Source organism: Phyllostomus hastatus, unplaced genomic scaffold (assembly GCF_019186645.2).
Source record: "Phyllostomus hastatus isolate PE091 unplaced genomic scaffold, TTU_PhHast_1.1 phas_scaffold_78, whole genome shotgun sequence".
Lineage (NCBI taxonomy): Eukaryota > Metazoa > Chordata > Mammalia > Chiroptera > Phyllostomidae > Phyllostomus > Phyllostomus hastatus.
The window spans coordinates 98327963-98616320 of NW_025334041.1; the positions used below are offsets into that span (position 1 = coordinate 98327963).

Sequence of the window (288358 nt, forward strand, 5' to 3'; positions counted from 1 at the left end):
AACTGTCCGAAAGGCTGTCTGCATCCCTCATGGTTAAAAGAGAAGGATTTTGTTCTTTTTCCTCCACACATCAAAGAAGGCACTCGGGGAGGAAATAAACCATAATTAGGCATGAGTGAGCAGACAGACCCCTTCCTCTGTCTTTCCCATCCCCGCCCCCAGACCCTGGCAAACGTCCTGGGAGTGAGCGAGGCGCCGGCCACCGCAGCAGCTGCGGCGAGAGCGCGTCCGTGCCCGCGCCCGCTGCCGGGATTTGGGCGGCGGCGGGACCGGGCCCGGGGGGGCGCGCGCGCTCGGGAGCGCGCTCATGCAGCGGTTTTCTTCTCCCACTCCCACAATCCAGAGGCTGCGGCGCGGGAGGGGCGGGGAGTCGGCGGAAGGATACGAGCGCGGAGGCAGCAGCGCGCTCCTTTTGACTGCAGGATCGCGGCATCTGCTGGGCGGCGAGGAGCGGGGTGTGATGCGGCACTGCGGTTTTGAAGCCGTTACTCCGGCTCCTCCACAGAGGGCAGAAGACTAGGCTGGAGCGCGGCGGTGATTTTTGTGCCAGGGCTCCCGGAGGCTCACCGAAAAGGCTGGCGGGGCTCAGAAAACTGGAGGCTTAGGGACATATTCAAGCCCCCACCCCCTGGGAGGGGAAGGGGGCTGGAGGCGAGGCTTGAGGGCGGCCGAGGCATGGTGTCTGGTCGGAGGGAAGGGGCGAGCCCTGCCTGTAGTTGGTGAGGGGCAGGGGAGGCTCCGCGTTTCGAAGCAGCTCCATGCCCACTGGGGGGTGGAAGGTGTTGAGCGGCACACGGAGGTCCAGCCTGGTGGCCGTCCGGAACCCTTAATGTGAAATCGAACGTGGTATTTCATTTAGCCCACGTTGGGATTAATTCATTATAGGCAGCCTCGCTAGTCTGGCTCCTCCAGGAGCTGGGCAACCTTGACGGGCTTTTTGTCTTGCTGCTCCAGCCCCTTTTCCCTTCCTCCTCCTCCAGATGCCTTTTCTCTGCCCCTCCTTGCCCAGTACAGACATTTCCAGCGCAGGCTGCGGCTCGTGGCTGCTGTCGAAGCCACTTCTTGGGATTTGGGCTCGTTTCCCTCTGGGGTATTTTTTGAGGAGGGAGAGTTCTATTCTCCCCTCCACGATGGGATTTTCTTCCCGTGCCAAAATAGACTTTCATTGATTTCTACTTCAACGTTTAGTGAACAATTCCCTAGGCGTATTTTTTGTGGTAGTTCCTTTTTTGAAATACATGAGCTGTAAAATGGAGAACGAAATTTTTACTCCCCTTCTGGAGCAGTTCATGACCAGCCCTTTGGTCACTTGGGTGAGTGTTATTTGTTATATATTTTGCTGCATTATTTGTGACTGCAGAGATGGAGGTGGGCATTCGTGTTTGATCATCATTCTGTTCCAGGTTAAAACGTTTGGACCTCTGGCTGCAGGAAATGGGACCAACCTGGATGAATATGTGGCTTTGGTGGATGGGGTGTTCTTGAACCAGGTCATGCTCCAAATGTAAGTGTTCTTTTTTCTTTTCTAGGCAACTTGTGTGTGTGTGTGTGTGTGTGTGTGTGTGTGTGTGTTTAAATGCATACTGTGAACTTAGAGATTTTATGTTTTAAGCTCCTAATTTGGTTCTTTGCCAGAAAAATTCAGGTGGTTTAACAATTGGACCTTGAAAGGAATGGTAAGCTTACATGCCCAGCTTATTTATCACAACCCAGTGATTAAAATTATGAAACTTTAATTTTTCATTCCGTAAACAATGTATTGCCCCTTACTGTCTTCAGTGCTGAAATTCAAACCACATTGTGTCCTCTCATAATTAGATGAGAGAGCGAGAGCGAGAGGGGGAGAGAGAGAATAAATACGAGGATGAGAATAAGAATAGTTTCCTATGGGGGGGGTCTTTACTGTGAAGTTATGCACATTTGATGCAGAAATGTTTCTTATTAACCTTTGTGTCTAAAAATAAATGGCTCATAATTTGAAACTGGTGAAGTAATAACAGATTTCAGAAGAGAGAATTTCAAACAATAGTTTCTACCGGTGAGGAACTGTTGCTATATCAAGTAATTTAAATGCTACTAAGTGAATAGATGCTTTATTGTGTGAATTATTAGATTAATATTTGGGGGTTCGTTTAAAGTATTAGAGCTAGTTTTGAAATGCAGGTAACTGAAATCTTGATGACAACTAGGTAAAGATTTAGTAGGCAAATCTTCATGGTATTGGGTTTAGTGTATTGAGTAGAAAAGTTTTTGAGATGGGAATTGAATATTGAAATCATATTGGTAGCTGGATCAGTGAATAAAAACTCCATTTTTATCATTGTAGGTATTGTATTAGTAGCATACATGTATTCTAAATACACAAGTGTAGGTTGTCAAACTGAATTTTACAGCTGTGCTCAAAATAATGTATATTTAGCCTTATTTCTCTTGAACAGAATCTGGTTACAAAGAATAGTTTGGAACTTTTAATTTCAAAACTGTCATCTTTTATATGTGTAGGAATTTCATGCATTATTAATGTTACTAGAGAATTAGTCTACTGTTGACAGACTAATAGCCTAACATAAAATATCGATTTTGTATTTTATTAGATTTTTTAAAGAATTTTCTGTTTAAAAGAGGGTAGATGTCAAATCCATAAATAATTGTTCCAGTGGTAACTTTGCAATCTGTTTGCTCAAAGAGTTTGTGTAGTATTTTTAATGTATGTGTTGATCCTACAGGGAAATATTATACTACTGTATGTTTTCCAAAAGTATTTTATTTGTATAGTCACCCAAAGAAATATGTATGTTATCTAAATGCGTGTGTATATATATATTTTCTTAAGAAAGGTAAAAAGAATGTAGACATTAATTATTTCCAGGGACAGTAAATATATTTTTGGCAGCCCTCCCATGGAACTATTTTTTATCTTTGAAATACCCCACTATTTCTTAAGCAAAATGGTAGACTAATTAAATTGACTTCTATTTTTGGAAACACACATGACAGGAAGGGTAGCCATTACAGTAGATACTCAGAACTTGTTTCCCTGTTTTTTTTCTTGCTTGTTTTAGACAAGCAAGAATTTTGGATTTGTATACTGACCTCTAAAAAAATAGGTGTGTTTACAAAAATAGGAAAATACATTACTTTGGTTTTCCACTTTAATGTTTTTTATCTGAATGATTCTTTTTCCAAAAAAATATTTAGTTTTTTTTTTTTTGAGTCCTGAACAGTTAGACAAGGTGCTAAAAACACATTAGCTTGTTTCCACTTTGAGTACAGTTTATGTGTAAAAACATATATGTGTACTTTGAATGTTATGGTGTTCCAAAATAGGGGTTGCCAGGTTGTTTTTTGGGGAGAACCTCAAATTTGCTTCTGTTTTCAGTTCCACTTCTCTGTTTCTTTAAGGTTTTTTCAGTGTCCTAAATTCTGTTCTGAATGACCTTTATTAAGTAAAGAAAAAGAAAATTAAGAAAAAAAGAAGTATGCTTTAGCTTTCTAAAAATAATTTGCTAAAATAAAATCAACACAAATTTGTTACCCAATAGGGTAATAACATATACATTGTTTTAAAGCTATATTTTACTGATTTTGAAATCTTTAAGACTTTTGTTAAGCACCCTACATAATATAAATTGTTTGACTCAATGTACTCTATTAAATTGTCAGTTGAAATAGTACCCAGTAAGTGAACCTAAAAGTTAGCCTTTGTCTAAGTAATATCTAGATTACATTTGGTTATAGAATTCGTAAAAATCTTTTGTAAATGAAATTTTATTTTTCTTTGTGTTTCTTGTGCCTCCAGTTCATTGAGTTTCTTAGATCTGTGGGTTTGTAGTTTTTATCAAAATTTGGCCATTATTTACACACACACACAAGTTATCTACTTTTTGCCCCCCTTTCTCCTTTTTGGAAATCCAGTTACACTTAGTACTTCTGTATCAGGAGCTTAATGTTATGTTCACTGATGTTCTGTTCAGGTTTTTTGGTTTTCTCTGTTTCATTTAGATAATCTTGCTATGTCTCCAAGTTCATTAATCTTTTTTTTTCTGTAATGTGTAATCTTCTGTTAATCTTATCCAGCATTTTTTTTTTAAATTTCAGACATGGTTTTATCTCTAGAAATGCAGTCCTTTTTTATATCTTCCACTTGTATAGCTCTCATGCTGTCTTTTCTCTAGCTTCTTGAACATTGTAGAATTCAGTTATAACTGGCTGAGTGTCTAAGTCTATAATTAAATCTGCAGCATTTCTGGGTTGGTGTCGATTGATGTTTTATCTCATGGATTGTGTTTACTTGCTTTTGCATGCCTGGTAATTTTTGACTGGATGCCAGGCATTTGGAATTTTTTACCTTGTTGGGTGCTAGATATTTTTGTATTCCATTAAAAATTCTTGAGCTTTGTTTTGGAATTCAGTTAACTTGGGAACAGTTTGATCTTTTCAGATTTTGCTTTTAAGTTGTGTTAGGCAGTACCGCTGTTGCACTGTAGAGGCAAAACCCTTCTTAATACTCTAGCTGGTGGTAATAGGAGCTATTCCTGGACTTCTGTGAATTCTAGGTGGTGTTCTCTCCAGTCCTTTTCATTGGTTCTTTCACTGCCTTGGGTAGTTTCTCACACATATGTACTGATAAGTACTCAGTTGAACACTTGAAGAATATCTTTGTAGATCTCTGGATCTATCTGTGTAGCTCTCTCCTTTTTTAGTACTACCTTGTATATGATAATCACCTTCCTATCTCCAGGCTAAGTTATGTCTCCTCAACTCAGGAAGACCATTGTGATCTGCCAGGGTTCCCCATCCTTGTTCCGTGGCCTAGAAATTCCTTCAAGGCAGTAAACTAGGGCAGTTGTAAATCCCATCTCATGTGTTTCCCATTTTTTCAGAAATCTACTGTTCTTTGTTGCCTGATGTCCATTGTCTTCAAAAAATCCTTCCAATATTTTGTCTTTTTATTTTTCCCAGTTGTTTCAGGCAGGAGGGTAAATTTGGTTTCTGTTATTCCTGCTTGGCCAGAAGTGGATATCTGTTTATATACTTGTACATTAAATACATTATTGCTCTGCCAGTCTTATATTCCTGCTTTCAGATATGGCATAGAATTTTGTTATAGGAGCCTTATGGTAGAATTTTATTTTCACCTAAAGTGTTAATTAAGCGTAAGTATTGATTAGTGATTAGATTTGCCATTTTGGACCTGGAATCTGAAGGTAAAGAGTTGATTTCTTCATGCCAGTTTACTGACTCTGCTTTATAATTTCAGAGTCTGTTCACTGACTTGGGCTTCACTGTATTCAGAGATGAATCCTGGATTTCATTGAGTAGCTCCTTGAATCAAAGAATCTCTGTAAGAGCTTGTGACATGGTGTCAGTCCTCTTTAACTAATGGGAAGAGGAAGCTATTTAGAGATCTGGAATGATGGCCCAGCTCTTTTGCATGCTGCAGGGCATTTTCCTACTTCAGCTAAATGAAATAGTTTTTCCCCAGAGCTAGCTATATATATGACTTTGTGACAGTGAAGTAGAAATAATTATTTTTCTGTTTGAGATGTCATTCAGTTCTGTAACCAATTTTGAATATTACTTGCTGTGAATTTTTAAGGAATTTATGACAGTAGTTAATTTCATCATTTTAAAGTTTAAGAAGTGTGCTATTTATATTACCTAAGCAATTGAAAATATGGATATGTTAGGGTTTTAAGTACTGAGAAAATTACTAATAGTGTCAGAACAATACTTGGAATTACTCTGATTCAATCCCATTAGATAGCTGTAGAGATCTATACTTGAAATACTTAGTAAATGTAATATACTTATTATGACTTTTCTTTTAGAATCTTGAGCTTGAAGGGACTTCAAAAGTCATCTACTGTGAAAATCATCTTCTTTCTTTCTTTTTTTTTTTTTAAGAGAGGGAAGGGAGGGAGGGAGAATGCGAGGGAGAGAAACATCAATGTGTGAGAGAAACATTGATCAGTTGTCTCCCATACACATTCCTACTAGGGATCAAACTGCAACCTGGGCATGTTCCCTGACTGGGAATCAAACCAGCCACCTTTCATCTTAAGGAGTGATGCCCAACAAGCTGAGCCACACTGGTCAGGGCTGTGAAATACATTTTTAATTAAACCCCTGACACGTGGTCATCCAACTTCTGTTTAAGTATTCCCTGGAAATCTGTTTTATAAAGTATATTTAAAGTAACCACTTATCTAATAGAGGAAGTTGACTGAAAAATGTTCCTTAAGTTATCAATGGTTAAGTTTAAAAAGTAGATTGTACTAGTTTTATGACTATAATAATCTCAAAATGACTTATAAAATACATAAGTTGTTGCTTTAGCTGGGTGGCTCCGTTGGTTGTAGCATCATCTCATATAGCAAAACACTGCAGGTTCTATTCCCTGTCAGTGCACATGCCTAGGTTGCAGGTTCTATCCTGGTCAGAGTGTGTATGGGAGGCAGCTGATTGATGTTTCCCTATCTGCCTATCTCTATCTCTCCCTTCCCCTCCCTCCATCCTTTTTATCCCTCCCTCCCTCCCTTGCTCCCTTACCCGCTCTCTCTAAAATCAATAAACATATCCTTGGATGAGGATTTAAAAAGTGTACATATATACACATGTATAAGTTATCTTACCAAGTATGACACTGACTCTGAATTTATATATATATTTTTGTTCATTTACAGTTGCCCCAGTTTTTCCCCTGTTGCTCTCACCTGCCCAGTATTGCCTCCCACCCCCACTCCCACAGTCAATCCCCACCCTGTTGTCTGTGTCCAACTCTAAATTTTGATATGGTCACTCTCAGGTTTTCTCATTGGACCTTATAGATTTTGTTTGTTGCTTCTTAAAAACACTCACAAGGTAGCCAGAGGTGCTATCTTATTACAAAGTTTTGTGATTTACCTCCCAGGTATTTCTCAGCTGTGCCCCTGACTCTTAGATTAATGCAGTAGCCCCTAAATGGTCTTCTTACTTTTGGGCTTGCTTCCTTTAACTTGTCTTCTCATCTGTGATCATACGATATTTTCTAAAACACTTCTATCTTTAAAATGATTCAATATTGACTCCAATGTTCATAGCAGCACAATTTACAATAGCCAAGTGCTAGAAGCAACCTAGGTGCCCATCAGTAAATGAGTGGATCAAAAAACTATGGTACATTTACACAATGGAATTCTATGCAGCAGAAAGAAAGAAAGAGCTCCTATCCTTTGCAACAGCATGGATGGAGCTGGAAAGCATTATGCTAAGCGAAATAAGCCAGGCAGTGAAAGACAAATACTATGTGATCTCACCTTTACCAGGAACCTAAACAACAAAACAAACAAATAAGCAAAATATAGCCAAAGACACTGAATTAGAGAACAGGCTGACAGTGACCAGAGGGAAGAGGGGAGGGAATTTCAGGGGAGAATGGGAAGGGTTTACAGGAACAAATATAAAGGACACATGGACAAAAACTAGGGGAGGTGGAAATGGGAGGGAGATGGGGAGGGATGGGTGGGTGGGCTGGGATGGGAGTAAAGAACAGAAAACTGTACTTGAACAATGATTAAAATAAAATTTTTAAGAATGATTCAATATCTTATGCCTTGAGAGTAAACACATTGCTTAAGCATTCAGACTCCTTTGAGACCTGGCTGGTGCCTACTTCTCTAGTTTTATCTTTGCATCGTACTACCTTAATTCATAACCTAAGATTTAGCACACTTATAGTAGCCAAAGATAGGCTGTATTCTCATAGGTCTCTGTGCCTTTCTATATATTCTTCCCTTCTCCAGAACACTCTTCCACCTCCTCACTATTGCTTTCTTAACTGACTGCTGCTTACTATTTACCATCACTGCTTCTCTGCCATACCCTGGCTCCTCTTAGAATTAGTACTCCAACTTGTGCTTCCATTGGACCCTATACAGTGGTACCTCGGTACTCGTCATTAATTCATTCTGGAAATCGTGATGAGTGCTAAAACCTATAAGTATTGAACTGTTCGTGAGCTATCATGAGAGTGACCCATTGACCTCTGTTTCATCACTAGAGAGGAGGGTGGAGTGGCAAGCAAGTACTGAGTGCTGAAACATTTTTTCTTGTCAGAATGCCACGAGTACAGGGTTTGACGAGTTCTGAAGTTGAGGAGTACCAGGGTGTGACTGTATATACTTTGGTGACAGTATTTATTTCATTATATTGCAGTTCTTGGTATGCTTGATTCTATTGACTACTTGTGAATTTTTGGAAGCTAGGGTATTATATCTTTCATCGTTCTATTCCTAGCACCAGTGCTTGAGATACAGTCAATTCTTGATATACTCTTGTATGAATGAACAATAGAGAGGGTATGTGATAAAGTGGAATGAATTTGGGCGTGAGACAGACAGACTTGGGTTCAGTTCTCACTGTGCTACTTATTAGTGTATGATCTTTTTTTTTTTTAAAGATTTTATTTATTTAGTTTTAGAGAGGGAAGGGAGGGAGAAAGAGAGAGAGAGAAAAATCAACGTGTGGTTGCTGGGGGCTGTGGCCTGCAACCCAGGCATGTGTCCTGACTGGGAATCGAACCTGCGACGCTTTGGTTCTCAGCCCACGCTCAATTCACTGAGCTACGCCAGCCAGGGCCATTAGTGTATGATCTTGAACAATTTACTTAATATCTCTAAATCTCAGTTCCTACATCAATAAAATGGGAGAAAATATTTCCTTCCTGAAGTAGACATAATCTGTATTAAGGGGAGCATAGTATCTTATTTTCTGTTTTGTTGACCATGGTATCCCTAGGGCTGGTTGCTGTCATTATACCTACCTATTGCCTACCTAGTGCTGTACCATACCTACCTATTTATATTTCCTCAAACAAGTCATGATCATTCACAACTTAGTTTTTTATAATCTCTGGTGGTATCACCTCTATAAAGCTGTATGATCTTTAGCAAGTTACTTTAGCAATTTCCTCCTTTATAAACAGGATAAAAAGAGAATCATAGGGCTACTATGAGAATTTAGTAGGATAATTTGTGCACAGTGTTTAGTATGTAACAAGTGTTCAATAAATGTTAGCTGTTGATATCTTTATTGCTTTATTCTATTATTATAATAATAATGGTTTCCTTAGACTGCCCTTTCCTTCTCTCTCTCTTTTTTTTGCCTAGCAAATTCTTACTCATCCTTTCACACTCCGTGAAGTCCCTCGACAGAGTTTATTGCTGTCTCCCCTATGATCCCATATCTACCTTTACTAAATTGTTAAAGTGATATGACTAGTAGACAGCATTTAGAGGCTACAGATTTTGTGTTATGTCATCACCAACACCTAGCATAGAACTTGGCACGTATTACCATCACCTAGCGTAAATTTGGTATGTTGTAAGTTTTCAGGAAATGTCAAAGGAATGAGTGAAGACATTTTGTCTTTTTACACATTTTCAAAAATTTGAGGATCCTCTCTAGTATTGTAGGATTTAGTTTGTTTTACTTTTTAGTTTATCTTCTATTTCTCCTTTTCTTCTCTCTCTGTCCTCTTATTTGTTTTAATTACCTTTATTGGATATTTTCTTTACCTATTTTATGTCTTGCTTGAGGTGAGGTGGTAAGAACAAGTCATAGTCCATGATTTTCTCTGGTAGTAGAATACACAGGGCCTTCAGTTTGATTTCCATTAACTTTCCTGATGATGTCCAACAAATTGAGATTTTTGCCCACAGTCTTATATTAGACCAGTGTCTTCAAGAGCAACCCCATAGTGATGTCTGATTCTTAGTATAACACATATCTAGTTAAGATATAGAAAATGACGAGAACCTAGGGAAGAAGTTAACTAGTTGTTACATATGGGAGTAATTCTAAATTTTTAACTAAAATTTCTCTTTGTAATATGTATTAATTATGGGAAACTAGTCCTCACAGGATAGGTGGAGAAGAAAACCAATTTTTAACTATACTCTTTCAGAAGAACACCAGTTGATCTTCTTTTAAGGTTTATAAAACAGATTTGTACCAGTTTTAAGCAGAAAGTTTCAGTGTTTTAAAATAAATATTTGAAGATTTAATTGGTATTGAAAAGTTTTCTAATATTTCAAATTAGTCATTGGTAAACTAGCTACTTTTAAAGACTCGGTGTGATATAGAGGAAAAAAAGATGGACTTGAGAGTTGTAAGCTAAAATCCTGCATCAGTCATTTAATGTATTATTTAGTCAGTTATTGAAATAAGAAAATACTCTTAATATTTTCTTTATTCCTATATTATTTTAGTTCTGTTTTGCTAGTTAATTTTAAAGTGTTTTTTTATTGATTGATTTTACAGAGAGTCAGAGAAACATGGATTTGTTGTTTCACTTGTTTATGCATTCATTGGTTGCTTCTTGTATGTGCCCTGACCTGGGATCGAACCTTCAACATTGGTGTTGGATGACACTTTAACCAACTGAGCTACACAGCCAAAGCTTGCTAGTTAAATAATTAATAAAACTAGGTTGAAAGATAAACTTTATTCTGAGTGAGAGGAGGCCTGCCTCTAACATTGGTGAGAGCCAGGGCAAGCATGTGTTTACCACAAAAGGCTAAATATTTAAAGGTTCTGAACCACGTTAACATGTTAAATATGTCCTGGTTTTTTATTTTGATAAATATACTCTTATAATCATTTGACTCAGGAAAGAGTCAAATTTAGAGTTTGTGGAATTTAGAATTCATAAGCTCACAGTTTTAAATCCTCCTGTCACCTCTGGCTCTGTCTGGCAGGCACCACAAAGAGGTGTCATGTGCATACTGTGGACATGCTACATGCATGACTGCAGTCTAAACTCTGGCACTCCCTCCTCCAAATAGCTGCTTCTTGGCCAAGGGTGTGCATATCTGTAGCATAGTCTGTCCTCAGGACAGACCTGGGAAAGAGGCCTGTGCATGCCCTTAAATTGGGTTAGGGGTATTTGGGCAAGAAATTTCAGAGTTCCTGATAATTGGAATGTCATTCTGAAGGGGCATATATAGGTACATCCTCTTGTTTCCCTAGACTCCTTGCCTAGTAGTGAGGAGCATGGTCTGAGGAGAGCCAGAGTAAGACTCAGGGCAGAGACCTTTTTTGCCAGGATCTAAATACAATATTCAGTTAGAGACATGAAGTGATGGTTTATTGAAATATCCATTCATTCAGTGAATTGTTTCTGAGGACTCAGTATCTGCTAAGTACTGGGGGTATGATGCTGAATAAGGTTTGGTGAACATGTAAACAAATTGTGGTGTGATATACCCGTATGTGCTACATAGCAGACTTATATTCTTGATCCATGTTGTCATAAAGAGAAGTGATCATTTACATGGAGAAAGGCTTCTTGGCAGGGGGAACCTTTGAACTGGGACAAGAAAGTTGAGTGGGAGTCATAAATAATGAAACTAGGACGAAGGACATTTTAAGCTAAGAAAATATCATGAAGATATTAATAAAAATGGTGGAATCAGGGAACTGTAGCATATTTTGTATGGCCAAAGCAGGGATTGTATGCTTCTTGCATATGAGAAATGAATTTGAAGAGGTATGAATGGAAGATACCATATCCTTAGATACCATGTTATTAAAAAAAAGAAGATTGAGCCTAGGATAATTATCAGGTTTTTTACTTGGGTGAAGAGTAGATGGGTATTGCCTTTTGTAACTAAGGCATTACAGGAGAATGGAAAGTTGAGGGGGGCGGGAAGTGTGGAAAATAAGTTCTGAGTTTATTTTGGATTGTTTGGTGAACAGTGACAAATATCTTGTGGGCAAGTGGATACATAGGTCTGGAGCTCAGGGAAAAGGTCTGGAATAGAGATTTGGAAATTAGATTTTAAGTTTGTAATAGAAACTAAGGACATGGGTGTTGGGAAAAAATGTAGATGAGGGCCAATGACAGTTCCTAAGAAACAGCAACATTGGAGGTTTAAAGAAAGTGGAAAAATTATACAAAGCTGCTAAGAAGAAATCACAAAAGGAGTCAGTTAAAGATGAATACAAGTATTGTCATGCAGGGTTGATGACTTGAGACTTGGAAACCACACATTTGTGGTGGAGCCAGTTGGCATGGTTGAATAACTTACTAATGCTTAGATGCTCAGAAACTGACAAAAAATATCTGTAGAGTTTATTCAAAATTGGGGCTTGGTATATAGCTGTGAGGTAGGATACTCTCAGGTGAATAGTAGAATACAGTGTGAGCATTAATGTGAGGTGGAAAGATGTCATGAGGAGCAGGCTGATTAGATTGGAGGTTGCAATAAGGATGAAGGAAAAGAGGCTTAGAAGTTGTAAAGGAATAAGAGATGGTGGAATAGGTTGAAGTCAGAGAGAACTTTCAGATTTTGAGTTTTTGGAGGTGGCGATTCTGAGTTGGTGATTTAGGGCCTATGTGAAATAATGTTAATGGGTGTATAAAATGGAATAGGGTGAAAATAACTAAAGTGGAGAAGGAATGCACTTCCTTACTCTTTATACAGCCGTGATCTCTTGATTACCACTAGAGATAGAAATTAGTATTTTGAATTAAAATAGAAAGCTGGAAAATAATAGCTAATTTTTAATGGTTATAATGAAAGAATTGTAATAGGACTGTTAACAACTTTATTTTAGCATAATCTTTATATTAAAAATCAAACTCTGGGAATATCTCAGCAGTATTTTTTTTCAAGTTTTATTTATTGATTGATTTTAGAGCAAGAGAAATGTGAATTTGTTGTCCACTTACTTACACATTCATAGGTTGATTCTTGTGTGTCTTGACTGGGTGGGGATTGAAGCTCAATCTTGGTGTATGAGGACAACACTCCAACCAACTGACCTACCTGACCAGGGCCTCAGTAGTTTTTTAGGAAGTTTTTTAAATGGTATCTTCTTAATGTGACTACTTTCCTAGTCATGGCCACAAAAACCTTGAATTTCATGTTATTATTGACAACAGCCTGACTGGACTTTTTGGCCTAGGTGGTAAAGGCCCAATGAAAATGGTTTAGTTTTAGCTGTTGAGTTCTAGTCCAAAGATGTGGAGAATTAAAAGTTGTGGAGAAAGACCTGTAAAAGCAATATTCCAACCTGTTTTTACAAAAACTGGTTTAAAAAAGTAAATTACAGTAAAATCTCAGTTACTTTGAACATTCAAGGAAAATAAAGTGTTGAGTTTTCTCATAATTTAAGGCTAACTTAATTTTTTCCAACTCATCAAAATCTTCGTGAATGAAGTATATTTCCACTTTGTAAATGGAGTATACATATGTTTTAGAATCTTGTATCTCATTATTTTAAACTTAAGTATATGTATTGTGGATAACTGACCATGATGAATCTATAGTAAATGGTGAATGGTCCCAAGCATATGCTTGAAAACACATCTCTGGTTATTAGCTTGTTTTTTACCTTTCTTTCTTTAATTTGTATGAATTTTATGTTTCTTTTGAATGAGGAAAGATGAGAAAAAGGGAGGGAGGGAGAGAATATGTGTGAGAGAGAGCGAGAGAGTGTATGTTTGTACGTAGATTAGGGACCCCTATTGTTTGAAGTTAGATTCTGCCTTCTGTAGGTGTGGATAGTCAAGGTAACCTAAGGGAGGAAGTTAGATTTGTTTTAAACCTCAAAGAATGATTGGACTTGGGTAGCCATAGATGAAGAGAGGAGGGTGTTTTAAGCTAGGGAAGCAGCTTGAAGAAAAAGACTATTGTATTTATGATTTGGGAGATGATAATGACACTAACCTTAGTAGAGGATCTAAGTTGGGAAATAGTACATAGAATATAAAGTTGCATAGGCAGAGTAGACCAGATTATGGAAAACTTGAAAATTAACTAGTATAATTTAGGCTGCATATAACAGGCATTGGAGAGCCATTTAAAATTCCTTGTTAGGGAATTAAAAGTGTAAGTGTAGGAAAATCATTTTGGCATTAGTCTGTAGAACAGATAGTATGGAATTCATTTGTTCATTTAATATTTATTGAGCATCTGCTATGTACACTATCCAAAGTACTAAGAATACATCAGTAAATCAATAAAAACACATTGTATTTGTGATTGGAACAAAGGTGGGGACTAGGCAGGAACAAGGAAGGAAGATAGGTGGGTAGTGATGGATGGTAATCTGTGTTTATAGTGATGAGGTTTTAGACCAGCTTGGGCTGTTTGGAGAAGGAGCAAATTCAATTACTACTGCAAAAAGAATTGGATATATCTATATCCTAGATATAGTGTGTGGAAGGAAAGAGGGTGTCAAGGGTAAAGTTGAGCAGACAGAGTATACTTAAAATTACGCATTTATAGGAAAAGATGTTGAGTTTGGATATTTAATTTTGCATGAAAAAATAGGAAATTTAGTTTCTTTTTATTTTTCCTAACTTGCAACTAAAAACTTTTAAATGTATATAATATAGCAGTGTGTTTTAACAATGATGCCTAATTTTGTGTGAGAAATTTTTCATTAGCTATGTATTTGTGGTCCTGTTTAAATTCTCATTACTGTTGCCCCAGCTGGTATGGCTCAGTGGATTGAGCGCCAGCCTGCAAACCATAAGGCTGCCAGATCAATTCCCAGTCAAGGCACATGCCTGCGTTGCAGGCCAGGTCCCCAATGAAGTGAGGTATGCATGGGAGGCAACCACACATTGATATTTCTCTCCCTTTCTGTAAAAAAATTTTTTCTCGTTACTGTTAATGTATATTTCATTATTAGATTTATTTAGTAAAATGGTTTTGAGAATGTGTTATTACAATTCTTTTGGGCTATTGGGATACTTTAAAGTCGGCATTTATAGAATATAACTTATTTAGGAGATTTAATGGTTCCTTGATTGAAAACTAAGTTGCGTTATAACTGATCAATTCTTAGAATTTAGCCATCTTTGTATTACACAATCATACCTCGTGCTCGTCGGCTTCAGAACTCGTCAATCATATACTTGTTGCTTTTTGATGAGAAAAAAATGTTTCAGCACTCAGTACCTGCTCAGGGCACATAGCACTTGCTAGAACTTGTATGAGTCATGATGCCACCCCACAAGAGAAAATGCTTAATTGTTCAGTACTTGTGGGTTTCGGCACTCGTCTAGAGTTCTGGAACAAATTAATGAGGACTGAGGTACCACTGTACTTCTGTGATTAAGATTCAAAGTTTCATCTGTGATAACAGAAAGAGCTGAAAGCGGTATTTCAGAGTTTGGTCAGTGTTGTTCTTAATAAATTTTTCTGTTTTCTGAAAATATTCATATAGTTACTTGAGTTATTTACTCCAGAAGAAGCTCCCAGTTTTCTATGCACATTTCTCTAGACATTTGTTTTTGTTTTTTGTTAAATTCTACAACAGAGATATGAAATCCAGTATTTATTGAATATTGTACTTTTTTTCTGAACATTATCCATCAACCATTATCCATCAACTATTTATAGCTGCTTTCGAAATATTCTAAGTCATAGGTCAGTTATTTCTCTGTTCTTTAAAAACTAGTTGTCTACCTTATTAAATTGGGGGTTCCCCAAACTGTATACTTCTCTTGGGCCATTTGTAGACCATGCTGCAAATTTCTTTAACTTGTTTATTATTAATAATCCTTACCTCCCTATTTGTGTGCCTTTACTCTAACTTGGTTTTCAGTTCATCACACCTTTTTAAATACTATGCTTGTTTATATCCATTCCTGTTTTTCCTCTTTATTTACTTCTTTTTGTTGTATGCATTTCTTCCTTCATTTTCATCCGTTGTAGTGCTTTATAAATAGGTATCTGTTATTTTGCCTTTAATTGGGGGGATTAAAATGAAGTTAGCTTGTCATCCTTTTGGAGCACTTTTTGATACACTGACAAGGGCAAATTAAACCAGTATTGTGGTAATCTTATTTTCCTCTTAATTGAATTCATATTCTTAGAGTTATTCTGTATGAGGACTATTTTTTTTAATATTAGAGAAACTGATGATGAAAAAGGATTTTATTATCAATTTAAAAACATTTGAAATAAGTGTCTATGATTGTATATATTATTAATTAGATTATACTTTGAAAAATATTTTTTAAAGTTTTTAATTTTAAAGGGCTTCATTGCTTCTCAAAATTGACAATAATACTTGTCACTGATAATTAATCAAGTGAACTATTTAAATTGCCCTAGGAGGGTTTATGGACTTCAGATTAAGAATCCTTTCTCTATTGAATTGATAATATGGGGGTGTAAACCATAAGTCTGTCACAAATCATGGGAAATACCTAATTATACATCTGCTCATTTTGAGATTTCTTGAGTCTTTAGGACTGAGTGGGTTGCCCTAGAATACTGATAAAAACAAATCTCTGTGACCCTATTGTAAGGATTAAGGACAAGAGGTAATAAGAGTTCCATAACAGATTAGTGATACCTATTGGTGCTAAACAATCTTTGTTTCAGTTACTGGCCATGTGGATGAATGAAGGATGAACCTTCATCCATATGAATGAAGGTTCTTTTACTTAAAAAATTTTTTTTTAATATTTTATTTATTTATTTTTAGAGAGGGAAGGGAGGGAGAGAGAGAGAGAGAGAGAAACATCAATGTGCGGTTGCTGGGGGTCATGGCCTGCAACCCAGGCATGTACCCTGACTGGGAATCGAACCTGCAACACTTTGGTTAGCAGCCCGCACTCAATCCACTGAGCTACGCCAGCCAGTGCTAGGTTCTTTTACTTTATAAAGGCACCAGTTAGCATAATATTGAGTACTCAGGTCTCCATACCACGAATAGGAATTGATTTTCCAAATACAGTGGCTCTCAAAGTGAGATCAACGGATTGCTGGGGGTCTACTTGTCTGTTAGGTCAAAATTATTTTCATAATAATATTAAGATATTTGCCTTTTTGGCCTGTGTTGCAAAAGCATTGATGGTGCAAAGCAAATATGGGTAAAACTACCAACGCATTAGCATCAGTTAAGGAGTGGTACCAAATTGTACCAGCAGTTATTGTATTCTTCACACAATGTATTATACTTACAGTTAAAAAGAAATCCATTTGCACTCAAAAATGTCCTTGATGAAGCAGAAATTATTTTATTGAGTCTTGATCACTCATTACATATCTTTAACATTCTGTAGAACAAAATGAGAAGTATGCATTAAACATTTGTGTTGCATAATGGAGTGTGGTGATTATCTCAAGGAAAAATACTGATGATTTTCTTTGAGCTACAAGCTGAACAAGTCTCTATTTTGTGGAACACTATGTTTACTTGAAAGAACTACTGAAAAACCATAGTTATTCAGACTTAAATATTGGGACGTTTTCTCAAAAATGAGTAAAGTGAGCCTGTTACTTCAAGAAAAATAACTGATCATGTGTGTTATCAGTAATAAAATTTGAATTATAGAAAATGTGAGCTTAGAAGGCTTCTCAATATTTAAACTTTTCTGATGAGATTGGAGGTGATATTAATCAAACTGATTTTTATATTGAATGATAAAATGCCAAATTTGGAAGATCTCTACCAATAACTCAGTAACCAATATTATCAAAATGACCAATGTATAATAAGAAACCATGGGTATTTAAAAGATTCATTCAGTGTACCAGATAGACCAATGGAAGAAAAGGTCATTGATATGATTTCAAGTTCTACTTTACTGAATTTTGGTAGCATCAAGGAAGAATGTCAATAATTTTCTGAAAGGCTATTAAAATATTCTTCCCAAGTTTATCTTTGTCAGTTTTCTTTATGTACTTAGAACAAAATAGTGTATTTACTAAGCATTGAATACAGAAGCAGAGTTAAGAATCCAGATGTGTTTTATTAAACCAAACTCTAAGAGATTTACTCCATTGTAAAATAATGTCACTTGCCTCTAACATTTTTTGTTTTTAGAAAAGATAGTTATTTATAATAAAAATGTTCTTTATGTTAACATACAATGTGTTTTATTTTTAGTGGATGAGTAAATTATTTTTCAGTTCTTAATTTTTAAAAAATACTTAAAAAATTTATTTTTAGAGGAGGGGAGGGGAGGGAAGAAGAGAGGTAGAGAAACATCAGTATGATTGGATACATTGATCTGTTGCCTCTCATTTGCCCACAGCTGGGGACATGGCCTATAACCCAGGCATGTGCCCTGACAGGGAATTGAACTGGCGACCTTTCAGATTGCAGACTGATACTCAAACCACTGAGCCATACCAGTCAGGGTTCTTAACTTTAATTTTTAATATAGGAAATGTATATAGATATAACTTATATAAACTAAAGCTCTCTGGAGCCTCAGTAAATTTTTTTTTTGAGCCTCAGTAAATTTTAAGAGTGAAAACGAGTCCTTGGACCAAAAAGTGAGAAAACTGCTAGCCTGATTTTTGAGAGATCATGTTGGCTCATTCTAAAAAATAAAGGGTAGATTTTCAGTAATTTTTTCCAATTCAGATAAAATCAAGGTTCATTGTATGTATACTATTGGACTTTTATTGTTTTTGTGTCCATTTGAAACTTTTAAATCAAAATATTTGTTTTGTTTGTTAAATCAGTGAAATCACTGTGTACTGTTAGCTCAGTCTTGGGCTAACTAGAATATGTCATAGATATTTCTTCAACCCTTGAAGAAGTAACTTAATGTATCTTAAATTATGATAAAGTACTTGAAGGGGACTGTGTGGATAATCTCTCTGTGGTAATTAATTGTGTATCACATACCTTTCCAAAAATGACTTTACAGTCATTGTAAATATTGAATTAGTTAACATATGTGAAAGTATTCTGTAGGTATATAAAATATTATATTAATATTAGGTTTTATCATTGGCCATCATACACAGTGATACAATTTGTGAGAAAGAAGAGAAATAAAGGTAAAGGGATCCTCTTTTTAAAAAACAACTATCTTCTCTTGTCATTCTCAAAGCTAAGATATAGATACCTCACTACTTACATAACCCTACATTATAATGATATTTACCCAGTTAATTATTTTTGATAAAACAATCATTCTGGTATATGCACATTTAAAGTTAAATATGTAAATAACTTAGTTATTTCAAGTGTTTCACAGTGACGTGCAAATGTTATATAACTGTGTTGCCATATAACATATCTCTAAAATTTTTAAAGCCCTGCATACAACTAGTTTTAAATTAGAGTGGCGTGATAAAAAACATGAGCACATGTAGTTGTTAAGCACCAATACAAAACAGATGGTTCAAGAGGATACATAACAGGTTTACAGTCTGATTAGAAGAGCATAAAGCCATTAAAACTATCACATTTCTGTTTCTCATAGATATTAGTCAATGAATAAGTAAAGACATAATCCTTGGATATACAAAGACCAAATCTTAGAATTTTAGTTTTGTGGTACTGTACACTTTTATCTGTTATCCTAATTTAAAAATTACTATATACTGTGGTAGACAATACTATTGCCTGTTTATTGAAATCAATGCATCTTGTCATAAGCAGGTCATTTATAAATGTGAAATTGCTTGAGGCTCTCATTACTGCCATGTTCCATTTAACTTCTGGCTGGACAAATTTGAACAATATCGCCTAGGCTATTTGCCTGTAAAGCATTTTTCAGTTTTTATCTTATAAAAAGAAGTGGTTGATTTGAGATTATGTTGGGTTTGAAAGACCTGTGTGTGATTAAAAAGGTACTTGCTTATATATCACATATGTATCATTCAGTTGCTTATCCTTTATTTTAGAGAAAGTCATTTCTAAAAATAAATCCTGTGGTTTTTTTTAAGGTATGTTTTCAAAGGGAGTAATCAAAACTTACTACTTAGTGACTCTATCTTTGTTTAGCATTTTAAGTATTAAACGTGAAGGAAAGAATATTTAGAATATGTAACAGACTACAATTTCTTTTTAGGGAATTTTAGAATCATGCTGTACTACATACTGTTTGTTTAAATTACTGTATGTACTGTGACTTTTATTGTATGAAGAAATAAACCTTAAATTACACAAAGGAATGGAGTCCTTACCTTTTTACAGAAGAAAATTTTTATATTGCATTATTTTCTTCTTTTTACGTTAGTCACATGTCTCGTGACTGAATCTCTAGCAATGAATTCTGCTTACGTGTGCTTATGGGTGCTTCAGCTAAGTAATAGATAAAAAAATTTTTTGCCCTAGAAGTAAATAATATGACCAGGCTTCATAAAACAGAATTGTTTTTCTTTAAAAATTATTTTACATGGTTAAAAGATTATTTAATACCAAAACTTTCATAGTGAAGAATAGCAATCCTCCCCTGACCTTCTTCAAAGTAATTTCTTCTTTCATTTAGCCTTTTATAGTATGATAATAATGTGCTTACCCTAGTATTTCTTGATTTATTCCTTGTAGCCATTATCTGTTGACATCCTGATAATGGTAGATGAAATTTTAGCTTTTTAAATTCCTTACCTCTCTTTTTTCTTACCTTGTTTTTCTAATGTACTTATTATAACTTTAATTAAATCAGTAATCAGTATTTATATTAGTATAGCTAATACAGGGTGGGTCAAAAGTAGGTTTACAGTTATTTGTATGGAAATTATTATAATAATAAATGATAATACAAGAATTAACTGTTTTACATACATAGAGCTGTAACTATTTTTGCCCCACCTGTGTGTTTCCTGCAGAGCCAGGTAGTGTATCATTATTACATTTTTCTTTTTAAAGAGTACTGTTTTTCCTGAAGTTTCTAATTTTCTTGATTTGCATAATTTTCAGTAAATCTAACCTTAAGTTTGCAACTGTTTTTCATAGGAGAGGAGATGAGGACTTTTCAGTTAGTTTCACCTGAGGTTAATTTCTCTCACATAAAGAAGATCACATTCTTGGGGTGAAAGGGCTTGTTTTCCATGATCCTAGCATATGTCAGTTTGACCCTAATTCACATTAGGCATGCATCAAATGGGAAACCTAACCTTTGTAATTGAAAGTTTATTGCTCTCTAGATCCATGCCTAGAGTGTTTAGCAGTTATGCTGGTATCCAAGTCCAAAAAGTTTATAGACAGACTATGATGTGATATTCAGTGATTCTAAAAGAAGAAGGAACTTTCCAGTTCTGTTTGCATATAAAATAACTTATGGTTGTACAGTGTAGATTAGAAACTGAAACTTATGCCCTGAGTACCTAGGTATTAGCCTATTCTACCAAAGAACTCCATACTTCTATTCAGTTTCCTTGTGAGTCTACTAGATCATAGAAATCCCCTTAAATTCCATGTAATTGTAGCAAAGATTTGTAAACACAAAAACACCATAGTTTTATGAAAAGATGCAGAAAACTTTCATTCTCTTATCTTTGAAATCCGTGTTGAATGTGAGATTAATTTTAGATATTGGAGTACTTTTCCGTAAATTTTCAACATACTTTCTCTAGCTTATGTAAATTGTATTTTTCACTTTTCCCCAATTTCTAAAATAATTTCATTTGATGTCCTTAATATATACAAACTAAAGAATTTGCTCTTTTTATATTCAGAATTATCTTAATTTGTTACAAGCCATCTTAAAGGCTAAAAAAATGAAATATAAATCTTGAAAATAAAATTTAAAAAATTTGTTTAAGATTTTGAGCAAACCAAAATTCGAAATTCTTAAATTTTGCTCATTCTTAGAAGAGCTTTAGGCAAAGGAGGAGACTACAAAGCTTTTGAGCAACTGAATACATTTCAAAATATATGAGGAATATTGGACATAAAATTTAAAGAGAAATTTTAAAACTTTGTTTTTATTTCACTTAGCATAATGCTGTCCATTTCTATCCATGTTGTTGCAAAGGCTAGGAGCTCCTTCTTTCTGCTGCCTAGAATTCCATTGTGTAAATGTACCATAGTTTTTTTGATCCATTCATTTACTGGTGGGCACTTAAGTTGCTTCCAGCACTTGGCTATTGTAAATTGTGCTGCTATGAACATTAGGGTGCCTAAGTTCTTTTGGATTGGTGTTTCAGGGTTTTTAGGATGTAATCCCAGCAGTGGAATTGCCAGGTCAAAAAGCAGTTCCAGTTTTAGTTTTCTGAGGAAATTCCACACTGTTTTTCATAGTGAAATAAGCCAGGTGGTGAAAGACAAATACCATATGATCTCACCTTTAACTGGAACCTAATCAACAAAACAAACAAGCAAGCAAAATATAACCAAAGACATTGAAATTAAGAACAAACTGACAGTAACCAGAGGGGAGGGAAGGAGAGATGCGGTGGTGGTGGTGGTGGTGGTGGTGATGGTGGTGGTGGTAGTGGTAAAGGGTTTACAACAACTGTAAAGGACACATGGATAAAAACAAGGAGGGGTGGAAACAGGGGAGGGAGGTGGGGTTGGCTGAGGTGATGGGGAGGGGTTGGGGAAAAGGCAGAAAACTGTACTTGAACAATAATAAAATTCAAAAGTATTTAATAAAAATAAAAATAAAAAATAAAATAGAAAATAAATAAAACTGTTTTTAAAAAATCACTTGAAAGAGAACACAGACTTGGTAACAACTCTGTCAGGGACAAAGATAGTATTTACTTTATAAAAGTTTTGAAAGTAGGAATGAAATCACACATTTATTAGAATATTAGACATCTATCCCAAAGTATAATCCATATTACATAGTACCACGTAATAATGGGTTTGCACTCTAAATTTGTGTAGTTTTTAAAGTTTCTATACATTTTCATTTATAATATTAAAATTGTTCTTAAATATTTGTCAGAATTAAACACTTAGGTTTATAATAAAATATTGCTGTAATGTATTGAGTGGGGAAAAAGGAATCTTTTTTAGTTTAATTACTGTGAAAACATTTAGCAATATGCTCAAACAATAAAAACAATTAGTTGTTTTACACATGGGTTTCATAGATAACTGTAAATTGCTTAAACCTTTTTCTGTCAGTCTTTGTCATGAGTATCCTATATGAGAAAAGGCTGAAAAGAGAGTAAAGGGAAAAAAACAACTAAGATCTTAGGCAAATGACTACTTTGGACATTGATTTTCTGACTTACAGTGAAACTAGATACTCTCTGAAGTATTTTTTAGGTCTAAATATTACCACTGTATGTATGACTAGGAGACATTCAGGGGTGAGAAGTACAAAAGGGAATTCAACTATAGAGTTAAGAAAATAGAAATAAAAAGATGGAAGAAGGCTAGAAGGGAAAGGTATTTACAGAATATCTATGATTGCAAATGAAATTTCCATGACTGGGTAATATACCTAACATGTTGTTACTAGGGTTGCTTCTATTCTCTTCTGTCCATTACAAGTATATTTTTCTCCATAATGGTAGCTTGACTTAAACTTAGCTTTTATATATTAAGTAATATGGCTATATTAGGTACTCTGAGTGTGTGTTTAACTTAAACTGATGAAGAGTGTACCCAAGTTCATTTTATGAAGCAAGATTTTCCTTCTGCTCTCTGGGTGTTTAATCATTACTTCCTGACCATGTGGCTGTTTCTGCCATGACACATGATCTGACTTCTGTGATATAGTCTCCTTGTTTTTGTAAGTAACTAGTTCTGGTTGATGCTTTTATAAAACTCAGAGACCCACTTTTCAGTTATATTCTCATTTGCTTTGGGCTGTTCATTTTTTTCCTGGCACTAAGTGTAAATCAGTCCACTGGTCAGAAATAGCCTGCCTTATTACTATTCTCCCTGTTCTGTAGATCTCAAATTGTAGTTTAGGACTCTGTTATTCAATTGATCTTTAAAACACAAACTTTAGTAAAGACTATCTGTTCCAGACTTTCAAGTGAGTTGTCATCTCATTATTCTCATTAGAAAGCAAAAATTTTTAAAACACTGTGCTGTTTAATCTCAGATTGTTTATTCTTATTTTTATTTATTCAAACAATATTTATTTAGGACATATGCTAATTTTTATGTGAATATGTTATGGCCCCTGTCAGAACCTTACAGTCCACTGAGAAGTGAGAGCATAAATGCAATTAAATAGTGGAAGACCTGTGATAGAATTATGTATCCCTGCCCCCAAAAAGGGAATAATGTTATACTGTGTGGTGGAGCTGATGGACTGAATAGTCTGGGATTCTGAGGATGATTCAGTATTAGAAATTGTAACAGTGTAATTCACTACATTGACACACTAAAGGAGAAGAATCAGATGGGAACAAATATAGGAAAATTGGAGAAAATTCAACACCTGTTCAGATATTAAATAGTAACAGGAGGGAAATTAACCGGAAGGAGGGTCTCCATCAGAAAATTATGGTAGATATTATGTATTAATGGTAAAATATTAAAAGCAACCCCAATAAATTTGAGAACAAGGTAAGGATAGTTCTTATCTCCGTTATTATTTGTTAATGCAGTATGTAAAGAAATAGAAATGAGATATAAGATTGAAAAGGAGGAGATAAACTGTCATTTGCTGATAATATGAATTTTTTAAACCAGGAAACCCAAGAAAATGAACTGAGAAAACTAAATTTCAAAAAGCAGTTAATCAGAAGTGCAGTATAAAAAAAAGCTATAGATTTCCTATTATATACTAGCAATAATAGGTAGTGTAATGGAAAGAAATCCACTTCACAAACAAAAACCCAAGTAAGAGAAAAAAATATTTTAAATATTTTATTTATTTATTCTTAGGGGATGAAGGGAGAAAGAGACAGGAACATCACTGTGTGAGAGGAACATTGATTAGTGTCCTCTTGCATACACCCAGCTGGGGACAGTCTGAAACCCTAACATGTGCCCTGACCTGGAATTGAACTGGTGACCTCTTTCTCTGCAGGATGATGCCCAACCAAATGAGCCACGTGGGTCAGCATGAGAAAAAATTTTAATTTAAATGTGTAAGGCTTTTGTGGAAATTAAAAAATTTATTCATGCAAATGTCAGGATTTTTTTAATCCTCACCTGAAGATATGTTTATTGATTTGAGAGAGAGACAGAAGGACACAGAGAGACAGGGACAGTGATGAAAGAGACAAACATCTATTGGTTGCCTCCTATCCAAACCTGAACTGGGGATCCAATTTGCAACATAGGTATGTGCCCTGTCCAGGAATGGAACCTGCAGCTTTTTGGTGCATGGTATGATGCTTCAACCAAGCCACCTGGCCAGGGTGCAAATGTCAGTTTCTTGTCAAATTAATATTATTAACAAAATTCTTATAAATCTCCATGAGGTTTACCATAGGACCTTATAAATATCCTAAAGTTCATAGAAAAGAGCAGTATGTATTACTAACCAGCAGTATGTATTAGGATGATTTAAAAAAAAATAAAAGAAGGGCTTCTCCTAATGGAAACATAATAGTAATAAAGCTATAATAATATAAAAAAGTTTTGGTGATATAGGAATAGACAAATGGATAAACAGAATACATTCCAAAAATAAAAAATCACACTTTATATGGGAATCCAGTGTATCATAGAAATCAGTGGGAAATAATAAGCTCTTTAGTAATTGGTGTTGGAATAATTGATTATCAACATGGAAAAACTACAAATTATATTCAAGAAGACCTCTAAGAGCACCAATAAACTGTTAAAATAAGAAAATTTAGCAAGGCTTTTAAAGATAAGAGCAATACACAAATATTGATAGCATTTATGTATCAGTAATAACTTATTAGTATCTATATTTTTAAAGTACTACATTCACTCAGACAGTGAAAACTAGAAGGTATTTAAGAATATATCTACTAAAAGGCCTTCCTTGAGAAAATTGTAAACTGGTTTCTTTCTTTTTGCATTTCATTCTTATTTAAGGGCTGAATTTTGGATATGACCCCAAAAGCAGAAAAAGCTAAAGCAAAAATAGACAAGTGGCATTTATACAAACTTCCATACAACAAAGGAAATAACAAAATGAAAAGGCAGCCTACAGTAGTTATCAAAGTTATTATGTTATAGTAATTGATTGTGATCTGTTGAATATTATAGGGAATTGTGAGCTTATTGATATAAATGAATAAATTGAAGATTGGTGATGATCAGATTACTGATAAAATTTCAAAGTGTGAGCCCTGGCCGGGTGGTTCATTTGCTTTCAGCGTTGCCCCTTAGACCGAAAGGTTGCCAGTTCTATCCCTAATCAGGGGACATACCTAGGTTGAGGGTTTGATCCCCAGTCAGGGCATGTACAGGAGGCAACCGATCGATGTTTCTCTCTCACATCAATATTTCTCCCTCTTTCTCTCTCTCAAATCATTAAACATCCTCAGGTGAAAATTTAAAAAATCTTGAAAGTGTGTTCTACCAAAATACTTAATTACAAAAGGAAAATAGTTAACTGTGATGGAGAAAACTGTCAGCTATCAGTTTAATTAAGTGATGAAAGTGGGTGTCATCAGTAATGGGACAAATCAAAACTATGTACCACTTCTTAGGATGCATTGAGAAGAACACAGCATCTTTTTTGTGGTTTTCCTGTCAAAGATACATAACGTGAACTTAATTATGAGTCAGACACAGTTTAATCAGCCAAATCCAATTAAAGGACATTCTATGATATACCTGACCCTGCAACATTTTTAAATGTGTAAGTCATGAATTCAAGGAAAGATTCAAACTTTTTTTTCAGGCTGAAAAAAACTAAAGATTGCAATTTAGACTACTGAATGTGAAGTGTGATTTTGAACTAGGTTCTTTTTGATAAAGGACATTCATTTATTTTTTGTAACAATAAACTTGATTGGATCCTAAATATTAGATGTAATATATACATTCGTACTGGCAAGGGAATAGTTGAAGTAAACCAGTAGTTCTCAGCATACGGTTTGAGTCTCCTTTCAGAGAGTCCAGAGGTCTTCTTTTTTCTACGTACCTGGGTGAGGCTGCATATGTGTGAACCATAACAACACAAACAACAGGTTGAAGGCAGAAGCAAAGATGAGCATCAACCTGTTTTTAAAAATTAAACCAGACATTAAAGATTTGTAAAAATAGGGAAACAGTATCACTCTCCTCACTGTTTTTTCATTGTAAAATTTTATTTTTTTAAATATTTAAAATGTACCTAGTGATGATTTGATATACATTGTGAAAGAATTCCCACCCTCTAGTTAATTAACACATCTGTTACTTCACATTTTTATCTTTAGTATGCATGTGAACATTTAAGTTCCAATCTTAGCAAATCTGACTTATATAATACAGTGTTATCAGCTATTATATTTCACATTAGATCTTTAGATCTTATTCATACTGTAACCAAAAGTCTGTATCCATTCAAAATTATTTTAAAAATTGATTTTAAAGCAAGGAAGAGGGAGAGAGAGACGTAGGTTTTGTTGTTCCACTTACTTATGCGTTTAGGGATTGAACCCACAACCTTGGTTTATTGGGATGACACTGTAACCAACCTGGGCCAAGATGAAAGTTTGTACCCTTTACTAACCTCTTCCTATTCTCCTCACCCCTCAGCCCCTGGCAACTACTTTTCTTTTTTTATGCTTTTTTTTTCTTTTTTTTTCGACTTTTTTTTTTTAGATTCCACATATAAGTGAGAAGAGATTTTTTTCTGGCTTTGGCTTAATTCATTTAGGGTAATGCTTGTCAAGGTCCATCCATGTTGTTGCAAATGGTAGCTTTCCTTTCTCATGGCTGAATAATGTGTGTGTGTGTGTGTGTGTGTGTGTGTGTGTGTGTGTGTATGTATCAGCTCTTTATTCATTTATCTGTAGATGTACACTTAAGTTGTTTCCCTATCTTGGCTGTTGTAAATAATACTGTGCTGAATATGGGAGTGCAGATGTTTTTCTGAGATCCTGTTTTCTTTTCCTTTGTCTTATATACACAGAAGTGGGATTGCTGGGTTATATAGTAGTTCTATTTTTAATTTTTTGAGGAACCTCCATAGTGATTGCACCAATTTACATTCTGACTAACAGTGCACAAAGGTGCCCTCTTCACATCTTCACCAATGCTTATTTCTTGTCTTTTGATGATAGCCATTCTAATGGGTATGAGGTGATGTCTCATTGTAGTTTTGATTTGCATTTCCCTGATTATTAATGATGTTTAGCACCTCTTCATGTTAGCCATTTGTATGCCTTTGGGAAAATGTCTATTCAGTTTCTTTGTCCATTTTAAAATCGGGTTGTTGTTTTCTGGTATTGAGTTGTATGAGTTCTTTATAATACTTTAGATGCTAGCCTCTTAGAAGATAAATGATTTGCAGTACTTGTTTTCTTTCCATAAGTTGCATTTTCATATTGTTGATGGTTTTCTTTGTTGTGAGAAACTTTTAAGTTTGAGGTAGGCACACTTGTTTATTTTTGCCTTTGTTGCCTTTGCTTTTGGTGTTGCTGAACTTCTCATTCTTAACCATAGCCTGTTTTTCTTCTCTAGTTTCTGCTACATCAGAATCACCAAACCCTTTGCTTCCATTAAATCTACAGAGTATCCACGTATTAACCTGTGCTACAACTATGTTCTTTAATTTCCCTGGGATATTTCCTGTGATATACACTCTTCATTATCCAGTGAAAAGATACAACATTTATTGGTTATTAGCCCATAGTTTACATTCTTGATTTAAACAGATTTATTTGGGTTATGGAAATACACATATTCAAGGAAATAAGAGGTTCTTTATTCCAGGAAGTTGGGGAGACAAAATGATAATGAAGGGCAACATCTGACTTATGTTTAAATTTATTGTGCTATTGTCTTAGAATGTCAGACTCATTTTTATCAGTTAGAAGCACTGAATACTTCTCAAAGTAATCATCTGTCCTTTTAGATCATCTCTCTTAATTCAGATAAATGTATAGTTTGTTTAAAGAAAAATGTATTATATAATTATTTTTAGTTGTCTGTAGGTTAATAGGTATATTTCAGCATAATTTCAAAGTATTTTTTTATTTCTTTCAGTAATCCTAAATCGGAGAGTCAGAGAGTAAATAAAAAAGTCAACAATGATGCCTCACTTAGAATTCATAATCTATCCATTTTGGTGAGACAGATAAAATTTTATTATCAGGTAAGTAGGTTTTTTTCCATCTTGTATTTTAATAACTGCTCGTATATTCACATTTTTGTGTTATTTAGTATCAATCACTTAACATATACTGAATGCTTATTATAGCCAGGTACTGGTCTGTTTGCTGGAGATGGAACAGTAATAATAACATAGTCTATTTTTATACAATATTAAGATTCAAGCAGGCACTTCATTATTATCTAATTTTACACATAATTATTGTATTTCATGATTTTTTAAACTAATTTTCAGTTTCCTGGGAATTCACATAGTCCAATACTTTGTTAGCCTGCTTGAAGTATACTTTGAAGAATAATGCTTTGCTTTTTTCTTTTTTGAAGAGCTATGCTTGTGCTTTTTTCTTTTTTTTACTTAAACGATGTATATGTCATAATTTAAATATGAGGATATTAATATACCTCTAAGAATTGCTATAGCTGCATCACACAAATATTGGTGTATTGTGTTTTTTAAATGTATATATCTTAATTTATAATTTTTGTTATGATTTCTTATTTCAGTCATGAGTTACTAGAGATATGCTTTTAGATTTCCAAACATACAGTATTTTTCAAGCAATCTGTTGATTTTTGCTCAAAGAATGTGGTTTGTATGATAATTATTTTTTGACATTTGTTAAAAATTACTTGGCTTGGCCTAGTATGTTGTCAGTTTTATTAAAGTTCCATGTGTGATTGAAAGAGATGTGCATTCTTTAATTGTTTGGGTGTAGAGTCAGAGTAAGCTTGTTTGTTAATTGTAATGTTGAAACCTTTTGCAGCCTGATTAATTTTGTCTCTTGCTCTATCAGTTTTTGAGAAAGATGACTTGAAATCTCTCATGATGATGGATTTGTCAAGTTTTCCTTTGTATACTTTAAAGCTATGTTATTGGGTACAAATGAGTTTAAAATTAATTATTAGAAGAATTAAAGTATTTATCAATAACTATTTCTACATATTTTTCTCTTTCCTGGTTTAAAAGTTTTATACTTCACACCTATTTTTTTTTTTAAGAAAGCCACTCTCGAAATTATCCCTTTCATATTTATCATAGCAAAGGCCAAAATTAATCAGTATCTGTACTCTTTTATGAATAGTACTGTGTGATCTTACAATTATATAATTCCAGTCATTCCCCCTTTGACTTTTAAGCTGTTACTATCTTTTTTAAAAAACAAAGTTTAAAATAAATTTAGTTTTTTTATACCTCATAAATTAGATATTGAAATTACAGTTCAATAAATAAAATCACTATTCTTTCAGGTCACTCTACATGTTTTCCTTTTATCTCCCCGCCGCCATTGTTTTCTTTTCTTTCTCAGACCAGCTTTTGGGATCATTTTCTTAATGAAATATATAGGTTTTAAATGTTTGTTTAGAGAGGGCTTGTTGATAAAGTTTCTCAATGTTTTTTGTCTAAAAAATGCCTTTATTTCACCCTTGTTCTTGAAAGATAGATTTATTGGGTTGACAATTAATTTTCCCTGAGTGTTTTGCAGATTTTATTCTTCCATCTCTGTGTTTTTTATTGTTCTGGAGAAGTCAGCTATAAGTCTAATTTTTGTTTTTAGATTAAGTTGTCATTTTTCTCCACTGGCTGCTAATTTTTTCTCTTCTAATATTGGCTTTTTCCTGTTCTCTTATCTGATATACTTCCAATATTTCTATTACATGTACAGTAGGCTTTCTTATTCTGTCCTCTGAGAATTTTTTCAGAGCTGTCTTTTCAGTTTGCTAATTTGCCTGGCATAGTTGTCAAATCTCTGTTTAACCCACTGATTGATTTTTGACCCTCAGTAATTATATCTTTCATTTCTAGAAGTTCTGTTTGACTTTGTTACATTTGTTTTTCATTTTATTTATCATTCTTTTAATCCCTTTATTTACTTTTTTAGAAATTAAAAAAATTTCTACTTTAGATTTTACATCTGATAATTCCCAAATCTGAAAACAGATCTGTGGGGATCTGAATCTGCCCTGTGTTTTCATTTTTGTTTTTTTAAAAATTATATTGGTGTTTAGACAGGGGAAGGGAGGGAGAAAGGGAGAGAAACATTATGTGTGGTTGCCTGTTACAAGCTCCCCACTGGGGATGTAGCCCACAACCCAGATACGTGCCCTAGATTGGGAATCGAACCAGTGACCTTTTGGTTTTCAGGCCGGCACTCAGTTCACTGAGCTACAGCAGCTAGGGCTGCCCGTATTTTCTATTTGCCATTTTTCATGGTGTTTGGTGGTGGCAATGATGTGTATGTGTGTGTTTTGTGAGTTCATTTTGGGAGGGAATTTATCTGTGGAAATACTTTTGTGTCTGAGCCAAGTATGCGTTGCTTCAGAGGTTTGCTTTCTTTTGTGCTCCAGTCCACAACCACTTTTTAATTTATTTTAAGGAGCTTTATATTATTTTAGAAGCAATACTTATTTATGATAAAAAGTAGAAAAGTAGAAAAAAAGGTAAAATATTTACACTTCCAGTGCCTAATAGAGATTACCACTGTCAGTGACTAAATATATATACCTCTGGATCTCTTTGGCTGCATGTGTGTGTTTGTAAATGGTGTATTTGTGTGTTTATGTATATATTCTTAACTGAGACTACATTATTATAATTCCTTAGGGAAACAACCCTCCTCAAAATCTAACAAAGGCTAAGAAATATAGCTTTTTCCTTACCTTCCTTTATAAGGTTTTTTTTTTCTCTTTTGTCTTTTTCTTTTTCTCTTTTTTTGGTGGGGAAAAAGAGAGGGAGCGAAACATTGATCAGTTGCCTCTCACATGAGCCTCTATGGGAACCGAACCCATGACCCAGGCCTGTGCCCACACTGGCAATTGAACTCATGACATTTCAGTTTGCGGAACAAAGCCCAAACAACTGAGCCACACTGGCCAGAGCTGTTTTATCTTTTAACTGCTTTAACTGAGAAACCTTTTTAGAGTTTAGTCATGTATTTTTAAAGACTTAAAAAATCCTTCAATATTTTTGGATCTTCTCTTTTCTAGTATCTAGTACTCCTTCTTGTCAGAAATAGGTCTGTGCTAGATTTTTTACATTTTTGAGCCCAATGTTAATAGTGCCAAGATGACGTTACTATTAATGATTTTCTTTTTCTTTTTGAGTTAGAGAGAGAAACATCGATTTGTTGGTCTCCTTGTTATGACTTTATTGGTTTATTCTTGTATGTGTCTTGACTCAGGACTGAACCCATACATAACCTTGGCATATCGGGACAATGCTCTAACTAACTGAGCTGGTTCACTTTCAGGTCAGAACTGATTTGCTTTTTGAGTGTCACTGTTTATATCTGTAAATATTTCATTAATATTTTCTGGATGAAGTGATTGAATATTGTAACATTTTGTCAATATTGTTTTAGATATTTAAAATATGAAATATTACTGAGGATTGAAATTCCCCTTCTACCACTCTCCTATGCCCTTCCTTTAGAACCAATTTACCATACCATCTCTACCCTACCCATATTTCATATTCTTGGATAAAATGTTTCTAAGGCACTTGCGAAGTATCTTTAGAAATAGGTCAACCATATTATTTACACGATTAATTGACTAACTAAAATTATGTTTTATTCTCATGTATATAACCAAGATAGACATGACCTACTTTAATATGACAGATTTTAAGTTAATAAAGTCCAAAACAATGCAGTTCTTGTCACCTGTTAAATTATCTATCTTTTGAAAAAATCAAAATTTTCCCCAAAAGTCTTTCTAAAGCTATTAAAAATATACAGGGTGGGGCAAAAGTAGGTTTACAGTTATTTATATGGAAAATAATACAATAATAAATAATAATACAAAAATAAACTCTGTTTCATGTACTCACCACTATAAACCTACTTTTGCCCCATGCTGTATTTTTATACTGTATTTTGCCATGTATAAGGTACACTTTTGTGCCCAAAAGTTTTGAGGGAAAAATAAGGATGTGCATTATACATTGGTATAATGATTACATATCATGGGTATAATACTGGGTATAATAATCCCATGTATAATGTGCACAAAAAACATGGGTGTGCATTATACATGATAAAATATGGTGTCCTATTTACTCCTATGAAAAAGTATTTGAGTACATTTTGAGTATTCTGATTCACAAAAGGAAAGTGAATTTGGGTAAGTTAAAATTTAGAAGTATACATCTTTAGTTTTTGTTTTGTTTTGTGTGTTTTTCTTATGGGTTGGTAATCATCAAGGTCATCTTGCAAAAATGATTTCTAGGGAGAAAGGAAAACTGACTCAATATCGTGAGATGATTGTTAGTGTATATTCTCAGTAATGATAGGTAAATTTAAGTGTCAGTATTCTTTTGTTTTCATTTTAATGACTTAGAACATCTAAAAGCTCAGTAAAAATTATAATGTCATTTAGATTTCTTCTGAGTTCCACTTGCTTTTATTGAATGCCAAGGCATTGGTGAATGGAACAGACCATGTCCCTATTCTCATGAAATTTACGGTTCTAGTAGAGGGATAATAGAAAAGTAAATGAATAAAATAATTTTGATTGTGATAAATAAGGGCAAATGGAGTATTAATGAGAGAGATCTTTAGAGAAGTAACTGGTAACATAAGGTTATCACAAAGTTTATGAAACATACATTTTGTTATGTTGAAGTGGGAATTCAGATCTTTTCAGATAATCATTAGATCCACAGCAAGCATCTCTTCTTGTCTTGCAAAAAATATTTTTAAAATTTTCAAGTCAGAAAATAAGTAAATTATAGCTATAAAATTACCTAGGCTTTTTGATACCTTTGTTGAAAAGTTACTTTTATTTCTGTGAATGGAGGAGAAAGAGTAAATTTGATTATCAGAGACACAGTTTAAAAGTAACACCCTTAGTCCAGTTTTGGGAACTGTCAGCAGCTAGTGTTTGGTATAACTGCTCAGTCTGAATATGTTAAAATAAATTTTTGAGGCCCAATAAAGAACATTTTACAATTAGGAAATTTCAATTTATTAGGAAGCTTTTGCACTAATATTAAAAACAAAAACCAGATCTAATACCATTAATGCAGTTGCCAGAGAAAGCAGGTACTTTTTAAGGTTTTTCTTTAACATCTGTTATAATAAGCAACTTGTGGAGTTTAATAAAATTCAGTAGCTGAGGAATGAGCTGAGTTAACATTATATTCTGTCATGTTTTTGACACTTTGGTTAGATGTTCTTTCCTTTCAATGCCATTCATTTAATTTTTTGTAGCCTACTAAAATATGGTAAAATAGTTTTAATTCTTTTCACTAGTAGCACAGGTAAAAGGACAAACACAAATAGTATGAAAAATGTGATTGTTTGAATTTTTAAAATAGATGATAAGAATCTCAAAGGAGCACCTTGCTCAGTGTGTGATTCAGAAAAGGGACATGAGCCCAGACCTTTGCCAAGTGTAGTTTAACTTCTTACAGTAAAGGAAGTATTATGGATAACTTAGAAGATGAAGGAGAAGCGTACTGTCAATTATATTAAATAGTAACTTAATAATGTCTATATTTGGCACAAACTCAAAATAGTCTTTCTTACAATGCTTTAGCAACCTGAACTTTAATTCATTGAAACTTGCATATCAGTAAAAAAGTTTTTTAGATGCTCCACTAAAAGATACAGTTGATATACCATTTTTTTAGAAAGGTTATACAAAGCCAACTAAAACTAATAGGAATAAAATTATTTATAGAATCTTTCAAAGCACCTCTACTGTTATTTCCCTATTAACATAATCTCTGTCATTTCTGTCTTGCTTTGTCTTTTTCTTTTTATTAAGTATTGCAATTCTCCAAATATTTCTAGAGTATCTTCATACCAGGATGAAATTTCTACCTATTCAGAGAAATTTCATTTTAATGATCCTGAAACCTCTCACGTTCTTTACATTTGAATATTTGTATGCCTCTAAAAAATTGCTGCCTTTCCTTAATCTCCACTTCCACCAATACTCCTTTTCATTCCCTGCTTTATTTTTATCATAAGCATTTATGGCCCAAAACATTTACATATGTTCTGTCTACCCTACTGAAATGCAAATTCCATGAGAGCAAGGGTTGTTGTTCCTTGCTGTGTTTCCAGGGTCTACAACAATGTCTGGCAAATAATGAACACACAATAAATATTTGTTGAATGAATGCCTGTCCTGATTTTTCTCAAAACTTTATTTTCTTTCAGTTGTATTAGTAAAATTATTTCATTCTCCATGCATTTTCATAGGTTTCTTATCACTTCAGTAACATTAAAGTATCTTTACTAGTTCATATACATATCATCCTTAACCTGTCAATTAATTTGTTTCTCCTGTTTAACAAAGTCATATTTATCTTTGGCTCATTTATGTATTGTTTTCCCATGTTTTTAGCATGTTAATGATGAACACCCTTAGAACGAGGTGAAGTCTGGAAAGTCTGAGGATGATGCAATAAAGCTTTAACAATAATAATCAGGGGTTTTTTTAGCCTCTAGTCTCTTTTATGTCTTGTATATTTTTAAATGTTACTTGTAAGATTGGAATAGAGAAACAGAAATGTTTATAAAAATGTACCTAGAATCTAACTGCTCCTCAGAGCCATTAGAAATAGAGGTTTGGAGAAAATTTGGGTCTTTAAAATTTGTATAATTTTTAGCTGCCTTACCTAATATTAGTACTTTGAGACATAACTTAAAATTAACCCTTGGAAATAAAATGTAAATTTTTCCTCATTACCTCCAGTATTGAAGAAGCTTCATCATTTTTTAAAAAACTTTTTACTTCTGTTTAACTTTCTACCCTTCCCAATAAATGTCACATACATGATAAATCATGGAGACAAAATTTAAGCTTAGGCATCCTGACTCTACCAGAGTATACTATACTAGGCATTCAGATTCCACTATACTAGAGAATATTTTGAGATATGTGGAGGTAAGTTTAAATTTAGCAGTTTGCATCATTCAAATATAATTGAACTTCATAGTATATAGGTCAAACTGTATTACATGTGGTCATCGATGATGCCATGTGGTGAAAGGAGGTATGAGATTGGTTTCATCTTTGTGGAAAGACTGAGTTAGCATCAAAGTATGGGGTAACAGTGTAGGCAGGAATTGGGGAGCCAGTTGAGGAAGAGTTGGGAGGAAAAGGAGGTAGCAGACCATATTGAAGATTTCTGTCCACTTGGATAGTTTCCTTATACTAGTGTACCAACATAGAATGTTATCTGGTAAATCAATAAAATAAATTGCCTTGGGAATGTAAATTGATATTTTCCCTTTGATTCATTACTTTTTACTCATGTTACCCCATAATAAGTGATAGAAATGAGAATTATCTTTAATATTAAAGTTGAGATAAAGCTTTTTTTTCTTATAATTCAGGATACATTAAAATTCAAAGCCTGTCCTTATAAGTTGAATTTGAGTGTTCTTCTGACTTAGATTATCTTTACTAAATGGGAGCTAGGTGAAACAGTGATTGCTTTTATATATATATATCTTTCTTATTTATGATTTCTTTTAATATGTACAGTGATAGTTCTGATAACTTTGCTTCAAGGCAAGGAAACTGAATTAGAAATTTATTTCTTTAAGTCCATTTATCTGTTTTATAGCTATAGCATATTTTATATTGAGATAACTTGCTTTTAACTTGAAAATTCATTTATTAAATATCCAAACAGTGTCAGCCATTGGAGTAACTGATTTTAGCATTTTTGACACATTCTTAATATTCTTATTTATACATCTTAACACAGTTCACATACTGAGTATGTACTTTTCTTTAAATGTATGCGTATTTCTGGTTATAATTATTTAAATGGCTGGTAAATATAATGCAGAAGAAAAATTTAAAACTTTTTAATACATATCTATAAAGAATTATGCATAAAACATTAATTCTAATTAGCTGCTCATGTCATGCCACACACTGGCTATGGGAAAATGCTTTTATAGATGTAGAATTAATACATCTTTAAAAAGCAGTATAAGTTAAAGCTCTGGTTGGTGTGGCTCAGTGGATTGAGCACCGGCCTGCAAACCGAAGGGTCACTGGTTCAGTTCCTAGTCAGGACACATGCCTGGGTTGCAGGCCAGATCCCCAGTAGGGGGGTGCATAAAAGGCAACTTCACATTGATGTTTCTCTCCGTCTCTCCCTCCTTTCCCCTCTGTCTGAAAATAAATAAATAAAAATCTTTTAAAAAACCAATGTAAGTTAACTCTTTATAGTTATCTTCTTCCCCATCATACTATTTTAAGTTAAGAATGATTCAGAAAAAATTTATTCCTCAATAACTAGTTATGTCTGAATAGGTAGTGAAAGCCAAATTGTAAAGACACTCAGTTACTCTTACTATAACATTCAGTAATATAACATGATACCCATCAATCCCATAGTCTAATTCATCCCAGATCTTTTGTAGCATGTCATTGTTAGTGGTTGAAATGACAGACACAATGAGTTGCTTTATTTCCTCAAAGAGGAGGTAGTGTAAATATAAACCAAAAGTACATACTCCATGTATTACCTAAAATGAGTAATTTGAAAGCATCCCTTTCTTTCTGAATCATCCTGTACATTCAGAATATATATACTTTAAAAATGTTTTTTGTTTTTCAATTACAGTTTACTTTCAATATTATTTTATATTGGTTTCAGGTGTACATCACAGTGGTTAGACACTCATATACTTTACAAAGTGATCCGTCCTGGTACAAGACATGGTTATTGCAATATTATTGCTTATATTCCCTATGCTGTAGTTATGTATATATGCCTATCACTAAAATTTTGATGCAAGTCAAAGGAGGTAAAACATCTGTCGTACATAGAGGAGAAAAATAATGATTCACTGGAAAAGCTCATTTGTATGAAATGGCCATAAGACAGGATTTTGAATAAAGTAACTAGATTTCTTAATTTTAATATCAGCTGATATTTTTAGTTCCCTCAGGAAAGTAAAACAAAACAAAACAAAACAAATGACTACATATACTTAATCATTTATTGAGAAATGTTTTTTGATTATTTAACACCTAAAACTCAATTTCCAAATAAATATTAGACCAGTTCAACTTGACACTTTTATGGGCATTTGATGTGTCTTAATATTGTGAAGTCTATCATATATTATAATTTAATTCATTAATTTAAAGTTACAAAAAATTTAAACCTGTAAATACCTATTTGATTTATTTTTAAAAGCTTTTAATTGTAGTATAACATATACCTGCAGAGAAGTACACAAATTGTAAGTTATAACTTGTTGAGTAATAATTACCTAGTCAGCATTACCCATATAACAACCTTTGGGTATCTTTTTACAGGAGACTTTGCAGCAATTGATCATGATGTCATTGCCAAATGTCTTAATCATTGGCAAAAACCCCTTTTCTGGTAAGTATTAACATTAGCATAATGTGCTAATAAAGTCTTTTTCTTGTGTAATACTAGAATGGTTACCCAGATCTTGCTTATTTACATAAATGGACTAGGTTTTTCATTATAGGGAAAGTTGGAGTTGATAGTCCATTTCATAGAGAGAAAATAAACTCAGAATAGGTTATAGATGAGATCAGAAATACATTTTATATTAAGTCTGGTTTTTTTTTTGCCTCTCCCAAATTGATACTTTCTCTGGAGCTTTACTTTTTTTAATTTTTAGGTTATTTAATTTTTGGAGAGAGGAAGGGAGGGGAAAAGAGAGGGAGAAAACCATTGGTTTTGTTTCTCGCACGCCCCCAACTGGGGACCTGGCCCACAACCCAGCCATGTTCTCTGACCAAGAATCCAATGGGTGGGCGACCTTTCCATTTGTGGGAGGATGCCCAACCTACTGAGCCACACCAGTCAGGGCTCTGTGATGTAGTTTTAGTGTCTCCTTGTAAACAAGGGTAGAAGATAATGCAGCTATAGGCTTCAAGGAACATAACCTTAGAAAATAAGTCATTTTGATATAATTTGTAGGTTTCTGTCTACCATTGCCAAAGCTTTGAATCTAAGGTTTTACTGATTGATATATTGTAATTTATCAATATAAATTACTTCTGAATGGAAAGTTGAGAAGCAGTTCTTAGATCATTTAAATTATATTTTCAAAAGTTTCTGCACTTTAGTAGATTTTAAATGTGCCACATTTAAAGTTTTAATTTTTGAATAGTAGGGGAAATTAACAACTACCTGTTTTAACAGTGGACTTTTTCTAACAGGCTATATGTAACCCAGATAAACTGTATCTTCTCCAGATCCCACTCCCACCCTCAGTCAAAACAACAACAAAAAATAAACCAAAATAAAAACTGAAATAAAGTAGCTTTTTTTATTAAAGAAATTACCAATTAGATGGGGTGACTCAGGAGTTTAGACAGCCTTTATAGATATATTCTGGAATATTTTATTATACAAATAAAAAATGAAAAAATAGTTTATATGTAGAATGCAATTATTTTTATTTCCACATGCATTTAGTAATTACCTACCAAGAATATAAAGAAAATGCTTTATGTTCTGAAGGAACTGGTGTTCTGTTGAGAGATATAGATTACTGGGAAATCAGGTAAGAATTGGTATGAAATAGAGATGTAAACATGTTAAGGCATGTAAAATACAAAGCTACTACTTATTCTTAAAGTTGGCAGATTAGTGAAGGTTGGGCACCATTGGTGGTTAGGTCAGAAAAGACTACAACAGAGGTGTTGCAGCTGTGCCTCAGATTGTAATTAGTAAGTAGAGGGGGAAGGGAAAGGGAAGGAAGGCAAAATGAGTAACAGAAGTTAAGGCAGTTAGTATGTATTTATATTTGGGGAAAGGTGATTAGTGTGACTAAGAAAGTAGGTTCATGACGAGAAGGAGGAAATATTGAAAAAGAAGATTTGGATTTTATCGTAGGCCAGACTGGCCTGTTGGTAAAACTCTGGTCCAGAGAATTGGCTTTCTTTTTGCTCAATGTTTTAGGCAAATCTGAATTGGACAGCAAATGTGCTCTTCAGTTTTGTTACAGACCATTACTTTTATCCAGTTAATCATATGCATTTATTTTACTAGTTTTACTGTAACTCACAAGGTTTTGATCTTCATGAATCTACTACACAGTGGAAAGCCATTTAAATTTTACTGTTAGATAAAACACGTAAGATGTGTTTTAAAAAGAAAACAATAACGGGCCTAAAAGAAGCTAGATCTATTAGGAACCATTTTGGCTGACTTTGTGGCATGTCGCTATATCAGTAGTTCTTAATTTAGTACACTGGTATACTATAATCATTTATGGAAAAGTAGTGGATTTATAATTAGCACACTTTATTGCACAGAGCTTTGAAGCCTATTTTATCTATACTGTAGCCCTTCATAATTGAGAGTGTTGCCCATTTCTTCTGCTAATACTACATTGTGTACACACAGAGCTGTTATTTTGAATTTTCAACTGTATTTATATTCTTAATCCTTTAGTCAATTTATCATGAATATTACCCCTAGAAGTGTATCTGTCAACATAAGAGAGTTAAAGTAAAATGTTGTACTTAGTTATTATTTTTATTTCAGAACAAGGCACAGAAGAAGTTAAAAAGTTGCTTTTACTTTTACTGGGTTGTGCAGTTCAGGTAAGTTAAAAGTTTTTTTATATTTTATATTGATAATTTCTTTGTTTTTTCAGGCTCTAGTTTCTGAAAGACTTAAGGACGGGCCATTCAAAGTTTATATTAGAAATTTTAAATAACTATAGAACCTCCTAAGGAGATTTTAAAAGAAAAAGACTTACTCTTTTATTTTATTTTGCACTTTAGTTATATTATCAGCTACTCATATCATTTAAAATCTTTAATTTTTTTTTATTCTGAAGCTTCTAATGGCCTCAAGTTTTTTAAGTTTCCTTAGAGATACCTGTAAAAACCTCTCTCAAAACATCCTTATGATTAGTGTGTGTGTGTGTGTGTGTGTGTGTGTGTGTGTGTGTGTGTTACTGAAGGAAAGTAGGAATAACAATATAAAGGAGGCAGAAATTACAAAAAATGTTCCAGGAGTCTGGGTTATTGTTATATTGCCCATTTAATCAATGACTAATAATAATAGCAGCTATGATTTATTGATATGATACCTTATATAAGTTTTTTCATATTTATTTTTAGATAAGGAATTTGGTGTTTAGGCAAGATGATATGTAAGTTACCCAAATTAAAACACTTGTGAGAATCAAAAAGGGTACTATTAACAATTACAGTGGAACTTCATTTATAAACTGGGATCATCCCAGACAAACAAAGGTGGTGGCTCTACGTTTAGGTCATATTGTTAGTAGGCCAAAGAGTTGAGATTCAGCTTTGGTCTGGCATTTCCTTTCATCAGCCATTGTTTGGATGAGTCTTCACAATGTTACTTTAAACTGTCTTAATTCTTTGTTGAATGAAGTATTTGTAAGCCAATAATGTGGCCACTAGTAATGTTTTACACATAGATGCCAGAAATTATATATCCGAAGGAGTGTTGGCTTTTAGAGCTAACTGCTTGGGAGCTATATATACAATACATGTTATTAAAGTTTCATGCTGTGGCCCAGAGCAGTATTGCTTAGTTGATTGGGCATCATTCCACAAAGCGAAAGTTCGCCAATTGGGTTTTTGGTCAAGACACATGCCAGTGTGGCAGGCTGGTCCCTGGTCCAGGTGCATGTGAGAGGCAGCTGATTGATGTTTCTCTTTCAAATGGATGTTTGTCTCCCTTTCTTTTTCCCTCCCTCCCCTTCTCTCTAAAACAATAAATAAATAAAATCTTTTTAAAAATTAAAGTTTCATGCTGTTATGTACAGGTGTTTATTTCATAATTGATTACATATTAAATAAAGTGTTTGTAGTCATTGCTGTTCTAATTTGGTCATCAGACTCTGAGTTAGAAACACCCCTGAATTATTTATATGCAGTCTTTGTGTACTGTATTTGCTCTAAAAAATACCCTCTATTGGTGAATGTCATGTCAATTTAGATAACACAGTGACATCACACATTTGGTTGTTACTTCTGTTTACTACTTGGTTGTTATTGCTGGTTACTAAAACTGACAGTGGGAATGGAGCAGAATCAAGGACTTTTTAAATGAACAATGTAGGGAAAGCCTGAAATATTAAAGAAACCATCATTATTACCATGTGTAAAAGCAACAAAAAAAGATTGTAAAATCTAAGTTACTTACCCCATCTTACTATTTTCTATAATTCATATGATAGAGTCCCAGATGCTGGAGAATGAAAGAGATGGCATGGAAATAATGTTCCTTTTTCTAATAAGCTAAATAAAGCATTTGATAGGTTAACCAGCTCAGTGCATGTTTCGTAAAGAAATTTACCAAGGATTTTTTACATTTGAATGACTGTTGATGTTCATGTCTTTTACTTTATTACTGAAATAAAGCAGAACTATGTAATAGGCCTGTTTTTTAAAAAACTGCTTAAGGAAGCCATGCTGGAAATTACCAATTATCATAATGTTAGATGTATACATTTCTTCTTATTGATGAGCAGAACTACATCTGCATAAAGCAAAATAATATATACATAGACCTACATTTGTAAGGTAGTTTACATTATTATTAGCATGCAATTAAAACAGGAAAATTTTATAGCAAAGTTAAGTAATCTTAATTTTTTCTATTAACATGTCAGCTGGTTATGATCCCCTGTAGTTTAGATTCACATAATCTTGGAAAGGTTTATAAGGTAAATATTATTTCAAATGGTCATTAGAAAAGGGAGGAAGAATATTTGGGTGGATTAAGTAAAACAGAAGGCACAGAATGGGAAAATTGTGTAAAAGAATAAGTATATTAAAATGGATTGGTATGACATTGTAAAGTAAGCTGGAACATCGAGGTTATTTTTCTTTTTAAAAAATTTGTATTACTTTTAATTAATTTTTTTAAAATTGCAGTTTACATTCAATATTATTTTTTATTAGTTTCAGCTGTGCAGCATAGTAGTTAGACAATTATATTTTACAAAATGTTCCCCCTGATATTTCCTATACACACCTGGCACCATATATACTTATTGCAATATTATTGACTATATTCCCTATGCTTTACTTTACATCACCATAACTGTTTTCTAACTACCAATCGGTAGTTCTCAATCCCTTAATCTTTTTTACCCAGTCCCCCAACCCCTCACCCCTCTGACAGCCATCAGTCTGTTGTCTGAATCTATGAGTCTGTTTCTGTTTTGTTTGTTCGTTTATATTGTTTTTTAGATTCCACATATAAGTAAAAATGTGTGATAATTTGTCTTTCCCTGACTGACTTAATTTCACTTAGCATAATACCCTCTAGGTCCAAGATTTCATTCTTTTTTATGGCCAAGTAAGTAATATTTCATTGTACCTATATATACCACAACTTTTTTATCCACTTGTCTATTGATGGGCACTTGGGCTGCTTTCATAGTTTCGTTATAGTAAGTAATGCTGCAATGAACATATCAGTGGTAGAAAACAAAGCAAAGACTCAAGGACATCATCATCCTAAAGCTTAACTTTAGTCAACATCATTCAGAGTTTTTATAGAAATAAGGAGTTGGCAAGGTTGTCAGACCTTGGTCTTTTACATAAAATGAATTTATCATAAAAATTTTAACCTGGTCTTTGTATGTACTTTATATTTTTGTAGTCACAGAAGAATTTTTTTAATGTTAAAGCTCTCGGGACTTGCATCTGTTGTAATGCCAGAGTGGCAGGTCTATCAAGGCAGGAGGAAGGATCCAATTTTTTTTTTTTAAGATTTTATTTTATTTATTTTTAGAGAGGGAAGGGAGGGAGAAAGAGAGAGAGAGAGAGAGAGAAACATCAATGATGTGCAGTTGCTGGGGGCCATGGCCTGCAACCCAGGCATGTGCCCTGACTGGGAATCGAACCTGCGATGCTTTGGTTCGCAGCTCGCGCTCCATCCACTGAGCTACGCCAGACAGGGTGGGATCCAATTTTTTTAAAGATGTACTTTTAAAATGTTAACAATCTAAGTTGTGGTACATACTTATGATGGAATATTACTCATAAAAAAGAATGAAAGCTTACTATTTGCTACAGCATAGATGGATCTAGAGGTATTATGCTAAGTGAAATAAGTCAGTTGGAAAAAGACAAATGCCATATGATTTCCTTATATGTGGAATCTAAAGAATAAAATAAATGAACAAACCAAATTGAAACATACAAAAATTGAACAAATAACATAGACACAGACAACAGATTGATGGTTGCCAGAGGGGAGGAAGGTTGAGAGACTGGGTGAAAAAGATGAAGGGATTAAGAAAGTACAAATTGGTAGTTATAAAATAGTCACAGAGATGTAAAGTACAGCTTGAGAATATAGTTAGTAATACTGTAATACTATGTATGGTGCCATGTGGGTACTGGAAATATTAGTGAGAACACTTTGTAAAGCATATGACTGTCTAACCACTATGCTGTATACCTGAAATTAATTCAAAATAATGTTAAGTATAAACTAACTGAAAAAAGAATGTATTTTTATTATTAACTTATGTTATACATCCTTTACAGCAGTGAAATTAAATGTAAATGTTTAAATTAAAAAATGTTAATGTCCTGATTTTTAAAAATGCACACTATGTACCAGGTGCTCTAGTAAAGTCCAGGAACAAGGATTTAAAGAAAATACAGACCTTAAGGAGTATAAATTTTAGAGGTGAACAGAGCCAGACTAACAGTTTGAGGTGATAATTATCATAATAAAACATGCATTTGGTGCACAGAAGAAATATTTTCTTAAGTCTGCTTGTAATATCAGATAATTTCTCTCTGAGGAGGTGATAGATGAAATGAGAGCAAAGATACTGAGATAACAGCTTGTCAGGGAACATCAAGTATGGCTGGAAGGTAACATGCATGGGGCAGATGGCAAGAGATTAATTTGGAGAATTGCCAGGAATTGGGTCACAAAGGACTGTATTCATATTAAGACTGAGTTTAGATTTTGTCCTGTAGGTATTTGGGAGCCACTAATACTAACCATGTCAAATGTGTAACATTGAAAATTTCCCATCAGTCTACAGTTGTGACTGTATGAGGAATTTAGAAATCTTTGTTATGTGATATGGAAGAGCCAAAAAAATGTATTGAGGACAAGAAACTATTGACGAAACCAATCAGGTAACAAGTATTGTTTGAACACTTTCTGGATGTAATCTGTATTACAGAAAACTTGCTTAGCTAGTAGTTGAACAGGTTAAAATTATAATGTTTAGTATAATATGTGACATAAGTGTTTTTTCACCTCAGGGTCAGTTTTATCTGTTATATATGTGAGATTTGTAGGTAGAAGTAGCAAATTAAATTTTGCCAGTATGATACTAGACTCTAAGAACTCAGCAGGCCATACCTTTTAAAAGATGTTATATTCATAAAAAGAAATAGAAAAGAAAACAAGCATTAGGAAGTGAACATTTTTTTCTTCTGAAGAAGAAAAATTGTGAAATTCTTCAAGGGGAAATAGCATTCAAAAACAGTAAAATTAGCCACTCTCCCATGATCTTACCTCACAGAATAAATTATAATTCAAATTTTTATCCTTTATTATGCATCAATATAAACCATAGGAACAGCTTTGAATATTAAAGAAATTATTCAAGGGCAGGGCTTGGATATTTTTATTACTTATTTATTTATTTTTAAGAAGGCAGGGGAGAGAGAGAAACATCAATTTTGTTGTTCCACTTATTTATGCATTCATCGGTTGATTCTTTTATGTGCCTTAACCAGGGATTCAAACAGCACCCTTGGTGTGTTGAGATGATACTGTAACCAACTGAACTACCTGAGCACATCTATATTCATTATTGACTAACTAAATCAGTGTGGTTTCTCCAGAATCTTTTTTTAAGGCATAACATGTCTCTTAAATCACTTCTGAATTTCACAGATATATGGCTCTGCATCCCAACCCTTGAGATAGTTGAGAGATTCCCAAGCAAAATCATCCTACTCAGAAGGAAAATTTTTGCTGTGTATGTTGTTTGGAAGTTATGAAGATCATGTAAAATTCACCTTCATTCACCAGAATTTAGGTTTTATATCAGTGCTGGCTATTTAGTATCCAAGAATATTAGTTATTTTGGACTTTGGTTGGGTTGAATACTGCTGAAAGTAACTGAGTTCCAGGTATAATTGGAATTAAAATTTTGACTTTCATGTATACCCCCACAAGCAATTCTAACATTAGTCTTTGATTCAGAAAACTAGTTTTGAACTTGGTCAGTTTGAGAGCTATAATCTATTATTTTCTTGGAGAAATAAACAATACATAACTTCTAGCTCATGCATTTATTTTATTTTATCTTATTTTGGGTGGGGGAGGGAGAAAGAAAGGGAGAGAAATATTGATTTGCAAGGTAAACATTGGTGGTTGCCTTTTGCAAGTGCCCGCAACTGACTAGTGATGGAACTGGAGACTGCAACCCAGGCCTGTGCCCAGACCAGGCATTGAATTGGTGACCTTTTGTTTTACGGGATTACACCCAACAAACTGAACCATGCCAGCCAGGGCCGAGTGCTTTGTTTTTTTAATGAGTAATGAAAATAACAAATGTACTTAAAGATGGAAATTTTTTTGCTGATACTGTTTTTTAAGTTTTATTCTTTTAGTTGTAAAAAACTATACATAACAAAATTTACCATTTAAGTCGTTTGTAAGCATACAGTTCACTAGCATTAAGTACATTAATATTGTTTTGCACATCACCAGTGTCTATCCCCAGAACTTTTCTCATCTTCTAAAACTAACACTATATTTTTTAAACAATAACTTCTTTTGCTTCCAGCTTTTGGCAGCCATCATTCCACTTCCTGTGTCTATAAATTTTATTACTTTAGGACCTCACATAATGGAATCATTTAGTATTTTTCCTTTATAAAGGACTTATTTCACACAGAATAATGTTTTTAATGTTCATCTATGTTGTAGCATGTTAGAAGTTTCTTACTTTTAAGAATGAGTAATATTTCATTGTATGTATATAATATTTTGTTTATCTACTTATCCATTGATGAACACTGGGCTGCTTCTACTTTTTGGCTATTGTTAAAAGTGCTACTATGAATATGGATGTAGAAATAGCTGTTTGAGTTTCTCCTTTCAGTTCTTTTGGTATATATTTAGAAGTGGAACTGCTGGATCAAATAGTATTTCTTTTGGGTAGGCCAAAAAGTTTGTTTTCTGTAAGATGGCTCTAGTGGTGCCTAGTTGTCTTCATCTTCATTTGAAACAATTTTTTTATTGTATTGTGACAGCTGTAATATCAGCATGCATTTAAAAACTTTTTTAAAAGTTAAAACTAAAACATCAAAATTGGTGGATTTTTGTGTAGCCATTTTAATACTGAAGATGGAAGAAAATATGCAATGTTTATAAAGCCATATTTTGCTGTATTATTTCAAGAAAGGTAAAAACACAACTGAAATGCATAAAAAGACTTGTGCAGTGTGTGGAGAAGGTGCTGTGACTGATCAAACATGTTAAAAGTGGTTTGCAAAGTTTTGCACTGGAGATTTCTTGCTGGACAATGCTCTGCAAATCAAATAGACCAGTTGAAGTTGATAGAGATCAAATCAAGACATAAGTTGAGAACAGTCAGCTTTATACCATGTGGAACATAGCTGACATACTCAAAATTTCCAAATCAGAGTTTTAGAATATAAAAAATGTCTTTTATTTTACAGAAAAAACTAAGTGGACTTTTTGGCCAACCCAGTATTTAATTTTTTATTATTATTATTATTTTAGAAAATATCATATTTTTAAAGTTTTCTACATAGTGTCTATACCATTTTACATTCCAAACAACAGTACACAAGGGTTCCAATATCACCACATTCTCCAACATTTATTTTTTTTTTTATTCTGGTAGTAGCCATTTCTTAATTTTCCTATTTTTATTTCTTTTATGTGGCTCATTTAGATCTTACTTTGGTAGAATTATGATCTGTTCAGTCATTAGTGTTTTTATTCTTAATGAAAATACTATAATGTATTGATTGCTTTATTATTTTATTATTTATTGCTTGTTCAGGGTCCCCTTTTCTCTATTTCAGTACAATTTCTCCATATAAGTTTGTCTTCTTTCTTTAAGAAGAGGAAGCACTGAGAATACCAAGAGAAAATATGAAGAATTTGAGGAATAGTGATTAAGAGTGTAAACTCTGTGGTGGCAGATATACAACTTTAGGTTAATGCAATACTCTTCCCCCTAACTTCCCACCCAAGTAGCTTTTTTAAAATTCTTTTCTTGCATCCCAGCTTCCATATCATATTCTTGGATATCATGGTAATCTGCTGGAATTGGTTATTATAATAAGAGTTAGAAGGAACTCTGGTGCCCATAACACTTCCAGAACTTTATATAAAAATAAAAGAGAGCTTAATTGTTTAAGTGAAAAGACAATTTGTTGATATTATTTAGTCTTCACAAGAGTCTTTGTTAGCTGGAAGTAAAACTATTTGTGTCTGTTTCTTAACACCAGACTTGCTAATGCTCTAGAGCTGGGCTATCAATACAGTATCCCCTGGCCATGTGTGTCTATTAAAATTTAAAATTAATTTATAGTTGAATAAAATTAAAATTGAATTTCCACACTTCAGTACTTAGTAGCCATTTGGACTAGCTATAGTTCAATACTTAGCTGTATATAACTAGTGTTTACTGTGTTAGACAACACTGATATAAAACATTTGATCTGATTATTGACCTTCAAAGTTTGAATCTTCTTTCATTCTCTTTTTCCATCTTGATAGTCTTTCTCTTTTCTATTCTTTAGAGTCCTATGACATTCATTTTATGTTCTTTAAGAAAGCCTAACCTGTTTATAAAACATTTTCAGAATTCTTTCTTTTTCTTTTTTAAATTTTTTCCATTGCCATTTACTCTCCTTATACCACCCTCCCCCCAGCAATCACCACAACAGATTTGTACCCATCACTTTTTCTGCCACCGCTTTCCCCATTCCCCATCCCCCACCCTCAATCCTTCTCCCCTTTGGCTTTGTCCATGGGTCCTTTATACATGTTCCTTGATGAAACTTTCCCTTCTCCTTTCTTAAACTTTTAGAGTTTGAAAAAGATGACATTTAGTAGAAATTGTGGATAATTTAAGGGTAAAGGAAGAATTCTCCTTGATTTGTGCTGAGACTGTGTTAAAGGCTGGGCAGATGAAGGAACGGAGGCTCTAGGGCTTAGAAAAGGAGGTTCTGTTTAAAGTGAAGGCAGGCAGATAATGGCACTTGTCCCTTCACTGAGTAATAGTCATTATAATTCACCATTTTATATGCTCATTAACTCAGAAGCTATACATAACTTAACATTTTGGAAGCATTAACTTTAAAAATTGGGGCTACTATACCTAAAAAGTTATTTTATATATTCTCCAAATTTACAAAACCTTTGTTAATTTTACTAGGTTTGTCAAACATTAGTTATGGACAAAAATTCTTGTTTTTAAATAAATTTTTGTTTCAGCTCCTAAATTTTTACTTCCTTTCCTAGTTATAGCTAGGAATTATACATTCCTGGTAATTTAATTTTAAGTATTATTATATCATCCTAATAATTTTGTTTTTACACAATATAGAACTTTCTGTATTGATGGGAATGTGTTTAATTAAGTTAAATTGTATGGCAATAGAAACATGATGCTATGGTTTAATGTAATAAATATGTAGAGTATAAATCAGAACCTTGCTAAATTTCTTAATGATCAAAGGGCCAATTTTTCTCTTTGTGAGTGTATTATCTTCACTAGTGTTCAGAAATTGGCCCAGAAGATGCCACTGAGCTAGACCAGGCAGTGCTGGTTATTTTGTATGCACTTCTCATTTGGTGGCTGCAAGAATACAGTTATGCTAGCAGTTGGATTGCAGTGTAAGAGATGTAGAGGGGAGGAGGCAGAGATTAAGGTGCTTGTTAAACTGTTACTCAATACTGTCTGGAAAGAAAAAGATTGAGTTTGCATTTTAATATTTTTAATTCATATAAAGTCTTTAAAAAGTTACACAAACACTGCCTTTCTTCCACATGACACATGTGTAATATATATATATCCTTAAATTTTGCCCCTGGTAACTTTGTTATAAGAAAATCAAATATTTATTGTATTACCTTATAAATGTTGAACTGGTACACAAAAGTAGGTTTCTTTTATTAGATTGATAGGATGAAGATGTGAGAATGAATTGTAAGTTTGAAGTAAAAATTGCTTAAATTTTTTTTTCCTAAGAAGAAAGGCTGTGTTGTTTTATGGTAGCCAAAGACTGACTGAGCATTTTGGCTGTATTCCGAATTCTGCCACTGACTCACTGTGTTTTTTGGCAAGTAACTTATCCTCCCTGAAACAAGTTCTTGATTCTTTACTTCTGTGTTTGTAAAGTTAGCCTAATAATATTGTACTGACCTCAGATGGGTGGTGTAATGGTTTCCTGCTTTAGAACTTAGAAGCATAAAAATAGTATGGATTTTTAATGCCTTGCTTTTTGAATAAATATTTTTAAATTGTTATCTTTTTATTAGGTAAGTATACTAGAAAGGCCATTTAAATGCACAACAAAACAAAACCCTCATTGTACTGTTCAAAACATAGCCCAGCTTTTAACTCTGATGAGTTCTTAGTTGTTTACAACATATCAAGTACTATCCCCTATAAAGCATAAATGAGCATTTTGTTTATTTCTTTTAGTGTCAGAAAAGAGAAGAATTTATTGAAAGAATTCAAGGTTTAGATTTTGATACAAAAGCTGCAGTTGCTGCACATATTCAAGAGGTAATACCTGTATACAATTTTTATGAAGCTTGTGGTGTTTATTTATATATCTCTCAAATACATAGGATAAGCAAGAACAAATCAAGGTCAAATATAGATGAACCCTGCTTTTATACAAATTGTCTTCTTTTAGAGATAGTTTCTTAAATGATTCATTTTATATGTGGCATAGTGCTAACCACAAATGTACTGTTGTTGCCTTTATGCAGAGGGACATAGGCAAAAAGTGTTATATAAGGGATGAAGTATAGTGTATGTCTTTGTTGGACAGCACAGAATGAATAACATAGTAAATGGAAGCAGCAGAAAGTGGGTCATTGCATGTAATTCAAAACTAAAGGGAGGTAAGATGATAACTGTAGTATTTTGTCACTCATTGATTTGCCTTTGAATGAATGAATACAGAATAATTTTTATTGACTATATTACTTGAATTATAAACACATTAGTGATTTGTAACATCCATATAAAAACTTAAATCTAGTAGATATTGTACAGTGTCATATAATTGAAGTTACATAATTTATTGTTAAGACTGCTTTTAAAAGCTGCTGTCTCTGCATCTATCTAGACTTGCTCTTTTAATCTTGTGTACTTTAGAAGACTTTTTAGAACTGAGCATGTTAAATTTTACCTGTTGGTTAGAAAGAGAACTAAGGTAGAGAATTTTGAATAGTACAAATTGATAGTGTTTAAAATATTATGTATTTAAATGACTTTTTTTCCATATATCATCTTTTCTCTTAGTTAACATTCATACAGCCCAGCTTCCTTGCCAGTAATATTATTGTCAACAGTATGCATATTAGTAGTCTATAAGATACCATTTTATTGATAGTTTCCCTTTATATATGTTTATTTATACTAGCTTTATGGTTTGTATTTTATTTTGAATAAATCCTAAATGTTGTTAGTTACTAAATTTGCCACCATTCTTGAAAATGTTATTTTTGTTATTTATTGTGAAAGTTAAAGCAAAATAACAGAATTACAATGAGAAATGGAAGGCAAGAACTAAGTATGTCATTTATATAACTTTCATTCTTTAAAAAAATCTTAATATTGGGAGGCCTTTTCTTCTAAGGTTCTGTGATGATATCATCTTCAGAATCTATAACTAATTAGATTTATAAGTACCAAAGTACAATAACATATATCCTACACAATTAAAAAACTTTTACTTTTGAATTCAAGTATGGTACATTTAGTATTATTTAATGAAAATTTAAATTGATTTTGTTAAAGCAGTTGTCAGACATACCAATATTACCTTTCTTTAGGAATGCCTTGAGTTAAATATCTTATTTTTTTAGTTGACGAAAAATAAATATAATTTTTTTCAAGACTATATTTAAAAAAATTTAATGGTAGCCTTTTCATCATTAATTTTAAGTGTTTTTTAGACATCATATTTGCTTTTTATATTTTGTTATATGGAACATAGGATTTGTGCTAGTATCGTGCTAAAGTGAAATAGATTAAGTATTAGCCATTTTTTAAATGATTTATTTTGGTTGTTTTTCTAAAGGTAACCCATAATCAGGAAAATGTGTTTGATCTTCAGTGGATGGAAGTGACTGATATGTCTCAGGAGGAAATAGAACCACTCTTGAAAAATATGGCGTTGCATCTAAAAAGACTTATAGATGAGAGAGATGAACATTCAGAGGTTTGTAAGTTTCTTTCAATACTTACCAAAGTGTGCTTTCCAAAAAAGAAAAGTAGCATCCATAAATACTTCAGAATTGATACTTTGTTTATTAAGGTGCTAAATTTTTTTTTTGTGCAACTTAAGAACCAGACAGGACATATAAGAGCCCCAGATTAGACTAATTTAAATAGTAAACTAGTAAACAGATTGCAGTTAAGTTTTTTTCTCCTGTCCTTTTAAGTTACTATTCTGATTTTGTTCCTGTGTTTTTTAAGTCATTCCCATAGCTTGGCAACAGTACAAAAGTATGATACTGAAAATATTGATGTAAGTGGAAAAATCATTGACTTAAAGCATAAGAATTTGCTTAAGTATAATTTTTTAGTTTTATTGCCATATGAGGTTGGGAAAATAAGTGTTAATAAAAGGAGAATAACAGGTGTTCTGAATAAAATGTCCAACAAAAGTGCTCAAATTTTTGTAGTTAGTATTAATAATGAGGTGTGACTTAAAAAGGGGGAATTATTATAAACTCTTTTAAGAGAGTACTTTGCTTTTCAAAAACAGTACAATCACTCCAGATTTTTTCCCTGCACTCTCTGAAAGCAGCTTGTAATTTTTAGAGGAGTCTAGACATCAGTGCATGTGGTAATGAGTAATATTTTCTTAATAGCAGACCAAAGTACTCTGCCATTCAAGAGAATGTATAGCTTTGATAATTTCTTCCATTTACATGGAGATAGTTTTGAGCTGATTTATAGAGAATTTGATTATTCTTGGGACAAATAGAGGACTACATAGAAGAGATTACTAAGGATGTATTTTTCTGAACAAAACATTCATGTCTCTAGTGTATATTCAATTCAGATGAGAATTTTCAGTTTTTTGTCAGTCATTAAAAGAGAGGAAAATATAAGAAATAAAGAAATATTTTAGAGCAGCAATTAAATTTTTTAGAAGCTAACAGTGAGATCAAAGAAAAGTGAATTGAAAAAATTCCTAGTATAGGCCAAGATGGAGGCATAGGTGGACGCACTCTACCTCCACGCACAACCAAGATTGGAACAACAACAATTTATAGGCAGAATAACATCCAGAACTGACAGAAAATTGATCTGAATGGAAGTCAGACAGCCATGAAGTTGAAATAGACCCGTTCATCCAGACCGGTAGAAGGGGAGGAGACAAGCAGCCAAGCGCCGGTCGGGGCGCGGAGAGCAGAGAGAGTTGGGTGCATAAGGTATCCGGGGTGCTCAAGATCACAGTGGGTGGACCCTGAGGCGCACAGAGAGACACCCAGCCTCACAGGAGAGGCCATTGGAAGGTCCCCCAGCGTGCACAGGCCCACCCACATGGGAATTGGCACCAGAGGGGCCCAGTTTACTTGGGGGAAGCAGCAGAAGGGACTGAGGTCCCACAGAGAACAGAGCAACCACCATTGTTCCCTCTTGACCCCACCCCCACATACAACATCATAATCCAGCAACTGGGGTGCCCCACCCTGGTGAACACCTAAGGCTCCACCCCTCACCATAACAGGTGTGACCAGACCAAAAAAAAAAAAAGAGCTGGCTCAAACAGAAGAACAAAGCCCCAGAACTCATCCTTTTAAGCAACCAAGAGATAGCCACCCTATCAGATGCACAGTTCAAAACACTGGTGATCAGGAAGCTCACAGAATTGGTTGATTTTGGTCAAAAATTAGATGAACAAATGCAGGCTACAATAAGAGAAATGAAGGAAAATGCACAGGGAACCAATAGTGATGGGAAGGAAACTGGGACTCAAAACAATAGAGTGGACCAGAAAGAAAGGACCACACAGGAAAGACTGGAGAAATAAGAGTTCAAAAAAAACGAGGAGAGACTTAGGAACCTCCAGGACATCTTTAAAAGTTTCAACATCCAAATTATAGGGGTATCAGAAGGAGAAGAGGAAAGCAACAGATTGAAAACGTATTTGAACAAATAATAAAGGAGAACTTCCCCATTCTGGCAAAGGAAATAGATTTCCAGGAAGTCCAGGAAGCTCAGAGACTCCCAAAGAAGTGGGACCCAAGAAGGGACACACCAAGGCACACCATAATTACATTAGCCAAGGTAAAAATGAAGGAGAGAATCCTACAAGCAGCAAGAGATAAAGGGACAGTCACCTACAAAGGAGTTCCCATCAGACTGTCAGCTGATTTCTCAAAAGAGACCTTGCAGGCAAGAAGAGGCTAGAAAGAAGTATTCCAAGTCATGAAAGGCAAGGACCTCCATCCAAGATGGCTCTATCCAGCAAAGCTTTCATTTAGAATAGAAGGGCAGATAAAGTGCTTCTCAGATAAGGTCAACTTAAAGGAGTTCCTCATCACCACTCCCTTATTATATGAAATGTTAAAGGGACTTATCTAAGAAAAAGAAGATAAAAACATGTATGGTAAAATGACAGCAAACTCACAGTTATTAACAATCACACCTAAAACGAAAACAAAATCAAACTAAGCAAACAACTAGAACAGAAACAGAACCACAGAAATGGAGATTACATGGAGGATTAGCAACAGGGGAGTGGGAGGAGGAGAGAGGGGGAAAAGTTACAGAGAATAAGTAGCATAGATGGTAGGGAGAAAATAGACAGGGGGAGGGCAAGAATAGGAAATAGTATGGGAAATGTATGGGAAATGTAGAAGCTAAAGAACTTATAAGTATGACACATGGACATGAACTAAAGGTGGGGAGTGTGGGTGGGAGAAGGTGTGCAGGGTGGAGGGGAGTGAAGGGGGAAAATGGGAAAACTATAATAGCATGACCAATAAAATATATTTAAAAAAAAAAAGAAGAAAAAGAAAAACTTCCTAGTGTATATCAAGCTTATCCTGAATTTTATTTTATTTTCAATCTGATTTTTGAACCATATGCCTTATCTTTTTTCTATTAGTGTCTTTTCACTGTTTTATTTATTTCTAGAACATTCCTTTTGTGTTTCAGGATATTAAAGGTATTTTGATAAGGTGACCTCCAACTTCTGAGGAATTACTTATAAAAACCGATACTTTGGTTTCATATAACTGATAAATTAATCTCATATGAACTGATTATTATGGGGTGAAGGAGTACATTATTTTGGAGAAATGTAACCAGAATACTTGTCAGTACATTCTCTGTGTTAAAATTAAAAGGAAAAAAAAGCATTATATAGAGTAATTATTTGAAATACCTTTTTGAAACCTGCCTGATTAAGCATTTTAGTTGAATTTGTTTTTCTAACAAGGAAAAAAAAATGGCCTTATTCTCCTTTCTGTGGTATTCAAGAAACAAGTTGCTAGCTGGTTTAATCCCAGGTCTCTTGGAGAAAAATTTTAATTTGGGTTGCCAGTGGACTAATTAGAAAAAATAACTTGAAAAAATATTAAACAAATATAAGTATAGTAAGAAAATATAAAAATCTGTATTATATAATTGGATTGTGACAAAATCTTATTTAGATTTTCCCTGTAGCATTTTTTCTGGGGTTTTTTTTTAAGATTTTATTTATGTATTTTTAGAAAGGGGGGAAGGGAAGGAGAAAGAGAGGAAGAGAAACATAGATGTGTGAGAAAAACACTGATCAGTTCCCTCTCACATACCTGGGAACCTGGCCTGCAACCCTGGCATGTGCCCTGACCAGGAATTGAACTGACGACCTTTTGCTCTGCAGGATGATGCCCAACCCACCGAGCCACACTGGTCAGGGCATATTTTCTCTGTTTTAACTTTTGTCATAGTTGTTTCACTTCAATCTAGGAAGTATAATCTGGTCACCCTGTCTTTAATTACTCTTCACCTTTTTATTTTTAATGCTCTGGAACAATGATCTCTTCAGTCCTCTTCTTTTACTAAAAAACAAATAGGACATTCTGATGAATTTAAGACCTCTTTATTGTTACTTTATTTTATGCCAAGCTCTGTGTTACAAGTTTATTATGCACTCATTGTTAAGTCTGTACAATAACCCCATTTTATAGTGGAAGATACTCAGGATCAGAGAAATCCAATGATTGTGTTCCTAACCATTATAATACCTTTGCCTAAATCTGTGATTGTGGCAAGTACATATCTGATTCTTTTCCTTAATAATGAGTTCTAGAGGTAGAATTATTAAATCACCTGAATTTTTTTCTTAGCATTGATGTATTTTTTTTTATGTTTTCAATATATATTATAAATACCTGTTTTTTGTGCTGGAGTCTTGGGAACAACAAACTGACAAACTTTCAAAAAAGAACCAAAAGTTGTTACATTTTAATAGGGAAGCAATTTTAATAGAATAATTAACTATAATAAAATGTTGAGAGTGATAAATAAGTAACCAAAAAGACATATGTTAAATATTGTAACAGGTTGTCCAACCTTTTGGCATCTCTGGGCCACACTGGAGTAAGAAGAGTTGTCTTGGGCCACACATTAAATACATTGTAATGTGTACTCACAAAAAAACTTCATAATGTTTTCAGTAAATTTACGATTTTGTGTTGGGCTGCATTCATAGCCATTCTGAGCTTCATGCAGCCTGTGAGCCGCAGGTTGGATGTCCCTGCTAGTATAGAAGGAATTTAAATTTAAAGAAGGAAGATATTACTTGCAACTGCAATGGAATGTCTGGGATTGAAAGGATCAGAGGGGCTTATTTAATTAAAGTTGTGTTTTAATGACATTTCCTGTTAGATTCTTGGGAAAATGTCCAGAGGCCTTCAGTCAAGAAACTACCACCATCAGGGAAAAGTCAAACTGTTTACATAGTCTTTAATAGAAAACACCTCTGGATGCCCTTAATTCTTAGTAACAGGTTTCTTTCTTTCCTTTTTTTCTTTTTTAAAAATAGTTTTCAGCCTATAGTTCTTTTCTGCAATGTTCATTGGCATCTGGAATCTCTCAATATCTCCGTTTCACCACCTAGTTGTACTGAAGACACATACTACATACTACATATATTAAATACTGTAAATAACTACACATGTAGTATGTGTCTTCTTTTGTTGATTTCTCCATTTTGTCAGTCAGTTATAATATTTTTGAGCAGCTCTTTTTGTGTTCAGTGCTATGCTGAATAACATTAGAGATACAATGGAGGTATAGGAAAGATTGTATTTGGTTTACTGAAGAAAAAACTATATTGCAAATGAAAGATAAAATATAAAGTAATTAAATGTAATTTATTTGTGCATGAAACAAATATTTATTAAACAGTATGTACAGGTACTGTTGTTAGAGTCAGGAGATGTTGGAAGGCAGAATTACAGATAATCGAGACAGAAAAAAGATTAACCAGTAAAAGCTGACCACATGAAGATTCAGCCTGGGCTACAGTGGAGATCAGTGACACTGCACAGTGACAGGGAAGTTGGGCTAGACGTACTAGGTGAGTGGATAAGATGAAGTAGTGTCTGTGAACATATAAACTACCTTTCCAAATGTAGCATTGAAAAAGAAATAGAAGGGTAGCAAGAGGGAAGTGTGATTTTTTTTTTTTGGCCTATGTAGAAGAAACGTATGTGTATCATTAAAGAACAAGGAGAAAAAAAGCCAAATAAAAATGTTACAGAAATAAGGAACATGTGTTGGGTGCAAGAGATACATAAAAATGGAGGGGTTAATCTCACATGGCTTTGTTTTTTTGACAAGTTGGAGAAGAGGTCATTTTTTGGAAGTGATGATAGCTGTTTGCAGTTGGAGCCTTAAGTAAAGAAAAGGGAATATATTTATAATAGCCCTTATGGGGAAATTTGTCAGGAAATCAGCAAGATTTTTTTAATGCAATCAATTATTTTTTATTTATTTATTTTTTATTGTTCAAATACAGTTGTTTCCATTTTCCCACCACCACTTTCCCCTGTCCCACCCTCCCCAATCTCCTACCCTCAATCCTTCCCTCCTTTGGCTTTGTCCATAGCTCTTTATACACATTCCTTGATGACCCTTCTTCTTTCCCCCAATGGGCATTGGAAAGAGCTTAACTGAAATGGATCTGTAGTCAGGTTCTGTATTTTTTGTTTGTTTTTCTCTTGAGTTTCTTATTACCTTGGAGCAGGAATGGAAAACACTGATGGTAGGTAAAGAAAATAACATAGTGTTAGAGTCAAATTTGAATTTGAATTCCTTTTATATCTATCATTAGATGTGTGACTTTGGTTATTTACTAAAATAGACACATAATACTTTCATTGCAGATTATAATATTGGATGAGATCTTGTTGGAAAATCCCCTAGCTAGAAGTTCTATAAATATTAGTCACCCCTTTGTTCCCCCAAAGAGTGAGCCGTAGCAAAAAAAATAGCATGGTAGTGTTAAATTAGAAAGTAAGGGTGGCATTTAAGAGCCTAATTGTAGTTCTAGGCTATTAGGAACTCTAGAGTAGCGGGGAAAAATCTGTTGACTGGACAAAAAGGGGTAGTTGAATGATTAAAGGTTCAGGCATAGGTATGGTGGCATAGGAGTAATGTTAGTTAAGGAGGCATGGTACAAAAGAATGATTCCTTCACTGGAGAAGCTTTTATGTATCAACTGGGCAGTGTATGTGGAGAGGTAGAGATAAAAGGAATTGGGAAGTCACATTCTGTGGTTTATCAGTAGATACACTAGAATCTGTGAAAGCAATAGTTGGGTAGACCTTCATTCAGGTGCTGAGATATATTCCGAGGATAAGGAAATGAATTCCAATGGGTGATTTAAAAAAAATAAAAGAATAAGAAAAGTAATGTTTTAGTGAGGGTGGTGCCCTCACTAAAGACTTGGTAATGAGAAACAAAGTGAGGATGGTGATTTCGTGGTCCCAAGGTAGTAATCCTACCCATTCTGTCTGGGATGGAAGTACCATTGAAATTGCTATAGAAGACAATTTCTGTTTACCTAAGAAGTTTGAAAATAAGGCTAACAATTGATAGAATAAGAGAATTTTCCGATAAAAATAAAATCAGGAGTGGAGGAATATGATTAAGTGAGATGCATGTAGGTTAAAAGGTCCTTAAAGTTCAGATTTAGGATAGATAGGAAGGGATTTGTGTCTCATAGAGGGCCTCTAGAGAAAGTGATAAAAGAAGTGTTGAGATGGGAAGCAAATTGGAACTGCTATTGTAAGGGGGTGTAGGATATTAGGCCTATAGACTGGCCTGGAGTCTTAGCTTTGCCACTACCTAATTGTATGATCATGGACAAATCAACCATGTGTCTCAGTCACCCTGCCTAAAGAATTAAGAGACTGAACTAAACCTCTGAGGTTCTGTTAGGTCCCTTTGCAGTCCCAGTTTACAGTTCTAGAGCATTGTCCAATTCTGCAGTGATGACAAGATAATATTTCTGCTCTGTCCAATATAGTAACCACTAGCTGCATATGGCTGTTATGCACTTGAAATGTGGCTAATGTGACTAAGGAACTGTACTTTTAACTTTTAAAATTTGCACCTAAATAGCCACTTGTGCTGCTGGCTACTATATTGGAAAGCACAGTTGAAGATACATACCATTCTTGGGTTGATTTCTTTCCTATGTCAACAAGTCTTTTATGCCTTTCCAACATTTGCCATCTGGTCTAGATGTCTTACTACAATTGATTTCTTCTGTTAAACTAAGAATAGAAAAAACTATTGTCTTCTGCTCTTATCTCGTAAATAGCTTATCCACAACCTGTTGAATGAAACTAAAAAAAATGACAGCTAGCCCTGACTGGTGTGGCTCAGTGGATAGAATGCCACAGTGTCACTAGTGATCCTTTTGTTGTTCCCAGTTGTTGGTGCACAAGAGGCAACCACACGTTGATGCTTCTCTCCCTGTCTTCCTCCCTCCCTTCTCCTCTCTCTAGAAATGTATAAATAAAATCTTTAAAATTTTTTTATTTTATTTTTTAAAATATTTTATTTATTTATTTTTAGAGAGGGGAAGGGAGAAAGAGAGGGATAGGAACATTAATGTGTGGTTGCCCCTCGCTTACCCCCTACTGGGGAACTGGCCCACAACACAGGCATGTGCCCTGACTGGGAATCGAACTGGCTACCCTTTGCTTTGCAGTCCAGTGTTCAATCCACTGAGCCACACTGGCCAGGGCAAATAAAATCTTTTTTTAAAAATGACAGCTGAATATGACAAAGTTAAGGTTTTTTGACCAATGAATTGTTTTTGGTATTACAGTATAGTACTTAGACCTAGTGTTGATGTATTTAGTTCTTTGATATGTAAAATACTGAAAGTGATTCTGTGTTTATTTCCATACTTCCTCAGACTATCATAGAACTCTCTGAAGAACGGGATGGTCTTCATTTTCTTCCCCATGCCTCTTCATCTGCCCAGTCACCTTGTGGTTCTCCAGGCATGAAGCGAACAGAAAGTCGACAACATCTGTCAGTGGAACTGGCAGATGCTAAGGCCAAAATAAGAAGGCTTAGGCAGGAATTGTAAGTTGCTGATTTTCAAGGTTCTTTGAACTTATGTGGTCACAAAGATGATATAAACAATATTTTTAGGCTTATGGCATATAGATGGTAGTTCTCAGTTGCCAGCCTATGTCAAAGCTTTTATCAAAAGGATAAAAATAAGGAGACCAGCATTCGGTTTTCCTCATGCTGATTAAATCTCACCAATTTAAAGAATGACCTTTATTCTAGATTTATGTCCTAGCTATTTGTTTAGTGTTGAAATGTCCTTTCTTCTATAAAACAATGTTCTTCCTTGGCAAATCGGGATCTCCTTAATTTTTTTTATTTTTATATTATTGAAACAGAATATTGCCAACCACTGATACAGATCAATAAGTTTATTCTTTTGAAATTAATGTTGTAAAATACTGAATTGTTGACATACAGATTTACAAAAATTAATTTTGTGTGTGTGTCTTCCTCATTGACTAATTGAAATACCTGAGTTATGTAGCATTGGTAAATATTTATATTGGTTAGTGTCATGAAATTTATTTAACTTTCAAAGAACATTACAGAAAAGTCTATAAATGTTGCATAGGCATTCCTTGGTAAATCACATGTAAAGATATGACCAGTCTCTGCTGGAGATATTTTATTTTGCTCTTTAAAAAGAACAAAGGATTTTTTAAATTTTTGGACTTTTTCTTTTTTTTGGTTTTCCTGGAATTTGGGCTTTAGAGTATAGATATTAAATTTAATGCCACAATATAGCAATTAAGTTTTCTCACTGATTAAAGCAGTTAGTTTAAAAAAGTGGTTGAATATATGAGATAGAAAAAAATATACAGTCTATAGGGAAAATTTGAAAAAAAAATAACAGCTTTCATTGTGGATATCTGCATTATTATGTGTCTGTTGAAGTGAACACGCCCAGGATATTCTATAAGCAGCTGCACCAGGAAAATTAGGGAAGCGATTGCTATTATTAGTTTGACTGGCAGTTAATGGATAGCCTAAACAGTGAACACTAGTTTGTTCCATATAATTTAGCACAATCTTCTCCAGTCTTTAGATAAAGCATGCAATTAGAACTGCATTACTGGCTGTGAATTTATTTAACATTTTACACTATATTAGAATATGATTTTTAAATAAAATTTACTTGGCCATGGAGTGTACTAAAATTCCAAACAACTTGAGATTGATAAGATTTGGTCTCTTATATACTGATTGGAAAATGTAAATTAATATTTTTAATTAGTAAATAAATATGTTAGATATAGCGAGTATTCCCCAGTTATTAGCATTTCATCAGATACCATCTAATATCTTTTTTGTGACTAATTTATATTTATTGCTGCGCTACATGTCTAGCTAGCACAGTAACACACTATATGTGAGAATGATCTTTAAAAATCATTTGAGACCTTTATGGAAAAATTACAAAACTTAAAATTATTTTAAAAAACTAAATTTTATTTATTTTAAAGTATATTTTACTGTTTATGCCATTACAGTTGTCCCAATTTTTTTCTCCCCTTTATCCCCCTCCTCCCTGCACTGTCCCCCTCCCCCTCCACCATTCCCCTCCCACCCACAGTTCATGTCCATGATTTGTACATACAAGTTCTTTGGCTTCTCCATTTCCTATACTATTCTTAACCTCCCCCTCTCTATTTTGTGTCTACCTATTATGCTTCTTATTCCCTGTACCTTTTCCCCACATTCTCCCCCTCCCCACTGATAATCCTCCATGTGATCTCCATTTCTCTGATTCTGTTCCTGTTCTAGTTGTTTGCTTAGTTTTTGTTTTTGTTTTTTAGGTTCAGTTGCTGATAGTTGTGCATTTGTTGTCTCTTTACTATTCGTAGTTTTTGATCTTCTGTTTCTTAGATCAGTCCTTTTAATATTTCATATAATAAGAGCTTGGTGATGGTGAACTCCTTTAACTTGACCTTATCTGAGAAGCACTTTATCTGCCCTTCTATTCTAAATGAAAGCTTTACTAGATAGAACAATCTTGGATGCAGGTCCTTGCTTTTCATGACTTTGAATGCTTCTTTCCAGCCCCTTCTTGCCTACAAGGTGACTTTTCAGAAATCAGCTGATAATCCTAGGGGAACTTCTTTGTAGGTAACTCTCTCCTTTCCTCTTCCTGCTTTTAATATTCTCTCCTTATCTTTAATCTTGGGTAGCTTAATTATGGTGTCTTGGTGTGCTCCTCCTTGGTCCATCTTCTTTGGGACTCTCTGAGCTTCTTGGACTTCCTGAAAGTCTATTTCCTTTGCCGAATTGGGGAAGTTTTCCTTCATTATTTGTTCAAATAAGTTCAGTTTCTTGTTCTTCCTCTTCACCCGGCATCCTTGTGATTTGGATGTTGGAGCACTTAAAGTTGTCCCAGAAGTTCCTAATGCTCTCCTCATTTTTTTGAATTCTTGTTTCTTCATTTTGTTCTGGTTGCTTATTTCTTCCTTTTGTTCCAAATCGTTGATTTGAGTCCCAGTTTCCTTTCCTTCACTGTTCCCTGTATATTTTTCTGTATTTCACTTTGCGTAGACTTCATTTCTTCCTTCATTTTGCAACCAAGCTCAATCAATTCTGAGCATCCTGCTTACCAGTGTTTTGATCTGTGCATCAGACAGGTTGTTTATCTCCTCGTCTCTCAGTTCTTTTTCTGGAGTTTTGAACTGTTTTTTCATTTGGGCATATTTCTTTGTCTTGGCGTACCTGTTATGTGGCAAAGAGTACAGCCTTGGGTATTTACCATGGTGGGGAAACCCTCTTTGCTCTGTTGTGCTGTCCGTAGGGGAGGGGTCAGAGAGGGGACATTGCAACTTGCTGTGCTGTTGTCCCACTTTCCATCACTTCCCTCACTTCCCACAAGTGGATTGTGCCCTTTAGGTGCTTATTTGCAGGTGGGTGGGTTCCTGTACCTTTTAGGACCCTGTGGGTCTCTCCAATAAACTCTCCCGGGAGGCTGGGAGTTTTTCCCACCCCTGCAATCCCCACTGGTTTTTACAGCCAGAGGTTTTGAGGCCTTATTTCCCCATGCTGGATCCCTGGGTTATTCAGTCTGTCTCGCTCCGCAGTTTTTCCTCCTGGTTTATCAGCACGTAAACGTGGGACTACCAGGTCCACAAGCTGCCAACTTGCTGTGTGTCCTCTCCACCCTGGCTGCCTGTCTCTGCCCCTCCTGTTGTCTGGATGAATGCTTCTTTAACTCCTTGGTTGTTGGACTTCCATGCAAGTGTTTTTCTGGCAGTTCTGGTTATTGTTTGTTTTTAAATTGTTGTTATCCTTCTTTTGGTTATGCAAGGAAGTGAAGTGTTTCTGTGTATGCCTCCACCTTGCCTCCTCTAATATCTTTGTTGTCCTTATAAGGGGACTAAATGGTAATGGGAAAAATTGCAATAAAGCTTAAATTTTTAAAAATAATAATATCCTTGTTGTCCTTGAAAATGTGTTCCAGATTTCTTCTATTAACATTTGTTTTAAGTCTTTTTGGTGGGACAGGTGGACAGAGCTTTAATAAAGTGAAGAAGTATGGAAATCATGATTGATACAAATAGTTCAGGTTGCCTTAGACCTAATGGAAATAAATAAAAAAAAATAACTTTATTGAGATATAATTCACATATCAGAAAATTTATCCTTTAGAGTGTATAGTTCAATGATTTTTAGTATATTCATTGAGTTGCACTTACTCTCACACAATAATTTCAAGACATTTTTTATCACCCCCAAAAGCTACTTCATACCTATTACCAGCCAGTCCCTATAAATACCTTTTGCCTTTGACTCCAGACAATCACTAATACATTTTCTATTTCCATGGATTTGCCTATTCTGAACATTCCATATAAATGGAATCATACTTTAAGCAGCCACTTGTGACTGGCTTCATTCACATAGCACAGTTTTGTCAAGGTTTATCCATGCTGTATGTATCAGTACTTCATTTTTATGACTAGTGTATGTGGATATATACCACACTTTGGTTACTTAAAAGTTGATGGGTATTTAACCCTGCTGTGGTTGAGCTTCCAAATGGAGCGTGAGAGGTCGTGCAGATGACGTGTGTCATCAAACTCTCTCTGTTGCAGAATTCTGGATAAACTGCATGGCTTAGGCACTTGGCCAGAACTGAGGTGATGCAACATCTATTGAAGATTATTAATCTGAGTGCACACAGCGTTGCCATGTCAACATTGGACTAAAACTTACGATTATTTTGCATGGATGATGATTGTCATCCACGTGACCACTTTAGGGTCAAATTGTTTACATGTTTGGCTATTATGAATAATGCTCCTATGTACATTTTTGTGTGAATCTATGTTTTCACTTCTCTAGGTTGTTTACTGAGGAGTAGAAATGCTGGGTCACATGATGGTTCTATGTTTAACCTTTTGAGGAACTGTTAAACTATTTGGCTGCACCATTTTGCATTCCACCAGCAATGTGTGAGGGCTCCAAGGTGGAAACAACCCAATTGCCTATGAGCAGATGAATGGATAAACAAAATGTGCTATAGGCATGTGGTGGAATACTATTCACCCACCAAAACAAATGAAATTTTAGACTTCCGGCCAAGATGGAGGCGAAGGTAGACACACTGTGCCTCCTCACATAACCAAAAGAACAACAACAATTTAAAACAAAAAACAATCAGAACTGACAGAAAATCGAACTATATGAACTCCGACAACCAAGGAGTTAAAGAAGAAACTTTCATCCAGACCAGTAGGAGGGGCAGAGACGGGCAGCCAGGCGGAGAGGACTCGCAGCAAAGCGGTGGTGGAGGACCAGGTCGGGCAAGACAGCAGCTGGCGGACCTGGTGAGGTGATGGCTGATGGAGCGGGCAGTCGCACATTCAACTGCCCGCTCCACCCGGGCAGGGAGGAACAACTAAGCAGCAAGACAGACCTCCCAACCCGGAGTCCCAGTGTGGGAAAGTAAAGCCTCAAACCACTGATTAAAAATACCAGTGGGGGTTGACGCAGCAGCGGGAGAAACTCCCAGCCTCACAGAAGAGTTCGTTGGAGATTCCCACAGGGTCCTAGAATGTACATAAGCCCACCCCACCTGGGAATCAGCACCAGAAGGGCCCAATTTGCTTGTGGATAGCAGGGGGAGTGACTGAAATCTGACAGGGAGCGGAGCAAGTGCCATTGTTCACTCTCGGACCCCTTCCTCACAGATAGCAGCACAAAGCAGCAATGTCGGTTGCCCTGCCCTGGTGAACACCTAAGGCTCCACCCCTTATACATAGTAGGCACGTGGAGACAAAAAAAATGGCCCAAATAAAAGAACAGATCAAAGCTCCAGAAAAAATACAACCAAGTGACGAAGAGATAGCCAACCTATCAGATGCATAGTCAAAACACTGGTGATCAGGATGCTCACAGAATTGATTGAACTTGGTCACAAATTAGATGAAAAAATGAAGGCAATGCTAAGTGAAATAAAGGAAAATGTACAGGGAACCAATAGTGATGGGAAGGAAACCGGGATTTGAATCAACAGTGTGTACCAGAAGGAAGAAAGAAACATCCAACCAGAAAAGAATGAAGAAACAAGAATTCAGAAAAATGAGGAGAGGCTTAGAAACCTCCAGGACATCTTTAAACGTTCCAACATCTGAATTATAGGTGTACCAGAAGGAGAGGAGGAAGAGGAACACTGAAAACTTATTTGAACAAATAATGGAGAACTTCCCCAATCTAGCAAAGGAAATAGACTTCCAGGAAGTCCAAGAAGCTCAGAGAGTCTCAAAGAGGTTAGACCCAAGGATGAACATACCAAGGCACATCATAATTACATTACCCAAGGTTAAAGATAAGGAGAAAATCTTAGAAGCAGCAAAAGAAAAGGAGAGAGTTACCTATAAAGGAGTTCCCATTAGACTATCAGCTGATTTCTTAACTGACCTTACAGGCAAGAAGGGGTTGGAAAGAAGTATTCCAAGTAATGAAAGGCAAGGACCTCCATCCATGATTGCTCTATCCAGCAAAGCTTTCATTTAGAATAGAAGGGCAGATAAAGTGCTTCTCAGATAAGGTCAACTTAAAGGAGTTCATCATCACCAAGCCCTTATTATATGAAATGTTAAAGGGATTTATCTAAGAAAAAGACAAAAAATATGAAAAAAGACAGAAAAAAATTTGTTTGTCAGTAAAATGACAGGAAACTCACAGTTATTACAACCATACCTAAAACAAACAAAAGCAAAGTAAGCAAACTAGAACAGGAACAGAACCACAGAAATGGAGATCACATGGAGGGATAGCAACCAGGGGAGTGGGAGGAGGAGAGAGGGGGAAAAGGTACAGAGAATAATTAGCATAAATGGAGATAGAAAATAGACAGAGGGAGGTTTGGAATCATATAGGAAATGTAGAAGCCAAAGAACTTACATGTATGACCCATGGACATGAACTAAAGGGGGGGAATGTGGGTGGGTGAGTGATGCGGACCGTGGCTCGTGGGGTCCATGTCATTATGGATGAAATAGGAGACAAATTCATATGGACTACGGAGTCCTGTGGAGGAAAAGGAACAGCATGGCTTTTCTCTCAAGGGGAACAAAAGCCTTGGCCCTCACTCCAATGAGCTTTTATTGTGTTACTGGACACATTAGAAAAGATCCTCATTACCTATGCACAGTCTGGCTTTAGGTGGTTACCCTATACAGAAAACAAAGGAGAGGATGCTGGTAATTACATCACAGAAGAGGGATATTTGCAAATGAAAAGGCAAAAGTATTTGGATCTGTTACACTCCTCCTTGGAAGGTTTAGCATGGTTTTTCGGACATTGCTTTGCATTAAATATCCTCAATTCAGGTTGAGGGAGTTTTAGCAAAAAGCAGGAGTCATAGCGGCCTAGGTACATTGCAGGCTTGATTTCCCATGGGAAAACCTATCTGTGGGCATGGGTCCTGTGCATCTCCCAGTGGGAGCTGGGCCCACGCCACACAGAGAGGCCTCCCACAGGTGGGGGTGTGCAAGATGGAGGGGAACAAAGGGGGGAAAATGTGACAACTGTAATAGCAGAATCAATAAAATATATTAAAAAAGGAAAAGAAAATTTCAAAATGAAAAAAAGGAATGAAATTTTGATACCTGCTACAACATAGATGAGCCCTGAAAACAGTTTGCTAAGTGAGAAACCAAATACAAAGGACAATATTATATGATTATACTCAAATGAAGCATCTTTAATAGGCAAATTCAGAAAAACAAAGATTAGAGGGTAGAGGCTGTGGGGTATGGGAAAATTGGAAAGTTATTGCTTAAATGGGCACGAAGTTTCTATTTGGGTTGTGAAAGAGTTTGGGAATAGTGGCGATAGTTTAACATTTTAAATGTAGTTAATGTACTGAATTATGCACTTAAAATGGTTAAAATTTATGTTTTATATTATATGTATATATATAACCACAATAAAAAATAGAATTTGTTTATAATTTAGACCATATGAAAGCATTTTTCAGTAGTTAAATTGATTTGTATATAAGCACTTCTATCCTCTTTTGTTGCCTTATAAGTTGATAATGACTGTTCTGGATGGGAGTTTAATAATAGTGTTATATCAAGTGCCTTTAAACCTATAATAAATACACTTTTAGAAATCTGTCCTTAAATATACAGAGTTTTATGTATAATGAGTTAATTTACCAAAACATTATGTATTACTATAAAAAATGGAATTCACTTAAGCTAATTATGGTCTTTCTGTCAAAGGAAATATTCTATTAAAAATTACAGTTTTGAAAAAAATGTATGGGTGTGAGAGATGTCTAGAGCATGTTGTTTTTTACAATGAACATTTTATCTTTTATTACTAAATAATAGAAGATTGAAAGGTAGAGGTAGTCAGCGGAGACTTAGCATTAAGGAAGTTGACTCTGATGGGGAGGTAGAAAATGGGTTAGAAGAAAGCAGTATAAAGAAAAAAATAAGGAGAAATTTGAGGATGTTTATAGGCTTCAGGAAAGAAAGCAATTGAATTGTAAAGATTTTAGGTATCTCTGTGGCCGTGCATTTGGGCCATTTAAAATGCTGAAAATAGTTTGGAGATCTTTATTATAAGTCTCAAACCTAGATGGCATTGCCTTGCATAAAACTCATCCAGCTTATTTGTCTTTGATATACAGAGAGGAAGAGAGGAGAATGGAAAAGGGAGATGCCAAGAAAGATGGGGAGAAATTGCTTTATGAACTATGTTAATCATTGAGGTTTGCCTTTGGAAAACTTAAGAGGGAATTTGATAATATCTAATCATATAAATTCCTAAAATCCATTTATCTCTTTCCCCTGGATTCGAGGCATGGCTAATACTGTGTTCAACTAGATATTTAATAATGATAATACATTTGTATTAATGCAGATATGGTCATAGTTTTTAAAGCAGTAAACTTATTTAATAAATGTTTTTTGCATTTAAGGGAGGAAAAGACTGAACAGTTGCTGGACTGTAAACAAGAACTCGAGCAAATGGAAACAGAACTAAAAAGGCTGCAGCAAGAGGTTTGTTCCTGGAAATTTTATTAAATAGGACCACTAAGTAATAGGAAATTGGTTTTTCCCCTTAGGATATGTAACATTTACGTTAATGCTTTTTGAAGTTACTGAGGCTTCAAGTAATATGATTACTCCTTCAGTGTTTCTCTCTTCAAAAATATCAGAGCCAAATCTAGAAATCACTGTCTTCGGACTTTTTTCTTTGTGTCAGTGCTGTTTAAATTTTGCTAAAATTCAAAGGAGGCTTGTAGGACTAGGGTAGTTCTAAGTTTCTCTTTTTTATGTATTTGGCTTCTTTGGGCTTGGAAGTGTCATAGGTGGGCACAAGTAACCAGGTTCTTAGTGATCGGGACAAAGAATTGAACTGAACACCCCGAGTTCATAGGAGAGAACATGGGAGCAGGCCAACTCCAAGCAGAGGTTGATCTCATGGGCTGGAGGGACTCTATTCTTATAAAGCAGATCCTTCCTGGCTAGTTTTGGGGAGCTTTACTGAGCATGTACAAATAGTTGCATTACTTTAAAGCTACTGCACATGTGCTCTCCCATGATCCTCCCCGATTGGCCACCAGGGAAGAGGGTCCCACAATGCTACCGAATTGACCCCCATTTCTCCTCGGGTCCCCCTCTACTAGGTTCACTTTTCCCTTCTCCAGAGAATTATAGCTCTCCATGTTACAGATTGGTGAAAAGGAAAGGAATTATTTATTCAAGTTATACAGACTTAAGAGTAACAGCTTAATGTCTTTGTTAGAATCCCAAAGTCCCTTAAAACACCCACAAACACACACAGTCCTTCCTTCCCCCCTTTGCCCAGTCTGGGATACCATATCTCAGGGAAAGAAATAGAAATCCATGGCTCAAGCAGCTCCCAGTTCTTCCCAGTAATCCATGCTTAGCTGGTAGGCCTTCCTCGGTTCTCAGCACCATTCGCTGTGTTGCCAGGATCTCCAGCTAAAGCCTCATGGTGGTTCTCTGCTGAAGCTGCATGATGATTCTTTGCTAAAGCTACATGGTGGTTCTCTGCTAAAGCTGCGTGGTGATTCTTCTCATGGCTGCAGGGCGTGGGGGGTCCCCCTGTGCCAAAAGTGTGTAGTCCTCCTTTCATGGCTGCAGCCACATGCTTCTTTTCGATGGCTTTCGAGTCTGGGTTTAAATATCCTTCCAGCTTTACTGGGCTTTATTATGAGTCTGCGCAGGGGTGGCCCCATGTCGTGGAGCCAAATCATCTCCAAGCTCTCACCCAAGTGCTGTAACTAGGGGGAATTGCCTCCCAGTTACATCTTGGGGGGAAGTTCCTTCCATCCCCCTGGCTCAGAGCATGGCCACAGCTATTTAACATATTTATGCAACCAGTTAAAGGTTATAGATGTGTTAAATGACCATGCCAGAGGTTAGCTGCAAAGGTTAGTTGCTGTGCAAAACAGCTGTGAATGGCCCCGCTCCATGTGTCCCTTCCCCCAACCCACACCTGTGGTGGAGGATGAGGACATCCTATATATCTTTCTAATATTTCCTGGACACCTTGAGTTCTGGACCCCATTACAAATCCTTATTTTAGGGACCCCCTGGCTGCACCCTCCTACAGAAGCTACATGGCTCTACTGTAAAATTAGGGCTGTTTTATGTACATTTCCCTAGGTCTCCACTCTCCAATGGTGCTTTATGTTAACTTGTATATGACACAATGCTTTTTAATTTTCAATTTTATCCTATTAAATAAGATAAAAACTTTAACTTTTAAAAATCATCATTTTTTACTAGTTTTGTGTGTGTGTTTTTCATCTTTAACCAAGATATGTTTAAGAATTTACTTTTTAAAGTCACTCCATAGTGGTTTGTTTTAATTGGGCGATAGTGAATGGTATGAATTGGGGTAAGCCTGGACAATTTTCTTCCCCTTACTTCCCTTAACCTGCCATTTAACTTCAGGGAATACTGCACGTGTGGTGTGATAAATGCAGGCCTTTCTAGTTGTATGAAACTGTACATCATAATCTTTATTTCTAGATAAGCAGTGGCTGTTCTTCTACTTCTTGGTAGCAGTGCTTTTAGTATCTGTGTTTTCTCTAAAATGGTGGTTCTTAATCTGGTCTCAAGACTCTCTTTTACTTTTAAAAATTAAGGATTCAATAAACTGGTACTTACTATATTAGGAATTACAACTAAGAATTTTAAAAATATTAATTCACTTCAAAATAATACTCAACCCATTTCATATTAACATATATTCATATTTTAACTAAATAACCATTATTTTACAAAACAAAACAAATATTAGAATGGTACTCTTTTACATTTTACATATCTCTTTTTTAAAACAATTATGTTTTAATGATTATGCCATTATAGTTGTCCTGATTTTTTCCCCTCCATCTAGCAACCTCCACTCCCTCAGGTAATCCCCACACCATTGTTCATGTCCATGGGTTATTTATATAAGTTCTTTGGCCACTGCATTTCCTGTACTGAACTTTACATCCTAGTGGCTATTCTGTAACTACTTATTTGTACTTCTTAATGCCCTCACTTCTTCACCCATTCTCTGAGCACCTCCTTCCCATCTGGCAACCATCAAAGCACATTCCATACCCATAATCCCATCTCTGTTCTTCTTGTTTGCTTCGTTTGTTTTTTAGATTCAGTTGTTGATAGATATGTATTTCTGCCATTTTATCGCTCATAGTTTTGATCTTCTTTTCTTAGATAAGTCCCTTTAACATTTCATTTAATAATGGTTTGGTGAAGATGAACTCCTTTACTGTTTTCTTGTCTGGGAAGTCTTTTATCTTCCCTTTGATTCTAAATGATAGTTTTGCTAGGTAGAGCAATCTTGGCTGTAGGTCTCTGCTTCTCATGACTTTGAGAATGACTGGCAATATTTCTTGCCAGTCCCTTCTAGCCTGCAAAGTTTCCTTTGGGAAATCAGCTGACAGTCTTAAGGAAACTCCTTTGCAGGGTCATTATCTGCTTTTCTCTTGCTGTGTTTAAGATTCTCTCTTTATCTTTAACCTTTGGCATTTTAATTATGATATGTCTTAAAGTGGGCCTCTTTGCATCCATCTTCTTTAAAACTATGTGTGCTTCCTGGACTTGCATGTCTTTTTCTTTTACCAAATTAGGAAGGTTTTCTTTCACTGTTTTTTCAAATAGATTTTCCATTTCTGGCTCTTTCTGCCCTCCTCCTGGCACCCCTATGATATGAGTGTTGGAGTGTTTGAAGTTGTCCCAGAGGCTACTTATACTATCCTCTTCTTTTTTTCTCCTGGATCCTTTTTTCTTCTTGTTGTTCTGATTGGTTGTCTTTTGCTTCCTTATGTTCCAAATCAGTAATTTTATTCTTGGCTTCATCCACTCTACTGTTGTTTCCCTGTAAATTGTTTTTTATTTCAATTAGTGTATCCTTTGTTTCTGACTGGATCTTTTTTATGCTGTTGAAGGTCCTCACTAAGTTACTTGAGCATCTTTATAACCAGTGTTTTGAACTCTACATTTGGTAAATTACTTATTTCCATTTTGTTTGGCTCTTTTTCTAGAGTTTTGACCTGTTCTTTCATTTGGGCCATGTTTGTTTGCCTGCTCATTTTGGCACCCTCCTTGTGTTTGTTTCTGTGTATTAGGTAGAGATGCTATGACTATAGGTAGCATGGCCTAATATAGTAGATGTCGTGTAGGATCCAATGGCACAGCCTCTCCTTTCTCCCAAGCTGGGTACTCAAGGTGTGCCCTTTGTGTGGTTTCTTTAATTCCATAGTTGTTGGGCTTCGATTCAGCATGATTTCTGTCAGTTCTGAGTGATTGTTCTATATTTTAGTTGTAATTTTGATGTGGTTGTGCAAAGAGGAGAGCCATGTCTACCTGCACTACCATCTTGACTGGGAGTCCTCAAATCTCTAATACCTGGCTTAATTAAAGTCTACTACATTCTTGTAACTATTTCTGTGTTCATTCTGTTAAGATACCACATGCCATGTAGCCCTTGGGAAATTCTCCTGTGCCCTCCTCATGAGAGAGAATGAGAGTGGAAAAGGAAAATACTGCCTTAGAATTGTTATGAAAATAGGTTTGGCCACATAAACTCCCTGAAAGGGTGTCAAGAAAGCACAGGTGTCCCTGGATCACACTTTGATAATTACTGTTCTAAAGGATTAAGGATTACAAGAAGGCTTTAAAAGGTTGAATTTTAATGTTTGCCCCAAATAGCATTAAGATATGCAATAATTATATGCACTGATCATTTTACTTGGAAGTCTTTTAAAAATCAGGATTTTAATATGTTACAGCATATCTGAATAGAACCATCATTTCTCTAAAGTAACTAATGATCAATTTTGTCTATTTTATGTTTTTACTGTCCTGTACTTTAAAGTTAACTTTTTTTACCCTTAAATTAATGGCAAATGATTATTTTAGGTAGAGGTTAACTTATTTTAAAACATTCTGAATAGTTTTTATATTCCTGACACACATTATATAAAAATTTGTATATAAACATAGGTTTGTATACTGTTTATAAACACATATGTTTAAAATACTTTTTATTCTTTGTTTAGAAAAAGGCTTTATATCTCTCCATTTTAAAAAACAAAGTTAATCAAGGTATAATTTACATACCACAAAATTCACACTTTTAAAGTATACAAGTTACTGATTTTTCTAGTAGATTCATCAGGTTGTGCAACCAAGAATTATCGATTTGAGAATAGAGAATAATATTAAAAATATTAATATTTCTTTATTTTTAGAACATGAATTTGCTTTCAGATGCTCGTTCTGCGAGAATGTACCGAGATGAATTAGATGCACTTCGAGAGAAGGCAATCAGAGTTGATAAGCTTGAAAGTGAAGTCTGTAGATATAAAGAAAGGCTACATGACATTGAATTTTATAAGGCAAGAGTTGAGGTATGTTGCATAGTAAAAACCATTCACAATATTTCTTTAGAAATGTTATGATTTTTAAAATGCAGTGAAAATGTACATAATAAATGAATGGAGCTCTTGAAATGTTTAGCAAGCTGTAAATACCTTTAGATGTTTATTTTATGATAGATCAGCATATTGCCTAGAAATTTTAAAAGGGATATTTGGATATTATTAATTTTGTTTAACCCTTTGGAGCTATTCTTTCATTAACCCTTTATTTAGCATTATAGGTAGAGCCAACATTTGAAGTCCTTCCCTCATAGTCAAAATAAAGTATTTATTTTGCTACTAATTTCAAACTTGATCCTAGAAGTAAAAGCAAACATATTGCTGATTCATTCTCAACTCAGAATGCTAAATTGGGATCAATGAAGGTGCTTGTGTGGGCACAGCTGTTTGTGTGCGTGCACTCACCTTTTTCTCTCTGTCTCTCTCTCAACAGATCATATAAACATCTTATATAAGCAAATGAGATGGAACAGTTTTCACTACTTAATGATTACCATACAGTGTTGTATGAAGTTGAGTTTGACAGCAAAATTTTGATAATCCTTGCATATGCATCTTTTTTTTCCTTTCCTAGTTAATTTCTTCATTGTCTGCAAACAGGAGAGCTTTTGGTCATAATTATGGCAATAAGAAGGAAGGAGTATGCAAAAATTAAGAAGTGAGAACATTATAAGAGAAAATAAAACATTTGAGCCTGAAAGTTATCAAAAATAGACCAAATATACTACAAATATAAGATGCATGTTAATTCTTTGCCAATTTTTAAACGAGTGTATGCATGATACTGTTAAGGAGTCCTTATAAGATGCCATTGTTTTAATATACTTTCTCTTGACATTAGTTCATAAACAGGCATATAACTTAGCAAGACAAATTTGTCTTCTAAATGGATATAGGGATTTTAAACATGTTCTCAAGATGATTATTATTTATGTGAGTATTAGTTCAAGTCTTGGAATTTTACTCAAAAATCCCAAACCCTTTACATTCAAGTTATAGTTTAAGTGGAAAGAAACTTAAAATCTATTTCAGCAAATAAATTAAGCCCTGTTTCTGTGGAGATTTGTGTCTTAACTATCTGCAAGTCTATTCTATACTTAGTTGTTTTTTTTTTTCATTGTGATTAAATGTACCCTGGCAATTCATGTGAAATTGTAGTAGTATCACACATTCTAATAGAAGTATTGAATATTTTGTTTGCATAATAGCTTAAATTTGGAAGGAGGGGAGTAAAGCCAAGAAAACACCAATTGTATTTTTATGACTTAGTAGCTTTACTCTTGCATAGAATTATTGATAAAGACAATAATGTCAATCAAGAATTTGTATGTTTCAGAACTTTAAAAAATTAATAGATAATACCTTGTTTGTGATTGAAAAGCCGATTTGAAATATTTATAGGAATTAAAAGAAGACAATCAAGTTTTATTGGAAACAAAAACCATGTTGGAAGACCAATTAGAAGGAACTCGAGCTCGTTCTGATAAATTACATGAATTAGAAAAAGAGAATTTACAACTGAAGGCTAAACTGCATGATATGGAAATGGTAAGTACTGTAAAGAAGATAAGTTACATCTAATTTCCGTATAATGGCAAAGCATGGTTGGTGTCCTAGATACTTTAACAAAGAAGAGATTAGGTAAAGTGAGTGCTTCCAATTTTTTATGAACACACGAGTAGTAAAAATTTTTACTTTTGTTATGGGGGGGTGTTATTACTTTTTGTCTTCTATTTTTTAAAAAACTCTAGAAGTATTATGTAAACATGCCTTTAAAATACTGAAATAAAACTATTTAGCATTGGATCAGAATCTTTTGCTACATTGCTAAACCTGTATATTGACTATGAAGAACAGTTTTCAGTGTCTTCAACCTCACTTTAAAAGAAGATCAGACACCTGGTCATTATGATGACCAGTAGTAATTATAATACCTGGTTATTTCCTTAAAACTGGGAAAATGTTAAGCAACTCAAAATTTGTCCTCATATTACTCAGTTTCTGATAAATAAAAGTTATAAGTAATAAAATATTAGCTTTAAATTGTACTATTTCTTAGCTTTCCTTTCTCTCTCTACTTCCTGCCAACAAAAAAAGGAACGAGATATGGATAGAAAAAAGATTGAAGAATTAATGGAAGAAAATATGACTTTGGAAATGGCACAAAAGCAAAGTATGGATGAATCATTACATCTTGGCTGGGAATTGGAACAAATATCCAGAACTACTGAGCTTTCCGAAGGTATTCCCAGTTTTGTTTTATTTAAATGAATTGATGAATCAATAAAATGTATTTATGCTTACATTTCTGGATATTTTATTGCAGTTATTTTCCCCAGGTGGAGATGTCTCAGAAGGCCAGCTCTCCTATAGATATGATTTCACAGAGTAATATGTTATTTCCACATTCCTGGGTCTGTTTATAAAAATAATCAGATAAGCAAAGCATGTCTTACAACCAAACTTTTTGAGTGCAATAACAGATTTGATCAGTTGTTTAGGCATTATTTTATGTTAGTATCACAAGAAACTGGAATGCCAATTTATTAATTTACTTTGAGAAATGGCCATCTACTAAATATAACAGAAAAGTCATATTAGCTGGACAGCATGTTTTTTGACTGTAGTCAACCTAAATAGGAAGTCAAAACATAGAAGAGTTTTAGGTGAATATGTAGCTAGAACATATTAACAAGTTAAGGATCTTCATGGCTACTTTCATCAGTATATATAATCTCCATTTTAGGATTATACCTACCCACCATCCAGTCCCCATTGTACCCTGGAGATAATGAATATTTTCCCCCACCACCCCAAATAGGCTCTTTTTTCCTAAGCTCCACTATTGACTTGTGTTCTGTCTGAAGCTAGGCATATACATGCAATACAGTTGTTTGGCTTACAGTTCTGCTTATGCTAATACTGATACACTTTATTGAAAATACGCTGAGGTCACATTTCAGTTAGACAGGTTCTGTAATTCCTAGTTACCTAATATCAGATTATTCCATATGCCTTCCTTCCTTCAGCAGATAGTTATTAAGCACCTACTATGTGTAGAATATTATACAAGGCCCTGAGGATATAGAGGTGAGGTAGATGTAAGGTTCAAAAGTAGTTTATAGTCTGTTGTGGTTTTTTTGTTTGTTTTTGTTTTTTGTTTTTTCAGAATAATTACTTCTACAGATGACTCTTATTATCATTAGGCTTTTTCTAGTTTTACACTTGAGAACTTAATTCCAATTTCTAGGACTCCATGTAAATTCCTTACATAGTAAATTATATTCAGTGAATTCTGAGATCTGTTACTTAAAATACTTGTGGAACTCTTTTTTATTATGTTCCTTGTGAATTTAGTTACAAAGAAAGCAGCTTAGACTTAAATGTTTTCTGCTTATAAAGTAGATCAAATTGCACCATTAAACAGTTTCATCATCTGTTAAGTGAGGACAATAATAGTAAGTACCTTGTAGGGTTGTTGTGAGGATTGAATTTCTTAATACTGAAGATCCTCAGAAAAATTCCTGGTATATTGTAAGCATTTGAATGTTAAGAATTCTTTTTTTTTTATATATATATATATATAATTGATTATGCTCTTATAGTTGTCCCATTATCCCAGTTGTCCCATTTTTTTCTCCCCTTTAACCCTTCCACCCTGCACTCCCCCTCCCACCAGCATTCCCCCTTCCCACCTTTGTTCATGTCCATGGGTTGTATATATAAGTTCTTTGGCTTCTCCATTTTCTATACTATTCTTAACTTCCCCCTGTCTATTTTGTGCCTGCCAATTATGCTTCTTACTCCTTGTATCTTTTCCCTCATTCCCTCCTCCCACTGATAACCCTCCATGTGATCTCCATTTCTGTGATTCTGTTCCTGTTTTAGTTGTTTGCTTAGTTTTTGTTTTTGTTTTAGGTTCAGTTATTGATACTTGTGAGTTATTGTCATTTTACTTTTCATATTTTTTATCTTCTTTTTCTCAGATAAGTCCTTTTAACATTTTGTATAATAAGGGCTTGGGAATGATGAACTCCTTTAACTTGACCTTATCTGAGAAGCACTTTATCTGCCCTTCCATTCTAAATGAAAGTTTTGCTGGATAGAGCAATCTTGAATGTAGGTCCTTACCTTTCATGACTTTGAATACTCCTTTCCAACCCCTTCTTGCCTGCAAGGTTTCTTTTGAGAAATCAGCTGATAGCTTTATGGGAACTCCTTTGTAGGTAACTGTCTCCTTTTGCTGCTTTTAAGATTCTTTCCTTGTCTTTCATCTTTGGTAATGTCGTTATGGTGTGCCTTGGTCTGTGCTTCCTTGGGTCCAACTTGTTTGGGACTCTGAGCTTCCTGGACTTCCTGGAAGTGCATTTCCTTTGCCAGGTTGGGGAACTTCTCCTTCATTATGTTTTCAAATATGTTTTTGATTTCTTGTTCTTTCTCTTCCTCTTTGTCCAGCACCTCTATGATTCGGACATTGAAGCACTTAAAGTTGTCCCAGAGGTTCTTAAGCCTCTCCTCATTTTTTTGAATTCTTGTTTCTTCATTTTGTTCCAGTTGAATGTTTATTTCTTCCTTCTGCTCCAAATCATTGTTTTGAGTCCTGGTTTCCTTCCCTTCACTATTGGTTCCATATATTTTTTTCTTCATTTCATTTTTCATCGCCTTTACTTTTGCATTTTGCGACTATAATCAACCATTTCTGTGAGTGTTCTTATTACCAGAGTTTTGAACTGTGCATCTGATAGGTTGGCTATCTCTTGAACACTTAGCTTTATTTTTGGAGCTTTGTTCCATTCTTTCATCTATGCCATATTTTATTGTTTCATCCTGTGTATTTATGTTGTAAGGGACAGAGCATTAGGTATTTGCCAGGGCCTTATTTCCCCATGCTGGACCCCTGGGTTGCACAGTCTGTCTCATTCCCCGGTTGTTGCTCCTGGTTTTTTGGCACGCAAATGTGGGACCTCTGTGTCCTCTCCACCCTGGCTGCCTGTCTCTGCCCCTCCTACTGTCTGGATGAATGTTTCTTCTTTAACTACTTGGTTGTTGGACTTCCACGCAAATGTTTTTCTGGCCATTTGGTTGTTGTTTGTTTTTAAATTTATTGTTGCCCTTCTTTTGGTTGTGCCAGGAGGCAAAGTGTATCTACCTATGCCTCTGTCTTGGCCAGAAGTAAATGTTAAGAAGTATTATGATCATTATATCATATTGTTTTGCAGTTTGTCTTAGCTGAGGTCATATACCTGAATATTCATTTTAATGTCATTTTTTTTAATATTCAAGGAACTTTCTAGAAAATTTGTGAAGTGGAAAAATTTAAAGGACGAAATCAAATGCACTAATGATTTCTTAAATCTTTTTCACATGTCAAAAACCTTGCTTCTAGACCTTTTCCACACACAGTTATTTCATATTAATGTAAACACATAATTCAGTTCCTTTTTGCACCTAAGATTATAATAATAAGCATTCTTTCATGTTAAAAATGTGTTATAATTATCCTTTTTAATTCTTTATAGCCTGCCTTGAAGCTTCTGTGAAGCATGCTCATAGTATTGAAAATATTATTGAGGTATATCATGTATTTTAGTGTCTAATCTCATTAATTTGTAATTCATGACTGCAAATCATGAACTACAGTTTTACTAAAGAAGACTTGGACAACTGATGGAATTTTGAAAGTCAGTGACTATCTAGTATATTAGTTTTTAATGAAAGATAACAGTATGCCGACTAGGACAAAAGCTGGAAATAAGAACTGAGGCTTTCTTTACATAAAATTCTGGTGAATATTTTATTGTACCTAATTTTGTAAACAGTCTGTGCTTATGAGGCTGTATGGAGTTTTGTGTGTGTGTATTTCTTTGGTTTTTTAAGGTAGAGAATTTCAAACATACACAAAAGCAGACAGACCTAACCATGGCTGGGTTGTTCAGTTAGTTGGAGTATCCTCTGTACACCAAAAGGTTGCAGGTTCCAATCTTGGTCAGGATACATATTTAGATTGTAGATTGGGTTACATACAAGAGAGAACCAATTGATGTGTCTGTCTTTCTAGCTCCCCACTCTCCCTTTCCATTTCACTTTCCCTCTCCCTCTTTTTCCCCTTTCTCCCTTCCTCTCTAAAATTCAATAAAAACATATTTTCAGGTGAAGATTTAAAAAAATTTTTTAAGTAGGCAGACCTAGAAATGCCCTGCCATAGTTCTATTCATTTCCTGTCCTAAAATCTAGAATTTTAAAATAAATTCTAGGCATTATAGTTCATTTGTAAATCCTAATATTTTTGCATTATCAAAATATTCAATGAGTCTATTATAAGGTTATTAAAAATAATTATTTTCAGCTTTCTGGAGAGCATCATTCATAGAAATAGAGACTGAGTTTTCTTATTTTAAAACATGTGATGTTGCCATTTACTTGACAAAATGTTACTCTTTATCCAGTAGATGTTACTCTTTAGCCAGAATTTAGCGCGGATCCTTTAAAGAAAGATTCTTTCAAGGTGCCCAGTGTATATTGTCTTGTCAATATACACTTGTCCCAGGATCAGATTAGAATTTTTTCCCTCAAGCTATCTTCCTTTAATTTTTAAAAGTGTGGCATAGGGTACGCTTTATATTTGTTATTTCAGCCACATGTGACTATGAGATCCACAGGACCATAACTATATTTTATATAAGTAACCTAAGACTTTTTGACGTTAAAGAGGCTTTGTATTGTCAAGTAGTTGATTTCTCGTGGAACTCCAGTCTCTTCAGTCTGAATTTTGTGACTTTTTCCCCACCACAGGAATGCTTATGGATTCATTAAAAATTCAAGATTTACCTATCTCTTATCTGTCTGTATTTTCCATTGTGTCTGTCTTATATGACTTTATAAAATTTTTTATATGTTTAAGGATCAGGTGATGTACTGCATGTGCACTCAGTATTATAAAGTAAAGAGTAGTAAACATAGTTTTACTGATGACATATTTTTCAATATTATAGCACCACAAAAGTCATTGGGCCACGAGGTGAGTGAGTTGACATCAAGTAGGTTATTAAAGTTGGAGATGGAAAACCAGAGTCTGACAAAAACCATAGAAGAGCTTCGGGGTACTATGGATTCTGCAGAAGGTAACACTTCCAAAATACTGAAAATTGAAAAAGAAAATCAAAGACTAAGTAAAAAGGTAAATAACAATTAATATTTAATGTTTAAAATGTTCATAAAAGTATAAATAAATAGTACTATACTAAAACATTTATTTTCCAGTTTTTAATGTGCCCTCAGTTATTTTAACTTATGGAAATTTTAACATACAGAAATGTAAAGTAAAAGAATGCCTATACTCATTATTCAGCTTCGACAATTATTAACTTAAATCCATCTGTCACTCTCTCTACAACCACCAGATGATTTTGAAGTAATTTCTAGATATGGTATCATTTCACCAACAAATATCTCAGTATATATCTCTAAAAATTAAGAAATTTTTTAAAAATCAAGAACAATGACATCATACTTTAAAAATCAATAATTTTTGTCAGCATTTTAATTTCTTCAATTCTATTATGTTTTTATTTACACTTTGTTCTAATCTGAATCCAAATGAGATCTTAACAGTCAATTTAGTCAATTGTGAGCTTAAGTCTTTTTTAGTCTATAGGTTTACTCTTTTTTCTTAGCAATTTTTTTGTTGAGGAAACCAGGTTCTTTGTCTGAGTTTCTGCACAACATAGATTTTTCTGACTGCATTCTTCTTGTTGCTTACATTAGCTGTTTACTGTAGATTTAACCATAGTTTTTATTGGGTCGGCCAAAAAGTTGGTGTAGTTTTTTCTAGTAGTGCTTAGTTGTCTTTTACTTCATTTGAAACAATTTTTTATAATATATTGTGACAGCTATCATATCGGCATGCATTTAAAAACTTATCAAAATTGTTGAATTTTTGTGCAGTTATTTTAATATTAAAGATGGAAGAAAATACACATTTACAGCATAGTATGCTATTATTTCAAATTCCAACTGAAACACATAACATTTGTGCAGTTTATGGAGAAGGTGCTGTGACTGATCAAACGTGTCAAAAGTGGTTTGTGAGGTTTCTTGCTACCATTGACATTTTGGCCAAATAGTTCTTTGCGGTGGGGCTGTCTCACGCCTTGGAAGATGTTGAGCAGCTCCCCTGGCCTATCTACTACTCACATGGGAGATAGCCGACACTCAAAATATCCAAATCATTAAAGTTATTGGTGAAAATGAAAAATGTTTCTTTTACATTATAAAAAAAACTAAGCAGACTTTTTGGCCAACCCAATAGTAAGCACATTCATATGGAGTATGTATATATTGCAATCAAGAGGCACATGTTTGGTTGTGCCTCTTTTTGTGATGTTAGATGTCATGGAAAATCATGTTCTTGGATCCTTTAATTTAATCAGAGATTGTAAAATCCTGATTTTCTAATTATATCATCCCCTCTTAATGTGGTAGCTACAGTTATTTTTATAAAGAAAAACTTAAAGTTTTAAAAGTTTAAACAAAACTGGTTTAAAGAAAACACCATTGGTTAGTCTAGGAACAGTTCTTATGGGAAAAGCATGATGAATGTTTGGTCTTATTCCATTATTTACCAGTTTCCTAATAAAAAACTTGTTTTCTGATATCCCCCTGAGATAATTGAGTGAGTTTGTTGTTCGTTTTAGTGTCATTATGAACTCATGGATTTAAGAATATTTAAAGTGTCAATCCTACCACATTTTTCTAGTGTCCCAATGAAGCTGCCTCTGAATCCTTAGGACACAATCTTAGCACTCTGTGGGAGCTTCCTTGTTTTCTGTGATGAAAAATGTTCTCAGCTCCTAGCCATGTGTTTTTCCTTTGGTAGATTCTGGGTTTCTAGACTTCATTATAAAAATCTCCCTAACCTTTAGACCAGTGATTTTTGAACTATAGTATACATCAGAGTCACCTATAGGACTTGTTAAAACACAGATCACTGAGCCTGATGCCTGGAGTTTCTGGTTTCTTTGGTAGGTTTGGAGTGAGGGCTAAGAATTCTCATTCCTAAGATGTTCCTTGGTAATGCTCATTCTGCTGTTTTGGAACCATGCTTTGAGCACTGCCTTAACTAATGCGAATAGACTCCTTGATATTGCAAGAGTTTTACTCTTTAGAACATTTATTAAGTCTATTAGCCAAATAATTTTGAAGAATTTGACAGTATAGTGTTAAAGTAAGAGTCGTCAATTTAGAACTTGGAACAGTTTTATTTTGTTTGTCATTATAATTGAATCTGTAAATTATAATTTAATTTTGAAGTTTATTTTTGAAGTCTAAGTTAGTAAACTCTTAGTGATTCTAACAATTGCTGATAAATTCATTAGCTAAAAGATGTCTTTTATAATATTTCACTTGAATTCCACTAATGTAAAACAACAAATGAATTTAATTAAATGTTACCCATATATTTTAATTTATAATTGGAGATCCAGATTAATTAATTATTAATAACTAAAAGCTTCCCAAACATGTAAATTAATGTTGAGTTGAGTTACTGGATAAGATTTGTGACTTGATGCTTTTGAGATGTTATTGGAAGATTATTTTCTATGTGTGGTTATCTTCCATTGATGTTAAAATATAAAGTTCTTTACTACTGATATAAAGATTTAAGTAATATTTAAACTTGAAGTGGAATATTTTATATAGCTAAATTTCATCTTTATTTTTTTAATTATGTGGTTTGAATATGTTCTGTAATAATGGGGAAATCAAATGATATAGCGTATTTTGAACTTAAATTTACTTTTTCATATTTACACTTACTAACTACATACTTTACTATATCTTTAAGATATAATGAAATAAGTGAAAATAAATTTAAATCCAGAATATAAATTTTTTTTTAAGATTTTATTTTATTTATTTTTAGAGAGGGAAGGGAGGGAGAAAGAGAGAGAGAGACATCAATGTGGGGTCGTTGGGGGTCATGGCCTGCAACCCAAGCATGTGCCCTGACTGGGAATCGAACCTGCGACGCTTTGGTTCACAGCCCACGTTCAATCCACTGAGCTATGCCAGCCAGGGCTCTGTTGGAGTTTTGTTCAGACTGTTTTTCTCCAGTGTTACTTTCCTTTTTAAAATTTTAAACCAAGTCCCTTTTTGTCTCCTCATTAAATTTACACCACCATCTTTTCATCTTTTCATCTTTTCTTTCCTGCTTTTTATATTCTCTTCTTCCTTCTTGTACACCACAATTCCTTGACTATAAAATTTTACTTTACAAATTCACTCAAGTCAAGAGAGCCTTTCAATAAGATTGGTACAATCTTCATATAACACATAATTATCATATATTCACTTGAATTTGTCTTCCTGTTTACAAGTAGAAATTTGCCTTCAAAGATGTAGAGGATAAGAAAAATAGTAGATGTAGATAATAGTAGAATAGTAGGATAAGAAAGATGTAGAGGATAAGAAAAATGTTTGCATATATCATATAACTGATGAAATTATCATGGAATATTACTTGAATTTCTCCACCAAATTCTTAAATTTCACTATTTAGGTATTAAAAGTGTATTTTATCTTTAATTCAGTGATTATCTTTTGTTCTGACATGTTTACAACTGCTTTAAAATACTTAATGATATATTGTTTTGTGATTTAATTTTCTCCAGGTTGAAATTCTTGAAAAGGAGATTATTCAAGAAAAGCAAAGTCTTCAGAATTGTCAAAATTTAAGCAAGGATCTAATGAAGGAGAAGGCTCAGCTTGAAAAAACCATTGAAACACTTAGAGAAAATTCAGAGAGACAGGTTCATAAATTTCTTATTAAGCATTGTGTTTTAAAATTTATTAACAAAAGTTAGTTTATGCAAATGAAATATTCATATAATATTAAAAGGATATATTTTAGAATTTTTTTAGATTTTAAAGTGAGATTTTACCTCCCTTTCTATGCTGTTTATTTTAGGAAAGTTAAAGGGTAAGATTAGAATTTTTAAATTTCCAGTATGATTAATAATTATTTCATATAAAATTTTGCAGTACATGTGCTTTGAAGTGCCTGTGGAAAATGGCTGTGGAGTGGAGTTGGAGAGAAATGGGAGTGGAGTTGGAGAGTAATGCAGCTGTACTCTGACCCCACTAAAAGAGGGAGAAGTGGTGGCAGCAACCATCTTGGATCCATTCAAATTTATTTTCAAGTAGTTATTGGTCATTCTCATTTTATTCTTGAGGAAACAACTGGATAGGTTGACTTGATATTTTTTAATTTCTATTTATTTTTTAGATGTAAAGGGATTTGTTTTATATTATCTAGGTCTAGACCTCAGGCCACCTATAAAAAGAGAGATTTCTGTAAAGTTACAGAAGAAAAATTCTAGAGCTGAGCATGAATCTGTATTTTTACCAGGTTCTTAGGGGATTGTTTAACATGCTAAATTTTAGAACTATTATATTAGGCCATGCCATGAATCGGATGGATTAGTTTTCAAAGTACCACAGGGGCTTGTTATTTTGATGTTTCCAAATTAGAATTCTTTTGGGGAATCAATATGCACACATACACACGAATAGATATACACATGTACAATATAGCAAATATTTACTGAAACCTTCTATGTATAGGCATTGCAAAATTTATTTGTGAAAATAAAAGCTTATATCCTCAAGGACATATGTGTGTACATATGTTTCACCTGTATTCGTGTTTGAATTTCAAATGTGCAATTAAATAATATGAAGATTACTTTTAATGATATTAAATGCATTTCTCTTACCCATTCCTTTATACTATGAACTCCCTAAAGACATGAACTTAAAGACCTGGTTGGCAGTGCATGTATACAGTGGTCTCTCAGTAAATGTTTATCAGAATTAAAAATCAGACATACTAGCACCCTTTTATGTTCTGATTTCCCTACTAGCTTTTGGAAGGGAATAACTATATAATTTAACATATTTAATTCTTAATTCATTTTTTATTCTCTCCTGTCCTTTTTAAAATTAGATTAAAATATTGGAGCAGGAAAATGAACATCTGAATCAAACTGTGTCTTCCTTAAGGCAGCGCTCCCAGATAAGTGCTGAAGCAAGGGTGAAAGACATTGAAAAAGAAAATAAAATTCTCCATGAATCTATCAAAGAAACAAGTAGCAAGCTAAGCAAGATTGAATTTGAAAAAAGACAAATTAGAAAAGAATTGGAACATTATAAAGAAAAAGGAGATCGAGCAGAAGAACTTGAAAATGAATTGCATCATCTTGAAAAAGAAAATGAATTGTTGCAGAAAAAAATAACCAATTTAAAAATTACCTGTGAAAAAATTGAGGCCTTAGAACAAGAAAATTCAGAGCTAGAAAGAGAAAATAGAAAATTTAAAAAAAGATTAGATAGCTTTAAAAACCTTACTTTTCAGTTAGAATCCCTAGAGAAAGAGAATGCCCAACTTGATGAGGAAAACTTAGAACTCCGAAGGAATGTGGAATCTTTAAAGTGTGCAAGCATGAAAATGGCTCAGCTACAACTAGAAAATAAAGAACTGGAAAGCGAAAAAGAGCAGCTTAAGAAGGGTTTAGAGCTTATGAAAGCTTCTTTCAAGAAAACAGAACGCTTAGAAGTTAGCTACCAGGGTTTAGATACAGAAAATCAGAGGCTACAGAAGGCTCTAGAGAACAGCAATAAAAAAATTCAGCAATTAGAAAGTGAACTACAAGACTTAGAGATGGAAAATCAAACATTGCAAAAAAACCTAGAAGAGTTAAAAATATCTAGCAAAAGACTAGAACAGCTAGAAAAAGAAAATAAGTCATTAGAGCAAGAGACTTCTCAACTGGAAAAGGATAAGAAACAACTGGAAAAGGAAAATAAGAGACTCCGACAACAAGCAGAAATAAAAGATACCACATTAGAAGAGAATAATGTGAAAATTGGAAATTTGGAAAAAGAAAACAAAACTCTATTCAAAGAGATTGGTATTTATAAAGAATCCTGCATTCGTCTGAAAGAATTAGAGAAAGAAAATAAGGAGCTTGTAAAAAGAGCAACTATTGATATAAAAACTTTGGTTACATTACGTGAGGTAAGTATGTTCATCTAAATTTAAGGCAAATTTTAAAAATATTTTTAATTCAAGACTTCTCCAAGTTTTATTGGAACCTATCAGTAATGTGTATCTTCTGCTAATGGCTATAGAGTAGAAATTTAGAATTAGAAGTAGAGACAATTTTCTAGTTTCCTACTTTTGTTAAACTAATAAGTACATATAAATTGTATTTTTAAAGAAATTGTACTAATAAAGATTCCATGGGGTATCTGACTTATTACAGCATAATTTTACTTCAACATTATATTAAAATATTTGATCAAGACTCTTACTGAACACTAAGTAGAAAGGGAAGCATGATAGCCACTATTTATTGACTGCCAACTGTGTGTCAGATACAGGGCTAAGGACCTCATAAGTTGTAGTTATATATATTTATATAATTTTTATGACCAATTTTTACAGATATTATTTCTATTAGATTAAAAAACTGAGGTTCAGAGACATTAAGTAATTTACTCAGGATGACACAGTTAACAAATGGCAGAGTTGGATTGCTAGATTCAAATCCAGATTTTTCAGATGCCAATGTTCCATGAATTTTGATCTCTAAGCTAGAAAAGAATTCAAATCAGGTTGAACTTAAAGGTCAACACTGAACATTTGGTAGTGGCTTGGGTGTATGTGTTGAGAGGAATTCTGAAATTTATAGGAATAGATTGGCAACAGGTCTTGTAAAACATGGTTGGTGCAGATTGGAAGATACCTTGCTTGGTTCTTTTTTGCTATTCCTGTACTATACTATATATGATAACTCTTTAAGTTCAGTTGAAAAGTATCTTAGCATTCTGGTAGAAAGTCACATTGGAAAGTCTGCATTTCTGCTAAAGAGGCATCGGGACTGATCATTATAAGCAATTCATTTTTTTTCTTTCTGTTGTTCTACAGTCTCACAGACATGAACCACAAGTTCCTTATGCATGCACTTCTCAGAATGCCCCCTAGTTCTAAAGAACCTCTTTCTTTGGAAGAAGGATATTTGTGGGAGAAGGGTGGTGTTGTACAGGAAGAAAAATATACTAAATTTCTAGCTCATTATTGAGATCTTAAAGGATATGTATTTTTTTTCTCACAGTCTGAAATGTAAAATATGGGTTTACAGCAGAGAGTAAATGATATCTCCTTTTAGTTTTAAACACTAAAAAGTTAAAAAGAAGTATTAGCCAAAAAAAGACAAAACTATTCTGTTGGGACTACATTATATTATTGTTGCTTAACTAGTTAATGCTAAAGGAAAAGTTCAACCACATTTAGGTCTTTACTGCTTTGAATCATACACATTCCTGAATGGTGGTAGTTAGAATCCTGGTTGAATTTCTTAGATGTTTATGTTCTTGACACTTATGTGAATTTTACTTCCTTTCAAAATAAGGATTTGGTAAGTGAAAAATTAAAGACTCAACAAATGAATAATGATCTTGAAAAATTAACCCATGAGCTTGAGAAGATAGGGTTAAATAAAGAGCGGCTCTTACATGATGAGCAAAGTACTGATGACAGGTGAGTATTAAGTCTATTTTGCAAACAGTTTAAATTATTATTTTTTGTTCAAACATTGGTTTCTTTCCTGTACTAGCTACAGAATACATTTATGTATTTTATTTCACTATTTCTGGTTCCTTTCCTCCCTTAGAGAAAGTTTTGTAGGGGGAAAAAAAAGTAAAAAATAGGATAAAGACAACCTAATATTGATCTAAGTAAAAATGATAAAATGTTATATAAATACAGTTTCATAATAGAAAAACAGGATGCCAGCTAGGTAGCAAAAGATCCCAGGCTCTAATTGCCTGTGAAAGTAGAATGAGACATTAACAAAAAACAAACCCTTCTCTGGTGAAATATGCATTCAATTTAAGCAAGTTATTTTTTTATTTGAATCATGTGCTTGAACGCCTCAGTTCTTTTATTTATTTTGTGTGCCAAAATGTGGACTTAAAGAGAAATGGAAGAAAATTACGAAACAAAGAAAAATGTATTGAGGAGCAATTCAGGTGTAAAAAATAAGGTAGAAAACTAAGGCTTGACAAACAGAATGAAAGATTAACATATACCATTTAATTTTGAGAATGATCAATGAAGTTTGAAAGAAAATTTCTGTTCCATGTAATTACAGTCTCTCAAACAGTTCATCAGATTTTCAAGTAGTCTACTATTTAGCATCCAGTCAGCTACATGATTCCAGCTAGAAGTGTGTATTGTTATAAATATTGTTTTATGTAGGCCAGATTTTAATTCATTGGATTTTTTTGTAATTAGTAATTTTCAGTTAAACAGATAGTCAAGGGCCAACTTAGTTGACTGTCTCTTAATATACATACTGAATATGCATCACTTCTTTATTCAAACAGATTTATTACCTGCCACTTATAAGACACTTAAAAAGTTGACTCCCCTCCCAGCAAAAAGTAGGGTAAACTATGTAGTTGCCCTAATGGACCTTGTGTTACAAATTTATGAACCTAGCTTTAGATAGGCCCTTCATATTGTTTGGTACCTCTTGTCAATAATTCATACAATTAGTTCATGTTAATTGAGCTCTTATTTTCTGCTGGTTATCAGGCATCAAAGAAATGATAATGCTTAGTCTAAACCTTAAAGAAGGACAGAAATTTGCAAAGTGGAAACTAGAGAATAAAGCACAAAAGTGTGTTGGGCAATTCTTAGAGTGACATGAAAGATAGATTAGAATAGAGGCAATTTGGAGGCACAAAGACCAGTTAGGAAGGTATTGTAATATTCTAAGCAAGAAAGAAAATAGAAGCTCACAGACATAAATTACTTTAACATTCCTCTCCTCCATCTCGGAATTTATGTATATCTGCATTTGTCTTTACCGTTTATCTCTGATGTTGTCCTTAATTCTTTTGTTAGTTTAATCTTTTCATCTTTCCAATATATGTCATTCCCTCTGCCCTGCTTTGAAGACACAGTTATTAAGATATTCTTGCCATAAAGGAATAGTTTAGTTGTGGAATTGAATGTATAAATAGATAAACAAAAATGCAACAAAGCAAATTCAGTGATAGAGTTATGAACAGTGCTATGCAATCACTTTTGTCTTTCTGTTTTAACAACTCTTGTGTCTTTTCTTTCAATATAGTTTCCTAGGGTTAGGTTCTCAGGCCTTTCATCAGTTCACTCTATTACTGAGCATTTGCATTATTTCACCTGATATCCATTATTATTCTCTGCTTACTGGACAGTCCAGAAGCAACTCAGGCATCACAAATTCAACATCCAAAGATAGACTCATTAAATGCTTTGAAAATGTTTGTTGGCTCAAGCTGACACCAAGTGAGTGAAATCTGTTCTCTATTCTCAATGAACTTAAAACCTGGTTGAGCAGAAAATATGTAAATTAATTACAGTACACAACAGAATATGATAAAATTTTTTATTATATACTTTAGGTTTTTATTTGATTTAGTCATCAAGGTTCTTGGGTATAAGACATATATTAGTCATAATTCCTAGTGTATGATTCACTCTCATACTGTAAAAAGAACTTAAGAATAATGTAATTATTCATGAGCACACCATTTAAAAAGATAACTGAAATATTTACATTGACATCTATCTGCCTCTTCTCTGTCACCAGTGTCCTGTGTCTTTAGTATATCATTCCCTTTTTAGAATATTCTGTATGTACTTTATACCCTGAAGACAAAGTCTTCAGTGAGCTTTGAGCCTTAAATATTAATATTACAGAAGATATTTAATGTCTCGTGTAAATACTTTACATTTAATATTACAGACAAATGTTTGATAGTAAGTACTTTACTTTTTATAGAGCCTAGTCTTATAAAACTAAAAGGAATATTTTGAGACTTACAAAACTAAACAGTATATAATGCCTCTTTCAAGTATTAACTTTTGCTTTTGACAATGTAGACTATAATCTGGAGCTCCGTTTACTCAGTGATTTTTGTTTTTCATTACCAGAAATAGTTTAAAGGGGGAACACTGGGGCATTAAGAGGAGATTAATATAATTTGCCACTTTAAAAAAACTATATTGTAAGATCTATTTATGGCACCAGTGTCTGTGGTCATAAATTATCTTTAAAAATAATCTTCTGACCACCAATAACAAACTTTTATTATTTTTATACTTGCATAGTAGATATAAACTTTTGGAATCAAAATTAGAATCTACTCTAAAGAAGTCTCTTGAAATAAAAGAGGAAAAAATTGCTGCTTTAGAAGCTCGATTAGAAGAATCCACAAATTATAACCAGCAATTGCGCCAAGAACTTAAGACAGTAAGTAATTTCCTTAGAAAGAATTTTAATTATTTGTAGAGAAAATTATAAAGTAGAAAATAAAACTAACATTATTTTATTAAAATTTTGTTTTTTCTTAAATTTGAATGTGTTCTTAAATAGATCTTTATCATGTGGTTTATACAAATTGTATTTTTTCTATGTACTGTAAGTTATTCAGTCCTATTTTATATGTGTATGCCCCCATACAGTTAAGGACATACCAGAATGGTAAGAGTGGGGTAGGGAAAAGGCACAGTTATTTCACGGGTGAAAGTTTTCAATGCAGTACTAACACTTCACTCTGATATTCTTTTCCTATTGAGAATCCAGGTAAAAGTTTGATAGACAAAGATACAGGTATGAGAATACCAAGTCGAGGGAAATCATTTGTAGTATAAGAATGCACCTGATCTCATAAATTTTGAGGGTTTTTCCAGGATCTATTTTCTTCTGATGTTTAGAAGTATTCAGTGAATTAAACAGGGTGGGGACAACTGTCTGTTTTTCCTACAAGAAGAAGTTGAAAATGAAGGGACTTGCCCATTCCATTGGGTTAATATAATACTAGATTGGGGGATTTATATTCTGGTTTATTCTCTCTTTAACATCTCTGCCGTGCTTCCAGGAATGGTTTTATAGTCAACAAAACATTCAAACTTACAAGATTGCTATAGGCCACATTGAGAACCATTTGATTCAGAACACTACAGGAAATTACAAGTAGATAGCATGGCACTGTCAGGTGTCCTTCTTCACATGGTTGTCTAAGAATCTTCTTCCCACCAGATGACAATTCAGGTGCAAGTGAGATTCATGTTGGACGTGTGTGGGAGCTTCCATGGCTTTAAGACCTTATCCTCCACAGCAATCATCATCTTTTGCAACAGCTTCAAAGGGGTTAGATTTAAGATCTTCACTATTGTGTTATTACCAATTTTAAGAGTTGCTGTACTCAGAGAAATTCAAAGATATGGTTTCCTGTTAGGTATTTCTCATTCTCCCAGTCCAAGTACAGTTTACCAATGAGAGGTCATATTTCCCATAAGCAAACCTGCCTGGTAACAGAACATTCCAATTTTAATAGGTTTATAGAGAAAGTTAACCAAAAATCAATTTCTAATACAGAAAGGAATAAAGATTTTGTTCCTCATTTGCCCTTACCATCGTTACTGGTATTTGTCTCAGACATTACTGTGAACAAGTATTGTTAGAGAAGAAATTCTAGAACTTTGGTTAACGTAAAGTATTATCCAAAAACTAAGGAAAATTTGGTGCCAGATTTGATTAATCTGTTTTATTTCTTGATTTTTTTTTACCATATTAAGCAGTATAACTAGATTACAAGTAAAGTCAGCTAATGAAGCTATTCAGCTAGAAAATAAGTGGGTTTGCATATGGGTTAGTATATATGTATTCCTAGTCTAAAAAGTAAAGATTTAAAATTCCATCATTATCTTTTACTTCCAGCCACTATTGGGCTGGCTTCCTGACATAAACTTGCATTCAGTAGGAATTACACTGTTCTGACTTTAAGTGCCATATATGAAGACATTTATCACTTGAAGATAGACTATGAAAGTTAAATGTGAATAGTATAAAGCCTAAAGTAACTTTACTAAAATAGCATGACAGAGAGGTATGGCTAATATGCCAGCAAAAGAGATAAAATAGTACTATAAAATAATCCAAAAGAAGGCAGAAAAATTAAAAAGGTGGAACAAAGTACAGATTAGACAAATGCAAAACAAATAGCAAGATGGCAGGTTTAAATCAAATCATATCAATAATCACATTAAATACAAAAGATGTAAAACCCTAGGTAAAAGAGATTAATGGATTAGATAAAAAGGCAAGACCTATCTACCCATATGCTGCCTCTAAGAAACCTTGATGGAAATCAATGTTTTATTTTATATGTGAACATAAATTAGAGATTCTGATTAATGATACATAAAGGAATCTTGTTTGAAATTTAGTTGTAAGAACCATGGTCTAACAATGAAAAGCTTTGAGATTTATTCTCAGTTCTTCTTAATAATGATATATGTCTATAACCTTTCTAAGGAAAAAAGACCCTGTGGGAAATTAATGTAAAATAGGAGACTGGAAATAATGTCACTCATCTGTTATTAGGGTATTAAAAATAAAGGAAGGGGGCTGGAAAAATTAGGATCCCAGAACATCTATTAGATCACTTGCCAAGCTTTAAATTACATTCTCTCTTGGCATCTTTTTCCTTTAGTCTCACATCATTATTTTCTAACTCAATAGTAACATTTTATTGTTAAGTCATAAGTTTTCTTAAAGTATTCATTAAAAGTTCAGTTATTTTAAGTGTTTATCCTTGCCTTAATGTAAAGTTTGGGTTAATTTAGAAATTTATGAAAATTTCTTCTAGGATAAACTAGTGATTCATCATAAGTATAAGAATAATCCTTTCAAATGGAAGAGAACTATTAAATTAAAAAGCAATTTTGGTAATGTAAGTTGACCAAATTGTTCATTTTGAGTTGGCTCTCTTAAAGTAGGATTTGGTTGTAGTCACACCAGAAGATCTTGGATAATATATATCCTTGGATTGTTCATTCTTTATAAAATAAATTATAGTAATTATAAGTGATAGATCAAGATCTGAATAAACAAGTCATTAATTTATTTAACACAGCTCATTCTGGGCAACATATCTTTCATAAAAGAGCAGACATATATAGATCTCTTCTCAATTTTAATTTAGATCTCTTTTTTCTTTTAAAGATTTTATTTATTTATTTTTAGAGAGTGGAGAAGCAAGGGAGCAAGAGAGAGAAAAACATCGATGTGTGAGAGATACATTGATCAATTGCACACCCCCAACTAGAGATCCGGCCCGCAACCCAGGCATGTGCCGTGACGGGGCCTCAAACTGGTGACCCTTAAGTTCACAGGCCAGCACTTAATCCACTGAGCCACACCAGCCAGTGCATAATTTAGATCTCTTTTTAAGAGGAATTATTACATGTCAAATTTGTATTTGTTCTTTACATGGGCATCTCTGAAATCTCTAAATCAGCTATAGATACAGCTCTAAAACAGTTGTTGGTATTTAGCAATATGTCTTAGTCTTCAGCGACATTTTTATCATAAACAATAGAAGAAATTACAGAATATATCGTAGAAGTATGGCACATAAGCAGAGTATATTTAACATTTTCTAAGAGGAAAGGAATTGTATTTTACAAAGCATAAGTTGTGGTTATGCTAATAATGATAATTGTGTATATTATATTTTTTCCTTTTTAAAAATATTTTTATTGAATTTATTGGGGTTACATTGGTTATAAATAAAATTACATAGGCTTAAGGTATAAAGTTTTATAATACATTATCTGTATATCATATTTTTAAATAAAATGTCTCTCACATTCACCAGACTAATGCATAGTCAAATTAATTGTAAGAAATAGAACTGGGATGATTTTTTCCCCCATTAAAATATTTTAAATAAAATTTTAGGTGAAAAAGAATTACGAAGCCCTTAAACAGAGACAAGATGAGGAAAGGATGGTACAGAGCCCTCCTTCAACTTCTGGTGAAGATAGCAAATGGGAGCGAGAAAGTCAAGAAACAACCAGAGAGCTTCTAAAAGTAAAAGACAGATTAATTGAAGTAGAAAGAAATGTAAGTATTTAAAAATGTTTAATAGGAATAAGGATTTTTAGAAATAATATATAACTCAGAAAATTTATCTAATATGTGTTGTAGCTTTGTTCATTTTATACTTTCTTGACTGATTTGTTTTGTAATGTAAAGATAAGAACTCTAGTTTATTTTTCTCCATCCCCCTCACATAAGTCCATCAGCAAGCTTTGTCACCTCCATCTTAAAAATGTAACTCAAACCCACTGACTTCTCTCCATCTATGCTGTTACCTTTCTAGTGCAAGGTGGCATCATCTCTCATCTGGAGTATTAAAATATCCTCCTAATTGGCCTTCCCTCTTCCAGTCCCTGTCTAATCTAACACATTCTCAATGCAGTAGTCAAAGTTATTTTTTAAAACATAACACAAATCATGTCACTTTCATACTTAAAATCTTCAATAGCTTCCCATTTCAATTAAAATAAAATCCAAATTCTTTGCTGTATGCTGTAAGATCCTTCCTGACATTGCCATACCTGGCCTAGTACCATACCACCCTCCTTCCCACTCTGTTTATTAATCGGGGGACAATATTATCTGTTAATATCTGGAAAACACACAAAAACAATGCCTGGCACATAACTAAAGTAAATTAGTGCTAGTCATATTGGCATTTTTGTTTGTTCCTACCTCAGGCCTTTCTGTTTGCTTCCCCTGCTGGAAACATTGGCTGGCTTCCCTCAGAATTCAGGTCTCGTCACATATCTCCTGCAAGATGTCTTCCCTGACCACTTTCCTCAGTAAAGAAGCTAGCTCCAGCCTAAATTGACCACTGTCACACCACTGCCTTTAGTTTTTTCATAGCACTTTTTACTTATGAAATTACATTATTTATTTATGTATTTGTTGTTTTTCTATTTTAAAAAAGCTCTTTGAAAGCAGGTAGTTTGTCTTTGTTTTTCATCTCTGTGCCTTCAGTATGTAGAATAATACCTGGAAGATAGCAAGCACTTAAATATTTGCTGAATGGGTCAGTATACAAAAATTAAATGAATTCAACAAATATCCTCAAAGATGAATAAGCTTTAGAAAGTTGCATCCCAACAAGTAAAATAGTTGTGGTTATTGTTTTTCAATATAACATTAATTTAAAACTTCAGGCCAAAAATTAATCTCTTATACCATTGATTCCTACTTTCTCATCCAATAATAATTACTATGGACAACTCACCCATAAAAAAATGTTTGTGGTTTATCTATGTATAGAAGTACATTTCTTGCCCTGGCCAGGTGGCTCTGTTAAATGGAGTGTCATGCCCTTGAGTGAGGGTTGCAGGTTCAATTGCCAGTCTGGGCACATGCGAGAAGCAACCAATGAGTGTGTGGATAGGTGGAACAACAAATTGATGTTTCTCTCTCTCTTTCTGTCTCTCCCTTCCTCTCTCTAGAATTAATTTTTATAAAAGTTTTTAAAAGAAGTATATTTTCTTTCTTTTTTTGAAAAATCCATACCCGAAGATATGCTTATTGATTTTTAGAGAGAGAAGAAGGGAGGAAGGAAGGGACAGAGAGAGAGACAGAGAAAGTCAATGTGAGAGAGAAACATGGATCATTTGTTTCCCCAGTGCACCCTGACTGGGGATCGAATGCTCAACCTAGGTATGTGCCCTGACCAGGGATTGAACCCACAACCTTTTGGTGTACAAGATGATGCTCCAACCAACTGAGCCACACAGCCAGGGCAAAAGTATATTGTCTTTTACAAATATATACCTGTGGAATCATATACACTATTTTTACTTGAATTTTTCAATTATGTTGTCTTGAAGATTTATTTTAGCAGATCGAGATCTGTCTCATTTTAATGACTACATATTCCATAGTGTGGATATATTAGCATAGTTTATTTAAATAAATTCCACATCAATGGACATTTAGGGGCTTTTTTCTCCAGATTTTGCTGCAATGAAAATCTATGTATAAACATGTTCATAGGATGGTAAATTCCTGATAGTGAAATTGCTAGTCCAAAGGGGATATATACATATTGGAGTGCATATTTGCATAATTTTAATTGATACTGTATTAGCCTTTCAAAATCACATTAATTTTCAGTCTCTTTAATAGAGTACTTATTTTTCCAGATTAACTTTGGGTATTACTAGCCTTTTAATTTTTGTTAAAGTGATAGGAGAAATATTTTAATTTTCATGCATAAATTATAGCAATCTATTTTATATCTTTCCATATATTTATAGGCCATGTATGAATACATATTTTTAATTATTCAGTGATATATACATATATGTACCTCTGTCATTTAAATGAATAATTACATGTCAGACAATTTGGCTGGCATATTAAGTCCTATAAGCAAAATCTCCTTCCCATTGACTTCCTTTGAAAATTTCCATTGGGGTAAAAGTTACTCTGTTGTCATATTTTAGCCATTTTATGTAAGGGGATTATAAAGATAGCTAACCCTATATTAGGTAAGTTTTTGTGTTTTTGCCAGTATATTTGCCAACTGCATACTTTCTCATTGTAAATTTTCCCTGCTCTGAGATATCCTTTCTACTCTCAGCTCTCTCTTCCATTTGTTACACACTGTAGGAGTTTTTCTTATTCCGAAGATCATTGGAGTTTGTATATTTTAGTTTCTAAAGAGCTGAACTACAATAGTACTTAACATATATAACTGAAAAATGATTTACCTCTTTGGTGTATTTTATATTATGTTTTCAGTATGCATATTTTTTCCTCTTTATTTGGACAAATGAACAAAAGAAGAAATCTAGTACAAAAAGCGATCTTAAAGCATTTTACTTCCTTAGTTTTGATTTTTATGGTATAATATGTGGGTTAAATCATGACTTATCTTTTATACAGTGACACGTGAGTGGTATATATAACTTGAGACCCTATAAAGTGAATGTTATTTTTGCTCCTTAATGTAGATAGGATAAAAGTGATTTGTTGGGTTTCATTTGTAAATTTTTATGGATATTGCAATTATATACAAATTCTGGCCATTTTGTATATTAAAGTATTTTATTTTGGTTTTCTAGAGGGTTCTTTGTTTATATTTTTATGTTGATCTTTAATGAAATATTATTTAGAAATAATCCTGAAAACATAATATTCATGACAAACATTTGTAATATCTAGAACATTAAGTCTGAAGATCTATGATTTATGCAGTAATTCAGCTGTTTAACTATAAAACTAAAATATGGCCATATATACTGGAAAAATTGAAAATTGTATGTTTTGTTTGGATTTGCACTAGAAGTCTTATAGATGGAATAGAGTTTTAGTGAGTGTTTTATACCATGAATAAAATTTCTAAAGAAAATATGTAACATCTGTTAGGTTTATTATGCACTAAAATTTTTAAACAGGTGGTTAAGATGGTTTCTACTTCTCTTCCAAATATTTGTGTTTATAAAATACTTGGTTTTGCTGCTATCCTTGTGATCACACACATACACACAGCTTTGGGCAATTAGAAAAGGAGCACTCCATTGACTAGCAACAGCCCCACCACGCATTCTGGACATGCTGGGCACTCCTGAGCAGCATAAAAATCATACAACTGACAACCACATTCTAGTTTCTTGTGTTATTCGATATATTTATAATGGAGCATTTCATTTTTTAGATGTTCTTTAAGCAGACAGACACAGTAGTCTATTAAGGTTTTACAATTATTGCTTTCTTTTTCTGAAATATGTTTATAATTTGGGAGAGGGAAATATTTTTTTAAGATTGTTTGGATTGTTTCTTTTTCTATTATAATGGTAATAAATACTCATAAAGTTTCAATATCTTAAATAGTTTGATATTATTTTATTTTTAATATGTTTGTTTTCTTTATTAAGAATGCTACACTGCAAGCAGAGAAGCAAGCACTGAAAACTCAACTGAAGCAACTTGAAACACAGAACAATAACTTGCAGGCTCAGATTCTTGCACTTCAGAGGCAGACAGTGTCATTACAAGAGCAGAATACTACTCTTCAAACACAGAACGCCAAGCTTCAGGTTGTACTGTAATTATTGGGGGGCTATGCAACCAAAGTCTTAAATTACACTATTAAAGTAACAATGACTAGATGTGGTAACATTTTCTTCATAGTAAGTGAATATAACAATTAATTGAAGATAAGTTAAAATATTTCTATCTAGTGCTACACCAAACTTTCAGACATCAGCATCTTCAAAATATCAGAGCCCTAAATATTAATTAATAAATTTAGTCAACAAGTATAAATACAATAAGCATAATTTTATCTATATTTACTTTATGGCCTCTCACAATAAACAAGTTGATTATAATTAATCAGGTAGAAACCCTTAGAGTATGGTTGCAACATACCATTCTGTGTTTCATTTTTAATGCTTTGTTATCAGTAAGTTACTGGAAAAGAATACAATATGAGAATTTTTGTCTTCAGAACTGTCCTTAATTCAGAGAATCCATCTTGCACCTAACACTGCCAGTGTTTTCTCAGACAAGATTGGGCATGTTCAGGGTGATTTGGCCGTGGACTGCCAGTGATTTTTGAAATAGAGTGATCAGGTGGGAGATGTGCAACTCTGAAACCTCTTAACAGAAGAAAACAAGTTCTGTCTCTGAATATGAAAGTTATTTTTCCTGTAACTCTTTTATAAATGGTAAAGCAAATGCTAATTTAATTTAGATTCAAGAAAATATCCAGTTCCATTTCCACAAGTAATAATTTTTCAGTTCTATCAACCCTCACTTCTAGAAAATGATAAATTAGCGTTTCAAATTCTATACTTTTTTATGAGTGAAATACAAAGTGTTGCTAACCACTTTCATTTAAAATAATTCAATCCAAAACATATGTATGATGTAGATCTCATACATCGTGTGTGTGTGTGTGTGTGTGTGTGTGGTAACACCTATCAAAAATCAAAATTAAACGATAGTCTCATTGTTTAGGACACTAAAATCCAAATTTTCTCAGTATAATGTGCATACAAGTTCTGTCCAGAAAGTATACAGCCATGTACTATGCCAAATAAAGGCATTTATTGAAGAAGATACAAGAAACCTAGAGCATGGGACAGTGACACCTCAGTCCCCTTCAAAAGAGGCACCTTGGGACCTCAAACAGTTCTCCCAGCCGCTGTCAGCTACCCCATCATGTTTTCCTGAATCTCATCAACAATCTGAAATCTCTTCCCTTTCAAAAGTGATTTTAGTTTTGGGAAAAGCCAGAAGTCACCTGGCACCAAATCTGGGCTGTAGAGGGGCTGAGTCACCTAGGAGATTTGATGTTTGACCAAAAAACTCTGCATCAAGCATGATGCATAAGTGGGTTTGTTGTCATAATGAAGCTGCTGATCACAGTTGCCCATAGCTGTGGCCTTCTGAATCATTTGAATAGTTTCCACAGAGGAATGTTCAAGCTTAATGCAAAATTTGATGCAGATTTGTTGCTCTACTCACTCAGTCATTTTGAATGTGAAAGCCACAGAGTACTTATACATGCTCACTCAGTGACATTTATGGGCCCCACTAACTAATGCAGTGAAGTTGTCATTGTTCACACATGCACATTCTAGTCCACTGTCCTTGGTTTCCAGGTTACATTGATGATATACAAATCATCCTCACTATATTAACAATGGTCAGACTTTTTCTGGACAGACCTTTATATCTTCTTTGTTTTATTTAGAGCTTCCTGAAGTTAATGTAATCTTTTTTATTTTAAAAAATAAAGGACAACATAAACTAGTTTTCTTGTCTGATAAAAATATGCCTTCTTATAGGTTGAAAACTCCACACTTAATTCCCAAAGTACTTCTCTTATGAATCAGAATGCACAACTTCTAATCCAGCAGTCTTCCTTAGAAAATGAAAATGAATCTGTAATCAAAGAACGAGAAGACCTGAAATCACTCTATGATTCTCTGATTAAAGATCATGAGAAACTGGAACTTCTTCATGAACGGCAGGCTTCAGAGTATGAATCTCTTATTGCTAAACATGGAACTCTAAAGTCTGCCCACAAAAATCTTGAGGTGGAACATAAAGACCTTGAAGACCGGTAATTATATATTCTGTGTTTTTAGTTTAAAACCAATTTTCTGTGGGTAATTTAATAAACATTGTGTTAAACTGTCCTAAGCAATTATGTAGGAAATTTGTATAAATGTACATGTTTTGTGATACATATAATAAAATACTCTTTTTTAATTCTAAAATATGTTTCTCTCTAAGGAAATATTATAAACCAAATACCTAACTTTTTTTTTCCAGTTATAATCAGTTACTAAAGCAGAAAGGACAATTGGAAGATTTGGAAAAAACACTGAAAGTAGAACAGGAAAAAATGCTGCTTGAAAACAAAAACCATGAGACTGTAGCTGCAGAATACAAGAAACTTTGTGGTGAAAATGATAGGTAATAAATATTTAAATATTTTAGTTTTGTAGTATTATTCATTACACTCAAAATATTTATTGCCCCTTTGTAACACCATCCATAACTTAGAATGGTAAAAGAAAACCCCAGTAGTAAATTACCCAACTAAATCATGCAGCTAATTATAGAATGGCTCAGGCAAAAACCTGGATCTCCCTTTCTTTCTCATTGTTTCTCTCTTGATTTATTCAACTAATTAAGTTTTTAAGCCACATTATATAATTAAATTTTTGTACCTTGACAGTATTTGCATACTTTATTGAAACAATGTAATAAAACCTGATTCTTTATATCTTTCTTTTTGCTAGTCTGGTATCCCAGTTCCTTTCTTTTGAAGTTGCTACTACAAGTGAGCAGCCTTACAATTTTCTGGCTGATTTATTCATACTTTTATTTTAACTAGCTTTGGTATTAAGGTCTCATATTGCCATGGGGCAATTATTTTTTAACTTGAAGCCTTGGGAAAATCAAAACTTGCCACTGGTAACCAGCTTGCTTCATAAGGGTACATTTTCAAAAAGTTGTTTTAGAAACCCATGAACAATTTAAACAGCTTAAACATGTGCACTGTACTTAAACTACCATAGCTGAAGCACTGAAAGGCAGCACACAAAATTCAAATGGGGTCGTTTATAATTTGTCCTATTATGAATTTAATACAGTGCTTTTTTAGAATTAAACAACTATTTCTTTTCCTTAACAACAACAACAAAATATTCCTAAGCTTCTAGAGCCATTTTCATTTTCATGCTCAGTAGTTTTTAATTTAGTAGCTGTTACAATTAGAAATTCTCTCCTGTGGTATTTGAACTTCAACAAGCTCAACACCAAGGTAGAATCAAGGAGGATGTCTTTGTACCGTAAATATAGTAGACACCAAATTGTAACAAGTTATGGAATACAAAGTCAGGGTCATTTTTATTACATGTGTAACAATGGGGAACACATGTACTGTGAAAGTCCTATGTTGAACCTAATCTTTTTCCATTGTTGGAATTCAAACCAAACTGGGACGGTTTGTGAATTTAAGTAGGCCTTCCAGGAGTCTAATTTTACACATTACCATGGAACCACCAGAGAAGGAGCTCATCCTAAAATGATAGGAACATATTGAGCATGATAAGCCTGAACCAGAAGATTCTACAGGCTTGGAAGGGACGAGTGGTCCTGTCCATTTGTCTCTCAAATCTGTTCTTGCCCAGTTTTATGCACTTATGTCTGTGTTCTAAAGAAAGAGAAGGTTTTAAATAGAACCTGGAAGAGGTGTTTCACCAGAAAAAGATACTTATACAGACTTGTCTGAAGAATACTAGTTATCCATTCCTTTGAATAACCTAAATTGTAATCTTACTTAATGCCAAACCAAGAAAGTTTCTTCTATGGACTAGTTTGTCTTGACCTCTTTAGAATTGTGTCCCCTGAATTACATTTTGGTGTTGATGTTCTTGGCTTTGAGGGACAGTGTAAAAATCTCTCTTAAAGAGCTCACTTTAGCATTTCCCATAGAGATGAGATTAAGAACATTGTATATTATATCTCTTTATATCCAGCCCTCCGTGAAGCCTCAATAGGAAAGTCTTTGATTTCCATAGGTGTTGATATGATATGTAGCTATCCATATGTCACAATGAGATTTGACTAGGTATTAATATTCATGGCATGCATTCATCCATTGATTCGACTTGTTTATGGAGCATGTACTTGTTTTATGTTTCTGGTCTTGCCATTTTATTTTTTTTTTTACCAAGTCTTGATTTTTTAAAAATGTATTATTATTTATTATTCTTATAAGCTGACACAGTTTTTTTTTTTTTTTGGAGAATGAGTTAAATCATTAGATGTTCTGAAAAAGTACTACCCTGAGAAAAAAATTGTTTAGTTACCTCCTCCTTTTGTGGATTCCTGATCTTAATGACATAAGATAAAAGTTGTAACTATAGTCAGTTCAGCAGGCCAGGTTCAGCATGCAGACTGTTTTGGTGTAGCTCTCAAACTCAGAATAATTTTTACATTTTAAACCAGTAATTTTCAACCTTCTTCATCTCAGAGCACACATAAACTAATTACTGAAATTCTGCAGCACACCAAAAAAATATTTTTTTTGCTGATCTGACAAAAAAAATAGGTATAATTTTGATTCATTCACATCAGATGGCTGTTGTTTTGTTCACTGTTGTCATTTTTTAATTTGACAGTCTAAGAGAAAAAAGGTCAATGCTCCTGACAAAATAGTCAAGTATTGCATGTTTTAAATTTTTTTGCAGCACACCAGTGTGCCATGGCACACCAGTTGAAAATTATTGTTTTAAACTGTTATGGGAAAAACAGAAAAGACAGGCTTGCTATAGACTGCATGTGGCCCACAAGCCTAAGGTATTTTGTTTACTCTGTGGTCCTTTACAGAAAAAGTTTGCCGATCACTGCTCCTAGAGATCAGTGGATGTTGTTCTAAAGGTAAAATAGTGAAAAGAAAAAGAAATGGTTCTAGTTTGACTTTTACAAAAAAATCTAAAATTTATCATTAGTAATTGGAGACTGCATAAACATGAGTAATTTGCTACAACTGCAGAAATCTCAATAACTAAAATTTTGCTTTAAGCCTGAACATCTCAGTTATGTGGCAACAGATTGATGAACTCTCATATCCCATCCTGGATTGGTTAATTCTTTTGATCTGATTGATCTTTCTTGAATTTGCACATTGAATTTTAGAATCTTTGAATTCTCTATGAAATCAAAACTAGATTGGTCATTTTCTTTTTTGTAATTTAATCTAAAATTTTCTTAATATTTTAAATTTTATATGATAAAATTTTGCATGTCTATATTTTCAATGTATTTAAATGCTGGAAGATTTCATTTCAAGGGAAAAAAGCATTCAATTTGATTTAAAAATTAGTTTTTACAGAATAGAAACTGATTCTTGATCAGTGTAGTAACTGGCAAAAGAATTCTTTTTATTCTCTATGTCCTAATGTAATATACAGCATTTTCACATTGTATAAATGAAAGCTATTAAGAGAATCTAATTCTGTTTTTATTATGATTTCAAATTATAGGTTGAATCATACATATAATCAGCTTTTAAAAGAGACTGAAGTTTTACAAACTGACCATAAAAACTTGAAAAGTCTTCTAAATAATTCCAAACTAGAGCAAACAAGATTAGAAGCTGAATTTTCAAAGCTAAAGGAACAATACCAACAGTTGGACATTACATCCACCAAGCTAAATAACCAGTGTGAGGTGAGCTTTCACAAGTTTAATCACCATCTTCCTTCCTTTAGGCATCCAGACAAACCTAGAAACTAAACAGTGACACTATAATAATATTAGCAGTATGTATAGTTAGTGGGGTATTTCTAAAAGAATTGGTCAGTCATAATTGAAAACACAAGTAAATCAGAAAAACTTCCTTTATTATTAATTCCAAAAACTTTTTTACTATTCAAATTTATATGTTCAGATACTTTGAAAATTATAAATTCATGTCCTTGTTTAATGAAAAATGTTACAGGCCACCTGGCATGTATTAGTAAACGAAATAGGTAAAAATTTCTCCCCTTGTGGAGTTTATATTTCTCCCCTTGTGGTTGGAAGAAAACAGTCAATAAACATAGTAAGTAAGTGAAATATCAATATATAGTGTTTCGTGTTTTGTTACTTACGGCTGTGTAGCAAATTACCCCAAAACTTAGTGGTATAAAACCACCATTTATTCTCACAAATTCTGTGGATTGGAATTTGGACAGTATTATGGAGAGCCAGTTTGTCTCTGCAGCTGGGCCCTCAACTGGAAGGTTGAAAGACTGAGGGCCTGTTGGTGGTCCATGCTGGTTATCAGCTGGAGGTAACGGTTTCCTCTCCATGTGGTCTCTTCCCATGGGCTGGTTTGGACTTTCTCACAGCGTGGTGAGAACCAGACAAAAGCCATCTATCTCTGTTTTAATGATTAGCCTCAGAAGTCATGCAGTGTCATTTTCCCTGCATTCTATTTATTGAGGCAAAGTCCTGTCCAGGTTCAAGGGGAAGAGAAATAGACTCAGCCTCTTAATGGAGAATGGCAAGATTCTGGAAAAGCACATGGACTGAAAGTACTGCTATAACAATTTTGAAAATTAGCCTGCAACATACTGTATGTTACAAAGTGATATTATGTACAAGTAAAAATGGAGTAAGGTAGAGGGGAATAAAGACTGCCAGGGGGCAAGAGGGAATGTAGATTGAAATTTTAACTAAGCATCACTGAATTTTCAAGAAGATTCGGGTATTAGTATGTAGATATCAGGGAAGCATATATTCCAGGCAAATATCAAGGCAGTGACTCTAAGACCACGGGAATCCTTGTGTGTTTGAGGTACACTCAAGGAGGCCCATCTGGCTGGAAGGGCTTGAGCAAATGGGAGAGTAGTAGGAGTGAAATCAGAGATGTACCTGGGCCAGATATGTTGCCTTGTAAAAAAAACTTTTACTTTTATTCTGAGTAAAATTGGGAGTCATTTGGAGGGTTTCGAATGGAAATGACGTATGTCCATATATACAGTTCTATTCTTAAGATAATTTCATGCTTCTTCCTACAGTGGTTTGATAAAGTGCTAAGTGTTTTGAATTGTAAAAAGGATACTGAAAGTCTTAGATAACCATTAAATTTTATGCTTGCTATTTTATGGAGTTTAAATATAGCTTAACACCTGAACTTTTAGGGAACCAGCACTTAGGCAAACCTTTACAAAAATTAGGGATAGAGTATATAAGAAAAGTAATACCTAAAAGCTTTTTGACTGAAATTATAAACCAATAGAAAGAAAAATTATGTTTGAAAGCATGTACAGGGTAGGGAAAAGTAGTAGGTTTACAGTTCATATGGAAAATAATACAATTAATAAATAATATTGTTTTGCATATTCAGGACTGTAAACCTACTTTTGTCACACACTGTACATTTAAATACTAAACAAAACTTAGAAATTATAGAACATTCATTCTGCCTGTGATTAAAAGTCATAAGTAAAATATAATTGGGATAATAAATTTATAAAATGGTAGAGTAAGGAACATGACAAATCAATTCCCCAAGAAACAATAAAATTCAACAAAACTGTCAAACATGATCATTTTAGGACTCCAGAACTCAAGCAAAAGCATACAACAAATTGAGAAGCCTTTCTTAAAAACTACTCAACTTTAGATAGGAACTGTGGTTGTCTGAGGCATTGTGACTTCTGCCATTCTCATTCCCCTCCCTATTCCCTAATTGCAATACCTGGTACTTCTGCCGGGGTGCAAGGCAAGCCATGAAAAGTAGCACTTTTGCTACTGGAGGGGCCTGGCTTGATTTGAGCAGAGCACAGAAAAGCCCTATGCCCGGAAGAGCTGTCAAGGGCCAACTCTCAGATAGTCTGAGGTTGAAATATTGATTGGGACAAAGTAACAAGCAGATCAGCAAACTCACCAGAAATTAACTGTGAGATCCAAGGAATGAGATAGCCAGTCATAGTGGGCCTTGATAATGTGCCACACGTCACTACTAATCTGGAAGGCTGCTTAGGAGAGATAAAGAAGGGTTCTTAGCTACCTACTTAACCCTGACTGTCACAACTTGAGTCAAATGTAAACTTTTGGCTGTGAGCTGAGTCGAATAATTTGGAGCGAGTGAAAAAATAAATATGTCTGTGAGAAAGGATAGTGACTGGAGGAGAACACAATGAGTGTTTCTGGAATACAATTAATGTGCTTCTTTTTGATCTGGGTGCTGGTTTCACACACGTGTTCACTTTGTAATAATTCATTGAGCTGTGTATACGCCTAAAATGTGTTCCTTTTTTGTATAAATGTCTTATCAATGTCTGTTGACACGATAATTCTGTATAACAACCATAATGGACAGTAAACATTTAGTTTTGCTCATCACTCCATGGGTCAGTTGAGCAGATGTGCTGATCATGTGTTGCTGTGAAAGCCAAATCAGTTGATCTTAGTAGGGCTTGCTCCTGCATCTACAGGTAGCTGATCTGTACTTTGAGGGCTGGCTGGTCTAGGATAGCCGCAACTACTGTAACTCTTCACTGTTTACACGGTCTCTCATCCTCCAGTAGGATTTCCAGAGGCTAAATGGAGTCACATAAAGCCTCTTGAGTCCTGGGCTTGGAGCTCTCACAACATCACTTCCATCTCCTTCTCTTGGCCAAAGGCATTCCAAATTCTAGAAGAAAGAAAATAGATTCCACTTTTTGATGGGAAGAGGGAGAAGTCACATTGCAACAGGATATAGGTATAGGGAGGAGGATAACTAGATTCAGTTTTGCAATGAATCTGCACGTTATATTACAATGTAATAATATATAAATAAATAAAATCACAATATTGATAGTTGTTAGATCTAGATGGCTGTTTATGGATACTCAAATAGCTTTTCTATATCTTTTGATAATTTTTTTAATATTTGGGTTTTTAGCTTATTTTTTAGAAGGAAGGGTTAGTGTTGGCATTTTAAAAAAATACAGATCTCTGGTTTGTATTCCAGATCTGCTGAATTTGAATGCTAGAAACCAGAAATCTACATTTTTAAAAACATGATTTACAAATGATGCTAAATTTTGAAAATCACTACTTTGGGCTTTCTGACTTCTGTTGGACCTTCTCGCCTAACTAAGGCATATTTCCTTCTACTTTCTCTTTACTACAGAGAAAAAAGCAGCCCAATGCTGCCAGCAACCCAACAACCAGAAATATGAGCTAGCAATACCAATCATTGACAAGATTACCTGACACCTTTGTTCATGCCACAGAAAGTATATACAAACTTTTAAGGTTCCTTGAAAGCAGTGGTTGGAGGAAGAATGAAGTTTATTCAATATCTGTTGTATGCCAGAGGCATGACACTAGATACTTTACATATATTATTTAATCTTTTCAAAAATCTTTCAGGATGGAAATTATTATCCTCATTTTATAGATGAGGTCAGTGAAGCTCAGAGAATCAACTAACTTGTCCAGTGTTTCATAGTTACTTAAACAGAAGGCCAGAGGTTTGAATCTAGCATTCAGACTATAAGTTAAACAATTTTGAAGAAAACTTTTGGAACTAGTAACTTATTTATGTTAAACCCAGTATTTGTGAGAATCATGAAAATATATATGTAGAGCATATAACCCAGTGCTTAAGCTGTCATTGTTACTAATCACATTCAATCAAAGTGTGACCATCTAATTTTTCAGACAATGAGAGACATAAGTCTGTGAAGTACTTTATTTTTCAGATGTTTTGGTGATTTATATTAAATGTCAGTGTTGATATTTAAAAAAATAAATGTTTGTGTTCAAACAGTTGCTAAGCCAACTTAAAGGAAATTTGGAAGAAGAAAATCGACATCTACTAGATCAAATTCAGACATTAATGCTACAGAATAGAACACTGTTGGAGCAGAACATGGAAAGCAAGGATCTTTTTCATGTTGAACAAAGACAGTACATGTAGGTACCGAGTGATTTTGCGCTCTGAAATATTACCCATGGTTTTGTAAGTGCAATTTCTGGTGGCAGAGAAAACACAGTGCTCATTATTTTAGCATTATTATTATTTTAACATACATTTTTGAATGTTTATGTTCCAGGCTCTATGCTAATCATCAGAAATACTAATATGAAAACATGTGTACTCCTCTTAAGGAACTAGTAATATAAAGTGAGAAATACAAATGACTGTCATTGTGGAGGTATGTGTAGGAGGCCATAGAAATATAGCAAACTTAGTCTGAGAGAGGCAAGGTGGACTTTCCAAAGTTGATTGCCATAGCTGAGACTTAGGGGTTCAATAGGAGTTCACCTGAGGAGGCATACAAGGCCAATACAGTGGCAAATACAAAACACAGCAGTGTGATGAAAGTATGCTATGCTATGGTATAGGATCTAAAAAATAGTTTTTTTTGCTGGAGCAAAATTGAGGAAGGAGGAGCAGTAGGGAAGTGGATAAACACTCAGGAGCCACTTCACAAAGGTTTTTTTATGCCATACAAAGGAATAGATGAAAAATTTGGAAAAGGAAATAATATGATCATATGTGCATTTAAAAAAATGAGAGGCATTTTTGACTATGGATTGGAGGTTCTGAGAGTAGAGACAAGAAGTAAGTTTTATGAAAGCTGTTACAATAGTCTAATGAAAAATAATTCACAAGTGGTGGTGTTTGAGATCTGATACAAGAGAAATGTGAGAAATAGAATTGGCAGGGCTTAATATTGGTAAGTTGTGTCTCCATTGAGAGTGGAAGAAGCTGGTAAAATCAGAATTTTGGCCTGAGCAGCTCAGTGTATAGTCTTTGTATTACACCATGATCCACCTTTACTAAATTCTTCTCTTCCCTTTGTCACTAAATGGGAAGCACCATAGTAAAATAGAAAGCACAGATGTTGAAATCAGACAGCTCTTAAAATTCAAATCCCAATTCTTCCTATCACTAGTTATGTGACCATACTTACTTCATTTCTTTGATCACTGGTTTCAAAACAGAGGTGCAGTGCCTTCTTCTAGGGTTATCCTAAACAGTAAGTGAAATAATATCATGATGTACATGATGGTGAGCCAGGGCATATATGAAACCCCAGGATACATAATATACATTTTTAAGCATTAATTTTATTATAAAATTTGGGACAGGGAAAATTATGTATATATTAATACACAGATACATCATGAAGCAAAAGTAGAGCTTGCATGAACTTTTAAGATAAATGCAAAACTTCAGTGAAATTTCACATTTTTGGCTGGTCACTTTGCACTACACCTTCAGTTCTTTCAGGAGTATGTATATACCTTTACTCTCTGCCAAAAGATGTATTTTAGCTTAAGCAGTGAGTATATCTAAAGCTCTTGGCATTTGAATTTCCTATCTCTTAAGCAGGAGTATTATCCAAAGCTTTATTTTCTTAATATTCTGAGCCCTGGTGACTAATTCATTTCCAGGGTTTCAGTAATTGTATCTATATATTGACTTATAAATATTAATATCTATTCTGACTTATTAAATTTAAATTAAAATATCCATCTTGCATGTAAGACATTTTTGCATTAATGCCTGTGCCCCATGGTCCTAGCAGGGGTGACAAAGAACAGGCAGTACTGAGAATTTGGAGGTTTCTGATGATATTTCAACAGGGAAAAGGAGAAAAGAATTGGGAGGTTTAGGCAGTCAGCTATTTGTGCTGTGGTATAACTTGTTGGCAACTTTTGTTCACAAAAGATCTTCCATGTACTCTCTCAAATCAGTTTCTTCCAGTTCCCACTACCCTAACTCAACCTTATCTCCAACTAGACTGTACATTAGCACATTAGCCACTAGACTGTCCATGAATGCTTTCTTTACCTTCATCCTTTCTGATACATCATACTCTATCAGTGAATTAAAGTACCTAAAACAAAGATTTCATAATGTTACTTTTTAATGAAACCTTCAATAATTCTGGTTTGCTATTCAGCAAAATTGTAACCCCAAGCTCCCTCACTACTTCCCCTCATCTAAACTGCTTAATTTAGCATTCTTGTCTTTCCTTTTCATTCTATCTGATATGGCCTTGTTCTTCTTCATGAGGCTTTTCTTTGGTCATTTAAGATGGAAATATTTTCCCTTTTATAAATTCCTATTTTACTTCCACAGTACTTTCATTTGGCACCACTACTGCCTTGGGTTATAATAGTCATCTATGTATATAACATCTCTCTCTATTACAAGCAGAGCTGGGCTACTTATTATTCATCTTTATATCACCTCATGCTTTCCTCATTGTAAATGATTACTAAACGTTTGTAGTATTCTGTGGCATCACAGTTTTTTAAAGAGTTTATTTTACTTTTATTATAGTCTATGATCTGTGGTTTTTTCTATATTACATATACCACCAGGAACATAAAAATGAGATGTGGTGAAAGTAGTATATTCATACATTACTGAAGGCAGGAAACAATTCTCTGCAAGTAAATTAAGCCTAAATAATTCTGCCACAAAGGAAAAAAATCCGTTTGCATGAAGATGCAGTTGCAAGATCATTTATTATATTTGTAATTATAAGCAAATTATCTATTTGAATTTTTTGCCTATATAAATTATAATAAATTAACCTTCATTCCAAAAACAGGGAAAAAGTTGGTATTGATGTAATGTTGTTTAATAGCTATAAAAAGATGTTAAGAGAATACCTTTATCATGATGAGATTGTAATATGGAAATTTTTTTTTAAGTTTAGTATATTTTTTAAGATTTTATTTATTTATTTTTAGAGAGGGAAGGGGGGGGGAGAGGGAGAGAGAGAGAGAGAAACATCAATGGTTACAGGGGGCCATGGCCTGCAACCAAGGCATGTGCCCTGACTGGGAATCGAACCTGTGACACTTTGGTTCACAGCCCACGCTCAATCCACTGAGCAATGCCAGCCAGGACTGGAAATTTTTTTTAAACATCCTATTAAAGAATAGAAACTTTAAATCCTACTTTTTTATTTAATTAAGTTATACCTTTAAAGAAAAGGAGAAACTTGGAAAAAATTCATTGTTACTGCCCAGTAAATTCTTAATTGTCAACTGTGGTATCTGTATTTGTTTATTTTGGGGGGAGAAGTTAGAGCATAGTTGCAGAATGACATTTATAACTATACAAAATATGATGCATATCCTAAAATTTAGTTTTTGTTTTATAGTGATAAATTAAATGAATTAAGACGGCAAAAGGAGAAATTAGAAGAGAAAATTATGGATCAATACAAATTTTATGAGCCATCTCCTCCCAGAAGGTACTATTAACCAAATTTTACTCATTTTTATTCTAAAAAAAGAAAGTTGTATTTTAAACTTATAATTTTGTGACGGATTTACATGTTGAATGTTAGACTAATAAGAACTTTTTAAATTATTCTATCAGGAGAGGTAACTGGATTACTCTAAAAATGAGAAAATTGATAAAGTCGAAGAAAGATATTAATCGGGAACGTCAGAAATCTCTAACATTAACACCTACCCGCTCGGACTCCAGTGAAGGATTTCTTCAACTCCCACATCAAGATAGTCAAGATAGCTCTTCAGTAGGTTCAAATTCTTTAGAAGATGGCCAAACTTTGGGGACCAAGAAAAGCAGCAGTGAGTGCTTAAACTCTTTAAATATTTGTGATGTCTAGTACTGATTTAGAATTCTTTCCAAAGGCTTTTAAATAACTTCAATAGTCCATTGAGAGAACAGTCTAAGTAATGCATTTCTTTTTAACTCCATACAGTTATAAAATTTATTGCATACTACAATAATGTATAACCACATGATTTTCTATATTATGTGTTTAAAGATATTCCATAAACAGAGATACCATCATTTGACTAGAGGTAAAATAGTGTAGAAAGAACATTGAAATAAGAGCCAGAATACCTCTGCCACTTGCTAGTTCTGTTAATATGGGTGTTTTACCTTTGTGTCGTACTTAACAGGGTGATTATGATAAGCAAGTGAGAAGTATTTACAAGAGCTCATTTTTATAATTAGAATAAGTCATTTTATAATGAGATTTTATTCATACTTTGGTATCAAAGTGGAACAAAGTTACATTAGGGAAAGCAAAGAAACAGGTATGAATTTGAAGAGAATGCTGTTAAAAGATTTAGAAATAATTGAAGGTTATAAAAATTATTGTAAAGAAGTGCTTGATAAAGGATTGATTAAAATAGATGAGGAGATATAAATTTGTATATAAACTTTGATTTAATATTTTTACTTTTAATATTTAATATTTTAATGTTAAGATATACCAATTAAAATGTGTTAGTATTTTAAAAATATAGAAGTATATCATAATGTGTGTAACGTAATTCATAATTTCTGAATTTCATTACTAGTGTGTTTAGCTAAACAGCAAGAGCAAAATAAAGGCCTAAAGAAGTGTATTTTAAGAGAAAGAAAAGAATCCAATGTTAGGCCCTTTGAATAAGTCCAGGAAGTTGACTACCACTGTTCTTATAAAATAGGTAAATGGTATGTTTTGAATCCATTCTATCACCATAGTCATTAAATTTTAAAAATAGATTTGTATATAAAAATTTCACTACTATTCTTTTGAGGTAAATAGCAGGCAAAAACAGCTACTCTACTTTCCCTAGGAGTAGACTTTTTATATGGGGAACTCTCAAAGCACTCAAAAAATTATATGTAGTATTTATATGCAATAGGCTCAAGAGAGTTGTTTAATTCTATATCCCCATATAAGATTATTGTTAACCTGGGTTTTTTACTACCTAGTCTTGTCAGCCAAATCTACAGGAAACCTCTGAGTATTGTTGTAGTAAGATCATCAAGTTTTTCTTAAGTTTGAGAATACCTAAAATTTTATTAAATAAAAAATGACACTGGGTATACTTAATTTTTTTAATTAAAGGAAGAAATTTCAATTTAGATATGAGAATATCCACGAAGAAAGGCATGACAGTTGTTTCTGAGGCCATCTTGTTTGTTTTAAATACAGAGTGGGTAAAAGTAAGTGTAAGTTGTGAGTACGTGAAAGTTTATTCTTATATTGTTATTTATCAATTATTGTATTATTTTCTATTTTAACAACTGTAAACCTACTTTCACCCCACCTGTCATTCTTTCATATGCTCTGCTGAAACCTCCAAAATAAGAATCAGAAGGAAATAATATTCTCCTTTCCTACAAATGTTCAGTTTTAAAGAATTTAAACACAAAACCCAGCAATGGCAATGTTCCCTTAATTTCAGTATGGTTTGGGAAAAGAACATTTTGTATGTAAAAACTAATTGCCATAAGAAGGGTCACATTCCACCACTGGCAAATTTGAAACTCTTTTTATCCTTTCCCTTTTGGAAGAGTGTCTGGCTATCAGTAAAGCAGTCTTTGGAGAACAAAGAAAATATCTACATAAGATAATATGTGCATGCCGCAACCACTCAGCTTTGTTTTAGCTAAGTGTCCATTTTACATTGCTTTCAGTTCATTTCTTTTTAACCATTGAATATAGCTGTTTTATAAAGCTAGAAAAGAAATAGGTCAAATTAAGAGCTAAATCATGACTATTCCTGATAGCAATCAAATGAATACATTAAATAGCTGTATGTACATACGTTGCATTCTCCTTAATTAATGATTCTTGTCAGTTTGTCAAAGAGCTTTGATATTTACAAGAAAACGGCAAACCCTGAGAGAGAGCATAGCTATTTAGATCGTTACAATATGTTTTTAAGTCTTTATGCAGGTTGTTTCCCTAGCTTCTAAATTGCACTTCCAAAAAGGTACAACATTTTTTTGTATTCAAATCTTATTAAAATATAGTTTCAGAAAGTTAGTGATTCTAGTGAACTTATTTATCTTTGTGCTAATGACTCCTACTGTAGTTAAAACCCTCATTTTCATTCCCCAAAATTTTTTGCACAGTGCTCTTTGATTTTTTAATAACCTCACCTTCAAAATATCTAAAAATGTAATATATACATAATTTTTGTCATTTTTGCTTGTTTTAGGGTGCCTTCTTATCTTTTAGCCTTACCAGGACTTACAGCTAGCACTTATTACTACTGTCAAAAGACTTTTTTTTCTCTTTCCCCAAACAATTGTTTGTATTATGAAATTTAATGTAATAGTTCATTTCATCTTTTGAAAGACTTTGTTCAAAAAGAATATAACTTTCCATGGTGCTACTAAATAATGCACCAGAATTCAGTTTAAAGCAAGAAGGAATTCCCTATTTCTTTATTAAAGTTTAAGAAAGTAATGAAAAATTTTAATGGAAGTTTTTAGATTGTTTTAAACATCCCTCCGGGCATTCTAGTTTTTGTTGATATATACTAAAATACTCTTATAGAATGTCTACTCGCCTAAATTATTCTTTCCATAAAACCTTATAATATAAAGAAAATAAAGGATTGAAAAGCCTTTTACATTTTTATCATATATACTCTGTGGCCCACCAATAGCCCTAATTTTAAAGGTGTATATTTATAACTTAACCAGGAAAATTGTTCCATAAATAATTCTAACCAGTTCCTGTATTTATAGGACTTTAGCTAATCCAGGCTTTCAAAGTATATGTTCCTCATCATTGTCTGGTGCTTTTCCAAGTATTTTAAAGTATCAGAGTGCTTATTTCATATTTCATTGTCACTCAGCAGCCCAAGAATAATAACTTTAGGATAGCATACATAAGCTGAAACTCAAACATTCATTTCTGTCCTTAATTTCAACATTTAACTCCCATCTGTTCTTCTCCCTTTTTTCTTTCATTTTTCTGTTTCTGTTTTTCCTCATGCTCTGACATTAAAGTGGTTGCACTGAAAAGACTGCCCTTTTTGAGGAACAGACCGAAGGATAAAGACAAAATGAAGGCCTGCTACCGTCGTTCCATGTGTAAGACTTTATGACAGTACAGCTTCTTTCAATTGACTATATTGGCTTCCATTACTAATTTGTCACTAACCTTTCTCTGGACTGTGCCAATTTCCTTATTTTACAAAGTACAGTCTTCCTCTAATACAAGGAGCTGGAAGAATTTTTTTTTCAAAACTGGCACTGAATTTGCATTATATGTATGTTCACTGATACATACATTAACATGCATACGTTTAGTCATACACGTAATAATACACTGGTAATTTTCCAGTGCTTTCTAAAAGTTGGCAGAAAAAAAGTTGTTTTTCATGCCATAGAAACTTTTTCCCAAAGAAATTTACTTAAAGAAAATAAAACATTTAGCATTAGGAATTTATTTTCTTAATGAACTAGAATGAATAAATAAATAAACAAACAAATAAATAAATAAAATGGCCTGTAACGCTTAAACATGTTTGTCATTCTTTATATAATAATGCTCTGGTTTTCCTTTTTTTAAGTGGAATGGGTAATTATATAATCACATTAAATGTTGGTCACTTTGACTGTCATCTCTTTCAGGTTTTTATTGAATGATATACTTATTTGATTCATAAAATGAATAATTCCTTCAGTAACCTGCTCTGACCAAGGACTCTATCAATTTCAATAATGATGCTCTATAAGATCTGCTCTCCATCTTAACCTTTATTCATTCCATTTTTTGTCACCATGAAACCACATTATGAAGGCTTCTAATTATATTACACATCACTGCACAAAAAAGCATGGCAGTTGTACGGTGTAAAATTCCTTTTCCTATCTTTAAAGGGGGTGGAGGTGGGATAAAAATATTTACTGACATTTATCAGCTTTTGTCCTAGTCATTTCACTCCGCTGAATACATGTCATAATTCAAATGACGTGTTTATAGTTTTTTATTTTCACTTGCATTAATCCATAGGGGAAAAAACATCATTTATGACACAAAAGAGAAATAAGAGCAAAAACATTAACCATGCTGATTCATTTGCTTTCATTTGCATCCCAGCCATGAATGACCTGGTGCAGTCCATGGTCCTAGCAGGAGGACAGTGGACAGGTAGTACTGAGAATTTGGAGGTTCCTGATGATATTTCAACGGGTAAAAGGAGAAAAGAATTGGGAGCTATGGCCTTCTCTACTACAGCTATCAACTTTTCAACTGTCAACTCTTCTACAGGCTTCAGATCCAAGCAGTTGGTTAATAATAAAGGTATAGGCTGTCTGCTATTTGCACTGTTGTGTAACTATTGGCAACGGGAATTTTAATTTCACTTTCCCATGTGTACTTTTTTTGACAGCAACAACCTGAAATAATTATTAAAATAATCTGGCTTTGATTTGAGGAAATTTTCAAATCATTTCAAAAATTTAAAACATACAAAGAATTAAAATCTTTCCTAGCCCTTTCATAATAAACAGCAAAAGAACTAACAAGAAAAGGAAAAGTAAAGCTTAAAAAAAAAACAAACCTAAAAACACTATGACTTCCAACAGAGAAAACCATGTAGACCAACTGAGGCTATTGCTTTGCTTTGTAGGGTCACGAAGACTGTTTCATTGCTTCTGGTGTTTCCCTAAACAAGTAAACTCTCATCAGAGCTATTCTGTTTCTTTATCCTAGTTCCAGTTTTTGACTGAGTCTATGATATGTGTTAAATCAAGATGTATTATATATGACTGAAAAAGAATTTCCATATTCTGTGTAAATAAAATTTTATTGGTTTCTTTTGTTAAAAAATATTTTTATATCCATTTTGTTATTTCATGTAGATACTACATCCTTTGAAGATATAAGTCCACAAGGTATTAGTGATGATTCTAGTACAGGATCAAGAGTTCATGGTAAGATACGAACTTTATTTAGAGAGTACGTAGTACATATAGAATGTCGCATTAAATCTATGAGTGTCCATTGCCAGCAAGCATGTTTTATCTCGCCTGCATATCAGACCTCTGCCATTCCTTAAAACCTGATGATACTCTTTTAAATTACTGCTTCATCTAAATAGTCTGTATTTTAGTCAAGGTTACTTATAAAATATGCCAACACAATGCTTAATGGTAATTTTGATGCCATTTTGGTGTAAGTTTAAAGTTATGAGTTATTTTTTACCATGGGTTTAAAACATATTTACTTTGCTAAAGGATAAACTCTAAGAAACCACATTTTCTGTAGTGTTAAGCATTTCAGGTTTTTAAATTGCTATCTAGAAAATCATATCTTACCAAACTAACTTATTAACAACAAATGGATAACATGTTAAAGGAATGCCATTTGTAGTAGCATTGTAAGAAATAGGATAGGGCTGTGTTAACTGTGCAGTTGTTTCCCTTATTAAGGATAGAAATATAAGACATTAACTACAGATGCCCATATTCCTCCAGTTCGTGGCATCTCTGCAATGTGCGGGGTTCCTTGTCTGATCTGTTGTAAGTGACCTAATCACTAGCACTTTTTCTGACATGTCATCCACTCTCTGAAACAGTCCTGGTGTCTATTTAGAAATCATATTCAAATCTAAATATGCACTTTATCTTTCCTTTTAATTTTAACTATTGTTTCAGAAGCATCCTCTTCTAAAGTGTCTTAGTGAACTATGTGTAAATGTCTTTACTCTCTAATCTATATGCTTCAGCTGTCTGTGGGCATGCTCAGTATGTAAAAGTGTGCATGATTACTTCCTCAAAGCATTCTGTGGTCAGAATGTAAAAGTTCAGTGTCAGCAGCTGGAAATTTTATCACACTGTCTCCTGATTTTTTCATTTAGCTTCAAGACCAGCCAGCCTTGATAGTGGCAGAACATCCACTAGCAATAGCAATAATAATGCTTCACTTCATGAAGTCAAAGGTATGCTGTAGGTAAATTTATTAATATGCTCCATCCATTTCCAGATTTAAAAGGGAGATTGATTAAGTTTCTGGCGTAGAGTGTGAAATCCAAATCATCTATGTTTGGAATATAGTTCCTTGGAATATCTTATACTTTTAACATTGTAATACATACGTATTTCAATGTATATAAATGTAAAAACAGGAGCAGTTATTTTGGTTTCCATTTTTCATCTTTCACATAAAATATTTTTATTACAATCTTTATACTTTAAAATATCTGTAGGTCCTTATTTTACTAGTTTTGTCTTTGTCATTAAAATGGTTGTCCTTAATTTTTTCATGATGCATGTGCATTGAAGTCATCACAGAAAGTGTTTTAGAAATACTTAATTTATCCATGAAATGAGGGGAAGTATTTTTTAATTTGATAAGGCAGCTGTGTGTGTATATGTATGTTGCAAGACCCAAGTGGATGCATATAGCTCACCTAAGAATTATTTTAAAGTTTTCCCCTGAATTTAAATATGCATTCCAGGGTAAGGTTTTTATGTAATGTCTGGAAGCCTGGACTCATACCTTTTTCCTTAAAGGAATACTGCCTACTCAGATTCTGTAATTATTTAGTAGATTATAAAAGTTTGTTAAAATACTATTCTCTACAGTCCAGAATTGTCAAATTATAGTGAATGGATTTGTTCCGTTGCTTTTTGTATTATAAAATCCTTTTATGTATGTTTAGTTTCATTTTATCATTAATACTATGACTTTGTTACTATGATCTGAAAATATGATTTCAAGGAGGGAGGTTTTTTAAATTTTTATAATCACATTTGTATATCCAGTAGGAAAATAAAGAGTCTGAAAATGTGAAGAAGTATTTGAAAATTTACGAAAATTTTATTACTATAAAATTGTTACATGACTTGAGCCAGATTCTTTCATGACCTGCTTTACTCTCTGATTGGGAAACCATGGAAAGTTGCATTTGCTATCTTAACACTCTATCTACACAGTTTGCTTTTGATCAAAATGAATTAGCACCCTTAAGGAATAGCATAAACTTTAGGTAGCTTTTTTACAGAACTAGTAATTTGCATTCTTTGTGGTTGTTCAGCCTCAACTGAGTAGCTACCATACCAACAGTGGAAAGCATAAACAATCAGATGATTCAGGCACTAAATAAAGAATAAAATACTATACATTTGATTTTACATTTTACTGGAAATTTCTGAGTAATTACATCCTGTCTCCATTTGATTCTCCTTATATGCCTATTATTTAAATTTAAAAAATTTAAGGTTATTCATTAAAGGATGAACAGAGAAACCTTTATGTGAGGAGTAAAGATTTCATAAAAAGGCAAAGCATTAGAGTTTTAGGATTTAGAATAGTTTTTTATTTTAATATTCTGAAATAATTTAATATTCATATAATCATGTTTTGTTCTAAATTGTGAGGTGTTTTACAATTACAGTTAATTCTTGAACATATGTGGAGGGGCTGAGAGGTCGGCACCCCTGATCTCTTGTTATTCAAGGGTTAACTCGTATTTGAACCCGAATTTTTAAGAATGTAATATTCATTTATTTATTCATTCATTTATTGATCAAATACATTAAGTGCTTGTTTTATGTATTTAGGCTTTGGGTATGGTGAAGTTTTTGCTTTTGTGGTACTTATATTTGCCAAATTGACTAAATAAGGAAGCAGGTTATGGTAGACTGATAAGAAAGTCTGTGGTAGACAAAATAATCAGGGAATTGTTAGACTGGTCAAAGATAAACATAGTATACTAGGCATTTCTAAGTAAAGCTTCATAAGAACCCAGTCAACAAATCTTACTACTTATAAAGTTTTAATCTCATTTCTATTATTAAACTCTTAACACACCATCTATTTCAAAAGCAGGTGCAGTTCATATCCAAAGCAGGCCACAAAGCCACAGCAGTGGAGAATTTAGCCTACTTCATGATCATGAGGCTTGGTCCAGCAGTGGTAGCAGTCCAATCCAGTACTTGAGAAGACAGACCAGATCAAGTCCAGTGCTCCAGCACAAAATGCCTGAAACATCAGAGGGTCGAGCACATCGCAAGATCAAAACTGGTTCCCCTGGAAGTGAAGTGGTTACTCTACAACAGTTTTTGGAAGAAAGCAACAAGCTTACCTCAGTGCAGGTTAGTTTTAAGGGTGACCTTCACTTACATGGGCATTACAAGTTAAGTATCTGTGATTGAACTTTAGAACTTTTTTTTAGTAAGGAGTGTTTAGAAATACTAGCAATTTTATATTATACAATCTAATATATCAGGAAAGTAAAACTATGGCTGCTATTCATTAATCTGCTTTGTTTTTTAACAGATAAAGTCCTCAAGTCAGGAGAATCTTTTAGATGAAGTAATGAAAAGTTTGTCTGTCTCTTCAGACTTTTTGGGGAAAAGCAAACCAGTTAGCTGTGGTCTGGCCAGGTCAGTAAGTGGAAAAACCCCAGGAGATTTCTGTGATAGACGGACAACTAAGCCTGAACAATGTGTGAGACCTGTTCCTCAAAAGACTGAAGATACCTACTTTATTAGCTCTTCAGGAAAACCTACACCAAGCACTCAAGGAAAGATAAAATTAGTAAAAGAATCTTCTTTGTCACGACAATCAAAAGATAGCAATCCTTATGCCACTTTACCTCGTGCAAGCAGTGTGATCTCTACTGCCGAAGGAACTACTCGAAGGACAAGCATCCATGATTTTTTGACCAAGGACAGTAGACTACCTATGTCAGTTGATTCATCACCAGCTACTGCTGATAGCAACATCACTGCCGCATCTAGTGAGTACCCTTTACACCAGTGGTCCTCCCATACACTTCACAGCCCAACACATTCTGTAGGTTCTCATTCACAAATTGGTTTAGTTACAGAAGTGCCTGAGTCTCTAGTCCAGGCTAGATACTCATCAGAAAAGTCACATTTTCTAAACCAATCTTTTACCACTATTAATATATCTAATGATACATTTGGAATATCAGCTAAAGATAGCCTAGAATCATTTACTGTGGCTCATCCAGCTCAGCCATTTTTATCCCTGAACACAGAGTTAGTTAGTAACATAAGTGGTTTACCTCCCAGGCCAGTCACCAGAGTAACTGACCAGGTTTCTGCCTCTTTGGATAAAGCTGCACAGAAAGATAACCAACAGTTTTCTGATCATCAGAACCCTAGTAACAGTATCACGCAGTCTTCTGTAGATAGCAGTATTCTTATCACTCCTGCATGCCTCTCTCCTGATGACACAGAAGCTGCATTGTTGGTTTCTGAGGATAATCAAACAGTTTGGTATGAATATGGTTGTGTATGATCAAAACTGCACAGTATAATACTGATGTCATTTGATAGGCACTGTGCTTCTCTAATCTGTCTTGAAGGGCTGCTGTTGAAAAGTATTTGGCTAGATTCATTTTTTTATTTTCCCATTGTGGCACAGTGTTTGGCTGTATATGATGGCTTGTATATAAATGTGAATGTGTAACCACACCAAAGCCTGCATGAAATATTAATTGCATTGTACATTTTCTGCATGACTTTAAAAACGTTAACAATACATGCTCCTCTTTCACATTTGTTGTCACCTGATAAAAGACTGTGACTTTTAGAAGCATGTTAAGATAGTTGCATGCTCTAATTACCAAGAAAGCATTTCTGAGTCATATTTACTTTGTTGCTTCCAGAAAAGAATGCTCATTTTTTCCCTTCATCCCTTTTCCTTCCTTTCCCTCCCTCCCTCTCATTCATTTCTTTTATTTCTAGGATGTGCAGTACATATTGCACATGTATAGGAAAATATGTAAAAGGTGTCACTTTCTTTTGCCATTTAATTATTGCCCTCTATCCTGTTTTATTTTCAAAGAAACAATTAATAACCCAGTACTTTACGTAGCAAATATTAACCACTGCCTGTATTTTTAGAATTGTTCAGATTTAAAACATTGTTAATACTCGTAATGTTAGTGCCATTCTTAAAAACCCCATCAAGTTTAAATGTGACTTATACAGTGACTAGGAGAATTTGTATATATTCTATTTCTTTTCTGCACTTTTCTTCATCTTCTTTCAAAACTACTTTTTTAATTCGAGTCAGTTAACACAGTTTTTCCAGTTCTTTTTTAATATATAGTCAAAGAGAAATAAACCAGTCATATTCAATGTGTTGGAAATTTGCATTTTTACTTCTGTTCAAAAAGGGTAGACAGTTTACAAAGTGGTGAAGATTGTTACTTCTATAATTCTATAAGTGATTATTAAATTATATGTCTGTCCTTAATAAGTACCTTGTGTTAAAATAAAATATTAGGATTTGTAACCATTTAAACAAATAGATGTTTTTAATAGAACAAATTTTAGAACTAAGAATAAATGACTCTTAGTTAAAAAATAACCATCTAAGATAGAGGAAATATTTGCTAACTTTGACTCTGGTGTCATAAACTTTACAGTTATCTTGCACTGTTAAAGCAGAACCAGCTAAATCTCCCAGAGTAAAATAAAAAATAAATTTAAAAAATTCATAACTCTGATTCACTTATCTCTGGATGAGTATATCTTTGCTCTGTCTCTGGAATATTTTGCTGTTTTGATCCAGACTAAATATTTCTGATGATAGCCTGGCATTTGAAAGGAATGCTTTGAAATGTAACTTTCTAAAGGGGAAGGACATTATTATTTACTACATGTTTTATATTGATTATTGTTATTAATTGGACCAAAGAAAACAGTCTGTAGAGAATCTTTGCTGAATGAAATTTGTATCCTTTGTAAATTAAACCATCCTCTTGTACTTACACAAGATCATTTCAGGAAGTAGGCCCCTTTATATCCTTGATCATACTTTTCTCATAGCCAGTTTTTACTAAAAATAGTGCTAGAGCAGGTGATCGGAAAATTTTTATATTTTTTAGTACCACATAATATATTTCTGCATGAATATAATCTATTTTATTGTCATTTGTTTCATAGTCCTAACATTTCAAATGTTTTTGGTGTTCCCTTTTTTTTCATAACCTTGTAATAAAACTTAATGGCAAATATAGGTGTAATAGATTAGATGGAGACCATGTATAATGCAAATGTAATAATTATTTCTTTTTGATATAGAGTCAAGTTTTAGTTCTCAACTATTTCAACTCTTTATTATAAATCTGGACATATACCTTAAATTTAAAATGCTAAATTTTTCAATATAAAGCATTGAAAAGTCATGTGCTATATTAAAAACTGATTATTTTACAAAATTATGTTTACAGTAAAGGAGTATTCCAACCCAAATGGCTAGAGTTACATATGTACCGCATATTTTCAAAAAGAACATACCCATTGTGCATGTGTGATTTAATGATTATCTAAGAATGACTTCATCCAGAAACTGTCACAGCTATGGAGTCATGAAAGCCTCTCAAAACACTATATAACCATAATTTCTATAAGTGAAATCTTACAAAAATGCCCCGAATAAAAAATTTTTTGATAAAAGTAAAGTAACTCTGACTCAATTGAGTAGTTGCATGTTTTTGTCCTAAGGCATCTCCATAAATAGCCATTGGCTTCACAAAGGATTATATGAAAAACTATATGATATTCAGTACCCTAATTTTAGATGAAACTGTATAGTTTATATTCCTGGCCTAGAATTCTAGAAATTATACCCATATTATTTGTGTGACATTGTAAACTGATACTACTAAGCACTGGGTCTCTTTTGACCAAAGCAATTTTAGCTATAACAATGTAAGTAAGTATATTATTTGCCTGCAAAATAAGCCTCAAGCCTAGAATTTCTTAGTAAATAATAGTTATTTTCATTGTAGATGTTTCTGCCACTGCATGCAAGATTACTTTTTACTTTATCACTATATGTGACCATTTAGTAAATAAACATAATAAGTAAATCTGATATAAAACAGCATTTATTTATAGCTTTTAAAAATACAAAAAACAGTCTTTAAGTAATGAGATGTCTATCAGATTAACACATTTTACCCACAGTTAGCTTCCTTCTCTTTGCCCTACTTAATTAGTTTCTTATCTTCATGGATTGTGTCATGTGTAACCTTTGATTAAATAACATGAAATGCTTTTTTCCTGCAGATGTGGACAAAGTACAAGAAAGCAGAAATTCAAAAAGCAGGTCTAGGGAGCAACAAAGCTCCTAATTCTATTACCCACTACATGACATGTGGGCCAAGTGGTGAGTTTCTTACTCCAAATGTAAATGAGATTAGTCTCATTTATACAAACTAACCGCATTAAGTATAAGAACAAGTGCATATTGCATTAACAGATGTAAATATTGCTTGCTTCATTCATGACTTCTGTCCTACTTGTAAAGCAAGATTATTTGATTGCCATAATTTTTTTTTTGTCAGACAGGAAGCAAATTTTCAGAATTAATTTTCCCCTCAATTTAAATTTAATTTTAGTAGTGAGTAATCTTCTAGGAATTCCTTTTTTTTAGTTCGAAGGCTTTTCTTTTTTGTGGTAGGAATACAACTTTGCCACAGTGTTCTTGGTAATTGAGGATAAACTAAGTGCCACTTGAAGAAAACATGTCTCTGACTTTCTGTCATTCTCATTCCTATAGAAATATCTGGTGCATGCTGTTCTTGTAGTGGCTGCTCTGTATTTTATATCTCTCATCTTCAAGCTTTTCTTATATTTTCTTTCTTCTTTCTACCTTTCAACTAAATACAGAGAGAAAAGTGTCCTTCATTTTCTCAGTATGAAGCCTTTATTTCTGAAGTAACAAGCCACCCAACTATAGAAATCATTTTTTAAAATCTTTAAGGAGACTTTATACAATCCTGCGTGACTAGAGCAGGCAAGAAATACAAACCTTCATTCCTTCCTTGAATCAAGGAGCACTACTGGAGTCAACTGCCAAAATTTTTAGAAGGTTTTAGGACTTACTATACATTGTACTTGTAAGATCTACTGAATAAAGGATGTTCTCTCGCTAAGGATCAAGTGTTTTGAGGTTTGAAGAAGTACTCCAAGAACAACCTACTTCTTTCATCATTTGTTTATGAATTTATCCATGTTTGCTTAATGCTTCTAATATTAGCTGAAATCTAGTCATTTATATTTAGTTGTGTAAATCTAAATTAAATGCTGTAGTATGTTGTGGAATGTACTATATATCAAGATTGAGAACATTGTTTTGGCATGCCAGAGCCTTATTTGGTTAGCAGACTGCATGTGTTGGTATTCTTTTTTTTAAACCAATTATTTTGATGCACTGAAAAAGAAATTTGGCTTATAAGATAAATCTGAAAAATCCATAATGATAGGAGTTAATAAAAAAATTACAGTAATACTAATCTATCCATATTCCCCAGTAAGCAACACTAAACATTTACATGTGGATCCAAGTTGAGTGTTTTTCTGAAACTTTTTTAGTAAGGTGATTTTCCAGCAAATGGCATTCCTAAGATGAAGCTGTCGTATTTTAATTCATTTCCTGTCTTTAGTATTGGGTTATGTATGTGTGTTTGTTTTTTTTAACTTGAGAGCTGACTGTTGCTTAAGAAGTTTTCTTATGGCAAAAATAATGTAAATAATACTATGATCTGCATTTTGCCAGGAACTCATTTATTATTAAGGCTATCACTTATCAATAAGATTTTTTTGTTTTCTTTATAATGTTACATTAAAGTTGGTAACTATTATTGGTACTTTTGAAATATTTGTATACATTTGTTACCTTGAACATTTGAAAGAAGCACAAAAAAAGTAGATTTAGTTAATTTAACCCAGGGAAACATCAGTTTTTTGTAGTTTCAATTTTATATCAGTTTTATTTTCTTATGAAATCAAAAAAAATTCATTGATACTGGTTAATACAAATTCATTATTTAACATAAATACCAGGGATCTTAAAGGTATAAAATGAGAAAGAAGCTGTGTTTTTTATTTTAACAGTGTGCTTCTTAGGCTCATTAACAGCTCTAAAAATCTTTGTGGAGGAATTCCATATTCCAGTGTGGGTTTATGAACTGTGTGTTTCATCACCAACCTAGCTGCCATGAGGAATGTGTTCTCCCTCTCCTTTCCTCTCTCTTCCCTGCCCCCTCCTCTCTCTTTCTCATTTATTTATCTTTGTGTTTTGGTAGGTCAGTAGCAATGTTGTGTTCAAAGTCTACTTTCAGAAAGACCATTAATGAAAAGACAGAATGTATAGTTGACTAGATTAAAAGGAAATTAGCAAACTTGGATTTGCTAACTTAAATACCACCATTACCTTAGGTTTTGCCGCCAAATAATGCTGTAAAGTTAAATCACTTTTAAACTCTTGGATGAAAGGTGCTATGTAATGTAAATACAAAGGATTCTTACTAAAATACAAATGTTACACAACAGACATATTTAAAACCTATTCTCTAGACTTCAAAAAATCTCTCTCCATCATGACTCCCTAGATTCAAGTATCAAATTGATAATGGACATCGTGGCAGTCTAGAGACACTTGCATGTAAAAAATGTAAATTCATTTTTAGGTGGATAAATGGAAATATAGAAATTATGTTTTAGCTAAAATACAGTAAGTGGGTAACTTAGATTTATATTAACTAGCTTCTAATTTGCACAACTAGGACACATCCCAGGACAATTACTGAAAGTTGAAATTAAGGAGTAGGAGGTGGCCCAGTGAGGGTGAATGACATCACAGCGTGACCTGTCCAGGACCTGCTGACATAAGCAGCATATTGTTTCTTCAAGGAGAAAATGCTAACGGCAGCCTATAAAATACCCACTGTGAGTAGGCTGCCCCTGAGAGAGCCCCGTTAAAGCAACAGCCAAGGGAACACTTGAGACTGCAAAAGTGGGAATATTCTCAATTATATTTATCCCCCTTTTCATAACATTTCAAGAAAGGACTAGAAAATAGCCACATAAGTATTTTACTTTCTCCAAAAGATACCACTGGAAGCAAACTTAGAGGAAGTCACTCTTTTTCCTTAAACTACTTCTGCCAAACAAAATGATATGGCCAACTAAAAACAAACCAGGGTCTTTCTGACTGGGGCCTGACACGCTTTAATTATCTATTCTAAATCTATACCTAATCCCTGCCCCACCTACCCACCCTCCCACACACAAAAAATAAAAAAAATGAAGAATTGAAAATACAGGGTAAGAGCTTCAGTGGAAATGTTTGGTCCAAGTTTCTGAGCTGGTGGTTACCAAAGAGTTCCCGAAACAGGTTTGTATTGTAGCACCTTTCATGCAAGGCATGATAAGAGCCTATTGAAAAATCACTGTGCATGTTACAGAATTGCAGCCACCTCACAAATGAAATATTACAGCCTACACCGTCTTAACAGTTTGTGTCAGGAAGTGAAAAAGATATTGTACCAAATCTGGAATTACAATGAGTAATATGTATGCTAAATGGTTTGTATTTTAAGTTACTTATGAAAAAAGTGGTGATTTTTTTTTCTTTTCTGCTACCCTTAGTCCTAAGACGTGTTTTTTCTTTGAGTCTTGAATTAATAATACAGAAAGAGCCCATTTTACAATATAAACCGTGATGTACATATTGAAATATTTGGACAATGAAAATGCCTTAAAAGGAATGCTTATGGATAAAGTTGCACTTATACTCTTTAACAAAACCTGATCACAAATTGTCTTTTTTTCTTTTCTCCTAAGGGTTCTCTTTCAATGTTTGCCATTGTACTTATAACTGTTATTAAATACCAAATCAAATAATATAAAATTTGTAACATTTCCTTTAAAAATATTGGTACTGAGGGATTTGGAGTTGAATAGCAAAATGTTTTATTACTTGGCAATACCTAATATCAGCCATAGAAATCCAGTTTATAAACAAAAGATACACCATTGTTTATCTTTTTAAAAGCATTCATCATTTATCATTTTAGTGTTTACTTTTTTTACTTAGGTTGGTTTAACATTCACTTATCAAACTGATATAAAGAAATAAAACAAAGGTGATTTTTATAAGTGGTTAGTAATCATTTAAAAATTATAAAATATAATTTAGCCAGGTTTTGTTCCTTCTTTTCTATTTGTCCTGGAAAACCTATTTTCAGACATTATCCATAACCTTGTTTAGATGATTCTATCCTAATCATTTTGGCATAGGTATTAGAGGTTTTGGGAGAATGAGAAGAGTATCAGCTGGCCAAAAAGTCTGTTTGGTTTTTTCCATGAGATGGTTCTAGTAGTGCTTAGTTGTCTTTTATCTTTATTTGGAACAGTTTTGTTATGTTGTATTTTGACAGCTGTCATATCAGTGTGCATTAAAAAAACTTATGAAAATTGGTTTTTGTGTAGCCATTTTAATATTGAAGATGGAAGAAAATATGCAACATTTTCAGTATACTGTGCTTTATTATTTCAAGAAAGGTAAAAGAGCAACTGAAATGCAAAAAGGTACACGACTGATAAAACATGTCAAAAGTGGTTTGTGAGGTTTGGTGTTGAAGACTTCTCACTGATGATGCTCCATGGTCAGGTAGATAATGATCAAATCAAGACGTTGAGATCTTAATCATTATACCATGCAGGAGACAGCCAATATACTCAAAATATCCAGATCAATAAAGTTACTGTTGAAAATGAAAAATGTGTCTTTTATTTTACCGGAAAAAACTAAACGGACTTTTTTGGCCAGCCCAGTGCATTAATAGATTGTACAAATCACCGTCTCATTTTCACTTAGCCCTTGGAGGCAAAACGTTACAGGTGGCAACCAGAACTGTGTCCTTGCAGGTCAGTCTTTGCCTTTTTCTGTCATAAGGTGGGGAAGGGAAGTTATACCACTTATCTGAGGTCCTCATTATCTTTGATTCTATTCATTAAATCTTCATTTTATATGCAAAGCAACCGTAAATATACAGTACAGAGTACGTAAAAACTAACATGGCAACTCCAAATAGGTTTATCATTTATGGAAAGTATTTCTTACTAATTCCACATCGCTTAAATACATTCTATGTCTCGTAAAATTTCTGCCATGAGCCCCAGCTGGTGTGGCTTAGTGGATTGAGCACCAGCCTGAGAACCAAAGGGTCGCTGGTTTGATTCCATCAGGGCACATGCCAGGGTTGCGGGCCAGGACCCTGGTTGTGGGCACATGAGGCAACCACACACTAATGTTTCTCTCTCTCTCCTCCTCCCTTCCCCTCTCTAAAAATAAATTTTAAAAAATTCTGCCATGAATAGACTTGTAGTTTCTAATCATACCAAGGAATGACAAGTTTTTATTTTACCTATTAGTAACACAAATTGGTATAAATTAAATATATCTCTACCAAGTGGAATTTTTTGAGTGATCAAACTTAGGAAGATATGGTTATGTTAATGAATATCCCATTTGATTGTACCAGAGGAAAATGAGAATTTTTATGACAGGACCTGTAGACTAGTTTTGTAGTCTGCCTACATCATACCATCAACTGAGAAAGGGTTTTTTGTTTGAATTTAAGTGAGGTGAAAAAAATGTCAGTTTTACTCACTCTATTTCTGAACCATGTTTATGTGACAACTGACAGTACATAATCCTGGGATCTTATACTTTTCATATGCCATAATGGAAAGGGGATAAGTAAAATTCAGTATATCTGAGAGGAAAGAAGAAACTTAGGTTCACATTTCCAACCTTTGAACAAAGACTAAACAAATCCTTCTGATGGCTTCTGTATATTCTGCTATTGTTTTAAAATATAATTTTAGTGGTATAATTATTGCAACATTTCCCATCCTTATGTTGAGTGATTTTTCTAGATTAAAATTTTCTAAAGATATAGTTTTATAAAAAGTCAGCTTATTTTTCCACTGAAAATCACGATTAGAAACACCCAGTGATGGAATTTCTTAGCCCTTGCCCATGTTTAATTATCTTGCAGGGGATTTCTAAATTCCTTAATCCTCATTCCCCACTGGTAACCATTTTCAGTAATTTAATATATTCTTAATATTCCTTTTAATTTTTCCCTCTGTACACTATCATATGCATAATTTTATATATACTTTTCTGTCCCTTTTTTCAAGTACAATAAACACCCTAATGAAGTAGAATAGTTAATATTAGTTTTGATGTCACTCTTAATTTCTGAAGGTATTTTTTTTTATTTTAATTGTTGTTGCAGTACAATTCTATATCTTTTACTCCCATCCCAACCCAGCCACCCATGAAGGCATTTCTGTAATGAGTTATAGGGAATGGAGGATGGGGCCACGGTTATCTGAGCTAACACTACCTCAATAGATCTTTTTAAAAACAGCTTTAAGATAAAATATCCCTCCTAAAATGACTTAAGTGGTCACCAAACCAAGGTGCTAAATGTTCTTAGGATTAATGCTTTTTACAAATTACAAATAAGAAACACAGCTTTCAGAAATGTATTCTAAACATTAGCCCAATTAGTTGTTTTTATCAAAATTTAGTATTATGGGATCATGTCCTGTCTTCTTCACAAATGTAAGAAAGTCTTCAGGGCTCAATCCCATGGTTGCAGCATTGGTCATTGGATGAAAGTACACCTTCTCATGTCCGCCTTCCAAAAAAGCAGAATCCAGAACAAATTTCACATCTCCATGATCACAAAATAGTGCCAAGGGTGTGGCACAGCCTTGGCCAACTTGTAGTTTTTCTAGCATGGCCGTTTCATCAGCAAACCGCAGATTTCCACTCCCAACACCTAACTGCTTGGCAAGATCATTTAAATTAATTTGTCTGTCATGAAGAACTGTCACCAGCCAATAGCCTTTTTTCTTTTTGTCTTTGAGAAATAAGTTCTTACTGTGTGCTCCTTTCAAATGCTGGATATGAGGCATCATTTCTTCAACTGTAAACACCTGTAAAATAATCACGTGAGAATTTAAAATAATATTGTGTGTATGCATACTGCATGCTTATACAGTTGTATGTATTTTGCTTGTTGGGGAAACAGCACGGTTAGAAGTACTCAATTCCTTACACCAAGACCTCAAGTAGTTACAGTTCTCTATTCCAGTGTGTTGGCCAGGCCCAGGCATTCTTAAAATGCTTTTTGTTTTTTCTTCAAACTTTTGGTATTGAAAGTTTATACAAGCCCAGACTCCTTAGCATTATAATTACATCCAGGTCAGGTGACAGCATCCAATCTGCAAATATATAACCATAGTGAGGGCGCTTGGAGACCCTGCACTAACGGAGAACATCAGAAAGCTGGCGATATACACAGGTAAAGAAGGGGGATATGTGGAGGGAAGAAGATCACAGAAAACTATAATTTTGACGTTAAATTTGTAAAGGTGAGTAAGGCTTATAATGGACTTCTCTACCCACCCTTTGACGATTACCATATTTAGCTACCACTATTAGTTGCTTCATAAGTAAAAACTGTGTCCCTGCAGTTCTCAAGTTACAATTGCTCTCGTGAAACATTTGCACATCTTTATATACACTAAACCATGTTAAAATACCTAACTGGTTTGAGGACCGTCCGCCAAACCAGAAGGTCGCTGTTGGGTGCCCGTCACGGCACCTTCCTGGGTTGTGGGCCAGGTCCCCGCTTGAGGGCGTGCGAGAGGCAGCCAATCGAGGTGCCTGTCACGTCGCTGTTTCTCTTCCTTTCCCTCTCTAAAAAAATTACTAAACTCCCTAAACTTGGTGCCCTGCTGTGTGCATGGCGCCTGATACTCCGTAGCCATTTCAGGGACGGTTTACTGCTTGGTAACTTATTTTAGCTACACGTAAAGTGGACACACTGACCAACAGCCCACACCAGTTCTAGGTGCACAAAATTTCTCCCAATAACATCGTAATCCCAAATCGAGAGGCTTTCGATGTTCCTGTCAAGCCCCTTCCGTACTGCAACCCGGGAAAAGCCCTAGAACCGACGTTTTCGCGGCCCCGCCGGATGGACCCCACAGCGGCGCCCACCACCACCGCCGCCCCGGCCCGGCCGTCTCGGCGCCAGCGCCTCACCTCCGGATGCTCCACGACCTCCGTGCTGATGCCGAGGGCGTCCAGCCGCTGCTGAAGAGCCGCACGCAACTCGGCTCGGGCCATGAGGCTGTCGAGGCCTGGGGAAGAGATTGTTTGAGAGGAAGTGCCTGGCATCCCTGGATGTTGAGACGGAAGTGCCAAGTGCCGGGAGGGACTAAGGCTGCCGCCGGAACCCCAGGGCCGGCTCTGTCCGGAGGTGGGCGGCGCCGTCTTGTTGCGCCTCTCCTCGCAGGTCCCCGAAAACTGTCCGTGGAGACAGCCTTGAAGTACCTGCAGGGTTCCTTACCTGGTGTCCCACAGGAGGGAGGCACCTTCATTCTCGTAGCCTTCCCTAACCCCGCTTCTGGTTCCTATACCCAACATAGCTGCCATTTAAGTAGCATCAGGCCTAGTAGCGACGTTCAGTTTAAGGAGTGTTGAAGTTGGTCCCAGAGAGGATCTGACCTCCCACAGATCCACAGCTGAATGGGAGCAATCAGGCTCCTCACCCACCTCCCCGCCCTCGGAACTCCAGTCCGCCCACTGTTTCGGTACTGGGAACTACCTGAAGGGGGCAACCTTGAGGAAGTAGTTAAGACCACCTGGACAGTATAGGCGACTGAACCTTGTTAAGGTCTCTGTACAAACCCAAGAATAAGAATGGAGATTTCGTCTTGCAGCCACCCACGACAAGTCGCCTAAATAAGTTCCCTTGCCTATTAAACCTGTCACCTACCGATATGCAGTAGCATGCCTCTTCGGGTTTTTGCTTGTCCTCTGTGTAAGGGGACCCGTTTCAGATTTCACGGGGAAACTCCCTGAGCTGGATAACGAGCACAGGAGAGGGGACGGTGCCAAAAATCCCCATCCTTTTAAGACTTCTCAACTTATAATTTTTAAATGATAATTTTACATCTTACCTTTTCTGAAAATTAACTTTTGTTTCACTTCATCTATGAATAACTAGCTGTGGCAACCCGGACTCAACTTTCTCAGCAGTTTGCCTACCTCTTGGTGTGGTGCTTTCTACTAACCCTCCAAACCTTCCCTCACCCCTTGAATGAGGCCTGAATTTTCATATTAGGGTTTCATTTATGAATTTAGATTAAGCCTCAAATCCCAGATAAACGTAGATATTCCTCGAGGCATTCAATTCTTGTGTGAATAAATTTAGGTCATTTCTGGGGTACAAATTGAAGGCCTGGAGAAGGAAGCCTCTTCAGAAAACACCAGCATAACGGCCTAGGAGGAAACTGCAAAAGAGAAGTAAATCAGAGCCACCTTCACAATTTCACTCAGAATTGGTCTTGGATGGCTCAACTGTAAAACTTCTCAGCTTAACCCGCCTCTTAAAACTATTAAGCTATGTCTCCCTTATAATTCTTGTTTCGTCTAATTCTTTGATGTCTGATTATAGAACCAACAACAGGCTACTTAATACCAATGGTCACCTAAGTTGAGGTCAAAACCAAAAGCAAACATACTACATTACTGTCCTGGCTGGTGTGGCTCACTGGGTTGAGCGCCAGCCTGTGAACCAAAGGGTCCTTGGGTCAACTCCCAGTCAGGGCTCATGCCTGGGTTGTGGGCTAGGTTCCCAGTATGGGGTGCAGGAGAGGTGGCCATGCATTGATATTTCTCTCCCTCTCTCCTTCCCTTCCCCTCTCTAAAAATAAATAACTAAAATCTTTTTTAAAAAAGCAAACATACTACATTAGAGTGTTTAGAAAACATAGAAAGGGGGAAAGGCTTATTTGGAACATTTTTTCCATGTTTATTATTTCCTTTCCCCACTTGTGAATTAGCTTTGTTTATGTCTTGACTCTCATAGCCACTGAATGAATGTTAATAGCTTTCACATTTAACCTATTATTTTATTTTGAACACTCAATTCATTAATTAATTTAAAATTTACTTCGGCATGTAAATTGTAGTGTGGCTCACTTGTTCCCACTAAATTTCCCTCTAAGAATGGAAGTAGAAAGCAATAGAAGAGCAAAGATCACACATTTGAAGATAAGACATATCCAAAATGATTGTCCTTAAACATTCGAAGACTTTCAAGATTATCCAAATCCAATCACAGTGACCTGAGAGTAGACAGGGGAAAGAATTGGAATCGGATTGAATCTAAGCAATGTAAATTATGTCCAAAAGTATGAAAACATTAACCTAGGGTAGGATCTCCATGACAGCTACAAAGGGAGAATGAAAAGAGGTAAAACTGGCAGTGACATCCAGCACATTGTCTGGGGTAATCGAGTGTTCTGACCTAGAATCTTTTTAGGATTGAAACGCCATCCATCAACTATGCAAAGCACGAATTCCTCCTAGAGCCCTACTTCCACTCCCCACCACCACCCAGCTTCCTCATAGCTAATCCATCATAGTTGTTTCTCAAATCCATTCCCTTCTCACCACCTCCATCACCCTAACCTAGCGATTTGTAACCAGTGTGGTGTAAGAGGTTTTTCTTAATGCAGCACCTGACTATTTAGTCAAAAACACTGACCTCTTTTCCCTTAGATTGTGAAATAAAAATTAACAACAGCCAACACAACAATAATCTTCCTGTGTGAATGCCCTGTCTTAAACCATAAAGGTATAGATTATATACATTTATAATCTATACAGAGTTGCATCTTATTGGTCATGTCACATAATAAGATTGTGCCTGATGGTTAATTCTTGGTACCAGAAATTCTTATATACAAATATAGGCACCTGATTTTTTAAAAAAGTCTATCTGGAGCAAAAAGGGTAGGTACTTACTATTATTATTTCTGAAAATCAATCAAAATTATACCTATTTTGGTCATATAGGCAAAAATATAATTTTTGGTATTCCATTGAATTTTAGTAATTAGTTTCTGTGTGCCATGATGTGAAAAAGGTTGAAAACCACTACTCTAGCCCAAACTACTATCATTTTCCCCCGGTGTAGACTAATGTTCTCTTAATTTTAGCGTACCTGTTGTTGAATTACCAAGTATCCTGCTCCAAACTAGTCTTACAATCAAAGATTTTTATTAGAAAACAGAGCTAAATTTGTCTATAGTAAAAATACATTGTGTCACTGTTAAGCTAACCCAAGTTCAAAGCAATATTTATTTGTCAGCATCATATTAAATATAAATGAAATGCTATCCTTGGCATTGTCCTCAAAGCAAATACAATTTCAAATTTATTTTGCAAACAACAACAGAAAACATTACATTTAAATTATCAGCATTAACTTGAGGAACTAGATATTTAGTCACAGAACTTGAATATGAAACCTCATGATGCTAGGAGATGGGTGAAAAATGCACATTGCCAAATTATTTTACAAATGAAAAAGACTTAATAAGTCTGCATTTCTACAAGAACACATTGAGGGAAGTACCCTTACTATCATCAGGAAGAGTGTGGATACTTGACAGTTAAGAACAGAACCTGGGAAAGAGAGCTAGAAGATGGAATTATGGCAGGGTCCAGGACAAGAGACTTTCACGTTATGTCTGCTCAAAGTAAAGAAACAGCTAGAACTGTAGCTTCCCTGAGAAAGGAAATAAAAAGGCAAAAATCATAAAATATTTATCAACACCAAGGAGATTGGACATCATTGCATTTGTTAGGTGAAGGATGTTAGAAATCCCCATCACTGGGTGAAACAGGGCAATTCCAGGACAGGTGAGCTGAAAGCCATCCTAAGAAGCTATGCATACATAAAAAGAGCAGGAGGATGGTGGGGGGTGGCAAATGCTAGCCCCAATCTGTGTCTCTTCAACATATCTTCTGTGTGCGTTATGCTTCTCCTCAAAGTCTAGCAAATCGAGAACTGACGTTCACAGGGGATAAAGCCAAGAAACTGTGCCTAGTGCAACAATCATAGATGCTTGAGGAAGCATTGGGAGCCCGGAGGAAAGGCAATAAGCAGACTGCAGTGTACACCAAGGAAAGCTTTAGAGGAAGATGATACCAGTTTCAATAATAAGTAGAAATTTGCCAGGGAAAAAAAGTGTGTTCCAGCTGAGGAAACTCCAGGAATTGAGGGGTGGAGATGAAAAAGCACAGCGTGTCCTGGGCATTACAATTTGGTGTGAACAGCAGAGCAGAAAGAGAAGCTGGGAGCAGGAGACAAGGACTATACCACCATAAAGGGGCCTGTTAAATAAATTAGGTGACACACTTCCTTCAACTATATTCTCCATCACACTCACAATATTTTTAATATATTTCATTGATTATCCTATTACAGTTGTCTCATTTCCCCCTTCACTCCCCTCCACCCTGCACACCCTCTCCCACCCACATTCCCCACCTTTAGTTCATGTCCATGTGTCATAAGTTCTTTAGCTTCTACATTTCTCATACTATTCTTAACCTCCCCCTCTCTATTTTCTACCTGCCATCTACGCTACTTATTCTCTGTACCTTTTCCCCCTCTCTCCTCCTCCCACTCCTCTGTTTCTAATCCTCCATATGACCTCCATTTCTGTGGCTCTGTTCCTGTTCTAGTTGTTTGCTTAGTTTGATTTTGTTTTTGTTTTAGGTGTGGTTGTTAATAACTGTGAGTTTGCTGTCATTTTACTGTACATGTTTTTTATCTTCTTTTTCTTAGATAAGTCCCTTTAACATTTCATATAATAAGGGCCTGGTGATAATGAACTCCTTTAAGTTGAGCTTATCTGAGAAGCACTTTATCTGCCCTTCCATTCTAAATGAAAGCTTTGCTGGATAGAGCAATCTTGGATGTAAGTCCTTGCCTTTCATGACTTGGAATACTTCTTTCTAGCCCCTTCTTGCCTACCAGGTATCTTTTGAGAAATCAGCTGACAGTCTGATGGGAACTCCTTTGTAGGTAACTGTCTCATCTTTTGCTGCTTCTAGAATTCTCTCTTTCATTTTTATCTTGGGTAATATAGTTATGATGTGCTTTGGTGTGTTCTTCCTTGGGTCCAACTTCTTTGGGAATCTCTGAGCTTCCTGAACTTCCTGGAAGTCTATTTCCTTTGCCAGAATAGGGAAGTTCTCCTTTATTATTTGTTCAAATAACTTTTCCACTTGTTGCTCTTCCTCCTCTCCTTCTGGTACGTCTGTAATTCAGATGTTGGAACATATAAAAATGTCCTGGAGGTTCCTAAGCCTCTCCTCATTTTTTTGAACTCTTGTTTCTTCATTCTTTTCTGTGTGGTTGTTTCTTTCTTCCTTCTGGTCCACTCCATTGATTTGAGTCCCAGTTTTCTTCCCATCACTATTGGTTCCTGTGCATTTTCCTTCATTTCACTTAGTGTAGCCTTCATTTTTTCATATAATTTGCAACCAAAATCAACCAATTCTGTGAGCATCCTGATCACCAGTGCTTTGAACTGTGCATCTGATAGGTTGGCTATCTCTTAGTCTCTTAGTTATATTTGCTGCGGAACTTTGATCTGTTCTTCCGTTTTGGCCATTTTCTTTTCTCTTTTTTCTTTTCTTTCTTGGTCTTGTTGTGCCTGTTACGTATGAGGGGTGGAGTCCTAGGTGTTCACCAGGGCAGGGCAACCCAGTCACTGGGTTGTGATGCTGTATGTGGGGGAGGGGCCTGAGAGGGAACAATGGCGCTTGCTCCTCTCTCTGCCAGTTTTCAGTCACTTCCACCACTTCCCGCAAGCAAACTGGGCCTATCTGGTGCTGATTCCCATGCGGGTGGCCTTGTGCACATTCTAGGACCCTGTGGGTCTCTCCAACAAACTCTCCCGTGAGGCTGGGAGTCTCTCCCAGCACCTCAACCACCACAGGTGTTTTCAATTGATGGTTTGAGACTATTTCCCGGCGCTGGGACTCTAGGTTGTGTATTCTGCCTCACTCCCCAGTTTCACCAGGCTTATCTGCGCATGAATGTGGGACAGCCCGGTCAGCCTTGCATGAAGTGCCTCGCTTCATAATCACCACCTCACTGGGTCTGCCTGTTGCCATCCCGTGCCTGGGGTCTGCCAGCCACTGCCTGCGCGCCCAGGGTCCACCCACTGTGGCCTTGCGGGCCCAGGATGCCTTACACACCCAGTGCCACTGCTTTTTGTGCTATAACCCCTCTCCACCCAGCTGCCTGACTCTGCCCCTCCTACCGGTCTGGATGAATGTGTCTATTTTAACTCCTTGGTTGTCCGACTTCCATACAGTTAAATTTTCTGTCACTACTGATTGTTATTTTATTTCTAAATTGTTGTTGTCCTTATTTTGGTTGTGTGAGGAGGCACAGTGTGTGTGTCTACCTACGCCTCCATCTTGGCCGGAAGTCACTACACTCACAATATTTAAGGACAAAGAGAAATACAATTCAGTAAATGGGGAAGACCAATGATAGAAGAGTACTATACAGACGATATATCCCCCATTTTGCTTCAAAACACACACACCTGTGTAACAAAGTAACTAAAAAAAACCCTAATTAGTATTAGTGTCTTCTTTCCATAATCCCATTCCATGAAGGTTGGTTTCTAAAGGCCTTCATCTAAAGGAAGAAGACTTATCCCAGGACAGGAAACATGGAGGTTAGTTCCTAGAATAAAGGAGGGGAAGGCAGATGGACCCAGGAGTGAAAAGAGAGGGTGAGGACTGGGGTGGGGAAGCCAGGAGTGGGGAGAATATTCCCTTACTGGCATTCTTTCTCTCAGGGGATAGCAAGATGGGCACGTGCCATCAGTGGAAAGCAGTCCACCTGGGGCAGCCCGGCCAGAGCAAATGTGGCACAAGTACCCTCTGAGCATCATTGCTAAATGAGGAGCTGTGACAAAGAAGATGATAATCTCACAGTCCAGTTGCCTGGCTCCTAAGTTTCAAGTGGAGAAGGGAGGAAATCTCAGTAATTAACATGTGGGGACTTGGGGCTTATTAAATTCAATTCAGTATAACATGATTGATGATCAGCTCAGCACTGGAAGTATAGTGGTGAGCAAAACCTGACAGGGCCCTGCCCTGTGCAGCAAACTGTCTGTTGGAGGACACAGATATTAGTCAAAGAATCACAGAAACAGATGTTACATTGCCCGGGTGCAAGTGCTAAGAAGGACACATGTGATGCTGTGAGAGCCCATAAAATAGGGGAAACTCACCTAGCTCTGGGGAGGACCGAGTGGATCAAAGAAGTCCTCTGAAATGTGAAAGACGAATTCAGAGGGCAAAAAGAGGACAGAATAGAGTCCCAATAGTTATAGCTTTATTGTACTGTAGGATATTAACTAATTTTGTACATATTAGCAATCTTATTTGAGTGTTCATTTGTTCAGTCACTGTAAATACTTGGCCCCTTTGAATTAGGCTTACTTACCATCTTGCTAGTCCCCTCATGGAGTTAAATATGTCTTTAGACATATGGTCACTTTATATTTAAGTCATATATTTTTAAATATTTATTTTTAGAGAGAGGGGAAGGCAAGGAGAAAGAGAGAGAGAAACATCAGTGTGTGGTTGCCTCTCATGTGCTCCTTATTGGGGACCTGGCCTGCAACCCAGGCATATGCCCTGACTGGGAATCAAACCAGTGACCATTTGGTTTGCAGCCTGCACTCAATCCACTGAGCTATACCAGGCAGGGCTATTTTAGGTCATATTTTTAAACTTTTCAAAAATAATACTCTGAGTTTAACCTTAATTTTGTAATAAAGATATTGAACACCATAAAGGTTAAGCATCTTATTCAAAGTCTTATTCTAGGTAGTGAAATAGCTGGGACAAGAATGAGGAAGAAGGAATACAGGTTGATAAAAGGGTACAAACTTCCAGTTAATAAGATGAATAAGGCCTGAGGATCTAATGTATAACATGGTGACTATTGTCTTTATTGTATAATTGAAATTTGCTAAGACAGTAGAACTTAAATGGTCTCACCAAAAGGAAAAAAAGTAAACATATGTGAGGTGATGACTGTGTTAATTAACTCTGTGGGAGTCCTTTCACAATGTATAGTATATCAAATCATCATGGGTACACTTTAAATATCTCACAGTTTTGTTGGTTATAGCTAAGGAAAGCTAATAAAAAGAAACCAAAGACTTTATAACAAAACAAATTTTTAAGTGATGTAATTGTGTAAGAAGTAATCAGTATAATTTAGGGAGACCCAAGAGGAAACCCACAGAAAAGCTTTGTGTAATTTGCATGTCTGTGGTAAAGAGATAACTATCTCATTGCGGATGAAAGCCCAATGCAGATACCTTTAATGATATTGATATGTCTTTTATTAGAGGTTCCTAGAGATTAACATCATAATTTCCAAGTATTATACAAAGTGTTACTCTTACTGTTTTTACTAAAAATAATTGTTGCTTTAATAACAGCTGAAATACTAATGGAAACACAAAGATGTGCCCCATACATCTGGGGCACAGGCTGATATAAAATTTAAGTGAAAAAATGCTAATATTAAAATGTTCAACAGGTAAAAACCCAAAGCTGGTTGGGATCCTAAAGATCTTTAATTCAACTTCCTCAAATATGGAAGTGGTTAAGGAATAGCCTTGGATCAGACAGACATGAATTTAGGTCCTTCTCACCAATCACTAAGGATGTGACTTGGGCAAGTCACTTAACTTCCTCAGTGATACGCAATTCCTCTAGTTTGCTAAAACTGATGTGCAAAAGTAAGACATTCAGTCTTGCAGTATTTAATGAGATGAGGACTATAAAGCATTAAGAACAATGACTCATTCTTAGTACATCATATTATTATTATACTATTTAGCAATTTTTCCTAAAGCCACGTATTTAAAGTAAAGTGACCTTACCAAAATGTGCTCTCTAGATTACCAACTTGTCATTGGGAGTATTTGTCAAATCAGAGTCAAGGGAAACTAAATCATCAGTGGACCTCAAACCTGCTAATGTGCCAAGAACAACTGATGTACAAAATAGTAAATAGAATAAAATATTTATGTGACTAGTACATAATTGGCTGTGAAAAAATATAGCTATGATTATAACTATTACTGATTATTTTAGATTGCTATAATTCAGGTTCTCACATCTTTTCTAGTTTTAAAAATCTTGGCACTGTTTCTCTAGAAATTTATACTTCAGGGGGGTTTGTTTGGGTTTTGTTTATTTGTTTTGCTTTATTTTGTAAAGCCAACATATGACAGCTGAGACAGAAAACAAAACAGATATAAGCCTTATAAATTTGAACTATCTTCCTACATCCTTGATCAACTTCTCTTTGGAAGAAATTTTATTCTTGCATTGTTCCTTGTGTTTTTCTCTTCTTAGGACTGCCCAGTGAGGTAACTATAGCTCCTTCTAGTACTGGTGTGCACAAGTGCACAGGGCAGCAACTCACCCCTTGCTCCTCTTGTAGAAGACAGTTTACCCCTGATTGTCATCAAGAACTACACGTGGTCTAGATGTTAAAGTGATCTACCCTCTCAAGGAAGATTTCAGCCAAATTCTTGAAAGGGTAAGCTGAAAGGCAGAACCAACAAAAGTTCCAGCAATTTGCTAGGTAAGATAGGCAAGGGATGGCTGCATAATACAGCTGCTTTTATGTTTTATTTTATTTTTTACTGTTTTTGGATTAAACTTTGCTCATTGATTTTTATGACTTATCTTTTCATAGTTCTGAGATATGGCTTTCACCAAGGCCATGGCATTAGGGAACATTATTTGTGGTTAAGTTGTAAAGATTAAAAAACAGCATTTATAGTATGAATCTCATTTATATAAAATTGTATGTGTACATGTATTTATGTAGAGAGATAACTGAAATGATGTTCATCAAAATAATAAAAGTGGTTATTTCTGGAGAGGTGGTAGATTTAAGATTTGATTCACTTTCTTTTTAAAAAAATAATTTTTCAATTTTTAAATAAATTTAGATTACAGAGAAGTTGCAAAAAAATGGAGAGTTCCCAAATGTCCTTTGCCTGGTTTTGTCTAGTGTTAACATGTTATATTAACCATAATATATTTGTGGAAATGAAGAAATTAACACTGGGGTATTAAAGTTAAACTAAACTACTTTATTCAGATTTTACCACTTTTCCCACTGATGTGCTTTTCTGTTTCAGAATTCTATCCAGGAGACCACACTGCATTTGGTCATCGTGCCTCCTTAGTCTCTTCTGATCTGGGATAGTTTCTCAGTCTTTTCTTGCTTTTCATAAACTTGACAGTTTTGAAGAGTTCTGTTAGGTATTTTGTAGAATGCTGTTCAGTTTAGGCTTGCCTGGTGTTTTCCCCATGAGTAGAGTTATAGGCCTTTTGGAAGGATACTATAAGAGATAGAATGTCCTCATCATGACATTTCAGGGGGTACATGATAACAACATGACATCACTGGTGATTTACACCAGTTTACACCTTGCTTAATTGGTTAAGGTGGTGTTTGCCAGCATTCTCCACTGTGAAGTTACTGTTTTCCCCTTTCCATACTCTTTGGTCCACTCTTTGGAAGCAAGTCACTAAATTCATCCCACACTCAAAAGGAGGGGAATTAAGTTTTACCTCCTAGTGCATTATATATTTGTATTACTTGGAATTGTCCCTCTGCTGCATTCTTTATTTATTTGGTAATTTATTTTTATCAGTATGGACATAAGTATACTTGTTTGATACTTTGGGTTATAATCCAATACTATGTTATTTTGTGATTCAGCTGTTTCCATATTTGGCCTTGGGAGCTCTTTCAGGTTGGCTCTTCTGTTCCTTTAATTGACCTTATCTTTAAAAAAAACACCTGTCTATATTTTGACATAGTGCTCGAGTTTGCTACATTAGGTGTGCTACCTTCATGATTAGAAAAGTATCAATTATTTTCACTTTAATATTGGGGAAAGATATGACTACTACTTTGATGTTCTACCAACCAATTTCTGCTTGTTTCTCAACTGCTTGGCAAGACATATAAGAGAGCAAAGAACAATTTCTTGCAGAAATTGCACTTCAGTGTGTCTTTGTGAATGGTAAGTAAAATGATAGCAATTAGAATGAACTCCAATCATTTTCAAGTGTATGAGTATTAGGTTCATTAAAAAGATTTCCAGGGTTGACTGGTTGGGAGTAAAAGACAGAAAACTGTACTTGAACAACAATTAAATAAAAATAAAAAAATAGAAAAAAAATTTGAAAGATTTCAAGGAGATTTCCATTCAATCATTCAGCAATACTGATTGCATACGTTTGTGGTAGGCACTGGGGAGACCAACAAAAAAGGGAGGAGCCCTGGCAGGTGTAGCTCAGTGGATGGAGCAAACTAAGAGGTCACTGTTTGCATTCCTGGTCAGGGCACATGTCTGGTTTGCGAGTCAGGTCCCCAGTTCCAGGGGTGTGCGAGAGACAACCTATTGATGTTTATCTACCTCTCTCCCTCCCTTCTTCTCCCTCTATCTCTCTAATATATATATGTAAAAGTGGGGGCTGACGTCCTGGTAGAGTAGCTCAGTTGCTTAGAGCCTCCTCTCCATGCACCAAGGTTACAGGTTCCATCTCCAGTCAGGACACATATAAGACACAACCAATGAATTCATAAATAAGTGAAACAACAAGTCAATGTTTCTCTCTAAACTAACTAAACAAATAAGAGGAGGAGGCATCAGATAGAAAGTCAAATTATGGAAGGGAGATAACGTTAGGAGGGGACCCAAAAAACTCCCAGAGTTTATTTATTAAAAATTATATTTATTCTTACATGTTTAAACTTCAGTCACCTTCAAAGGACTCTCCATTTGATGCAATACACCTATGGAGACTTTATTCCACTCCTCAAAACAGTTTTTGAACTTTGATGCCTTTTAGTGCTTCTGCTGTTTTTTGTTTCACCTTCTTCCACATCAGCAAAACGTTTCCCTTTGAGGACTTTTTTCATTAGGGGTTAAAAAAAAAGTCACTGGGGTGAGATCAGGTGAATAGAGAGGGTGGGGCATGGAGGTCATGCTGTGTTTGGTCGAAAACTGCTAAACACTCAGTGTGTTGCAGGCAGGTGCGCTTGTAAGTCACCCATCATGAAATGGGCAAATGCCTTGAATGAGTCTTCAAAAAAAAAAAAAAAATCCGCTGAAGCCAAACACAGCCTCTCACAACAAGCCCAGCTGGTACACTGATACAGATGGGTTCCTACAACTGACCTGGGGGTTGGAGGCCTGGGGGGTGGGAGGGAAGCCTATACTACAAGGGGCCCCTTCTCCAGAAGATAATTCCTGGTGGTTTTTGGGGGTCCCTCCTGGTAAATATGCTTTTGAGTAAGAAACTCTTCTATACCGTATCATTAGCCTAGGGTACAAGGATAGAGGTAAAACAATATTTAGCCTTTTGAGGGGTAGTTGGTTGTGGTGGTTGTGGTTAAGGGGAAGGGGCCAAAAGACATGTCTAATCAAAGTGCAGAAGTGTTCTGGGAGGAGGCTGTAATAGTCACAAAAGCAAACTCTTATTATGACCCAGGTGCTCTTATAACCTTATTGCTATTGTATGAAATAGCTACATCATTACCATCTTGCAGAATGGAGGCTCAGAGTCTACACAACAGGGAATGAGCTGGGACTGCAACGCACTGCGGCTATACTGCTTAAAATGCTAGCCACAGGAAGCGACTTTTTAAAGAGAAAGTGCTCCTTACCCAGTAGTAACTGCTTCTACCATCACGTTCCCTGGTATTTTTTCCTTCTTGTTATGTGTCTTGGAAGAAACTATCATTTCTCCCACATTTCCCCTTTTTTTTCAATTTTTTTTAAGATTTTATTTATTTCTTTTTAGAGAGGGAAGGGAGGGAGATAGAGAGAGAAACATCAACGTGCGGTTGCTGGGGGTTATGGCCTACAACCCAGGCATGTACCCTGGCGGGGAATCAAACCTGCGACACTTTGGTTCGCAGCCCGCGCTCAATCCACCAAGCTATGCCAGCCAGGACATTTCCCCTTTTTTAACTCGGTGCCCAGCCCGGAGTGCGCACGCAAAAGCGCTCACAGCCCTACAAGAACAGTATTGTACTTCTAGAACACAACCGGGCCTGCGCAGGCGAACGCCGAGGCGCGGCTGACCCCGGGAGGGCGCTGCAGGTCGAACTGGCGCCTCCCGCGCTGGGCGCTCCCCAGCGCCGCTGACGAGCACAGCGTTCGCGGCAGGTGCGACTATTCCGAGTCGGACTTCTGAATTGCTGGAAGGACCGCTTCCGGCGGCACCGGAAGCCGGGTGGGGACCTTTTCCGAGACGTACTGACCCGACCGTCAGTTCTCCCTTGTCCGGAAGGTGATTTCTGCCCAGTCTCAGAATCCAGACACTACGGGCTTTATGTAGGAGCTGAGTGAGTGGGGTCCCTCGGCCGGGTGTCGTCCCGGGTGGCATATATTGTTTGGCCCTAAGTGTCAGTAGCACAAATCATAAACATTGCGATTTCGGAGGCTTTTCCACGATGCGTTTACTCCCTGCATGACCCTTCTTTAGGCTTACCAAAGCTGCATGCGACCAGAAGCGCTGGGGCAGGTGCGGACCCCAGTCCCAGCCTCCCTTGAACCCGAGGCTTTCTGGGTTCGGGCTCCAGACGAAGGCACCCCACACCCGTACTTCTTCTACAGTGACTTCTTTTTACCTTTAAGATAAGTTCCAAGGCTTCCAACTGCTCTATTCAGACGTTTCCACCATTGCAACTAGTATTTCCAACATCCTTCAGATTCTGAGAATGTCCTCGCGGCGAGAGAACACCGAATTGGGTGTCGAAAGCCTGGTTCTAGTCCTGCCTGCCATGGACTGGCGGTATGCCGTTGAAGAAGTTTTTTTGAGCTCTCTGGGCTCTATTGTACTTTTCTGTAAAATGAAGGGCTCGAGTTAGTAGCAAGTAAGGGTGCCTTCCAGTTTTGACATTTGGATGATTGCCCTCAATGTTTTTCTAATTCCCGCATTAATTACATATCTGTGTTTTGGTTAATCTCCACGTAGGGCCTCTCCTCCTACTCCATTAATGTGTGTCTTTGTCAAATCTGGTTTAAGACTCATTAAAACTATTTACCTCCCTAAGGAATCCTTTGCTTCCTGAGCACTGCTTAGTTCTTAGTCCAGAGACTTGTACCTAAATAAAAATTTTTAAATGTGTCATTCTTGAGGTGTTTAAAGGTGTTTAATGTGCCTGAGGATCATACTGGAACACTTTACAGGCAGTGAACTCTGAAGGAAGGGACCTTGGCTTATTAAATTCTGAATCAGAAACCTCAAACACACTGCCTGGAAGCCGGTGCTCAGGAAATGTTTGCTGAGGAGAAAACATGTACTTCTTACATTATTTTAGTTGTTCCTGTTCTTAAAAACTGAAAAGCAAACCTGTAGAAATGCAGTCTTGGAAGCAGAAGGAACAGAAGACTCAAGGAGGAAAAGAACTATACACAGTTCTAAACAATACTATTGAATTCTGTTGCAGTGTTCTCTCAGTAACTTCTTTTAGTACAAAAATGATATGCAAAAGGCATTATTTAATGGATATATTATTGGGTGCCTTCTTTCCTCTCTAAAATATCTTTGGGCAGTGCGGAAGAGGGAAAAATGGTGAACATTGAAAGACTGTTCTACGTAGGGGAGAGCTTATACAAAGGTTCAAAATTAGATGACAAACCTTTGGAGATTAGAGGTGGGTAAGAATAACAAAAGCCTGGGAGGTAGGAGTGAGGGGACTGTAAGAGTATAAGAACAAGATGAAGTGAGGTCAACAGAGGGCAGATAAATAAATCTTTTTATATAGCATGTTTTGAAGTTGTTCATTAAACTGGTGGTTTTTGGAGGGCATTGGTGGGTGCTTAGCAGAGAGCTGATGAGTTCAAACTTGCATTTTAGGAAAATCACTCTATTTTTGATTTGTTAGTTGATGTTTTTCAAGAGTGAAAAAAGAGCCTTTTATAAGTTTTTATTGTATTTTCTGTTATCATGGTAAGAACATTAACAATGATGATGTCTGGAGAGTGGTTAGTATGGAATCCCAACTCCAACTAGACTATGAGCTCTTTCAGGGCAGGAATGTGGTTTTATTCACTGTAACTCTAGTGCTTTGCTTTCCATGTAGTAGATATCCAATTAATATCCACTAACTTGATTTAAGTATTAACCAAAATGCTACTTTAAAACTTTTTTCCTAGGAGAAGCATGAACCAGAAGATGCTAAAGTTGGAGAATTTGCTGCGATTTCACACTGTTTGTAGACAACTGCATAGCCTCGGTCAAAGAAGAACATTAGCACAGTGGAGGCGTGTGTTTTCATCTGCTTACCCAGGATGGGCAGCTCATCAGTACACCCGGCCCTGGCAAACAGACATGCTGCTTGGGGCTGCTTTATCTCAATATAGGCTTCTAGTAACAAAGAAGGTAGGTTTATATCATTACTGCAATATTTGGTCTGACATGAAAGTGCCTAGAGCTATGAGTAGAAGTTCATTTTGAGTATTTCGTCATTCATAAAATCTTTATTCCATAATGCTACACTCCAGGCAATACATCTTTGTGAAGAAGGGAAGTTCTAGTTAGTTGTTTGGCAATGCTGATGAATTTGATTACTTGGAAATTGGTGTATAACAGTAAATTGAGAATGCTGACTTTTAATTTTAGTCTGAGACTTAACTGTTTATGGCAGTGTTAACTGGTAGAAATAGAACCTGTGGTAGATATTCCAGAATAAATATAAATTGTCACTTAAAGGTTTTTCTTCTCCATGTATTCTGAATTTTTGATAGGAAGAAAGATCACGGAAATCTCAGTTATCTTCACCAAAATCTAAAAAGGAGGTGGAGGCATGGATTGGAATGACTGTCGAGGAGCTGGCTACAGCAATGGAGAAGGACATAGGTGAGCCACATGATTTTATAAGAAGAAATGGAAACATAGGATACCTGGTATTTTATTTGCAATGAGACTAAAGCATTCAAAGATAAAAATTAGACTGGCAATTTAAAGAGTTGTTAAGTCATTCCAATAGTTTTCACTTTTTGTCACGAAATCTAATTCTTGGTTCTTTGCCAAATATAGTTCCTCAAGATTTTGCTTCTAATAAAAGTAGAAATGATTTTCTTATCTGAACTAACCTTTCTTTCTCAGAAATTGTATGGGATATTAGATTAAGTCCAAAGAATGTTTTTGGACTGAGGAACCATATTTATATTCATTTACTTTCCCTCTGTTTTTCTATAATTGTATGATTTTCGTTTTTCAAATTTTGACAGTATCTGTAATGCCAGCAAAAAAAATTTATAGTATTAATTGCAACTTTTAATAATACTCTTTTTATTTATAAATATATAGCATCTTTGTCAATTTTTTGTTCCTTTATTGCACCATTTATGTGTTTATTACCAATTTAGGATTATGGGAACAAAATTTGAGTTTTCATTATAAACTGACAGAAGATGATCTGACTTTGGGTGGTGGGCACACAATGCAATATACAGTATCACAGAAATGTACACTTGAAACCTACACAGTCTTATTAACCAATGTCATCCCAATGAATTTAATTAAAAAAAGAAAAAATCTAAAAAATAAAATAACTTTCAATGAACAAGAACTAGCTCATAATTGTAGCAAAATAAAGTAACAAGTGAATCAGAGCTTTGGAAAAAAATAATAATTCATATTTATTGGTCTCTTACTATGTACTAATACTTTGTATTTATTAACTCTATTATTCTCACAATGTACTAGATGTAGGTATGATTGTTATATGTATTTATTTGTTGAGAAACTGAGGCATAGAGAAGATAAATAATTGCCCAGGATTTTGCAGCTAGTATGTGGTAGAGCCAGGATTTGAACCCTGGGAGTATGGCTTCAGAGCCCATGCTCTTCTTATTCACAGACCACATTATCTCTCAAGAATTGTCATTTTGTAAACTACAGCAGAACTAGAATTTTAATGTTTTCTACCTGAAGTTGTTACCATTCATTGTGCATGTGCATCCTCACAAAAACCAGAAAATGAGAACCCAGTCTTGTGTGCTAATAACTTTGTGGTTGCATTTGGCAACCATTTGACAACCAAAAAACATTAAGAGAACAAACAGATATAGTCATATCATTCAGAATTTTTCCATGGAAATCTGTATTGGTATGACTTTATAAATAATAGTAATAATAAGCTTGATTTTAAAACTTCATTTTTGGCAATTTTTATACATATTTGGAAGCAGAAATAATATAATAATAAGCACAATGTATGTTTAAGCCAATGACAACAATGATTAATATATCATTTAATGTATAAGTACTTCTGTGACTATTGATAAAAGATGAGGATTTTTTTAAACATTACCACACACACCCCCTAACCATAATAATTCCTTTATATCACTAAATAAATAGAATAATTAAACTATAAATTTAATTCTGCTGATCAATGCTATAAACCCAAACTGATACACTTGAAGCTTATTTAATATTATATTCACATAACTTTTTAATTAAAGATAGTATTTATGTGGTGGATATTTTAACTACTATATTATCAGTATGAGTACATTTTTTTCTTCCCCTGGCTCAATTAAAATAACTTCATGTAATATTTCTTGTTGAAATGCTTTGGGCACTTTTCTACATGTAAATATTTATTCAAGTCTTGGATAAAGATAAAATAATATGTCAATACTATATGCACTTGATATATAGAGAAAAAGATCCCTATGTTCAAGCTACCTCTTAGAAGTATAGCAAAACATATTGGAAAACTATAGTTACTGGATTATTAGGGATTTTTAGTATTATTAGAAATAGAATTGTACTCATAATCTTTCTTTTTAAAAAGAGTTTTATTACTTTCTGAGAGTGTATCCATATAGAAAATTTGAATTGTATTGGTCTTAAAATGTGTTTTCTTGGGAAGGGATGTGGTAGGGAGATATATAGGAAAGGGTTTCTTGCATTATTGTGGAGTTATTTGCACCCCTTTGTGAGCCAGTCACTAAATTAAGAGGATTATGGGAGCTAGTTGTTAAATGCAACCATTTAAAAAAATTAAATCAGCCCTGGCTGGTGTGGCTCAGTGAATTGAGCACTGGCCTGAGAACCAAAGGGTCACTGGTTTGATTCCCAGTCAGAGTCCATGCCTGGTTTGCAGGCCAGGTCCCCAGTTGGGGGCACATAAGGGACAACCACACATTGATGTTTTTCTCCCTCTCTTTCTCTCTGCCTTCCCCTCTGTCTAAAAATAAATAAATAGAATCTTTAAAAAATTAAATCATAAACAAATGTAATAAACATTCATCAAAACTCTTCACTTCCTAATTATTTTACTGCACTTTATTATCTATGTTTTTGAGCTTATTCATGCATATTTTACCTATCTATATATTAGAAATAGTAAATAATAGTGTGCACATCTCTTCCTGTCTCTGGGTTCAGTGATTTCCTGTTGGTAACTTGAAGTTAACCATGGTATTTGCACCATAGAAATTAGGAAATGCCATAAATCAGGAAATGTTTAAAATATTTATTGACTTGAGAGAGAGAGGAAGGGAGAAACATTGATTTATTGTTCTACTGATTTATGCATTCATTAGTTGATTCTTTTCTGTTTGTTTTATAATTGAATTTATTGGGGTGACATTGGTTAATAAAATTATTACAGGTTTCAGATATACAGTTCTACAATACATCACCTGTATATTGTGTTGTGTCTTTACCACCCGAAGCATTGGTGAATTCTTGTATGTGCTCTGGGAAACTGATGGGAGACTGAATCCACAACCTTGGCATATACAGATGACACTCTAACCAACTGAGCTATTTGACCAGTGCAGGAATTTTTTTCTGGGGATGGGGAAGCCTTGTGAGTAAACATGTATCAGCACACTACTGAATACGATGTTCTTTTATGTTTTGTGTTTTTGAGGATGTTTTATTCCCTATCTTTCTTTCAAAATACATATATTTATAAGATGATTGAAAGTCTGGAAACAAAACTACTTATTTCATTATCATAATAGGTATGTTAATTTTAAAAAAAATTTAAGGATTTTATTTATTTATTTTTTTAGAGAGGGGGAGGCAGAAATAGAGGGAGAGAAACATCAATGTGTGGTTGCCTCTCACAGGCCCCTCACCGGGGACCTGGCCCACAACCTAGGCAATGTTACCCGACTGGGAATTGAACCAGTGACCCTTTGGTTGGTTTGCAGGCCAGCACCCAATTCACTGTACATTAATTTTTCATCCACAGGGATATATGACTGAAATTAAAACAAAGCACATTAAATGAAATGCAAAAGAACAAGTAAATATTTTTCATATATTTTAAGGTGTTTTGGACCCTGAATAAATAATACACATAAATTAATTACATGTGTGCATAGTGAGATATTGTGTATGGGTGTGTATATACATACAGTTGATTGTCATTATTTGGGTATTCTGCATTGGCACACTCTAAAATGTATCTGCAGCCCCAAAATCAATACTCACAGTGCTTTTGCAGGCATTGCTCAACATGTGCAGAGGGGTGAAAATTTTGAGTTGCCCAGTCATACTTTCCTAGCTAAGTTTCATGCCTTCTGCCTTCTTGTTTCAGCTCTCAGACTGTAAACAAGTGTCATTTTTGTGGTTCATTTAGTGCCACATGTTTTTAGTGTTACTACCTACAGGAAGGCTGTAATGTGCTGTACAGAGAAAATGCATGTTTAGCCCTGGCTAGTGTATCTCAGTGGATTGAGCACTGGCCTGTGAACTGAAAGGTCACTGGTTTGATTCTCAGTCAAGGGCACCTGCCTGGGTTGCAGGCCAGGTTTCCAGTTGGGTGTGTGCAGGAGGCAACCAATAGACATATCTCTTACACATCAATGTTCCTCTCCCTCTCTTAATCCCTCTTTTCCTCTCTCTCTAAAGGTAAATAAATAAAAATTTTTAAAAGAAAATACATGTTTAGATAAGTTTTGTTCTGATATTAATTTATAGTGCTGTTGGCTTTGAGTTCAGGGCTAATGAATCAACAATATAGTATATTAAATAACATGCCTTTAATAAAAGACACATGGATAATAACAAAGGGGGGTGAAAATGGGAAGGAAGTGGGGAGGGCTGGGGGTGGGCTGGGGTGGGGGTAAAAGGCAGAAAACTGTACTTGAACAACAATTAAAATAAAATAAGTAAATAAATAAATAACGTGTCTTTAAACAGAAACACTTAAAACAAGGAATGTATTGATTGGCTGATGAAAATTTTGTGACTAGAGGCTAAAGAAAACTAACCCTGTATTTCCCCTAAGAGCAGTGGTTTAGTATTTGCTAATTCAGTGTTTGTGAAGATTTTATAGAACATAACTACTACAAAGAACAAGAATCTTCTGTATATATACACACATTTGTAATGTATGACATATGCAACTACAGGTCTTCAAAGAACTAGGCTATGATAAACTATACAATATACAACATGGCAATTTAATGTTTTTCTGATGGTTCAGATGGTTCATAAAGTACATAAATATTTCAAATAGTTATGAATATGCAGAGACTCCAATTTATATGAATATGTTATATTTTAAATATAACACGTTCTCTTTTTAGTTTCTTTTCTTTTTAGTTTCTTTGTGATTTGTTAGCATTAGAGAAATAGATAGCTTATATAGTTATTCCTCTGATGAGTGTACTGTTTATGTGGACATTTATTAATAGAGGTCACTTTCTTATCTTATTCCACCCAGATTATATATATGAAGCTTTAATGAACACTTCTATCGACATAGATTCACTAGAAGCAGACTCACACTTAGATGAAGTCTGGATCAAAGAAGTAATAAAGAAGGCAGGGATGAAGTTAAAATGGAGCAAATTAAAACAGGACAAAGTCAGAGAAAATAAAGATGCTGTGAGAAGGTAAAACATAACCATATAGTGGGGGAAGGAGTCCACATAGTTTTACTCACACTTTTTAGTGGAAAGAGTTGCCTTAAAAATATTTTTTGCAGTTAAAATCACATTAAACTTTTCTTTGAAGTACTTAAAGCATCAATATGTTCAGGTTATTATGAAACTCTAAGGGTTATTTTTCCTAGTTTTCCAAGTATGTATATTGATCCTGAACTTAAAAAAATTATTAACTTCTGCTCATTATTATGAAGATGCCAACTGTAGGTAGGTAGTCATGTATTTTGTTCTAAATTGTATGTATAGAAGAAGAAAAGATGATGTCTAATCAAAGCTGAAGGTTGGTTTTTATCATTAATGGTAGTTCACAGAGATAACTGCAAATTAGTTCACTGGCTATCAACTGTTGTGATGTTTAAGAAATTAAACTCCTTTGTTGTTAATTTTAGGCCCCAGGCAGATCCAGCTTCATTAATCCCAAGGTCCCCAGTTGTTACAATAATGGGCCATGTTGATCATGGGAAAACGACACTACTTGACAAACTGCGAAAAACTCAAGTGGCAGCAATGGAAGCTGGAGGCATCACTCAGCACATTGGTGCTTTTCTTGGTATGAACACAAATTACCTTAACAGTGTGCTTGGGAACTCCAGATTAATTTCTTAAAGCTAGTGTCATAGTGTGAAATAGACCAATGCAAAGTAAAAGGAAGGCTAAAGAGTGAAGGCTAAAGAGTAAAGCCATTGGTCTGATGAAATGTAGAGCAGGTGATTAATAAAGGTCATTTTGTACATTTTATAAGAAGAAAATTACATTACCTTTTTATTCTAGCCCATTCTTAGTTTGGCTTAATGAACTTAAATTCTTCAATGCCAGCTTGTGATAATGTTGCTGATAATAATTAAAAATAATAGCTACCATTAGGTAGGTATTAATATTCCTATTTACAGGTAAGAAGGCTGAGACTTGTTTAGGTTAAGTTACTTGGTCAAGGCACGCAGCTACTAAGTGGCAAAGCCAGAATTGAAACCAAGGCTTTTGGACTCAGATCCTGAGCTACCAATTGTATACTAAATTGCCTTTGTTGTGAGGGCAGCTGTGCAGCTGATGTTTGCTGATGCAGGGTGGCTGCCTACATAACTCTTCACTGTATTCTCTCTCCTGAATATATGCCAGTTGGTACATTTATGAAAGTAGTTATATTTTAGAAATATGAAGAGTTTTGGTTTGAAATTATTACATGCAAAGAAAACCTTATGGGTCTCACTAGTATGTTTTCACTTTTTGTTATGAAATTATGATCTGTATTGTTCTGATTAAGATTAAAGGAAGGAATAAAATTATTTTAAGAATTAATTGTGTTTGATAATGTCACATATATTCCTTCATATTAAGGAAGTATACATTTGAGTCCTTAGTGTTCTTGGATTTCTGTTTCCACAGTCTCTCTGCCTTCTGGGGAAAAGATAACCTTTCTTGATACTCCAGGACATGCTGCTTTCTCAGCAATGAGAGCCAGAGGTGCTCAGGTCACTGATATTGTTATATTGGTTGTAGCTGCAGATGATGGAGTAATGAAACAAACTGTAGAATCTATTCAACATGCCAAAGATGCTCAAGGTACTGTGTGGCGGTGTCTGACTTACAAGAGTCACTGTTCTGCGGCACTGCACATGTAGCTCACTTAGTCTTCATGGAAATCTCAGCATTATTACACCTGCTTCTATGGATAAGGCTCAAAGACCGTTGAATTCTTTTCCCACAGACGTAACTACTAAGAACAGTGTAGCAGGGTTCAATTTGGGACTTGTGAATACAAGTACAGCCCTTTCTGTACTATTTACTTGGCATAGTGTGACACTGTAACAGTCTCAAATAACTTTTAAAATAACTTTCTATCATGGAAATTTTAATTAAATATGAAAGTAAGAAGAGAATAATGAATTCCTATGTACCCATCACCTAAATTCATTAGAAGTTGCAAAGTAGTGATATTCTAATTCTGTTATTCCTTGTTCATGTATCATCTTGACTTGTCTGCTAAAAAGAAACATCCTCTCATATACTTTTAAGTAAATTCTTATTTGGTCAAAGGTATAAAATCGAAACTTTTGAAAAATTACTTGGCTATTTTCTCCCTTATTTCTCCATTTAACAGTTGTAACTCAGGGGGTGTGCTCAGAGCAGGGGGCCTGAAGAAATGGCTCCTCAGTTTATACCACACCCAACAGTAACTCGGGGTCATTGTGTGGAGGGGCACAGAACTCGGGCCCTTCCTGTGAGCAAGCACCCTACATGTGTAAAAAAAAAAAGAATTGTAACACAGGTACATATTCCATATATTCATTTTTATTCTGATATGTCACTACCCACTGTGAAAATGCTGTTCTTTTGAGAAAATGTACCTGATGGATGTATCACATTCCCCTAGGGGTTTTGGTAAGAAAAAAAAAAGGTTGAGAATCACTGATTTAGTTCAATTCTTTCATCTCACAGCATAAAAACTAAGACCCAGAGAGTGGCAGGATCTCCCTTCACTAGAGTTAATTTGCAACATGTTTGCATTAGGAATCTGGTCTTCAAGTTTTCATTGTGATTCTCTTTCCTTTTTAATTTCTCAAAATTGCCTTTGTGGAATGGACTATGTTCCTAATGATTTTAGGGAATATAACAAAAAGAAGAGAATGATAAGTTTGCCAGGGATCTCAAGTTTATTAAGATATGTGATAAATTCTACATATCATGGTTTTTTTTAAATTCTGTGTGACTTCTGTGATTATGCTATTAACAATTGTCTAATTTTTCTCCCTTTGTCCCGCCCCCGCTCAGTACCCCCTCACACTCTCAGACAATCCCCACACTACTGTTCATGTTCATGGGAGGTCTTTGGCTACTCCATTTCCTACACTGTACTTTACATCCCCGTGGCAATTCTGTAACCACCTATTTGTACTTCTCAATCCCCTCACCTCTTCATCCATCCCCTATACCTCCCTCTCATGTGACAACTGTCAAAATGCTCTTCATATCCATGATTCTGACTCTGTTCTTGTTTGCTTAGTTTTTTTAGATTCAGTTGTTGATAGATATGTATTTATTGCCATTTTATTGTTCATAGTTTTGATCTCCTTTTTCTTAAATAAGTCCCTTTAATAGTTCATTTATTAATGGTTTGGTGATGATGAACTCTCTTGGTTTTTTTCCTTGTCTGGGAAGCTCTTTATCTGCCTTTCAATTCTAAGTGATAGCTTTGCTGGGTAGAACAGTCTTGGCTTAGGTCTCTGCTTTTCATGACTTTGAGTATGTCTTGCTAGTCCCTTCTAGCCTACAAAATTTCTTTTGAGAAATCAGCTGACAGTCATATGGGAATTCCCCTGTAGGTGATAAACTGCTTTTCTCTTGCTGCTTTTAAGATTCTCTCTTTATATTTGACCTTTGGCATGTTAATTATGATGTGTCTTGGAGTGAGCCTCTTCTCATTCATCTTGTTTGGGACTCTCTGTGCTTCCTGGACTTAGGGAAGTTTTCTTTCATTATTTTTTTCAAATAGATTTCCCATTTCTTGCTCTTTCTCTTCTCCTTCTGGCACATCTATGATCTGTTTGTTGGAATGTTTGGAGTTGTCCCAGAGACTGCTTACACTATCATCATTTTTTTGGATCCTTTTTTCTTCTTGCTCTGATTGGCTGTTTTTGCTTCCTTATGCTCCAAATCATTGATTTGATTCTCAGCTTCATCTACTCTACTGTTGTTACCCTGTAAATTGTTCTTTATTGCCATTAGTGTATCCTTCATTACTGACTGGATCTTTTTAATGCTACTGAGGTCCTCGCTAAGTTCCTTGAGCATCCTTATAACCAGTATAACCATCCTTATAAGCATCCTTATATCTGTGTCTGATAGATTGCTTATCTCCATTTTTTGCTCTTTTTTTCTGGAGTTTTGATCTGTTCTTTCATTTGGGCCATGTTTCTTTGTCTGCTCATTTTGGCAGTCTCACTGTGTTTGTTTCTATATACTAGGTAGAGCTGCTTTATCTCCCTGTCTTGGCCTAATGTAGGTGTCCTATAGGGGGTCCAGTGGCACAGCCTTACCTATCACCCAAGCTGTATACTCAAGGTGTGCCCTCCATGTGGACTGAGTACACCCTCCTCTTGCAGTCCAGCCTTGATTTCTGTCAGCAGATCAATGGGAGGGATTCACTCATGCCAAACAGCTACAAGGACTGACTTTAACCACTGACCACCAACCTTCGCCCTCTGTAGAAGATCAGCTGTGCAGAGCATGGTGGTGGTGCTCTGACATGGTTTGTAGCTGTTCAATGGGTGCACAGGCTCTGGGGTTTCCTGGGTGGTGTGAGCCAAGGTCAGCAACCACTTGTGTTCTGCCCAGGGCCACTCTGTATGAGCTCTTTTTAAAAAAATATTTTATTGATTATGCTATTACAATTGTCCCGTTTTCCCCCCTTCACTCCCCTCCACCCTGTACACCCTCTCCCACCCATATCCCCTCCTTTAGTCATGTCCATGTGTCATAAGTTCTTTAGCTTCTACATTTCCCATACTATTCTTACCCTCCCCCTATCTATTTTCAACCTACATTCTATGCTACTTATTCTCTATACCTTTTCCCCCTCTCCCCCTCTCTCCTCCTCCCACTCCTGTTGCTAACCCTCCATGTGATCTCCATTTCTGTGGTTCTGTTCCTGTTCTAGTTGTTTGCTTAGTTTCTTTTGGTTTTGCTTTAGGTGTGGTTGTTAATAATTGTGAGTTTGCTGTCCTTCTACTATATATGCTTTTTCTTTATCTTCTTTTCTTAGATAAGTCCCTTTAACATTTCCTAAAATAAGGGCTTGGTGATGATTAACTCCTTTAACTTGACCTTATCTGAGAAGAATTTTATCTGCCCTCCCATTCTAAATGAAAGCTTTGCTGAGTAATAAGGTTCTCTGCTAAAGTCGTGTGGTGGTTCTTCTCATGGCTGGGGGGAGGTCCCCCACTCTGGCCAAAGCACGTGCTGAAAGCTCTTGCTGATAGAGTAATCTGGGATATAGGTCCTTGTCTTTCATGACTTGGAATACTTCTTTCCAGCCCCTTCTTGACTGTAAGGTCTCTTTTGAGAAATCAGCTGACAGTCTGATGGGAACTCCTTTGTAGGTGACTGTCCCCTTATCTCTTGCTGCTTCTAGGATTCTCTCCTTCATTTTTACCTTGGCTAATGTAATTATGATGTGCCTTGGTGTGTTTCTTCTTGGGTCCAACTTCTTTGGGGCTCTCTGAGCTTCTTGGATTTCCTGGAAGTCTATTTCCTTTGCCAGAATGGGGAAGTTCTCCTTTATTATTTGTTCAAATACGTGTTCAACCTGTTGCTTTTCCTCTTCCCCTTCTGGTACCCCTATAATTCGGATGTTGGAACGTTTAAAGATGTCCTAGAGGTTCCTAAGCTTCTCCTCGTTTTTTTGAATTCTTAGTTCTCCGTTCTTTCCTGTTTGGTTGTTTTTTTCTTCCTTCTGGTCCACTCTATTGTTTTGAGTCCTAGTTTCCTCCCCATTACTACTGGTTCTCCATGCATCTTCCTTCATCTCTTTTATGGTAACCTGCATCCTTTCATCTAATTTGTGCCCAAAATCAACCAATTCTGTGAGCTTCCTGATCACCAGTGTTTTGAACTGTGCATCTGATAGATTGGCTATCTCTTGGTCGCTCAAAAGGATGAGTCCTGGGGCATTGATCTGTTCTTCTGTTTGAGACATGTCTCTCTCTCTCTCTTCTTTTTTTGGGGGGGGCCTGGTCTCTCCTGTTACAGTGAGGGGCGGAGCCTTAGGTGTTCACCAGGGCTGGGCACCCCAGTTGCTAGATTGTGACATTGTATGTGGGGGCCAGGGCAGGAGGGAACAATGGTGGTAGCTCCATTCTCCTGGGACCTCAGTCCCTTCTCTGGGATCCTGGGTTGCGTGCTCTGCCCTGGTCCACAATCAACCCCTCACTGGGTCCGCCAGCTGCCGCTTGTGTACTCAGGGTTCACCTGCTGCGATCTTGCACACCCCGGATGCCTTACACGCTCCAGGTTGCCTTATGCGCCCAGTTCTCCCTATTCTCTGAGCCGCGACCTGTGCACGGCTGCTCGTCTCCACCCCTCCTACCAGTCTGGATGAACGGGTCTACTTCAACTTCTTGGCTGTCGGGCTTCCATTCAGACAGATTTTCTGTCAGTTCTGGGTGTTATTCTGCCTCTAAATTGTTGTTGTTCTAATCTTGGTTGTGCGTGGAGGTATGGTGTGTCTACCTATGCATCCATCTTGCCGGAAGTCCCCCTGGAATATTAACTTCTTGAGAGTTCATTTTGGAATCCCTAGTATCAAACACAGTCCCAGACCTAATGCAAAAGGAATGGCTGGTCCCTGAGGGTGTCTGCAGGCCTCACACCATGTTCCACCCACCCAGCCTCTCAGCCCTCAGCCCCTGCTCACACTTGTTTGAGAAGAGTCACCACTCCCGGTGGGTTCTGTATCTCAGGGAAAGAAATAGAAGTCCGTTGGTCAGGCAGCTCCCAGTTCTTCCCAGTAATCCATGCTCAGTTGATAGGCCTCCCTCTGTTCCCAGCACCATCAACTGTGTTGCCGGAATCTCCAGCTAAAGCCGCGTGGTGGTTCTCTGCTAAAGTCGTGTGGTGGTTCTTCTCATGGCTGGGGGGAGGTCCCCCACTCTGGCCAAAGCACGTGGTTCTCCTCACTGCCACAGCCGCATGGTCCCTCTCCTTACATGGCTGCAAGAGTCTCCACTCAGCCAAAACCACATGGTTCTTTCCTGTGTGAGCTCTTAAGCAAGCTGAGATGGCTGCTACTTGTGCTGGGCTAGGAGATTACCAGGTAAAGCCATGCTGTGATTCTAAGCTGGCTGCTGCTGCTGTGCTTGGGGCCACTTAGAAGAGGTACGGGCACTTGGGACTCTGTGGCTGGCTGTTGCTTTTTTGAGAGATTTAGGAAGTTGTGAAGCATGAGCCAAGGCAAGCCATTTGTATAGAAAAGTCATGGTTAACAGCTTGGATGGGCCTGTAAGTTGGGTGGGATGGAGTCTCAGGATCTCCAGCACAGGGCAAACACTGTCAGCCAGGTCGATGGAGTCTCAGATATGGCACCCACCTGCCAGCCCTGTGCCTCTTTGTGGGGAGGGCTCAGAAAAGGGACAATGGCCTCTGCCTGACCTTCTGTCTGGGAGAAAGCTGTTCCCTGGCTCCTCCCTGATGCCAGACACTTCCTTTCCCTACTGTACACCACTTGTGCCTTTCAAGCTGCTTCCCTGGTGCTTGAGCTCAGAGGCAGTGAGTCTGATTAAGTCTGTGTGTGGTTTCTTTAAAGAAAACTGATTGGGACTCCAGAAGTTTCTTCCACTGTCTCAGTACCTGCTGGCTTTTGAGATATGGGGACTTATCTTCATGGCACTGGAACCCTGGGCTGGGGGGCCTGGTGTGGGGCTGGGACTCCTTGCCCTCAAGATATCCCTCCCTAGTTTTTACCCACCACAGGTAGATATGGGACCCGCCTATTCCACATCTCTGCCCATCCTACCAGTCTGAATGGATGTGGTTTCTTTAATTCCATAGTTGTCAGACTTCCATTCATCTAGATTTCTGATGGTCTGAGTGATGGTTGTTCTATAGTTTAGGTGTAATTTTGATGTGGTTGTGCAAGGAGGTGAGTGTGTTTACCTGTGCCACCATCTTGACCAGAAAATCTCTGTCATGCTTTCACTTGTTCTCTTGGTCCTTGTTAATTTCCAGGTCATCAATATGGGATGTACTTTTTCATAGTAGTAGATTGTGGATTGCATAGCTTTTTTTATGTGTCTCTTCAATTTCTGTTCCTTTGAGACCTGAGAAAATTGCAGAGTTGGTAAAAACCCAACCAGAGAATTATCTCCTAGAATTTTGTGTGATTTTTCTTATGACAGGGCATGTTTAGTAATGGCAAGTAGATATAAGATGATTTGGTTCATTCATTAAATAAACAATTATTGAAAATCTATTTATTACTATGTGTCAGTCACTGAGCTAAAGTATGAATAAAGAGTTGCTGTAAATCCTAAAGGAAAGTTCACAGTAACAATACCTAATTTCCAGAGTAAAATGTTAGGTTTTAACAATGAGTCAGTAGTTTCTGGAAAGAAGAAGCAAATCATCTAGTGGCATGAGAATTGAATTAGAACCTTCTCTTGATCTTTTTTGTTTTGGAGATTATCTCCAGTATAGTTGCTGATCTTGCTTTCAGGGTTAAGGATAGGCCTTTCTCTACCCGACATATCTTTTTTTTTTTTTTTTTAATCATCTGAGGTGTCTATTAATTCAAAATCTGCTTATAATTACAGTTTTGACATTTCACATCTGGAATCCTTGATATGTAGAAAGCAGAGTACAGTGGATTTAAAGCAGGTCTTTTTAGATCTTTGTTAAGTAAGTACATCCACTGAGTAAAGAGAAAGTGAGAAAAATACCTAGAATTGAAGGTGTCATCATTTGAACTCTTAACTTTGTCTCTTTCAGTGCCTATTGTTCTTGCCATAAACAAATGTGACAAAGCTGATGCTGATCCTGAAAAAGTAAAAAAAGAACTGCTAGCTTATGATGTGGTATGTGAAGATTATGGAGGTGATGTACAGGCAGTGCATGTCTCCGCACTCACGGTAAAGGCACAGATGATATGTTCAGATGGGAATGCACACAGTGCATTATACCTAAAGAACATTTTGACATACATAATTTCTGTTGTTTAAAAATTGTCTGGGTACTAGGCAAATCTGGTTTGGCAGATTAGAAGTTAGGTTCAGAAAGGTCAGTCCTAGTCCAGGGTTACATAGCTGACCTGTGGGTAATTGGGTCTAAAGCTAATGTTGTTCTTATTATAGATACTTGGAATGAGAAGAATAAATGATGAATAATGTGGGGATAGGGTATTAATAGCCTAAAGACTGTTTTAAGCAGAAATGAAATCCAGTTGATAATAAAAAGTGCTTTTTATAGTGAAAAACTAAAGAGGTCTTAGGGCATTCAGGAAAGTTTTAAACAAATAAAAATTTTCCTTAATACAAACATGAAACATTTGGGTTCACTTTGTAAGTGATTGACTTAGTGTTTCTATGAATTAAATTGGTACAAGTTTTCTAATGTTATTAAGACAAATTCTATTCTCTTTTAAATTACCAGTTACTGGTTTCTGGTTGAAAACACCAAGGAAGCTTACTACCTGCTTTGTGACAACATTTTCCAATTCTCCTATCCTATGCAGGTTGCTGCTAAGTAACAATTTCTTTTTTTGTTCATTCTTATGTTCCATGGTTTACTCATAATACAGACATTCCCCCTGCTAAGATCATTCACTGAGGGATGGTCCTGTATTTTGCCACATTTTTTCAGTTAATTTTCATTTTATCTTTACTTTTTCTAAATTTCTTACCTATAAGATGCTTAGAAATTATGCCTCCTCGAGCTGACTGGTATGTCTCAGTGGGTTGGGTGTCGTCCTACAAACCAAAAGGTTGCTGGTTCAATTCCCTGTCAGGGCACATGTCTGGGTTGCGGACAGGTCCCTGGTTGGAGGCGTGAGAGAGATAACCAATCGATGTTTCTCTCCCTCTCTTTCTCCCTCCTTTCCCCTCTCTCTAAAAATAAATAAATGAAACCTTTTTTAAAAAAGAAATTTTGCCTCCTTTTAATAGTAAAACCATTACTCTTTTTCTCTGAAACTCATAAAATGCCACCTTACTTTGTTATCTTCCCACTATACCTTGATTGCTATTGCTCTGTGAAAGCCAGATGGCAAGATTAAAATGTTTGAAGACAAGGCTACATTTCCTGCCAAAATACCATGAGACGAGTTAGGCAAATCTGGAGACATGGCACAATGGAGGGAGCTGGGAGAGAGGCCCAGGGAAGTAAGGTGAGGCCTTCTTCTCCAAGGTAGATATAGAGGTCCACATTATGCAAAGAAACAACCCCAGCACTATTTTTCAGAGCAGCGTTTTGTAAATTGGAATAAATACTAGGAATAAGTATTGTAGATGGGTAAGCAAAGTATTTTGTTTACAGTTGTCTCTGTTGTTTTATACTCTGCAACAACTGTGAGCAGCCCCTTAGCCAACATGGAGAATGAAAAAATCCCTTGCCCTTCAGTTCCAGTTCGATCACCAGTTAATCAGCCGTGTAATCTTGGAGCCCTAGAAAGCATAGTGCGTGCAGATCATGAAACATAAAAGAATCACGTCATCTAGTCCTTCATTTTACAGTTGAAGAAAGGAGATCCAGGGAAGTGAAGTGACTTTTTAGGTTTGCATAGTTTGGGAGTTACAATGGATCAAATGAAAAAATAGGTATGAAAGCTTGTCGCAATGGTTAGAACCTCAATGTCAAGTACCGTTGTAAAGAAAGTGAGAGGAAGAAAAAATTTTACAGACAAATGGATGAGAGAGAATGAATGCAGCACCATTTTTATGAAAGAGCATTAACAAACATCACTAATGGACACTCTTTTTTTTTTTTTCCTTTATTTATTTTTAGAGAGGGAAGGGAGGGAGAAAGAGAGAGAGAAACATCAATGTGCAGTTGCTGGGGGCCGTGGCCTGCAACCCAAGCATGTGCCCTGACTAGGAATCGAACCTGGGACACGTTGGTTCACAGCCGGTGCTCAATCCACTGAGCTACGCCAGCCAGGGTGGGAATTCTTTAAAAAAAAAAAAAATAGTCACTGTTCCTTGCACAGTCTGTCCCTGGATCAGGTTTCCTTGCTTATCCTTCTCCCCTCCCTCCCTCCCTCCCTTCCCTCTTTCCTTTCTCCCTTCCACCTGTGTAATTCATGCTTTTAATGCTTAAAGAGAAAAATATATATTAGTGTCAACAATAAAAATAAAGGGAAAATTAAAAAAGAAAAGAATAACTCCTATCAATTGATCAACTAATAATTCATTAAGTTCATTGATAGGAATAGAGAAATGGAAATACTTTTTCAAAGTGGAAAATTTAGAAATAAAGTTTTCTTTGGTGGGAGAGAGAGAGGGAGTATAATTGTCAATAATTATTTGGCTTTCTGACCCTAGTGTCTACAGATAATATTAATATATATTATCACATTTTTTTGTTAAAGGGTGATAATTTGATGGCCTTGGCAGAGGCAACAGTTACTCTTGCAGAAATGTTAGAATTGAAAGCAGACCCCACTGGTCCAGTGGAAGGTACAGTGATAGAATCTTTCACAGACAAAGGAAGAGGGTAAGACTATTAAAATGCTTCCTTTTTAATAATTTTGTTCCACTGTTTTTGTGAATTGATGATACCATAATGTGTTATTTTCATTGCATGTTATGGTTAGTCCATAAACAATATTTTCAAAGCATTTTTGAAAAGAATTTTATTGCATTAGCATAGAGAACACAAAAATGAAGTTATTAGTAGACCATAACAACTGCCTGTATACTTATAGTAGTCATATTTAGATGACTTAAACATTTAATTTGTTTGATTTTTTTTTCCCCACTGATTTAACTGAATGAGATAGCAGTTGTTGCCTTTAAGTTTTCTAAATTCTTTATGTCCTTACCTATTAATACAACATTTAGGAAGGTCTTTGGAATCGTATTCTTGTATTTAATTTCCCTCTCTATCAGCAAAAAAAGTCTTCTCACTGCCTAACAAATTAAAGAAGGGATTAGGATTCTGTCAGAAAACTCAGCTATCTGCATCTTCGCACTAACATAACTTTATAAGAAATGTATGTAACATTACCATCTTAACCATTTTTAAATGTACAGTTCACTGGTTTTAAGTATGTTCTCATTGTTGTGCATCTTGCAAAACTGAAACTATATCCATGAAACACTAATTTTCTCTCCTTCTTCCCCAGGTCTGTCTTTTCATTTTCTGTTTCTATGATTTTGACTACTTTAGATACTTCATATGAGTGGAATCATACAGTTATTTGTCCTTTTTGATTTGGAGTTGTTTGTTCTTATTATACTTACCATAAATGATCTTGAGGTTCACCCATGTTGTAGCATGTAACAGGGTTTCTTTTTTAAGGTTGTGTAATATTCCATTGTATTTATATATTGCATTTTCTTTATCCATTCTTCCATTGATGGACATTTGGTTGCTCCCACCTTTCAACAATTGTGAATAAATATTTTTATAGTATGAAAAACAGCTTGAGAAGTTGAGAAGTGGTAAACACTATGTGTATGTATTATATATATTTAAGTCTTATAAAGATGTCTTTGCTCTACTTAAGAAAGTACTATTACATCCTGATAATGGCTTTAAGAATAAATACCTTTATTTTCATTTTAGTCCTGTTACTACAGCAATAATTCAAAGAGGAACTTTGAGAAAAGGCTCGATTCTGGTTGCTGGAAAGAGTTGGGCAAAAGTGCGTTTAATGTTTGATGAAAATGGAAAAACAATTAATGAGGCCTGTCCCAGCATGCCAGTGGGAATTATAGGCTGGAGAGACCTCCCTTCTGCAGGGGATGAAATTCTTGAAGTAGAATCTGAGGTATATCAAGCTTAATTCCTATATATTAGATATGATATGATTTTAATTATCTATCTATAATGTTATACCAAGTAAGTATATTAATGCTAACTTATTATTAAGTAGTGTTAGGAATCCTAGATTATAAGGAGCTGTGAGGGGACCAACAGTACCATTTTAGAATTTGGCTATAGAATTTTTTAAAATTTAAGATAGGATTTTTAAATTGAATAATTTCAATTATACACAAAGCCTCCAAATTAAAGTTTTGTAAGTTTCTTGAAACTTATAAAATTAGAGGTTTCATGTGAGTTAAACTAATTTCATAAAGGAGGAAAAACACAAAGCTTTTAACCCAGCAGTTACTGTTTTCTGTGTAGTTAAATAATGCCGGTTTTTTTATTTTTTTGTTTGCCCTGTAAAGTCAAGAGCACGTGAAGTTGTTGAGTGGAGAAAATATGAGCAGGAAGAGGAAAAAAACAAAGAGGATCTAAAAATGATAGAAGAAAAGCGAAAGGAACACCAAGAAGCACATCGGAAAGCCCGTGAGAAGTATGGCACTTTACATTGGAAGCAGAGATCATTTATAAAGTACCAAGAAAAAAAAGAACAAAAGATCTTAAGGCCAAAAGAGAAATTAGAAAGAGATTCAAATATACTTCCTGTAATTATTAAAGGTGACTTTTAAAAGATTTTACTTAACTCATTTTGGGAATATATTTCTTCATTGTCACAATTAATTTGAGCTGTTAAATTTAAGCCAAAAGTATCTCAGTATTTTGGGGAAGACTGACTTTCATTGATGTATAATTGACATATATATTAGTCTCAGTTGTATAACATAATGATTCAATATTTGTATATATTGTGAAATATTCACTGCAAAAAGTCTAGTTAACATCTATCAGTGTACATATATACATTTTTTTCTTGTGATGAGAACTTTTAAGATCTACTTTCTCAGCAACTTTCACATGTGCAGTACAGTATTATTAACTATAGTCACCATGCTGTACAGTACATTGCCATGACTTATTTATAACTGGAAGTTTATGCCTGTTAACCTCTTCCACCCATTTGAGACTTTCTTAGTAACCATTTCTCTTCCTGATACTGTTGTAAATGGACATTTGGTTCATTATACTTTATTAAATTAAGTAGATATTTATAATGCTAAACCTAAATAAAAGTGGATTTAGTGGTAAATGTCATTCCTATTAAGGTTTTAAATAGATTATCATGATTTTTGTGTCTGTCAATGCCTAACTCCTAACACCAGTAATTTTCGACTCTCGCTGCATTTAGGTGATGTTGATGGTTCTGTTGAGGCCATTCTGAGCATTATAGATACCTATGATGCTTCACATGAGTGTGAACTCGAATTAGTACATTTTGGTGTGGGTGATATCAGTGAAAATGATGTTAACCTTGCTGAAACATTTCATGGTAAGGACTCTATTTCCTGTTAGCTTTGTTTCCTAGAACACACTGAACCATTTGCTTCTGTCTTTTGTTGCCTGGCTAGCCACACCTGGCATTTGCTTTATAGCATCACACTTCCTGTTATAGGTGAGTTCCCTGCTACCGATTGAGGGTGGGTGGGATGTGAAGTATTTTAGCTGTAGCTCCACATGTCATTGTACGGCAACCTTGGGGAACTAGTTCAAGCCCCAGTAGTGTTTCTTGATTTTTTTTTTTAAGTACCATTACTGTCCCATCTCCCTACTCTTCCCAGTTCCCCACCCAATCCAAGTTTGGTTCTGTATCTTTCTCAGATATTCTAATGCTTCTAACACTGTAATCAGCCTATTCAGCATTTTGCTTCATCTCTTACATTTGGCTACCTGTTTTTGTTCATTGATAATTTTACAAATCATCTTTCTTAGACAGAAAGTTTTTGTTAGTTTTAAATGCCTAGAAGGCAAGGGGACTGTTTATTACTCGAAGCTATGATACACAGAGAGGGAACTCATGACTATCTCTTTAACTAGGTCTGTCACTTAGCAAAGCACCAGCACTACTGAGTGATTAATGAATCATTTAGGAAGGAGCTACTTCATGACCTGACTTAATTAGAATTAGATGTTACCTCTACTACTGAAAAGGTATTTTCAGTAATGCTGGCTAACTCAGAGTATTTTTATGGCACTAATTGTCCTAGCATAGTGATTTCCAACTGGTGTGCTGCAAGAATTTTTAAAACGTGCACTACCTGGCTGCTAAGTCAGGGGCCCTGAACTCTTTTCCCTTAGACTGTCAAATTAAAAAAACGATAACGGCCAACACAACAATAGCCATCTGGCGTGAATGAATCAAAATTATACCTATATTTTGTCAGATTGGCAAAACATATTTTTTTTGGTGTTCCACAGAATTTAAGTTATTAGTTTATACGAGATGTGCCATGAGATGAAAAAGGTTGAAAATTGCTGTCCTAGCACTGTACTGTGGTAATGTAGATAGTGTATTGAATGATTTCTTAGTAGTAAGACTTTCAAGGTGGTGGTCTTTCTCTTGATTAAACTGTTTGCATTAACTTTGTTTCACTTGCTTAAGTTTAGAGTGTTTTGTTTTGTTTTTTTCCCCAAGGTATTTGCACTTAAATACTTTATTTGTTCTTTGATAAAATACTCAGCTTCACCCTGACTGGTGTGACTCAGCTGGTTGGGCATCGTCCTGCAAGCAAAAGGCTGCTGGTTTGATTCCAGGTCAGGGTACGTGCCTGGGTTGCAGGTTTGGCCCCCTATGGGACATGTCTGAGAGGCAACCAATTGATGTTTCTCTCTCACATTGATATTTCTCTCCTTCTCTTTCTCCCTCCCTCTCTCTCTCTCTGTAAAAATAAAATCTTTAAAAAATAAATAAATAAAATGCTCAGCTTCATAGAACTTCTTTCATTTGTTTAAAAATATTTTATTTATTTATTTATTTATTTTTAGAAAGAGGAGAAGGGAGGGAGGAAGAGAGGGAGAGAAACATCAGTTGGATGCCTATTGTATGTGCCTGACCAGGGATCAAACCAACCGCAACCCAGGCATGTGCTCTGACTGAGAATCCAACCAGCAACCTTTCGCTTTGCAGGATGATGCCCAGCCAACTGAGCCACACTGGTCAGGGCTCATTTCTTAAATAACTCTTGAACTTTACCAATTAAGTAAGTATTTTTGAGCGACTGAATACCTAAGAGTAAACCACAAAAGTTGTAGACAGTAAGATTATAGTAATAGAATTGTTATTAAAATAATGTAATACTATTTCAGCCCTAGTAATTTTTTTTCCTTACATCTCTGGTATAAAAATCAAAGCTTTGCTTAGCGTACTGCCTCACACATTATGGGCACTTAAAATGATGTTCCTTAAATGAAGATTTTTAAAATCATAAAGAAATGTTCCTTGTTAAACAAGCTACAATAGAATTTATAAAATCTTTTTATTAGAAAATTTACTAGTTTTCATGAGAAAAAAATTATAGAATTTCTCATTTCCACAACTCACTTTTAATTTATGTAGAAGAAAATAAAACAATTAGATTTGAGTTTCTGTTTGAAAGACAAACTTCTTTAGTACGATATTTGTGCTACTTTATTGACTGTATTTCTGATTGCCAGGTGTCATATATGGCTTCAATGTGAATGCAGGCAATGTTATCCAGCAGTCAGCTGCAAAGAAAGGAGTAAAAATTAAACTTCACAAAATCATTTACCGCCTCGTTGAGGATTTGCAGGAGGAACTGAGCAGCAAGCTGCCCTGCATTATGGAAGAGCACACACTAGGTGAGTGTTCACTGACCGCGAAACACTTGTGTCTTAGATGTTGTAAATGACACTTGAAAGCAACTTTAGGGAAATGTATTTTCTTGTTGAAATGCATTCACTGTTCCAATACATATCCTGTGCTCTAGAAAAAATGACTACTACACGTAAGAATTTCAATGTAACTCCATATGTACCATAAATATTTAAGCCCTGAGGGTAAGACAAGTAAAGCAGTAAGAACTTACCCTTAAGTTTGGACATGAACAACTAATTTAATACAAATTAGACTGGGGTGGGAGGCGTAAAGATTATTAATAGGTCATGAAAGGAGCCATTGATTTTTGTCCTGGTGCTGGCAGAGAAATTTACCATGAGAAGAAAATTTATTTTATATTTAAATGTTAAATAATTAAAAAATATTCTTTCCAGCATATCCCTTGGGCAGATTATAGGCTAAATTTATAACAACTGAATAATTTTATGTGTTCTTTTTCCTCCCCATATGCAGATTTTTGTTAACTTTTTTCATGATGATAGTTTTAAATATCCAGAAAAATTACAAGAAAAGTATAAGGAGCTCCCTCTCATATATCCTTTACCCAGTTCACCAGTTATTTACATTTTGCCCCATTTACTCTATTCCCTGCCCTTCCACAATCTTTTTCTGTATCAATTGAAAGTAAATTTGAGATATTGTGTCCATTTGCCACTAAATACTTGCATTTCCTAAGCACAAGGATGTTCTCTTATAAAATCATAAAACAAATACTGAACTCAAAAAATTTAACATTGTACTATTATCTAAACCATGGGTCATATTCAAACCATATACCATACCAAACCATATTCAAACCATGGGTCATGTTGTCCACTGCCCCAATAAAAATTTTATAGGTATATATTTTTCTCTTAGTCCAGGATTATGGATTACATTTAATTTTTCAGTCTTTTATGACCATGCCATTTTTGAAGTATAGAGTCCAGTGACTGTAGAAAGTTCTTTATGTAGATTTGGCTAATAGTTCCTCAATGAGATTCAGTATTTGCATCTTTGGTCTATAGTACAGATTTATTTTAGGCTTCTGTGATCCATTTGACATGATCATACAGAGGTTTGTATGTTCTTGTGCTAAGAGCAATTTGTAAAACAGTGTTTCTAGGAGTAAGCAAGCATCAGTCAGATCACACTAACCCTGGGAAATTAGTACATTATAGTATATGGTATCATGTCATTATTGGAATTTGTTTTAATTTTCAGTTAGTGAAAAAGTTAAGCTGAGTCACAGAATTGTGGTTATAAATTACCAGTGGTGAGATTAAAGATAAATCTGGCAGGGGGTGGGGGAGTTGTTATAAGGGGACTAAATGGTAATGGAAAAAATAAAAATTTTTTAAAAAGTGAAAAAAAATAAGTAATAACAGATGAACTAGCCTAGAAAATATATTGAGGGACAGTTGAAAACCAGGTTTTCATGGAGCAGACTGGAATTGTATTAATTAATCTTTTTGTTTTTTTATACCCTCCTCCTCTTCCTTCCATCCTCTTCCCCCTGGCAATCACCCACTGTGGTTCCTGTCCAGGAGTTTTTTTCTTTTTCACTTAATCTTATCATTAATGATTATCATCTTTTAGTGCATTTTACTCAGCCAAAAAAGTGAGTTCTATTTTTCTTTCATTCACTTTTTTGGTAAGCACTTCTATTTTTGTGATTTTCTTTTCTAAGAATATCCAAGCATTTTGTTTTTATTTCTAATATTGGCCAGGAATATAGTTTATGGAGTTGAAGAAAACCAGGACTTGTATACATGAGTTTGTATTTTTCTCACACCTTTAGTTATTGCCCTGCAAAATGTCAGACATTGTTTTTTTTTTTTTTTCAGAATACTTTGTTTTCAGTACTCAAATGTTCTCTTCTTCCCAAAGGTGAGGCTTCTATACTAGCTACCTTCTCCATAACAGAAGGGAAGAAAAAAGTTCCTGTGGCTGGCTGCAGAGTCCAAAAGGGACAGTTAGAAAAACAAAAAAAATTTAAATTAATCCGTAATGGACATGTTATTTGGAAGGGTAAGCAACATCAAAATCTGTTTGTCTGGTATATGCAGTCACCTGAACTTGACAGTTCTCTGTAACTACCTGAAATCTGTTGTCTTTCACTCTTAGAAACCTAATTCAAGCCACTCCTTGCTGATAACTGGTCTCTAGTTGCTGGGTTCTGTCTCTCACTAGCTCTTGATTCTTCCTAGGATTGTTAATCCCTTAGCCTGATTTTCTAAACTCAGATTACCTTTCGAGTTTTGTCTTCACTCTGTCTACTTAATTGCTTCAATCCTTTCTTGACCTTTTGCCTGCTATGGTTTATCTCAATCTCATTCAAGTCTTGAGTACATAGTCCCATCCCCTGCAGTTAGCTTGTCTTTAAAATGGGAGATTTAGTACCTTTCACTACAAATCAAATCTAATTTATTTTTCTTTGGTTTCCCTGATTATTTAGTCCTATTATTTAATGACAAGATCATAAAACTTCTAACAATTCCAGCGTACTTTTCCTTTTAATACCAGACTACATAACACTTAGTTAAGTGCTTACTGTTTGTTGAATATATGAATCTTAAGGGTTTTGTTTTTTTTTAGGCTCATTAACCTCACTGAAACACCATAAAGATGATGTTTCTGTCATCAAAACTGGAATGGACTGTGGTCTCAGTTTGGATGAAGATAAGATAGAATTTCAAGTAGGAGATGAAATTGTTTGTTATGAAGAAAAGGAAGTTCTAACCAAGACCTCTTGGGACCCAGGGTTTTAAAATTCTATTAAAAATATCCAAGATTAAATAATCTTGCTTTATTATCAGGCAACTAGTTTGCTTCATATAAGGTAAGAAATCACCACTTGTCAGTAAATGCCCAAGTAATTCTGTCAAGCATTAGCATGCATAACTGTCAAAGTAGGAAAATGTAAAAAAAAAAAACAAAAAAAACTTAAGGATGCCTCCAACCAGAAATCTTGGTAACAACAGTAAAAAGGAGTTGTTCATTGGCCTACCATGGAATGTAAGAATCAGTTAATGAACTTCAAGTGACTGTTTTACTTGAGTGGTACCAAGAGAAGCAGTCCTCTGAGTTGAGCTCCTTGGGCAAAATAAAGCACCAAATACTGTTTGAAACCCTATTTTTCAGTATCAACAGGACTAATGAGCCAACATTGGAATTTGAAAGCCTTCTGGAGTTCACACTCAACACTGAACAGTAGAGTGTATTCCTTTGTGCTTCAGACAGGAAACATCCCAGCCAAGCCACTCAGGGATTTAGGATGAAGTTTTGAATTTGCAATTTTTAGTTCAGTCTTTAAATTGTGTGTGAAATACGTCATAGCCTCTTTTTAGGCAATGCTTTAACACCAATTCACACAAATCAGTGCTTCTCAATTTGGGAGTAGGGGTTAGTCCTCCCTCACCCAGGGGTCATTTGGCAATGTATGCATACACTTGAGTGTGGCCGGGGGGTGGGGGGTGGAGTGCTACTGCCATCATGTGGGTAGAGACCTATGATGCACAGAGCAGTGCCCACCAATTACTTGGTCCAAAATGTCAGTAGTGCTGAGGTCAAAAAACTGACAGAAACACAAACTGCTTTATTATCTAGACAGCTGATAATGAATATAATGGAATTCTTCTGCCAATGTGTATGTATTATCAAAGAAATGGTGTGATCTGTCAATGTGGCACTTAAAAGTCACTGGAATAAAATTCAACAAATAAATGTTACTTCATTTCTTTTATTAATCCATATACAATTACTTGTCTTCTGGTTTGTTGAAGCAATAGGTCAGACAACATTTGCCACAATAATGTCTGTCAAAGTGGCTGGCCATAAAAACTCCAGCACCGCATTCATCTGAAGGGCACTCCCGACGAAGGCGGCTGATTTTGCCATTCTCATCCACCTAAAATGTACAAGCCTGCTGTTAAGATAATCTTACAAAATATTTCAAAGTCTAATTTAAGTGACTCAAAATATTTCGTTTTATAATCACACAATGGTAGTTTATTACCTATAAATGAAAGCATCCCAAATCCTCACCAGTAATCACTGCAACACATATAGGTATGTTCAGAGCTCATTCAAGTCCAGCCTTGAAATGGAAGTGGTACAGAGCTAAGATGTGAACCCAGATCTGACTTCAAAATCAAAAGCCTAGTTTGCAACGAGCAGCTAAAAGTAAACCATTATCAAAAGCTTGTTCAACTATCAATCAGGAAAAACTCTTGTATTGAAGAGTTTGAAACCAGAGATGCCAACAAAATGTATTAATCTAGCCCTGACCATGTGGCTTGGTTAGGCCTAGTGCTGCAAAGCAAAAGGTCAGAAGTTCATTTCCCAGTCAGAACACATAACTGGATTGCAAGTTTGTCCCCCATGAGAAGCAACCGATCTGTTTATCTCCCTCTTTTTCCCTCCCGTCCCTCTAAAAATCTTTTAAGAAAATTAACCTAATTTAAAAAAAAATTTTTTTTAATTATTTTTTAGAGAGAGGGAAAGGGAGAAAGAGGGAAAGAAGTATATCAAGTGGGGGTTGCCTCTCACACACCCCCTACTGAGGGCCTGACCAGCAACCCAGGCATGTGCCCAGACTGAGAATGGAACCAGCGACTCTTTGGTTCACCGGCCAGCACTCAATCCACTGAGCCACACCAGCCAGGGCGCAAACATTTATTTTTAATAAATTGGTTCAATTTCAGCTGATTTCTTTTTTTAAAGATTTATGTTTAGAGAGCGAGGAGAAACATCAATTAGCTATCTCTCAAATGCCCCCAACATCTGGCCCACAACCTTGGCACGTGTCCTGACTGGGAGTCCAACCAGAGACCTTTCCATTTGCCAGATGACACCCAACCCACTGGGCCACACCAGTCAAGCCTCAACTGGGTTTCTTTTGATTCACATTATTTGTATTTCTTCTTTTGTAAACTGTATATTCACTGTTCACTTTCCAGTGGAGATATTAATCTTTATTTCCACTGGAACTTTATTGTATGTGTTGCAAATACTTCCCGTTCATCTTTTGCTTTTTCATGTCATTAAAGTTACTGATTAAAAAGCACAGTATAATTTTTTAATTTGATGTACTAATATTTTTCCTTTAGAGTTTTTCCCAATTCAGTTTTTCTTTCCCCAACTCAAGGTTTTTACAAGACTCATGTGTTCTTCCAGTTTAGTATAGCTTAATTTTTCTACATGTAACTCTTCAATCTTAAGGCTCTATTATCATTTTCCTCCAGCTATTCCTAGATTATTTACTAAGTGATTGTTTTTCCAGAATTAAAATGCTACTTTTCAAATACAAAATGGTCTGTATGCTTGAGAAATAAAGAAATAGGCTCACTTTGTAGTATTTCAGGACAGCCAGCTTAACCTTCTTTCTCTTATGCTTATTCTTCTTGGGAGTAGTGTAAGACTTCTTCTTCCTTTTCTTAGCACCACCACGAAGTCTCAACACAAGATGAAGAGTGGACTCCTGTTAATGAAACACAGCACGAAACAGGCTTTAAAAACAATCACATTAACACCCATGCTCCGTTCAGAACAGAAAACTAGCACCACACATCTGATCAGATGCAACAGGAAGTACACTACCCACAGATAAGGAAGACGGTGGGGGGGGGGGGTCCTGATTCTTAACTAGTTTCTAGGGAGATTAAGTAACATTAAATTATACCATGGGATGCAATCCGCAAAATCCAGGGTGTGAAAACTAGAGCGGTGCTTCTCAAATGTTAGGGTAAGCATTATCTGGGAAATCGTACCACTCTAATGCTAATCTTCTGATTTTCGTGTACTTGACAAGAATTTTAACATCAATTTATACGTAAAGAGCTGATAGTTTCAACTAACAGACCTTTTGAATATTGTAGTCAGACAAAGTACGCCCATCTTCCAGTTGCTTGCCAGCAAAGATCAGCCTTTGCTGATCAGGAGGAATTCCTAATAAAATAAAAAATTAAGTCACAACAGAACAACCTTCTGCTCAAGGTGTACAAATAATCCTGAATCAAATGGCACTAATAGCTGTTAAGAGTTCTTACAGCAGACTAAGCATAATTTTAAATGTTTACATATTTTACTTTAATGTAATCACTAACAATACTTAATACATTAATATAATCTTCATTTTGCAAAAAGGGGGTAGAGAAATAGGTCATCCAAGTTCACATATGTGCAATGCACTGGAGTGTGGCCCCACGCTCATAAACGTTTGTCTGCCTCCTTACTCCAAAAGCATTTATTTCACACGTCAATCTGACCTCTCCCCACCCCACCCAGAGCAGGTCTGTCTAGCACCTGCAGGGAGGCTGGAGCGTGTGGGGATTAGTACTTCTGAACTTGAAATTACTTGCCTTCCTTATCCTGGATCTTGGCCTTTACATTTTCTATTGTATCCGAGGGTTCAACCTAAGAGTTTTAAAATGCAAACGTATTACTGACACAGTAAGAAACTACAATACACGCTCACTTCAATTCGACGGTCACCACAGAACCGCGGCGCAGGGGCGGCCGCAGCCGAGCCAACCCCTCACCCGGCGACTGGGCCACCTCCCAGGGCTGCGGGCGAGAACACTTCCTCAGCCCCGCCCGGGGCCCGCCACACGTGCTCGCGCGCACCGGCCCGGGGCCTGCCGCCCCATCGCGGGACCCCGGCTTTGCCCGCCGCCAGAGAGGCGATAGGCTCAGACTTCAGGCCTGTAAAACAAGTCCCGGGGCCCTGCTCAGCCAAGAGCCCTCCGTTCGGTGCCAGGTTTCGGAACCCAGGCTCAGAAACACGTTCTAGGCAGAAAGCAGCGGGGGTGCCGGAATCCACCTCGCGGCCTTATTCAGACCTCTGCTCCCTCTCACCACCTGGCCCGTACCTCGAGCGTGATGGTCTTCCCCGTAAGGGTTTTCACGAAAATCTGCATCTTGGCGGCGATTCCACCTGAGGCAGAGGAAAAGAAAGAGACGGGTTAGAGACACGGACACAGAAGAAGGGGATGGGTAGGCCGCCGACCAAGCGGCGCCCCAGAAGCACACACTCACCGCAGATGGCGGAGCGGAAAGGGAGAGCGCGGCGCAGGCCCACAGAGTTTCCCGGCGCCGCCGCCGGAGGCCCCACCCCTTAGGCGACCGCACGCAATGCCTGACGGCTCTCACAGCGGCTGTCTAACCACGTGCCAAACTAGCTCGGGAACCTCACTTCTTCTATTTTGGACTTATTTCTCACTTTTATCTCCAGAATTCTCTCGGGATAATAAACTTAAAAAACTTAAAAATGTCGTTAAAAGGCTTTTCTCCTACAGTGAATGTGGCTAAGAGGGGTCTTTAAAAGAGGGTGGTATTGAGGGAGCCTCATTGAGGAAAAGGAGGAAATGGAAGTGCCTCCTGGGAATTGTAGTTTTTCACTGCTTTCTTCGGGGTGGAACTACTTGTCCCAAAATGCAGTTCCACACGCTGGGTTCCCTAGTTACTGTCTCCAAGCACTGGCGTCGGGGTTTGGAGGAAGTGATTAGGGTGAGGAGGGAGGATGGGTGAAGCGGAATAACGCTTTCAGAGAAGGTGGAAACGGGTCGGAAATGACTCGGAGGAAAGGGTAAGAGGCTGGGGAAGCGTAGGGAACGAAAGTATCGTTCTCTAACTTACAGAGGTGGTTAGGGGCCGAGGATCAGCCCGTTACCACCGGCTGCTCCTTGAGCCTGCAAGGGGAAGGAGTTCCTGTGGCCAATTTAAGGCAAACCGAAAAATAGGTGATATCTTCCAAAATCGCGGGTTCACCTTTTTTTGCTCCCTAGCCCCCCGTAGCCCTTCCTCGCCCCTCCTCGCCCCTCCTCCTTCAACCCTCACGGCTCTGCTGGTGTAAGGTTTCTGGGTCTGATTTGTCGTGTGAGACGGTTTAATATGTTGGGAATCCTAGGATCGGTTTTCAAATTTGTAAATGAAGCCATACTGGAAAGAAATCAGTGGAAGGGTTATTTAGTTGTAAAATTTCCAAATTTGTACATTGTGAGTGGAGGTGAAGGTCCTAAGAGGAAGACTTTGGAGTATGAATAGTATGCTCTCCTGGCAAGGCGGGGCAAATAATGACAAGGGAGTTCTGTCCTTACCTTGGCCCTTGTCCACTGTACAAACCACAGAATCCTTTCTAATGTACCCTCCTAATGCCATCTCCTTATATCTCCATGTCTTCCCCTCTGTCCCTATCCCCAAATCCAGGGCCTCCTTAATTTTCTGGAAGTTTTCAGTATCTAACTTCTAACCTGTCTCTAGTCTTTCTCCTTCTCTAACCCTGCTTCACTTTTGTCTCCAAAATATTCTAGAAAGTAAAATGATTATGTCATTATTCTACTTCACCTTCAGGATAAAATCCAAATTCTTTAGTGTGATATTCAGCCTCTGCCTCCCTTACATCCTAATCTGCCAAACCTATGACTCACTTTGTACTATTGAGCTAATTGAAGTTCCTCACTTACTTATGCTCTCTCATGCTTTGGCACATCTGAAGAATCCATTTCTTATTTCTGTAACATTCTTTATCCCATACTCTTCCAACTAGTCTCCACCTTTACAAAACTCCTTGAAAGAGTTGTGTATACTCATTGTCTCCAATTCCTCCCCTTTTATGGGCTGAACCCACTCCTGTCAGCCTTTTGTCCCCACTATTCTAGTGGAGTAGCTCTTGTGGTCACTAATCACTTCCATGTTGCTAAATTTGACGGTCATTTAATCTTACATGTTCTGTCAGCAGCATTTGATGCAGTTGATCACTCCCTCCTTCTCTGAAACACTTTCTGCACCTGACTTCTAGGATATCCCTCTCACTTCTCCCTCCCTGGATACTCTTTTATAGGCTCTTGTGCTGCTTCCTCTTGAACTACCAGCCCTCTGCACTTGGGAGTTATCTCCCTAAGGCCCAGTCCTTAGACCTCTGCTTTGTTTACATTTCCCAGGTCATTTTCATTCTATCTCACAACTTTTAAATACCATTTGTATGCAGAGGACCCCCTTGAACTCCAGCTTTACATATCCTGCTGTCTACTCAACATCCCTAATATGCAAGCCCGACTCTTAATCTCATGAAATTGCTCTTCGCATTTCCATAAATGGTACTTCCCATCTTCCTTAGAATGTATAAGGCCAAAAACTTTATGGCCATCTTTGACTGCTTTCTCATACCTACAGCAAATCTTGGCTTTGTTTTAAATGTACATGCAGAACACTTCTCACCATTCCCACTGCTACCATTCTGATTCAAGCCACTATTGTCTTTCTCCCAGATGACTGCAGCCTCCTAACAGTCCTTCAGGCTTTGGCCCTTGGCTTCACAAAGCAACAAGAGGAATTCTTTGAAACTGTGAGTCAACTGCCCTGGCCAGGTAGCTCAGGTTAGAGGGTCATCCTGACACTCCAAGGTTTGTGGGTCCAATCTCTAGTCAGGGCACATACAAGAAGTAATCAGTGAATGCATAAATAAGTGGAACCATGAATCAATGTTTCTCCCTCTCCTTCCTCCCACCCCTTTTTCCTTCCTCCTTCCCTCCCTCCCTCCCTTTCTTCCTAAAATCAATACAAAAACAAAGAAAATGCAAGTCAGGTGTCACTCTTCTGCTCACAGCCTTCCGATGGCTTCCCACCTCACTCAGAGTTAAGCCTAAATTCCTGTAAGTGAGGCTCTCCCTCCAGCACTGGAGTGCCTGGAGGCCACAATTGTCTTGCCAAGTCTGTCCAGCGAAAGGGCACCTTTTTCTAATCTGCACAAAGGTGCTCATGTGCCGGTAGTGGTCCTGCCTTCAAGGCTCTGAATCCCACATGATCTGCCTGTTACCTATTTTGACTTCATCTCTTCTCTCTTTTTCTCATTCTTTTCTAGCCTCGCTGGCCTTCTCACTGTTCCTCACACATGCTGTGCTGCCTTGAGGTCTTTGGACTTGCTGCTCTGCCTCAACTGCTCTACTCCCAGGAGGCTCCATGACCCACTTTTATCAGATTTTAGGAAATTTCACCTTATCAGTGAGGGCTTTTCTCTTTCCTAATTTAATGCCTTATATAATAGCACCCTCCCACCTTCCTTACTCTCTAGCGCTCCTTCCCAGTTTCATTTCTCCCCATATGACTTACCGCCATCTGTCATACTATATTTTTACTGTGTGTTGTCTGCCCCTCTACTTGAACGTTACTTCTGGGAGGCTAAGGACTTTGTTTTTTCAGTGCTATGTCTCTAGCATTTAGGATACTGGCAGACATGCAGAAGGTGCCCCTAAACATTTATTGAATAAATAAATAGAGCGCAACTCAAGCATAGCCCTAGACGTGGTTCCTTTGGTGTTGTCCCATGTTTTCCTGCCCTCTCCCACAGACAAGTGGGATGCCCCTCTCTGTCACACTGCCTTCTCTGCTCTGTAGAGGGGCTCTTTTAAGCAAACCCACTAGACTAGTCTAGGAACCTTTGTGATTTGTTTTCTCTGTATCCTGAAGTGTCCAATATGAATGAATGAGTGAAATGTAATCTGAATTGGTTTATGTAACTCAGTGGCATTTTGTAGATGCTGAGAAACAATCACTTCAACTGTGTTCTGATGTCATATCTTCTGAGAGATAACTGCTCAGTGATTATTGATTATTGAGGAAATATTTGGTACTCTGCTAGAAACTGCTATGCACTGGAATGCATATGGGTGGGGAAGAATAACTGGGAATGAGAATATTTTGGTTCTTGATCTTGTTAAACTTACAGCCTATCGGGAAAGACTATTTACCAAAATGGAGAAGTTGTTAAACTTTTAATATTAGGTGAAAAAATTTAGGATACAAAACTGTACAAGAGTGATCCTAACTTATAATTATGAAAATTGGACCTACCTAGTGTGGCTCAGTGGAGTGAGTACAGGCCTGCGAATCAAAGGGTCACTGGTTTGATTCCCAGTCTAGGGCACATGCCTGGGTTGCAGGCCAGGTTCCCAGTGGGGGCCACACAAGGGGCAACCACACATTGATGTTTCTCTTCCTCTCTTCCTCCCTTCCCTTCTCTAAAATAAATAAATAAATAAATACAATCTTAAAAAAAATTGGAAGGAGATACACCAAAACATTAAATAGTTGTTACGTTTTAGGTGGCGGAGTTCTGAATAATGTTTGGATTTTCATTATGTAATTTTCTTTGGTTTATATTTTCCAAAATTTATGCTGGGATTATATATTTCTGTAATGGGGGCGGGGGAGGGAGGAATTAAAACGTTTTGTCTTGCTAGACATTTTTAAGCAAGCATGGGCTGTGTCTAATGTTAATGGGATACAATCTCAGGAACAACTGCTGTGCCCAGCTCTAGCTGGTTAGCGATTCTTTCCTGAGAGAGCAGTAGGATGGAGCTGCTTGAAATCTGTACTCAGAAAGGTACCTGTGGTGATCTTTGACATCATTGATGGATGGAGTCTAGAAAAAGTCTGACGTGTTACTTTTCAGTTAATATACTCATATTAAAGGTAAGTTTATTCTCAAAGTAAATGCACGAATTATTTATAGCTGTTGTGCACTGGCTGACTGTGACTTGGCCAGGGAGGCGTGTGGGTAAAGAAGTCTTCGACCTTGCTTGTGCCATTAGGAGGCTTCCAAACTTGAGTTCCCATGTGAAACAAATAAACAGAATGCTAAGCCTTCTGTTAGGAAGTGTTGAGTGTTGAGAAACCGTCACTCATAGGATGTATGCATTGCATGGTTAGTAATAGTTCTTTATTGGTATTTCTATCCCAGAGGGATAGCACGTGACAGTAGAATAGATTAGACCTTTTAATTCATGGGGTGAAATATTTATCTCAGAGATCTGTGAGATTTTTTTTTACTCATTTTAGATGACTATTTGCCTTAATTTATTTTAAACATTAGATTAATTGATGGCCTTTTTTTTTTTCCTTTCAGGCTTCTCAAAGTTTTGGCATTGTTGCAAAAGCAAGTCAAGACTTAACTTTTCTCTGGTGAATGAGTATGCAGATTATGACATGTCGGTTCGAGAAATAAGGAAACATGCAGTTCTCCCTCCTATCATTAGTAGAAGTGACAAGGAATTTTTGGAAAGCATGCAAAGATACATAATTACAGAAACTGAAAGAGTGGGCTGTAATGAGGAAGGACCTGCTGATGAATATTACATCATATACCGAAACGTTTTTGATAAGGTATCATAATCTCTTAAGACAATGGGATTTTCATGGGGAAGAAAATGGTCTTTCTAGACAACTAATATTCCTGTGTTAGCAACACCAGTGCTTGTTTGACTCCATCTGTCAATTTTGAGATGTTTTCCATCTTGTTTGAAAGGGGTGGGGAAGATGCAATGCTGCATCTATTACTAGACAGTTAATCAGTGATTCGACTGTTTTAGCTAAAGTGCAGGCTATCAGGGGTTTTTTTATCAGTTTTTGAGCAACACCTAGCTGTGTCTTCTAACGACATTTTGACCTTCCATCTGAAAGTATTATCTGATATGTGAGGGGCTGCATTGGTGGATTAGTCATTAAGGAATATATTAGGTAAATATTTAAAGGTAGTGTTTTGAATAGGTTTAATAAATATCAAGAATCATGCTGAGACTCTACATTGTGAAATTGACAAAGGAAAGTCATCATAACTGTGACATGCTTGACTTTGAATGTTCAAATGCTGACACTTGTCCAAGTCACATGAAGAGCTATCTGCTCTAAGTTCGTATAGTTAGAGTAAAGTCATATTGGAGGTAGTTTTGGTAATTTTTTTTGACTATGCGATTCACTCGGACTTTATTAATGCAGGTTCACTTGGTGTTTGTTAATGCAGATTTAATCCAAATCTATGCTAACCTAATAACAATACTAATCACTCAGAAACAATCAGTAATAACATTACATGAGAGAATTGGAGTAAATGAACTTGAGTCCCAGAGTCTCAGTCTGCGGGTCCAGGAGACAGCGTGGTGGGCAAGGGAGCCATCAGCACCTGCCAAGGAAGAATCTCCAGGGCCAGGTGGGCAGCAGGGCAGAGAACTCCAGCAGCCGATGCCAAGGGAGATCAGCGTGGCCTGGAGCAGCACTCTGGTGTGTGGCGCTTGGCTGTCTCATTTTGGTAAATTTAATGCTTAGAGAAAAGATACAGGATTAAATAAAAGATAATATCTACATTTACAGCCCTTTTCTCCCTACCCCCAGTATTTCCATTTGGACTATTTGTATATTGTACAATTATAAATTATTCATTTGTACCTTACGAAGAATCCTATTCTTCATGGCTAAGAGGAGATCTAAAATATAAATCTTTCAGTACTTACAGAAACTTGTCTACTAGCTTCCCAATAAAAGTCCCCTGCCTTTCCATTTTCATGTTGCTCCAGCCCATGGCATTATTAATAAACTATTAATGACTGCCTTCTCTAACCTTCCTTCACTTGTGGAAGGATCCAGCTGAGCAGAAGATGAAAGTATCAACTTGTATCTCTAAGTACTTGATATCAGAGAACAAATAACAAATTTTATTTAAAATCAAAGATGGAGTATTTGACCTGGAGAACCATGCCTGAATCAAAGCAAGGAGGACCTGGGGCTCATAACCAGAGTTGAGGGTAGGTTGTAGAAAGAGTCAAGGACTTAGTAAGCAAAGAAGAGTGAGCTCCATAGAAATGGTGAATTATCGAGGCAGCTGGACTCTGGAAAGTGACTGGTCTTTTGTGTTTGTGGTAGCATGTTGTACAAGTAGTCTAGATCCACATACAGAAGCTGAGGTGGAACAGATACTACTCCTCTTCTCCCACAGACCCCAGTACCTGGTAAGTGTGGCTCAGTTTTCTTGGGTTTAATGGAAGCCACAATTCAGGACTCTCAAACTTGAATGCTGGTAGAGGTGGGGAAGGTCATGTGAAAGAGTTAAGTGGGGTGGCTATGAGAGAATAAGGAATCATGGAGGACAGTGGTATATGAAGAACCAACTAAGTCTAATGTTCCAGCTGATTCTTGCCACTGAGGAATGATGGTTCCATGTTGGTGGATTTTTCATAGTTTTCATAGAAAAGCTAGAAATATGATTTTCAGGTGAAATTTCCTAAATTTTAAAATAGTTTGTAGATCAAGCAAAACTATTCTACTTGTGGCATGCCTCTCTGTCTCCTTTATTTTGATGCGCAATCTCTGCGTTCTCAAAGGTTCCCACGAGTGTCTTCTGACATCTATTTCTTCTAGCAGACAGATACAGGAGCTGATCGGTGTATCGCCACAAGTCTATTTTCTGTCCATTAATGTATCTGAGTTGGCTTGGATTGTTGTAACACATCCCAGAGGTGTGTGGAGTGGAGGATGACCAGGAACAGCTTAATTTGAAAGACCACAGAATAATGGCTTCTATTTCATGATGGGTTCCTGCGTGGCAGGCCTCCTGATTTGGTTTGATAGGTAGTATGGTCATGTCAGAAAGACAACCAGTATTGCCCCTCAGACATCCTCTCCTGGTACTTGCCATTGATCCATAATCCCCTCACATCATTTCTTTAGAGACCAGATGGCCTCCTGGAAAATTTTTTCCCAGATATTGTCTAGCTAACAGAAAATTAAGGGGCGGGGGGTAGGTACCAGAGACTAGAGCCAAAGCAGGGGTAGAAAGCATAATTGTGGCTTTCAGAGAAAATTATGGATTGATCACATCTCTTCTCTTTACCTGCCATTCCCTTCTGAAATCCCCACGAGCACAATTTGGAGATCATAGATTATTTGTAATATTTTAAGACATATTTTAAATGTTTCTTATTTTTGCATGGGTAATGCATATGAAAGAAAGAGAGAGAGAGAGAAAGAAAGAGAGAGAGAGAGAGAGAGAGAAAAAAATGTACAGTGGAGAGTCTGATTGTTTTCATATCAGACCCTCTTTCCCTTTCCTTCTCTGCAGGCATCCACTGTTTCCATTTTCCTCCATTGTTCTCCAAGCATAGTCTGTGCTTAAACACCACTGGAAACCATGAGTGTATAGTGATGAGGGGTTTCCTACATTACTTGATATATTGAGTATAGACATGCCATTTGAAAACTGAGTATTTGAAAACTGAGTGTTGATCAGCCAGTAGGAGCTAATAGGTTAGAAAAACAAGGAGGCAAAGAGAATCCAGAATTTCAAGATCTGAATAAAGTCAGAGACTGGATTTGGAGGTGGTAAGGGATGATATTAAGTATGTATAAAAGATCCAGAATTGGGATAATTAGACCTGGTATTGGTTTTAAGTGACATCATACAATATATGTATTCATTCCAAGTAAAGAAAAATATGATCTTTTTCTCTAGTATTTAAGCTCACAGTACTGTAATGATTCACAAGGAGCACAATTCAGGAAATACTGTCTTTAATACACAGTCATATTTGTACAAACACTAAATTTATAAAATTTTAGACTTCTAATCGCTCATCTTGTTTTATTTCAAAAGTTATCTAGCCCTTGCTGGTGTGGCTCAGTGGACTGAGCGCTGGCCTGCGAACCAAAGGGTCGCTGGTTCAATTCCCAGTCTATGGCACATGCCTGGGTTGCAGGCCAGGTCCTCAGTTGGGGGCGTGTGAAAGGCAACTACACATTGATGTTTCTCTCCCTCTCTTTCTCCTTCCCTTTCCCTCTCTCTAAAAATAAATACAATCTTTAAAAAATAAAGATACAAAACAATCTATAATGCTGTTTGCAAGGCTTTTGATCCATAATGTTCTAGAAAAAAATTCAGTAGCATAGGCAGAAAAATCGTATTTCAGGTAATAGAATATGTCACTGCGTACAAATCCATTCTTACTTCAATCAAAAAAGAATACGATGCCTTTATTGAGAGAATAAAGAAAGACCAAAGAACTGCATTTCATCTCTATGGAAAACTTAAAGTTTTGGCAGCAGAGCCCACAACATTGGTATATCACAGGAAAAGGACAATCCAACTTGAAGCAAAGTGAGTATATTAGTAAATAGCCCGAAAAGTGATAATTGTTAACTTGGTTATATTAACTAGCTGGTGTAACTATAACCAGTGGTTCTCAGTCTTTTTGAAAAATAATTTTATTTTAAAGCCATGTTTTCATGTTACCTTTCCTACCAGCTTGAAATAACTGTATTTTTTACTTATAATTCTGTTTGAGAATGTTATATTTCAGGAAAATTGGAGGCGTGTTGTAATATCACAAACTGAGGGTTGTAAGTAGTTGCTCCAGGTAATTTCTTGTGTGGGAGATTTGATAATGCAATTTCATGGTTACCCTCTGAATTAGATCACTTAGTTCTGTGATGCACAAAGGTAAGTAAACCTTTGCATTGGTAAGTAAACCCAGAGCATTGCACTGGGAGAAGGTGCAATACTCATGCTTGTTAAATAGTCTCATTTCCAGTGTTCCTTCTATTTGGTAAATGATGGGTACATTATTTTGATAGATAATTTCAAATCAACTTGGAAAATTATTCAAAATCTGACCTGGTAATATGGCTGGCTAGATGTTGGATCTTTCTATTGGGAAAAAATGCTATGTAAAAATACATATTTTTAAAATCTTCCCAAAAGCAACAGAAAGCTGACAAGACAATAAGTGATTTTCAGGCAGGATCATAACAGGAGGCCAAAGAGGAACACTAAAGCTTCTATGGCCCTGAGCGTATTTATTAAAACTAGTGATCATGAACTTCCGTGTTTAGCATGGCACGGGGGACAAAAGAGAAAGCCCAGGATCTTCCCAAGAGGTGTAGTCCACCGGGAAATCCTCCCTGTAGAAAGCTGGGATGATAAAGGGTTACACCCTCGCTGAGTGAACCAAGGGTAAGTGTCCCAGCCTTGGGGGACTGCATGGAAAATAAACTTCCGCTCAGCAGACTGCTAATGGGAACAGGGCTTATTTTGGGGGTGATGAAACGTTTCGGAACTAGAAATGGTAGTGGTTGTACAACTTTGAATAAACTAAAATTCACTGAATTGTATACCTTACATGGGTTAATTTTAAAGTATATGAACTATATCTGAATAAAGCTATTATAAAAAAAGACATGGAGGATAGAGTGGAAAAGTCATGTGTAATCACATCTCTGAGAGACTATAATATGGGTCAGGGACAATATTTGAAGAGATAAAGGCTGAGAATTTTCTAGAACTGATGAAAGATAGCAATTTACAGATATAGGGGGCCCAAAGAATCCCAAGTAAATAAGAAATACTTAACTAGATTTATTATAGTGAAATTGACAAAGATAAAGAGATCACAAAAGTAGCTACAGAAAGGGGCAATCATTAGATACTTTTCTGAGGGTGGAAATTTAACATTTATTTTTTAAATTTTTTTATTGTTGTACAAATACAGTCATATCCATTTTCCCTCCAATACTCCCAGCCCTGCTCCCTGCCCCAGCCATCCCCACCTCCCACTCAGTCTCACCTGTGGGTCAGTACGATAGCTCTTCATCAGATACAAAGTGACGACTGAGGTCCATTTATGCAGGGTGTGCAAATACAACTGTTATTAAGGATTGGTTAAGTTCATTGCTAACATCTGGACCCATGTTCTAATGTAGTGTGAAAAGGCTTGGAACACTGGAGCAGGACTGATGGTCAATGAATTTAGACTGTTGGATGTGCAGTCTGAGTTTGTGCAAGTCAACCAGAGATAATGGGAATCAATAATAAGATTTCTGTTAAAAAAGGACAAGAAATGCATTATTTGCCTTTTCAATAGTTTGCATTGATGGTTTATCCCCCCCAATTTGCCATTTGACATGATCTCATGAATAATAATAAATTAGTCTGTTATCAATTACTGTTTTAATTGGAAAGAATATATTAGCTTTGTAAATTTTTAGACTGAAAAAGGAGTTTTTCATGGGTTTTGATAATGTTTTAAATGTTAAATTATATGTCCCTTAGAGAAGGGACATAAAGGAAAGAATAAACAAATGGGATCTTGTCAAAATAAAAAGCTTCTGCACAGCTAAAGAAAACAGCATTGAAGTGAAAAGAGAACCAACCACATGGGAAAACATATTTGCCAGTAATACCTTGGCCAAGGGTTTCATTATACTAAGTGAAATAAGCCAGGCTGTGAAAGACAAATACCATATGATCTCACCTATAAGTGGAACCTAGTCAATAGTTAGATACTTTTCAACGTGTTACAGCCTATATTGGGACGTCATTGCTTTTTTTTTGACTGAATAATGTCCCATTGTATGTTTGGACCATATTTTGTTTTTTTATCTGTTGATGAATACTTGCACTGTTTCCACCTTTGGCTGTTGTGAATTTTGTCACTATGAACATTCATGTACAAGGATCTATTTAGGTCCCTGCTTTCAATTCTTTTAAATGTCTGTTTACTTTTAACATTGCTTTTTTTCACAAGCATAGTTTATTTGGATGAAATCCAAAAGATATTTTATTTCTACAGTCTTTCTTCAATAAACACTTGTTCTGAGCAATCTGTAGTTACCAAGAACTCCAGAAACACATGCAGACAGCAGTTATATACCGATAGGCTTGTTTTTAACTTGCCAAAACCCTGTGACATTTATGTATTTAATTTATTTTAATCTGTTATTTTCTCCCTTGGCCAACATATCAGTGATAAGCTAGAAAGAACTGCATATAATGCTTAAAAGTTTATTTCTTCTTCTTGCTCTTTAAGATTCCCATTTCAGGAGTAACTCAGTTTTACCTCAAAGAAGTGCTATCATTCTTTTAGCTCTATGACCAAAATTACCATATTTTGCCATGTATAATGCACTCCCATGCATAATGCATGCCCATGTTTTTGGCCTAAGCTTTCAGGAAAAAATCTTTCATTTTAATTTTTTAATTCAATTTTTTTACTTATATTTAGAAACAAAACTGATTATTGTATCCGAGGGTTTTATTTTGCATATGGATATCATCATTGCTTTCTAGAGTTACACTTTTAATGCATAGGCATAAATAAAAGAATTAAAAACATTTATATAGATACAGAATTCGTACTACCCATGTATAATGTGCATCCTTATTTTTCCCTCAAACATGTGGGCAAAAATGTGCATTATCTTGGCAAAATATGGTACTAGAGTAGGCTGAATAATAGCTCCTAAAGATATCAGGTCCTAATCCTGGGAACCTGAAATGTTACTTTATTTGGGGAAGGGGTCTTTGCAGATGTGATTATATTAAAGATCTTGAGACAGGGAGATTATCTTGGATTATCCAGGTAGGCAGTCACAAGTGTCCTTATAAGAGAGGGGCAGAAGGAGAGTTAACCCAGGCAGCAGCAGAGATAGAAGTGATGCAGCCTGGGAAGGCCTGTGGCCCCCAGTAGCTGGAAGAAGCAAGGCCTGGATTCTCCCCGAGAGGGTCTAGAGGAAGCGTGGTCCTGACAACACTGTTTTGGGCCCAGTGATACTGGTTTCCGGCCTCCAGGGCTGTGAGAGAGTACATTTCTGTTGTTTTAAGCCACCAAGTATGTGGTCATTTGCTATGGCAACTCTAAGAAATGTATACAATTACTTACAAAAATAAATTTTATTTTATTTTATTTTTTATAGAAAAATAATTTTAAATTGCAAATGTAATTTTCAACTAAAGGGAATAGACACAGCACTCTGTGGCCAGATTATTATGTTTAACACTTATGAAGTTCCAATAAGGTTATGAATCATCATAGTATTTTACTTTTGCCTTGAAAGAAAATTATGGTGAGTTTAGTAAACTTTGGCTGGGCACTGTTTTGTAAACATCCACCTAAATCCATAATGGTTAAAAATGATAATTAACCTGTTTTATTATACATTTTATGGTTAAATAACTGTTAGTTGAAAGAAACATAAGAAAGCCTTTTTGTTTTTCAGAATGAGGGTTATTGAACATAATTCTTCAAAGATTCAAATGCAAATAGATGAAATAAAACAACTTAGGGCAGAGCGTGATATGAAGGAAATAAAACATTTTTCTTTCTGCAAAAATCCTTCAAAACCTATTCCAGGTACTGTATTTTGTGTAAAATATTTGAAAGAAATTCTAACTGTCCCCAGTTATTACTTATTACATGGATTTATATATGAATATGTATAACTGGGGACAGTTAGAATTTATACATGCATAACTATACATGCATAACTTATTATTTATACATGCATATGTATAAATAGCACATATAAATTAGTATATATGTGCTATGTGTATATTTTCAAGGATAGCAGGACTTTATCCTTATTTTATAAAATACTTGAGCGAGGATTCTAGGCAGAAACAAAGGAATAAGAAAATCCTAAAAGATTAAAAGAGTTCCAGTCTAATTGGATTATATAAAGTATAATAGTTCTTAGTGTGGTTTCTGGTCAGCATCAGCATTAACTGGGAACCTGTCAGAAATGCAAATTCTTTGGCCCCACTGCAGTTACTGTGTCAGAGCCCCAAGGATGGGAGTGGAGTGGAGGTAGGGCTAGAGCCCAAGAGTCGGTGTTTTTAAATAGATTTTATTTATTTATGTTTAGAGAAAGGGGAAGGGAGGGAGAAAGAGAGGGAGAGAAACATCAACGTGTGGTTGTCTCTCATGCATCCACCACTGGAGGATCTGGCCCGCAACCCAGGCATGTACCCTGACTGGGAATCCAACCTGCGACCCTCTGGTTCTCAGGTCAGCGCTTAATCCACTGAGCCACACCAGCCAGGGCTCCAAGAGTCAGTATTTTACCAAATTCTCCAGGTTATTCTGATGTACTTAAAGTTTGAGAAACCATGGTATATATAATACATGTAAAAACTGTAGTGTATTAAGTTATGGTGAATGTTGTTGACTCATATTGATGTCAGCATTCACTGTTTCCTCATCTTCAGCTAAGCCTCATTTTAAGAAATTGTAGTGTACCCTGGAATTTATCCAGGGTGTTGAGAAGTTTGTATGATGAGTAGACAGGAATTACAAATATTCATCCTGCAGATAAGAAAGTCTTTGAGAATAGATAACTATATTCAAAACTCTTATGGATTTTAACTAGTGTTTATCCAGATGCAGAATCAATAGCTTGAAATATTAGGAAGGCAGATTTGTATTCAATGGAAGAAGCTATGTCTTGAAATAATGAGTTACTCACCACCGCAGAATTTCAGCTGAGGTTGGATGATCAGCCCATGTTCAGTGGAGGCAGGGACTAGATTTATTTTCAAAAATAAAATTATGACTAACAAAATATAGATAAGATACATATGAGTTAGTACAGAATAACTAACAAATTGTTTAAATAATGAGAGGATTCAGAGTAAGGGAATGATTAAAATTGAGTACAATTAATACAGGGGGGTTCTGGAGAAGAATTTTGAGGTATGCCTTTAAAGGCAACAATTAACGCTGACCAGTGCGCTCGGTTGATTGAAAGTCGTCCTGCAAAGCGAAGAGTTGCTGGTTTAATTCTTGGTCAGGGCACATGCCATACAGGAGGCAATTGATGTTTTTCTCTCACATTGCTATTTCTCTTTCTCCCTCTCTTCCTCTCTCACAAACAAACATACAAACAAATAAATTAAATAAAGACACCAATTAGCCTGAATGAGAAGGGAAGTCATTTGAACTGTGTTGTTATGAATAATGTGTAAAGGAGCAATTACAGGGAGAGGGGACTAGAGATATGGCTGGCATTTTGTAAGCTTTTCATTGGAAAGAATAAACAGATTACCCTGGGGTTAGCTCTAGTAGTTTAATGGATGCTTTGCTTAGAAATCACTGGGCAGAAATCCTGAATTGTTAGACAGAAGGTCTTAGCATTATTGAGTAACAGTGTTATTTAGGGGTTCGCAAGGTGTGGTGATGAAGTCATTAAAATTTTCTGTCTTAAGATACTAAGGTTTGGACAATCAATCTTTGAGTCTTAATTGATATGCTTAAAAACTGCTAGCTATCTAAAACTGTCTGCTAATTCTGTTTAATGTTCAGTAAACTACAAGTTTGTGCTACCATTTCTTAATTATATCTTGACACAGAGAACTGTCTGACCTACTTTGCTTTTGAGCACAAGAGTCCCACATATGGCTTGGCTTGTTTGATTTGACCCTTTTACCCATCCATAGGCATGACTCTTGAAGAATCTGTCAATTTAGATGCTCTCAATAAATACCTGAAACATCTTGAAGATAAATATGCAGAAATTAAACAATTAATGTCAAAAAAATATGTACCAGCTCAGAGAAAGGCACATTTAGAGGAGGAGATGATTGTGATATTAAAACGGCGAGATGAAGCTGAAAATACCAACAAAGAATTACAGTTTCGGTATGCAAGTTGATTATATATTTTTTAAGTTTGAAGCCTTTATTTATGTTTATTGTAGTGTTCTGCTATTTGACTTTAGGTTCAGTATGTTGGTGTTTTTTATCTTTACAGCCATCAAAGACTGCAGATTATTTTCTATGCACTTACTTCATGGGTGAAATCTGATATGAGCACCTCATTCCAAGACTTCATGAAGCAAATGGAGAAAACTAAAGATTTATATGGTAGTTTATCTATATATTTAATTAATACAAATAGTGGAAAACTTTCCTCCCTTCCCTCTCCCCCACACACAGAAAGCAAAAGAGTGGGGATTTTCCTAGGCTGAGTTTAAGGAAAACAAAAATACACTTATTTCTATTAGGTCTCTGTTACCCTATGGGAGTCTTCCTTCAACAGATAATTGGTAAAGAGTAGACTCTGTGAGCTGAAGAGATGATGCTTGAAAATGTGCCTTAAAATAAGGAAGAAAGGGAAAGGGAGGCCACTCAGTTTAGAAGAGACTGGTGCTAATAGAAACTGCGGCATTTAGTTGTTGGTATTAAACATCTACATGCCTATTATTTTCTGTTGATTTTAGAGCCTTAAATGTTATCTGATGGCTCTTTCAATATTTGTAGGTGACCAAGGCATTGTTGAAGAACTGTGTGAAGACCCAAGCAAGGCAAAAGAAGCGGAAATTCTGCTTTACTACATTGAAAGGCAAATATTTTAAAAGCTTTTATTTTTCCTTATTAAAATAATGTTGCATTTATTTAATATGTATTTACACATTAATTCATATTTAATATTTATTTATTGTTTATTTAGCATTTTGATAAGCTGTAGCCTCTAGATTTTGTATCTTTAAAATCTTACTCTGGTGGACAAATTAGAAAATAAGCTAGAATTTAAAAAAATAGATTCTTTATGACAAAACTACCAGATTGGTAGACTAGGAAATATTTCAAAGACTATAGGTAGATTGCAGTGTTGATTTAACTTTTGTTTATATTTTTCCTACATTGCTTCACCATCAACTTGATGTTATAAAATGTTTTTGAGAATGTCTTCTTGAGTCATCAGATTATCCTAACCAATTCAGGCTTTTTTTCTCATTATTTTTATCCTATGACATATTAAAAAGGCTTATTTTTGCCCAATACTTAAGTTATTATATATAGTGTATAATAGAGGCTCAAGGAAATTTAAGACTTTATTCATTAAGAAGTTAATTCATAGGCTAAAAGGTCAATATGTAATGAACATATGTAATATTCCTAAGCTGACGTATTAAACAGTTTTAACTGTTTATTTGCATGTTAATATGATATAAATAAGGAGTGAAAATTATTTTGGGAGACACCAAAGCCTGTGTTATTTCCTTACATAGTATTCCTCTCTAAGTCTCCCAGCTTTAGATATGAGAGAAAACCCATAATGAGGTTAAAAGTTTTATGTATTTTGCATAATATTACTTTGGTGTTTTTCTCCTCTGGGGGGTTCCACATTTATTTGCAACACTGTGTAAATCGTGTTTGCCCTAGGTTTATTAATTGTAAGGTAAGGGCTGATTTGAAGACATTCTGCCTTAGGAAGAGGAGTGGAAGCTTAAGTTATTTGAACTATTATCTTTTCTTCTTGCGTTGGTCTCATATTTAACTGGGATTCTGATGCCTGGCAGAGCGACAGAGGCTTCTGAATACCAAGGACACCTCTTGATCTTTCAACTTGGCAGTCTTTGTGTTCAATTATTTCAATATTTCCCCTAGGTGAGCTTCTAAGCAGATTGCCCTTCTTTTCCCTGACTCCCCCTTTTATCCAGAGATGATATGGGAGAAAAAAAATCTGAGCTCATTGTAATTCACTTCAAATTCTGTCTGTTTTCTAAGGCTTGTATAAATACTATAGGAATAAAGTACAGGATCAGGGTCAAAGTCAGCTGGCAGGTGAGAGTTTTATTCTAAGGCTGTAAGAGTGACAGCAAACTAGGGAAAAAAATGAAAAAACATCTTACAGAGTGAATGAATCTAATTATAATTTATTAGATTTCCTTTTCTATATTACTATGCCACTATGTTTAGTCTGTATTAGGCATTTCTAATCAGTTTTCTTTTTTGTATACTTTTTATAATGTATAATGAAATACAATGGCTGTAGGTTCAACGAATTAATCTCACTTGGTGAATACGAGAAGGCAATTTGTTTTGCAGCAAGAAGTCCTAGAAGAATTCTTCAAAACATTGGGACAGTGGAAAAATTTAAGGGTAAGCATAGAATTCTCTCAGAACCTTATGTATGTATGCAAATTTTACTCTTTCCCTGTGATAGAATGGGAAGATCACTGAACTGAGAGACTAAAGATCTAAGCTCCAGTCTTATCTCTACCGTTTGTTTACTTAGTTTCCTTAGCTATAACATTAAAAGTTTGATTAGTTTTCTAAGTTAAATTATGAAATATTTTACATATACAGAACAGTATAGAGAAACATAACAGCCATGTACAACTATCAAGATTTAATAAATGTTAGTATTTTGTCAAATTTGTTCCAGTTCCTTTTATTTTTTTTTCTTTTAATATTTTTCTTTTTTATTGAATTTATTGAGGCAATGCTGGTTAACAAAATTATACAGGTTTCAGGGGCACAATTCTGTAATACACCATCTGTGCACTGTATTGTGTGTTCACCACCCCAAGTCAAGTCTCCATCCATTTATTCCCCCGTACCCTCCTTTCCTGCCATGTACCCACTCTTCCACTTCCTTTTAAAAACAGTTCCGTTGTTGTAAGTTGATATACATTCAACAAATTTTACCCATTTAAAGTATACAGTTTGATAAGTTTTGACATGTGTATCACCCCAAATTTCCCTCATTCCCCTCGAGGATCCTTTTCTCCCTCTACTTCTCACTCCGCCCACCATTCCCTCCACAGCTTCCCCTCTGGTCCCTAAGCATCCGCTAGTCTGCTTTGCATTTTCTAGTATTTTATATAAGTAGAATTATATAGTAGGTATTCTTTTTTGACTGGCTTCTTAAACTCAGCATAATTATTTTGAAATTCATCCATGTGGTACTTATTAATAGTTTATTCTTTTTATTTATGAGTGGTATTCCATTGTATGACTATAAGTTCTTTATCAGATAAATGATTTACAAATATTTCCTCTTAATTTGTGGCATGTCTTTTCATTCTTTTAATAGTATCTTTATTAAGGTTAGAAATTTTTAATTTTGTTGAAGTCTAATTTGAGAATTTTTCTTTTATGAATCGTGACACTGGCATTGTACCTAAGAAATCTGTGCCTAATCTGTGGAGATGTTTCTCCTAAATTTTTATAAGGATTTTGTAGTTTTAGGTTTACTTTTAGGTCTGTGATCCAATTTGAGTTAATTTTTATATATGGTGCCAGGGACGTGTCAAAGTTAACCCATTAGTTGGTGGTCATTTGGGGTGTTTCCACTTTTTGGCTATTATGTGTAGTGCAGCTATGAGCATTTGTACACAAGTTTTTGTGTGGACATATGTTTTTATTTCTCTTGGTTAGACACTTGGGAGTGGAATTGCTGGGTTATACAGTAACTGCATGTTGATACTTTGAGGAACTGCTAAGCTGTTTGTGCTGCTTTCCATTCCCACCAGCAGTGCATTTGGGTTCCAGTTTCTTCACATTTTTATCAGCACTCATTAATCTGTGTGAAGTGGTATCTCAGTGAGGCTTTGATTTCCATGTCCCTAATGACTAACAAGGTGGAGCATCCTTTCATGTATCTATTGGCTATTGGTATGACTTCTTTGGAGATATTTCTCTTCTTTGCTCATTGAAAAGTTGTAGTATTTATGTGTTTTATTAATGAGTTATAAGAGTTCTTTCTGTGTCCTGGATAAAAATCTCTTATCAGATAGATGATATTCAAATATTTTCTTTCAGTCTATTGGACTATCTTTTCACTTTCTTGATGCTGTTTTTTGAAGCACAAAATTTTTTAACCTTGATGAAGTTCAATTTATTCTGTTCTTTTATGGCTGTGCTTTAGCTGTTGAATCCAAGGACTCTGTCTAACTAAAGATCCTGTGTTCTCTTCTAAGAGTTTTATATATTTAGGTCTGTGATCTACTTTGAGTTAGTGTTTGTGCATGGTGGAAAGTAGGGGTCCAGATGCATTCCTTTGTATTGGGTACCTAGTTTCCCCAGCACCATTTGTTAAGAAAAAGACCTGCCTTTACCCATTGAATTTTATGGCTCCTTGTAGAAAAATCAATTGACCAGGGTTTATTCTATTCTATTGCTCTAAATTTTTATCCTATATCAGTATCATACTGCCTTGATTACAATAGCTTTCTACTAAGTTTTGAGATTGAAAGTGTCAGTCTATCTTTCTTTTGATTAATATTAGTGTAGTATATTTATTTTTTTAAATATATTTTATTGATTATGCTATTACAGTTGTCCCATTTCCCCCCTTCTCTCCCCTCCACCCTGTACCCCCTAACCCTAACCCACATTGCCCCCCTTTAGTTCATGTCCATGTGTCAAACTTATGAGTTCTTTAGCTTCTACATTTCCCGTACTATTCTTGCCCTCCCCCTATTTATTTTCAACCTACATTGTATGCTACTTATTCTCTATACCTTTTCCCCCTCTTTCCTCCTCCCACCCCGCTGCTGCTAGCCCTCCAAGTGCCCTCCATTTCTGTGGTTCTGTTCCTGTTCTAGTTGTTTACTTAGTTTCTTTTGGTTTTGCTTTAGGTGTGGTTGTTAATAATTGTGAGTTTGCTGTCCTTTTACTATACATGTCTTTTCTTTATCTTCTTTTCTTAGATAAGTCCCTTTAGCATTTCATAAAATAAGGGCTTGGTGATGATTAACTCCTTTAATTTGACCTTATCTGAAAAGCACTTTATCTTCCCTTCCATTCTAAATGAGAGCTTTGCTGGATAGAGCAATCTGGGATGTAGGTCCATGTCTTTCATGACTTGGAATATTTCTTTCCAGCCCCTTCTTGCCTGTAGGGTCTCTTTGGAGAAATCAGCTGACAGTTTGATGGGAACTCCTTTGTAGGTTACTGTCCCCTTATCTCTTGCTGCTTCTAGGATTCTCTCCTTCGTTTTTACCTTGGCTAATGTAATTATGATGTGCCTTGGTGTGTTTCTTCTTGGGTCCAACTTCTTTGGGGCTCTCTGAACTTCTTGGATTTCTTGGAAGACTGTTCCCTTTGCCAGATTGGGGAAGTTCTCCTTTATTATTTGTTCAAATAACTTTTCCACTTGTTGCTCCTCCCCTTCTGGTACCCCTATAATTTGGATGTTGGAACGTTTAAAGGTGTCCTGGATGCTCTTAAGCTTTTCCTCGATTTTTTGAATTCTTATTTCATCATGCTTTCCTGCTTGGTTGATTCTATCTTCCTTCTGGTCCACTGTATTGTTTTGAGACTCAGATTCCTTCCTTTCACTATTGGCTCTCCTCCGTGTATCTTCCTGCATCTCTTTTATGGTAACCTGCATCCTTTCATCTAAATTGCGCCCAAAGTCAACCAATTCCGTGAGCTTTCTGATCACCAGTGTTTTGAACTGTGCATCTGATAGATTGGCTATTTCTTAGTGGCTCAAAAGGATGAGTCCTGGGGGACTGATCTGTTCTGTTGGAAACATGTCTTATATCTTTCCCTGTCTCTCTTTTTTTCCTGGTCTGGTCGCTCTTGTTACGGTAGGGGGCGGAGCCTTAGGTGTTCACCAGGGCTGGGCACCCCAGTCGCTAGATGGTGACGTTATATGTGGGTGTGGGGGTGGGGGTGGGGGTGGGGGTGGGGGTGGGGGCGGGGGGGAACAATGGTGGTAGTTCTGTTCTCCTGGGCTCAGACCCTTCTCTGGGCTCCTGGGCTGTGAGCTCTGCCCTGGTCCACAATCACTGCCTCACTGGGTCCCCCAGCCACAGCTTGCGTACTCAGGGATCACCGCTGTGTTCTTGTGCCCCGGATGGCTGTCACGCCAATTTCGCGCCAAATTTTCCCCAACCTCCGCGAGCCGCTGACCCGCGCCAGCCCCACGCCCGCCCGGCTCATCGTCTCCTACCAGTCTAGATGTACGGATTTACTTCAACTTCTTGGCTGTCCGACTGCCATTCAGATAAATCCTCTATCAGTTCTGAGTGTTATTCTATCTGTAAATTATTGTTGTTCTATTCTTGGTTGTGCGAGGAGGTACGGTGCATCCACCTATTCCTCCATCTTGCCAGAAGTCCCAGTGTAGTATATTTCTTATACTTTTAATCTATTTGTGTCTTTGTTTAAAGTCGTTGTGTTCTAGATACCATACTGGATCCTACTTTTTTATACAATCTGAAAATGCAGTGTTTGGATCATTTATATTTAATGATTGTGACATTGTTGATTTTTATTTGCTTTCTATCTTCCTCAACTCTTCTTTGTTACTTTTTCTCTTTTTCTGCCTTCTTTTGGATTAGTTTAATTTTTTATGATTCTATTTTTTCTCCTTTGTTGATTTATGAGCTATAACTTTTTGTTGATTTATTTGGTTGTTGCTTTAGGGTTTACAGATTAAATCTTTAATTCATCACATTATATCACTTGATATATAAAAACAGAATATTTCTAAATTTTTATATTGGTAGCATATACCATTGTTTGATCTTTGTTCCTTTGTGTAAATTTATATTTCTATCTAGTATCATTTTCTTTCTGCTTAAAAGACTACCTTTAACATTTCTCACAGTGCAGGCCTGCTGGTAGTATATTCTTTCAGCTTTTTAAAGTTCCTTCAAAAGGTTCTGAGGGAGATTCCATTCCATGCTTCTCGTTTAGCTTCTCGGTGGCTGTCAACATTTTTCGGTATTCCTTAGCTTATAGATACGTCACTCCAATCTCTGCCTTGGCTTTCATGTAGTATAAATGTTTAGTCATTATCCAAAATATAAAGTTCAATACATAAGCATTAATTAGCAATTATAAATATATAATTTTATTTTTTTATAATTTTTTTCTTTTTTCTTTTTTTTAAAGATTTTACTTATTTATTTTTAGAGAGAGAAGGGAGGGAGGGAGGGAGGGAGAGAAAAAGAGAGAGAGAGATGTATCAATGTGCGGTTGCTGGGGGCCATGGCCTGCAACCCAGGCATGTGTCCTGACTGGGAATCGAACCTGAGATGCTTTGGTTCACAGCCCATGCTCAATCCACTGAGCTACGCCAGCCAGGGCCTAAATATATAATTTTAGATTAATTTTTTTAGAAAATGCAAAAAGATGAAAATAATATAAAGTAAGGAAAGAAAACTATTACTTAAAGTACTTGACATAAAAACTTCTTCTCCCTGTAGCTGTTGGAAAAATTAGAGGAAAGCCTTCTCCATTACTCTTATTTTTTGAGGCTATCTTCAGCACAAGTCATGCTCATAGACGTCCTGTTAATGCAGAACTCACTCTGGAAGGAATCAAATGTGGATTGTCTGAAAAACGTCTAGATTTAGTTATCAATTGGGTCACTCAGGAAAGGTAAGCAAAATTAAACTTTTAACTTAATCTTGATATTTAGTTAAGGAAGTTCTTAAAAATTTAATAGTTTTTCTTATCAATACATTATTTGAGCATTTATTTCAGGTCTCTATTACAATTAGAAAGTGTTTTCTAAGCATTCATGGAGCACTGGGCTTAGTCACAACTGATTAGGAGTTGACTCATGCCAGTTTATAAGATGACTCATAACCACTTAATGATGGACGGAAATTGATCAGTAAGGATAGAAAAGGATTGATTAGTATCACGCTGCCTAGAAGAGTAAGGCAGGAACCAGATTCCAGGTATGCTGTGGATACATGTAAAGGGTAAACCCAGGAGAAAATTTATAAGCAGGGGGATCACGGATCAAGGCAGCATTTAGGAGAACATACAAACTAGAGTGGACAGGCAGGACATGGCTTCTTGGAGCTGGGTCTCAGCACAGGTTAACAAATTAGTACCAGGGTTCCCTTAGGTTGGGTTCCCTGGAACCAAAGCCTGAAGAAGGAATTTGGGTGCATATGATTGATAGACGGAGATCTTCGAAGAAAATGCATAAGTGAAGCAGAATAGGGAGGAGGAAAGAGCCAAGCAAGGATATGATCTCAGGCATGTTCTACCCTTGGCCTTATTTATAGAGGGATGGCTCCAGAGTATAAACCACACCACAGAACTAGTTCACCTTGAAGCAAGGGGCTGGCCTTTTATACCTTTTTATCAGTCATTCAGGGGCTGTTGGCTGCCCCAATGGAGTGGGAGCACTTAACTTCATGGGCATGGTGGTTCTCACCAACCAAGGGCAATTCACTGGAAGGGAGGGACCTGTGAGCCACTGCCAGTCAGTTCTCAGAGCAGTTGAGGAAGGGTATACTGGCCCAATAAAGAGGGTTTGAGCACAACAGGAAAACAGCATCTACATCAGACATCTATTTGCATAATACAGATCTATTTGCTTCTCACAGGAATGTCACTCCATCCAGACACATTTTCTCTAGGATTCTGTGGTCATAATTCTAGGGGAAGCTTAAAAGAGGAGGGTTGCCCTGACTGATGTGGCTCATCACATCAAAGTTGGTTGGATGTCATCCCACAAAGTGAAAGGTGCCCTGTTCGATTCCCTGTGAAGGCACATGCCTAGGTTGCAGGTTTGGTCCCTGGTCGGGGTGTGTATGAAAGGCAACCAATTGATGTTTCTCTCTCACATTAACGTTTGTCTCCCTTTCACCCTCCCTTCCCGTCCCTCTAAGGAAAAAAAGGGGAGAGTTAATGGGATGAACTATGTAGCCCTTGTCATTATAATTGGTTCTTTAGCTGTAATTTTTTTACAACTTTATTGAAATATAATTTACATATAGTACCCTATACATATTTAAAGTATACAATCTGATGAGTTTTTTTTAAAAACAGCATTATGGAGATATAATTGACATATAATAAACTGCATGAGTTTAAAGTGTACAGTTTGACAAGTTTTGACATATGTATATGCCCATGAAATCATCACAGTCAAGATAACATATCCATGATGTTCAAATGTTTCCTTGTGTCCCTTTATAATGCCTCTTCCTTCCTTTCACCCCCTCATTTCACACTCCTCCCTATCTTTAGGTAACCACTGATCTGCTTTCTGTCACTGTAGATTAGGTTTCTTTTTCTAGAATTTTGTGTAAACAAACTCATACCTTATGTATTCTTTTATTCTTCTTGGTCTGACTTCTTGCCCTTATGACTGCTTTGAGAGTCATCAGTATTAATTAGTGTTCATCATTTTTCTCCTCTATTACCCATTTTAGATTCTTTTCACTCTTACACTTCCTTCTGTTGGTCGTGATGGTTTGTCTAGTGGGTTGATTGTGGTAACCATGCCTTTATCAAACCATGGTTATTGGTTTACCCACCTCCAGTTTTCAATTGGCGTGGGACTACTCACAGATACCCAGTAGATTATCGGCTACCTGTAACAGACAACTATATACCATTCAAAAATCAACTACTGGGCCCTGCCAAAATTGGAGCGTTTATCCATGGAACACCAATGACTACAACTAGAGCTGCTCATCATGAACTGGGTTCTGACAAACTCACCAAGTCATGCGGTCAGGTGGGCTCAGAAGAGCCCATTCAAAAGCCGGTACAACCAAGAGCAAGTTCAAGCAGGTTTAGAGCATATAGGTAAGCTTCACGAACAGGTGGCCCAGAACCCATGCCAACTACCCCTGAAGGACTGATACCTCCTGCACAGCTCTCACCTGTGGCCTCATGGGGTTACCTAAGACCAGTAGATCATGGCATAAAAACCAAAACTTGGCTCATGGATGGTTCAGGTGGTACTTAAGATGAAGTAACATCCTTTAGGATGAAGTGCACTCTTTAAACCAATGACAATTATATAATGCTATCTCCCCAACAGGTAGAATACTTGGGTCTGAAAAGTAAAGAGTGGCTGTGTTCAACTCACTACCAGAAACCCAGTTAGAGAGTTTATTAGTCAGGGTTCTCCAGAGAAATAGACTAAATAGGATATGTATATTTTCTGTATATGTAGTATAAGAAATTTGCTCATGTAATTATGGAGGCTGAGAAGTTCCAAGATTTGCAGTCAGCAAGCTAGAGACCTAACAGAACCAACAGTGTAAATTCCAGTCCCAAAGCCGGTAGGCTCAAGACCCGAGAAGAGCCAATGCTTCTGTTTGAGTCCAAAAGCTGGGGAAGACTGATGTCATAGTTAAAGTAGCCACACTGGAGGAGTTTCCTCTTATTTGAGGGACAACTGGCCTTTCTCTGCTATTCAGGCCTTCAACTGATTGCCACCCATATTCAGGAGGGCCATTTGCTTTACTCAGTATACCAATTCAAATGTTACTCTCATCCAAATACATCATCCCAGACACAATCAAAATAATATTTGACCATATATCTGGGCACTCCTCGACCCAGTCCAGTTGACACATAAAATTAAACATCACAGGGATTTTGTGCTTCCCATGCCTGTGTTAGGCTCTGTGAGTCTGGAGGTCCTGATTGACTTTGATTGTCATGAGAAGGTAGGACTGTTGCTACATAACAGGGCAGAGAGGAATATGTTTGGCACTCAGGCTCCCTATTCCCTTTGAGAGAGCATGATACTTGGATGTTGGTGCATGTCATTTACTGATAGACTACTCCTTGGGAAATTTTGTAAGGGAAGAAGTAGGTAGGATAGAAAAGGGGAAAGAGCCAAGCAAGGACGTGAACTCAGGCAAATCTAGTATTAGCCAGTATTAAAGGGAGAGGGGCTGTGGAGCATGAACAATACCACAGAGCTGTTTCCCCTTGGTTATGGGATTGGCCTTTTGTACCCTTATTAGTTAGCCATCAGCTCTAGACCACTGTGGGATTGGAAGATAAGCATAATCTTCTGGGCGAGTTGGCTCCTGTGAACTGAGAGCAATTCTTCGGAAAGGGGCATCTGTGAACTGTTTGTAGTCAATGTGAGAAGGCACTGGTCCAGTAGAGGGGGCCTGGGTGAGGCAGCAAAACAGCGTCTACCAGCTTATGAAGATCAACGTCGGGGTAGATACAGCATTTGCTGGGTCTGTGTGCATGTGGTTTGGGTTGTGAGTGTTGGAGGGCAGACTGAGGAAAGGCCTCCCTGTCATCACTCTAATAGTCATGGCCTGCTTGTTTTACAGCCTAAGGGCCATGTTTCCTTAACTCTGAATGCATGGGGACATAGGCTACATATCAGAGAGTTACAGTTACCATCTTTAAAAAGTGTATTAGCCCTGACTGGTGTTGTTCAGTAGATTGAGTGCTAATGTGCAAACCGAAAGGTCACAGGTTCAATTCCCAGTCAGGCACACGCTTGGTTTGTGGGCCAGGTCCCCAGTTGGGGGCCTGCAAGAGACAACTGATAGATGTTTTCTGTCACACATCTACTCTTTCTCTCCCTGTCTTTCTCCCACCCTTTCCCTCTCTCTAAAAAGATGAATTAAAAATTTAAAAATTAAAGCCCTGGCTGGTGTAGCTCAGTGGATTGAGCGTGGGCTGGGAACCAAAGTGTCCCAGGTTCGATTCCCAGCCAGGGTACATTCCTGGGTTGCAGGCCATAACCCCCAGCAACCGCACATTGATGTTTCTCTCCCTCTCTCCCTGTCTCTATTTCCCTCCCTTCCCTCTCTAAAAATAAATAAATAAAAATTTAAAAAAAAATTTAAAATTAAAAAGTATATCATAAGGGAGGTGGATGGACTAATGTAAGCACTTCCTAAATAACAGTCATGACGTAGAAATGTCCCAAACATAAAAATGCTGATTTGCATGCTGCTGACTGCTGCCACCTATTCCAAATTCCTATTCTATTCCTGCAGGGCTCTGGATAGTCCTGACACTGTTCTGGATGGATGGCACTACCGTTTACCAGTGCCAAGGGTCTTCCTCCCACCACCTCTGTACAGCCTTCAGTTACTGGGCCTTCACGTAATTCTGTTCTAGGAAACTTCTTTTGTGTGTACACTTCTTTTTACTCTGCTTCCTTTGTTTCTCTGCCTAGTTAGACTCTGTGCTCTCTACAAAAAACACTTGTCGGGGAGCACTAGAAATGGTTCAGATGTGAGGACATTATCAGAAAGTTCATGCTCATTACCAACACCTGTTATGTATTGCAAAGCTACCTCAGATAAGTTTAATTTCCTTACATACACTGATGGTTCTTGACCCATTCTGCCTCTTAGTTGTAAGAATATAAATTCTTGCCCTGGTTGGCGTGGCTCAGTTGGTTGATTGTCCTCTCACAAACTGAAAGGTCACTTGTTCAAATCTTGGTCAAGGCACATGCCTGGGGTGCAGTTTCAGTCCCAGGTCAGTATGCATATGGAAGGCAACTGATCAACGTTTCACTCTCACATCAATGTTTCTCCCCCTCTTCCTCCCTCCCTTCCCCTCTCTCTTAAAAAAAGTTAAAAATTAAAAATTAAAAACGTATAAATCCTAGCTCTGGCTGTGTAGTTCGGTTAGTTAGAGCACTGTCTGGCTATGCCAAGGTTGTGGGTTTCATCCCGGGTCAGTGCATAAACTGGGAAAATACTACTGCTTCTAAGGATTCTGAGATGATAGAATAGAATACTCAAAACAATTCACATTCTTTGTTCTCAGCCTCTCTCCCTTGAAGCAGAGAGTCAAATCAGTGATTTGGAATATATGAAGACAAAAAAACACCCATTCAGAACAGCAAGAAGAAAAAAGAATCCCCAAAAATGAGAATAGTGTAAGGAGCCACTGGGACAACTTCAGCTGCTCAACATTCATGTCCTGGGGATGCTAGAAGGAGAAAAGAGAGAGCAAGAAATGGGAAATCTATTTGAAAAAATAATGACAGAAAACTTCCCTAATTTGGTGAAGGAAATACAAATATAAGTCCAGGAAGTGCAGAGAGTCCCAAACAAGATGAACCTAAAGAAGTCCACACTGAGACACATCATAATTAAAATGCCAAAGGTTAAAGACAAAGAGAGAACCTTAAAAGCAGCACGAGAAAAGAAGTTAGTTACCTACAAGGGGCCCCCATTAGACTGTCAGCTGATTTCTCAAAAGAAACATTGCAGTTTAAAGGGGATTGGCAGGAAATATTCAAAGTGATGAAAAGTAAGGACATACAATGAAGATTATTCAGCAAAGCTGTCATTTAGAATCAAAGGACAGATAAAGAGCTTCCCAGATAAGAAAAGCTTAAAGAGAACATCACCCCAAACTAATATTATATGAAATGTTAAATGGTCTGCTTTATGAAGAAGAAAATAAAAAATATGGGTAAAATGGCAATAAATACATATCAACAATTGAATCTAAAAAACAAAATAAACAAATAAGCAGAACAGAAATGGAATCATAGATACTGAGAATGTTTTGATGGTTGCCAGATGGGAGGCGATGTGAAGGATGGGCAAAAAAGGAGAAGGGATTAAGAAGTACCAGTTGGGCCCTGGCTAGTGTGATTCAGTGGATTGAGTGCCAGCCTGTGAACCAAAGGGTCGCTGGTTGATTCACAGTCTAGGGCACATGCCTGGGTTGTGGGCCAGGTTCCCAGTAGGGGATGCGTGAAAGGCAACCACACATTGATGTTTCTCTCTCTCTCTCTTTTTCCCTCCCTTTCCCACTGTCTAAAAAGTAAATAAATAAAATCTTTAAAAAAAAAGTAGTACCAATTGATAATTACAGAATAGTCATGGGGATGTAAAGTGAAGCACAGAAAATAGAGTAGTCAAAGAACATATATGCATGACCCATGGACATGGACCAAAGGTGTGGGGATTGCCTGAGGGAGTGGGGGCCTGAGTGGAGAGGGACAGAAAGGGAAAAATTGGGACAAGTGTAATAGCATAATAAAAATATGATTTTAAGAAATAATAAGAATGTTTATCAAATGTAAAAGAAGAATTGATTTAATTTCATCAAAATATCTTCCCCCAAAGGAATACATGCTGATTGTTTTTGTTCTTGCTGTTAAATTTTAGATGTATTTAATTTCTTCTATATTAATTGCCTACTAACTTGGAATTCTTAAAGACTGCAGAAAATCCAGTTCTACCACACTGAATTTTCAAATACAGTGGTACCTTGGTCCTCATCATTAATTCATTCCGGAACTCGTGATAAGTGCCGAAATCAATGAGTACTGAAGGATGAGCATTTTCTCTTGCGGGGCAGCTTGGTGACTCATACAAGTTCTAGCAAGTGCGATGAGTCCTGAGCAAGTGCCAAGCACTAAAATGTTTTTTTTTCTTATCAAAATGCAAGGAGTACAGGGTTTGATGAGCTCCAAAGCCGATGAGTACTGAGGAATGACTGTACTTCATTTTCATCCTGTCATCAAGAACTCTCAAAGATATGTCTTATTGATCTCCTTGCTCTAGGCTCACATTTTCTGAGGAGGCTGGGGATGTGATTTGTGCTTATGGGGAGCAGAATACTCATAACAAGGCCAAGTGCTTGGCTTTAGCTCAGATTATCTACAATGAATGCAACGTGCACAACAAAGTTGTACTTTGCCTGTGTAAACAGGGTCAGATCCATGAGGCCATGCAGTACATACAGCAATTCAAGGACTTTACTTCTGGTAAGTAACAATGCCTACTTGCTTGAGTACATTCGAATCCCAGATTTAATTGTATGATCACCCATGGTAGTGGGCAATATTTTGGCTTTAAATTATAAAGTCTGTTTTACATATACTGGTAAGTACATTTCTTTTGTAGTTTTCAGGAAAACAGTTAAGCTGAAGCTGACTGACCTTCATAGAATATATTATGTATTTTCTGAATACATAAGCATTTAATAAACAGGATGGTCCTAAAATATACAGTTTTAAAGATAAATTTTGCTGATATCTTGTACCATGCTACTTAAAGGATTTAAGCAATATATACAATGTTCTGAATTATGACATAAGCATTTGAAGTGAAGAATTGGTGAAATAAAATTCATTTCAAAATTTGAAACACCTAGTTTGCAACTGGGCAGTGATCTGGGAGAATTGTGAACCTTTTAGGGTGACCCTAGTTGAACGATCTAATCTCATTATGAACCCAGTTCAGCAGTAATGTCAATGTGCAGGCAGTCCTGGCCCCTCCCCACATCCCAGGCCTGTGCCAGTCCCGGTGTACAGGCTGTGTACCAGAGTTCTAACAAGTTGCAAAATGAGATAAAACATAGCACTTTTAGGTCACATTTTCCCAGGAAAAAAGATATTTTATGGTTGTTGAATCTGATCATTTTCAAACAATAAATTGACTTTTACTTAGGATCTTCTTATTAAAGTTACTAATTTCTTCATTCACTGTGTAACAGCATGCCTGATACCATTACGATAATAGCTAACAGTTCAGCTTTTTACATGCATTATCTCAACCCTTATGTTAACTGTGAAGTAGGATTTATTATAATCCCAATTTTATAGATTAGAAAGGCTAGGGCACAGAGAGGTAAGTAATTTGCTTAAATGCACACAACAACAGAACAATTTGGCATAATAGGAACTACTCAATATTCATTTTATATACACTTTCAAATGATATATTTTATTATCTAAGTATACAGATTCAGTTTCTGTATTATTTTTCTATAGGTCAGAGTTATTTTAGTTAGGGTTTAGACATGGAATATAGGTTTTAATTACTCTTGAATATGATTATTCTGTTTCTATAGAAGTGCATTAAACTCTAAAATAACTAAATGTATATTGTAATAATTAAGAAGTAATAACACTCCTATATAATTAAAACTTTGATAGTCATCGCAGATTTTTTTAGCATAACATCATAAGATGAAAATAATAATAACCTTAGAAAAATTAAGCTTCAAACGTAGAAACACTGTTTGAAAAATTACTTTACTTATTTACTTTTTAATGAGAAACAACCACAGCATTCCAAGCTATCATCTTTTCAAGGCCTCAGGGGAGAGATACATTTTACTAATACTTTCTGTTTTCAGAGAAAAATGTTCTCTCTCAAATTTAGACTATTAGGTTTACATTTACAATTTTTTAAATTGATTTGAAACAGAGAGAGAGAAACTTCAATTTGTTTTTCCATTTATTTATGCATTCATTGGTTGATTTTTAAATGTGCCCTGATTAGGGATTGAACCCACAACCTCGGTGTGGGACAATGCTCTCACCAACTGAGCTACCTGGCCAGGGCCTACATTTACACATTTTTTTAAAAAAGCAGTAAAATCTTAGAAAAGTCTTTTGTTCTTAAAGCATAAATCTAATGGAGTATCTGTTTTAGAAGTAAAGAACTGCTTTGTTTTTTCCCTCCTAACAATTTCTAGAATAAAGTCTGAAATGATTTGTTTGTTCAGTTTTCTATTATCATTAAACAAATAAATATACCTATGTGGAAACTGGGTTGTCCCAGATCTGACATGACGCTCTCAAGCTTTCTGGTCTCAGGTCCCCTTCACACTTTTTTTAAAAAGTATTGGAGCCCTGGCTGGTGTGGCTCAGTGGATTGAGCCCTGGCCTGCGAACCAAAGGGTTGCTAATTCAATTCCCAGTCAGGGCACATGCCTGGGTTTTGAGCCAGGTCCCCAGTTGGGGGTGCACAAGAGTCACCATACGATGATGTTTCTGTCTCTTTCTCCCTCCCATCCCTCCCTTCCCCTCTCTCTAAAAATAAATATATAAAATCTTAAAAAAAATAAAACTAAAAAGTATTGGAGATCCCAAAGAACTTTATGTTGGTTATATATATTGATATTTATCCTGTTAGAAATTAAAACAAAATTTTAAATATTAATTTATTCATTTAAAATAATACCAATAAACCCTTACATGTTATCATAAATGAAATATGTTTTATGAAAATGACTTTCTAACAGTAAACAATTTCATAAAGAGTGGTGTTGTTTTATATTCTTGCAAATCTCTGTAATGTCTGGTTTATTAGAAGATTGCTGGCTTCCCATATTCAGTTTGCTGTAATATAACATGTCCTGTAGCCTCTGGAAAACACCACTGTATACTAGTGAGAGAATAACAATAAAAAAGGCAAGTAACAAGTTAGTATTTTCATGAAAGTAGTTGTGACTTTCTAGACCTGAGACCATGTTTTGAAATCCACTGTTCTAGGTAATTGTGAGTTAAACAAGTACCATACTTGGTATATAGGCCCTTATAATCTTATTAAAACATAATATTCATGAGATAAATTATGATTAATAACATGTCAAACCTAGGAATAAGGAAATAGATTCTGAAGTGTCATAAGCAGTGGGAGAAGGTCATAGGATTTGAATTTGTGTCCTTTCTGATTAGTCACAGACCATATCTTGCATATAATTGAGTAAATATTGGTTAATCAATTCATGGAGAAGGGAATTCAAATACCCGATTGAATGAAAAGAAGAGAGATGAGCAAGAAAGGAAATGCTGGAGGGGCAGGGGGATTGCTATATAAATAGCTTCACCTTAGTGGGGGATAGTTTGAGTGACCCAAATCATAATTGTCTGTCTCTTCACTAGGGAATTTTTTAATTGTTTGACTTTGTTGATACAGAATTCTATTTTGCTATTCCTTGTTTCCTCTTTTACCATTTCTCTCTCCCCCTGTGTGCGTGTGTGCTTGTGTATGTGTACATACACACATTGAGTGCACATACACACATTTATTGTTTTGGAGAAGCAGTACTATAGGTTGGAAGGTCATGGACTCTGGGGATCAGATGAACTATTGTACTTTATACCATATGTATAAGCTGGGAAAATTAACTTTGCTAAGCCTGTTTCCTCACTTGTGATATGAGGATAATAATAGTTCACTTATACTGAATATTACATGCAGCGATTTAATATGTGTAAGTTCCCAGTACAATAAGTATGTATTTAATAAACATGAGAGTATTTTGTATTGCCTTTCAGAGTGCAAATTATGTTTATGATAGTTGTTGAAAGGCTCTCAGAAATTATTCTGAAAATTACCTGTGTTGTAGTCCAAGAAGAATATTTTTACTTTAAAAAGTGTAGGAAATTAACCCATAGTTTACATTTTAAGAATGTAAATCATGATTGTAGGTTAAGATTACCTCAATGGTTAACAATAGATTTTAAACCATATGCAATTGCTTTTTATGGAGTAAAAAATGGTCAAATGTAGGCAACTTCATATGGCTCAACCTCTGCTTGAACTAGCTATGGCTTCTTAAAATATTCATTTTTGAGTTTCTAAATACTTGATATTTTTTTAAACAATTACTGATGCTCATTTTCTGTGCAAGACACAGAAAAGAAAGATGTTATATTCACCAGAAATTTGCCCAAATATGAGCAACAAGATATAGTCAAACATAACTTAGAATAGGTAGAATTTTAGAAATTGGAGATAGTAAGTCTGCACTTTTAAGATGCAGAAACTAAGATCCAAAAGATTAAGTGGCTGATGGAGCACTGATGAGAATTCTGATTTCCTGAATGACAGTCTAATCTTTTTTGTTATATCGCATTTCTTTTCATGGTAGTTCTTTGATAAATTTCTTTCTGGTGCTCTTTATTCTTATAAAGAGCACCAGTAGCTTTTCTTTGTTTTTTGCTATGCTGAGCATGATTTTTGGGGGGTGGGAGTTTGAGGATAAGTGCTATCCATTGAGGGCTTTGGAAGGATCGGAAAAAGAAGTGTTGATTAGCAGGTATAAACATTAGCTGGTTTCAGTTTCTAGTATCATATTAGGATATTGAGACATAGTTTTTCATTTTTGCTTTCAGATGACCTAATGCAGCTAATAAGGTTATGTCCCCACCATGAATTAATTTGGTGTCTCACTAAAGAGTGGAATGGAAAACCACCATTATTACCTTTTGGTTTTGTTATACTTCATCTTTGCTCTGTTGATATGAAAAAAGTTGCCATCAAGCTACTTCAAGAAATAAATGAAGGTGGGAAAGGTAAGTAAAACGTTGTTGTGGAAGGAATAGTAGTGGGTTATTTAGGGAAAGGCTCAAGATTATTATGTTTGAGTTAATTTAATCTTTTATTTTTAGAGGATCTGGAAATTTTATTTTTTCTGTTTTTTATTGATGATGCTATTACAGTTGTCCCAATTTCCCCCCTTTTTTTGCACTCCACCCAGCACTCCCCAATCCCTCTGGCTATCCTCCCCTCTTTGTTTATGTCTATTAGTCATGCATGTAAATTCTTTGGCAACTCCATTTCATATATTTGCTCTTAACATCCCCCTGCTTATCCTGTAGCTACCAATTTGTACTTCTTAATTCCTTCACCTTTCCCCCATGCCCCCAGACACCCCTTCCCACTAGCCCCCATCACAATAATCTCCCTATTATGGTTCTGTTTCTGTTCCACTTATTTTCCCAGTTTGTTTTTTAGATTCAATTGTTGATAGTTACGTATTTATTGTCATTTTAATGTGCATAATTTGATCTTCTTTTTCTTAAATAAGTCCCTTCAACATTTCATATAATAATAGTTTGGTAATGATGGACTCCTTTAGCTTTACCTTGTTTGGGAAGCATTTTATCTGCCCTTCCATTCTAAATGAAAGCTTTGCTGGATAGAGTAATCTTGGATGTAGGTACTTGCCTTTCATGACTTGGAATACTTCTTTCCAGCCCCTTCTTGCCTGTAAGGCTTCTTTTGAGAAATCAGCTGATACCCTTGTAGGAACCCCTTTGTAGGTAACTGTCTCCTTATCTCTCGTTGCTTTTAGGATTTTCTCTTTGTCTTTAATCTTGGGTAACTTAATGATGCTGTGCCTTGGTGTGTTCCTCTTTGGGTCCAACTTCTTTGGGACCCTCTGGGCTTCCTGGACTTATTGGAAGTCTATTTCCTTCACCAGATTGGGGAAAATTTTCTTCATTATTTGTTCAAATAAGTTTTCAATTTCTTGCTGCTGTTCTTCTCCTTCTGGTACCCCTATAATTCAGATATTGGAATGTTTCAGGTTGTTCCAGAGAATCCTCAGACTCTCTTCATTTTTTTTTAATTCTTGTTTCTTCGTTCTGATCCAGTTGGATGTTTATTTCTTCTTTTTGTTTCAAATCGTTGCTTTGAATCCTGGTTTCCTTCTTGTCACTGTTAGTTCCCTGAATATTTTGCTTTATTTCATTTTGGGTATCTTTCATTTTTTCTTTCATTTGTTGACCAAGCGCAAACAGTTCTGTGAGCATTTTGATTACCAGGGCTTTAAATTCTCCATCAGACAGGTTGGCAATTGCCTCATCGCTTAGTTCTCTTTCTGAGGTTTTACTGTGTTCTTTCATGTGGGCCACATTTCTTTGTGTTGGCACAGCTGATAGGTTGTAAGGGGGTGGGGCCTTAGGTATTCACCAGGGTGGGGCAACTCTCTTTGCTGGAACAATGCAGCTCGCCTGCTCTTCTCTAGGGCACTTTCCAACAGACTCTCATGTCAGACTGGAATTATCTCCCACTGCGGCAACCCCAGCTGTAGCCCACAGTGAGCTCTGAGTCTCAGTTTTCCCTCTAAGTCATTCCCTCCTGTGCAGCTCTTTGGAACTCAGCAGTCAGTCCCGCCCTTCAGCCGCCTCACCTCGGTTTTTCTGAGTCGGCCCTTGTGGTCTGCCTTACCGGTCTGGTTGTTCTGGTTGATTTTTTCTTTAATTCCTTGGTTGTTGCAGTTCCATGCAGTTTGATTTTCTGGCAATTTTGGTTGTTTATTGATTTTAGATTGGTTGTTACCCTACTTTTGGTTGTGCGAGGAAGCAAAGGGCTTCTACCTATGCCTCCATCTTGGCCAGAACTCCCCCATTTGTGTTTAGTTCTTTTTCTGGAGTTTTGTTCTGTCCTTTCATTTGGGCCATATTTCCTTGTCTCCTCATTTTGGCAGCCTCCCTGTGTTTGTTTCTATGTATGAGGTAGAGCTGCTTTGACTCTGTGTCTTGACAGCATGCCCTAAAGTAGCAGGTGTCCTGTAGGGTCCAGTGGCACAGCCTCCTCTGTCTCCCAAGCAGGTCAATGGGAGGGATTTACCCAATCCAGACAGCTGATAGGACTGGCTGTGAGCCCTGGCCAGCAGCCACTTCCCAATGTGGCTTGTGGAGGTGGTTGGGTGAAACTCCAACATGGTCTGTAATTGTCTGCTGGGTGTGTATGCTCTGGAGTTTCCTGGGTGGTGTGGGCCAAGGTCAGCCTCCACCTGGTGTTCTGTCTGGGACCCCTTGGTGTAAGCTATAAAGTGATCAGCAGATTGCTGCTGCTAGTGCCAGGCCTGAGGCCGCTCTTCTTCGAGAGATACAGGGGGGCTGGGCTCAGCTGTTGCTTGTTTGAGGGGATTAGGAAGCTCTGAAGCCTGTGCCTAGCTCAGCCATTCATATGGAAAATCCACTGTTACCAGCTCGGGTGGGACCATAAGTTGGATGGGGTGGACTGTTAGGTAATTGTCAGGGAGGGGCTTACCGTGTGAGCCAGGTTGATGAAGCTACGGATATGGTGCCACCACACTATGGTTCTGTGTGGGAGTGAGGGTTCAGAAAAGATACAATGGCCACCATCTGCAGTTCTGTTTGGGAGGAAGCTGTCCCCTAGCTCTCGCCCTGTTGCCAGACACTTTAGTTCCTCCCCATAAGCCACTGGTGCCCTTCAAGCTGCTGCCCTGGTGCTGGAGCCCAGAGGGAGTGAGTCTGGGTAAGTCTGTGTACAGTGCAAGGCCCTTCAAGAGGATAGGCCTGAGAATCTCACCGTTTCTTCTGCCAACCCAACCTCCAGTGGTTTTTACAGCCAGGTGTGGGAACTTATCTTCCTGGCCCTGGAACCCTGGGTTGGGTGGCCTGGTGTGGGGCTGGAATCCCTCACTCCTGTGACATCCCTTTGTTCTATATCCACCACACGTGAGTTTGGGAGGAGCCAGTTCCACATCTTCATATTTCCACCCTCTGTCCCTCCTATGCATCTGGATGAATATGGTTTCTTTAATTCCTTAGTTATTAGACTTCCATACAGCTCAATTTTCTGATGGTTCTGAGTGATATTCTTTAGTTTAGCTGGAATTTTTCTGTGGTTGTATGAGGGGGCAAGTTGTGTTTACCTACACCTCCATCTTGACTGGAAGCCCTGAATTCAGCTTTCTGAGAGTTCCTTCTTGTAAAGAGTAAACTTTAGTTTTTAAATGTACAGATCTTCATGTCAGCGATAGTCTGTTGGCAATAGTATATATTTTTTGAGGAAATTAGAATGAAGAGAGAACCTTTATGAAGCTTGAGGGGGACATCATAATTATAATAGCTGACAGTATAAAAAGTTTATATATACTAGCACATGTGTGTATTTAATATTTTATATGGATTTTAAATGTTTAGACATAAACTATATTTTATTCTTAAATATATATGTAAATAACAGTTTTATATGATATTTACTCTGAACCTATTCTGTAGTGAGATCAAAAATGACTAATTAGATTTCACTTCTTTCCTTTCTCTAAATTAACATAAGAACTTGAGCAGACAGCTTGATTTTAAGTTATTATTATGGGATTGAAGAAAGAACAGTAAATTACATGGAAACACTGGGGAAGATAATTTTTAAATTATAATTACAGATATCAACTAAAGTGTTTTATTTGGTAGAAAAGTAATGATAGTGGTAGAAATAAATTAATAGTGATTAAAGTATTCTAAAATAAAATACTCTTTCATTGTGTATCACTAGGCAATGCAAGTAATAGACATGAAATGAGTTCCATAAATAGATAGCTCCCATAGAGGGTCACTATAATTGATTTTCAAAAGTAAATGATATTATTTCCTTTAGAAAAATATTTGTTATAGGAGCTCCATCATTAAGAGCTCTTGATCTAGAGATGGAATGGAGGGTTTGCCAAGGAGTTCTCTCACCCTTTGGGTATGCAGTACTAGGGCATTTATAAGAGGGTTTGAAGGGTCATGAAAAGTAGACCAATAAGCTCTCAGTTATTTGGTTGTTTCTATTGGTGCTTTATAGACTCTGAGTAAGGCTGAGCTCACATTCTTCACTTTCTGAGCTCCTTTCCTTGTAGCCTTTAATGCCTGCTCACATGGCAAGGAGATGATTGGGGGAGTGGGGAATGAGAAATGGTAGAGGGTGGAACTGAAGCCTGAAAAGGTTGATGAAAAAGGTGGAGAAGGAGTTACCGTGAGCTGGACAAAGCACTCTCCGTTACACTGAAGGGACCCGTGTGCAGGAATCAGCTTTGACAGTAACTGAGTTGAATTGATATCGTTTTCTTTTTCTGAGTAGTTGCTAAGTGTGAATTATCAAGTAAGAACAAATGTCATACTATAATATTGTATTTTTTCCTTAGATGAGATAGAACATCTTATGATAAACAATCCATTTTGCTGCCCGGAAAGGTGGCAAGAAGTGGCAAGTATATGTTCACAGCACGGCCTTGACAGAGTATGTGATGACATCATGTCTGTTCTTCGATCTCAGGCTGGAGTTGCCGAAATTTCCGAAGAGGATGATACAGTCAACTTAATGGAGCATGTGTTTTGGTAGTTCTGTCTCTTAACCAGTTGAGGGAGCTTCTTCAACATTTTATGTTGTTGGCTGGGCAAACTGATTTTTGAATAACTAACTTATAAATAAATCTAGAGCATGAAGCTCTCCAAAGTAAATCATGATTCTTTTGCTATGGTGACATTTTGATTTGTTTTTTAAACATTTATATTATTGCTTTTTTCTATATGATCATTTCTTATATTGAATCTTGATAAATCTAAGAATAGAACTTTGTATAATAGCCAGTTTAGGTATCTAAGAACATAAGCTAGTGTGTAGATAATGCTCCTTTCTGGTCATCTAATTTGAGGGCAAGAATTGCGGAAGGTGTGATCGTATCCTGTCTATTAGAGTGATTTCCCAAATATCTAGTGCCACAAACATGGCTTTTAGCAAGAAAGGCAAGATGTCATTTCAACATCGGACTCGCTGATGAAAACATGGAATATAGTAATTTTGTACTACTAATTTAAAGATGTGCCCCATGGAGTAGTATATATAAATGGCAAGTGTGAGGCTTCTATCAAAGTTGGGCATCTTAGCATGTTCTTACCTAGAGAGAAGACCAGACAAATTTTGCATAGAAGTAGGCCTGGGATACCTATAGGCACAGAAAATATGTCATGAAAAGTGGCTGTGGATGATTTCAGGTATCTGATTATTTAATTAAAAACCCAAAGAGTTCTGTGTCATGAACATGTGTAGTACTCAAAATATTTAACGGTCACTATGCCATGGACACAGTCAAACAGAACAGATGCCCAGCTAATCGGAACAGCTTTCAGCCCCGATGCTGCCCTGGAGCCCAGCTGACTGTCGGCCTTGATCATGAAACGTAGTAAAATTGAGACTAAGAGTAAAGAGCATAAGCTTCCCTCTCCTAAATTTAAACTGAATGTGTATTTTTTATTTTATACTGAAAAAAACAATAACTTGGAATCAGAAAGCCTTGTATTCAAGTTCTGGTCCTATCTTTTAATCTTTGTAAGATATGGGCAGTAATATCACCTAAAAGTTTGTTGTGAGGAGTAGTGATATGTATGTGTAACGTAAGTGTATAACATAATGGAGGAACTTAGTAGAAGATAACTGTTATTTTTATGTAGTAGGTCCCCTAAATACATATTCCTCCACTTGTTTATACTTACTAAATTCTGTGTATCTATCTATATATTGACATACCTTGTTGCCTATATGAAGCTGTCTGTCTACACTAATATTAGGGGTGCTTGGATTATTTTATAAATCCAAGAGAACAGTGGCTGAATTCTCAATTTTTCCATATGTTGCTGAACACAGTACTAGATAATTATAATTCCACTTTCTAAAATGTAGTATTTTTTAAAGTACATATAGTTTAAACAGCAATGTATTACTACAAGGCTTATAATAACTAAGAATATTTTGATATTTGGCCTTCACATTAGCTGTGATTTTTGAGAAAAGATGAAGGATGGGAAAAAGAAAGGAAAGAAAGATTAATTCGGTGGCATTGATTCTTTATGTACCAATGGTTTAAGACCTTTTTTCTTTGAAACTTGTATGATTGATAGAAAACTATTACATGTCTATTGACAGAACTTGGCGGGGAAATGTGTCCTTGAAAGCATACAGGATGAAGTAGAACGTAAACCTGGAAAAAGTTTGAAATAGTAGCCGCTGTTGCTGTTACTGTTAATTTTGCTTTGGTTTTAAAATGTTTTTCCTCCACTCATTATTATTCCTTCTCTGCTAGCCTTACCTTTGGCAGTTTTCCCAAGGCAAGAGAAACTTGTCAAGTGAATATAAATGAGAGTGCCTGGAGGTAGAGTTGAGAGAAAGAGCAAGAATATGAAGTCAAGTGGGGGAAGGGTAAGGACGGGTTGTGAGCTGCCCAGAGCATGGGAGACGTAAGCACTGCCCATCAGCCTCAGCCACACTGGAGCAGGTGCAGCGGGAGGAGCCTTATGGCACAGGGGCCTGCGCTCCAGGCTGGCTCTGCCTTGTGTTGTGTCCTTTTCCTCACAAACTGGTTTTCACTAGGTAATTCCTCTTGCCATTTACAACTTAAAAGTTCAGTAATTCCACAAAAGTACATATGCTTTCCCAGTGCTTTTTGAACTTCTATCTATATTTTAAATACCACAATCAGCATCAGTGTCGACAGCACACACCAAACACCTGTTCTGTGCACGGGCGCTCCTATCCAGATTACAACTTCAGTGTGAAGACTCAGCATATTTTAAAAAGTAACTAACAATAATTTTTTAGTATCATCTAATATCCAGTTGATATCAAATTTCACCAATTGCTTAAAAATGCCTTTTTATAGTTGTGTTGTTCCATTTAGGATTTAAACAAAGTACTTGTGTTCTATTTTGTCATTGTGTCTATCAATCTAGCACGGGTGTCCAAACTTCTGGTGTCTCTGAGCCACACTGGAAGAAGAGTTGTTTTTGGCCACACAGTAAATACATTGCAACATGCAATCACAAAAAAAAATCTCATGATGTTTTAAGTAAGTTTATGATTTTGTGTTGGGCTGCATTCACAGCCATCCTGGGCTGCATGTGGGCTGCATGCAGCCTGCGGGCCACAGGTTGGACACCCCTGAACTCTAGAGTATGCCTCCTCCTCTTTCTTTTTTTCCCTCTTACTGGATGGCCTGACTTGGTTGTTACAGGGAATATTTTACACTCTGGATTTGTCTGATTGTTTCCTTACGGTGTTAACTTGTTCTATTTCCCATATTTCCTATAAATGGAAGTTAGCTCTAAAGACTTGACCAAATTTAGATTCAACTCTTTTGTCAAGGATACTTTATAGGTGATACTGAGTACTTCACATTTTATCAAATGTTTGGTTGTCTCATCTCACTGCCTTTTGAGATGAGCCCAAAATCTTTAACATGCCTTTAAAAAGCCCCACGGAATCAGGATTCTAGCTGCTTCTACAGACTTATCTCCTACCACACTCTTCACTTTCTTCGAGCCAGACATTGGCCTTCTGTCTCTCTTGTAAAGGGCTTTATAATATGCTGTTTCTCTTACAGAAACATTTTTTTCTTTTTACCTAGTTAATAATTTCTTTTACTTCAGCTCTTAGTTTAGTTAAAATTTCCTTAAGGAAGCTTTGATGACTTCCTTAATTATGCCAATTTTTTTTTATAGGCTGTCTTTTATTGCCAATCACGATTCCTGGTCAAGGACAATACTTCTTATTGAGGGTGAACATGGTACCTTTGGAGGGTGTTGCAAAAGGGGGAGAATTACTGTATTTTCTTGGGTTGCTGAAAACAAAGTCCCAGAAACCTGAGCGGCTTACCATCAGAAATTTAGATTTGTGTAATTGCTTTCTTATGGTGGTGATTTTCAACCTTTTCATCTCATGGCACATGTAAATTAATTACCAAAATTTTGCAGCACACCAAAAAATGTATTTTTTGCTGATCAGACAAAAAAAGGTATAATTTTGATTCATTCACATTGGATGGTTATTGTTGTGTTGGCTGTTGTCATTTCTTTAAATATGACAATCTAAGGGAAGAGAAGTCAGTGCCCCAACCAAAATATGTATTGCATGTTTAAAAAGTTTTGCAGCACACTGGCTGAAAATCGATGCCTTTTGGTATCATCTGAGAGTTCTGGAGGCTGGAGTCAGGTCGAAGAGTTGGCAGGGTTGGTTACTTTGGAGGACTGGGAGGGAAGGATCTGTTCCAGGCCTCTGCCTCTCTCTCTGTGCCTTTTAGGTTGCTGTCATCTCTGTGGCTCTTTGTCATCTTCCCTCTGTGCATGTCTGAGCCCAAATTATGTCTAATAAGTGCCAGTCATATTGGATTAAGGGCCACCTTGATGACCTCATTTTTACTTGATCACCTCTGTGAAGACCCTATCTCCAAGTAAGGAGTTTCCAGTTTCTGGGATTTGGGGCTGCAGTGTATGGATTTTGGGAGGACACAACTCAATCCACAACAGTTGCTGTTATGTTACCCAAATCACACACAGTAAATTTCAGTAAGTAGTGGAATGAATAAATGCCTAGGCTGGACCTGGTGACTTTCATATTTAATGCTGATGTTGTGAATTAATTTTACTCTTGCTTTATTTTTTTGTAAATTTTGTTGGTGTATAAACATACATATACATAATAATATGTTCTAAAAAATATGTGGGTTATAACTGTAGAGCTCAATAATTTTTCACAAAGTGTATAGTGGTACCTCGGTAGTCATCAGGAACTTGTGATGAGTGCCGAAACCTACAAATACCAAGTGATGTAGCATTTTCTCTTGCTGGGCATCATCATGACTCGTACAAGTTCCAGCAAATGCAACGAGTCTTGAGTAAGTGACAAGTGCTGAAATGTTTTTCTCATCAAAATGTGATGAGTATCGGGTCTGATGAGGTCTGAAGCCGATGAGTACTGAGGTGTGACTGACTGTACGTTTGTGCAACCAGCTCCCAGGAGAGGAAACTGGGCACTCCTAGAATCCTAGACGCCCCTTTTCCCCCTCCCAGAGATATCCTGACTTCTCATCCCATTTGCCAGCTTTTGAATTTTATAAAAATGAAATCATAGTGTATTTATTTTTGTGTGTTTGGTTCTTTTGCTCTTTATTACTTTGTGAGATTCTTCCATGTTATGCATAGTTGTTCATTCTCATCACTATTTTTCATTTCATTGTCTAAGTATACCACAGTTCTACAGCTGATGGACATTTAAGTTGTTACCAGTGGGGCTGATACACATTTCAGACTCTTGTACATGTCTTGTACATAAACAGATGTGTGCATCTCTGTTGGACTCCTTCTTTTTTGTAGGTTTTATACTGAATATTAGGTCATTTGGTAGCTATACTTTTCAGGGTCAGCACTGCATTAACATTTGATCCGCAACATTATTCTCCTCTGACAGCTGCAATGACAAAAGCTATAATAGATATTCTGCATTGGGTTAGAAATAGCCAATATTAGTCATATTTTTCTAAACCCATGACTTTTTAAAAAGTATTTTTGAGCAGTTTTAGGTTCACAGAAATATTGAGCAGGAGGAATGGAGGTTTCCCTCATACCTACTGCCTCACCTATGCACAGCATCCCCCATTGTCAACAACGCCCACCAGAGTGATACACTTGTTACACCTGACGAACCTACAGCGACACATCCTTGTCACCCAAAGCCGGTAGTTAACATGAGGGTTCACTCTTGGTGTGCATTCTGTGGGTTTGGATACGTTTATAATGAATGACATGTGTCCACCAGCATAGCATCAGATGCAAAGTTTCACTGCCCTAAAAAATCCACTGGACTGGACTTATTTATCCCCCATGACTTTTTTTTGTTTGTTTTTTAGGGGGCATCTCTTTGCCTGCCATGTATGAAGAGAACAAATATTTTTAAAGTGCTCTCTGTGCTCCAGACACTGTGTTATCTACTTTAATATTCCTATTAAATCCTCACAAAAATTTCATGGAAGATATTATTATCCCCATTTTTACAGGTGAAGACAAGGCAGCTGAGAAAGTAAAGAAACATGCTGAAGATCACATTGCAAGGGCCATGATGAACTAAGGTTCTCTGCCTTCTAGTTAGGTGTTCTTTCCATCATACCAATGGGATAGAGGAACATGTTCCTTCCAGAGTCTGAAAGATTGAACTGTGCTAGTTACATATTTGTTTAATTATTGTTGTCAAAAGCACTTATCAAAATGAATTTCTATTCATTTCATTCATTTGAAAAGGTTTGGAAGTTTTCTGAAATACAAATTTAATTCAATGAAAAATTTTGTTAACATTTAGAACTTTTTCTAAATCTTGGATTAATTAACAAATAGCCATTCTATTCAGTCACTTTTTTAACCTTAACATATGAAAATGTTACTTTTTACTTGCCTTTATTCTGTTAGATTGCTAAAACAGAAGATAAAAATCAGAATACAGGTGTCACTTTTTAAAATTTTTTTTCCATTTCATGGAAAGGTCATAAATTTCTTCCATTCCTTTTTGGGAAAAACAACATTTTAACAAAGTTAAACCAGCACTTTTTGAGCATATAAAGTTGTCACTTTGCTAGTAGTTATAATTTGTTATGTTCTTGAATAAAAAATAGATACATAGTAAAAATATTATCATTTATGTAGCTATTTCCTTTTGTTTCCTCTTTTATTGTCAATTATCTACAAGTACCCTCCATATCTTGGTAATCTGTGTCAATCTCTCCTTGATGTTCTTTTCTTAGATTTCAAACAAAAGGTCATTTTCAAGTACCGATGGAGGCCTGGCACTACGGTAAATGAGTGAGATGTGTCACATTCAGGCATGGGGGATTTAGGGAGTTTCTCAAAGGTCAGTTGTCGTCAGTGCCAGCCAATTTTTGCAGTTGAGGATTATGGACTAAGAATTACCCTATCAGAAGCTGGAAATGTATATATGATGTGAGCAGTCTTGATTTTCAGAGCACTGTGTAGGCCACATTTGCAGACCAAACTCGATCTATTGGCTATCCATTTGAAACCTCTTTCCTAAACTCAGGAGTCCAGATTTAATTTTTAAAATCAGATTGTTTCTGTTAATTTTATTGAAGGTTTTGAGTGGATAAAGCAAGTAAAGAGCTGCCATATTTTCTTATTCAGAAGAAGGTGCTTTAGAATGCCCAATTTACTGATGCCCTGGTAATAGAAGGCAGGATTCTGTAACCCAAAAAATAGAGTTATTATACATTTTTCCAGTCCAGAATAGAGATCATTTTGATTTATAATGCACAGGAACTTGGAAAGTAGCACAGATATAATATGTGTGTAGAAAGAGGAAAAGGTACATGCTTCTTAAGTAATTTTGACACCTTTATTTCTCACACTAAAGGATTAATCTATCAGTGTCCTTCCTCAACTCTGTTTCCATGAAGACGTGAAAGAAGCAATATCACAGTTTTCAAAAAGAGGCTACTAAGATACATCTGGAAGGGTTTCCTAAATGGATCCTTGTTTCTATTCAGTTAGCTCTTCAGTGGAAATTCCACTGTGGCTCTGGGGCTGCCATTATCATGCTGTATTCTCAAACTGCTTGCAGGAATATCGCCTCTAGGCCCCTTCAGTCCTGCACTGAGTGCAGACTGCACTCAAGCGCCATGTGTATTGACCACTAAGGCCACTGAGAAGGATTCTGTTACAGTCTGTTATCTGGTTTTCTTGGGTCAGATCATACAATACTATGACAAACTGCAACAGCTTTAGTTGCATATATGCTTAACATGAAGTGCATGTTACTCTCGAACTTTTTGTGCACAGATTGAGATGTCTAATCACCAACCCCCATCCTTTTCCTTTTGAAACTCTTCTCCCACCTCACACATGCCTTCACAGTTTGAAAGCGCAGAATCAATGTGAGAATGTACATTTTGGAAGCAGCCCCCACCAATGCCATCTCAAGATCTCGGTCAAGTTGCTTAAAGATCTAGGGATTTATGGGCTAACAGTTATGGGTTTTCAGTTGCAGGCTCTGACCATTGCAAAGAGCACACAGTCTGAGTGAAAAGTCAGCATGCTATTTTTTCCAGCTTCTATTGGGTGAGCACTTGTATTGGTAAGTTTCTGGAACCCACCCAGAAACAGGGTTTTGCTGATTCTAGGAACAACAATGAGGGTGGGAGAGGGATTGGCAGTTAGACCTCAGTGGTTAAAACAGAAGCATATGTAAGCACAAGACTTCCTTCGGTTAGGATTTACTAGAATATGGTATAATTTCACTCAGCAGATGGCAGTAGAGATGCCAGCAAGAACCTCACCTCTGCTTCAGCAAATTAAAGTGTTTTTATGGGGAAGAAGTGAGGTGGCTTCTATTGCCGCTAGTCATATTTTGAAAAATAGCATTCTGTTGGCAAGCTTGGGTAATTTGAGAACTATTCCTTTTTTTCTAATTTTAAAAATTGTGGTAAAATAAACATAAAATTTATCATCTTAACTATTTTGAGTGTACGGTTTAGTGATACTAAATATGTTCATAATGTGCTACCATTACCACCATTCATCTCTACAACTCTTTTAAGCTGGTAAAAACAGAACTCTTACATGAGGAGTTAAAAATAACTCCTCATTCTCCCCTCTCCCCAAGCCCCTGGCACCCACCATTCTACTCTCCGTCTCTATGAGTTTGACTAAGTACCTCATATAAATGGACATATAGCATGTCTTCCTGTGACTGGCTGGTTGTGGTGGGCACAGTACAGTGCCCTTTCCTTTCTTTTCTTGGCCTTTGGATGGAATGTCATCTGAGACCAGCCCTTCCTCCCCTTTTTTTGCAAAAGTCTGCATATTGCTGGTTCCAAGCAGTATGGAGGACAAAAAAACTCAGAAAAGGAAATCATTTGTCTGGGGCAAACTTACTGCGCACCCAGGTCCCTTTCCCTTCTGTGGGGATGCAGCAAGTCCCCTGCATCCCTGACCTTTGCTTCTTTAACAACTCTGTCCCCAAGCCTTTTGGTTGTTTTTGTCACAAAATTATACCTTTACATACTGTGTGCCTAAAACCATAAGCTAATATTTCTTTTAAATGCGTTAGTCTCTTAAATTATGTAGAAAACGAAATTTACAAACCAGTTATAATACTAGCTTTTACACTAATAATTTTAAAAAATGTATTAGTTTCTTAAATCATGTAGATAACAAAACCACTGCTGTAAACAAAACTGGTCGAGTTATAAACCACAGTTACACTATTAGCTTTAATAATTGCCTATGTGTTTACCTTTATCGAGATCTTTGTTTCTCCATATGGCTTCGAGTTAGTATGGCCCAGTGTCCTCCCATTTCACTCCACCGCAGGACTCCCTGGGGCAGTTTTTTTTCAGGGCAGGTCTAGTAGTAATGAACTCCCTTGGGTTTTGTTTATCTGGGAATGTCTTCATTTCTCCCTGACTCTTGAAGAATAATTTTGCCAGATGTAGGATTCTTGGTTGATAGTTTTTTTTTCTTCTTTTAGCACTTTGAACAGTATTGCCTTCTGGCCTCCAAAGCTTGTGATGAAAAGTCTGCCAACAATCTTATTGAAGGTTTTCCGTATACCATGAGTTGCTTGTCTTTGGCTGCTTTCAAGGGTCTCTGTTTTTGTCTTTCAAAAGATTGATTATAACGTGTCTCAGTGCAGCTCTCTTTGAGTTGATCTTGAAATTTGTTGAGCTTCTTGGAAGTTTATTTCATGTCTTCAATCACATTTGGGAAGTTTTCAGCCATTATTTCTTAAAATATCCTCTCTGTCCTTTTGGGGTCCCTACAGTGTACATGTTGCCTCACTTGGCGGTGCCCCACAGATCCCTGAAGTTCTGTTAGCTTGTCTTCAATTTCTGTTGTTGCTTAGGCTCAATGATTGTCTTATCTTCAAGACTGATGATTTTTTTTCTTCTTCATTGCTGAACTCTGCTTTGAATCTGTCTAGTCAATTTTTTCCTCTCAGTTATTGTACTTTTCAGCTTCAGAATTTTGTTTTGGCTTCTTTTTAGATTCTTCTCTCTCTATTGATGTTGCCATTTGGCTCAGTCATAATTTTTTCAACTTTTCCCATGCCTTCCTGTAGTTCTTAGAGCATCTTTAAGACAGTTATTTTAAAGTATTTGCCTAATAGATCTGCTATCAGTTCTTTTCCAGGGACAGTTTTTGATCCCCGCCCCCCCAGCATTTGGGTCATACTTTCCTATTTCTTTATATGCTTTGTAATTTATTGTTGAAAGCTGCACATTTGACTCTAATAATGTGGTAACTCTGGAAATTAGATTCCCCTGTTCTTCAGGGTTTGCCGTTTTGTTTTGTGTTGATTGCTGCAGGCTCTCTCTGCACTGGCAGTCTGCCAGAGGTGTAAACCTAAAGTCTTCTCCAGTGTTTTCTGAGTCTGCCCCTTGCCCTGGGTGTGTACGATGACATTCTGATTTTCCTTGCATATGAAGTTGTTTTTGAATGCCCTGCTCTTTTATGTCTTCCTCCCAAAAAGGGAAAAAGGAAAAATGAAGGGAGGGGAAAAAATGGGTACTGGCCGGTTTTTAAAATCCCCTGGAAGGCTCTTCAGCTGGAAGGGGAGGGGGTTTGCAAAAATGGAGGGAGGCGCAACAGCAGTGGCCAGCTGAGATCACTTTGTTGGCGTCTCTGAGATCAGGAGCAGCAGTCAATGGTCAGAGCACAGATGCCCTGTGTCTGAGAGATGGGGTCCTTTTTGCCCTCCCTGGCTCCTGCAATCTGTGTTCCAGGAATAGGTGCACACCTGCCTGCCATGAGGCTGGGAGCGTGGGATGGGTAGCTGCTCCTGCATAGGAGCAGCTGAGATGAACTGCAGTGTACTGTCCAAGCCTTCCGCTGGAAGTTGGAAGCCTTCTGCAGACTCCCGCGTTCCAAAATAGTTATGTCAGACACATTCTGCCAGTTTTCTCGGTGGGAAGACAGATTCCTGGTGCCTTCTACTCCTCCGTCTTCCCAGAATCCTCCTTGAGGACCATTCTTGGGGACTTGTGTTCTTAGGAGGATGGCTCTTTAAAGAAAAAACTGATATTTTACATTTAAATGTTTTAAAATTCTAGCACTTTTTCTCTTTGAGCTTTTCAGTTGAGGCAGGAATGAAGGTAGGGTGAGTTGGGGCCTGGAGATGAGGGCTTTGTTTTCTAGACATAGGGTTTCTTTTCAAGACCTTTCAAAGGCTGTATTGTAGTATTCTCCTGCCCATTACACAGCGATCCCACGCTGTCATATGCTTGGGCAGGCCCTCATGGCTTGGCTGACTTTTCTGTTTGTGCCATTCCAGGTTGAAGCACAGGCTGGCTGTGAAGTTAATGCTTATACCATAGTTTTAGCTTTGAAAAATGTTGACTTGCCCAGTCTATTCTTCAGAAAAGCAAGAAATATATACACAAAAATATCTCAGCTGGTCAATTTACTACCAGATTGTGGGGAGTCTGTTTTCTCAAGATCATTGAGAAACCAACTGAAGAGGATACCTGGTCATTCTGTTCACACAGTGTCCAGTCCTTGATTCAAAGTGGGGAGACGAGATCATTACGGAGTTGGAAGCAAGAGACATCTCTTGGTGTCTCTGAACAAGACCCAGACCTAGGAAGTAATTTGGAGACTCCCTTGTTGTTTTATGACTCAGCCTTCCTGCTCATACCTTTTGCAGGGGGCCCATGAGCCAAGGGCAGGCTTGTTTTCAACTCAGAGCTGGGGTTTCACTTGTCTTTGTTCCCCTGCTTCCATCAAAAACAAGTCACTGAGCACATTGGTCAAACAGCTTGTAATTTCTCCAGGCCAGATGAGTGTCCAGAGGAGGAGAAACAACAATGCCTGAGTCTTCTGAAGAGGTGAATACATTTAGAGGGGCATGGAATTATTCGTAAGTCAAGGTTTCTCAGTCTCGGCACTATCACTACTTTGGACCAGGTGATTCTTAGTTGCGTGAGGCTGCCCTGGAAGAAGTGCAGCGGCATTCTGGCCTCTCTCCACTAGAGGCCAGTAGCGCTCCCTGTCCCACCCCAACCAGCTGTGACCATCAGATGTCTCCAAGCCTTCCTTGCGAAATGGTTGAAAACCACCATTTTTCCTAGGGAGTATAAAAACTCTACCAATCCACAGTTAAATATAATAATTACTGGCTGGTTCTCCTGCAAAGAGGATCAAATATAGCGAAATAAGTGAATGTACCTCCTCGGTTTCTTTCTCCCACATAAATTGTTATTTCCATGCAGATCCAGAAAGTGTCCTGAGGCAAGTGCAGGGAGACAAACAAATAAAATAGGAGTTACCTTACTTTCAGTTCATAAGCAAGAAATCTAAATGTCTCAAGAATTCCTGGCAAGAAAAAAGTAGCTTATGTGCTCAGATTTCTCTCAGAGGCAGAAGCACATAACCGGCACACACGAGTGGCCTGCCTCTGGCCCAGTCCTGCAGAACCTCCCTCTGCCCCCTCTGCCCTGGGGGCACAGTGGCCTCTCTGTTCCTGGGAACCACTCAGCCTCAGGTTTAACCTTTCTTCCCAACTCTTGATCCCTCCCTCCCTCTTCAGGGAGAAGCCCCGTCAGGATGTGGCAATACCTGCTTTGCAGAGTGGAAACCAAGGCAGGTGCCCTTGCTGGCTTGTAGACAGTGATTTGTTATTGTACAGGAGTGCCATTTGCCACACAGGATGGTGAAGTTGGCTCTAAATCCTGAGAAACTGGCATAGCCATTAAATTGACTCACACTCAAACCAAGATTTGAAAGAGGCTTTTCTGCAGTCTTTACAGAAAGCCACAGAGATGGTGACAGGATTGAAAGCATGACCTTTTGCAGAAAAACTAGGGGAGATGGGATCATTCATCTTGAAGAAAAGCTTGAAGATGAATCGTAAAGGGTTCCTAAACAGAGAAGCTTATAAATGCCTTTTACCTCTGCCTAAGATAACAAAAAGAAAATAATACAGGGTGTGAGGAATTTAAATTTATTGCAGGGAACATTTCTGATAGTTAAGGTACATCAACTTTACAAGGGATGTTAGTACCAAGAGTGGTTTTAGAATCTTCTTTAAGGGCCTTTACAAATCGCCCGAACTTGTCCCCGGCTGACTGGCGTGGGTAGGGTGTGGTCCCGCAAGGGGCCTTTTCAGTCTCACTGTTCCGGTACTTGGAAGGCTCAACATGTACGTTGTGCTTGGCAGTGAGGTGACAAGCTGTCACCTGGACAGTTTAGCTTCAATCTCTAAATCAGGACTTGGGCAATGTCCTTTCACAGGTGCGAGCTATTTGACCAGATTCAACAGGTAGAGGCTTCCCCTGCCTTCAGCAGGGCTCTGTGTATTTACTTAGATAAGCAGTGTCATTTGGGTTCAAATGACAGTGAGATGGAGGTGTGTGCGCAGGCTGCTCACTGAGTACTCTTGGATTCGGCACTGTGAGTGCTGATGGGAGGGCGAGACAGCAGGACTAGGCAGAGGGAGAGGTTAAGTTCTAACGATCCCAACAAAGGACTCAGCTGACCACACGAAAGCTCTGGAGCTGGGAAGGGCCCTCGGAGGTGTCCCCAGTGAGGGCAGGAGGGCCAGCCAGCCTTTATTCTCGTGCTGCTGTGGATGAGGCACCAGGTGGGGGCTGTGCGACTTGGGCAGGTTGGCTTCCGTTAGCCCAGACACTCACCAAAGAGGACTGGCAGCTGAGGGTCCCCTTCCAGCAGCATTCCCGCAATGTAGGGGAATAAACCCTTCACTCAGGAAAGGGGCTTTGGGGGGCGCATCACTGCGTTCACCACAAGCAGCTTTCCCTGTCTTCTGCTCACGTCGGAAATGTGCCCTTACCCTTTACTTATTTATGTACACAAGAAGCATTTTCCCTTCTTAAGGAACATATTTCCTGTACCCTCATCCCATCCTGCCCTTGCCACCCTACTACACAGAGGTGTTTGTTCTGAAATGTATGTTTTCCTCCCTCCCCATTTCCCTCTCTTCCCACTCCCCTCCTTCACCTCTCGTCAGGCAGATTCACCTGCTTTCAGTTTGAGCTGTGTGACAGACCGCCTAGATGGCAAGCTAAATGCCAGCTGGGTTCTTCCTTCAGTGGGCACCTATTTCGCCTTTGCCCTCTGCCCATGCCTTTTGCATGAGTTCCCAGAGCAGCGGTGCAGCTGGCAGAAGGCAGGACTGGAGCCTGGGTTAGCTCAGCCCCCGGTTTGTGGGACTTGGATCATGCATGGCCTGTCTTCTTGATTAGCTCTCTGAAATAAGGGGAGGCCGCTGGACTAAGTGACCCCAACATCTCTTTTAACTCTGACATTCAACTTTTTGATTTGAAGAGTTTTCACAAAACTGAATTGGGAACAAAAAGGGATGGCAGGTTCCCCATTTAGTTTTTGTTCACTATCTCTCCCACCTAGAATATTTGAGCCTCCTTTCCTGAGTAAATGCAAAATATGAGATTAGTTATGGTGTAGTCTGACATGTTTGGGGGAGTGAAGGTCGAGAACCCCCAGAACATTGTGATAACCAATCTGAATTGGACCGGACGTTCTGAACTGCCCATCTTGCAGTTGCCTCTGGCCTCTGCCTGGGAGGCTCTCTGGTGAGGTAAGTGATGTGAATCAAGACTTGCATGGAGTCCTGGCTGCTGTGGTTCAGTGCCATCCAGGGTTGTGTTCCAGCATGTGAACTGAAAAACGGCCTGTTCGATTCCCAGTCAGGGCACATGCCTGGGTTGCAGGCCAGGTGCCCAGTAGGGGGCACATGAGAGACAACCAATCGATGTTTCTTTCCCTCTCTTTCTCCTTCCCTTCTCTCACATAAAATAAATAAATAAAATCTTTAAAAAAGAAAAGACTTGCATTGAGCTGAATTTGAAAGCCTCAGGAGAGCTGCTCCAGCAAGAGAGTTTCCTTCTGCTGGCCTCCCTCCCTTTTTCTCAATCTAAATGGATTTAGCTGTCACTGTTGGTACTCTCTGTAGCACTTGCCTTTTTTTTTTTTTCCTGCATAAGACCAGCCAGAGTAACCACTGGCCTTTGAAAGGAACTCAGGCTCCAGGACACCTGGTAAAGACCCTTCAAATTGTCCTTTCTTTTCCAGGCTGGTTGTGTCATTAGGTAATGACAGACCATGATAAATGAGCTGCATAAATGCACACAGAGGGAGAGAAAGAGCTAGTGGAAAAGTGAACCTGGCTGTTCAGAGCGCAGAGCTGAGGCTATTTGCATAGTAGCTCAGGTGTGGTTACTTATTTATGAAGCACATTCCCTCTGAGGTGTGGAAAATAGGCTAGCTGTGAACCTGATCCCTGCCCTAGAATGCTCGCGGTCAGGAGGCAGAGCCCAGTGGCACCCCCGCCCCACCTCTCCCTGGGTGCTCCTGTTCATTCCCTCACTCTGTCTTGTCTTCCCTTCCTGCGGCACTGTGAGGTCCTGGAGGGCAGGGGCAGGGTGTGGTCGCCATTGTTTCCCTGACCCCGGAATCTCACCTGGCACACGGCAGGCAGGCCTCCTATAAATAAATGTGTAACAAACGGCACTTGGCAGTGAAGCTTGCAGCTACCTGGAAGTTGCAGGTAGGTAAATAAATATACAAAAGAGGAGGAGAGGCCGTGGATCTTTCAAACTAGACACCCACCCTGAAGCAAGAGGAGGAGTAATTTTGGAGGCCGAGGGACGGAAAGAGCACTATTTGAAGAAGGGATCAGCTGTGGACCTACTACAGGAGAAAATCCCAGACAAACTCGACCTTCTTTCAAGTGCATGGTGTGACTCCTCCAGAAGACAGGAAAAAAAAAACACCAAAAACCCAAACAACCTCCCACAACCAACCCTCCTCCAAAAAAACCCCCGCCTACCCCAAACAGCAATTCCTCCAGACTCTGAGTGGTGCCCTAGTTAAACAGCAGAAAGAACAAAGAGGCGATTTAAGCATCTCGAAACTGAAATAGCTATTGCCAAACACCACAGATCAGCAGAATCATTAGATTCCAGAGAATGCAGAACCTCTGAGGCCTCTGTATTCTTCCATCCTGATGTCAGATTGCTGGCAGCCCACGCTGCGCCGCTTTGTCAGAATGTGCAGCTAGGCCACTGCCTCTAGGAAGAAGCAGGGAGGAAGGAAGGTCAAGATAGCCTTGCTTGGAAGTTGGAAGTTTGGCGTTGCAGATAACCTCACCAGTGTTGGACATGGTAGCTTCTCAGCTCCCAGTGATGAATGAGGACGAGGCGGGACCTTTCAGCTGATCAGACAGACACACGTGTGCCTGTCTCTGAGCTTATCAGTCAGGGGCCTGATAGGAAAACCGAATGTATCCCAGGTGGTTCAAATAGAAAGACTTGAATAAAGGGATTCACAGAGGTGCAGGCAGGGTTAAGGGAACAAGTATGGAATGTGGAAGTGCCCGCAGACTTGCATCAGCGGGGAGCCATTCCCTCCCTGGGGCTAAAGGGCAAAGGGAGGAAGGAGACCTTGGTGCCTGAACCCCGGAGTGCTGGAGCTGTGGGGGAAGGGCCTCCGGGGACAGGGCGCCAAAGCGAAGAGCCAGCCCGCAAGGGTGCCCAGGAGGGTGCTTTCCTCAGGGTCCATTCTCCTGGGGCTGAGAACACGAACAAGAGGGTGAGTCAAGTGGAGAACAACCAGTAACCCGAAACCAACCGGATGACCATATATATTTCCAAACATTTCCTATAGCTTCTTATATGTTGCCTCATTTCTTTCTCAAAATTGCTCTAAAGCAGGCTGAGCCAGAGCCTCTTCAGAGTCCTGGGGGCTCGTGGGTGCAGTGCATGTGCACACCCAAGGGCGTGTTTAGGCTGACACGCTGAGAAGAGGGGACTGGCCTTCACGAGCTTGGGGCCAAAGGGAAGTCACTGGCACAATGACCGTGGCACTTTGTCCACTTTCCTCAGCCTTTCTAGTTTCCCCGAGTTTGTGCACTTGACCCTGAATGCTTTCCAACAGTGGAAAGGTTGTCTTCTGCTCAACAGGAATTCCCCTGGGTGGGGGGGAGGGAATCCTGTGGAATGTGGTTGGCAGTGGTAGTGTTACGCAGGCTGGTCCCCTGGTTCCATCATTGAGGAAGGGAGGCAGAAAGGCCAGCAGCCAGAGGGCCCCAAGGAGCTGGCCTGGCTGGGGGTGGAGGGGCGCTTGGCCTGCACTTGCTCTGCGTCTCTAGCTCCTCTGAGGTACCAACCTCCTCCTGGTCGTTCAGCTTCCATATCTGAGGGGGTGAGGTAGGGTGCAGTGGGGAGCAGTTCTGTCTGGTTCAAGTGCGAGCTGGAGTGAGTGGCCCTCCTGAAACTCAGGCCAGCAGACACTGACTTTGGGTCTATTTTGTTGTAAGGCAATCCAGGCAAGGGCAGCCATTCTATCTGAAGGGCAAGGTCTTATCACCAAATAAATATTTTATCATCGGAGGCCCCAGTGAGCCGAGGCGTGGACAGGGCTCCAGTGCACGCCCGAGTCCGCGGCTCCCTCTCAGGTGTCCACTGCCCAGGGAAGGGGGAGGAGGGCCTGTGGCGGGGCCATCAGAGGATGTGGGGATGGGTTCCCTCACGTGACTGCCACTGACGTGTTGAGTCAGCCAGCTAAATCACCTCTCAGCACCTTAGTTCTCTCAGCTGCGAAATGGAAATGATTTCCCAGTCCATTTCTAGTGCCCTTTCTTATTGCAAAGATCAAATTCAATAGCACATGAAAGCATTTTGGAAGGCAGACAATGACACACCAAATGTACCAATTATTAATACCAACCATGTTTTTCTTTTTTTTCCAGAAAATGTCCCTCAAGAAGCTTAAATCATTCTTTGGATATATTTATTCATTTATTAATTCAATACACATTTATTAAGCACCTGCCATGTGACAGGGGCTTGCTTTCTGCCTTAGGGATTGCAGGGCTCTTTGTTCCTTGCACGTTCTCCTCCACTCACCTGTCCTGCCCTTTAGAGGTTTTATCGTAACCTCAGCTCTGTAGGGTTGACGGGAAGTATAAAATGAAGTCAAATGCTGTCGGGGTTGATGAGGAATGTGTATATTGGCTGGAATAAGATTTCAATGCCCCTGCTCATTACCTTTAGGCTTACTGCTGGTCTATGTTTTTTGCCTAAGGAGCTGCAGGCTGTGTCTGGGTAGAGAGCTGAGTAGCCCTGAAGGGAGCCATAGCAACCACAGCAGCACGTTCTTGTCAGGTTGTGCCTTGAAGCTCATCAGCTGTGGGCTCAGTGGAAAAGAACCCCTTTCCCATCCTGTGAGCTGCAGAAAGGGGAAGAGAGGCAGGCGGGTGGATGCAGCTCAGGCAGGGCGCTAGCAACAGGATTGCCTGCGTCAGAGGGGTGTCTCACCTTCAGTGGGACCTCCGCTTGCTGGCAGCAGGGGAGGCCAGGCCCTAGCCCGGAGAAAGACACAAACACTTGGCCTGGGTTATCAGGTACCGGGAAGTCCTCTCAAGACAAGAACCTCAGAGCAAGAAGCACAGGAGGAGTAAAGAGGCTCCCACATGGTGGGCACTTGGGGATCCCTGGACATCCTGAAGGGGACCTGCCTCAGCGGGTCCTAGATAAACTACACCCTGACCCCCTGTCCTGGACCCATCGTAATAATTCGACCCTCCTATAGCATTCATTTCCTAGTAGGATGTGGCGGTGGCCACCAGCTGTCATGCAGAAGAAAATTGTCTGCAAAGCATCACTAAGCCACAAAAGAGTGTCCTTGCTGAAATAGGAAAAGATGTGGGACAGGGCCCCACAAACTTGGTGTCTCTTGGTACTTTCAAAATATGCTCCAATGCAGGGTCTCGGAAAGGAAGTGCAGGGAAGGGGTGGCAGATAGAAGCAAAGGCCACCCCACCACCTTCTGTGGCTGGAGGAATAAGCAGAGTCTCAAATACTTGGAAGTAGGGTTTACCTGCTAGGAACGTGTGCTTCTGCATCTCTCTCCTTTTACCCTATTTCTCATCACCCCCAAACCAACATCTTTAAACAAATCTAGTCTCTTCATTTGCCTCATCGACCTGCAGGTAGACCCAGAGACTGAGGAGGAGCTGTGTCCAGCGGTGAAGCTGGGGCAGTGCTGGATGGTGAGGTGAAGATGAGGACACAACAGCCTCCTCCTCCTCCTTGTCACTGTCACTAGTTAATAGGGGCCATGGTGATGATGGCTGACAGCGCTTCAGGGCACTTATCTCATTTTAGCTTCTCTTTGCATAGGTGGTTTAGGACTTTATTAACCCCACTCCTGGAGCTCTGGTGAGGTGTCTTTCATGGTTTCTCAGGCCCAAGATACTAGTTTGGTTTTGAAAGTTCAAAGGTTTGTGCTTCAGCGGGTGTGGCTGCTGTGTCCTCGGAGGAGAAGGCCCAATGGCTGCCTCTTTTCACAGGAGCTGCATTGGTCCAGCATTGATTTTTACATTGCTCCCTGCAATCCCACTGCATTATGCTGCACTGGCTCGGGGCCTGTGCAGGCATTTTGACTTGAAACGCCCAGTTCCTTCTCCGGAGGCTGCTGACACTGTCTCCTTTGGCCGCCCCCACCAGCGCTGCTGGGGCCCCTGCTTGTCACTGACATCCTTCTTACCACTGAGTTTGAAAAGGTCTGAGAAGAGAAGGTGTCCACGCATAATTGGCAGGCACAGCAGTGTGGCTTCATCTGGTGAGGTTGTTTCAGTCTTGGAATGCCTGGTGGGAGGGGCTGAGCCAAGGAAAGCTCTTAAAGAAAAATAACTCAGTAAGATCAAATATCTGCAGAGTCCGACTGTGAAACACCTGGTGAGGAGAAACATGCTCTATTTGGAAACAAATAAGAGTTAGTAACCAAATGTTCCCTTGCAAAATTAGCACCTCATGCTGTTGGGAGCATCAGATGGTCGCTGTGAGGATTAAATGAAGGGAGTTGCACCTGGGGGCTGTCTTGCCTCCCACCTCACTGCCCAAAATGCTGTGTGAATCTTTCCTTTGTACCTCCCACTGCATTCTGCTGACACTCTCTAGAAACCTGGTTCTGCAAAGGTCTTAGAAGAGTGTTGGGTATGTCACAAATGCTCTTTAAATACTTGATAAATATATATTTGGCAGAACTGAGGGCCAGAAACGGGACTGAAGGAGCTACAGTTGGAATCTGCAGCCGGGTAGAGGGAAATGTGTGATGACACAGGACAAGATCTGTGAGGGGCCAAAGCGACAGGAGAAGTCGGAATAGTTCCTGGAGGAAGGGAGTCATCAAATGCCTTTTAGTTGAGTGTCTCATTTAATTGTCCCAGTATTCTATGAAGTAGGTGTTGCTGTCACTTTTATACAAATGAAGAAATTGCCCAGGGTTACCCAGCTACTGCAGGGCAGGGGCGGGGCTACATCTTTCTGAGGACAAATAGGAGTAGAGGGTAGATTTGGGCCTGTTCTTCTCTGGACACTCTGTTGGGGGGAAGGGCAGCACGCCCTCATCGCCACCTCCGCCCATGGGCTCAGGGCCAGGCTGTGGGACGCTGTGTCTGCCCTGAGGATGTGAAAGGAGAGCCAGGCCGCAGTGGCCTTCCCCTAGCATAAGCTCAGAGTGTCTGAGTCACCGGCTCCCTGGGGCTCTTGGGCCTCTGTGATGGGGGCATGAGTTCACTACAGCTGCCCAATTCCTCACTCTTCTCCCTCCAGGGGCTTTCTGGCTGGATGCCCAGTCTGTGCTGATAGAGAACTGACAGGTTTCCTAAAATAGGAAGCCATGTCACCCACCCATTATCTCCCTTCAGCCTAGCTGGGTGGGGCCTCCTTAGTAGAAATCTCTTTTTATAGATTTGTTTTACAGAAAGAGGCTTTGGCATAAACAAGTGTGGCTGAGTGGATGCCTCTGGTTCAAGGGCCAGTTTGCAGCCATCCAAGTCTGCTGAGCCCTGGGGGTTCACCGGAGTGATAGGGCAGTTTGGGGGTTGGACAGAGCCTGTGCTCTCACTTCCCATTTAAAAGGGATGAAAGGAGCTCACAGCACCTGCCTGACTACCAGCTGAGTTCCTTTCCTTCCTGCAAAGGCAAGACCCCAGGGGCACAGTGCAGGGGGCTCTAAGCTGGGCATCAGAACAGGCAAATTCAAGTTCTGGTTATGTTATTTTTCTTATTGGAAGACCTGGAGTAAATCTTTCTGGGACTCGGTTTCCTCATCTGTATAGTGGATGTCACATTACAGTCATTACAGGGGGTATGGTCTGGGGTGGGGGAAGCCTCTGTGTGCTTCCAGCACTGGGTCAACTCCCTCAGTCCACTCAACTGGTGAGAGACAGCTTTGGTTTGCTCAGAGGTGACAACATGGCCTGGAACAGGAAAGGTGAGCCCAGCTCACCTGTCCACTTAGGAGCTGCTTCTCTGCAGCTGTGACTGGGTTAGCCTCTCTCTCTCCCCCCAATAGTCCCGCCTCTCTTTCATGTTGATTATAAAAATAACCACATGCCACATCTGTTTTGCTATTTGGATTTTGCTAGGCTGCTTTAATTCACCTGTTACATGGGCTTTTTTTCCCTGTACTCAGTGGATCTGAAATTGGATTTCACCTCATGGAGCAGAATCTCCTGTTCTTTCATTTATGAGGCGTGTGCATTTTGTTCTTTAACCTTGTTTTGTTTTTACTGCTTTGAATTCCTCTGAAATACTGAGCTTTCCAGCTTTGCCCATGATTAGGCGGAGAGGCCATTGTGAGAAGCATAGTATGATAGGAACTTTCTTTTCTTGGGTGTGATTCTGCCTTGAAAAAGTCGGGGGAGGCAGGGCAGCCCCAGTCCCAAGCCCAAGCTGTGCTCACTCCACATCTGTGCTTGGCTCACTTGGCAGTGGACAGCTCGGCAGGACGCAGAACCATCGTTGTGGATCTGGTGTTAGGCCCATCTCTCTACTGGTGGTTCTGGGAAAACTGTGAAGGCACAGTTGCCCCCTCCACCACAGGCAGAGGCCTGGAGAAGGCTTTTCAGAGGGGCCTCTGTTCCCCTTTTGGCATGGTTGGTTGGGGGGGTCGGTGGAGAAAGAGATAACCGTGGGAAACTAGAATGGCAGAACTCACAGTGGGGTCCCAGCCACCTGCGCTTAACAAGAAGCAGAGTCTCACCTGTGCCCCTTGTGGGCAGTGACAGCCCCAGGCCCTCCTCGGAGGCTGGAGCCAGTGCCTGTCCCTCAGTGGTGCATACGATAAAGTCCTTGGTCCTTGTGCTGGAGGAACTCAAGACCTACCAGGGAGAACAAAGCATGCCCCAAAGCATGCAAGATGTGGTAATCTCGGCAAGACAACTGGGTGCATGGGTGAGTGTGAGTAGGCAGGTGTGAAGAGGGCAGTTTACCTGGGCTTGTTTTGGCTTTCTGAACTGGCAGAGGGGAGTGGACTAACAATCCACTCTCTCCCTTCTTCCCTCTTTCCTCTGTTTCCAACAGAAAACCTACAGTGTGTATAATGCTATACTAGGTCCTGGGTAGGGATGAATGTGTAGTAATAGGGGATTCAATAGTTCCTATGCAGAAGTGTTGGTGCCAGAGTCAGGAAGTGCTTCTTTTAGGACCAAGCTATCCTGCCTGAAGGGAACTTTCCATATTAGTGTTAGAACAACTGAGCCTTATCCAGCCAAGGGTGTCATTCTGGACAGCCCACAGTCTAACCTCAGCTTCTGTACCTCAAGTCTAAATCACTCACATAGATCCTGCCTTCACGTGGGCATCTTTCACTTAATATCCCAGTGTCTGATTTGAAAATAACCCTGACCTCATGCCGGACACAAAGCTTTGGTACTGGACCCCTTTCTTATCTTGGCCCCGCCTAATGGTTTTGCTTCAAAGGTTTTGCTCCTGGCAAGTTGCTTCAGCTCAGGTGGAGCGTATTGGACTTCAGATTAATTGAGGAGAGAAGATCTAGACACAGACTAATTTTTTAAAAAAACAGAATGTGAATTGCCAAAAGAACAGGGTTCTGTGCGGTCTCAGAGGGCTTGGTTTGGTCCTGAGGGACAGTCAGGATTTGCATAAATGGAAAAAGAGCAGAGAGTGCATTCTTGGCAGGAGCAAGGGCTCAGAGATGGAAATGTGTCTGATGAGTTCAGAGAGCAATGAGTAGACCGGTTTGCTAAAAATATTTACCAAGGCCCTCCCACGTGTGAAGCACGTAGAGGCTACAAAGAAAGGGTAGCCAGTGACTTGTGTCCCCAAGAATTCTGTGGGGCTCTGCCTCTGAAATTCCCCCATCAGAACTGAAAGGCCCGGGAAGTCTAAGGAATAAAGATGGAATAAGGACTGAGGGTGCAGCAGAGTGTCAGCTCTCCCCACAGAGATTTGGGTGACTAAATATGTGTGCTCGGGACACAATCTCAGTAAAGCCGCAGATTACGTTTAAAGCAAACATTTACAAGGAGGGTTGGCATGAGGAATGTGTGGGGAGAGGGAGCAGTTCCGCGGCGCACGGCTTCTGAGTGGCTGCAGTCGAACTAGCCAGCAGAAGAGGAAGGAATCAGAGGCCAAGCACATACGGGTTTGAGAGCAAGCTCTCCAGCCAGGGGCTGATGCGCCGACATTTGTTATGTTGCTATTGTCTTGGTGACTGTGGCAGCACAGTCTGACAGGCCCATGGAGGCCTTTCCAGGTTATTGGATTCTTTGGCTTTTTTGAACCTGTCACAAGAAGGCGCTTTGGTTTCCTCCCCTGACACAGAGGAAGGTCTGTGGCCCCTGGAGTGGGAGCAGTCGATGGTGCCCTGAGTCACTTTACTGGGAAAATATGAATGAGATAGATGATTCTGGTTCTTGCATTTGCTGTCCTGAGCATGTCCTGAACATAGCTTAATTCTAACATTTTCTCTAAAAGAACTTAATTTGAATTCGTATTTATAAAAGTTGGCATATCAACCCTGAAGGTGCAATTAAAAAGTAGCAAGAAATGAAATAAGAGCGTAGGAGTGCCAATAAAATGTATATTCATTTGTTTATTCAATAGATATTTTTGTCCCTATTATACTCAAGACACTGCTAGGCACACAACCAAGTGCCTGTTTATAAAAGCCTCGCTTGTACTGTCCTCCTAAATGTACAAGATCAGGACACTGTCCAACAAAATGAGCAGGGATCCCTGCCTCCCGTTCATCTAGGGGAGACGGAACCGTCCAAGGAGTAGGAAGGACATGCAGAGAAGGGAGCTGTTCAGCGGGCTCCGGCAGCCATTTGGCCACAGGCTTCAGCCTCGCAGTGCTCAGGACTTGATGAGGCGACCATGTTTCAGGAGAAAAGGTCCTTGTCCAGGGTGTGCATGCAGGAGGCATTGGACCAAGAGAAGTGGGAGAATAATAATCTAACAAAGTGGGAAACAACCCAACGTGGAGACCTGCAAACCCGTAGAAACTGGCCTTCCTCTGATGAAGCCGGTCCCTTTTACACAACAGGCAGGGGGCGCTCTGACTGTTTTCAGCCCAGGCTCTGTGAACTTGAGAACCTGATCTGAATCAGCCTGCAGGGTGGGAAGGTGTGTTGCCAAGAACTGCAGAGTGCCATACAAGAACCGGGATCTGAGGGGTAGGCAGAGGCCTGGAGTAGACACGGTCTCCTGCAGGACAGGGTGGGCCACTGCTGGCGGGGTCTATAAGGCCATCGGGAGGAGGATGTGCTGTGGCATTTGGTCTGTTTGTGCACCTGCCCAGTCCTCTGAGGACCAGGCTCAGCCAGAGAGGAGATGACACAGGATGGTGCTGGAGCATGCGCAGTGGAAGACCAGCCGGGTTCCTGCAGGTCACCTTCCTGGCTGCCAAAAACGTAGGACTGACATTGTAGGACTAGCCTTTTTTTCAAATTGCATTTCTACTCATATAAATCTTCTGTCAGAAGAGTTTGAGTCCAGACAAAGGAGACCACAGCGCCCAAGGTGTATTTTTGGGTGGTGTCTCTGAGTCAGGGAATCCGTCATCTTTTGTACCTCAGTTTCTTCTACCCACAAAAACAGGTTGAAACTTGCCTGCTGCCAATCACAAGGCTGTGGGAAACTTACTTAATGACAATAAAGAATATTCACATACTCTTAATACTTTTGAAGGAGGCTGGCCTAGAGAACATTTTCTATGCAGCTACATGATAGTTTTAAAAAAATCTGTCTTTACCAGTGAAGCCTATTTCGTTTTTTGTGCCAATATCTCTTTTTCTGCTTCCCTTTTAATCATCCCCATGTACTAATGAGGATTAGTATTAGTTACTAATAAATGATAACTTACTAGCAACCAATAATAATAGCTACTATTTATTGAGCAACTCCTGTTGCCAATCACTCTGCTAAATATTTTATTATCTTGAGTTTGTAAAACAGATAGGAAAGCTAGGTGTTATTAGTCCTCCCTTCTACTTGGGGAAACTGAGGCTCAGAGAGGTTAGTGAAAAGGGTATAGGCAACACAGCTAAAAACTGGCAGAGCCAGGATTGGAACCCCACCCTGTTCCAAAGCCCATGCCCTTACACGCCACCCCACCCACTCCTGGCCACTCTCCACAGACATGAGGGCAAATGAGTGGACTCAGCCCGGAGGAGCCAGCTCCTAGCGAGGAGGGGCCTGCGGAGTGCCTGGGGCCAAGCACAGCACTGACAGTGCCAACACCGAGCCCAAGATGTGTGCTGGGGCTTCTTGTGGTGGCTGCAACACCCCTTCCTTGTCTTGGCCTTTGGCTGAAATGCCATCTGAGACTGAACCCCCCCCCCTTTTTGTATGGAAGGCTGCATGTTCCTGGTATGCAACTATGTGGAGGACAACAAAGCTCAGAAAAGAGAAGGATTTGTCTGGGGCACACTCATCACACATCCAGGTCCCTCCTGCTTTGTGCACTTTGGGGATGCAGCAAGGCCCCTGCACTCTGAGCACTTGTCAGAGGGACAAAGGCGGTGGTGTCAGGGGGCCTGGAGATCCAGCCTGTGTCCCGCTTCTTCCAGAAGGCCCAGGTTTCTGACAACAGAGCTTACCTGGAAGCTGTTAACTCTGCCTCAGTCATTGTATTGCTTGCATATGTGTCCTTTTAGCATGCTTTCAGACTGTGGGTGCGGTGGGTGAGGAGTTGAAACCTGTCTTAATTATGCACTGACGCTGGCTTCAGGAGCACTGCTTGCCTAAGGACAGCAGCTTGCGAAACAGTTTCCATGACTCCCGGCACAGCCAGGTCCGCATGGTTGTACATCTGCTCCTGAAAAGGGCTTGCCATTCAGAAATGCAAGTGTTCGGCTCTAGCAGATCACGCCCTGACACAATCACTCTAGTGTTTGATGTCCTCTAAATGGCATTGTCTAGTGATCAGTATAGGTTTTGGCAGCTCTGTCAGAGGCTGGGCTGTCAGCAACCCCTCTGGGAGGATCACAGCCTTTGATACCTGGAGAGTGGCCACTGGTGCTGTTGATGCGCGGCCAGGACCAGCAGTCCTTAGGGCCCATCGTGAGCTCTTCGGAGGAGTTTTCGTATACAACATCCAAAATACCTGTGACCTTTCTGTGTTATGGAATCGTCATCCACGTAGTATATGTGAGACTAGTTTTTTTTTTTTCCATTTGTGGTAATCACCACCTTAGTACTTACTTAGTTGTTTAGATGCAAACGTACACAATAAGGCAGAAACCTAGAGCCAGTTCTTATATATGCTCACGTTCTATTTTCCTGGCTTTCTAGCCTCCTTAGGGAATGATGTATTCCAAATAGCATATACTTTTTCCTAGTACCTAAAATTTAGCCCTTGAAAAAAAATTCAAAGACTTTAAACTTTTGTAGCATAGTCTTGCTTTCTTAAATTTACATGTTAAATATATACTTTTAATGGCATGGAGCAGTCAATACCAGAGTTGTGCGACCTTGCTGTAACTCAGTGATACTCTCTCCAGGCAGCTGGGATACACGGGGGCAGCCCTTTGCCTCCCCAGTTGCTACATGGTGGGTCGTGTGTGTCTATTCATTCCCCTGGGCCTTCAGCACTCGCCACTGTCATTTCTCCCCGTTGCCACGTGTTCCGTTGCTTATAATCCACCGCCTGATGTTTCACGCAGTAGCAAGAACAACTTGGAAATAGTTGTCTCCTGGAGAAGGGCAGCACACGGGTTGTGTGACAGTCCATTTGCTGTAGACGGTGGCGGGAGGAGAAAGGTGGGTGATACCAGCTTTGGCATTGAGCAGAGCTGACCTTGGGAAAATGCATTTCACCTCTATGAAGATCTTACAGGTTATGGATTCATCACATGCTTGACAAGGCTGGTGTCCTCTATTTCCTGCCTTGCCTTTGACAGGAGTCACTGCCCTGATTTCTGTGTGCCAAGTAGCTGATGGTTAGTGGAGTAACTGACGCTTTTCCCCTCCTTTTAATTATTAAAGAAAATGTGATGTGCTTTGTCTTAGGTACTCTTAATTATTCCTGCAGACTTGATTTGCACAGAAAACAAAGATTGGGTAAAGGTGAACAAACTGGCTCTTGCCCTCAGAGAACCAGCTTGTGGCGGGTGCTCAGGGAAACTGACACACGCACGCATCACTCAGCGGAGTCAGCAAGGTTGAGGCGATGGGTAAGAAGAGATAGTGTGGATTGTGAGCTGAGCATGGGATTGGCCAACCTTAGTGACCCAAGTGGGAAGAGCAGTGTCGTGGCCTCCCTGGAAGTGATTGATGATATTTGTTTCTCTTTGTGGCATAAATGTTCTCAGTGACAACGATGAGGATTGAACCTTCCTGTTCATTCTAACCAGATGAGACCATTGCTTTCCTAGATCATTGTCTTACTTGTTTATACTGAAACCGCTCTACTCTGGCCAGTGCAAAGGTGAATGCAAATGGCCCCAGGGAATCACACCTGGCATGGTTCAGGTAAAACCAGCTGTCCAGGGGGGAGCCCAGGTGGTGGTGCCATGACCACTGCTCAGGTCACTGTCATTCCGCAAAGCTGGCTTTGGCGCAGGTGGCGCAGAATCCCTGGACACCTGTGCCAGCAGGGATTACACAGACAGCCAGGCACAGCGCCCCTCCTCTCTCAGATGACTCTATTGTCCATAGAAGACAGGATCTTGCTCACATTCAGACATGCAGAGCCAGGGAAAGCACTCAGGTCCTCTGATTGCTAGGCCAGGGTGTCCCTTCTTCAGGGCAGCCTCAGAACACGACGTTTGCCAGTGGGACTGGACTAAAGCATTTGACTCCAGAAGCCCTCTGATAAAATAAATAAATAGAATGAAGCCATGCATTTAGCTCTAATCAATAATACTTCAATGTGGATGGTTGTAGTTTTCCCTCACACCCACTAGGCCAATAGAATAGGATTTAAGACAAGCTTGCTCTCATTCCTACCACTGGTAAAACAACAGAAACAGCCTCTGCTGTCCTTCCTGCTCCTGCTCTGCCCTAGAGCACAGGCTGGCTTGGCCAGGGCAGCACCTTTGCAAATGATTAGCCTGGAAGAAGAGTGTGTTGACTTCCCTGTTTGGGCCTCATCAAGGTTCCCGAGACCAGGTGGATCTTTGGGCCTTTCCTGTGTGTTTCTGGTTGCCATCTCTGTCATGGAAGTGAAACAAGGTGTTTCAGAAGAAATCTCATAATGCCTCATACCCGTCCACCACCTCGGTGATCAGGAGGGGACAGAGAAAAGCTGTGAAACACATGTCCTGCCTGCTGGTGGAGGCAGGGATGAGTAACATGAGAAACGTCTTTAGGAAAGCTGACCCTGAAACAATATATTTTGGTGTTAAAAACTCCATTTTGCTTCATAAACGGCATGCTGTATCTGGTAATTTTAAAAGCTGTTGATGTTCCTTGTTCTCCTAATTAGGAGACACGTGTTTGGTGAGTGCCGGACTACAGCACCAGGTGCTCTCTGATGCTGGTCGTTGGAGGGATGTCTCACTGTGACTCCAAGCCACCTGCCCAGCCTCCCAGTGGCCCCGTGCACACACTCCATGCTCTCAACACGGAAGGGGCTCTCACTTCCATGCCTCCTGCCTTTCCACAAATGGCTCCCCTGCTTGGAATGCCCCTTCCTTACCCCATGTTGGTCTGACCAATTCTTTTGTTTAACCAAAAAGTTTTTAAATTATACAGGGTCTGGCACCAATAACACTCATTTTTTTATGACAAAATCTTTTATTAAAAATCAAAAGCAAGAAATTCTGTAACATAACAATAGCACACTCAAGCACACCATGTGACATTGTAGGCGAAATGTTCAGATTAAAAGTATAAATTATCACACCCACATTATTACCCTACCAACCACACTCAAGCAGGTCTTACTTCTGCTGGACCCTGTAGTTGATATACAATATTATATTAGTTTCAGGTGTACAACATAGTGATTCAACACAGATATATACCTTACAAAGTGATCTCTACAATATGTCTAGTAAAGCTTGGCCTGCCTTAAGGGCTGGTGGGTATGTACTGGTATCTGAGGAGGGATGTTTTCCAGTTTTAGAAACAGAGGTGGCTATTTCCAGTGATTCACAGGCTCATTAATCACTCTAATAAAAGCCCAGTGACACCGGAGTGGGATCGTTTGTGAGCATCCTCTAATCAGCGCGTAGGTTAACTAACATTTGCAGGTGGTTTTCCTTCTGGGTGCCTCCAAAGGCCAGTGTTGTGACAGAAGAGAAGATGATTCAGCCCAGACCTGATGGGAAAACAGGATGTAAAATCCACTACCACTGATATGAGTGATGAACAATAATGACAGCCTGTATTTAAATGACATGAGCCTTTATAATTACCCATTGCAGTTTCTAGCCTCCCAAGATGAATGCATCCTTAGGAAGTGAAACTCATTCTAAAAATTTCAGCGCTGGAAAACACTGGCAGGTTCGTACGCAGTATACGCTGTAAGTTCATGACATTCTGAGCAACATATTCACTTCTGCCAGGTCCTACATGCCGAAGTGAGCACCTGCATTATAAAAACTGAGAACACATTTTTTAAAGATTTTATTTATTTATTTTTAGAGAGGGAAGGGAGGGAAAAGAGAGAAACATCAATGTGCAGTTGCTGGGGGCCATGGCCTGCAACCCAGGCATGTGCCCTGACTGGGAATCGAACCAGTGACACTTTGGTTCACAGCCTGCGCCCAATCCACTGAGATATGCCAGCCAGGGCTTGAGAACACATTTTAACTAATAGTCCTAAATTCTCAGCTAGTTCCTGGAGGGCATTGGTCAAATGGTGAGGCAGCCACCGGCCTGCAGTGACTTTGGAACGCTGCAGATGCTCATTGAAACACGAGAAAACATGCACACGGACAACTGAGTCCTGTGGAGAAATAGGGATGAAATGGCCACTCTCTCTAGTGGAAAGTGCCCCGAGTTGCTGACTGAGTAGGCTTTTATTAAGAATACAGATACAGCCTGACTGGCGTAGCTCAGTGGATTGAGTGCGGGCTATGAAACAAAGTGTCGCTGGTTCGATTCCCAGTCAGGGCACATGCCTGGGTTGCAGGCCACGGCCCCCAGCAACCACACATTGATGTTTTTCTCTCTCTCTTTCTCCCTCCCTTCCCTCTCTAAAAATAAATAAATAAAATATTTTAAAAAATACAGATACAGTTTGTGGATTACAGTCTGGCAGGGAAGATTAAACGAATAGGTAGCTTTCAAAGGGACTGGCAAAACTCCCGCTGGGATTCTGGGCTGAGATTTTGGGGTTTTATTACTTAAAAAGACTACAGGACCTAAAAGGCCAGTTTGTTTCTTGCCCATGTCTTCATATTCTAATTCAAGAGCATCCTCCAGCAAGTAGATCTCACAGGATCTTGCTTATTCTATGTCCCAGGCCTGATTACCCCAGGGGTCTACCGACTCTGGTCTGGGCTGCACCGCCCCTGTTATTTCCGCAGGCCTGAGTCGGACAGAGGAGACAAAGGCAGCCGGGAGACTTGGATTTCTCAAGGACTCAGGCTTTGACAAAGCCGAGGGGGCAGGGGTCAATGTCGATCACCCTTTCACTTCCACAGCCCCCTGAGTCTCTTCCCTTAGGGCATTCCCACATGACCGTGTCTGTCTTAGATTCATCCTCTTTCTTAGAGAATTGTTACCCGTCATTGACTGCCGATCATGCAAAGGGAGCCAGGCATTAGAACAGGCAGCGTTCATGCCAGGGAAATAAGTTCTGTCTCCTTAGTAGCTCCTGGTTCAGAGGTCTCTTACTCAGCCTTAGCCATGGGGGGTTATAGCTTCCTGAGACCAGGCAGGGAGGACCCCAACAAGATGGCATCTACCAATGCGATCCACACTGTCTGCGGGGTCGCTCTTAGGTTTGTAGCTGTTTGCAACTATGGGGGAGCAGGGAACCTCGTGCTGTGCATACGAGTGCCGTGGCTGGCTTCCTTTGCAGGGAAGTTGTGAAAATTAATTGGATCATAGGGCCCCCTGTAAATGGCAAAGTTTAGAATAAATATCAGTTAACATTATTATTTTGAGCAACCATTCCCTGCAGCCTATTCCAAAGCCAGAGAAACTGTAAGTTACAGTTTCTCTTGACAAACTGCAAAATCATTCTTCTTATAGTTACGTCATAAGTACTTGGTTAGTCCTGGATTTGGGCCCTAGGTGCCTGGGGCTTTGTTGAGGACGGGCACCAGCTTTTAGTAAGATGTTGTGATCAGGACGTGGAGGGAGCTCGAAAGAGCAAAGGGGTCCACAGCACTGATTTTTCCCAGTACGGTCCTCAGACTGGTCTCTGTTCATGGAATTGTGGGCTCTTTGATTTGGACGGGACCCTCGAGGTGAACTAGTCTTCACTTTTTACGCTTTTCAGAAATCCGCACCACAGCACCCCGACAGACGTCATCTAGCTCTTGCTTGGATATCTTCAGGGTTGGATGGCTTATTATCCCAGCAGCTCATTTCATTGTCAGGGATTTCCAGTTGTTGGAACATTCTTTCAACCTTTGAGCCAAAAATATGCTTTCATTTTACTTCCAACTATTGGTCTTCATTCTCCACTCTAACGGAGCATACAGAAGGCTGCTCTTCATAATATGGCAAGCTTTCCGGAAGAAATAACTCACCGCTAGCAGACTTTCATCGGGCCTTGTTTTCTCTGAACTGGACACCCCTGGGCTCCTGGCTGTTCCTGGCTGAGGTGGTTTCCAGAACTGCCTCACGATCCTGGTTCCCTCAATGAAATGAGAAGCAGGAGTGTTTACAGTGTGGCTGATGGGGAAATGAAAAACTGCCAGGAGCACTGCAGTCTTCGATGGCCTTATAATAAGGCAAACATTCCTCTGGATGGTTCCCCCTTCTCTGCACCCTTACTGCAAGGCTTCGAAAAGGAACCAAACCTCAACTGACCCTCCAAGGCCCCAAGGAACCAGCAGTGGCAGTGAGCTACAGGGGCAGCCTGATACTATCCGTGGTGCACAGTGGACTCACTTGGTATAGTTCTTCTGACCATCTTTTTATCCAAAGGGGTGGAATTCTTCCCAGTAATTCTATAGAAAAGTTTTAAGCAGCAGTGTAGTGGATGTGGTGATAAAGTACACAGATTGGCAGACCTAAGTTCCAACATTGCTCTGCATTTCAGCAATTTCCTGAACATCTCTTCGTCTCTGTTTCCTCATGTGTGAGGAGAGGATGGGTCTTCCTGCCTGACAAGGTTGGTGTGAGGGCTAAATACAGGGGCGTGTCCAAGGCGGAGCCTGGCCACAGGTGCACTCTGACGTTCTTAGCACGTGAACTTTTGGTTGGGGTTTTGGCCTTCCTCCCCATAAAATGGTCTTAAGTGAAAATGTTTGACACATTCTGGTGTGAGGAGAGAGCTCTGAGGAATCTAAAGTGAGGTGTGTGTAGTTAGTGTAAATTTACATTTAATCAGCCACACGGGTCTGCGGATTGCCTCACTGAACACAGCAACCTTGGAACATGTGAGTTACAGTCGTGGCAAATAAGGCAAACCCCAGTCTGTGGATAAAGTGACGGACTAGTAGGCAGTGGGGAAGTATGGTAAGTTTTCCAGTAGGAAATATCAAAGCCAGAAATGTGGAGAATACCAAGATGACCAACCACTGACACCCTTGTACAGGGTAGTCAGGAATTTCAGCTTTGTAGGTCAGGGTTTCTGTCGCAACTCCTCAACTTGCCATTGCACTGCGGCCGCAGCCTTTGACAATTCATAAATAAATGAGTGTACAATAAACTTTATCTCCAAACAACAATAACAACAAAAGAACAAGCAGAGGTCTAGATTTGCCTCCTCCATAGGCCATGAGTTTGTTAACCCTTAGTCTTAAGTCTTATTTTTCTTTCCTTCCTTCATTCTTTCCTTCCCTCCCTCCCTCCCTCCCTCCCTCCCTCCCTTCCTTCCTTCCAATAAGAACATTTAACGGGAGACCTAGCCTCTTAACGAATCTTGAAGTGTCTGCAGTGCTGTGCACTGCTGTCACGGTGCTGTGCAGCAGACCTCCAGAACTCACTTGTCGTGCGTGCCTGGGATTTTAAGCTCCTGCCAAACAGTGACTTCCTGTCACGCCCACCCCAGCCTCTGATAGCCTCTGACCATTCACTCTCTGCTTCTGTGAGTTTGACGGTTTAAGATTCCTCATATGAGTGGATTCATGCAATGTTTGTCCTGCAACTGGTTTATTTCACTCAGCATAATGTCCTTAAGGTTTATACGTGTTGTCCCATATGCCAAGATTCCCTTCTTTTTAAAGGCTGAATAATGCTCCATTGCATGTGTGTGCCACATTTTCTTTACCCGCTCGTCTGCAGACTGCTGGTTAGGTTTTTTCCACATCTCGGCTATGGCGCTGCAGTTAACGTGGGAGGGCAGGTGTTTCCTTGAGATCCCCATGTCAATGCTTTCAGACAAATACCCAGAAGTGGGATCGCTGGATGATAGGATAGCTCTATTTTCAGTTTTCTGAGGAACTTCCATACTGTTTTCCATAGTGGCTGCACCAATTTACATTTCCACCAGCAATGAGAATGTACGATGGTGTTCTCCACATCCTTGCCAGCATTTGTTCTCTGGCGTGTTTGATAATAGCCATCCTAGTAAATATGAGGTGGTTAGAGTCTTGTGTTCTGACTTCCACTCTGGGGACCCACTTCTGTGGCATTTGTCCATCCAAGAGCATCCCTCTCCCACCCTGAGGGGCTTTAGGGTCCCCTCTGGGCTCACTGGTACACAACCCCCAAAGCTGTCTGAAGATTTCCTTCAAATACTTGTAGCTCGTGGAGGGGCAAGGACCTCCATCTGCTGTCCTTGAGAGAGCGGGAGAGTGTGTATAGACCTTTTGGAGGAGACCCACCGGAGGTTTCATTATCACTGAGCGTGAAGGTCCTATGGCCTGTGCTTCCATTCGAATCATCTGCAGTGTGCCAAGGGCCCTGTTGCATGCCTCCATGACATCCCAAACTCTTGCTTTAGCATTTAGCTCAACTACAATTATTTGAGTAACAGTCAGTTTAATGTCCCCCTTCCTCTCTCTCGCTCTGTGGTGGCAGGGGCACGTTTGAATTACTGTCTGTGGCTAAGCCCCTAGCATCTGGTAGAGTGACCAGCACAAGGTACACACTCATGAAGTACCTGCTGAAGTTCAGCCCCTTAACTCAGGCACAAGCTGTTTTAGACCACATTTGCCAGGCTTCCTTTTTCTAACCCTGTAGGGAAAAGTTTGTCTTTCAACAGCTAATGGTCCCCAGGCCTGACAAACAAAGACATACATCAGAGAAGTGGCCTTGACCAAAGTACATCTCAGGTCTCAGAACCTTTCTTGGTAACGATCACGGACACATCTTCTCTGTTTATTTATGCAACTGGTAGGGATTTATTGGTGACATTAAAGAACTTAAGGAACTGTTCTTCTGAAACTTGGGAATACTGATTCCCTCAGTATTTTCTTCCTTAGAGGAAGGAACTTTTATAATTCCAGTACCCAGTAGGCCTTTTTCTGATCTTTAGATTGGATTTGGTTAACTAAGTTATAGATTTTCCTTTTGAAAACATTAATGGCAGCAGAAGAAAGTTAAATGCTGAATCCTGTGTTCACAGACCAATTGTGAAGGGCAGTCACTTGGGCAGTCCCCGAATGAACCAAGCTGGATGACCTCCCCAGGGCAGCAGGGTGATGTGCTGGACACACAGCCTGCTGGGAGTGTTTCAGGGCTCGGCACGGGCCGCTCACACCTCTGGGCAGGTAAAGAGCTCTGAGTTGGTGGTAGGTTACCTGCCCGGCAGGCAGAAGTGGGGTGGGAGGAAGGGTGCGTGTGAGTGGAGAGAAATATTGATGACATGGATCTTTCCCTGTGACTGTCATTCCAGCCACCTAGTGCCCTGCGTGGGCTTCAGTGGAGGGCATACCCCAGTTAGCACCCCTTATCCCCTGCTACAGCCATGCTAAAGGCTCATTCATTAACCCATGGCCCTTGCTGCCATAACATGGCTGAATAGCACCAGTCCCTACCTGGTCCCATGAACTCTTACAGGTTTGAACAGTGGCTCAGTGTGGTTTCCTCATTTTTGTTCTCTTCCTATGTTTGGGTGCTGTAGTGGGTTGAATAGTGGTCCCCGGGAATCTGTGAAGGTACCTTGTTTGGAAAAAAGATCTTTGCAGATTAAAGATTTTGAGAAGAGATCGTTCTGAACATAGGATGGCCCCTAGGTGGACTGACCAGTGAGTGTCCTTACAAGAGGAGAGGAAGCACAAGCACCAAAGAAAGGTTTTGTGATATCTCAGGCAGGAATTAGGCAGTTTAGCCACAAGCCAAAGCGTGTCCGAGATTGGGCCTGGTCCATGGAGTCAGGGGCTGGCTCCCCTTTGGAGCCTCTGATCTTGCCAACACCCTGATCTTGGACTTCTCACTTGGACAAGTGTGAGAGAGTAAATTTCTATTGTTCCAAGCCACCCAGCAAGTTATCCAGCCCTAGGCAACTAAAAAAGTGGTGATGTGAGTGTCATTTGGAAAAGACTTTTAAGACAGGAGCATTACCAACCCCATGTCATTGTTCTTCACCAGCCTTGCCTGGGCTGATGCAGCCAGAGCTTGGAAGTGTTGAAGAAAACAGTGCTGGGGTTTCTCATCCCCTACCGCCAGGGGCTGCCCATACAGATAACCCCTCCCTTCTCCTTATTAGCAGGGGAAATGAGAGACTAGCCATGCAGCTCAGTGATCACTGGCACCTGGGGACGGGTGGAAGGGCAGCCTGGTCAGGGGACTTTCCTACGACTCTCCTCTCTCTGCTGCCCTTTGCTCTGTAGCGTATATGCTGTAGCGTATAAGCATAGCATTTACTGTTAGACTCAAGCACAGCCCATGTTCTAAATGACAAATCTTCCCTCAGGGGCAGAGTAAAGCGATACTTAACATTTAGAGAAAAGGAATGCTCCCACCCTCACTTGGTCTTTCTCTCTCCCAGGCACCTGCCTTTCCACCTGAGGTCAGAGCAGCGAGGCTGGAAACAGGAGCTGAGGACTCGGAGAGTTAGTACCAAGCGAGGGAGACACTCCAGGGAACACTGAGGGGTCAAGGTGGGGAAAGGCTCTTGGAGGCTGTTTTAACTTCCATAATTTAAACATATTGCACATTCATTTTGGTGTCGATGTGCAAGAATCTTCATCTGTCCTATTGGCTGAAAAAAAAGAGAAACAATTGTCTCATTTAACAACACTGGGGGAGACTTTGGCAGTCACTGAACGGCCCAGGGCTATAGCTCAATCAAGACATTTCTGTAAATACGTGTATACAATTTAGAGTTGCTCCCATGCGCTTCATTTCATTTGAGTTTCCCAGTAGCCCATGTCATGACATAAGGACAGCAAGGATTATCATCCCATTTTAAAATAAGAAAACGGAGGTTGTGAGGCTAAGAGGATAGACTGGCAACAGGGAACTTGTAGGGAGTTCCAAGCGTGGGGTGGAGCCTGGGCTGGAGGTTGAGTGTGAAGGAATCTGGAAGAGTGAAGAAATCTTCACAGCTGGAGAGCAGGGCATGTGGGCGAAACAAACCGTGGGCGAGCTCTGTCATTTGGAGTTCAGAGCTGATCAGGAATGTCAGCCAAAGGGGAAGAAAATGAGGGAAACCTGTGGTTTGCGAGTAGAGGTTCCCTGTGGGAGCCTGAACGTTGGGTCAGAGGTGGGCTTTGGTAAAGCGGTGTCTACTCCCCTCACGACTGCCCCCCATAATGAGACGTCATGGCAGTCCGACGAAGGAGCTCTGCCCTCCACAGGCAAGGGCGGAGGCTGCTGCGGTAGTGAGTGTTACATCACAGCCCGGCTATGGGATGGGGTCTGCCTGTGCATCTTGGGAACTTGGCACTCTCTGGTCCTGGGAAGCCAGGGCTGGTGGACGTGACTGTTGGGTTGTCCTCTGGCTGTGATGAGCTTTGAGAGGAGGAACTGGGCACCTCCGCAGTCCTCAGTGGGAGGCCGTCCTCAGCTGGTCTGACACATCACATTTGCTTTTTCATCTGCACACATAGAATGGATCTCCTCAACGACCCTCTCCCAGGGCCTCATCAATTAGAACTGCTTTTGTCCTTCGTCTCCTTTTGTTGACCAGCTTGGAAATTAGTGAGCACGGAGAAGAAAGGGAAGTTGTCTCTGTGGGCTATGGCCCTGGAGAGCTGGCTGCTAATGATGGAGCCCTGAATGGTGTGATTGTGCTGCTGTTTATATAGTTTTTATTTTAATTTGCATCCGTACCAGGCTCGGATCTCAACAGTCACTCGGCCTTGTTTGTAGCGTTTATCTCCTCCCACAGAGCCAAACCTGCCAGCTTATCATTTGCCTCATGGAAATTAATGGGGGTCCCCCTCCCTTACTTTTATCATGTGCTGTTGAATTGTTTATACATCCGTGGAGGGAAAGAAAGGCTCCACAGAACTGCAGAAGAAGGTTCCTTTCCTCATGTTCATGGATCATCTGACACTTAGTCCTCCTGTTAATAGGTTTCCAGAGCCAGGGATTCAGAGAGCAAGGGCTGGGCTGAGGCGAGGGGATGGAGGGTGGGGGATGGGGACCCAGCGCAAGGAGCTGAACTGAATCTTTTGAAGTAGAAAGTGAGAGAAACAGGACTCCATTCTGCCTTATCCTCTGAGTGAATGGGCATTCCTTACCCTTCTTCCACTTTTCCTGAATGTGCCAGCAAAGTCCAACTCAAGAACTAACCCCAACTCTTTATTCCCTTTTTAAATAAATTGGAACTCCTCAGCTTGGCATTTAAGACTCCACATACCTTAATCCCTTTCAGTTCCTGCTGCTGGTTAATGAGAATTTTCAGTTCCAGTGTACTGAATTCCTGGGCCTGCGGTCCTCCCCACCTGTGCGCTTACCGCTGCTCCAGGTCACTGCTCAGGCCACGCCCCCAGCTGGAAGTGCCCCCCACCCTGCCTGGGCCAGTCCGCCTTGCCTCAGGTCCTGGCCCTCTGTTTATGGAGCCTCCCCTGAGTGCTCCAGCTTACCTGGTTCTCTCCATTCACTAAGGTCCTAACTACTCAAAAATGGGCCCCAGGCCAGAAGCAGCAGCCTCCTCTCACAACATGGGAGAAATGCAGAATCTTGAGCTGCGCCACAGAACTACTGAATCAGAATCCATATGTGAGCAAGACCCCTGGGTATTTTGTGTGCACAGTAAAGTTTAGAAAGCCCTGTTCCAGGTATCCATGAATTTTGCAACTGGTCCTCCCCACCTAGTGATCGATTTATTCTCCAATGTCTTCATGTATGTGGCTCTGCTTCCCCAGTATGAGTATTAACATCTATGGACAAGGACAGGGGACTCAGGTTCATTTGTGGTATCTCATAGCTCTTGAACAACATTGAGTGCGCTGTAAGAACTCAATGAGCATGTGCTTAATTTGGTGCCAATTTGTCTTATAAGTCACATTTTTTTGTTGTTCCTTTTGAGACACTGAACAAATCACAGGACATCCAATATTTTGATGTCCTTCTATGTATGTTTGTTCTATCTTCTTAATTATTAAGGGCAGGAACATCTTTCTATTTATTTTTGTTTTATTTTAATCTCCATATAGCTTTCCCACCCTTGACAAAATCAGCCTTCCCCAGGGCTCTTCAGGGGGAGGCTAGAGTCACTCTTTTATCTTCAGAGATCACCCCTCCCCCTCTTTCCACACTGGGTTGGGTCAGGAATCCGGGTGCCAGCCCAGAGCAATGTCTTTGGGGCTCAGCCCTCATCCCTCACACGCCCTCCTTATCTCCGCTCTCCTAAGGCAATTACTGCCAACATCAGATCACTCTCGTATCTGTCTCCAGCACTCCAGTTCCAAAAACTGAAGGCTTCGATGCTGCCGTGAAGAGGCGACGGATTAGTAGGGGTGAGGAGGGTATAGAGGGTGCTGCACAGTGCTTGTAGGTCCAAAGGCCTTGGGGACAGCCTCTGGAGAAGGTGCCTCAAATGGAGCCTGGCAGAAGGGAGGGTTTTGTGTTCCATCCTGGCTGGGCCATGTGACAAGGCACGTAGGCCAAGGGAACATGGGGCTGACGTGGGGATGAGTCGTCAGTGTGTGAGTGTGTGTGTGTGTGTGTGTGTGTGAGAGAGAGAGAGAGAGAGAGAGAGAGAGAGAGAGAAGGGCAGGGAGGAAGGGGAGCCGCTGGAGTACACAGGGGCGGAGGGATGAGGCTGCCCAGGGCTTTGGCCCATCCAAGGGATGTCAGATGTCATTCTACAGGTGGTGGAAGCCTCAGGGGATGCTGAGCTGGTCGGAGGCAGTTGGGAGTTTTAATCCCCCCCTCCCCCGCCAACAGTGGGGTGGGTGGTCTGGACAGGGCAACAGGGACACCTGTGGGGAGGCTGTGGCCAGAGCCCAGGCAAGAAAGGAAACAAACTTACTTTTGTTCCACCCTTTAATTTTTTATTTATTTTTTCAGCCAATTGGCTAGTTTTGTTTTTATTTTTCAATGACAGTTTGCATTCAGTATTATTTTGTTAGTTTCAAGTGTATAGCATAGTGGTTAGATAATCATACACTTTACCAAGTGTCCCCTAGCCCCATACGCAACTATTACCGTATTGTTGACTGTGTTCCCTATGCTCCACTTTCCATCCCTGCAGCTATTTTGTAGCTGTCAGTTTGCTCTGCTCAACCCCTGCACCTTTTTCACCCAGTTTCCCAACCCCTTCCCCACCACTGGCAACCATCAGTCTGTTCTCTGTGTCTGTGAGTCTGTTTCTATTTTGTTTGTTAGTTTTCTTTTTGTTCTTTAGATTCCTCATGTAAGTGAAATCATATGGTGTTTGCCTTTCTCTGTCTGACTTATTTCACTTCCCATAATACCTCTAGGTCCAAGCTTAATTTTTATTGAAAAGCTGGAAGCACGCAGGAAAGCAGAAGCCACGGTGCCATGAATCCCGGTTCACCCGTCACCCGGCTTCGGCAGTGCGCACGCCGCCGCCATCCGGCTTCATCTTGTCTTCCCAGCCCTGCTTTGTTTTGTTGGTGGTTTTGAAAGTTAATTCCTGGTGTCATGTCATTCCACTCATACACACTTCAGTAGGTCTCTATAAACGACGTGGACTTGTAACAACATAATACCATTAGCACACCCAACACATACTATAATAAATAATGTGTTCTTTCCTGATCGGCTTTAAACATATCTTTTTAAAAATGGCTTTTGTTAGCTTGAATCAGTAAAAGACTACTTAGAGCTTTAAAAGCATTAAAAAAATACTTGAAAGAAATGTCTTGGTCATGGCCGTGAGCCCTGTTCTCTGAAGGTCGTTTCCTGGGTCTGCCTGGTTCTGTGCAGAGCTCACATGGAGCCAGAGGCTGCATAGCGACCACACACTTCCCAGCCAGGCCTTGGAGGGAGGGACTGGCACAGGAACCCTGAGGCCACAAGAAGCCAAGGATGCTACTGGTATCCCAGTACTCCACTTTCTTCAGGGAATGGACTGCTTTGGAGACTCAGGTGTCACTGGGCTTTTACCGGCTGGAAGCAGTGAGCTCTTCACGTCTGGTTTCTGCACTTCCTTCTCAACCGCCCCTTGTGCAGGAATTCAGCCCCAAGCTCTTTTGCAATCAAATCTGAGGTGGAGGCAGCTGGGTCATCTGCAGTCCAGGAGAGCTAGGGATGTCCTCAGGACTAGCAGAAGCCTTGGGACAGGATGGGAGGGGATGGGACGGGGCGGGGTGGGGGTGGCAAGGCCTGGGGGAGCCCCTGTGTTTGGCCAGAGAAGCCTGCTGTCCTGTGACCAGGTGAGGGAAAGGATGTGGTAGAAGGAAGGGTGGGGCATCAAGTGAATCAGGGGAACAGAGGGGTGGGAGACACAGTGATTGGCAGGGTTGGAATCGGCAAGACTGAAGCACAACCTGGCTCACAGGCCACAGCCAGGACATTTTTCAAAAGTATTTTTTTAAATGCTTTTTAAAGCTCCAAGTATTCTTTTACTAATTCGAACAAACCAGTGATAAAAAGACACTTTTAAAGTCAATCAGGAAAATCAAACACATTATTTATTTTATTTGGTGTGCTGATGGCATTCTTTTGTTACAAGTCCTTGTTACCTACATATACTAATGTACATGCAGGGTTGTGCATGTACTGGCAAGATATGCATACAGTCCTGCATGTACAGCACGTGTGTATTCATAATTCTGTCCGACTTCCTTAAAGGATCAAGGTGGCTGACAAGGAACGTGGCAGGTGCCTCCGTCATTAGAGCAGACTGCAGGCGCAGCACGTGGGCCATCCTTTGCACACGCGCACCTGTCTTTTTTCTGTAATGAGTCTTTATTCAAGAACTTGCAAATTTATTAATTTTAAGCTATATAATGCCTCAAGTTAGAGTAAGGATCAAAATAAATATGGACACCAAGTACAAGTTTAAATACTCTGCTACCGTTTAGCTATTATCAGCTTTCCTATCTATATATTTTTCTTTTAAAAAATTAATTATGAACTCTTTAACAACACAGAAGGTATTACATGATTCTTTTTACCTTTTGCAGAGACAATAACATAATGAATATGGTACCCATCACTGAACTGAAGAATTTATAAACTGTAAATACAAAGTTAAGCCTCTGAAATTGTTCCCATCCAGCCCCCCAACAGATGTTTAGTCCCCTCCTGCATATCTTTATATTTATTTATTTGTATTAAAAATATAGGAATATTCAATAAATATTAGTACACATAATAAATAGCAAATGTTTGTTTTTAAAATTGCTACCGTAGTGGTATATGATTATTTAGGGAATTAAATACTTGATTGCATTTATACAGCGAAGACAAACAGAAGGCCCAGGACATCGGTGTGACTCCTGGGCCTCTCCGTGCTGACCTGGTGTTTGGACTAACAGCATGCATCACCTCCCCAACGCTCTACCAATGTGGCTCTTATTTTTCTCCATCCCGGATGACCTGTCTGAGCCTTTGCAAAGATACCTTCCTTCTTGGCGGCTCTGGAAGCAGCCACACCTGGACTGAAACCTTTCTGTTACCTGGTAGCTCTGAGACCTCAGGCAAATTAATTAACCTCTCTGAGCCTCAATTTCCCCATCTGTAAAACAAAAAATACCAGTACTTATAAAACAGAAAACATTATTACTCACTTTAGAGTTGTGAGGTTTAAAGAAGACAGTGCATGTTAGGGGCTTAGCTCTGGACCTGCCAGACAGTAAGAATTCAACAAATCCAAGTGTTTGGAAGCACTGTATCCTTCTGAGTCATTCTTCCAGCTCTGCAGTCTGCCAGCTTTGAAGGAATCAGGTTTTTCAAAGTCCTGCCTTCCCTCCCTCCCCTCCAGTGATCTAGAACTGCCAAATAAAAGCATAAGGACTCAACAAGGCCATACACGTTTCTTCAGAATTTGTGAGGAGAGAGCCAGTACTTTCTTTCTGAGGAGGAATGGCATAAGAATAAACATTTCTATGCTGATAACTAGGGTCCTTACTGGGCTCAACCTTTAAGGATGATAGAAGCCTGTGAGTCTCAACAGAATGTGGACTTCATGCACCAGGGCCTGAGGCAGATAGGCTGCAGGGACCAGCATGGGAGAGAGCCAGGGGCTTAATCCAGACAGCCAGGACGTTAACCGCAGCACAAATGCGGTGTTCCTCCTCTTGTCTCTTTGCTTTTCAAGCAGTGGACCCGATTTACTGTGAATTAAGTTCTTTCTAGATACACATGCTGAAACGAAATAATTACCAGGGCATTTAAACTCAACACATTACTCCCTATTTCTGGTCAAAGCATTTCCCCCTCTAAACAGAGCTTCATAAGTCCTGAAGAGGGAGTTGGGCACCCAGGGTGCTCCCATTGGTGGCTGACTGTCAGGGCTATACCAGAAAGAACTCTGTTTCTCTCCCTGTAAAATGGAGATAAACACATGTAGCCATTTTTCCCTTCTTGCAACCTCAGAGATGAGTGCATACTGAGCTCCAGGTTCCCCTTCGGGGCTGAGGCTGCCACCATAGCTGAGTCTGCCCAGGACTGGCCCCCAGCTGAAGGGAGTTTCTTCGGCCAAAGCTACCATCTCCCCAAAGACAGCCCACATCCACTGACAGGTCCATGCAGGGGTGCCAAGGCCCAGCCCACTCTCCTCCTTCAGAGATGACTCCAAAGGGCCCTCTCAGCAATGGAGCTCCTTTGGGGCTGAGTTGGGACTCATCACAGCCCAGCCTTGTCCTCTACCCCGACCTGTCTCTGTGCCCTTAGAAGTCTTGCTGCTGAGAACTGGCCCCCTCCAACCACTTGCATGCGGATCTCAGAGAGTCAGAGTCTGCTTCTAGGGGACCTGACCTGAGGCACAGTGGAAAAGAAAATAACATCTGTCAATTCGGAGAGTTTCTTAGAAGTAGGAATCCTGGTGTGACATACAGCTGATGCATTATTGTACTTTCCAAGTCTTATTTATAAGCATTATAATTTAAGGATACAAAAGCGGAGGGGACCTTCGTCAAACAGATAAACACAGTGGGATCAAATCAGGAAAGGGAGGGAAGACAGGGGAAGGGGCTTTGGGGAAAGGTTTAGTCTACAGGGTGTGTCTGAAAGTCAGGAAAAATCCACCTGGGAAGAAAAACAAGCTGTCATCTGGGTGGGGCTGACCTGGCAGGTGGTGGTTCCTTTTCTCTGCCCGGCCCCCTCTCCACACTGCAGTCAGGCTGCCTGCACCCCAGAAGGGGAGGCAGGCCTAATGAATTTTGTAGGCCTGTCCTTGAGCTGCCCTGAAGCTAAGCAGTTCCTTTTTCCTTTTTCTTAGAAAATTACACGTGTAATATATATGTTTCTTGTAAAAACATCAAGCAACAGAGCAGCCATAGCAAAGTCCCTCCGCTGCTGGGTCCGAGGGCCCACTTCCCTACTGGAGAGAACCGTTACCGTCAGTCTAGGATGTATTCCTCCAGACGTATTTCCGTCCCTTTGCACATACGTATCTGTACATATGGAAATGTGTGGGTTTGTGGGTAGACGCGTTTAAAGCATAAATAGATTGTACTTACTATGCATATGGTTAAACAATTCATTTTTTTGACTTCATGTGTCTTGGAAACCTTTGCATGTCAGTGCTCACTGTTCTAACTGCTGCATAAGGTCCCCGCTGGACTGTGCAGTGCCTTATTAGTCTGTGCCTTTTCTAAAGGACATGTAGGTTGTTTCTAGTGTGATGTGTTCACAATGTTGGGATTAACATTTTTGTACATGCTTCCTCATGCCTAAGCGTGAGTGTTTCTCCAGGTTAGCTGTTGGAAGTCAGCTGCTGGGCCGTAGAGCATACACACTTTAAAGTCCGATGCAACCTGACTGCCCTCCTAACTCCCAGCACTGCGTGTTCTGTCCTCTTTTCTTCCAGTTTATTAAGATATAATGGACATAGAACATTCTGTAAGTTTTAGATATAAAATATGATGATTTGTTACACACACATATATTTTGAAATGATTATCACAATTAGGTTACTTAACATAGCTATTGCCTTATATAATTACCATATTGTTGTGATGGTGTGAACATGTAAGATCTACTCTTTTTACAACTTTCAACTACACAATATGGTATTGTTAACAGCATCATGTTGTACATTACATCCCCAGAACTCATTCCTTTTTTAACAAGAAATTTGTACTCTGACCAATATTTCATTTTCCCTACCCTCTTGCCCCTGGCAACCACAAAACTACTCTGTTTCTATGAGTTCAGCTTTTTAAGATTCCACATATAAGTGAAATTATACTGTATGTCTTATCTCCTGTCTTTCTGATAATAGCCATTCCGACAGGTATGAGTGGCATTTGATTGAGGTTTTGATTTGCATTTCCCTGATGATTAGTGATGTTGAGTACTTTCTCATGTACTTGTTAGCCATTCGTTTGTATGTGTGTTTTTGAAAGTTTAATCAGGTCAGTTGTTTGAAACAGTTTAGGAAGATTTGGCATTAATTCTTTAAATGTTTGGTAGAATTCACCAGTGGTGCGATCTCGTCCCGGACTTTTCTTTGTTGGGAGGTTTTTGATTATTGATTTAATTTCCTTACTCAGTGATCTGTTCAGGTTTTCTAATTCTTCATATTTCAGTCTTGGCAGGTTTATGTTTCTAGGAATCAACCCAGTTTCTCCTAGATTGTCCAATTATAGTTGCTCAAGCGGTCTGTTATGATTCTGGTGTTACTGTGGTATCCGTTGTCATGTCTCCTCTCTCGTCTATAATTTTATTTGCATCTTCTCTGTTTTTTTTTCTTGGTAAATATAGCTAAAGGTCAATACTGGATGTTACTATTCTTTTTAAGTTTTTCTAATTTGATAAACAAACAATATTTTAGTGTTTTGATTGTATTTGTCTGTTTACTGTGAGTTGGGCATGTTTTCCTTTGCTGTTTGCTGTTTATTTTATCATGAGGTGCCTCTTTACAGTCTTGACTCCTTTTAATTAAGTTCTTCCCCTTTTTCTTACTGAACTGTAAGAATCGCTGACATACTGAGTATTAATCCTTTGCCAGTTATATATGCTGTAGATATTTCAAAGTTACTTTATTTAACATTATATCTTTTTAAAAAAGGTTTTATTTATTTATTTTTAGAGAGAGAGGAAGAGGGGGGAAAGAGAGAGGGAGAAACATCCATGTGTGGTTGCCTCTCATGCACCCCCCATTGGGGATCTGGCCTGCAACCCAGGCATGTGCCCTGACTGGGAATCGAACCAGCGATCCTTTGGTTTACAGGCCAGTATTCAATCCACGGAGCCACACCAGCCAGGGCAGATTGTTACATCCTTTATTGTTGCAAATTTTGGATTATATTGCCAGATTTTTAGTCTTTTTCTCTTTGTAGCTTCTGGGTTTTTTTTGTGCCTTAGATAGGCCTTTCTTACCTACATGATTATAAACATGTAAAAACCTTTTATTAAAATTACAATGAGCCAGGACTATCTTGTAGGCAAGAATCTGCTTGGTCTTAGACACATAAATTCCACATTTTCTTTTTTTTTATTATATTTTATTGATTATGCTATTACAGTTGTCCTGAGTTTTCACCCTTTGCTACCTCCACCCATCTCCCCCCACTCCCTCAGGCCATCCCTCCACCATTGTCCATGTCCATGGGTCATGCTTATAAGTTCTTTGGCTACTTCATTTCCTATACTGTACTTATATCCCTATGGCTAATCTGTAACTACCTATTTGTACTTCTTAATCCCCTCACCTCTTCACCCATTTCCCCACATCCCCTCCCATTTTGCAACCATCAAAATGCTCTCTGCATCCATGATTCTGTCTCTATTCACTTGTTTGCTTAGTTTGTTTTTTAGATTGAATTGTTGGTAGATACATATTTTTGTCATTTTATTATTCATAGTTTTGATCTTCTTTTTCTTAAGTCCCTTTAATATTTCATATAATAATAGTTTGGTGATGATGAACTCCTTTAGTTTTTTTTTTTCTTGTCTGGGAAGCTCTTTATCTGCCCTTCAATTCTAAATGACAGCTTTGCTGGGCAGAGCAATCTTGGCTGTAGGTCCGTGCTTTTCATGACTTTGAATATTTCTTGCCAATCCCTTCTGGCCTGCAAAGTTTGAGAAATCAGCTGACTTTCTTATGGGAACCCTCCAGTAGGCAACTAACTTCTTTTCTCTTGCTGCTTTTCAGATCCTCTTTAACCTTTGGCATTTTGATTATGATGTGTCTTGGAGTGGGCCTCTTTGCATCCATCTTGTTTGGGACTCTCTGTGCTTCCTGGACTTGCATGTCTGCTTCCTTCACCAAATTAGGGAATTTTTCTTTCATTATTTTTTCAAATAGATTTCCAATTTCTTGCTCATTCTATTCTCCTTCTGGCACCCCTGAGATACGAATGTTGGGCCTCTTGAAATTGTCCCAGAGGCTGCTTACACTAACCTCATTTTTTTGGATTCTCTTTTCTTCTTGTTGTTCTGATTGGTTGCCTTTTGCTTCCTTATGTTCCATATCATTGATTTGACTCTCGGCTTTATCCACTTTACTGTTGTTTCCGTGTAAATTGTTCTTTATTTCAATTAGTGTATCCTTCATTTCTGACTGGATCCTCTTTATGCTATTGAGGTTTTCACTAAGGTCCTTAAGCATCCATATAAAACCCGTGTTTTGAACTCTGCATCAAATGGATTGTGTATCTCCATTTTGTTTAGTTCTTTTTCTAGAGTTTTGACCTGTTCTTTTATTTGGGTCACATTTCTTCGTCTCCTCATTTTGGCAGCTTCCCTGTGTTTGCTTTTGTGTATTAGGCAGAGCTGCTTTAATTCCATGTCTTGGTTGTGTGGCCTAATGTAGTAGGTGTCCTTTAGGATCCAGTGGCACAGCCTCCCCTATCACCTAAGCTGGGTACTGTAGGTGCACACTTCATGTGGGCTGAGCACACCCTCTTCTTGTAGTTGAGTCGTGCTTGCTGGTGGCTGATCAATGGGAAGGATTTACCCAGGCTAGTTAGCTGCAAGGACTGGCTGTGACCACTTACCACCAACCTCTACCCTCTGTGGAGGATCACAACTCCACATTTTCATCATCTTAGGAGGGTCAGAAACAGAAGCCATGGCTTATGGATAGTTGCTGCTAGAAAGAAGCAAGTGTAGACAGTCTGCTTTCAGCTGTTGTTGCTGCCCATTCCACCCCAGAAAGATGCAGAAAGTGTGAGGCCACCTCAAAGACCCGAGTTCTGGAGAGTTCCATCCCCTGCAGGCCAAAGTCCTTGACAGGCTCAGCATTCCCAAAACAATGCAGATGGAGTAATAGGAAAGGTGCTCTTAGGATGTGCTGCCATGAAGGAAAAAGAAAAAGCAGTCTCAGAGTTGTGGAGATCTGTCACCACAAGGTCTCTAGGAAGTATATGTATTTGCAATGTGATGTGCTAGGTGGTGTGCAAGAAAGAGTGCTGCCTGCCCCATTGGAGATGGCCCCTTCCACAGAGGTGCAGGAGAATAGACTCTCCCTTCTCTGTGAAATGAGCATTATCCTGGCTTGTGGGGTGTCTCTGTGAGGACTGGTGAGTTTATGAATGGGAAAGTGGGTGTAGGTGCTCTAAAAGCTATGGAATTGTTATACTTGGAGTCTGGGAACACAAGAAGAGTAAGATACGGTCTCTGACCTTGAGGAGCTTGTGATATACATGCATGGACGCAGGAAACAGGACAGGAAGTGATCAAGTTGTGAAATTGTGTGGCAGTGGCAGTTGGAGAAGGGTCCAGTGTTCAGGGGGTCTGCATACAATCCCATTTGTGGTTGTGAGTTTGTGAAAGTTGTCAAATGTGTTTTGTTTGGAATGAAGTAAAACAATCCAAAGGAAATGGCCTTGTCAGCAGAATCTGTTTGTCCCACCTTGTCTTGAAAGACAGGGGAACGTCACCTGGGGCAGCTTCTGTCCCCAAACCCCTCTCTCTAAGGCTGGCTTTCTTTTCCTCCCAGTTCTCCTTAAGTGCCTGAAGGGCTTTCATCCATTGCTCATCTGACTCGGGCAACCTCAGTCAAATGACCCTGGGAGAGTTCCTGGGTGTACAACCAGAAATCTCGAAATAGGATTCCGAGGGAAAGGCCTTGACACTGGCTGATGGAGTCCGAATAACAAAAATATAATATATCCTGAGTTCCTTCTGTGGGAATTCAGTCTTTTTCCCCGAAGAGAAGGAGCAAACATCGATAGAGGAGAAGGAGGCTGGGGTGATGCTCTCAACCATAACTTGGCTGATGGGCATAACCAGCCATGGGTGATGCTCTCGGCCATAAATTGCCACAGAGTCTGTGTGTGGGGGGCTGGCAGTCCTACTGTGTTCCACAGAGGAGGCTTGTGACTGGCCAGGGCATTGTTTTGCCTTTGCTCAGCTGTGGCCCAGGACAGTGAGGACACAGGTCCCCAGTTCATCTCTGAATGGGCCATTTTCCTTCCCAAGACCAGCTGCCTAAGAGATAGATGCTTGGCCTTCTTTACAAAGGGCAGTGATGGCTCTGTCACCTCTGAGAAATAGTTGGTGTCAGGGCTGTTTGCAGGGCCCAGTGCAAAACATAAATGCAGGCCTGTGTCCACAAAGCAGAAAAGAGCTGTTAAAGGTACTAAAATATAGAACTTATTCTTTAAAAAGATCTATTACTTATAAGCATAATAGACATAATAGTATTATATGAATAACAGCATAAACTTACACCTGCAAAAAATAATGCTTTTGGTGTCATAATATTATATAATATAATAAATGATAATACTTTATTAATGTGGCATCTTGATCATAAGATTTTTCTGGTTTGCTTTTTTGCAAATTCATTTATTAGGTCATCAAAAGTTATACTTTTAGCAACTTCATTTTTGCAACTTGACATAATTGAAAGTGACATTAGTCATTCTTGGCAAATACAAGAGCCCAGATAATTTTAGATAATTGTTAATTTTGGGAAGCAGAATCTTTCTGCTGGCACAACTGTTACTGGAAATGTTAGGTGTATTTTAGAGGCCGGGACAACATTAGGGTGATTTTTTTGTAAATTATTTCATAATAGAAATTTGAGTATATCCACTATATGATCAGCTTCATGTGAGTATGAATTTACTTTTGAATATAAATTTATACAATGGCATTTTAATGTTTCTTCTGGCAGTCCCTGTAACTTGTAGAGTCTGGACAAGACAGTGAAAGCAGTTTCATGATTTATGTATGATTAAAAATGGTTATGTATCCTATTGCTTAATCTTCCATTATAAGGAAAATTAATTAAATTTTTTGTCATTGTTGATAATTGGCTTGTCTGAAGCTTCATAGGAAAATCATGGCCTTTCTCTTGACTGCAATGGTCTTTACAGTTACTTTCTATTTCTGAGCCTGTGGGTATTTGCTTTACAGTGCTGTGACAGCGTAACTTGGAAATTCTAAACTCTTTAAAGAATTCTAATAACTTTCTGATGGTTTTGTTGCAACGCCCCTGTGCACAACAGTATTGCATTGTAACTGATGGAGAGCTCCCTGCCTCTGTACTCACTGGCAAGTCCTGTCCCAGCACCCAGACCAGAGGGTTATGGCCTGTGCTGGTGCTGCACAGATGGGCTCTGGGCATGGATGGGCTCGCTGGCCTCCTGACACGGTCCTCGTACAGCGCCCATGATGAGCCTCTCACTCTTCTGGGGCTGTGGCCATTGCTGCCATCAATGCCTCCATTGCTGCCACCACCATTGTCGCTAATATGAGCTCAGATCTGGGCCCAGCTGTCCCATCAGCATGCCACCTGCTGTGCCCACAGGCCTGAACGTACACATGTGTGCCCTGTTGTTCATGTGTCTCCTCTCCTCACACATATATGTTGTTGTCTCATCTGACTTCACTTACGAAACACATATGCAAAGATAAAATTATTAAGAATTCAGGATGGTGGTCATGATGCACTGAACCAAATCTGAGGGGTGGGTACAATGGGCCTGCATGGGCTGCACATCTGGAGTGAGCCCTGATTTGGGGTCTGTGTGCGGACCTTGGTGGGGAAGCAGGAGCATCTTTGCAGTGTGAGCCTGAAAGTACTCTTAAGTCAGGGGACCCATAGACCAGGACTGTGTTCTGAAAATGGAAACCCAGCACACCCAAGTTGTCAAGTACAGGCACCATACTGACAAACAGTTTTGAAAGACTACTTCCCCAGGGTGGAATGGAAACCTTTGCTAAACAACTCAAGTTACTTATTCCCCCCAATCCCACCCCAAGATCTGGTCACTTAGGCCCCAAGAGAGGTCAGCCAAGTATCGGAGGTGACCATTGCCAGGTGCCAAGGTAGCAGAAGTCCCACTGATACTTCACTGTGATCGCTGCCCTCATCCTCTCATAGGGTGCTAGAGAGTGGCGGGTGGTGTCCTAAGCCCTTGCCCTGGCAAGGAGAAGAATGGTCACAGGATACACAGTAGACGGGAAGGCAGGCCCGGCCTTCTGTCTAGGCAAAAAGGACTGGTACTTGATTTGACCTCATACAAATGCTTTCCTCAGGGAAGGAAGTGACGTGGGAATGCTCTCGTGACACAAGTGGGATTTAGTTCTTCATCCAGGATTCCAAAAATAAGACATGTTTGCTAGTTAGGCTGGCACCTTGGAAAGTTTTTATAACTTTATTTTCCCATTATGAAATCAACTCCAATATTTAGAGACAGATGTTAGTTAGAAAATACAGATAAGTAAAAATAAGAAATCCCACCCAGCAGGAATAACCACTGTTGAAATTTTGACATATGCTGTAGCATTCTTTCTGTTTGTTTTTCTTTGTGTATTTTTTAAAGTTAACTATAGAAAAGTACAGGGAATAACATGACAGTCAGGTACCCCATGCCCTGAATAAGTATTTACATTTTGTCATACTTGCTTCAGATTATTTTCTACAAAATAAAGTAAATATTATTGACAAAGTTCAAGTCCCTTTGGTGTCTCACTCAAATCTGTTTTTCTTCTTCATTCCTTAGAAGCAACTTCTATCATGAATTTATATATATATCCTTTCCATACACATTTTTATAGATTTATTACATATATGGATTTTTACTTTGAGAGGAATGAAAGGTTTACCTATACTGTACATATTACTTCTGGAATTTGTTTTTGCTACTCAGTGTTTGTCTTTAGGACTTGTTTAAGCTGATGCATACAGAACTAATTCACTCATGTTAACTGCTGTGATAGCAGAGGCTGGCAAACTATGGTTGTGAGTATATACAGCCTGTGAGCAAAGCTGGCTAAGGTGGTTTTACATTTTCCAAGGTTGTTAAAACAAAAGAGTCTTTTTAAAAAAGATTTTATTTATTTATTTTTTAAAAAGAGGAGAAGAGGGAGAAAAAGAGAGAAACATTGATATGCAACCCAGGCATGTGCCCTGACCAGGAATCAAACCTATTACCTTTTGGCCTGTGAGATGACACCCAATCCACTGAGCCACACCAGTCACATTGAAAAGAGATCTTCACTACAGACTTAGGTGACCTGTAAAGACTAGAATAATTACCATCTGGCCCAGGAAAAGTTTGCTGAGCCCTTTTGTATTGTATTTCTTTGTGTGAATATAAAATAATCCATTCCCCACTGATGGACACTGGGGCTGTTTCCAGTGTTTCACTGTTTTTTTAGAGCATTAAACTTACTGGGATAATATTGGTTAATAACATTACATAAATTTGAGGTGTACAAGTTTATAACACAACATCTGTATACTCCATTGCGTGCTGACTACCTGGAGTCTTGACTCCTTCCGTCATCTTGTATGTTTCACTCTTACAAACAGAATTGCCGTGAACATCCTCACACGTGTGCAAGGGCTTGTCCAGAACAAGTGAAATCGCTGAGTTGAATGCTGTGTGCATTTGCAGTCAGGGCCAAGTTCCCCTCCACGGTTGCTGTACAAATTCATACTCCAACTGGTGGTAAATAAGAGGTCTTTCTTTTTCCCAAAACTTCACATACATTTAATTTTATCAGATTTTCAATGGAGGTGAGTGGCTCGTTGCTTTTATTTATGTCTCCCTGTTTACTAGTGAGGCTGGGCAGCTTTTCCTATAATCATTCCCCATTCAAGTTTCTGCTTTTGTGACTTGCTTTTCTGTTTTACTCATCCTTTCTACTGGGATTTACCTTTTTATTACTGTATGATTCTTCTTGTATTCTGAATTCTAATGTTTTGCCATATGGTTTGTGCTTTTTTACTCCTTATCTAAGAAATTTTTCCCTACCCTGAAGTCATAAAGAGAGACTCCTATAGTATGATTTGAAAGTTTTGAGGTTTTTCTTTTTATATCTAGGTGTTTAACCCACCTAGAATTTGCTTTAGTGTGTAGAGAGAGCTAGAAAATTGAATTCTATCATTTTCTTTCTGGAACACCAAAAATCACAACACCATTTCTTAAAGTTCTTCGTTTTTCAACTAGTTGGTCATTCATACATTTATTCAATGATTACTATTGAAGTTCTACTGTATGCCAGGCACTGTTCTAGGCACTGGAAAACAGTGGGGGTAGGGATGGAAAAAACCTCTGTCCTCAAGATGCATCCATTCTATTAGAGGAGACAGATGGGCAGGTACATAGTGTGTCAGGAGGTGATACCACGCATGAAGAAAAATAAAGCTGAGAAGGAGGACAAGGATTGTGGAGGGAGTATCACTGTCATAAATAGGGCTGCCAGGGGAGGTGTCACTTACAAACTGGTAATATGACATTTAAGCAGAGACTCAGAGAAAGTGAGAGAGTGAGGAAGTGGATATATGGAGGAAGAAAGTTTGAGGAAGAGAGAAGTGCAAAGACTCTGAGGGGGGAGTGTGCTTGGTGTGTTCAGGAAAACCAGCAAGGAGAACATGGCTGACACAGAGGAAGCCGGGAGAGATTAGGAGGAGAGGGAGTCAGACGGGAAATGAGGAATGACCGTGCAGGGCCTTGAGGGCCACTGTCAGGACTTCAGCTTTTAGTCTGTGTGAGCTGGGGGACATCGCAGGGTTTTGAACAGACGAGGACATCATCTGACATTTTAAAATGTTGCCTTGGTTTCTTGCTTGGGGAAGAAAGTGAAATTTATCATCTCAGTTGTTATGTCTTTGGGATTGGGGATGTCTGGTGCATCCACTGCTCTTAGTGGGTATGAGGCTGCTTCCATGATGTTGTAAAGGGCTGGTCCTTCTTTGGAAAGAGGCTCCTGCTGATTATCACTGTCAGAGAAGAGCAGGAATAATGGCAGGTGATAATAGCTTGGCTGGTTAAGTGACCTCAATGGATAAAGGGGTCTGTCATGCTTCCCAGAGAATTCTGGATACTTTGATCATGCTCTACAATTATAATTAATTATTCCCAGAGCTTTATGTTCAAGAGACTGGTAATGAAATAGAACAGGTGCCAGATAGGTAGATATTAGCTGGAAGTTCAATTAGCTGAACAAAGAGAGAAAGCAGTGACAGTTTTAGGCTGACATCTCTTGAGACTCTAGTAGTTTGAACTTGACAGTGTTTCTTAGTGACAGTGTCCCTATCAAGGCAGTTCCTTGTGATCAATTTAGATTTCCCCAACTGTCCAGCTCATGGCTCCTTGAACTGCCTCAAATAAAACACTCATCACATAATAACCAGTTTAACAGCAACTGATTTCTTCCAGACTGTCAACTGCAAGAGAGCAGGGATTGGGATTGTCTCCTTCACTACTCTGTTCCCAGACCCACATACAGTATCTGCCAGAGAAGATGAACAGTAAGTTTGTGGTGAAGGAACAAAAAACTACATTAGGACACAGAGCTATTGTATGGGGTTTACAGCTGGCTCTGGGTTCTTGTGCTTATTCTGTTGGGGAAGGTGTTATTCGGTGCAGGTTTCCACCAGGCCTGTTGGGTTGGGTGGCCCTATGGGAATGTTCCCAGCTGCCCTGGTGGCCTCCTGGGGTTCCTTGTTGGTCAGATTACCCCTGGCTAGGGTCCCTGGGGAAAGTTGGGTGCAATGTCTGGAGCAGCCACAGCCTACGGTTGTGTGGGTGTGATGTGGAAACCAGGCTTGTCTTAATCTCTGCGGCAGGCTGCTGACAATAAGCAAGCTTTCCTCCCAGCAGCTGTTGACAGTGGCCTCCCACACAGCCCACCCGAGCCTTGCCCCGAGACAGCATGACTCGCTCCCAGTGGCTCTAATAATAACAACGCTATATTCTTAGCCAGAGCTGGAGGGCTTCACTCACATAAATATTTTTTACTTGCCTTAGAATGGGAGCCAGAGGAGCAAAGAAACACAAAAAACTCATCGGACATTTATTTAATCATCTCTAAGTTAGTTTGTGCAGGTTCAAGTTCTCTAAGTTCCCCTGCTTGTCTTCTGGCTCCTGAGCAGTGGAAAGGGGACAAGCATAGCGGAGGAAGAGTGAGAGGCCTGGGTATCAGGTCCAGGCTCCGAGGGAGGCCCCTCAGGAGTCCTGGACACGTGTGAGGCCTGCCAGGCAGGTCCTGAACCTGGGCTCTCGTTTCTCCAGGGCTGCTAGGTCCCAGAGCAATTTCTTCCTGCATGTCCACGGCACTGAGATGAGGATGGGGAGAGAATTCATGCCTGTTGGGAGCAGCAGCCTCAGAAAGCAGAAGAAGCACAGGAACAGTTGCGTTCCTTCTAAGAACCTTTTGCTTTCTTCTGCCAAGGTCTCTGCTCTGCAGAGATGGGGGTGTGCTGCCCTGCCCTCCTCAGGTGCTGTGAGGCCTGGGTCCCTAGTGTGGGTGTGGGAACGTCCATCACCCCACCTCTGACAGCCAGGCGGCATGCAGCCCACCCCCAAACCTGGGTTTGTATTGTACAGCTGCCTGTACTGACCACCTTTTTTCCAGTTCAGGAGAAGCTAACACAGACACTTGTAGAAACCCATCCAAATCCTCCTCCATCTGAGGCTGCTGAGCAGCTGAGAGAAGGAGAAATGGGAAGGCAACTGGTTGATGGTCTGATTCCTACACCCCTGCGTAATTATGGGCTGGCCACACTACCCTTCTCATTTTCTCAATAGCTTTGCCACAGGAGGGAGGGGAAGGCAGAGGCAGCTGTTGAAACCACATGCCCTGGATCTCAGTGGGGCTCCACCTGCCTCAGAGCAAGGCCACCCTGGCAGATCCCAGGGGAAGCATTTACTTCTCTCCCTAGTTTTTCTCCCCCTCCCTGTAGAACAGCCATAATTTTCACTATGGCTAAGATTTCGAATTGGCCTGGCCACTCTGCCCAGAAGATACAGGATTATACCATACCTAGAAATGCCTCAAGTTACATGAAGAAAAATGTCCTCTAAATCCAAGGCATTATATTTACTTCTACCTTAGGGCTTTTATACTCACATTCCATAAGGCTTTGTCCCTTAGTGAGGATTGAAGCCAGCCAGCCATCACACATGAGTTCTCTGTTCTTAAATAGACCCAAAGCTTTGCTCAGAGCTTTCCAGATAGAGTCATTTAAAACTGCAGCTTGTCTGTCACTCTGAGAAATTCATCATATCCATCATCAGCCTGTTGATTATATTACTGTTTTGCATGGAGACACAGATGATAGTCGCTAGTGTCGAAACTAAACTAAAACTTTGTATTGAATAATGACAGAAAACTTGATTGTAATTCACTAAGAATATATTTTGATGGGTAAGGAAACATTTGGAAAAGTAGGTCAGGGAGCTTTTAGGGGACAAAAAAAAATTTAAAAACCCACAGCGATCTCTGCAGCTATAATGACTTGCTGTCCATCAGTCTCTGTCCCCCTTCCCTGTACTTCTTGTCCAGGCCTCTGTGACAGCTCAGGAAGGGGCCCTAGGCAGCTCTCCATGAATCCTTTCCTAGGACATCTCTGCTCTGCCTTCTCCCCACACACATCAGCCTCACTAGCACCTCAGCTTCTAATTTTAGCTTCTGTTTTGCATTTTGTGCAGCATACAGGGAAATATGCAGAATTTAGACAGGAGGGAAGTCAGCTGGTTTGCCTCCTGACAAATTGACAGGGACTCAGGCTTGATGGCTGAGGGCTGATAGTCAGTAGGGACAACAGAATGGCCGTGCCTCATCCGCATTAGACAGCAGCCTCTTTCCAGAATGTCATGGGCTAGGACTGGGCTATCCTTTTCCCTGTGTAGACTTCAGAAGCTTTTGTAGGGCTTCCATGCCCTCCCATTGCTTGGATCCACACCGAAGAGAAGCAGCACAGATTTGCCTTTAAAACTGCAGCAGATTATAATTAACTTGGTTAATGAGAAGTTCACAGTGATCCCTGTGCCAACTGATTCCCTAGGATGTTGCTGAATGAATGAGACTGGAAATTACTGCTCTAGGGCTCCATCTGTGGCTTCCCTGTGCCAGGAATGGTACTGAGGAGATGGTCATGAAGCTCTTCAGCAGGCGGTGCCTTGCTCAAAGAAATGCTCAGAGCTATGAGCTTGCAGGGGCCTCAAAACCCAACATTCAACCAGCATGTAGCATTGGGGCAGGTCTGGGTTGACCCAGGGGTGTTTCAAGGCAACCCATGGTTGTCTTCATGTTAGTTTCACTCAGGTTTTCTGATCCATCACACAAGCAACAACTGTCAGAAAGCATGTGCTAGAGACTGTAGAAGAGATGGAACATCTGAGGCATAGTTCCTGACAGTCTTTCCCTGTAGACTCTTGCTCCTTACAGAGATTAAGAGCATGGCCTTTTGAGTCAGACCAACATGGGTTTTGGTCCTGGCTCTGCTTCTTGACTTTAAGTTTTGTGACCTGAAGCTCATATCCACCTTAAACTGGAGATTGGAATACATTATTAGGCTACTTTGATGATTAATTAAGAAATGCTTGAAAAATGCTTAGCATAGCATCTGACTAATAATAATTCCAGCTAATAATGAATGCTTTCAAAGCACCAGGTTCTGCAATCTTGTGTGGTTAGTTCTACTGTTACCCTCAATTTCAGATGAGGAAACTGAGGCACAGAGAGGTTAAGAAACTTGCCCAGGATCCCATGGCTAACATGTGGAAGAGGCAATCTAAGACTAGACTAGTCTTTGCTCTTAACTACTCTGTTTATGGCTCAATAACTGTTAGCTATTTTTATCATCATCTTAATGCCTAGGTTTTGGTGTTCTTGACTGCTTTCTTTCATCATCTGTTTAAAACCTCTCATATGGCTTCTAGCACAGCTGGGGTTTTATCTGCTGCCTGTCCTGGATCAGCCTGATGAAATAAATGAGACTGGCCTTGAACTTGAGAATAATGTCATATTCTTGTTACATAATCCTCATTTGGGGTTGTCCCTCACAACAGAAGCTGGTGACAACAGTGGCAGTCATGTTAGATACATACCAGAGGGTCTCAGCTGTCACTTTATAAAGCACTAGTTTGCCCCAGTGCCTCAGTGAATTGGGATTCTGCAGCAGCGAGCAGTACACATGGCTCCAGGGTTGGAAGCTGCTCCTGAAAGCATGGCTTGAAAGGACTGGCAGTAATTGGGTAGTGGCATATTAGTGACTCTCACTTTCAGCAAGACATGAAAATCGACAGTTTCCCCTGCCCACATGTGGTAAGAGCAGAAGCAATATATGGAAGGGGATGAGCTTGTTAGAATGATGACAAGCAATTGATGACAAGGCTTGGTGCCCTGGAGCAGAATATCGAGAGGCTATGGGGAACGCTGTGCTTCCCTGGGCAGTAGCATTGGCAGGTTGAGACAGGGACTGGACTGCCTCTTCTTTTCCCATAGTTTTGTGATAAGGATATTATATCTTTATTCTCACATTTCTGCAGGTTTTTCACAGTATGATAGGTAGAATCATGACCCCCAAAGATATCCACATCCCAACCCCTGGCACCTGTTTATACAAATGGAACCCACAGGAAGGAGGCAGGAGAATCGATTTCAGAGTGATACGATGTGAGGAAGACCCAATCGGCCATTGCTGACTTCTGAAGATGAAGGGAGAGGATTGTGAGCTAAGAAATATACATGCCTCTAGAGACTGAAAAAGGCAGGGAAATGGATCGTCCCCAATAGCTTCCAGAAAGGAATGCAGGCCTGCCGACACCTTGATTTTAGCCCAGTGAGAGCCAAGTCAGGTTTGACCTACAGAGCTGTAAGATCATTTATGCCGTTCAAAGTCACTTAAGCTTGTGGTAATGTGTTACAAAGGCCATAGACAACTAATAAAGCACAGTTTAACCCATATGGCAAGAATATCATCTGGAAAATCAGTCAGATTGAGGGGGTACTTTTAAAATTTTTCTCCCAGCCCTGGCTTCTGTATCCCAAGTTCATCAGACTTATAAGCCCAGCTGTGTGTGTTGGTGTGTCATGAATGGTGGTAACACCGATGTATCTCAATTTCTTAAGCTAGCTTTAATGCTACCTGTCAGTTGATATACCCTCTGGCTGACAGGAAGAGGTGAATGGAGACCACTTTTCTTCATGCTATCACCACCCCTGAGCCTCTGCAGCCAGAGAATTTTCAGAAGAAAGCCATAGTAGGACCCCTTTTCAAGGCCGGCCTGAGTGGGTATGCTAACTCTCTGTGCTTCTCTGGACTTGTCTTAGTCTTTCCTGCCCAATGGACCATCAGTCATGACCTGGACAATGGAGCCTGCTAGTCCCCTTCTGGCTCCAGCTCCTGCTTAGAGAAGTGAGTTTACTCCCTGTGCTGAGTCACCACTCTGACTGCAAAGTGGAGCAGCAGAAGAGGGAAGCAGAACAAACCAATATCATCACGTGCAAAAGATGCAGCAAGTCCCGGAACAAAGAAGTGGCATCACAGAATGCTCTGAGTGTTCCTGTCTTATTATAGATTAATGTGAGGACAGATAATTCCAAATTGCTGATCGGAAAGCAATAAATCCTGTTATATATTTCTATAAATTGTATATTTAGCATTTTAAAAGGAAAACAAAGCTTTCAGCAAGTACAAAGAAAATCAAGTTTTAAATAGCAAGTTTGTAAGGCCAGTTCAGGGCCTCATAGGCCAATCACAGAAGAGTTTCTTTTTACAACCTAGCTTAGTTGCTCAGGGCCCATGGTCAGCCAGGAAAAGTGAACAAGAACATCCCAGGGCAGAGAAGGTTCTACGTTTGACACCAGACTGTTAGGCCAGAGGGTCCTGGGACGGCTGATCCCTGATCCGAGACTCTTCAGTCATGCTCCCCCCCACGCCCCTGGGACTGGAAGCCACACCTCCTTCACCTTCCTACAGGGTAGTAAGTGCTCCTGCAGCTCTCAGATAGTGTGCTGGGCCGTATAGGTGATGAAACCAGGTTGACAAGCTGGTTTAACTTTATTGGGGCCCATGGGTCCTACAGGTTGGGGTGAGAGACCACCTGTAGCAAGGAGATCCAGGATTTTGTCCAACTGCAGCAAGGACCACCGCAACTTCTCCCCTCACAGCAGCTGCCACCAAGACCCAGTCTCCTCTTCCTGCTCTAGACAGGCTGACAGATGTTTTCCAGGAGAGGGCTGAGCTGGCAGGGATGCTAATGAGCAGGAAGGCACCGGTACACTTGCTTGAGATCCTAGTCTGCTGTCCACATCAGTGAAGATTGAGTTCAGTTCTGCCCTGGCCCCGAGTGTGCCCCAGACGTAGGAACCACAGTACTAGGACCCTGAGGAATCCCTGCCCACAGGCTCCCCACCCACAGGGAGCCTTGGCTCCAGCCACTTCCCCTTCTCCCAGAAGAAGGGAGGGAGCTCTCCTGATGGTGAGCCTTTCTGTTTGTCTAGGGATAGCACAGGACAGAGTCACGTCACTGTCTTTCTCCTCCTCATACCAGCCCTGGGCCTTTAGCTGGGACCTGAAATCACAGTGCGGCTGGCCCACCATCTACGGACCATCCGCTGAGCTCCTGGCTGCTCACCTTGTTGTGGCCAAAAGTTTTTACCCTACAGTTAGTTCTCCAAAACCTAATTTCCCCATCTTTATAAATGCCAGACTCTTGACACTTACCCTTTTTTGTTTTTAACTCTTTTATTGATCTGTAAATTACAGTTGGAATCAAACAACAAAGGCAGAGTGGTGAGCAGCTGTGATGAATTCTCTAGCAGAGAAGTTTGATTCTACCATTACAGGGGAGTTGGGGATTACCTGTTATGATTATCCTCTCACTTCAACCACCATTTACTAAGTGAGGGGAGTGCAGGCCTGTGTCCGAACCTCCAGGGTTTATCCACTTGGAAATCTGTTTTCACAAGACAGCAGAGCCGGGCCCAGAGCCAGCAGCAACGTGGATACGGGGAACTGCAGGGTCAGGCTCCGGAAGAAGAGCCTCCGAGGGTTGCTGCGGACACAGCTGAGGCAGCCTGGCCCAAGTGCGCTGGAGGGGCAGTGCCTGGAGAGATGCTGCCCTATAAAAAGCTCAGAGGTCAATCTGGGGCTTCCTCTTCCTTCCCCTGGCCACGCTTAGATTTAGCACCACGCTGGTGTGGAAAATGCAGCTTTTCTAAAACCTGCAGTGTAGAAATGGTTGGGGGCCTGGACTCCTAACGCCCAGTCTGTGCTCAAATACTGCTTAATCGCACCTCGACTTCAGGCTCTCTGACCCCCTCCCCCACTCCCCAACCAGGTTTCCTCATCTGTAAGCTCAGAATTTTATTGTCTACTTTCCAGGGTTGCTATGGGGTGCAAGCGAGGCAAGTCCTGAGTGTTCAGTCAGTAGCACCTCCATAGCAGTCATTAGCATCGTCATCATCACAGCCCCATAGCATAAGCTGGTGGGGTGGACCTGGTATAGCCTTAAGCAAGCTGACCCGCGGGTTGGGCCTCTCAGAGCTGGCCTGCCAGCTCTTACAGGCTGAGGCACACTCTGCCTTGTTTCCAGCAGCACTTAATTGAAAGATCCACTTCTTTCTGTCATGGTACGACCCGGATCCCCAGGGGCCCATTGCAATCAGCTGATTGTGGTAATTAAAGCGGTTGTGGGAGCTGGGCGTGGCCACATCGCCAGACCTCAGCATGCTGAATCATGCTGCAGGGTCCGCCTGCGAGCCAGCCACCGCGACACCAGGCAGGCAGAGGCCGGCCGGCCGTGGTGCACTGAGTGTTTTTCCAGGGGGTTTTAGTGACTGTCATTGTTTAATGTGTCTGCATGAAGGAAGGGGGAGGTGGGTGTTAACATTTATTAAACATTCTATCACCCATCTGACCCCTGCATTTGGGCTTTGATTTTGCCGCACCCCACCCAAACTACCCAGTGGGAACTCCCTCCTTTCAAATAGCCCCAGACACCCTGCTGAGTGGGTCCTAGGGGGCAGTTTCTGACCCCCGGGAGACTGCAGAACTCCCAGGGAGGGGAGACCACCCTGGGAGGTGGCTGTGCAGGGAAAACCACTGGTGCGGTCCTGGTGGGGGAACAATTCTCCCTTCCTCTCCCCTCCCCCCACCCTGTGCACACATTCAAGGTGGAGTTATGGGAACAAAAATAGAAAGCCTTCATTTCTGCCTGAGGTTGAGTGAGGCGGCACAAAAGGAAATGACTTGCAGTAGGACTATGCCATGCGATCTGTTTTCCACAGTTACTATGGATATTTCGCTGTTTCTGTCACTACTCCCATTTGTTTGGGCCTAGGATTTGAGGACGCCTCTAAAAAATGCTTCATCACTGTCCCTGTTTTAAAATTTTGGAAGAGTGAGGTTCAACTGAAGTGGGTTTTTTCTTGAAAGTATTCCAGTGTTCCCTCTGAAAATAAAAAGCAACTTTGCAGCTATCACATTTCCCAAGGTTAGCAGGCAAGTGAGTAAAAATAAAAATAAAAAAAAAAAATAACCTGTATTTTTCCTGATTTGAGGTTGGCTTTTGATTTCATTTCCTGAGTAAACACATTTCTTGTTTATTTAAAGAATGAATCAAATAATAAAAAAGGGATCCAAATAGACATATACATTTCTTCAGATAGACTGACATTGGTCTGCATTATTGATAAGTAATCAGGAAATGCTGTTTGAGAACATTTGTTTTCTTTCACCAGCAAGAGTTTTTTGAGCATTTATTGGCTCTGAAATATCACAAGGTATCCCCGATTGTTCTTCTTTTGCTATGTCGGCCTTGGGTAAACACTTGTCCAAAGTGGAGGGTGAGAGGAGGTGCTGCAGAGCCCTCGGGCCTGTCCCCCTGCTCACTTACAGCCACAGTTATACTTTTCTGTTGATGAGCAAGACCGGGCGAAACTGAGATTCCAGAATTCTTTCGATAATTTGTTCCACTATGTAACATCCTTCTTTACCAAAGTTTTCCCTTACTGCTTATGAATGTAAGCCACATGTCTCATTCTTCAATGAAAGGCAAACACTTGTTCCCCAGGGAATAAATACCACCCCTAAGCAGGCCTCAGGGTTTATTTGGGCCACCCCGGTCTCCTCTCTCCTCGACTGATTCTCATTCTCCAGCTGACTCTCCACCTGACTCTCCACCTGGAGGCCCCAGCGCTGCAGCAGAGCCCCAGGCCTTGGCATGCCTTGGGCCACTAGCTTTTGCTGCCCCTGACACACCCCTAACTCAGTGCTTGTACAACAGCCTCTTGCTCCAGTGAATACCAGCAAAATATCCATCCTGCTCCACTTCTTCCTCTTCTAGGTGTTTCAGCAGGATGGTTGGGGAACAGCACGGGAATAGTCATAGTAAATAACTTTAGAGGGAAGAAATTCTGGGAACACACATTTTTATCAAAGCTGAGTTATCCCTTTTCTATGTGAGGCCCACCCTGCTACATGCCACTGCAGCTGTTGGTCCTTCTGCAGCGTGGAAGCAATGCGAGGTATTTGCTTTTGTAAGCACAGTTAATACCAGAAGTGATCGGTGGAGCAGAAGCTGTGTGTGAGTCACCCTGAGCAATTTTTTTCTCAGTGCTGGCATTTCCTAACTTTGCACCCATTATTGAAGGGCTCAATTGTTCAGGGACTTTTTCCCATGCAGTCATTCACTTGTTGGACTGCTTAATGGCTTATGATTCTGGACATTTACTGCATTTTTAAAAGGAAGTTAGCACTTTTTTTGTATATAACTTTTTGAAAAATCCTCACTTGAGGTTATATTTATTGATATATGTGTGTGTGTGTGTGTGTGTATTAATTTTTTTAGAGAGAGAGGAAGGGAGAGAAACAGAGAAACATCAGTTGCCTCTTGTACACACCCTGAGGAGGGATTGAATTCACAACCTAGTATGTTACCCGAGTGGGGATTGAACCCGTAATTTTTTTGTGCATGAGATGACACTCCAATCAGCTGAGCCACCCAGCTGGGCTGCATATAATTTTTTAATTTCAAAATTTCAGAAGTGTATAATTTATCAGTATTTTAACAATTGTGGCTGAAACATATCGCAAACTGGTCATATTTAAAAATAATAGTTCAACCTGTAGATTTAAAACAACTCCATTTCTCATAATCCAGAAATGCTCCTGGAGCAGTGCCAGCTGCACCTGCTATCACTGGAAAATGCTATGGCCTTGAAAAAGCTTCTGGCCTTGACCTTCTCTTAGCCATTTTCTTAGAAATGTGTTTAGCACGTAGCTCCTGAAATTATTTTCTGAGTAATACAACGGTTGGAAGTTCTTGTAGATCCTCTATTACTCTTTGCTGGGATTTTAGTCATAGAAGTTGGTCCCTTATTTTGGGAGTCCGAGTAATGAGGGAGGGAGAGGTCAGCAAGGGTAGAGACAAGCCTAGTGGTTCTGTATTTCCAAATCCAGCATTGCCAGCTTTTACAGTACCCCTCCCCCCCAATTTCTTCACTGGAGCCACTCTTGCTGACTTTTCCCCTCAAAATACAGTGAAAACAAACATAAACAACACCCCCCCCCCATGGCTATCAAGGGATTCTTGCCCTTACTAAATCCCTGGTTCTCAATATCACATAGACGCATACATGGAATACCTAAAGATAGATATGTGTGTATATATACATATTATCTATATGCATGACTGAATTTCACATGATAGGAAAGTGCGATTCGTAGTTAGAGCCCAGTCTCTGAGGCAGGGGAGGGCATGATGAGGTTGTTCAGACTCTAGTCTGCATTTATTTACATGTAGCATGTAGAGCCTTTCCCGAGTCACTCAGAAGTATCTCTCAGACTCTGTTTATGTGGTTATAATTGGTCATGGGTGAGAAAGCCTGTCTCAGGACCTGTGTTTGTCCAGGGAGAGACATGGACATTCCTGATGCTCATGGACACGAGGGCTCTGGAGGCCCAGAGCTCCCTTCATCCACCCAGAGCCCAACTGGCATCTCCGCTTGCTTTTGTATGTGCTTGGACAGGAGTGCACAACTCATTCTATAAACACCAGCCTTGGTAAAGAAGAGCTGCCTTGGACTGGTGGCCACCACAAACCCCCCAGACGCACAAGGCAGCCCCATCCTGTCTGGGAGGTTTGCTCAGCCCTCCCTCTGGGAGAGGGAGCAGAGGCTCAGGGTGGGGCCTGGAGCTGCCATCACCAGGCCTTTCTTTCTACAAGTGTGTGAGGCCCTGGATGAGGGTTTGGGGGATACAAAGATGAACGAAACTCAGTCCCTACTCTCAAGGAGCTTGCAGTGTGCTACAATAGACAAGATACGCACAGAAAATTACGAAACAAGAAAGAAAGAAAAACCATGGGAGAGGAGCGAGAGCAGCAGCGAGCTGTCTTCCGAGTGGGGGACACTGAAGGGCTTCATGGAGGACATGCATTTGAGCTAAGATGGAAGATCAGGCAGGATTTGAACATAGGAAAATAGGTGAACTATTTAGAAAAATATTACTTTGGAATTAAGTCAGTCAGAGAAAGACAAACACCATATGATTTCATTTACATGCGGAATCTAAAGAACAATATAAACAAACAAACAAACAAACAAACCAGAAACAGACCCATAGATTCAGAGAAAAAACTGACGGTTGCCAGAGGGGAGGGAGGCTGGAGGACCCAGTGAAAAAAGTAAAGGGGTTGCAAAGTACAGACTGGTGAGTACAGAATGGTCACCAGGGTGTAAAGTGCAGCACAAGGAATAAAGTCAGTGATACTGTACCAACTGTGTGCAGTGCCTGTGGGGTTCTGGGCACATCAGGGGGAACACTTTGTAAAGTATGTGATTGTCCAACTACTATGCTGTACACCTGAAATTAATACAAAATAACATTGAATATAAACTGTAATTTAAAAATAAAGTTTAAAAAATGAAAATATTACTTTGGATCCCTAGCTTATATGCCAAACTAAATTCCCACAGTTTAACATAAAAATACAACTCTTGAAATAGTAGAGAATATAATTGAATGTTTATGTGACCTTGATATGGAGAAGTTCCTTTTAAGCATAAGAGAAAAGAAATAAAATGTAAAAGAAGCCTGCTTTTGACTATAAGATGAACTATCAGAAACATTCCATACAAAATAAAAGAGCAAGGGGGAATGGGAAAACAGTCATTACTTTTAATAGTAGATAAAGGATTAATGTCAATATAAAGAGTTTACATAAAATAAATTAGAAAAATAAATATCCTAATAGAAAAATGGGCAAAAAACAATAAGCTATTCATATAAAAAGAAGTATAAGTGGCTTATGAAATTAAAAAACTTTCATGAGTAGTAATCAAAAAAGTGTAAATTAAAACAACAAAAATGCATTTCTCATCTATTACTCAAAGTTCGATTTTTCTTTTTTTGATAATTATTCCCTGGTGTCCAAGAAGACAAATAGGGAGGAATGGATGGCTCTGTCACTCAGAGCTGCCTTTTAAAACTCATTGTTTCTTTAAATGTTTTATAAACTTGGTTTAAAAATATAGCAATTTCTGGGGTTAATACAGAAGCTTAAATTTGTTTTTAGAAAAGTAGCCCTGTGAAGTTTTGTTTCACAAATCTCTCAGGCTCCTCCCCCTCCTCCCCGCCCCTCATTCCAGGACCGAAGGGAAGCAGCAGATTGTAAACCTCAGGCCCTGGCCCAGCGCAGAGCCCCCACCTGCAGCCCTGGGTCCAGTCTGAGTACTGCCAGGTCCTCGGAAGGCCTGCTGACTAAGTGAATTTTACATTTTTAAATGACTGGAAATAATCAAAGGAGGACCAAATTTCATGACATGTGAAAAACATATAGCACTGAAGTTTTAGTGTCCATAAAAAACATTTTATTGGAATACAACCACACTCTTTTGTTGGGGACCCCCCAAAACAGAATTTATTTATTAAAAATTGTGTATTTATTCTTACATGTTTAAACTTCAGCCACCTTCAAAGTACTCTCCATTTGATGCAATAGACTTATTGAGACATTTTTTCCGCTGCTCAAAACAGTTTTTGAACTCATCGATTTTAATGCCTTTTAGTGCTTCTGCCATTTTTTTGTTTCACCTCTTCCACATCAGCAAAATGTTTCCCTTTGAGTACTTTTTTTATCCAGGGAAACGAAAAAAGTCATTTGGGGATAGAGCCAGTGAATAGGGAGGGTGGGGCATGGGGGGGGTCATGCCGTTTTTGGTTAAAAACTGATGAACACTCAGCATGGTGTGGGCAGGTGCACTTGTAAATCACCCATCATGAAACAGACAAACACATAAAAAAAATTCACTGAAGCCGAATGCAGCCTCTCCAACACCACCAGCTGGTACACTGATACAGATGGGTTCCTAGAACACTCATCTAGTGGGGGACACCTGTACTACAAGGATCCCGCCCTCAAGATAATTTTGTTTTTGAGTCCCCCCTTGTATATAGACTGTGGCTGCTTCTGTGCTTCAGCAGCAGAGTTGTTGCAAGGGACAGTGCCAGGCTTGCTGATCTTGTTCCTTCAGTAGCCTCAGTGCATGGGGATGATGGAGAGTTTGGCCAGGATGATGGTCCCATAGATGGCAGTGGCTACCCCCTTGGAGCACATAACACCCAGACCAACAGGTCCATTGTAATCCAGAATGGTGACAAATGTCTTGGTCTACTGGCCTATGGTGGTCTTCTTTTCCATAGGCATAATCTTTACAACATCACAACCTTATCATGGAAGGAAGCCTCTGGGGTGGGGGGCGGGGATCAATAATCTCAGATTCCTTGATGGGCAGGGAGAAGAGACAGATCTCTAAGTACTTGATCATCACGTCCTTGACCAGACGGCCAAGCTGGATGACAGCCTTTTTCTGGGAAGCTCCCCTGCTTCCAGCCCTGTCCTCAGACCCACTGCCGAAGCCTCCCATTTCAGGGTCCCCCAGAGCCTCCAGGGCCTCAGGACCTCCAGGACCCCAGCAGCACCAGCATAATTCACCATTTGGTGTTTTCTTGGAGAAGAAAGCCACACTGATTATTTTTTTTAAGTGATTCTGAAGTTTCATCTGCATTCCACTAATATGCAGCTCTAAATGATGCAACAGTCACACCAGAACATTTCCTGTAAAGGATTCCAAATTCAACAAAGCTAATGGCACTCATAAGGTCCCCAAGCACAAAGCTTACTTCCTACTTTTTATAATCGTCTGGAAAGGGATAAATTGGCAGAAGTCTGACTGAGAGTGGCCCAAGCAGCGAGTTAAGGTCTTATTTTGCACAGGGGTCATTGCCAAGCTGCATTTTTCTAGTCTCTGAGTTGAGCAGACGGAGCTCTTAGGGATGGCATTCCCAAAGGGACCCCCTAACTCCCTTTTCTAACCAGACTGGTAGAGTTGCAAGGCAAGTCCCAAATCCAGTAAATCCTAACACTGGTCCATTCTGGAAGCCCATCCAAATGATCAAATCTTGATTCATTCAGCCATTTGCAAAAAAAAAAAAAAAAACAAAAAAAAAAACCCCACAAAAATCATCTCTTCCTTCAGGTATGAGGCATTGAAAGATGTCACAGCTACCCACTGGATGGTTCAGAACAAAGACAGTGAAAGGGTCGCAGTAGCCCAGGGGGCTGTTGCCTTGGTGGTAAATTAGGTTCCAACAAAGCTTCCAGCTCCCTCTCTAAACCTGGAAATTCTACAGAGCTCCAACATGATCTGTCTCTAAAGGGATTATGTCATTAAACAAAGCTTTTTGCTTGCAATTGTACATACTTGCATCATTGACATACTTGCGCTGTCATTACATCAGCTATGCCAAGTTGTCCACAGGGTTCTGGCTGAAATTCCCACTGTGTGCTAAGGTCTAACATTGCTTAAGCAAAATGTACCCACTTGTTTTATTCCTCTTTCTGTTTGTGTGTGTGTGTGTGTTGATAGTATTCTCGGGATTTTTTTTTAAAGCAGCTCTTTGTCATTAGGATGACATGGCCCTTCAAGGTCTTTAAAAATAATAATTATAATCCAAATGGTTGCCAGCGGGAAGGTGGCTGTGTATAAATGATGGTGAATTCATGTAAGGGAAGGTATTTAGTCACTAAAAATAATAAAGTAGATCTTCAGGTATTAACATGGAAACCTGTTTTTGAGAGAACAAAAACAAATTTCAAAGCAGGATGTATATAGTACACTACATTTTAGTAAAAGAATGATTATTCTACATTTTGACATAGGCATAAAAAAATTCTGAAGAAAGATAGCTAAAGCTGTAGAGGTTATTTCCAAGGGTGACATTACAATGGACTTTTCTATATATTTCTATAGCCCATGAATTTCCTATGAATAAGTATTACTTTTTCAATTGGAAAAATACATATTGTTTGAAAATCAATGTTGTTCTGACTTGTTCAGAACAGCAAGATAATATTATCAATTGGAATAATATTAGAGAGATTTCTCATAGTAGCTTCCCAGTTGAGTGGTATAATATTAATAAGCTTTTGTGAAAATGGAAGTTATTATTAATAAAATGCTGATATATTGGAAAATAGTATACCTAGCCTTCATTGAATACAAAATAATTTAGTGTATGTTTTTATAATATATATAAAAAATAAATGGAATTTAAAGTGTTGATATCTTTAGAACAACGAACAAGCCAGTCATTCACGAAATATGTATTTCCATTCATCGCATGCACCAGGCGACATGCTAGGTGTGGGAGGTTGGCCGTGCCGCTGGGAAGAGGAAACCTCCTGTCCTCACCTCATAGTGTGAGCCAAGACGAGGCACGTCCTGGAGCACATCAACGATCAACTTGGGGAATGACTGCATGTGAATAATCATCATCAAATAAATTAACTGTACTTCTCATATTTTTGTAGCTAAACCGCATTTTTCCTTCGAAAAGGGCTAGGTGACTAAAATGTACATTGTCAGCATATTCAAATTTCACAAAATTCTCAGTCACTGTAGGATGTATATTTTGATACGTCTAAGTCAAACATAAAATTGAAAGAACATAAATAGATAAGTTTATTTTCTTTCCTACTGTTATTTCAGTTGTAGATATAACATCTGAATTGTAAGACATAAAAATTCTTTTGTCTTATTTTGAATTATAAAGTTAACAAGTCAAAAGTTAAAAATTGTTCACACCAACTTTCTTAAAGATTAGATATTCTTATTTCATCACCTCCAGGCCAAATCATGCCACATTGTTCAGTGCTTTCTTTGGAACAGATGACAGTTTAGGGGGAAAGGGAAGAGAGAATCAAAACGTCAAGTGAAAAAGAATTGAATTTGTACTTGTGGAATTGAAATTCCTTGAAGACACCATATCTATTATTCTAGGCCAGGGATCAGCAAACTTTTCCTACAAAAGGCCAAACAGTAAATATTTTGGGCTTTGTGGGTCATGCAGTCTCTGTCATAATGGTGTTCAGGACATGCTACCCCAAAATATGGCACCTTTGCATATTAAATATCTTAAGCTGAAGGAATTTTTAAAAAGGGCAAAAGCAGGAAGACCACTTGGACTCCCCTCGCCCTTGTCCTTCTTCCCTGAAACGTCATAACCCTCCCATGAGAAAGGCGCCCTTGCTGTACCAGAAGGAAAGCAGAATTTCTTAAAATTCTAGTGTTTAAATTGTAAATGAATCTACTCAAATAGTGGCTACCAAACTATTATATATTATTGCCGATGATATTTCTTGACACACTACCATCTGGTTTTTGTCTATTTCTAGCCCAAGGTTCTCACATTTTATTTTAACAATAGCTACTCAAATGTATCTTTTTCATGCCATTGCATAGTACAGAAATCTGTGTTTTTAACAAGTTCTGTGAGATAGTATTGTCAGGGAAGTTTGAGAAATGCTGCTTGAACACAATCCCTGCTACCTATCCTAGCAAAATCTCCATATAGCAGTGTTTTCAAAACCTTATTTAAAAGTGATTTCCAGTTTTAAAAAAAATTACCTTTAAACCCAGGACATAAAAAAAATCTTTTAAGTTTTTATTTATTTATTTTTAGAGAGCGGGGAAGGGAGGAAGAAAGAGAGGGGAGGAAATATTGATGTGTGAGAGAAACATCAATCAGTTGCCTCTAGCATACCCCAACAGGGGACCTGGCCCTCAATACAGGCATGTACCCTGATGGAAATGGAACCAGCAACCTTTCGGTTTGTGGGACGATGTTCAAGTCACTGAACCACACCAGTCAGGGAAAAAACAAATCTTCACAAATCTATTTTTTCTCCTTTATTCTATTTTACCTTAAAATAAGGATGGTCAAGGATTCACTAAATTGAAGACCCACAGCTTGAAAACACTGTCCTGTGGGTTAAGAAATCCAATTTTTTTTAGCTTGTTTTGTCATAGCTCTTATGACACATTTTGCAAATACTGCCATGTTAAACTGCTTAAAGGCAGTGGCTTACTTAGTGCGTGATGTGCCCTTTGCCTAGAACTTCTTTTGGTGTCCAGTCCACTTGGTGAACTTTTTCTTTCTTCAAGTCTTTGTCCATATACCACTTCCCTTGTGTAAACCCCCTAAGTACTGGAGCCACCATGAGCATGAGCAGCATGCGATTTGTACGTACCCAAGTTAATACCTAGCATCTACCTCCAGACAGAAATGTTCTGCTTACAATGCTCGTTACTCCAATTATACCTCACTCCTTGAGTGGAGGGAATGCTTTCTCACCAATTTTTGTATTCCAGGACCTAGAAAGATGACTGTCACAGAATAGAAGCTTAAACAGTCACCCGAGTGTCATGCATAGAGGAATGAGTAACCTCGTCATGCACGGAGGCCTGATCAAAGGAGTGTTAGCCCAGCATGCAGAGTGCAGGACAGGAGAGGAAATGAGAGAAAAAAGCCGAAAAGTAATGCTGGGTCCTTGGACTTTATCTTCCAACTAAAACAAAGGTTTTGTTTCTAAGTGGAATCATTTGACAAGAGAAAGGATATGATCAGAGCTTTGCTATAGGAAGGGATTGGGAGCTTACCTTGAGGCTGTAGCAATAGTGCTATGAGGGCTGGGAGTGGGGAGAGACCCCTGGGGCCTATATTAGGGGAGACCTGGTGACTGGTGGGATGCCAGGGATGAAAGAGAGTGAGGAATCAAAAATGGGCTGGGACCTCAGCCAAGGGATTAAGGTCAGCATTAGTAGTGATAAGTGAGTTGATAGTGGTGTGTACCCTTGATATGGTGTGATAAATACGGCCTTTTACCTCTGTGGTCTTCCACCATAGTTTGCCAAGTATGATTCACATTTTTTGCCCAAATTTTTTGAGGGAAAAATAAGGATGAGCATTATACATTGGTAGTACCTTAAATACCTTGCATCTGTTCTTGTGTTTTGTAATTATTTGTAACATAAAATTTATTGTACCATAATATGTTCAAAAATAAATGCTAAAGTTCCTTTATAATACAAAATCCAAGTATCTGAATATAAATAAATACAAAATTGAATTAAAAAATTGAAACAAAAGTGGGTTTTTTCCTGAAATTTTGGGCCAAAAGTGTGGGTGTGCATTATACACAGCAAAATACGGTAGTAACCTATAACTTCAGTCTAATCATGAGGTAAACATCAGATAAAATCCAATTGAGAAAAATTTCTGCAAAATATCTGGCCAGTACTCCTCGAAACCACCAAGGTCATCAGGAACAAGGAATGTCTAAGAAGCTGTTACATCCAAGAGGAGCCTAGGGAGACATGACTAAAAGTTATGTGGTACCCTGGAAGGGATCCTAGAACAGAAAAAAGACATTAAAAATCTGAATAAAGTATTGACTTCAGTTACTAATAGGATGTCAACACTGGTTTGTTAATTACACACTGACCTAATAGCACTGACTTGGAGGTGGGCGATGCTGTGATTAAACATCATGATGTTGTATGGATATTACATGTTATATGGATGGTGGAGGATGATGATGTAGGAAATTCTTTTCCTGCCTTATTCTTTTCCTATCAGACGTCTTACACAGGCACCTTGGCTAACACCTTCATTCCCTGTGCCTGGAATGTTATTCCATCAGGTTATCTCCTAGTTGGCGCTTCCTTATCAGCTCAAATGTTCCCTCCCCAGAAATTTGACTACTATGTAAGTAGCCCCTCCCTTGTTGCTCCGCATTGCATCCCAGTTGTGTTTTCTTTCTTCCCAGCTCTTATCACTATCTAGCATTTACTTGTTTGTTTACTTGTCTGTGGCACATCTCCTCATTGGAATGCAAGTC

At 38.0% G+C, this 288358-nt stretch overlaps 5 protein-coding genes and 1 non-coding gene across 21 annotated transcripts; 4 read left to right on the forward strand and 2 right to left on the reverse strand.

The window, feature by feature from the left end:
• Positions 1–405: 405 nt before the first annotated feature.
• CCDC88A (coiled-coil domain containing 88A) lies at positions 406–128489 on the forward strand. Of its 9 annotated transcripts, none has more exons than XM_045827313.1 (33): positions 409–1313; positions 1404–1504; positions 28789–28897; positions 38212–38281; positions 40427–40485; positions 50607–50690; positions 52219–52359; positions 60577–60749; positions 69163–69244; positions 73984–74142; positions 75574–75720; positions 76270–76414; positions 81165–81349; positions 84843–84980; positions 86177–87247; positions 88644–88771; positions 91391–91532; positions 95028–95192; positions 99035–99196; positions 100955–101232; positions 101445–101588; positions 104669–104855; positions 108937–109082; positions 112298–112390; positions 112519–112733; positions 115912–115995; positions 117008–117211; positions 117772–117843; positions 118770–118850; positions 120740–121008; positions 121193–121655; positions 124966–125065; positions 125569–128489. In XM_045827313.1, exons 1-32 carry the CDS (start codon positions 1239–1241, stop codon positions 125028–125030), a joined length of 5637 nt encoding a protein of 1878 aa, XP_045683269.1. In that variant the 5' UTR covers positions 409–1238; the 3' UTR covers positions 125031–125065; positions 125569–128489. The 9 variants fall into 9 exon arrangements, with proteins under 9 accessions (XP_045683266.1, XP_045683268.1, XP_045683264.1 ...); XM_045827314.1 differs by having other exon boundaries at positions 127467–128489; XM_045827315.1 differs by having other exon boundaries at positions 91394–91532.
• A 2458-nt stretch (positions 128490–130947) lies between these two features.
• On the reverse strand, positions 130948–133594 carry LOC123812165 (prolyl-tRNA synthetase associated domain-containing protein 1). 3 transcript variants are annotated; one of them, XM_045828857.1, is made up of 3 exons: positions 133551–133594; positions 132815–132912; positions 130948–131700 (listed from the first exon to the last, which is right to left on the reverse strand). In XM_045828857.1, exons 1-3 carry the CDS (start codon positions 133564–133566, stop codon positions 131266–131268), a joined length of 549 nt encoding a protein of 182 aa, XP_045684813.1. In that variant the 5' UTR covers positions 133567–133594; the 3' UTR covers positions 130948–131265. The 3 variants fall into 3 exon arrangements, with proteins under 3 accessions (XP_045684813.1, XP_045684811.1, XP_045684810.1); XM_045828855.1 differs by lacking the exon at positions 133551–133594 and adding an exon at positions 133122–133314; XM_045828854.1 differs by lacking the exon at positions 133551–133594 and having other exon boundaries at positions 132815–133312.
• A 12354-nt stretch (positions 133595–145948) lies between these two features.
• Positions 145949–173619, forward strand: MTIF2 (mitochondrial translational initiation factor 2). 5 transcript variants are annotated; one of them, XM_045827936.1, is made up of 15 exons: positions 145982–146063; positions 146204–146242; positions 147880–148105; positions 148471–148582; positions 153423–153594; positions 154035–154195; positions 155029–155205; positions 162124–162263; positions 164717–164841; positions 165916–166120; positions 166524–166776; positions 167405–167545; positions 169708–169872; positions 171779–171919; positions 172487–173619. In XM_045827936.1, exons 3-15 carry the CDS (start codon positions 147887–147889, stop codon positions 172657–172659), a joined length of 2184 nt encoding a protein of 727 aa, XP_045683892.1. In that variant the 5' UTR covers positions 145982–146063; positions 146204–146242; positions 147880–147886; the 3' UTR covers positions 172660–173619. The 5 variants fall into 5 exon arrangements, with proteins under 5 accessions (XP_045683890.1, XP_045683893.1, XP_045683892.1 ...); XM_045827933.1 differs by lacking the exon at positions 146204–146242 and adding an exon at positions 146356–146512; XM_045827934.1 differs by lacking the exon at positions 146204–146242 and having other exon boundaries at positions 145949–146063.
• On the forward strand, positions 155755–155884 carry LOC123812292. Its single transcript, XR_006784567.1, has one exon. It is a non-coding gene; the product is annotated as a small nucleolar RNA SNORA11 (small nucleolar RNA).
• On the reverse strand, positions 173615–176988 carry RPS27A (ribosomal protein S27a). Its single transcript, XM_045827938.1, has 6 exons — positions 176927–176988; positions 176761–176825; positions 176251–176305; positions 175752–175837; positions 175239–175370; positions 173615–173798 (listed from the first exon to the last, which is right to left on the reverse strand). Exons 2-6 carry the CDS (start codon positions 176806–176808, stop codon positions 173649–173651), a joined length of 471 nt encoding a protein of 156 aa, XP_045683894.1. The 5' UTR covers positions 176809–176825; positions 176927–176988; the 3' UTR covers positions 173615–173648.
• Positions 176989–181929: 4941 nt separating this feature from the next.
• On the forward strand, positions 181930–215733 carry CLHC1 (clathrin heavy chain linker domain containing 1). Of its 2 annotated transcripts, none has more exons than XM_045828087.1 (11): positions 181930–182050; positions 185675–185810; positions 189707–189840; positions 191922–192123; positions 192235–192347; positions 192744–192825; positions 194263–194369; positions 199436–199610; positions 206504–206706; positions 210853–211032; positions 215403–215733. In XM_045828087.1, the coding sequence occupies exons 3-11, from the start codon at positions 189708–189710 to the stop codon at positions 215597–215599; spliced, it is 1392 nt and encodes a 463-aa protein (XP_045684043.1). In that variant the 5' UTR covers positions 181930–182050; positions 185675–185810; position 189707; the 3' UTR covers positions 215600–215733. The 2 variants fall into 2 exon arrangements, with proteins under 2 accessions (XP_045684043.1, XP_045684042.1); XM_045828086.1 differs by lacking the exon at positions 181930–182050 and adding an exon at positions 183322–183669 and having other exon boundaries at positions 185623–185810.
• Positions 215734–288358: the final 72625 nt, after the last annotated feature.

Bases quoted from the DNA above. Each gene is read 5' to 3' on its own strand.
- CCDC88A (XM_045827308.1), top strand. From the start codon at position 1,239: ATGAGCTGTAAAATGGAGAACGAAATTTTTACTCCCCTTCTGGAGCAG. The intron at 84,981-86,176 runs GTTCATAAATTT...TTTTAAAATTAG, and splicing joins GAGAAAATTCAGAGAGACAG to ATTAAAATATTGGAGCAGGA. The intron at 101,589-104,668 runs GTAATAAATATT...TTCAAATTATAG, and splicing joins CTTTGTGGTGAAAATGATAG to GTTGAATCATACATATAATC.
- LOC123812165 (XM_045828854.1), bottom strand. From the start codon at position 132,949: ATGCCAGGCACTTCCTCTCAAACAATCTCTTCCCCAGGCCTCGACAGC. The intron at 131,701-132,814 runs GTGAGGCGCTGG...ATTATTTTACAG, and splicing joins AGGTCGTGGAGCATCCGGAG to GTGTTTACAGTTGAAGAAAT.
- MTIF2 (XM_045827933.1), top strand. From the start codon at position 146,439: ATGTCCTCGCGGCGAGAGAACACCGAATTGGGTGTCGAAAGCCTGGTT. The intron at 164,842-165,915 runs GTAAGACTATTA...TTTTCATTTTAG, and splicing joins TTCACAGACAAAGGAAGAGG to TCCTGTTACTACAGCAATAA. The intron at 171,920-172,486 runs GTAAGCAACATC...GTTTTTTTTTAG, and splicing joins TGGACATGTTATTTGGAAGG to GCTCATTAACCTCACTGAAA.
- RPS27A (XM_045827938.1), bottom strand. From the start codon at position 176,808: ATGCAGATTTTCGTGAAAACCCTTACGGGGAAGACCATCACGCTCGAG. The intron at 175,838-176,250 runs GCAAGTAATTTC...TTATTTTATTAG, and splicing joins CAAGATCCAGGATAAGGAAG to GAATTCCTCCTGATCAGCAA. The intron at 173,799-175,238 runs GTGAGCCTATTT...TGTACATTTTAG, and splicing joins CTGTCCTGAAATACTACAAA to GTGGATGAGAATGGCAAAAT.
- CLHC1 (XM_045828086.1), top strand. From the start codon at position 183,523: ATGGTGAATTATCGAGGCAGCTGGACTCTGGAAAGTGACTGGTCTTTT. The intron at 185,811-189,706 runs GTGAGTATATTA...TTTGTTTTTCAG, and splicing joins ACAATCCAACTTGAAGCAAA to AATGAGGGTTATTGAACATA. The intron at 192,826-194,262 runs GCAAATATTTTA...CAATGGCTGTAG, and splicing joins CTGCTTTACTACATTGAAAG to GTTCAACGAATTAATCTCAC.